The sequence below is a fragment of the Onychostruthus taczanowskii genome, unplaced genomic scaffold (assembly GCF_017590055.1).
Source record: "Onychostruthus taczanowskii isolate IOZ18803 unplaced genomic scaffold, ASM1759005v1 scaffold17, whole genome shotgun sequence".
Taxonomy (NCBI): Eukaryota; Metazoa; Chordata; class Aves; order Passeriformes; family Passeridae; genus Onychostruthus; species Onychostruthus taczanowskii.
The window spans coordinates 14,201,157-14,488,174 of record NW_024498906.1 but is presented as its reverse complement, the minus strand read 5'-3'; the positions used below and the strand labels follow the sequence as shown (position 1 = coordinate 14,488,174).

Genomic DNA, 287,018 nt, shown 5'->3' with positions numbered 1-287,018 from the left:
AAAAATGCGTGAAGGGGGGGAAAAGGAAGAAAAAAAAAGGAGAGAGTTAAAACTGTCTTAAAAAAAATCCAGGACAAAAAAAAAAGGGAAGTTACAAATTAAGGTGAGGACAGGCAGGAACCCTGACTCCTAAAATAGATGAGGAAACAGTAGTAGCTTACAGCAGCATTACAGACACTATACTGGTGCAGCCCACAGGAAAGAAAAAGAACATTGCAAGCAGAAATGCACCAGGAAGGGCAGGGAAAAGTGGAAATACACCGATGGCAGGAGAGAGCAGATGTTCAGCAGGGCCACAGGAGGTATTTTAGTGCAGCTCTGCTAGCTCGGGTGTCTCTGCAAGAACTGGTTCATGTGTAGAAGTGCTGCAAAGGCCGCTGTGGACTTCAGAGCTGGGATACAACACGTGGGAAAAGTCCAGCGAGAGTGTGGAGGAGGCAGATGGGAAAGTTAGAATTGGAAAAAACAAAATATTTTAGACGGAATTTTCACTAAAATTCCGTCACTGTATCCCACCTCGACCAATTTGCAACTTGGTGTTGATGTAAGCTGCTGTGGGCAGAGTTGAAGGAGTTTTTTGGAAAATATTTCAGGAGAAATCTTCTTAAAGAGTCAAGCTGAGAGCAAAAACTAACTGCCCACTGTGAAATTCTCATGCAATGATTTGCTGGAATGAAACTACAAGAAGAAGAGTTTGTCGTGGCCAGAGGATCATTTTGGCATTTGCCAGTGTTTTGGATGTCTTGTGGAGTATGTTTGCTGTCTTCTTATGCCCTGTGACCTTTATTTCTGTAGATTTATTTATCATCTAGGGAAATAAAAGTGGTGGAGGTTGTGGGGGGAGAACCATCAAAAAGTCTCTGGCTCTTGTCAATTCTTATTATAGAGAAGTGGAAGGAACACAGGTTTGAATAGCAGAAAGATGAGGTTAAGGAAAAAAGTGATGGTTTAATTCCAAGCCCCTGAGTTTGTAGCAGGTGGTAGGTGTGAGTGCGCAGTGGTGAAAAAGAGAGGAGAGGAAAGAACGAGGTGTGTGTGGGGGAGAAAAGAGTAGATTAGTGCAAGAGAAGGACTAATTTTAAGGAAAAGGGGGGAGAAAAGAGTAGATTAGAGCAAGAGAAGAACGAATTTTAAGGAAAAGCGGGGAGACGAGTAGTGCAAGAGAAGGACGAATTTTAAGGAAAAGTGTGGGGGGGGGAGAAAAGAGTAGATTAGTGCAAGAGAAGAACGAATTTTAAGGAAAAGTGGGAAGACAAGAGTAGTGCAAGAGAAGGACGAATTTTAAGGAAAAGTGGGGGGGAGAAAAGAGTAGATTAGTGCAAGAGAAGAACGAATTTTAAGGAAAAGTGGGGGGGAGAAGAGTAGATTACAGCAAGAGAAGGACGAATTTTAAGGAAAAGCGGGGAGACAAGAGTAGTGCAAGAGAAGGACGAATTTTAAGGAAAAGTGGGGGGGAGAAAAGAGTAGATTAGTGCAAGAGAAGAACGAATTTTAAGGAAAAGTGGGGAGACAAGAGTAGATTAGTGCAAGAGAAGGAATTTTAAGGAAAAGGGGGGGAGACGAGTAGATTAGAGCATGAGAAGAACGAATTTTAAGGAAAAGTGGGGAGACAAGAGTAGTGCAAGAGAAGGACTAATTTTAGGGGGGAGAAAAGAGCAGATTAGTGCAAGAGAAGAACGAATGACTAATTTTAAGGAAAAGGGGGGAGAAAAGAGTAGATTAGTGCAAGAGAAGAACGAATTTTAAGGAAAAGTGGGGGGGAGAAAGGAGATTAGTGCAAGGTGGTAGGTGTGAGTGTGCAGTGGTGAAAAAGAGAGGAGAGGAAAGAACGAGGTGTGTGTGGGGGAGAAAAGAGTAGATTAGTGCAAGAGAAGGACTAATTTTAAGGAAAAGGGGGGAGAAAAGAGTAGATTAGTGCAAGAGAAGAACGAATTTTAAGGAAAAGTGGGGGGGAGAAGAGTAGATTACAGCAAGAGAAGGACGAATTTTAAGGAAAAGGGGGGAGAAAAGAGCAGATTAGTGCAAGAGAAGAACGAATTTTAAGGAAAAGTGGGGGGGAGAAAAGAGTAGATTAGTGCAAGAGAAGAACGAACTTTAAGGAAAAGGGAGGTTTTGCCTCCCATGATTGGAAATGCCCGTCCTCCGCAGGAGCCGAGCGAGTTCAGTTCGTGCGCCCAGCTCCCGCTTGGACAGAGCACCAGGATCCTTTGCAGTCTTGCGTTGCCGAGATTTTCCGCGGTCATTCCAAGCCGAGCCGTTTCCAAACACGCCTCTCCCTTCCCTGCCTGCATTGACCTCTCGTTCGCAGGCCGTGCACCAACACATTCGGTCTTCCCTCCATCTCTGCCAAGGAGCACTCGGCGTCCGAGGCCCGTCCGGTGGCGGGCTCCAAAAGCCCGCAGCGCCGCTCCAGCCGCAGCTCCAACCGCGCTGTGACAACTGCGGCAGACAGCCAGGGCCCTGCCTCCATCGTCGGACTCGAACCCGCGGCTCGGGGGTTTTCACGAAAGGCGCACCAAGGCGCAGAGCTAAAGGTGCCGTCAGCTCCGCCTGTCGGCGCCGGGCTAATCATTCCTGCCGGCAGGGGCTGCTCATTCCTGCTGCGCTGCCTTAGGCTGCTCCTCCACCTGCACCCCATCCTCCCCGCTCTCCTGCCTCTCTCTCTCCATTCCCACCCCACTCCCATCTTCCCCACTCTCCTGCCTCTCCCCCCATTCCCACGCCGCTCCCGTGCTCCCCACCACCTCTCCGCCCAACACAGCCCCACTGTCTGCCTCTGCTTCAGATTTATTTATCATCTAGGGAAGTAAAAGTGGGGGGGAAGTAATCACCATCAAAAAGTGTTGTGGCTGTTGTAAATTGTTGTTAGAAGGAAATTAAAGTGGAAATGAGAGAGGTTTGAGGAGGGTTTGGGAAAAAAAAGATGGTTTGATTGTGTGTGTTTGTGGCATGGGGTAGGTGTTGATGCGCAGTGGAGAAAAAGGGAAAAGAGGAATGGAAAGCAGAGAAGAATGAACTATAAGGAAAAGGGAGATGATTTATATGAATGCTGTAAGGAAAAGGGAGACTTAGCCTCCCATGATGGTAGATTGGCAGTGCCCATCTGTCGCAGGATGTTGAGCTGTACATGTTCAGCTCGTCCTTGGGCAGGGCACTGAGATGGCTTTGCAGTCTTGCGTTGCTGAGATTGTCTGCGGTGTGAACTGCAGCTCTCCTACAGTGCATCCTTCCTCACAGGAAAGCTCTGCCGCGCCCAGGTGATAATGCCAACCCTTGCACCATGGGTAGCCTCAAGGCGATAACACCGAATTTTGGCACTAACGGCAGAGGAATCAGCCGCACCGCCAACAGAGTGCCCAGGGACGATTGTGCGCGGAGGCAGATTGGAACTTGTGGCCTCGGAGCTCCTACAACAGCGGCCGAATGCCCTCCGCCAAACATTCCGTCCGTCCCGCCCCTCTGCGCCGGGCTCCTCATTCCTGCCGCCCCGGCCTGCCCATTCCCAACGGGACACCGAGCCCTGCGATCCTGCCTGCACGGCACCTTCCCCACTCTCCTGCCTCTCTTTCCATTCCCACGCCACTCCCATCTTCCCCACTCTCCTGCCTCTCCCCCCATTCCCTCCCACCCTTCCCACGCCGCTGCCGTGCTCCCCGCTGCCCCGCCGCCTCCCCGCCCGACACAGCCCTCACTCCGTGCCGAGCCGCGGCCCGTGGCAGGGCCCCGCTGGAGCAGGACGAGGACTCCCCTCACTCCGTGCCGAGCCGCGGACCGTGGCAGGGCCCCGCTGGAGCAGGGCGAGGGCTCCCCTCACTCCGTGCCGAGCCGCGGCCCGTGGCAGGGCCCCGCTGGAGCAGGGCGAGGACTCCCCTCACTCCGTGCCGAGCCGCTGCCCGTGGCAGGGCCCCGCTGGGGCAGGGCGAGGACTCCCCTCACTCCGTGCCGAGCCGCTGCCCGTGGCAGGGCCCCGCTGGAGCAGGGCGAGGACTCCCCTCACTCCGTGCCGAGCCGCTGCCCGTGGCAGGGCCCCGCTGGAGCAGGGCGAGGGCTCCCCTCACTCCGTGCCGAGCCGCTGCCCGTGGCAGGGCCCCGCTGGAGCAGGGCGAGGGCTCCCCTCACTCCGTGCCGAGCCGCTGCCCGTGGCAGGGCCCCGCTGGAGCAGGGCGAGGGCTCCCCTCACTCTGTGCCGAGCCGCGGCCCGTGGCAGGGCCCCGCTGGAGCAGGGCGAGGGCTCCCCTGGCTGAGCAGGGCAGGAGCAGCGGCCGATGCGCTGAGCACAGCCCCGCTCCTGTCCCCAGCCGCACTGTGCAGGGGAGGAGGCACAGCTGCCAAGGACGGGAGGGCTTTTTAACCTCTGCTTTTATTTCTCCTTTTCCTGTTCTGGTTTTCTCGGCAATGAAGTCAATTAATATCCCCAAGTGATGCCCATGATTGTGTTTAGTGAGTGGTCTCTCTCTGCTCTTAACTCACGGGCATTGTATCACAGAATCACAGAATAATGAGGTTGGAGAGTCCTCTAAGATCGTCCCACCTAACACCTCAACTCAGAATCTAGACTACAGCACCAAGTGCCATGCCCAGCCTTTTTATAAACACATCCAGAGAGGGTGATTCCACCACCTCTCTGGGAAGAGCATTCCTGTACTTTATTGTTCTTTCGGTGAAACATTTTTTCCTAATATCCAACCTATACCTTCCCTGGCGTAGCTTGAGGCTGTGTCCTCTATCTTCTCTCCCCCGTGAGGGGACAGTGACAGGGTGGCTTTGGTGGGTGCCTGGCATCCAGACAGGGTCATCACAGCAGGTGACTCCAGGAAGAGCAGGGCCTGTGCTGGATCTGATGAGAACCCTCTGGATCCTGTTCCACTTCAGCTGCTAGACCTGAAATTACCTTGGGTTTTGTGGGGAAAGAATCTGCAAACAGGGAAAAATCATATTGGAGACCAAAATATAAGGAGAGGCACGGGTTTTTTTCCCCCCTATATTTCATACCCATCATTTGAGTAACTGTCTGTGGTGTAATTTGGGATATGGCTCTTGTGGCTCTTGCTAAACCTAAGGCAGTTTTGCCAAATTACAAATTTTTAGGGTGTAAAAAAAAATAAAAAGGAGAGGAGAAGGTATAATTTCACATATTTTTAATGCAGTCTTGTAATGGTTAAAAGATACTGAATTCCCTGAGTATGCTTTGGTTCTGACTTCAAAGTCACCCTCCACTGAAGATTTGATTTCACAGCTGTAATCCTTCCTGTTGTTCCCCTTCCCTGTGTATTGGAACAACAGTCCAATAAAAATTAATTTTGTCATGTCTTTGTGCCCATGACATTAATGCTTCCCTATCCATACTGGAATTATTCCCATAATGCTATTGGAGAAGAATGTGATCAGTCAGTTTAAACAGATCTGCCTTCAGATCTATTTAACACTGAAGAACATCATCAGTCATTCCTTTCAGGTCAGGTACACTCTGTGTCATGGGTGGGATCCACCTCTAATTTCAGCTGCCTTTTTGAAAATTGCTATCTGAGCAAGGATTCTCTTTCAGAAGAGTGAGGATCCTGGAGAGACTGGAATGAAATGGGCATCCCCAAAAGAAAATTCAGGCTTTCCTTCTTCAATATTGACCTTGATTTGGGGTGGATTCTGGATTCACCAGGGGAGGGCTCCAGACACCTGACGTGGAACAGCCACGGCCAGTGCTACAGACAGGGATGCCACCTGAGCCGTGTCTCCCACCACCTTTGCCTTCAGCTGACACTTCCAGGAATAACACAAGAGGTTTCCTATGCTCATTTCACACCAGATTTTATCTGCATTTTTACATCTGGCTACTGGAGCATCCCCCTCCAGCAGAGACGCACAGGCAAGGGCAGAACAGCAACCTGTGTGTGACCAGTTCAGCTGCAGCTCATTTCTGTGGCTGCTGCCTGTGGTGCTCCTGGCAATCAGGCTTTGGTTTTTCTGGATTTTTTGGGGATTTTTTGGGGGTTTTTTTTGGTGTTTTTCTTTGGTTTTGTGGTTTGTTTTTTTTTTTTTTTTTTGGGGGGGTTTTTTTTTTTTTTGTTTTTTTAAGCACACTGAATGGGGGCAGCACTGGGAAGAAGAAGAAACCACAGGGGCTCCGCTGAGCTCTGCAAGAGCTGGTGGTTCATTAGTGTGTATCTGAGTAGCCCTCAGTTGCCAGCTGATCCCAAGATGTGCTAGGAGAGAGCAAGAAAAAACACTGCCAGGCTTCCTGCTTGAACAAATAGCGTTATTTTGTCAGAGATTGGGCATAATTTATGTGAACTCACTGCTTTCAATGGGTGTAAACAGAGCAGCTCCAGCAAACCTGTTGTCAGCAGATTAGGGGAAGGAAATATTCTCACAGTGGGATGAAAGGGCTGCAGTCTGAATTTGCAACGTGGAAATCAGCCATGGCATCAGTCTCCTGAAATCCTTGAGCTCAGCTTCTCTCTGTGCTGCCAAGGGATGGAGTCAAGCACCTGGCAAAGGGGGACACACAGACATCACCAGGAAAAGTCAGGCAGAAGGAAATGCCTGAAAGGGAAAGAAGGATGCCTGAAGGATTTGACTTGGACTTGAGTACCTGAAAGCTGTTTCCAAGGGGAATTCTCAGCCATGCCCCGAACTCACGTTTTTCTCACCAAAAGCTGCAAGCAGCACCTCTCCCACAGCACCCTGCCCCTGAGCACTCATGCTGGAGATGGGAAAAAGAAAGAACTGTAAAAGGCAAAATATTTGAGATGGAATTTTCACTGCAAGTGTACCTCAGCCTGACCAAGTTGCAACTTGGTGTTAATGTAAGCTGCTGTGGGCAGAGTTGAGGGACATTTCCGGAAAATATTCCAGGGGAAATCTTCCTAAAGAGTCAAGCTGAGAGCAAAAAGGAAGTGCCAACTGTGAAAAGGCTCATGCAACTATTTACCAGAACAAAACTGCATCAAGAAGAGTTTGTCGTGGCCAGAGGATCATTTTGTCATTTGAAACCACCAAGTGTTTTGGATGTCTTTTGGATTATGTTTGCATTTTATTTATGCCCAGCCCCATTTTTTTTGGTAGGTTTATTTATCATCTAGGGAAGTAAAAGTGGGGGGGACGGGGGGAGCAATCACCATCAAAAAGTGTTGTGGCTGTTGTAAATTGTTATTAGAAAGAAATGAAAGTGGAAAGGAGAGAGGTTTGAGGAGAGTGTTGAGAAAAAAAAAAAAAAGCTGGTTTGATTGAGAGCATGTTTGTTGCATGGGGTAGGTGTTGGTGTGCAGTGGAGAAAAAGGGAGAAAGAGGTAAGAAATGAGGTGAAATGACTAGGCGAGTGAAAGAGAAGAATGACTTACAGTATAGGGAAAAGGGAGATATTTGTCTCCCATTATGTGTGATTGGAAGTGTCTGTCCGGTGCGGGAGCTGAGTGAGTTGAGAGTTCAGTTTGTGCACCCAGCTCCTGCTTGGGCAGAGCACTCAGAGGCTTTGCAGTCTGGCGTTGCTGAGATGGTCGGTAGTCTTTCACCGGATTGAAGTGGAAGTCCTGGCCTTACACAAAGGCCTCATCATGTCTTCCTCTTCACCCGCAACCTAGTCCCGCTCTGGCCAAGGCGGGGACCGCGCCACACTCTAAGCGATGTGCGAGGAGCGGAGCTTAAGGAGGAGCTGAGTGAGTTGAGTTCAGTTTGTGCACCCAGCTCCCGCTTGGGCAGAGCACTCAGAGGCTTTGCAGTCTGGCGTTGCTGAGATGGTCGGTAGTCTTTCACCGGATTGAAGTGGAAGTCCTGGCCTTACACAAAGGCCTCATCATGTCTTCCTCTTCACCCGCAACCTAGTCCCGCTCTGGCCAAGGCGGGGACCGCGCCACACTCTAAGCGATGTGCGAGGAGCGGAGCTTAAGGGGCTGCTGCCGGGGATGGACTCGAACCTTTGGTCTTACAGCTCCCAAAGTAGCCGCCGAACGCTCGGAGCCGAACATTCCGCCCGCTCCGCCTTCCTGCGCCGGGCTCCTCATTCCTGCCGCCGCGGCCTGCTCGCTCCTGACGGGACGGCGAGCCCCGCTGCCCTGCCTGCAGGCCATCTTCCCCACTCTCCTGCCTCTCTCCCTGCAGGCCATCTTCCCCCCTCTCCTGCCTCTCTCTCCATTCCACGCCGCTCCCGTGCTCCCTGCCGCCTGTCCGCCCGCCACAGCCCTCACGGCGTGCCTCTGCTTCCCCCGCCACACCGGCCGGCCCTGCCGTGCCCCTGCCTGCCCTCACACGGCCCCGCACGGCTCCCTGCGCCACCCAGTTTGTCATTTGCTGTAAAATAGTTTGTATTTACGTATACCCAGCCCAATTTTCAACTGTTTGTTTACAGTTTGTTTACATGCGTGTTTAAACAGGTTTAAAAGCCCTTTGCAGGTTGTTACTTTTCCCTCTCCTGCTCCCAAGAAGGCAAATACCTCATAATAACAGCAAAGGCATAATAAAGTTGCGTCAATAATTTTTTTTTTTTTTTTTTTTTTTTTTTGGTATAAACTAAAAGCACTGAACCCTTTAGGGTTCCCTTTCGAGCAGTTGATGCCAAAACCTGATTTCAGTGTTGATCCCACCAATGCCATGCTCAGAGTTAACATCGGCCTGCTCATGCACTGTTAATCCAAGCGTCCCATTAACCTTTTTTTGGCCACAATGTAACTGTGGGGGAGCTCATGCTGACCCGCTGATCCTTCCCCTGCCAAATCCTTTGATGAATCCATTCCTGCTGGGAGATACAGCCTCCTGTTCTGGATGGAGACATGGCCCTCATTCCTGATTCCTAAAAGTGCATTTGGGCGCTCAGCTGCTTAAATACTTTTCACTTAAGTGAGTCAAGCTTATCAAGAAGTCAAGATCTTTGCATTGCAGCCGTTCTTTCCTCTTTGTTTGCCATTCTGCTTAAGTCACACACGTTAATCAGCAGAGGAGTTATATTTACTTCCAAATCACTGATTCAAATATTTAATCTCTTCAGGCCTAACAGTGCCTCCAGTGCAATCTTAATCAAAACATGCCCATTAGAAGTTTTCCCAGTGATAAATGCCTTGAGGGATGTTATTTTACCTGTTGCTGAACTATTTATGTTATTTTATGATACTGTACAGTGTGGGACAGATTAGGACAGGATACTAATTCCAACCTCACAAGAATGTAGCTGAATCACATGTCAAGGTGTGCATGCCCCATCCCTCAAAGTGTTCAAGGCTGGGTTGGATGGGGATCTGAGCCAGCTGGTCTAGAGGAAGGTGGCCCTGGCCATGGCAGGGGGTTGGAACTGGATGATCTGTAAGGTCCCTTTCAACCCAAACTCTTCTCTTCTCTTCTCTTCTCTCCTCTCCTCTCCTCTCCTCTCCTCTCCTCTTCTTCTCAAGAGAGATACAAAATAAATAGAATATAAATATAAATAGAATTCTGTTCTATTCTCTGAACAGAACTGGCATCAGTGGTGCCTCTGCAGCCACTGGCTTCTGATCCAGTCAGACAGAAAATACACAGCTACCCTATGTTGAGCACAACGTTTTTTAAAAGTTACCAAATCTTTTTAAAGATTCCAGCCTTGGTTCAGCACCGACAGCTGCAGAGAACAGCTAAAATCTTTCTACTTTTATTTCCACCGAGGTGCACTCTGCACAGCAGCATGGACAGCAAGCATCTCTCTGTTTCCTTTTTCTCTTTTGAACCGTTCAGATTGACTTTCCACCTCACCTGTGCACGCTCTGTGGACATCTGGAGTTTCCAGATGTAGCACCTGTGGTGAGGAGCTCCTTGCAGCCAGTCACGTAGTGCTCATGGTGTAACAAATGTTCCATGGCAGTGGGGTGTGTTGTTAAGGGCAGGAGCACTCACTGGCCATCCCAAATTATCACAGCAGCTCCTCAGACTTCGCTCAGACAACTTTTTTTTTCAGCAGAAGATATCAGGCCAGATTATTATGGCAGCCCCCCAGACTGATGGAAACACCTCCAGCATAATTTTTTTCAAGATACTCTTCTGCTTTTGTAGAGCCTTTATTTGGGAAGGTGAGGGGAGGAGGAGAAGATGGTCAGGGGAGGAAGGAGCCCTCAGGGAAGTTTCCAGTGTTGAACTCCCCACCATCCTGTTTGAAGCAGATTGAAGGCTGGCACCTGCAGCCTCCCTGGCCAGTCTGAGCTGACAGGAAATCAAGCAGGGTCCTACAGAGCCATTTGAATCTTCCAATGCAATGGTTTTGGCCTGGAAAAAAAATGACAGCTAGTTTTGTACTCTCAAGTCTGTGTCCGAGGTAATTCCAAAACTGAATAGCCATTTCACTCCCTTTTAAGCCCCTCAACTCCCTCAGCTCTTTTAAGAGCAGAGTAGTTAATTAAATAAATAAATACATAAATAAATAAATAAATAAATAAATAATATGTGATGATTGTATCCTTAACACAAGAAAAACTAATTAAAGTAATAATGAAATAATTGCAGACTGCATTGTGCAACGTAGAGTATGAAAAAGGGCAACTGTTTCTGGCTACCCTTGGAGAGATCATTTAATAAAAGAGAACAAGACAGACACAATTGCAACACAAGCTGCAGGACAGAGCAGAAATCTCTGTTTCCTCATATTTAGGATATCAGCCACTTCTACCATTGCACAAGCTGAACAAAATCAGATTCCTCTTTACAGTGACCCAAGAGCTTCCTTTGCTAGGGTTTTTGGTTTTGTTTGGTTTTTTGGTTTTTTTTTTTTTTTTTGGCAGTGACAACCTAGAGCATATTTTCCTGTGAGAGAACTGTAAATACCTGACATGCCTTTACACCCTCGTGTTGCAAAAGGCTTTAAGGACACCCTGAGTACAGAGCTGCTACAGCAAAGCAGGAACCTGTTCCTGGCATGAGACTGAACAACTCAAAGAAAAGGGCATTTTCAAGCCTGGCATAAAACTGCAGATCCATTCTCTTTTCTAACTAGTTTTTTCAGCACTTTTTGCTAGAAATGAGGACATTTTTCTCAGGGCAGCATAAGGACACTCATTGTTAGCAACAGGCCAACCACAAACCTTTGTGCCTAGACAAAATATATTTTAAAAAAAGGAGGAGAAGGGGTTTATCTGGTTTCCATCTCAGTATCAGCTGAGCCACCCTGCTGCCAGCTGCTTGTCTGAGGCAGGCAGGTTGCTGGCAGTGAGGATCAGAGCAGGTGTCTCCTGTCAGGCTCTCACAGTCACAACACATCCCTGTTTTCTTGCTGCTCCCAGGGCTCTGGGCACTGACCTGCCACGAAGAGGGAAGCAGTCACAGCCCTCCTTAATTTTCTTAGTTCAACCAGCATGCACTAATTTGGCATTAAAGAATTTTTCAGCTCGTCCTTGCTTTAATATTTTTTTTTCTGTCTTCTCCTCTCCTCCTGGGTTGCCCAGTCTTTGCCAAAACACAAGATCAGGCTGCAGCTCTGCATGCAGGGAGGACAAGGGCATGTGCAATAGTGCATTTTCTGTAATGTGTGTGTGTTGAGCTCAAGATGCATTCAACAGGCATGCTGAGAGGGATATGGGATGGAAAGGATCTATATCTTATCCCAAACAGGACCAAAATTTTGTTAGTGAGAGCCATCCCATTTATTATTTAGAACTAGAGGAAGGGGCCTCAAGCTGCACCAGGAAAGCTCAGGCTGCTCACCAGGAGGAATTTCTTCATGGAAAGGGTTGTTCAGCATTTGAAAGGGCTGCCCGGGGACGTGATAGAGTCACTGTCACTGGAGGTGTTCAGGGAACAACTAGATGTGGCACTCAGTGCTCTGGGCTTCTTGACAAGGTGACATTGGGCACAGGCAGGACTCAACAACCTTAGGAGTATTTTCCAACCTAAATTATTCTGTTATTCTGTGATACTCAGAGCAAAGAGGGGAGGAAAGATACCAGCCAGTGACAATGAAGAAAAGTGACAGTTTTTTGAGCATTTTTGAGGGTTCAGGGCTGTGCTTTAAGCTGATATTTAGGTGCTCATAGAGACAGGTAGGATCATGCTGAGATTCCCACAGACACCTTTATCCCTTCGTTTTTTGGCTGTAATTCCCCCTGGAGCTTAAGTGCATGTGTGACCAGACAGCTGCATGGCTCCTTGTGCCTGTGCCACCACGGCCACAGAGCTGCTGCCAGGGCACAGCCAGGGTCACCTGCAGGATGTGCAGCTCCCCTGGTGTGCCCAGGGTCACCTGCAGGATGTGCAGCTCCCCTGGTGTGCCCAGGGTCACCTGCAGGATGTGCAGCTCCTCTGGTGTGCCCAGGGTCACCTGCAGGATGTGTGTCGGAACCCAGGACATCTCTCTGGGTGCCCTTAATGGCTCAAAGCCCTGGCAGGGGCTCGGGGACCCTGTCAGGAAGTCAAAGACACCTGGGAATTCGGTCTTAACCCATGGAGCAAATTACCAACTTTATATGAAGAATTGCAAGTCACAAAAGTTTAAGTAGCATAGCAGTAGTTGTCACTGGGTGAAAGGTGGAATTTTAAAGAATTTCAGACAGCTGGGTTGGGGAAAAAGATTTTTAACACACCTTGGGATCATCTCAACCAGAGGGAACCTGAGAGATGTGCATCTCCAAAGGTGTGTCCAGGGTCACCTGCAGGATGTGCATCTCCAAAGGTGTGTCCAGAGTCATCTGCAGGATGTGCATCTCCAAAGGTGTGTCCAGAGTCATCTGCAGGATGTGCATCTCCAAAGGTGTGTCCAGGGTCACCTGCAGGATGTGCAGCTCCCCTGGTGTGTAGGAATGTGCCCCTGTTGACGGAGTGACAAAACTATTCTTTATCCCCTTAAAAAAGAAAGAAGCTCAAAAGTTTCTCTCCTCGATTAGGTCATTTCATAAGACCTTAGAAACTTCACCTCAAACTTAAGGACAGCTATCTGGACAGAAGCCAAAAAGTCTTGGCTAGGCAATTTACTAGAAAAAGAAGTGGACAAAGGAACTAATCACTTTTGTGAGGTGTTTTACCAGGGGCAAGGACCTCTTGCACCTGCCTCGTTTTTTCTCTGTTTATTTTGCCTTTTATTAAGCTTTTTTGTTTCCAACACTGCAATAGAAGCCATCCTGCTGATTTTATGCCTCCAAAGGTAGCTGAGCTATCTTGGGTGAGTAATAGACCTCCAAGAGCTTATGAGACCTGGCTCAAAGAGTCTCCTATTACTCTGGTGTGCCCAGGGTCACACCTGTAGGATGTGCAGCTTCCTTGGTGTGTCCACCTCTCCAGAGCAGTTAAACTCATTAATTCCCCAACTCTCAGGGCATCTCACGTGCTGGGAAAGAAGCCACGGCTCAAAGCACGGCTCAAAGTGCACTTAAGCCATTGGAAGGAAGGAAGTTCCCAGGCTGCCCTGTGCTGAGCCGAAAATGGGTGAATTAGTGAAGATTTTGGTGCCAACAGGTCTTGGAGCAGCTGATGGCGGCACAGGGAGCGCTATCTGCTGGCTCCTGCTGCACAGTGCAGCTCTTTCTGGTCCCACACCTTCCTGGATGGAGAGTTTTCCATGTGTAATCAAGGTGTTGACAGGATTTATGGAGGCTCAGATGTGGTGTTATATTCGTTCAGCCTCATCTTTAAAAAAAAAAAAAAATTTCTTTATTAAGCTGAAGTTGAGAAGAAAGAATAACTGGCAGTGAGATAGCTTTGAAGTCAGCCCACTCATACATATCCCCTTTTCTAATTAATCCATTAAATAATTTTTTGGTTGGCTGTGCACATCTGCTGTGGGATCCCACAGCTGCACTGACTCACTGCAGCAACTCAGCCAAACTGGGAGAGCACACAAGTGCAGAAAACGAAGCTGAACTTGTCTTCTGTGAGTCCAGTGTTGGTGTAGGAAATGCCTCAACCACTGACAGGACCAAGCCATCCTAAAATCATTTTGAGTCGTTTCTAATCCTGCCTAACCTGTGTTGTGCTGCTGCCAGCACAGGATCATGGTGAGATTAGAACAGGGCATGTACACCACAAACAACAACAGCTTAAATATCCCTAAATTAAAACATCAATTACTGCTATAGTTTTTGGTCCAAATTCACAAGTATTCAATAATTAATTTACTACTTTCTCTATTCAAGAAAAATAAATTTGTCCCCCATAGCCAGAGGAATGGAGACAGGTTTAACATACAGCTCAAAAGACCTTCAGTTTCTCAGGACAAATTTTAAGTGGGGCCATGGGACAGCAAAGTGGATGTGAGCTGGACAAATCCCAGTTTTCCACTGCAAGATTTCTAACCAGAAGTTGAGCCCTAAATATTTTGACTGTTCAGAAACTGAGTCCTTAAAAGAACCAGTTAACACTGGAAACAATTGGCAGATGGGTGTGTTTATACACCAAAAAAAAAAAAAAAAGTTTAAATCCAACTCCTTTTCAGCAGCAGTACAGTTTGGATCTGCTCAGAAAGGGAAAACTGGGTTTCCAGCAGGCAGATAGACCAGCCTGATCCATTCAATGGTAGCTAAATAGGGATGTTATTGATTTAGGTCCCCAGAATGCAATGTCCTTGGACAGCCCAGCTGCCATAAAAGTGACTAAAATGACACGGGTCTTCTTGGATTACCAACAGTAATCTTTCTGCTCCTGGAATTTTTTTTTCCCCACTAGTACACTTGGAAGCTGATGCCAGCAGGTTTTTTATTGCAGAGTCAATCATGAGGACCAGCCACAGGCAGGGGTGAAGCCCTGCAGTGTCCAGTGCAGGGAGTGTGGGCTGACTGATGTCTCAGCAGGTCATGCCTGTTCCCTGGCCCCAGCTGCCAGACCCAAATCCCCCAGCTCCTTTTCCCAGGCCGTGCTGAGGGCACACAAACACTCCTTAGGCTATAGGTCAGTCTGTTCTTGGGATGTCCTGAACTCCTACAGCCCTTTCTTGCTGTTTGAGGAGAGGAAAACAAGCAGCTACGTTTGGGGAAGGCACGTTGTATGCTTTTTGTGACTCTGACCCCTCTTGTTGCTGACTTGTGTCACTTGAGTGTCTCCAGACCCTTTAGTGTCTCACTCCAGTCTTTCTTCCAGCACATGGCAGATCCAGCTCCCTGCAGAGGGAACTTCTGTGGCTTCCCTGTGTTTATTCCCAGTTCCTTCTGCTCCTCTGGCACCTGGCTTGTCACAGGTTTGGGGACAGCAGGGCAGACATGGCATTCCCAGTGTTCCCCAGGCCAGCTTGGTTAAGTCTGAGAGCTTTCTTTCTCCTCCCTTTCCAGGTGTTAGCCCATCATGAATCTACAATGACAGAGGCACTAAGGGAAATTCCTAGCACAGCCTAGATAATCTGAATTAGATAGAAGATGGCAACTCCCCAACCTAAGTAATTTCAATTAGATAGAAGATGGCAATTCCCCAGCCTAAATAATCTCAATTAGATAGAAGATGGCAAGTGCACAACCTGCTCTTCCCAAGCTTGGCTTTATCCAGTCCCAAACTGCCTGTGCCCTTGGGAATGCAGTGCAACAACTGGGTATGGTCCTGGTTCCGGAGCACCATGATTTTCTCGTACTCGTGAAGAAAAAGCTGGAATAATAAATTGTGGAAAAGTGAAATTGTTGAAAAAAGTCAGCTGAAGACTTGAGTCTCATCAGTTGCAAAGGGAACAGAACACAGCACTTCCTAAGGCCTTGGTAAAATCACAGCATGCAGGGAGGGATTGGTAGCTCAGGTTTTTCTGGATCATAGTGTCAGTTCCAGGGGGAAAAAATCAAGTCTGAAACAGGCAAAATGCCTTTCTCAGTCACAGATATCCTGACACAAAAAATGGAGGAATTGCTTAAATCCCACTGATTCCAACAGGAGGCAGCTGCCTCCATAAATGGACTGTCTTGTGCTCAGCCATTTATTTCTCTGTGCCACTTGCTGCCTGTTCCTGAGAAGGGAATATGCATGAGGAGCCCTCTGAATGCTGTCTGGGAGCATTCCCAAATGCTCCTCTGTGGAAAGGGGAGGTCTGGCTTCTTCTGCTCTATTTTTCAGAGAGTTCCCAGAGTCTAGACTCCACACTGTGGTAGTAGGAGGGTTTTATTGAAGTAGAAGGTAAAAAAGGATAGATTCAGTAGATCTCCTCTCTTGTTTGATTTAGCTCCAAGAGATCATCCTCCTGTGTAATCTTACCAAGGTCAGCTCTGTTGTTGATTGCACTGGCCACCCTCTCCCCCCCTGCAGGTAGAAGAGGCTCTAAATTACATGACAAAACAAGAACAGCAGATTCCTTCAGAATGCACAATTGTAAAAATAAAGATTTTATTTGTAAAGCATCTTTGAGAAAATTGTTTAAAATACCACTTTTTATTCCCCCAAAGACATTAAATACATTTTGCATGAACAGTCCCAGGATTGTTCAAGCCTGCTGTACATGGTCTCTATTTAACACTATTTACAAGGACATCAGAAAGGTTTACTGACAATGAGGATTTGCTATTCAAAGTAGATACCTCAAAACAGAAATAAAAGAGTATTAACATAACTGAGAACACTCATTTGTATTTTCAACAGAGTTCCCTGGAGAACTTTTATTTACTGACAGAATACATTGTTGAGTGACTGCTCAGTGAGTAGAACACCAGAGCTAGCTATATTTAAAAGCCACAAAATATAAGTTTAACAAATACTAATCACTCTCTTCCCACCAGTGAGGTGTCTGTGACTCCACACCCCAGATCTTAATCAGGACAGACAAGTTGACCCTGCATGGAAGGAAAGGGAGAGCAAGGCATGCAAGACCCTGTTTCATAGGTCCCTGCTACTAAAAATAATATTCCAGACAGGGTCCTCAGCAGGGCTGTCCCAGGAGCTGTGTTACAGCACAGGGAAGGAGGGATGAGAAGAATGAATGTGGCTGCACAGGGAGCAGAGCAGAGCTGCTTGTGCACCTCCACTCTGCTTGTGCTGCAGTTCTGGCACCAATGTACTCTGATCTGTGCCAAATAACCACAACCTAATCCCCAAAAACCAGGGGTGTTCAGGGGCTGTGAGCCAGGGCCTCAGCATCATGGGTTAATACTCAGTGCCTCAACAGGAATTCCAAATGGAGGCAGACTGGCAAAATATACAGACACAGGGAGAGCTGGTTTGAAATGAAACTCATAAATCCTGCTGGAAATATGTGCAGGAGTAAACTGCCCCTTTGTCATCTGCTCAGCACATTCCAAGCAGGAAAAACTGCACCACAGTAGAAACAGAACTGCACCAGGACTCCAGTGAAGAGTGGTGGGAAAAGGTAAAGGTCATTTCTTCTAATTGCTCTAAAGCAATTAGAGGAAATCTGAAGCAAGGTCTGCTCCAATGCTTCTAAGGAATTGCTTCTATTGGACTGGACTCTACTTTGGGATTATCAAAAGCAGGACAAAATTGCACTATATGGCATCCTTGCTCAGCCAACCATTTGTGACAGGCAAAAATAGGTGAATAAAATACTTTTGGCTGAAATTAACCTAATGTTTGCCTTCCCCACCTCTGAGACTACGCTGTGAAAGCACAGCTGTATTTAGCATGCTGTACATTTGACACACATAAGCACTTATTTCTTCATAGCCCAGCAATTAAAAAACCTTGAATTCAGAAGCCTCCAAATCAAGTTTCTGGTCCACCAGACTTCTACATCAAGTGCACATAACTGAGATGTATCCCATTTTTCTCCAAACTCCTAATCAAGCTGCATGTGCTGGAACACTAATTACCCTGGGCTCATTCTGCAGTCACAGGAGAGAAAAAAGCATATATATATATTTATATAGATATCATTTTATACAGTGATAAAAGTCTCAGAGGAGGTGAATCACCCTTGGGCAAGTGCACAAAACTCAACAGGATGACTCTGTGCTCAGCTGAGCATTCAGGTGACCTGCCACAGCTACCAGGCTCAGGCACCCTGTTTTCAGTGTCACCTAAATACAGTATTGAGTGGTTTGGGTCTTGTCTCTCTAGATTGCCAGTGTTAAGAGTCATTGCAGTACCTACAGGGGATAGGCTGAAGAGAAGTTTCTCTGTTCCTCACTCTACCACGTGTACAATGGGGAAAATTCCATACCTGTTTAAAGGAAGATTCATTAGGTGTTAGAAGCTCAGGAGTTTGGCAATGGACATTGGGAAGGAAAGGGCGGAATTATCCTAAATTATTATGCACAATTAACATTGAATTATAAGATAAATATATTAATTTTCTGCCTTGGTCAAAATATTTAAGCGAAACGGATGGTTTATCTTATAAGTGCTTGTAGACACACATTCCGATGACTCCTGAGGGTTCAACCAAGTATTTACCTGATCTTCTCTTCACACAGATGTAAAACAGTATTGCCAGCAGAATCAGCACTAATGCCACTCCAAGTAAAACTCCAAGGACAATCACTGCTACTCTCCAGGAGGAGCTGTTGTCAGTTGATGACTGAACAGCCAGAGCTGGAAATTTAAAGAACATTTTAAGAATGTTAGCTAGAAACAGTAAAAAAGTGGGTGTAAGAAATCCTGGAGCCCTAAGTGACAGCTGTGTTTTACTGCTTGGCAGCTTTGAAACTTTTGAATAATATTGAAAATGTTTTTGCATGTGGTGAAGATTTGTTAACTAGAAATCTTTTATGAGGGCCCTTGTGATCTCTTGGTGACACCCATAACAGCTGCTCTGAGGATTTGCTGGATGGAATAGTGCAACATGAGAGTCTTTAGATCCTTTAGTGTGAAGAGAACCCATCCTTTGAGTCTGGAACTGGGTATGTGTAATGACTCTTTAAAATAGGTCCATCATCTGTATTAAATCACTATATGTTCAGTGAATGTTTAAATAGGTTACTTGAACTATTTGAATCTCTTAAAAGAGAGAAGTTAATTTATCATCTTAATTTAACAGCAGTAGATCTGACCCTTTAATCCCCACACCATTTCAGAGAAGCTCTTTCAGCATCACTTACTTTGCACTTCAACTTGGCTCCCAAACTCCCTCCTTAATACATTACTGAGGTGGGTCTGTATATCATCCACATCCCTGGCTTCTTCTTTTGGCAGCAGAAAGAGAAAATCAGCAATCACACTGCCAGGTCTGAACCCCAGCATGAAAATGTCAGAGTGGTCATTCCCCAGTTCAGCGTGCATTGCTTTAACAACCTGTTAAAGGTGAAATTGATATTTATTCCACTTGTCAGTCAGCTGAGGCAGAGCAGGAGCACACACATCAGGGTATTCAATTTCCCTCACTAACTACTCTTTCAGTATAATTGCTTTGGGATGACAAACAAAAAAACTCATTGGAAGAGGATTCCGGAGCGATGCATTGTCTGTGATTGAAAATGTGAAATCTGACTTCCAAAGCTCCAATCTGTTTAGCTAGTTATCAATGAATAATGCATTAAAACAAGTTGTCCTCCTCCACAAACCCATATGGGACCCCGACTGTACAAAATTTGGGATCTACAGAGAGCACCCAATATTTCCAAAGTGATGTTCAGTATCCCCTAACTTTTTTTAACATGTGCAACTCAACTTCAAGCGTGGTCCTGCACACACTACCAGCACAGAATTTCATGTGAGAAGTTTAAAACTTATTTTTGTCACCAGATTTTCAAAGTCATGACATTACAGAATACCTTTGCAAAGAGAGACAAGGGTGTGATTTGCCTCTCAATCATTCTGGCATAAACCAAGTGTATTCCTGTGACATCAATCAAAATCAAATTAATTACACTGATACCTCCAAAAGTAGAGTCTTGCTTTTGCTTTCATATGGATACAAAGCAAGAACAAGCAGTCCCCTTTTTTAAGTAAGACTGGTTGAAATGTTTTTGTCAGGACTGATCTTTTCAGAAAATTAGGTGTTTGATTCAACCCACTAAGAGAAGCTATCTTGTCCCTGTGGATAAATATGGTATTTTACCTGAAAAGTCTGAAAGATTACTATTTTTCAAAGATGATAACAAACCTTGCTCTGAGTCACTGCTCAGTTTTCTGCCTCCATCTTTTCTATGGAAACCTTACATCCCTTTAAGTTCTTTGGCCATAGGCTCCAAAAATTATTTTCTTTTCCTCACCTTGATGAGCAGTCTAGATAGGAAACCTGACTTATGCAGGCAAAACTGTAACATTTCAAAGCTACAACTACAGAGTGGAAGTACTGTGGAATATAAAAGAAATAGTTCAACATTCAAATTGGGAAAAAAAAATCCAATAGAGAAATTGTCTATATTTTCAACCATGTTAGTACAGCCTCTCTTTGATTTTGCCATTTTTTGAAGAAAAGCTGACACTTTGCATGAGGTAAAAGCTTATTAAAAGCCAGTAAAGGAATTCCTGCTGCGTTCAGTCAGGTTGGAGGAAACCTTTTACATCCACTAAAATAAATTTTCTATCCATGAAGTGGAGATGTTAGCAGTCATAAGACAAGGTTACCTCCGAGTTGGCGTGGTGAGAACAAATTAATTACTGCTTTTGAAATCTGTGGAGTTTCTCAGCTAAAGGGTATCATCATCACACTAAAATTAGCTGTGCTAGTTATTTAAAGCAGTCTACCCCTATCTCACAGTAGATTTACCTTTCCAGCAGGTTTATATACATCAGGATTCCTGAGAGGTGTTGAAATTATTAGGGTTTTTTTTAACATGCTGCTAAAGACAGTTGAGTGGCAGACTGATGTTTCTGCCTGTCAGCATTATTAGCTCAAAGCTTCCACTTTCTCTCCTCATTTTCCCCCTGAGATGGAGCCCTTGATACTTTGCCCAATCCTGCAGCCACTTCCATGAGGTGACTTGCCAATAATCCATGTATTGCCATTTACAGTACACACTTGCAAAGTTTTCATGTTTCCAAATCTGTGCTGAAATGCTGGTTTTGAGTAACTCCCTTTTTTTTGGCTCCACAGGCATCAGTTTAGTGAAGTGGGAGAAAATAAACAGAACGGGATGTTCCTCACAAAAATAGAATTTTAAAGTGCCTTTCACTAAATAACTTAAATTTGAGGATGGCTTAGGGAATATAGCCCTCCTCATTGGACAACAAGCTCTCTGTCCTTGGCAGATTTTGTGCTTCCTGTACTGCTTTTTCTTTTTCACCTGTCAGAGTCCTGATTTAACAATGAATGTAGGAGACTAAGGCTGCTAATCACAAACCTTTCTGCAGTTCATTCATTGACAAAGAAGATTGCATCAACTTACCTTTTCTTTGAAACTTTCAGACATGTTTATGTAGCCTTCACTATCAGAGTTATAAAGTGTGTTGTTAAACGTCTCGTTTTTTAACAAAACTCTGCAGGCAAACGCTTGGTTATCTGGAAAAAATAAAAATAAAGAAGAAACAATTAGGTGAATCCCAGGATTACCTCCACGATTGGTCTTTGGACTTTATTATCTCATGTATTTATAATATGAATTGATAAAACCAGAAATTATTACTACTATTTTATTAATAATAATAATCATCATCATCATTATCATAGTAATAATAATAATTTTTAAAGTGTTTCATGTGTGTCTAATGCAGTGGCTTTGAAACCTTCAGAGCTGAGTCTCTCCAAGTTTGTCAGCCATCACAATCCTCACGAACTGCTCGCCATTCCTGTATTATTTAGGGTGCATCCCACTCCCTAATTCAACAGCCACTCTGCCATTGATTCCAGCAGAAGTAACACCAGTCTGTTAGACTCTGCAAGGCTCTGAGTGAGTTTAAATCCTCCTGAGTAGGTGGATGAGCCCTGAGCCAAAAGAAGAAAGCTTTACATAGAAAAGTCCAGACTAAAATAGAGCTGGAAGCTGACACTGAAGTTTGATGGAGGCAGCTTCTTTACCAAAGAAGTGTGAACTTCAGATGCTGTGTGAACTGACATAATAAAGCAGATGGCAAAATACTCCTGGGAGATACTATATTGTGAAATAATACCCTGTAGTTATGGATAAACAAATGTTAAGGTTCTATAAACTTACTTGAGCACACAATGCCTTTTAAGTCAGAACAGCCAGTACTTTGTGCTAAACAAAACTCAGTTCTTTCGAAACAGGAACCAGAATCTGCAAAATAAATGTGAAAATCAAGATAATCACTTCTATGCGTGCATTATTAATGTTAATAAGAAAATTACGGAAGAGGTGAAAGTCTTTAATTATGGCCAAGGAGTCACCTAAGCAGCAGTTCCTTTGGCCCAGTGAGAACTTAGAATTGCAAATTATAAAACTGGAGCATATCAAAAGAGAGGCAGGTGGTGGGTGGGTAGGTGGTATTTGAGAACTCACTGAAATAGCATTGAGAACTCTGATTTCTTATGAGAGCTAAAGATATAGGTTGTGCTATTACGTGCTTGTACAACTCAGGTAAGCTAGATGCAGTTTTCAGAAGTAAAAGTCACCTGCAGTTTATTTTGGAAAAAGATATGCATCATGGAGTCTCAAAACCTCAGTATGCTTGTCTGGATTTGCTAATCTGAATTATTTATGAAGGGTCAAAACCTATTGAAAACTGGTATAGCAGGTTTTATGTGGTTAGCTCATTGGATTATATCTCCAGTTCTCATAGAATTGAACATAATCTTTAATTTCACATGAAATATGGATCACTTGGTTTTATTGCTCTTTTTAATTAGCTTACAAACAATTTTCTGGTAGGGCAGATGGTTCTAGATTGGAAAAGGAAACCTCTTTTTATTTTTCTCGAATAGAGAAAGTAATAAATGAGAGCCAGTAGACTGAAGAATTGAAAGATTTCAATGGAAATAATGATAAGAATTCCTTGGCTTTGTGGTCCTAAAGACTAAGAGAAAGGGTAAGTCCATCAGAAGGAACCCCACAGTCCACTGCCAAAATAATTGCCCTAGAAAGGTTTTGAGAATAATCAGACAATCCATTAGAGAACTCAAAAAAAGGATTGCAACAAGGACATTTATGTTTTAGAGGTCAAGAAATGCTGGAAGAAACTAACGATTGCCAAAAGTCAAGTTACATCTTTCAAGTTATATAAAAAGAAACTGTGAGCACTTTCTCAGCCACTGGGAAAGAATGATAAAGTGCAGCACAGTTTTATCAAACGTGGATCATGCCAAAATAACCCAGTGGCTTCCTTTGACAGGCTGACTTTTAGATCTCTTCCAGTGATGGAGAAGCAGCAGTATACAGTGCCAAGTGGTAATTTATTTAGTGGAAAAAGTTTCTTCTAAAGGAACTGGCTAAGGGGGAGATGCCAATGGGGAGTTTTAAAAGGAGAAGCCTTGATTTGGAGGGATATTATGTGTCATGTTCCTTCAGAATCAGTTTTAATACAGAGACACAATTAAACTATTTGCCTTAATGTCTACACCCTAGGGTGAAATTTAAAAGGTAACAATGACAATTAAGGACTGCCTGCATTCACAAGAGCATGTAGAACCTAAACTTCACACTACCAGAATATTTTCTGGCAAATTTACAACCAAAATATTCTGACTTCTGTACAGAATTATGTGGCTCAATAATCCAACATGATCAGAATTTTTACAGAGCAAGCTCTTACTCTTGCAAACTCCTGTTTGATTCAAGCACTGCCATCCAAGTAAGGGGATGAGTCAAATAAATAAAAAACAACTTGCAGGAATAAGAGTGTGTGAGATCAAATCCAGATCAAATCCAAATGGCAACAAGATACTGTGAGTTTATATTAATTAAAAAGAGGTGCCAGGGGGATGGAGGGGGTACCTGTTCGGACAGTGACTGAAGCAGGATTGTTCTCAGCACAAGATGATGGTGCCACAGAGATGGTGTACACATGGCCAGGAAGCAGGTTTTTAAACACAGCTTTTGTCTCGTTTGTAGTTGTTGTATGAATCTCCTTTCTATCCTTGACAGAGATGTTGTAGAGGCTGCCTTTGCTGCTGCTGCTGCTGCTGCTCCAGCTGAGCTGTATTTCTTCTTCAGTCACGTTCTGAACTTTGATGGACACTGTCACTGCAAAGTGGGAAAGTTTAATACAGCTGAGAGCAGCTCATTTCACTTCTGCAATTCTACACATTTATTATGGAATTAAAAAATACTAATGAAACCAATATAAACTCTTGTGTGGTTTTTTGGAGCTGATTTCATTTTTCCATCTCATTCTCCCAAAAGAGCAGAAGTCAACCATTTGCTCTACAGACAGAAACCATACATTCATGTACTTTGTGTGATGGCTCCAAAACACAAATGGGGGACATTCTGCTTGCTCCTTGCCTTTGTAACTGCAGGCAAAGTGTGGTAAATGGTCAGAATTGTACCATGTTGCTTTTAGGTAACAGAGAATTGATGAGGCTGATTGAGAAAAACATGAGCATTCTGAAGTGGACTGATATTTGACTCATCCTGATATCCTCAGGTGGATGGATTTTTAAAATACCACCAGGAAAACCTAAGTCCAGAGCAGTAGAGAGGGATTTATTAAATGTGCTTCATAATAGGGCTAAGAAAACTCACCTATCACAGTGGTTTATCCCTGCAAGCAGTCACCCAGTGAATAATTACTGGGTCCAGGAGAGCTTTACCAAGAAGTAGAAACTGCCTTGATTGATATTTGCATAATTATGCACTTTCAGTGATTTTATCAGGCTTTCCTTTCTGAAATTATATCCAGGGATTTTACCTCCCAGCTTATATGACCAATGAACAAGAATATTGTGTCTAATTGGATAATTTTCATTCTGCTATTCAGTATCAAATATTTACTTACTGCAAGGTGCTGACGCAAATGTGGTAGTGAAAACGGAATTAGATGTAGTTCCAGCTGTATTAGATGTAATAAATCCAGTTGTATTAGATGTAGTAAATCCAGTTGTATTAGATGTAATATATCCAGTTGTATTAGATGTAGTAAATCCAGTTGTATTAGATGTAATATATCCAGTTGTATTAGATGTAGTAAATCCAGTTGTATTAGATGTAATATATCCAGTTGTATTAGATGTAGTAAATCCAGTTGTATTGGTTTTTGGAGGGACTTGAGTTGTGTGTTCTGTGAAATAGAAATTTGCAGGCAGTGAGTAGAATTTATCTTGAAGTTGACCAAGCTTATGCTTCTTATTTTCATAAACAACTTTCAAAAAACAAGCCCAGAAAACATTCTTCTTTTGCTTGCCTAAATATTTAAGCGTGGTACCACACAAAATCCAATCCCTCCAAGGCCAGTGTACATAATTATAGTAAGATATAAGGAGGGTCAGGGTCAGAAAACACAGTATAAACAATTATTTTAAGGTTTGGGTTGGGTTTTTAAATTTATATAAAGCAGTTACGTGAAGGTAGATCCTGGTGACAAACTCTCCCTGGAACTTGAGGACTTGTGTCAGTGAATCCTTTGTTGCACTGGCAGGAATAAGTGGCTCCTTCTGCAGTGCAGGCAGCATTTTTGTCACAGTCATTTAAACCTGGCTGGCAGCTATTCCTTGCTACAGTGGAGTTAAACAAAACAGAAGAACAAAGGTTTAAGTCAGTATTGGAAAAAGATATAAACCAAGTACCATTTGCCTTTCCCCACCCAAATACCCTTTCACCAGATGTTACCATCAGTGAAAAACACACACCACTGCTTAAATTCACAGTGATGAACAAAGTCATACCTTCTATAAAAGTCTTTTTAAGATCAACTTGAAATACTGTGCTCCTGTTAAGGGCCTCTGTAAAAGCATCTGAAATCTCTGATTTTGTTATATTTTGTCCAACATCCAACACGATCTTAAAGATCACAATCACACTGCCTTCCTTTATGCTGTTAATTACAATACGTATTTTTGTTCCGTTTTTTAATTCTTGTATCTTCTGTGGCAGATGTTTGGTTATCTGCAAGGTAAAAGGTTTAAGTTAGTATCTATTTTTCTTCTTGAACATATAGCAATATGCTAGCCATAATTCAATTAAAAGCAGCTCTCATAGTAGGAGAATATCTATAACTTCCAGACAGAATTTCATTTAAATCAGGGCCTCGAAGGACAATATAAATGAAAAATTATTTCTGCTTCATTGCTAACCATCACATAATCTTTTCCACCCACATTTAAGATATTCATACCCAGATCCTCACGATTATTTACATTAGGAAAAGCTCAGCAAAAAAATAAAATTTTAGTTTATAATTTCTAAGCAAAATACCTCCAAAATGAACTTCTTTTCAAACTCCTTAAATTCTGTACTGGATTTGTTCTCATATCCAGCCTTGAAAGTTTCATTGGTAATCCTAGTGGTTCCATTATAGACTTCAGCAGCTGTGAATATATGAAAGAATAACCAGGAAAAATGAAGTTATTGTTTAAAAATGGTTTCCACTGTAGACTCCAGCAGCTGTGAACACATGAAAGAATAATCAGGAAAAATGAAGTTTATTGTTTAAAAATGGTTTCCCAGCTAAGTAAGGCTTGGGAATTAAAGTGCATGGAGCTGGGAGGGGCTAGAACATTGAACCACTGTGGTTCTAGCTCAGTAAAGTTTTGGATTTGGCAGGAGGGTAAGTGAGTCTCTGGATCACTTTTTCACCATGAAAAAAAATTGCAGTCTGACTTTAAATTTCTGAAAGCTTGGCCTCCTTTTGCCTATTCATTTCAATATGTAGCTTATTCATGTCAGTGTAAAAGGGCTTAATGTTCAGGCCATGAATGTGTTAGTTTGCAAACAGAAAAAGAAACAATTCCAGAAGAAATACCTGTCTGAACCGTGAGGGAGGCATTGACATTCTTAGAGCAAGCTGAAACATCCACGGATATTTGGTACTGACGAGCAGAAAGCAGATTTTCAAACGCAGTGCTCGTTTCATTTAGGATCCTCTCCTCCAGCCCTCCCGGTTTTCCCAGCAGCCGCACTCTGTAAGGACTGTCTGCTGTGCCACCTTGAGGCTTCCAGCTGAACTGGATCGTTCTGCTCGTCACCTTCTGCAGCTGGATGGACAAAGTGATGGGAGCTGAAAAGCAACAAGGAAATTGGTGTGAAACGCCAACAGCTACGGTCTGTGTGTCTTCAAGGAACAGTGTTAATGGGAAACTGACAGCCTAGGAGAATACTGACGTCTCTGCAATGCCTTTATAAAGATATGAAACATAGAATTGTGTTACAAAATCACAAAATGGATTGGAAGGGACCTTAAAAATCATCTCGTTCCACCCCCTGCCATGGGCAGGGACACCTTCCACTGTCCCACATTGCTCCAACCCCTGTCCAACCTGGCCTTGAACACCTCCAGGGATGGGGCATCCACAACTTCTCTGGCCAGCCTGTGCCAGGGCCTCCCCACCCTCACAGGGAAGAATTTCTTCCTATTATTTACTCTAGCCCTACCCTATTTCAGTTAAAAGCTGTTTGTCCTGTCACTACGTGCCCCTGCACAAAGTCCCTCTTGTAGGTTCCCTCTAGGTACTGGAAGGTTCTAAGGTCTCCCCAGAGCCTTCTCTAGGGTGAACAAAACCAACTCTTTCAGCCTGTCTCCATGGCAGAGGTGCCCCAGCCCTCTGAGCATCTTTGTGACGTCTTCTGGACCTCCTCCAGCAGCTCCACATCTTTCCATGTTGAAAACTCTGGGGCTGGAGGCAGCTCTGCAGGTGACGTCTCACCTGAGCAGGGCAGAGGGGCAGAATCCTCCCCTCCCCTGATGCTCACAGAGCTTTGGATGCAACCCAGGATACCTTTGGCTTTTTGGGCTGTGGGGACACCTGGCTAAGCCATGCCGAGCTTTTCTTCCGCCAGCACCCCCAAGTCCTTCTCCTCAGAGCTGCTCTCAGTCCGTTCGTGCCCAGCCTGTGTTTGTGCCCAGGGGGCCACCTCTGAAGCCTGTCCTGGTCCCTCTGGATGCCATCCCTTCCCTCCACTGTGTCAACTGCACCTCACAGTGTGGTGGCACCAGGAAATTTGCTGAGGGTGCCCTCAATCCCTCTGTCAGCATCACCCACAAGGACATTGAATGGCACCAGGCCCAGGAGTGACCCCTGAGCAGCCACTGGCCACCGGGCTGTCCTTGGCCATGGAGCCATTGTCAAAGACCAAGCTGTTCTTATTGTGTGTGTGCATATCTCCTACTGCACTCCATGAACACTGTGACTCCAGACCAGGGAAGGATCAACCCCCTTGGACTAACAGACCTTGAAGAATTCTTATATGCTCTAAAAATGGAAGTCAGGCTGCCTTTGGTTTTTTTGGGTGCAGAGTACAAAAAGGCTGCATTCTCCTCTTTTACATCTTTGCTTTACTTTTTTGTCCATTGAAAAATGATGAAAGGTTCATTACTGTGTATTCTTTCAATATGGGCAGATAGCCCTTTGACAAAAAATTAAAGATACACTAGAAAAGAATTAGTACTGAAACAAGTGAGAATCGAGTTAGCAAAAAAAAATCAGCTGGATTCTCCCAATGAAGGAACTGCCTCTAGTATTCCATAAAAGGAAATTTCAACACCAAAATCAACAAAACCAATAAAAACCAATAAAAACCAATAGAAACCAATAAAAGTTCCTATTGACATAACTTTGCCCATGCAGCATAACTACAAAGCATTTTACCCCTGTGGCACTGCCTAACACAAGGTGTGTCATTTCAAAAGCAACTCCAGACAGGAACTGCAGCTTTTCCGAAAATAGATGGGTGCAGGGATTCATATTCCTGGATTAAATTCCCATATTAAAAAAAAAAGCATTGTAAAAAGCTCAAATTCCAACCAAAAATAACAGCAATGAAAGAAAATTATACTCAATTCTTCCGAAAATAGAGCAAAATAAATTTAGTATTGTGTTAAAATACTCACAGCAAGTCTTAGTAAAATAAGGATTAACAGATGTTGGTATAATGAGGTTCGTTGTGGATAGGGTTGCCAAGGATGTGGAAGGGAGGGAATGGGAGGTGTTGGCAGTGGGCTCAGTTGTTGTGTCCCCCGGGTACATGGTGGAACCCTCTTCTTCTCCAGGAGGACTCGTGGCACTGCTGCCTGCAGAGGCCGTGGCTGTGGAGGGCGAGGGGCTCCCCGTGGGAGGTGAAGTGGCCGTCACCTGCCCCGGGAGCTGTCCCTGGGGGAGGGCTGTGGAGGAGTGCTGAGGTGCTGCTGTCCCCGTGCTGCTGCCTGCTGTGGATGAGCGGCTGGGTGCGGTGGTTTCTGAGGCAGAAGCCACTGGGTTAGTGCTGGCTGTGCTGGGAGCTGGGCCAGGTGTCACCTGCTCTGCTGTCACAGTGTCTGACCCCACGTCTGTAACACCAGTGGAGAACACCGGGGCTGTGGGTGAGCGGGATATGGTAGCCAAGGGCATCCCAGTGGTGCTGCTCTGCTGTGGGCTGGGAGGCACAGCTGAGGAGCCCTCGGGAGAGGTGCCAGAGGTGGAAGTCACTGGGTTCATAATGGGCTCTGACTGGTTGCCCGTAGTGCCAGCAGTGGAGGATGGAGAGGAGAACACCAGGGCTGTGGACGGGTGGGATGTGGCGGCCAAGGGCATCCCAGTGGTGCTGCTCTGCTGTGGGCTGGGAGGCACAGCTGAGGAGCCCTCAGGAGAGGAGGAGGAGGAGTGGCTCATCACTGCTGAGCTGAAGGCCGGGGAGGAAGCAGTGCCATTCTCTGGGGCAGTGGTGGTGCCAGTTCCTGTTGTTGGGAATGCTGGGAACCCTGCACCATTCCCAGGAGACGTCCCCAGTGAGCTCCCTTCTGACATTATTGTTGTGGGCGCAGTGTCTGTCCTCCCTTCTCCACCCGTGGACACCAGCGACGTGGCTGGGAAGGAACGGGAGCTCTCAGTTGTTGTTCTGCCCCCTGGGTACATGGGGGAACCCTCTTCTTCTCCAGGAGGAGTCATGGCTCTGCTGCTCACAGAGGCCGTGGGTGTGGAGGGCGAGGGGCTCCCTGTGGGAGGTGAAGTGGCCGTCGGGGGCTGTCTGTGTGTGAGGGCTGTGGAGGCAAGCTGAGGTGTCCATGTCCCGCAGAGGCCGTGGCTGTGGAGGGCGAGGGGCTCCCCGTGGGAGGTGAAGTGGCCGTCGGGGGCTGTCTGTGTGTGAGGGCTGTGGAGGCAAGCTGAGGTGTCCATGTCTCTGTGCCGCCGCCCTCAGTGGGTGAAGGCCTGGCCTGCATGGTGCCTGAGGCAGGAGACATGGAAGGCACAGGCCTGGGGGTAGCTGGGCCCTGTGTCTCTGTGCCAGCCGGGAACTGAGCAGCAGCCGAGGATGAGGAGAACACCGGGGCTGCAGTGCCAGCAGCCGAGGATGAGGAGAACACCGGGGCTGCAGTGCCAGCAGCCGAGGATGAGGAGAACACCGCGGCTGTGGGTGGCTGGGATGTGGTGGCCCAGGGCATCTCGGTGGTGCTGCTGGTGCTGCTCTGCTGTGGGCTGGGAGGCACAGCTGGGGACCCCCCAGGAGAGGAGGAGGAGGAGGATGAGGAGGAGGAGGAGTGGCTCCTTGTGGCTGAGCTGAGAGGTGGGGATGAAGCAGTGCCAGTCTCTGTGCCCGTGCTGGGGGCAGTGGTGGTGACGGTTCCTGCTGTTGGGAATGCTGAGCTCACTGCACTGCTCTGGGCAGACATCCCCAAGGAGCCCCCTTCCTGCGTTGTGGCTGTGGTGTTCATCCTCCCTTCTGCTCCCGTCATCCTCATGCTGGAGGGGGACAGCGAGGTTGTGCCCAGCAGGGAATGGGCTGGGGTGTCGGGCTCTGCCACGGAGCCATTTGAGCTGTCTCCAGCTGGGCCCATTCTGCTGCTGTTGTTTGGGCTCCTCGAGATGTTCACGTGGCTCTCAGTGGTGGCAGTCGTCGTGTCTCTTCCCTCTAATGCCATTAGGGTACCTGCCAGAATTTCAGAAATGCGGATTATGGATGGTTGCCGTGTAATTCTGTGAAGTACTTTAATAGTTATCAAGTGTAACTGTGTTCTTGTGTGAAAAATTCGCTCAACGTTCTCATCTTCATTGTTATTCCTTTCCTTCCTCATTTCTACTTTCATATGCTTTGCTATTACTCAGCTACAATGAAATCTCTGTTACTTCCTTTTTCCATTTGCATAAATTTGAGATCTTACCAATTTCCTGGTAATACTTTTTTTCTGTATAAATTTAGAGATTTATATTACGTTTCTATTCCTAGTCTACTTTTTTTTTTTTCAATTTTCTATGCACTTTTCTTCTCATAAATATTATTTTATTTACAGTAGGGAAAGGGTTTAGTGGTGGACTCATCAGTGTTAGGTTTAAGGTTGGACTCAATCCTAAAGGTCTTTGCCATCCTAAATGATTCTATGATCCTATGATTGCTCGAAATAAAATTTCTAGACAATTAACAGGAAAATTAAAAATTAGCAGAATGAGTTTTTCAGCACAATTTGCTCCTTACCTGTTTGTGCATATTTTGTTGCTTCAATTTCTTTACTTTGCAAGGTATTTATTTCTTTCCTGATTACTTTCTGTCAGGCAGGAGAGAACAATTTTTCTGAGAATATCTTTCTGTTGATGTTCTAAATCATATTAATCCTGGGTGCAAATTCACTGCCTTCCTGTGTTTACCTCTATTTCTAATTACAAATAAATAGTAAATCCTGTTGTTCCCAAGTGTGAAGGTGACAACATTTCTAACACTCTCAAAGTTTCTTTAAAAGGAAAATCCAACCCTTGTTCCATTGTGATTAAATAGTCAGGCTAATTTGGGCTTATTTAATTTACTTGATCTGGTAATTCAGCTTTGATTTTGAAGAGTGGCTTTGTTCCTGTTAAAATCTCAGACATATCCTTGTGCCTTATTGCAATTTTACTCCTTAGCAGCACTTAATTGTTATCCTGGATCTTTGGGTTTGGCTGAATGAAATTTAGAGGATTCTCAGACAGGGTGTACTGGAGCAGCTCTATCAAATTCTTAAGGACCACATTAATTAACTGCTTTTGACTCTCTTCACCTGTAAAATCAAGGTGGTATTTTCATATAATGTCTGTATAGATACTTGTAATTTTACAATTCATATTTTTCAAAATTCTTCCTACAGACTGATATCTTTTTTTAAAAAATATCTCTTGCAGCGCATTGAGAGCACAGCACAGTTAATAAGACCTAATCCATGCTTTTTTTTATGTGTTTTTTCCTAAAAAGTCTTTCAGAGGAGAAAAATTGGCAAAATGCATCATTCATAACTAAGCTTAGGGGTAAAAAAAAGTCAAAAAATCTGGTCAGACACTGCATGTTCGATCTTTTAGATGAGTTTTCTGAATACTTTGCTCTCATTCTTTTACCTGCTTAGAGCTTTATGCCCCTACTAAAATATCTGCTGAAATCCAAACATTCAATCTAAAAAAAACACCCCAAAAAACCAACAAACAAAAAAATAAAAACAAACCACAACAAACCTGTAAATATTGCATGCTATTTGATTTATATTTATTTCTAGCAGCCCCCCCTTCCCTGATTATCATTTTGAATGTTTCTCAACGACATCCTCCAAATGCATAGCGACAATAAATACTCACATTAATTTTTTACTTACAGAAGAGAACAGAGAGGACGAAATGCCAGAGGTAATTCTGAGTGCCCATGCTGAGTGTCCCCCTCCTCGCAGGGCTGGCCCCGTGCTGAGAGTGGCATTTTGAACGGAACACTTTGGGAATTTAAAGAGGGGCGAGGCTGCAGGTGTCACCTCCCAGCCTCTGCGCGTCGGGACTGCAGCCAACGCAACGAAAATCTCACACCTGACCTGCTCTGTAATAAATCCCAGCGTTTGCTGTTCAGGCATGCTTGCTTTTCCTTAACGGAGCGAGGTCTGAGTGTGATCCAAAGGTGAGGCAATTAGTGAGCAGTGCAACACATCTGAAAACCCTTTAGTTCAGGGTATTCGATAAGTAAAATATTTTAACAGCCTTGGGTCTGGGCAATGCATGGCTTCATGGCAATGGGACACTTCACAGGAGTAAAAAAGATGCTTTAAGAAAGTAACAAGCAAAAATATTCTGGTAAAGCTATAAAACACAAAGTAATAAATGAATAAATTAATAATAAATAATGTATACATAAAAAATTAATAAACACAAAGTAATAATATTAATTGATCAATTAATACAAAAAGTTTCTTTTTAATTAAACCAAGAAAAGAAACCTTGGGTCCACAAGTTTTGCCCTAATCCATAGATCCATAGATTCCCCTCCATATTTTCCTGTATTATTAATTATTTGTGAGGAAATGTTTAAATATTCAGATCTAACTTGCATGTTTACTGTGTTAGAACAACAAATTGCCAGAAATGCACCAGACAGATGCCAGTCATTGCTTCTGCAATACTGCAGAGACTGGAGTGGTTGTAAATCTTCATTATTTCACTCCTTTGAAGCAGGTGCAAAACACTGGATGACCAGCCTTGTCATTTTTAACTGACTTTATCCCCATTTAGGTGAGTTCATCCCCATTTTCTTTAGCAGGTAAACTCCTCCTAGCTACAGGCATGGACAGTCCCTGCTGGTCACCAAATCTGGGTCACAGCTTTGACTCAGTGATGTCAAAGCTGCCTCTGTGTGCCTGGGGCTCATCAATGACTTAAGCATTTACATTTTGTCATGTTTGTAATACCCTACCCTGCCTGAGGTTTATACTGCTGAAAGTCTTCATGAAATCATTTGCAGTGATATTTTTTTCCAGCCACACTCTGTGAGAGGAATGCTGTCCTGAGTAGGGTGGGATGGGGTGGAGTGGGGCAGAGCAAGGCCTCAAGAGGGAAGACCATTATTTACCTAATTCTTTTTCAGGTTTTTTATAGACCTGCAAGACTTGGCACATCTATAACTGCATAAATTCCAGATTTTGCTTCAGCAGCTGTTTTCTAAAATTGGTTTCATTTTGGTTTTACTGTGACAGGGAAGTAAGACAAAAATATTCCTTGAAATGGATTTAAGGGTATTGTTCCCTGGTGTGAGGCAGCAATTTCAACTTTGTGCCTTGTTTGATGTAGAAACTCCCGGCTCAGTCAGATCTTTTCTTAGCAATCTCTTGTTTACAGATCTAACTGGAATTCTTAAAGATTAGATACAAGCTATTTCTGTTTGCATAAATAATTGTAAATCACATTTTCCTTCTACTTAGGAGGTCAGTGTCAGACTTCTCTCTCTTGGACTTCCATAAGACCAAACCCAGTCTCTTAATTCTTGCTCATGGTATAATAATTACAGATTCTTATCTCTAATTAGATAAGATTATACCACCATGGGGACTGTGGTGGTACAATTCCACACACCAGGGTCGTTTTTGACCCTCAGCCCCTCCCCTGACCTCTGCAGGTCCTACTCACGTGCAAATAACCTTTAATGAGCTTGCAAACTGTGGAGTACAGGGTGGGAAATGCCGCTCCCTGCTTTCTTAACCAGGATTTTCTCTGAAATGACGTCCCTGGAAACTTGGCTGCAAAGCCTATGAAGTCAAATTCTTAGTATCTTAGAAGCACCACTGGTTTTTAGTGACACTTAACTTGGGTGATGTCTCTGATGAAGCAAAAGAAGAAACCAAGTTCTGATTTAGCAGCGTAAACCCATTTTTATTAAAATACAGCAAATGACGTATTGCATTAAAAAAATCCACCAAAACTCTCTTTTTTTTCTTTTTTTTTCTTTTTTTTTTTTTTTCTTTTTCAGGAAATAGGTACAGCAGAGGGGCTGGATGTTGCATTAGAGCCTGTCACCAGGGCTGAGGTTCAGATAAGATCCTCTGTTAGGCAGCCTCAATTCCACAGGTTCTCTTCTATCACCTTGATAATGCTCCCAAACCAAACCAACTTTTAATTCAGCTTGTCATGTACTTTACAGTAAAAGTTGCTTTCTGGTAAACACAGAACAAGTTTTGCCACATGCCTTACAGGTAAGAGACTTTCCAGTATGAAACTGGTGACCCTTCTCAAATATTTTAAGTTCCTTGTGACTCATCTCACCAACCTTTAAACTCAAGATTGAAATGATCACTTAATTCTTACAGTTATTTTTGAAAGATGCTGAAGAAACTCAGTTTCACCTGGAAGGTGAAGATACACAAGGAAATAGCAAGATGAAATGACGTGTAATTCACCTGCAAAAAACCTTGTCATTCCTTTGGGGTGATAAAAGACTCAGGACTTTGAAAAAAAACCTCTCTTTAGATACTAATTTCCATCTGCTTAAAACCACCTCGTTAAAAGCCTGTGTTTACCAAGGGTTTAACTTCTTAACACAAACAAAAAAAGAATGATGAAGCTAAAAGAAATACAGAGGGCAGCTGAATTGGTGAAGGCAGAATCTTTTATTAAATCAAATAATACAATGTGGAGAAAAACAAAATTCTTGTGGGCTTCCAAGCCCGTCAGCCAATTTGAATTAGAAGCAGCAAATGTTGGGGAGAAATGCTAGTGACAGCTGAAAAATAAACAACCCATTTTGAGGCACTCAGTTTTCTAATTTTCCCTCCTGACAGCCATCCCCAAGCACTTCCAGACTCTCACTTGTCATTTTGAAAGCCAGAAATGGAATTTCTTGTGGAAATCACAATTTAGAGGAAGAGGATAATACTGTTTTACCTTTTTTTCTCCTGCTGTAGTACCAAGCTTACATGTCCAAGAACTTCCAAAAACGTCAGTACTGTCAGTGAGGATGTGCATTGGTCTGTGGGTGTTAGAAGTGAAGGAAAAATGGAGTTTTTAGGTAAGAACTGTACTTCCCATCTGTGTAAAAATGTCTGCAAGTTCACATGCCTGTCATTAATAAAAATCAAAATGTGTTTTATTATTATAAACAAACCCAAAAATGTATTATTTGTGTTAGAATAACACAAGCAGGGCTCTGTAGCCAACCTGCTCCCATAAGGAAATGCTGGTGAAGGAAACAGCCTTAGAAGCAGGATGTGCCTGCACTGTCAAAGTGTGGTCACAGTATGGATTTCAGACATTCAAACCCTCCTGCAATCACTCAAGATTATTATTACTGTCATTGTTGTTGTTGTAATTTTCTTTATTTTCATTATTATTATCATTATTATTATTATTGATGTTATAATTTTAATACTAGCTGTGGGTCAGTGACATTTCCAGCTGCCATTCTGCATTATTTACAGCTACATTTGTGTAAGAAGTGCCCCACCACTGAATTTTCTCTTCAGTTCCTTAGTGTGTGATTGTGATTTCAGAGGGCTGGGTTTGTTTCTGTATCAGCCTATTGCATATGAATTTAGAACTGTAGGTTTTTCTTTTATGTTTACTGTCTCATCAATCATAAATCATGAGATTCTCCCATGTTTAAAACTGCTTCCAGAAAACCTACCTTTTGTAATTTCAGTGCCAGAGAGAATGTGTGTGGTTATTTCCAACAACTCTCTTATTTTCAACTGATTTTTGCATTTCTAATTTGGTGTGATCTCAAACAGCACAGATATAATGAATCCCAAAAGCCCCAAAACATTCAAAGTGTTTGGCTTTAAATGTGCACTCAAAACTTACAGGTGATGAGGGTTTAAAATGTTACAGGGTTAAAAAAATATTTCTGAGAAGCATTAAAATTTAATCAGATTTAAGGAGATTAATGGTATAGGCACTGGGTATTCAAAGAGTATAAATTGCCTTGGCAATTTAACAACACAACATGTTCCAGTAGTGTCCCTTCTCCCACATCAGCCACACTGAAAACCTTCTTAAAGCAAGATCCAAAGCTCAGCCCAACCAGGCTGAGGAAAGTCATGGTTTTTTCTTGAAAAAAAAAAAAAAAAAATTAGGGAAATTAAAAGAAAAGAAACAAGAGATAAAGGTAGCTCTATTTGCCTCCTAGATTTCTGAGGAATTTGGAGTTCATGATGAGATATTTTTTTAATGCATTATAAACTATTGCTGTTTGCAGTTGGCAAAGCAGAATTCTTTTGTGGAGGACTGACAAGGCTGAGCCACAAAGGTGATGAGTGGGCTCTGACTAGCTCTGCCTAAATGAAACCCACATTTTCCTTCCCAGCCTTGCATTGGAATGTCCTGAAAAGAGCAAATGGAAGAGGAATCAAGTACAAAACACCAGAACAAACAGCACAGATAAAGAACCAGAGATGCAGCAGAAACAAATCAGCTTAGCTTGGAATCCCTGAGGCTTCCAAAACATGGATTTGTCAAAATGCCCTGCAAATAAGGATAGGAAAAACAGGGAGAATTTCTGTGCAGGAGAAGAGTTTGGAAGGGGGGGAAGGAAGTTCTGCATTTGGGCAGGGCACAAACCAAAAGCACAGCACCATCAGAGGATGCTGCTGCCTCACCCAGCAGCGCTGCACAGACACAGCTCAGACAGGAGCAGCCAAGGCAGCTCCAGAGGCAGAATCCAAAAACCCTGATAATCTTTATCTATGCTAATGACACCATGCTGTTCCTGTGGCTGCATTTCTTTACTTCTTTCTTCTGTGCTGTGCATTTGCTCTACTGCACAGACACAGCTCAGACAGGAGAAAAAAACCCTGATAATCTTCATCTATGCTAATGACACCATGCTGTTCCTGTGGCTGCATTTCTTTACTTCTTTCTTCTGTGCTGTGCATTTGCTCTACCAGGGAATAAATCTGTACAGTCCCCATAATTCTGGGCAGGAAAATGAAGAGATAATTTCTGCAGAGAAGAAATTCCAGCTCTCCACGAAGCAGCATCCCCAACACAACATCTGCTGCAGGAACACATTAAAATACCCCACTGCCAGAGAACAAATACCCACATTAATCACAGACCACAGGTGAAAATAAAGAAATTACCTATGGGCTGCAGGGTAGAATTCAAGAGCACTGAGCCAGGGATTGTTGCCAACAGTAGGAGTATAACTTCAATAATCACAACTCTGATGCTCTGTATCCACTCTTGTGATCAATAATTTTGTTTCACCTGTAGATATTGGAACAAAGAATTAATCCAATGAGCACCTTTTTGCCACAGATGTTTCAGGATGTTTTTGAGGGTATTTTATAAATCACTTCTTCCCCTTCCCAGCCTTAGTCCACAGAAGTGAGCCACAAAATTTTGAAAATTATTTGGGCTTAGCAATAATAAAAGTAGCAGTAGGTGTGAGAGCCACAGGAATCACTGTACTGGTTCAAGACTCTGAACCTTAACCTCAAGACTCAAAATGTCACCACTCTCCAAAGAGCTGCAAGGTGCTGTGAAAAAAGGATTTTCAGTCTGAAGGAAAGTTTTGGTTGCATTAAGGCTGAATAGTCTTGACTCTTATCTGAATTTAAACACTTTGATTTCCCAACTCTGTGAAATGGCAATGTTATCCAAAATATACAATTGTAAAGGCAAAGTAAAACTTATTTGACAGTATTTTGGGAAGAAGTGTTGTGAGAAGTTTTCCATTATAATTCCAGTGAAAACTGGAATTATAGTCTACTTCTCAGGGAGATTTTCTTTTCATGTAAACAGGTTTTATTTTTCAATAGTCTGTTCTCTCAGGGGGAAAAAAAATAGTTAAAGACCTTTCAATGGAGCTTTTTTTTTTTTTCTTCTTTTTTTTTTTTTTTTGCCACTGACTCCTCTGTGTTGATCATTTTCTTTGATATGCTTTAGGTAATGACTGTGCAAGAAAACCTTGCTCCATCTTAGGCTGCCTTATTTCATAGTAAATCATTACTTTTGCTTCAACACAATGCAAAAAATATCACCACAGCCAGGATCAGGATTCCAGATTTCCACCACCTTTTTCAAATTGTTGAGGTTTAAAAACAAAACAAAAAACAAAACAAAACAAAAGGGTTTTTTTTTAACAGAAATGGGAAGTGAAAAAGAAAAGGAGGTGCCAAAAATCTCACCCTCAACACAAATATCACAAAGTAGGAGCTATGGACTGCTCCTGGGCCCCAAGAGACAAAAATTGGCTAAAATGACACTGCTTAGAGCTCATCCCTCTAAAGCAGGTCTGTTCTGGGGAGAAGCAGGGAGTTAAGAGTTAAGCACTGTGGGAGAGCAGAGGTTCAGTGCATCAACTCTCTCCCTGGCCCACACTTTTTCAGAAGCACAGATGTCACTGGGAGAATGTGTTACCTCTTTTCCTTCAGAGAAGGCATTTGTGGATGCTGTTCTCTGTTTTTTGGGGTTTTTTTGCAAAGAAAGGCTTCAACCATACATTTTTCATTGTCTCAATGACAGGTGCAAGATCTAAAAGATTCAGGACCAGAATTAGAAGATGAGGCCATCATAAAGAAAATGTGCTAAGGGTATGTGGGGGAATCTCTTTTTGCTTTTTTTTTTTTTTTCACTGCTCATTAATTGGTTGTTGTACTAAATAAATTATTTCCTTCCAAAAATTCACTTTATGTGTTTGAGTTAACCAACTGTGCAGCAGCCAAATATTCCATGCTTGAACAGCTTTGGAATCCGGTCTGGGTTGGATCCCTCTGCACAAATAGCACAAGGGCAATGGAGCTGCTCCCTGCTAAACTTCCAGGAGAGGGGCTGACACTGGAATTCTGACTAGCTCAGCCTGCAGAGGAACACACAGGCAGTTCGTTCAAATTTTCTTCCACTAGGTCAGTTTTTCTTTCCCAAAAAATTAAGATTTTGCTCTCTAGCATCAAGGCAGTTGCAACCTGTTTTTCCAGACAGGAATCTTCTGTAGAATCATCCCAGCAAAAATCTGGGATTTATCCTCAAGCACCTTAAACCCTGGTATTTATCATTAAAACCAGTAAATAAATGAAGGTATGAATCAGGTAAATGACAATATGATGAATATCTTCAAAGCAGTGAGCAAATATGAAAATGAGATAATAGGTGACTCATGCAATTATACAAATATAAATATTGTATCCATTACAACACACGTTACCCTGAAGGCGTGCACAACACAGAGTCACAGGATGATTTGTTTTGGGAGGGACCTTAAAGATCATCTCCTTCCAACCCCCTGCCATGGGCAGGACACCTCCCAATACGAGGCTGCTCAGAGCCCCATCCAGCCTGGATGTAGAGTTACAGAAATTTCCATCCCTGAAAACACCCAGCCTGACTCTCCCACTCCCTGCCTGTCCTCAGCACCACAACAGAATGTCAGTGCCAATTATTACAATCAGTGACAAAGTTCATTCCGTGAGTATGTGGGTTATTGAATGAGTCTAGCTGCTTTTTTGTCTCACAATGAAAAACAGCTTCAACCTTTGTGCACTTTGAAGAAAAAAAGCATTAATTACCTGTAATGAGTGCTCAGTATACCAGGCATGGCATCACAATCCTTTTTTTTGTGCCCAAAGCCTCACAAAAAATGTCCCTACACAAGACAGGTGTGGGAAGAGGAATTTGGTGACATTTGTGAACAGGGTACAAGGAGTTTAAACAGCCTTGCTTGCAGCCACTACATAAGTTTATGAAAGATGTTTCAGCCTAAGATGATTTTGAATTTTCCTGTGATGTTGCTCTGGGGCAGCTCAAAGACATCAAGCACCTTTCTGGGTTAATCCGAGCGCCAGGTGGGCTCAGCTCCCCGTGCCTGTTCCAGCTGATTTCTGAGAAACCTTTTTGCAAGTCAGATATGAAAACAACAAGGGCTTGGCTGGAATGCAAATTATTCTTCTGGGGCCTGCCAGCATTAATGGGAGGAGGATAGGACCCATAATCTTGTTTTGTTTCTTTTCAGGACTAAATATAATGGAAGGCTCTGTTTCCCTGTTACTGTCTTCCTTCAAAGGCTCCAGCAGGAGATCAATGACTAAGACTTGTCCTCTGCTGTTATTTCTTTGTCTCAGTTCCTTAGAATGCTCTTTTCTTTCCTCTCTTTAATCTGGTCTGCTTTGCTCTCCTGAGGGACATTAATTCAATAATTTTCTAGGCTAGACTCTGGCATTGGAGACTTTCTCCTCCACCAGCCTGATCTGTCCCTGCTTTCAAAACAAACACATGAGCAACTGGCACATTTATCTCAGAATATACCCAGAAACAAAGGGATCTTATGGCAAGCAATTAAGCTAACGATCCTTCTCTAAAACACCAGTTCTTTAAATGAATCACCACAAAACAATCCTTCAGGTTCCTGTGTGAGCCCTGCAAAGGAAATGTGTGTGAGCAGTGGAGGGGCAGCACCAACCTCTGCTCCCTGTGAACGGTGCCAGGGCTTCAGGGAATGGCATGAAGTGGTGTCAGGAGAGCTTTGAGTTGGATTTTAGGAGAAGATTCTTCCTCCAGAGGGTGGCTGGGCACTGAAGAGGCTGCCCATGGAATGGGCACAGCCCCAAGGCTGCCAGAGCTCCAGGAGTTTGGACAACATTCTCAGGAGATTGTTGGGGTGTCTGTGCCACCAGGGGTTGGACTCTGATCCTTGTGGGTCCCTTTCAAATCAGGATATTTTGGGATTCTGTATTTCAAGGGTAGAGTGCATAGGATAACAAGAGGATCTATGATCATTAGGAAATAAAACAATATTAAAATATAATTTAAAATATCCATTCAAGTCCTATAAGATTGCGTTGACATTGGCAATCATTTGATTTCAGTACCTTAGGGTTATGAAACAACCTTAACATTTGTAATTCTGCTGCAGCTGCCATTTGAGATTAGCAGAACATTCTGGAAACATGATTTAGCCACATTTCACTATTCATCAGCCCCAAGGGTTTTGCTGAGGTGGATTTCCCTTGTTTTAGTAACAGAGAAATTCAGTGGTTGGATATCTGGCTGAAGTACTTCCACAAAGATTCCTGAAGAGTGCAGATACCATTCCTTAAAGATTAAAAATCTGCCCAGATCTGGCACGGAGAGCTTTCAGATGAATCAGTGCAGCAGAGCAGTTGGTACCACAAGAGGTGAAGAACTGGTGTGTGGAAATCTCAAGCACTTGGAAAACTTTCTATTTCCCTGAAGAAAGCTTAAATCCCAAATAAATGCAAGTGGTTGAACAACATGAGGATATTTTTATATTTATATATATATTTATTTATTTTTATTTATTTGCCTTTATGAAAGCAATGTAAGTTGTGGAGAGATGTAGAAAGAGAGAAGCTTTAGGACTGTAAATGTATTTCCTAAAAAAAGGAAGAAATTGTTACCTACTGCTAAGTGGAGTACTCTGAGATGATTAAAATTATTAATAACCTTAATGAGTTATACATTATTATGTATAATTAATACTATATAATACATAATATGTATATAATATACATAATACATCAATAATAATCTATGTAATACCTAATTAATAATACATATTATTAATATATTAATGATTAAAAATCTGAATATTTCTTGCTCATTCTGTACCATGTGTCAGCAAATTTCTGAGGGTGAATGGACACCAGTGTGCAAAACAGAATGGGTGTGGAGGGTGGTAAGTGCCCCTTTGTGGGGAACCCAAGGGGAGCTGGGTGCACAAGTCACTGACATGAAAAAGCCTCAGTGCTGAGGTCCTCATGACATATGTGTCCTTGCAGATAGAGAAAGTACATCAATATATGCACATATGAAATATAAATCACACAGGCTGTTGGTAAGTAATCTCCTTTTCTGTGATGTGACATATATTGCTGCATGGGAGATGTGTTAGTGCATGGCATAAAAAAAAAACAAACAAAAAACCAAAAAAAACAACCATAAATATTTCTTAGCTCAGTGGCTGGGTATTTTGCATAGAGCTTATTTCTTCCACTGTCACTTATTGCACTGTGAGCTGCTTGGGGAAAGGAATGTCAGCACAAAGCACAGTCTGCCCCCCTGCTCTACTGTGACACAAATTATTAAACCCTCTTGCTTGGCATTGCTACTGCCTTTGTCTTCCAGTTACTGCTGAAGACACAAAAGGAGCTGTGAACTCAGTCTCAAGAAGTGAAAACTGGCTACAAATTCTGAATTAGTCTAAAATTAGCTGAAAATTCAGCTTACAAGAAAGATGGAAAGAGACTATTTATGAAGGCAGGAGGTGGCAGGGCAAGGGGGAATGGCTTCAAATTGGAGGAGGGTAGGTTAGATTAGATATTTAAAATAATATCTTCTTTATTTTGAGGGTGGTGGGGTCCTGGCAGGGGTTGCCCAGAGAAGCTGGGGCTGCCCCATCCCTGGAAGTGTCCAAGGCCAGGCTGGACGAGGCTCTCAGAGCCACTTGGGATAGTGGAAGATGTCCCTGCCCATGGCAGGGTTTGGAACTGGATGATTTTTAAGGTCCCTTCCAACTCAAACCATCCGGTGATTCTCTGATTCTGTGACAACTTTCTGTTCAGCTCTGCTACGTAACAGGGAAGGGGAAATTACCCTGGTGGATGAGGTGCAAGGGAAGGGGGAAACAAGCCAAGGAAGGAGCCCCTCCTTCATTGAGCAATCCTCAATCCACACATCACTTTGCAATGTTAATAGTCAGGGGAAAACTGCCTTCTAACGTGAGTTACTCAAACAGCAGGTGAAGAAAATTTATGGGGAAAGATTCATGTGCAAATGTAAAGGAAAAGTGCACACCCCGGATATTTAAAGAAAAGCAATAATTCAAGTACTCTTGAAATGCATTTCCTTATAGTTTTCTTATTTAACTGTGGCATTTATCGGCTGAGTGAAAGTATTTTCATAAATCTGACTCCAATTTACACTGCAGGTGCTGTCCAAACAAGCAACACTACCTGAAAGTTGAAATCAAGTCTCTAAAATTAACGCACAAAGGTCAGAACCTGCGTTCAGTTGAGGAGAACAAAAATCTCCGTTGCCGTTTCTGATCTTATCACTGCAGATCTGTGTTTGCTTTTGCTTCAGCACATTTTTTTTCTCCTTGTTCCTGGCTGTAAGTGCCTCATGGCCCAGCCTGAGAGCAGGATTGTTGAGGGCTTTTCCCATTGTCCATTATGTTGTGGCTAACTGCACTGGGGTAAGGTAAATGTGAGGAATGAAGGAGGCACCAGCACTGCACTGCCTGAGAAGAGGTTTGGGAAAAAATTATGGCTTGGCCACAGCCCAGCTCCTCCAAACACAAAAAGGTAGATCCCAGAAACAGAGCACACCCCACTGGTGTGTTCAGGTGATGTGCTAAGGTCTGTCTTAGCTCTCAGTCACGTTATAAACACTTTTCTTTGTACTGTGATGTGCAGACACTTCCAAACATCCTTCCCCTGTCCCAAATGTGGTTTTGTAAAAGCCCTGCCCTCGCTGCTGCATGTGCAGCTTTGGCTCACCTGGGGACAGGGAACCAGAGCAGCTCCCAGCAGAGGCAGATCTCCTGGTAAGCAGGACAAAACATCTCCAGGCTAAAGTACACAGCCCAGCAGGTGTCCATGGGGTCACAAAAGAGCCTCATTAGCTGTCTGTATCACAGGCAGGTTTGTGGTTTTGCTTATTTCCTGCATTATTGCACTGGAAAGCAACACTTTCCCAAACTCATGCCACTTGAAATTAATAGTTATTGTTATCGCTGCCAGTACAGAAATAGAGGGGGTGGAGGGAGGAGCACTGAGAGGTTCATTATCTCACTGGAAAAACATATTTTCTATCCTAGGCTGGTTTTCTCTCCACTAAGTGATTCATCCAAAGATATTCTTGCAGGATTCCAGAAAGGATCCACTCTCATCCCATGAAACCTGAGATTTGACTCATTGTGGTTAGCTCTCCAAACTCCCTTAATACCCCAAAGCTCTCCCTCCTTTCTTCAAGTAAATAAAATCTGTGTATAAAAGAATAATACCAAGGAGGTTTCTGGTTTTGTTGAGATTTACCACCCAAACCCTGGTTTCTTGACACCATGAGTAGGTTAACCTTGCTGGTTGCTGAATTTACCAGACACACTCCAGCCTTTCAAGAATTCAGTTTTAGAGTTTTCCAAAGTATTTTGAGCCAAACTGTTGTTGGCTGAAGAGGGAAAGGACTCTGTCTACCCCAGGTGAAAGGGGGAAAGAGGAGGACAGGGGAGTTTTGAAGGAGCAGAAATGAAAAAGCAGTTTTCAGGAGTGATGCAATCACACAGCAAGATACCTCAAAAAGGCACACAACAAGGTGCCTCAAAAAGGCACACCTGTAGTGCACTTTTAATTAAAAAAGTTTCTGTTCACCTTCTGGCTGGTCAAAACTGAGGAAAAAAAGAGGAGGGGAAGGACAGAAACATGCCACACCTCACTTATGGCTGTCCTTGGCTTGTTCCCCTAGCCTGGGGAAATTCCCTGCAGCAATGTGAGCAGAGAGTCAACAGCTTCACCTGATGGTTATCAACAGACACTGGGACTATAAAAAGAGTAATTACCTCATCTCTAAGGATCAGTTGTAAATAATTTGTCATTGTATATAAATATGGGAGGGTGGAACATGTGAGCTCATCCAGCTCTGTGAATGCAGTAGTTGGAAGAGTTAAAACATTGCCCACATCCATCAGGTCTCAAATCCTCTTTAGGCCATGGGATGCCTTCCAGAGAGATCCTGGACAGATGGGCTGGAACATTCCTGAGGGTGTACTCAGGAGTATTCCTGACAGTAGATTCAAGTGCACAGCAGAGGAAAAGCTACATGAAGGAAGACTTGCATTGCCCTCCTCTCCCACCTGTGAACCTTCACTTCTACCAGAGGTCATCCTGTGAGCTACAGAGGGCTGCCTTTCCTCTTTCAGTTCAACCCATCTGACCACAAATCTTTAAATTGTGCCTCTGGCTGCAATAAGAGATTAGTTATTTCACAGAATCATAGAATGGTTTGAGTTGGAAGGGGCCTTAAGGTTCCAAAACCCTGCCATGGGCAGGGACACCTTCCACAATCCCAGCTTGCTCAGAGCCCCCTCCAACCTTATCTTGAGCACTTCCAGGGATCCAGGGGCATCCACAGCTTTTCTGGGCAACCTGTTCCAGTGCCTCAGCACCCTCACAGGGAAGAATTTCTTTCTAATATCCCATCTTTGAAGGACAGTAGGTTTAGAACCCATTCCCCCCTGTCCTATCTCTGCATGCTCTTGTACAGTCTGTTATTCTGTTGATTCCAGCCACAGAACAGGATCTGTGTTACAGAAGCCATTTCCACTGGAAGAAGCATAGGAATCACTGAGTTTCCAGTTCTGTAAAGAAAGTGATATGTCCTTGGATTTCTGTGGGAATGTGTTATTTGCCACAGGACAATAAAAAGGGAAATCCAAAGGCAATGATAAAAGTACACAGTAAGTGGCAACAAACTGTGAACCACTGAATTGTTGTATCTGTTGCTGTTTTAAATGGAGAGCTTGAGAAAGGTGTGGAGAAATGAGTAAAAAAATTTCTGTCCTGTGGTCAGAACCACCTGCACAGACTTAAGAGGCAGCTACAGGTCAGGCATCTAGGGAAAAATGCTCTTTATATGTTTTGTGTGATCTCTTTATCACACATAGATTTCTTCTGCATGGCTCTGCAAATCCCTTTGCCAGCTAAAAGCACACAGTGAGTATTTACATATATCTGTGGTACAAAAGAATATGATATACAGTGTGTAGTAATAAATGTACCCTGCCAAGACATGGCAAGTCATTAAGCTTTAAAATACGGCACAAATTATAAATACTTTAAGAAGTTTAAACTGGACATATAAGTATAGTCACAACAGGAAAAAAAAATCCTACCAAAGGCCAAAACTATTTATTTGTCAGAAAAAAAAAAGTGTGAACCTGCGCTGTTATTGGGACATGGTTTCAATCTACTTTGAACAGTTATTTATGCGTCATCTTCTGCTTGGTAGATAAACAGAATAATTTACCAGATTGCTGAGGAGTTCTCACTGCAGAATGAATCACTGCTGAGAACAAAACAACACTTTCATTTCAGATGCTGAACAGCTTCCACCTTCTGCTGGGAAGGAAAATCCACCAGTGCCAAATCATGTGACAAGGAAGCGATGTGACAAAAGCACTTTGTCCACAAGTAACTCGGTGCTGGCTCACCTTGGCATGTGCAGTACAGCTGCCTCCCCCTGGTTGTGGGATTATGAAATCTGTGAAAGAAAAGGAGGGAATTGACTTTGCAGTGTTACACAACAGGGCAGGAATTAAACACAGGAGATTCGTTTTAGGGCTTAGAATTATAGATTCATTCAATGGTTTGGGTTGGAAGGGAACTTAAAGATCATCTATTTCCAACCCTCTGCCATGGGCAGGGACGCCTTCCACTGGAAGTGGTTTCTGAGAGCCCTGTTCAACCTGGCCTTGGACACTTCCAGGATTGAGGAATTCTGGAAGCTTCTCAGGGCACGCTGTGCCAGGGCCTCCCCCCCTGACAGTGACCTCTGCCTGCCTTGGGTACCCCGTGCCACTGGCACCAGCACACGGCCAAGCAATGGCAGGATCAGCAGAAAAATAAAGCCCAGACCCTGTTGGCAGGAGGGAAAACAGTTTCTCTGTGGAAGGCCTGGGACTGGGTGGCTGATCCTCAAGCAGGGCGTCTCCAGGAGGAAGGTGTGTTTGGTCAGCTGTGACCTCAGAGGATGGGGTAGGGACTGGGTGGCTGATCCTCAAGCCAGGATGAAGGTGTGTTTGGTCAGCTGTGACCTCAGAGGATGGGGTTTTGTCAGCTGCCAGATTCCTGGTCTCTGCCAGTTCAAATCCCTCTGAGCATCCATTGAAAGCAGCTGCTTACAGCGGTACAGTGAGAGGGGCTGCTGGGGACTGCAGATCCTCTCCTAGGAGAGGCCAAACTCCCAGCAGAGGGCTCAGAAAACTGGGAAACAGGTACAGAACATGAACTCACCTGGCTGTGCTGAGTGGATCAGTCAAGGCTGTGTTGGCAGCAGTAAAAGTGCAGTAAAAACTTTCCATGAGATTTTACTTGGGCATGTTAATAATGGAAGGTTGGTTGGGCACCACGAAGCACTTACTAACTCCAGCAGCTGTAACTGCAGATTTTTTGTGTAACTAGACAGAAAACCTGAGTAAACCTGTGTCAGTAAATGCAGAGCATGGCTAAGGGATGCTCTAGTTTAGCAGGGTCAGTCTGATTCCCCAAGGAAGTGCTAAAATAGAGACAGATCTGTCTGCATCTTTATGGAGACTGGGAAGGAAAACAAACTCCAAGCAGGTGACTTTAGAGCACTGACACAGTTTGTTCAGCTGACAGTCCCTAATACCTATGCCTCAACAAACAAAAGCTGTACAATCACAGAAATAATTTAAGGCTTTTTTTCATCCTTTATTCTGTCTCCTGCCTCATCCATCGTTGGCCAAATGCAGCAGGAATTCCAGCAAGAACCTGCCATGAAGACTTACCTGAAATATCAGCAACTTGCACAGAAGGAGGTTGTATTTTCACTCAGCACCCCACTTTCAAAAAACCCAAGCACCATCACATTAACTTCAAAGTGCATCTCTTACTCTTAATTTTGAACTTCCTTGAAAAAGTTGAGCAGATGCCTGCCCAGGCCTGAATGAAGGCTGCTGGGAGGGAAATGTGTGTCACATCTTGCTCTCAGTGACAAGTGCCAGGGGCAGTCACAGCAGCTGAATGGATTTGAGTGGCACTGGGGAATTCAAAGCAGGAGGAGCAAAGATGCAGCACCCCAAGACATGGCACAAACATCAGCACCCCAAGACATGGCACAAGTTGCTCATGTGGATGGGATGCAGCAGAGGAAGGCAGTGAGTCAATGGCAGAGGCCACCCCAGGTGCTCCTTTCTCTCCTTTCTCTGGCTTTATCCCATGAAAATCCCAGTTTAAAAAATTCAATACTGGGAGAAGTGCTAGAAATAACAAAGCTGGAAGATGCCAAACATTCATTTTCTCAGGGAGGCCACACAGTCTGTATAGGGAGTACCAAAAGAGGCACAGAAGAACATAGGAATTGTGTTGTCTTTGGGAGTGCTGTGTCACAAGAGAAGTGCAGGATACAGGACATCCAAGATATAGGACAAAGACTCAGCGTGGACATCCTGGCTTTCTGAGAACTCAGGTGACAGCTAGATGTCCTTTCAGGGAAGAGAATAAACTTCACAAGGTCATGCTTCTCACTGATCTTTCAGAAAACAGATGTGCCTTTCTCCTGCTCAGGAATTCGATGTCACAGCTGTAGCCAATCGAGTGAACAAAAGGAGAACAGGTAGTCAGATAAATGCTAACAGGTAGTCAAGTAAATGCCAAGAAACTCAGGAAATTTGCAGCAGTATCTACCATTTCCTGTGACTAAGCCAGCTGATTTTTATAAGGGCTACAAAACGTAGTCTCGAACAACTTATCAGCTGAAAATCTTTCTGGGACAATAAAAACATGCCCAGAAGCAAACAGCATCTTGTTCAGCTGTAACTCCTGATGTATTCCTTACAGACACACACAAAGGCGGGGCCCCAGAGCTGCTCTGTAAAAATTAAAGTTGGATTCGGAGGCATTCTGAATTTCAGTTCATCCATATTTTCACTTTTTTGGCTGAGCAGCCCAGGGGACACCTTTGCTCACTGGGCAGGTGTGGTACAATTCAATGTGCTGGAGTAATCCTGAGAACACCATTGCCATGCAACACTCAGTAATTAGCCTCTCAAGGCTGGCACCAGAACAAACACACGACCCTTCTGTCTCCATGTACCAATAATAGCTGCATTTGCTCAAAATATTGCTGTGAATCCCTTCCTTCATCTTTTCAAATTGCCAGATGCCAAAGGCAGCTAATAAATGAGGGCACTGTTTGTGGCCAACATTCCATATCAAAGCTCCAGACACCCCGAGAGGCAAAGCCAGACATTTCCTGAGTGGATTTGCAGAGTTTCAGTATTGCTGAGCATAATCCATGAAGAATCCACACTGTCAGTAGTGTTATTAGCTGCCAGCACGTTCCCAAGGATGAAGTGATATTGTTTGCTGGAATAATTGCACCTAAATGAAAATTTTACTCAAATGTCTCTGTCAGGAAGGCAGGCTCTTCTTGGAATTCAGAGTCACCTTCACAGTCCTGGAGGGAGCAAGGTTTTTTGGGATGGATTGGTGTCAGCCTGCTGAGAATGCAGCTCCTCATATCCTACTGAACCATGTCTGATCTGCCTCCAAATACCAGTGAAAGCAGCTCCAGCATGCCACCATACCCAGAGGTCCCAAGCACTCCTCAATCAATTATTATATCCATTTTTTCCTTGGATTTTCCCAAAGGCTTGATCCAGGTGAGGAAAAAGTAAAAGTCCTATGCAGCAATTTGCCAAATATTCACTGCATCAGCAATAATGCAACCAAAGCTAATTTTCTCTTCTCGTTTTCCTTAGGTTCTGGTCCTCCTCAGAGTTACCTGTGGCAAAACCAGACACCTAAAAACTCAAAGAAAAGCAGTTGCCAAATGATTGTGTTCTTTATGGGCTTAAACAGAAATATTGTGGAAGAGAAATGCCACTTTCCTTTTGAAATTGATTACTTCTGCTGTAAAGCAGGAAAAGGAGAAAACCACTGTTTAAGTAAAGGTTTATTACTTCACCTGTTCCTACAAATACTTGTAATTTTCCAGAAGGTATTAAATATTTTTATAAGTGAGAAAATTACCTAGGAAAAAGCACTTTTACTAATATTTCCTCTGTAAGAGGAGAGGAAAAAGGGGAAAAGGTGAGTTCAAATTGATCTCTCTGCACTGTAAAATTGCAGTGTTCCTAAATATGCTTAACTTTCCCTAAAACACACCTAAACAAACAAAAAGACAGTTGGATAAAACTAATATTTTTTCAATTCCTTACAGTTATTATTTTACCAAATCCAGTTTCTAAGCAGAAACACTCATTTACCCCATCCTTCATCACAGAGAGGACTGAACACCAGCTGATTTAAAGGGAATATTGTGAGGGGATGTTTTGAGATCCATTGCAAGCACTACACCAGTGTTTTATTTGTGAAACTTCCATACAGAATTTCAGCTTCGTTGCTCTGACCTCTTCCTTGCCATCTCCAAATATTCTGGCTTTTTCTCAATTCTTCTTTTACACTTGCATTATGTTTATTTTTAGTGTGTAAGTGTTTGTGTTAGGTCTCTGAAACTCTTCCTTCTGTGGATTTCAGAGGAAAAAACACTGGGGAATGGAGGGCAGGAGAGGCAGGGAAGGGAATTTGCTGCTTGTGGATCAGGGAAGCCATTAGGAGGCTCTCTGCTCTAGGCTTTTGACTAAATCATACTCAACATCGTGGTTTTAGATCAATTGCAGCCAAACTTTCCCAGTTCCTTTGTTTCCTTCCGCAGCCTGCAAGAAAACTTTCCAAACAGGCATTGAAAAACTGTCTTGTTTATATTTTAATGGATGCACACCACTGGCCCCAAGTGCTTCTTAGGAAACAGTGTGAGAAGCCAAAACTAAATCTTTATTCCTCTATATTTTCCATCCATTGTTTCTAGAGCCACTGCTTAATTGAAAGAACAAAATATGGGCAATGCCAAATTGGACAGGGGAAAAGCAGCTCAGGGATTTGAAAGCAATCAGGGAGGCTCTGGGGCACAAAGAGGTTAATTTCTTAATCTAAAAGTGATAGTACAAAAAGAGAGGAAGCGTTACTACACCTGTTGCTTTCCAGCATAGATAAAATGAATGCTGGGGGGTTTGTTTTTATTTATATGTTTATTTGTTTACATTTATGTTTTTAAATAGTAAAATGCCAGCATTGGCAGCAGCCTGGGCTGCAGTGATCATGTCCTGGTGGTTTTCACAATGTTACTACACCTGTTGCTTTCCCGCAGATAAAATGAATGCTGGGAGGTTTGTTTTTATTGATATGTTTATTTGTTTACATTTATGTTTTTAAATAGTAAAATGCCAGCATTGGCAGCAGCCTGGGCTGCAGTGATCATGTCCTGGTGGTTTTCACAAGCCTGAGGTATACAGGCCAGGCAAAGAATCAGAACACTGAATTTTAGAAGACCAAACTTTTAGTTGTTTAAGGAATCAGTGGATGGGACTGCCTGGACAACTTCCTTCAGGGATAAAGGAGCTGTGCCACTCTTTAAGAACATATTTATTCAAGCAAAGAGCCTCAATTCTTCTTTTGGAGCAGCTGTCAGAGCTGTGCAAGTGAAGCACCTGGGGTGGCTGGTGTGACAGTAGTTTCAGGTTGAATCACCACATTGCTGCAATAAATTGGACTGGGAATGCTGAATGCTCTTTTGGTTGTCTTTGCTGAAAAGGATGAAACTAAAGTGTGTTTACCCTTTGTAAAGATGAAGAAAGAGCCCCTTAGGAGGTCTTTTCTCTTGCAGTTGGTGGAAAGTGCAGTCCACTGGGGTTTGGATAGGTCCTGGGTCACGTTTTCAGTGATTTCTGAACATTATACTGGTACTGGAGCAGTTCAGAAGCTGCCACATCCACCAAGTGCACATCTCTAATACCTGTGACCAAATCACACAGGAAAACAGTACAGAAGTCAACAATAAGTTACAAGGCTGCTTTTATTAAGATACCAAAATTCCTATAAACAGACTCAGTCACAAGTAACAGTTTCTGCTGAGCGTGCAAGGTCTCAAATACAAGTTACTGGTTGACATTTCATCCTGAGGAGTAGTGCTCAGCTTTTGAAAATGGCATAGCTCCACCAAAATCAGCAGGCAGATCTCTAATTCTGTCACCTCCAAGAAGTTCAGGATTGTAAGTACTAAAAACTAGAAAAATATTTATAGTAAAATAGCTGATCCTGTCACTGAGTGCAGAAGGCAAACATATTGCACATTTGACAGCAAACTGAGCGAAAGTTAAGAGACTCCTACACAAGAACTAATGGTTATGGTTGTCCAAAGAAGCTGGACACTTCCCCATCCCTGGAAGTGTCCAAAGCCAGGCTGAGCACCCTGGGATAGTGGAAGTTTTCCTGCCCATGGCAGGGACTTGGAGGTAGGTGGTCTTTAAGGTCCCTTCCAACCCAAACCATTCAATGATTCCACATTCATCAGACTAAGACTGCAAAGGTAATTTATAGTTTCACCACTTACAACTAAATGGATTTTTAATTTTTTTTTTTATCAGGATCTGGTAACTCTTATTTCTATAAGGAAAAGACAAGTCAAAGTGTCTCACTCCTTATAGAGTCACTTCAATGTAAAGCAGAACGCAAATGATTACTCTGAAATTTATTGATATATTTAATAGGTATATATAAAAGCTCTAAATCAGTACAACCTTTTGCAAAATGTGGAAATCTTTTACCCAGTAATCTTACTACCTAATGGAAATTGGACTAGGAGGATAGAAAAACCACTTTCCTATGCTATTCTGTACCCAAAAATCAGCACCTCAGTGCTATAACTACTTAGAAACATTCATGACTTCAAGCTAAGCACCATTTTCCACTAAGAGTTATTTATAATGGTGTCCATTGAGCTTAAGGAGGAATTTATTTATAAATTCCTAAGTTAGATGTGACCCAGGCACAGCAGATTATCACTGTGTAGGAGGAGTGACTGCAGCAAAACAAGGGGCTGGTGGGACAAGTTATTGACACCTCTTCACCTCCCATCTTCCAACACACTCACTGAGGTGGAGATTTGGGGCAGCAGAGAAGAGCAGCCCAGGAAAGAGCCCTGCAGGGGATGCTGACTGCATACAGAGATTTTTGCTCCAGTTGATCCAGCTGACCAGACTGTTGTTGTACCCAATGGACCGTGTAAAGTGAGCCTGTGCTGCTGCACTGATGGTCTTGCAGCCAGGCAAAAAATTCAGGTCAAATTTAGAACTCTTCATTTGCAATTGGAGAGCTCTCTTAGGTGGGCAGCAGTGTGTGGCTTGACTGTACAACCATTAGGGTCTAACTGAGCTGAATACACAGGGACCAACTGATTTATCTGGAAAAACATGGGCTGCCAGCAACAAACATAACTTCTTTTTTTTTTCCCTTCTTTTCCACTGAAGCCTTGTCAGTTACAGAATGAATCAAACTTAAAAACTCATGCTGAAGAACACCCTGAGCAGGTTAAGCCCCAGATCCACAGTGGCTTTTCCTTACTTGGTGGCAAGTCCAATGCTTGTTCCCCAGCTTCTGTATACCTAAGGCGTTGCAGTTAGCTCTTCAACGCTGGTGCAGCTCAAAGTTTCAACCTCACCCTGAGTAAACAGCAAACTACAGACTGAAAAAGAGATCTCTCTGAGGGTTTGCTGATTTACTTCCTTGAATATCAATGGAAACATGCAGCTTGACAATATTAATGGCACAAGTGATGCTAAGATGAGCACATAGTGATCTGCCACAGTGAGAAAACCAGATCTTGAAACTCAAAAAGAGACACAGATGTCTTTGTTTTCTTCCCTTCTATTTTATCAGTGGAAAAACTGCCAAAATTCACTTCAGCCTGGAGCTGTTGTCACAAAGAAAGGCAAGAACCAGATTTCTAAGAAAAAAGAGGTGCAGGGAAGAAAGGGGATATAGAGGCTTTTTATACATTACATTAATTTGAAAGAGTCAGTGATGTGTAGAGCAAGGAAAGCAAATATTGAGTGAAGACAAACTTCAGTTCTCCATGTGATGAGACATGATCCCACTAGAAAAAAAAATATAAACCAAATTAATCAGGATTGAGACAGGCAATCAACTCCCTTCCAAAGACAGTGGATAAATAGGACAGAAGAGCTGAGTAGTGCCAGCTCCAAAATGGAGCCATCAGCTGAGGTTCCATCATGATGTAGAATTGTTATGAGCCTGACAAGATCCTTTATGCTGCAGCATCTTTGCACAACTCCAGAATTCCCATTACTACGAGGTATTACTCAGGAGAGCAGAATGATGAATGCAAGAGAAGCCATTCTTGCTCTGTGGAGAGACTCAGAGATGTCATGTGCAGGTTTTAATTCAGTGAACCTCAATATGCCTTTTTTGCTGGGTTCTGGCTCCATGGTGGGATTTATGATGGAACTACAGCTGCTGGAGTTGCACCAAGGAGTCCCAGGTACCTTCCCTTGGGGCTCCTGGCACATCCAGCCCTTGGGAAGGCACCAGAGCATCACCCTCACCTGCAGCCATCTCCCAGGAGCTGCCCAGAGATGGGTAAGAAGCCTTGGGATGAAAGAGATGGAAATACAGCAAAATGTGACCAGTCAGGAGTTACAGGCAGGAAGCTGGGGTAGTGCTCCCTGCCCTTTTCCTGGGGTGTATATTAAACACTGCTGTGCTCAGTGAATTGGAATGAATTATCTGCAAATGCCACGGGCATGTGTCCAGTGCATTTACTGAGGCCATGGCGTTGTCCTGTGGGAGGCCTGCACCAGGGAAGGGTCACTGACTAACTCTGGCAATCATGGCAAATAAACCCTTTTCCAGGAACAGAATTCCATCCACAGCAAACATCCTTGAGCTGTGAAGTGGTGTTAGGTGTTGTTCCTCAGCCTGCCAGCTTTCTCACTTCTCCCTCCTCCCCTTAAAGAGACAAGCATGCAAGTGATGCTGAGCTGCTAGAACAGAGTAATTTTACAGAAAAAGTGCTGAATCCTGTGGTATCCTGAAAAAGTGTTTCATTCCCAAGACCACGTGGCAGTGGTCAGTTCTCCTCAGAGCTGTGTTTTCAGACTCTCTGCAGGCACGTGTAAGCACTGCTTATGCATCTCAATACTTCAAGCTCTTTATGTTTAACATCCCACTACTTTCTCAAAAAAATCTCAAAAAAATAATAATGAAGCCCAAGCTTTTGCAGAAAGAAGTAACTTTTGAGGAAAATTTATAAAGAGAGTGGCAAAGTTTCTCTCCTTTATTACACTAGTCACTGATTTAAACCCAAAAATTACATGGCTTTTTTGTGGAAATGCTTATTGGTGTTTTCTAAGGTGATGTGTCATTTACTCTGACTGAGATCAAAGCCATGAAGGAAGATGAAGAACAAAATGCTGTCTTCCTCCCCTTGTAGTTTGCATCATTTGAAAACAGGGAAGAACAGCAGGAATTTCTTTCTTACTTGTATGGCCTTTACCCACAGCAAAAAGGATAGCAGGTTCAACTATTCTCATATAAAAGCTGGTCATCTACAAGTATTTCACCATTTCAGAACGAGATAAACAGCTAAAAAATGCAACTGGTCATAATTGAGTACTTACAGGTGGTAACCTGTGAGTCACTACTCATAGAACACTTGGTAGCTGAAGTTGTCAGGCTTGATGCTGAGGTTGTACCTTCCTGTCTTTCGCTGGTACTGGAAAATGAGAAGGGTCACAACTCCCAGCACAAAACCAAACACAGCAAGGGCGATGAGGATGATGTATCCAATTCCCATTCCAGCCTCCTTCTCTCTCTTGGAATCAGATGCTAATAAATAAATAAATCAAGAGGTGAAAGAAAAAATCTTGAAATTCCTAAATCTTGAACTGTGGAGAGAAACAAGCCCTGCCTGTTAATTAGCCAATGTGCCAGTACAGAAGTGTCTACAGCTGTGCTACAGAAGTGTCTCAGCCTTTTGGGGAGGGTGCTTCTCATGAAAAGGGTGTGAGGACAGACCATGTTCTCTTTTTACACACCAGTGTAGAGTCCCTGCAGACATGAGTGTGATTTTCAGCTAAAGTAAGAGTTAAAGAATTAGTACTGGTGACTTTTTAAAATGCTGCCTTACTTTCACAAGTACTTTAGAGATGGAGTATTCCCCTATCTGAATCCTGCCTCCATTCATTTATGATTATAAAAATGACTTGATTTGCTTTTATCATCTATGCAACTGTTCTTCAAACACAGAGTATTTGGGGAAGGATTCCCTGTGTCTGCTGGGTCTCAAAGCTCCCAGCTGAGCCAGCAGAGATGTGGCTCAGTGGAGTGACACTGGCTTGGTCACCACGAGCTCAGTGTTGCACCTGAGCAGGGATTGGAGCCAGCTGAGCAGCCTGAGGTTGGCTGCAATGTCTGCACAAGCCTGGCAGACAGGGCACAGGACCTGCAGGAGACCTGTGCTCTGCTGGAAGAGCACCCACACTCAGAGGGGAAGCAAAGAACGACCCAAATGCCCCAGTGTGGCAAAAGTCAAGTCCCACATGTCCAAGGCACCACAGATCACAGACAGAAAGTGTTCCCCTAGTTCCCTTTGAAACATTCCATACATTTGTCCAAACCTGCAAGCAGAAACCCCTCTCCCTTTATTATTATGTCTGTCTTCATGTTTGTACAAGTTCTTATAATTCCTTCCTGCAAGGGCTCTATGCACCTACAAAAACCTGCATTTGTTTGCTTACATTTTCAGGACAGCACTTGTTTTGCCAAGCACTTGTGTGGTACCCGAGGTACACAGAAGATAAATATCACTGCACACACACCTGCAATTAGAGACAAGGTTTTTGGCCAAAGGGCACTGCTGGCAGCCACAAAGGTCAGTAAGAGCAGTGCTCAAGCTACAGACACCCAGGGCATCATTCCAAGACAGGCCAAAGCAGTGCTGTGTAATATATTCAGTCTCATTTTTGAATTTCAGCATAAAACAAAGGAATAAAGTAGAACATGAGCAGTGGAAATGGCAGCCTGTAGCCAGACACAGAGCAGGCCCTCCTGGGGATGAGTGGCCTTTGCCATAACATATGATCAAGTGTTGGCAGAGAAGGTCAAGCTTTTCATATTTCACTGCAGCATTTACAGCTGTTCTTACTGACATCATCATTCATGTTATCCCTTTCAACACAGAGATATAGATCACTTAAAATGTGGGGTGATTATCCAAACTAGAAATAAGATACAGCATTCAAAAGTGTCACCTTTGCCTAGAAATCAACTTAGCACAACTCAGAGAAGGCTCCCCTCACCAGAGGCCCTTTAGGGAAATAACCATTTTTCAAAATTAGAAATGAATCAGGATCTCCAGCAAAAATGGGAGCAAGAGCTACTTGTTGTAAGAGCTAAACAAAGAAAGCTGCATTATTTGCTTTATATTTTTTTTAAAGAACTAATTCAGAAATGAGCACTGAGGGTCTATTTGAACAGACCATGTAATGGGAGAAAAATACATTCTTCTAAGTCAGAGTCAGTTCTTAGGTCCAAAAGAACATTATGAACTGTCTGTTTATGGCAGCCACGAGTTAACACTCTGGTATTGGTGAGGCAAACCACCCTCAATGAGTGTTTTATTTTAAGTTATAAATGTAAAGCTGGAGGGGGCCAAATGACTGAAAACATGAGAGACCAAGGGTGCCCTTGAAAGCATCACTCAGGTTAAATGCAGAAAAAGCAGGTGCATAACAAATCAGACTTTGCTTGTCCCTGGTGCTGCTGTTTGCCCTCAATTAACCTGCACTGCACCAAATTAACCAAGGGTGCTGGGCATCAGCTGTGCTCTGCCACTTCCCCTCACCACGGTAATCAAGTCAGTAGCAGGGAGCCAAAGGAAACACAACAATAAAATCTCTTACATCCTCTGATTTGGGACTTCAGAGCCCCAAAATAATTGCAGACTAACAGCAGTGTAAACACTTGGAAAACCGATTGCAATCTGAAAAATCGTCTCCGCTTTCACACCTTATAATTGAAATAATAGTTTGATTTTGTGGTTGTTGCACTTGCTACCCTGTGCAAACAGCCACACAAAAGCACTTTATCTTCCTTTCTACATTCCCTTGACAACCTGACAGTCCCTGCTCTGAGGAGGGCACGTGCTTCTCCACGCTGCCACGTGGCTCCAGCAGGAATGCCTGCTCCCAAGGAATACAGAGGGGCACAAAACCCCTGTGTGTCACAGGCCTTCGGGTTCCTTTGCCAGCACAAAATAATCCTGGCATGACAGTGTGTTCTCAACTCACCAGTTGATTTACACAGGGGTCCCCAGGATGTTCTGTGCAGGGCGATGGTTTCTCCAGCCTTCAGGAGCCGAGCCCTCGCATGGCACCTCTGCAATTCAAACTCCAACAAGTCAAGAGGCTTACTAATTCAAAATACAGAACCTTCTGATGAGCCTGTGAAAGCCCAGGGCTACTCTCACCATCCAGCTTTTGTTTCTTAATGTTATGCCCTGTTAAATTGAAATTAGCACCAAAAGGAAGTCGAAAAGAAATGGCATCAGGGAAAAATCAGTATAAAATTTGTAATTATCACACTGGAACACACTGCTGTGAACAGACATTTCACACAGACAGCCATTTCACCAACTTTCTGCTTGTTTCAGAGAAACCTTATGGGACAATTAATTTATTACTAATGCCAGGGTTTTGCAAGCACTTTTGTTTGGATGTTTGTGCTGCCCATGGCAGGCACAGCAGATGCTGCAACCAGCAACCAGCAAAAGCAGCAGCAGCTTTCAGACCCTGCCTAGCCATGTGCCATTCTGAATCTACCCACAGCTTCAGTGACAAGAGAACCATTAATCTGGGAACTACAAGGCTGAAATCCCTGTCCTGTGGGATGCTGGGGATCAGCTGCTCTGTGTGAGCAGCACTTGCACAGACACTTTCTGTGCACTTCTTCCTTTTTTTTTTATTTGTTTGCTGCCTTTTAAGTTTTAAGTCACAGCCCAAAGCTCTCAGATGGGAACCAAAACCTACTGACATTATTCAAAGGGTACACTGGCTCTCCTGGAAGGGCACAAAAAACCCCAGAGAAGTGGCAGCATCATACCATGACCAGCAAAATCAGCAGAGTGCCTTACCAGCTTGTTTACCCCAGAATGTCCCATCAGTGTTACCAGTTTGGCTGCACTGGAAAACCTCTACAATCCACTGCCAGCAGCAGTGTCTTCAGCTGGGTCAGCACCCAGAAAAACACCCATGTGGTTATTTATGACTTTGGTCTGCTCTCAAGTAGCTTTCCCAGGTAGCTGAATCTGTTAGAGAACACATTTATGTAGTTGCTCCTTGGTGGCAATGAATTTTTGGTTCCACGTGGCCATGGAGCAGCCACATTCCACCAAACATCTGCATGGTGGTGGCACATCACTCCTCTTCCCATTCAAAGTAATTTTTCTTACTCATTTCTTACTGCTTTTGTCCTCAGCCAGTCCATTTTTTTCAGCTCTAACCTTCAGAGCACTTTACTCTCTTCCAAAGAGAAAACAAGGAATAAATAGACTGAGTAAGAAGAAATAATACAAGATGTAAATATTGAGTGTGTGGATGAAAAGCTGAGCTAAACCTGCCCTGAAGCAAGTCACTATTCCCCAGAGTAACAGATCAGAGGGTCAGATCCCAGACCCAGGGCACTTTCCCAGCCATCTTACATTATTTACAAATATCCTCTGTTCTTGCTCATCTTCCTTGATCTCTGCACTTTCTGCAGCTCCTCCTCTCTTCTTTGCAAAAGCCATTGCTCACCCTGTGTAGATGTGCCTGGTGCTTGTCTTCCCCACATCACAATTTAGCCTCAATCGAAAATACTGAATTCACTGACTTCTCACAGGGGTAAATTTTGCATAGGAGAAAGAACAATGCATCCTATATATATTTATATTCATACTCAGCTGCAAAACTGAAGCCATCTTACCATTATCAGTCCTGTTTCCTGTCCCTACTTTTTTTTTTTGTTTGGCTTTTTTTTAATCTGGAGGAAGTCTTATACTTTGAGAAAGGAAACAAGCATCTTCTGGTAGCCTTTTAAAATCCTTTAGGAGGAGATCATTTGCTTTATAATGAGTTTAAACTGTTTTATTTAGAGCTAGAGGAAAGTGTTAAACAATGGGGGAACACCAAACTGCTAATGAAAACATCCTTGATAGAAAAAGAGCCAGGAAGGTTGGCAGAGGAAGAGGAGAATTCCCAAGTGTCTGCTAGTAAGAAAAAAAGCCATCAGTTAAACATATTTTTCCTTATTTCTATGGTAGCAACAGATTTTTAGATAAAGCTGTGTATCACTTACTTGCAAGTAAAAAGAAACAATGCAATGCTTTGTAACAAAGACAATTAAAAACTGCAGTTCTTATCAGAACATGGCTTGGATTATTGCTTTAAAAAGCAATCGGGCTTTAAAAAGCCATAATAATCTCTATTAAAGTCACAGTCCTAGAAACTTAATGACACTGAGTTTCCTTTCCTGGCACCTAAACTCTCTGTTGAAGAAGCAAATCTGTATGAGATAAGAAAAAAAAAAGGACAGAAAATATATAAATTTACTCAGACATTCTTCTGACACTGCTACTCTGGGAGTTCCTATTTTGTGACACATCCATCTGAGCTGATACTTTTCTACCTAGCTTAATTCCATGGCTTTTTAGTCATCCTTAAAATGAGTGAAAGGTCCAGTTCTCAGGTTCCCCAGCTCTGTGCAAGCTCCATCCTTTTTCTAGGAGGAAAGCTGATACTTCCATATGGTTGTAGTGTTTCCCCACTCCTCTCTGCTCTCAGCAGAGAACAAAAGAAACCTCTAGAGTTATTTTAAACCTTGTTTGAAAACATTACTCCTTCCATCCCACTGCAGGACTCCATATGCACTGGGAAAAAAAAATTTTTGGGGGGGGGGGAAATAGCATATCAGAGCAAATCACTTACAGTCCTGCAGGTGCTTCCTGGTGACTCCATACAAATACGAATTCTGCAGTGTAAGTAAACCACAGAGTTGTTGACAAAGGAAAAAATTTTCATCTTAAACTGAGCTTTGCTTGAATTCCCATTTTCCAGCAGCGTGGTGTAAGTATTTGGGATGGGACAGCTGAAAAGGGAGACAAAAAACAAACAGCAGCTAAGGCTAGAGAAGACAGGTTTTGGTTATAGAACAGAATTTGGGTTTTAAAGTTTTCCTTCCTTTAGGAAGTCACAGCCAGACCCTTCATGAAGCAGCTCTGGCAGTGCAGTGGTGATAAGGGGCTGTTTGCTGCTTTATTCCCACAGTAACCAAGTGGAACAGGAGCTGTGAGAAGTGGCTGAAGAGCTGGAGAAGGAGGGAAAGAGTAGCAGAAAGAAGGATTTAAACTTGGCTTCACCAAACACAAATTGGGAAAAACCTCAAACTTAAAGGACTAGATTTTGTTACTGAGCAAAATTATTAACCTGTATTTTAAGGTGAGCCTAAGAAATATGACATTGGGGTGAGAGCAGGAATCCAGACAGGAACAAACCTCCTCTTTCACCAGAGGCTGCTCTATTATCACATGTGAGGAATTAAATAACCTATTTCTTTGTTGACAAGAGGCACATAAGCTCTTGATAAAGCTGAAACCACAGAGAAACCTCTGAACCATAGAGTAGGAGATAAAGCACCCACTTCTCAAATGCTCTTTCACTACTGACTGCCAAAATCACCTTCAAGTGATTTCTTCAGGTTGAAAGCACAATTCCCTCACAAAACTGGAAGGAAGACAACCAAACCCAAAAAACTTTCACACAGCCCTTTGAAATCCCTTTTCATATCTACCTTTCTTATTCAAAGAAGGTGCAACCAGGCCAGATAGAAAGGGACCGTGCATGTGAATGATGAGAACACATGTAAAAGTCATTTAAAATATAACACATTATTAGTCAGTACCACTGTGAGACCTAAGGCATGGCTCATGGTATTTGCAAATGGCATTGCTGTACCTGTTGCTGATAAAAACAAATGCCAGGGGATCCATTGAATTATTGGTTGGAGTGGCCCAGCAGTCAGTGAGAACCACCTTGAGCTGGCTGTCTGCCCTCTGCATCCCCACTTCGATCAGCACATCCTCACTGGCAGAGACGCTGAAATTTTTGGGGACTGGGGAGTTTCCAATAAACAACTGCATTTCTGTTCTGAAGTATCCAGATCCATGCAAATCCTCAAAGATGGTGTAAAGTCTGAAAAATCAATTATCCTTCTTTAAAGACCACAAAGTTGACTGTAAGTTTTTGCAAGTCTTAAATCAGTGCCTGTTTCCCCACATATTTAAAATCTGCAGTCCAGGATGGCAGGACACTGTTCAAAAGGAAGGGTGAAAAAGCACTGAGTTTTCAGCTGGGAAGGTAGAGAGAATGGAAACAAAAGTGGGAAAATCCAAAGGGTGTCTCAGCAATTCAAACAGGGCAGAGAGAAATACCAGGGTGGAGCAGAAGGGGAACAGGGCTATGAGCTCTCTGAGAGCTCAAAATAAGGGCAGTAAAAGCTTAGTGCAGAAAAGAGCCAAGAAAATGAGACAGGGAAAATCTGAACAGAAAGTGAAAGGCATGAGAAAATTATAGAGCTCAAAGAAAAGTGGCCTGACAAAGACTTTGCTGGGGAATAAGAAGGAAGATACAATCTCTGGACAGGGCTAGGAAACAGGAACTGGATTTGGTGCCAATAGTTTAAGCAGGACGACAGGCAGGAGAGGAGGTGCACTTGTATGAAGGGAGGACACTCCCCATGACAGAAAGGCTTGTGCTGTCACATTTTCTGTCAGCACAGCCTTGATTTTCTGTGAAGTGTGGATTTGAGTCCATCTTACTTGAAGGTGGGGCTTCCACAACAAAAAAAGTATTTGCATGATGTATCTTCTGGTTTTTCAAGTTGACCAAATAAGGATTTGTGGGGGGTTAAAAACTGTCATTCTCAGAAGCCACATAGCAATCTACAGGCCCACATCAGGTGGAAAGATAAACAATTGATATGCTCCAAAAGCAGAAAAGTGCTGTTACTGCTACAAGGGATTGCCCAGGAAGGCAATGAGGAGAACAGGAATTCTGACTCCTGAACCTGCAGCTCCCAAAAGTTTATTTCCACCTGTGGTTTAGCCAGGTAAATGATCCAAGCTTGTTGGATCTACTGGCAAGAAGTTGGAGTAGGAAAGAAGCACACAGCAGGGATCTCCTTGGTGCCTTGGACTAGCTACCTAGAGCAGAGGCTAGACAGAGTTACAGAATACAGTGGATATTTATTAAAGGCCTTTAACAGATACACCTTGGGCTGTGCAGGAGCCTGGCAGAGGCTACAGCCAAGAGGAATGAGGGTCATGAGTTTTTTGGGCAGATACAAGTGTGGTCTATTTGCATATGAGAGGTTAATTGTCCAGGTAATGAAATCACATTTCCCTGGTTTGCTTCCCCCCAATTCACTTTTGTTTATACTTTTCAGGCCTGAGGATGTGATGATGACCTTGGTTCTCAGGCCTGGAAGGATTGTTTTGTCTGACCACACTGTGAAGAGAACTTACAAACACTCTATATGGAGTTCAGAGTTACACACTAATGCAGTACAGGATCTGAAAAATATAAAAGCCAAAACTTAAGGCATCATTCTGAGCACAGGACTCCCAGGATGGCAGACTGCTCCCAGTGCTGCCTCTGGATACAGCTACAGCCCCTGGGGGCTTTCCCAGTGCAGCAGCACTCAGCCACACAGCAGAATTTCAAAGCAGAGAGAGTTGTTCCTCACCCTTCTGCAGTGTACCCAGAGGAAGTCAAGACATGGTTTTGAAACACACAGTGGATGGGACTGGCAACGTTCAAGTGGTGGATTATTCCCTGAGCAGAAGCATCATTCCGAAGGGTGGTTCTCACCACAGTAGTAGTCATGTTCTGCAGCACAGAAAGGAAAAAACACGTCAGTGTTTCCAGGCTTGTACCAGAGCTTTCCAGTTTCAGGTGCTTGGGTGTTCCTCATTCTCCTGACAGCAAAAATCAAACAGATTAAGGCTCCAGTATCTTTATTGCTGTACAGGGAGGCAAAGAAAATACACCAGTCTTCCTCCTTTTCCTTTTTGTCGTATCATAGAATCATAGAACTCCACCAACAGCTTTGGTTGGAAGGGATTTTAAAAATCATTAAGTTCCAAATCCTCTGCCATGGGCAAGAACACTTTCCACTAAACCAGATTGCCCAGAGCCTCATCTAACCAGGTCTTGAACAATTCCAAGGATGGGACAATGATCATTCCTTAGCAATGGTCATTGCTCCAGAAGGGAGTTTCTGTACTTTGGCATGGTCTAAACATTGGTTTGGGATCCAAAGAGAGCTGTCACTCTTTGTCCCCACCACTGGTAGCTATTGAAGTATTTGTCAGCATGGGATGATTAAATTACTTTTAAGAAAAGAGAGCTGCAAAGAGAACCCAGAAGAGGCATGGGAGATGACTCTCAGTTTGGACAGGCTCATGAGTTTTGCTGCCTGACCTCAAAGATTCATTCCCCTTCTCTTTGGTGCTTCCCATCACACACTGAGGCAACTTTCCATCCCAGGACAGGGATTTCTTTCTCCAACAGAAGTTCAGCAGCTAATAGACTGTACACCTAGCTAAGGATCTGCCACTGCCTCTCCACTCCTAAGAGAGAAATAAAGCCTTTCTCTTTGGTGCTTCCCATCACACACTGAGGCAACTTTCCATCAGAGGACAGGGATTTCTTTCTCCAACAGAAGTTCAGCAGCTAATAGACTGTACACCTAGCTAAAGATCTGCCACTGCCTCTCCACTCCTAAGAGAGAAATAAAGTGCTCCAGAGCTTGCTGGCATTCCCTTGATCAGAGGACTTACAGTCTCAACTTGGGTGCCACAGTCGCTCCAGCCCGCCTGCAGCACAACGTGGGTGCCATTGCTGGTGCTCACATTGCAGCCAGGCTCCCCCAGGAACAGGGAACTCTCTGGGATAGACTCCTGCTGCAAGAATCTCTTCTGGATGGCAAGGACGATCCTCTCAATCTCACACAACACACTCACAGCGTCTTTAAGGGAAACCTCTTGGGCAGGTTTGACCAGGGGGGTTGGAGATGCTCGAGCAGAAATATCTGGAGTTGCCATGGGATCTGTGGGGAGAGGACTCAGCACTGTGCTGGAGAACATGGTGTCCTCCAGAGCTTTGTGCTCAGCAGGAGAGAAGTCCAGTGAAGCAGGGGAGGAGACATAAGCTGAAGTTTGCAGAGCTGTCACAGGTAAAATTGTGCTGTTCACAGATTTCTTATCTGTCACTGTTGCCTTCTGGCTGGAGGGAAGTGCTGAAGAGTGCAAAAAATAAAGGTACTGTTGTAATTTACGTGTTGAGATTGGTCTCATTAGGCAAAAGCAAACTCTTAGGAGGAAACTCACAGTTACTGGCAGGAAACCAGCTTCTTTTGTTCTTATAACCTGTTCTACTTACTGCCTAAGCTGGGGCTTTTTTTAGAAAGGAGCCCATGAGACACATAAGTGCCCATCAGTAAAGCTGAAGTGCTTTATTTCCTGGCAGCTGCAGTAATCAGTGTGTGACACATGTACATGCAGCTTTTGGAAGATCAGTGCTTGTACAATATTCCCCACTGGAAGCTGCTCAGCAAGTGCTTGTATGTTTTTGCCTGGAGCTGTAGGAGACTGCCCAGTTCTGGCTGGGGGCATCACCAGGATTTGATAAAAACACTGGGAGTTTGGTAAAAAAGCACAGGCTTCATTTGTGACCAGATACTGCCCAAAAGATGGGACCTTGAGCGCTTTGGAAAACTCATTTTGGGGGATGCATGGGACAAACCTCATGTGGCAGCCCCATATTGCAGGTGTGTCCTGAGAGAGAGGAATAAATGTGTCAGAGGCAATCTGTAATGGTTCCAGGAAGAAAAAAGTGAGGGAAAAGGGAAGCACAGGTTCAGATCAATGTGTCTCAAACACCCAACATCCAGCACAGGTCTGGGGTTACATCCTGAGTATTCACTCACCTCTGACTGAGAGAGAATCAAGACAATGAACTCCATTTGTAGGGAAGCACAAACAATGTGTCTCACTGCACAAAACTTCTCTTAAATAATTTTAGTGGCTAAAACATAAAAATACCACCTATTTCCCAAGCAATATATAAAATCTGTACAAATATATCAATCCTTATGGAACTGCCCAGCTTCCAGAAATGCCCCAAATGAAAAAACGACTGATTTGCACAATAAAGGAAAAATAAAAGTTGGAGCTCTTCCAGAGCTGGATTTCCCAAAAGCTTATAATCACATAAAACTAAACAAATGTTGGTATCAGTTGACAAATCATTGTGCCTTCTGTAAAAAATCACATAAATATCTTAGTTAAAACTAAACAAATGTTGGTATCAATTGACAAATCATTGTGCCTTCTGTAAAAAATGTTCCTTATCATTGTGGTTACAAAACCAAATATAAATTACTGAAGAAGGTTAAGAGAATTTAGGAAATTAAAGACCCATCATACATCAGCTAACAAACGACCTGAAGAAAGAGGGAAGCCAGATGAATCAGCTCATAGAAAAATACAGTTTGTAATATCAGCATTTCCTCAGCATTTCCAGCATTTGCCATACAGAGGCAAAGTATTGCCATACCTATCAAGTATTTTCTGTTACTTTCTCTATTACCTCTTCTGTTCCCTCTGCTACTGCTAATGAAAATCACTAAGAATCTTGACAATCTTGTCTAATTTTTGTGGCAAATATGAGAAAGAGAACTCTTAAAAGAACCTTATGGCATTAAATATTAATATAGTACATTCCCACTCCCAAAGTGATCCACTGCCCAAGGGGATGCTTCTAACCCCAGGTGCCTCCTCAGTTTTTCCCCCATTTCACAATTCTGAGGAGATGCTGAGTAAATGCCCAGCATGAGTGAAGCAGAAGGCTTGTGTCACCGGTCCAGGATGCAGTCTAGTTGCTGTCTTAATTTTTACCTGGCCAAAATTTTCATTTTTTAGAGGAAAAAAAACCATGCTTTTACTTCTCTTTCTCTTTCCAAAGTCTAAAAACCAGAGCAAACCAGACCACAGGTGGTACTCAGAAAGCAGCACCAGCCACCTGCTCTGTGGGAACCTGTCCCTGAAACAAACCCTTTGTTTTAGTCCAGGTTTGAGGGGGGCAGGCACTCTACAAAGCACTACCACAAGATAATTCTGATCCTAGTAATTACCAGGATATGTAGCTTTCCAAATTTACAGCTGTAAGTGTAACAGACAAAAAAATTACACAGCAGAGAATAAATATGTTTCTGGAGTATTTTTGCATGAGATTCAAATTGACAGGTTATAGCAACCTTCTTTGGACAAATGGATTGTGTCAGGGACACAGTATTTGGGGTTGTTTGTTTGTTTGTTTGTTTGTTTTCCAGAGGTGACTTGTGACTTCAGCTGCTCTTAGTCAGGAGATTAATGGTTTTTGTTACTTACTCCAATTACATATATAAGAAAAGAAGTTGTACAATCAGCCATCATGCTGGCCTTGGCAAAGTGTGGGCTTCCACCTGAGCTCCAGATCCACAGGTGTGTGAGGAAAACAACTACTCCCACTGAAGAAAAACTCACATATTCATTTATTTCTATTGATTTCTATTTATTTCTATTTCAGGGAAAAATTATTAGTGCAAAGTAGAGTGTAATGTGTTTTTAAATTCTTTTAAACAGTGCTAGTTATGGCTGTGTTCAGGGACTCATTTCCACTGGTAGCTTATAAATCCCTCAATCCATAACCTCTAACATCTCCTTACCTTTTTCTCTGTAAAACTGGTTCTAGACATTGCCAAAAAGACCAGTTGGTCTTGTCCTTTTGGATCAGTGGTTCCTCACTTCCTATGTCATCTGTGGGTGTTCTCTGAAAAACTTACTGGATGGATAAGCAGGAGCAATATAAGGAGAGAGAAAGGCTTTTCATCCGTGTGTTTTACAGGTATTTTCACCTCAGAAGACACAGATTAATAATTGCTTTCATCATCTGTCTGGTTCTGAAGAATTACTGGGGCACAAGCTGCTCCTCACCGTGTATGGAGAGGCTGCTCCTGTCCACGGTGAAGGAGGAGCTGTTTTCCAAGGCCTCACAAAAAGTGGTGATGACATGGTGGACATCCACTTCTTCTGCAAGCAGCAAATTGAAACTTACCACTGTGCTCCCATTAGTAACACCCGTTACCAGCACTTTGATCAGACCAGCATCCATCTGCTGGAGCACCTCAAGGGGCAGAGATTTCTGCACCTGGAATAAAAACAAAATGTGTGTGGGGATGGGCAGATGGAGCAATTACATTTCAGGCTGTGTACACTGCTCAGAAATCAGTGTTGTGCTTCCTGCTCTGGAGGAAAGCAGCAGAAAATTGACCTTTTGCTTTGTAACATTTTCAATCCAGAGCAGCTGAAGGATGTGGTGCACATTTAACCATGAATATTAAACGAGCCAAGCGATTAAGATATCTCATCTGTCATTTGGCACAAGCCCTTGCCTCTGGTAACGGAGAGGGAGGGAGGAGACTGCAGGGAAGCTCCCACGTTCTGCCTCTCAAAATGCCTCTGGGGAGAGGGGCAACCCAAGGAATTCCAATCCAACACAAGGAATTCCAGTCCAAGACAAGGAATTGTTGCTGGAAGTGGAGAACCTCCTGACACTCCACACTGCTCAGAGGCTTTCTCAGCCCAGGAATATTACACCTTTGAGCAGGTGACCTTCAGGCTTTGCTTTGCAGCTGATTTCTCACCAGAGCCAAGCAAAACCCACCTCTTTCTAAATGCCCAGAGCAGGGGATTAAGGGGCCAGGTGACTGTGGCCACCTCCAACTGCTTTTTCCTCTCCCTGATTTCTGCAGGGAATATCTGGAGCAGCAGGGCTGGATTTCAGCCATGAGTTTAGGCACAGTTTATTTCAGTGTGTAATGCTTAGGGATGCCAGCAGTGATTCCCACCAGGGAGAGCCCAGGGAAGAGGCAAGCGCTGGGAGCCACCAGGAGAAGCCTTGTTTGCCTTGCACCCACGCTCAGAGCTGGTGCTTTTAGTGCTGGATTCTCACAGCTTTTGCACAGCCTTGTGCCCTGCCTGCTGTGCACTACCCAGCCCTGACTTCCCCGCTGTCTGTTTGCCAGCCCTGCAGATGGTCCCAGGATTTGCAGGTGTCCTGCAGCCCTTTCCTGAGTCCCCAGAGCTGGTGTGGTTTTTGTGCTGGGTGCCAAGGCACCGTGGCACAGAGCAAACCCCCTGTGTGCCCCTGGGAACGGCTGCCTTGTGCCTGCAAGTGCCACACAGCAAACCTGGGAGTGCCCCATGGAGCACCCAGGCAGAGCTGGGAGGATGGAGGCAGATGGCTCCCCTGTCAACACCTGGGCAGAATATAAACTGTCCTTGTCAGAGCCCAAAATCCTCCCATTTCACCAAGACAGGGTCTCCTGGGCTCCTTCTGCTCTCTCTTCCTGCTGTTTCACAAGCAGGTACTGAAAAGTTGGAGGTCAGACCTAAGTTTTCAGCTCTCATAATTTCTGTCCGAACTTCTCAACATTAAACACAAGACACCTGTCATATCCTCTTAGCCTACCCTGGTTTCATCCTCTTTCCTTATCTGAAAATTTGATTCTTCTTTTTTCACAGAAACACAGAATCACTGAGGTTGGAAAAGACCTCTGAGATCATAAAGTCCAACTTTTGACAGATCCCCACCCTGTCCCCAGCCCAGAGCACGGAGTGCCACCTCCAGACCTTCCTTGGACACCTCCAGGGATGGGGACTCCAAACTTCCCTGGGCAGTTCCAAGGCCTGACCCCCCTTTCTGTGGGGAAATTCCTCCTGATGTCCAACCTGAACCTCCCCTGGAGCAGCTTGAGGCCAATTCCTCCTGTCCTGTCACTTGTTCCTTGTGACCAGAGCCTGACCCCCACCTGGCTACAGTTTTGTTTGTTTGTTTGTTTTGTTCTTGTTCCTATTTTTCCTCCCAAATCAGGACCCAGAGCTTGAATAGTGTCAGGGCACATTCACAGTATTTGTATTTAGCCACTAGGTGACACTACAAAACCCTTTATCCAAGAGACTCCAGGATTTCCCAACAGGTACCACACCCTGGGTTATCAAAACAACGCTTGATGAAGCAGGGCTAGAAAAAAAAAAAAAAATTTAAAAAAAAAAGGGGGAGGGACGGAACATTTTGGAAAAAAATTATTCAATATATAATACCCTTGAATATGGGGAGTTCTTACAAGAGAAATTACCTCCTGGTCTGTCATATCTGCAATTTCTATATCACACAAAGAAAACCTAAACAGGAAATGCACTACTGACAGTCTGGAAACTGGGAATAAATAAGTAAAAGGTACAGTAATTTGAATAGAATATTGTTTGAAGACTGTTTTTTCACTCAGAGAAAAAAAAAACCAAAAACTCCCCACTGTGTGTGGTTTGGCTGCATCTTCAGGGAGAAGGTACCAGAGCACACATCTGCACAGCCACCATCACCAGCAGCTTCCAGGATGTGGAGTTGGATAAACTCAAATTAACAAAAGGGTGAAATTACACTGGAATAGCGAAAATTCCTTAATCCCTGTTCCTACACTCATTCCACATTCATATAGCTTCAACTGCATTCATTTCAGGTGCTTCCAGCTACACAAACACAGGCCATGTGCCTTCCAAATGAGGGGGTCGCTCATAAGGCATTATAATTTCTTAGTTTCACACTTTTTGTCATTCAGCTAAATTTAAGACACCCAAATCCAAAACAAGCTTTCCATTTGGGAATTTATTGCACTTCATTGAATGTATTTTCAACTCAAACCTTTTGCTTTCCCAACTGATTTTGTTGAGGATGTCATAAAACATAAACTGGGGTGTTGTAAAACACAAGCTGAACAAACCCCAGGACTTAAATCCTTTTTTGCCTTTAGCTATGTTGTTTTTAAGTTGCATTACTAGAAAGGTGGTGGAACTGGCCTGAACAATGATAGTGCAGGTTGTCACATCAAGTTTTTACCTCCTTCTCATAATTTAAAGGATGATATTTCCATTTGCTGTGCTGCCAATTTAACCACATGGCACTTAAGTGCTGGGGCTTAAGAACATTATACATATTAGGATTTATAAATCCTCTGAATTGTAGATTATGACTCCAAAGAGGTTTAAAAAAATGTTTGGCAAACTGTATTTAACTGGAACCTGAGAGTGCTTTTAAAGCTTATAAAACTTTCCTCATTTATTTTAAAAGATCCATTTCTGGTCCTCATAACCTGAAAAGAAAATATACAGATCTTTCTGGTCTCCTAAATTTTCTTTGGCATCTAGAAATACAATATTTATAATATTATTTACAGCAGCTATGCAATTATAGCCCATTTACAGTGGCTCAGAGGTGGAAGGAATCAACACTAACACATCTCTCCAGCTGATCCACAAAACCAGAGTGCTGGGAAAAGGAGCTAGTTCCTTATAATCACAAATGATCATTTTCTGCCTGAAAATTTGAGACCCAAGTAAAACCAAGAGAAAACTTCATTTTGATTCCTTTGAGTAACCATTTTATAATTTTTCCTAAATACATGAGTACCCATGATTTTCTGGACTGAGATATCTGACTGAATGAAGGAAATACATTAATTTCAGTCCATTTCAATACTGTGCTGCTCTGAAATAGCCTCGGGCAGAGCGTGGTGCTGAATGAGAGAGAGGTCAGTGGAGAATTGCTCCCTTTTCACTTTGCTAATCACATCACTCTCGTTTTGTCACAGTTTTTCTGATGTGACAGCTTGGGGCCAAAACAGCTCCAGGAAAGCCAGTGCTCTGCTAACACACCCAGAAAGGTGCAAAACCTTTCCGAAAGGGAAACTGATTTGGTGTGCAAGAAGGATAAATGGATCACCTTCTTCCCTCCCTGCAGTAGTCTGTGACCCCAGGCTGGCCTGGCCTGTGCCCCTGTGCCAGCTGTGTTCCAGTGGTGATTCTGTCCCCAGGAAGTCTTGGGAGGCCTCTGCAGGATTTGAAAATCCATCAAAGTGCCAGTGATGGATTTATCACCACACTTATCAAAGCCTTTGAAAACACAGACAGTGTAGGGGAGGTAAAGGAGCCAATAAAGCAGCCCAGCATAACCAGTGGATTTCCAGGCATGGGTGTGTTGGAGGGAGCACCAGAAGGAACAAACTTCTGGCAAATTCCCTGCAATATTAGATCCTGTCAAAGGCAACACCCCGGAATGCTGAGAGGGTTAAAGGCACAGCAGATATCATGTTGTGCTTTGATATCCTGCACTCTGATTAGAAGTGAGGGCAGAGGTGACTTTTCATGAAACCACTCCCTTTCCAGATATGGAGCTACAAAATCCAAGATGATTACAAGAACTGTCAGCCTTGAGGTACTGCTACAAAGGATAATAACAATCATACAGCTAATTAGGATAGTGCTGTTCAGGGCAAGGGTATCAAAGCACTTTGCTGGTTCCATTAACTTTCCACCACACCCCTGGAGGAGATCAATAATTCACTATAACTAGGCAGAAGCAGGAGAGGACATGGAGGTACCAGAGAATCCCAAAATCCTGATCTTCCTCTAAAACACAGCTGCTGCAGCCTCAGCCAGTCAGGGGAAGCCAAACCTTACAGGTGTGTCAAGGGACACACATGAGTTATACAGGCTTTGGGGGAAAAAGACATACACAGGGTTTTATTGAGACAGGAAACAGGTCACATCCTTCTTCACCACTTACTTCATCAACAAAGAGCCGTGCAAAGGTTTGATTTTCCTCACTGCTGTTATTGCTAAAGCCTGGAGAGTATTCCATGTTTCTTATCCAAACTGTGCCACTAAGTTTCTGGAAAGCTGCAAGGTAAGAAAAAAGACAATTTCTGTAATATGTGCTTTATGGGCTGCAACCCGTGGACAGTGTGCCACAGTGCCCAGCATCCCTGGCCACATGCATCCATTCATAGCAGCAGAAGGCCAGCCCTCTGAAAAGTAGCCCAAACCCCAAAAGTCTAAAAATAAATCATCCAGCATCTTAGTCTGCCCTGCCTGAGCCCCAGATGGCTCTCAAGAAAGGCACTGACCTCCTGTAGGTCTCATGTCTACCAGCTCTGCCTTGGATCCTCAGGGATGTCTGGGATGTTGCTCTGTTCAGGGACTGGAATTGCTCTCCAGGCTCAGCTGGATGTCCCACCAGTCCCTCCAGAGGGACCAAACTGTAGCACCAAATCCTCCCTTCAGCCTCAGAGGAAGGCTGTGCTGCTGCCTGAGCTTACACATCTACACTTTGGACAGCTGTGGTGGGATGAGATGAATCCCAACAGGGTGTACACTTCTCTCCTAGTTCATTGCTGAATGATATCAGTGCAGATTCAAACATTTTGAGTTTATTTCCTGATTTCTCTGTGTTTCCCAGTGGTTCTGGGCCTGGCATTGTTACTACAGACACTGAAGTGATCAGAGATCAGAGAAGGGGCTTCTCAAGGCATGGTTTGTGCCCCTGGCATGCATTTAAAAAAACCCCAAACATCTTTTTTTAGGAGGAGAGGAGAAAGCAGTTGAGGCACTGGCACAGCTGCCCAAGGCAGGGCAGGATGGCAGGAGGGGATACCTGGTGAGCAGGGCTGGGGGGATAAGAGAGGCTGGAGAAGCAGCAGAATTGGCTTTACATGGCTGAAAAAGATATTTTCCAGAGAGAAAGGAATGAGGGAGCACCAGAAGTGGGGCTGGATCAGTGGAGACCACCAGGAACATGAGATCACAGGGGAGGGGGAGATAAAATACCAGAGGAATGTGTGACTTGGGATCAGAGAGATGTGGAGGGCATGAGAGACAGAATAAAGACAAGCAGAAGCAAAACTGAAATAGCCAAACTGAATAGTGACACACTACAGAAAAAAATATACATTTAGTGATGGGCAGACAGCAGCATTCCTATCCCAAACAGAACTGCAATTTTAAAACTAAATCTGACTTTCTGAAATATGATTCAGCTTCAATCAACAGAAAAATCCCGTAATTAACTGCAACACATCTGCCCAAAAGCCAAACAGATTAAACCTTCAGCAGCCTTGTTGCTCTCAATTGCATCTCTTGAAGCAGTGTCTCTCGGGTTTCCAGGCAGCTCCTGCCTCACAGGGGATTTGTGGAGGACTCTGACTAATCATCCTCTGCTGAGAGCAATGGGAAGGCAGGTTCTTTTCCTCCCTGGCTCCCTAAATTAACTCCACAGACAGCTGCTGCTGCCGTGTCCTGGTGCCAGAGGCTGCAGGAAAAACCAGGATGTGTGGCAAAAGGACAAGCAGCAAATGTTGCCATGAGCCACGTTCAGTGCACTCTTTTATGTGCTTCCTCCTTTTGGAGTGAAGAAATGTAACATCAATAAAAGCAACTGCTAAATTGCCAGGAAGAGGAATCGCTTTCAGAAGCTGATTTAGCAAAGAGAAAGTGCCAATTCCTGCAGAAAATATTATTGACAAAGAAAAAATTGCAGGCACCAAGAAAATAATTTTGACATTGAAAAAATAGTTTTAGATGCCTTTTTCTGAATTCTGAGAAAGGCTTTGCTTCTCCCCCACACATGCAGACCCCCAAGGGATGTCTACTCACTGTGGTCCAGGTTGGGGGTTGGAGAGGTGCCTGTCCAAGCTGGTGTCCCCAAGGCTCCAGAGTGTCCCTCAGACCAAGAGCTGTTCTCCCTTCCCACCTCTCCATCTGCTCTGGGGGTGGCAATGCCAGCGTTCCCTGTGGCCAGCAGAGCTATGTCAGGGCCACCTGGAGAGCTGCCTTGGGGCACAGCAGCAGATGTCAGAGTGCTGGTGGCAGCTGAGGCTGTTTGATTTGGAAACAGCCAAAGTGAGCCGAGTTGCTCGTGCCTGGCTGTGCCCACGGGCGTGTTTGGGAGAGCAGCCCTGGCCACCGAGCTTTGCTGCCATGGGCTCGTGGCCTCTGTGCCCACGGCCAGTGCCCTGCTGGGGGTGACCGCCACAGCCATGGGGCTGCTGAAAGCCATCTGTGGGGCCAGACCTTTTTGCCAAGGAGTTAGAGGAGCACTGGTGGGACTGTGGGATGCTCGTTTGTCACCCAAGACCAGCGCAGCAGGGAGGAGTGTGGCGGCACTTGACGTGCGGCCTGCGGCAGCCGCTGTCCCCATGGCCAGTGTCCTGCTGGGGGTGACCCCCATGGCCAGGGGACTGCTGTCCCTGCTGAAAGCCATCTGTGGGGCCAGACCTTTTTGCCAAGGACTTGGAGGAGCACTGTGGGACGCTCGTTTGTCACCCAGGGCCAGCGCAGCAGGGAGGAGTGTGGCGGCGCTTGATGTGGACCAGCACAGCAAGGAGGAGTGTGGTGGCACTTGACGTGCGGCCTGCGGCAGCTGCTGTCCCCATGGCCAGTGCCCTGCTGGGGGTGACCCCCACGGCCAGGGGACTGCTGTCCCTGCTGAAAGCCATCTGTGGGGCCAGACCTTTTTGCCAAGGGGTTGGAGGAGCACTGGTGGGACTGTGGGATGCTCGTTTATCACCCAGGGCCAGCGCAGCAGGGAGGAGTGTGGCGGCGCTTGACGTGCGGCCTGCGGCAGCCGCTGTCCCCATGGTGGCAGCGGGAGCAGGGCCTGCAGGGCTTCTGCCTTCTTCAGGAGCCAAGTCCGTGCTGGTTCTTATTTCAGGAACCACGGTTTCAGTAAGAGGATCCACAGTCTCACCTGTGACACAGAAAACACACCCTGAAATGGGCCTCAAACTGGACAAGGAGGCACCAGGGCCTGGCCTGAAAATGGCACCGAGGGCGCTCAACCACCCATGGCAGCATTACAAAAACAGGTCTTGGATGGTCATGAACACAGTGTAGAACATGTGGCTTCTCCGTGCTGGTTCTGATTTCATGAGCCATGGTTTCAGTAAGAGGATCCACAATCTCACCTGCGACACAGAAAACACACCCTGAAATGGGCCTCAAACTGGACAAGGAGGCACCAGGGCCTGGCCTGAAAATGGCACCGAGGGCGCTCAACCACCCATGGCAGCATTACAAAAACAGGTCTTGGATGGTCATGAACACAGTGTAGAACATGTGGCTTTTGTGGGGTTGAATCTGGTTTAGGCTGACACAAAGAAGCAGATTTGATTCCTGGGTCTCCTGTTCTGGTTGGCAAGGCTGTGGATCAACTTGGTGGGAGGAAATTAACCACAGACATAGCAAAAGAGGGAAAAGTACTCCTTGCAGTTATTTGGCTTATCAAGGAGGATGTCAGAGAGATTTCACCTGAATTTATTTATTTATTTATTTATATACTATAACTACAACTATAATGATAACTATAACGAAAAATAAAAATATATAATTAGTTAGTTAGAGACAGGTCATATATACCCCTTCAGCCACAGACTGCAAAGATGCAATTGTATGAAGAGCTATAAAAGCAGAGGTTTTACATCTGCTGTTATAAAAGCAGATGTAAAACCCCACAACTTATTCCAATGTTTCACGGCAAAAAAAAAACCCTACATGCCAGCCTTTTTCTCACCCTCACAGTTTCTTCCAGGTCGGGATGGATTGGTATCCATGGTTGTCTTGCACCTGCACGTGTAGGAGCCCATCAAATTGATGCACTCTGCAAACACAGAGCAGTCATTCTCTAGAGAAGCACATTCATCCCAGTCTGTGGGACCAAAACAAGAACAAGGGTCAGAGAGCCTCCCTGCTGGCTGCATTAAGCTAGAAATAATCATTAAGTAGCCCTTTTTTAATTTACTTTTATGGTTTTCCTTTTTCATCATTAACCTGTCAGCCAAGCTTTGAGTGATGCAGAACACTAACTGTTTTGTTATTCTCTTGTTCTTGTACTCTGAAAAGTATTTTCTCTGAGTAAAGACTTTTAAAATCATTGTTTTTAGAGGTAAACACATTTAAAGTGAAAAAAAAATGCTGTAGCTTTGTACTACAATTATATCAAAATCACTCACTATACTGAGTTCTGTGTACAGCACCTCCAGATATATCAGGTAATGAATAGATCTGTTACCACTAGTTACCAATAGATACAACATTAAATAGAGACTTAATCCAAATAATCTTCTGCTTCAAATAAAAAGTAGATGTTAGTAACTCCCAGGGGAAGCACTGTTCTCTTCTTAACAGAGGAAGTGCCAAGGGCAAAATCTCTTTTTATACAATTTTTCTTCTCAAAAGTAATGCTGTAAAACTGTGACCCTCTTTCTGGTAGTGTCAGAAAAGACATCCTGATTCATCAATGCATGAAAATGTTCTAAGGGTGGTCCTGTGTCTGATTTCAGCTGCTCTGTATCAGTTAGAGGGACCTTTTCATGCAGTTATGGACCTATTTTATCGCTGAGTCTCTTCTCTTTTAAGGGATTTATATCTGGAGTCTTGTGTTGCCATTCACATGCTGTTCCAGCAAATCTGCAAGGGCTGAGTTAGTCCTTTGGACAGGAATAATTCCAGTGAATCCCAGGTGAGCCCTCCCTGTGTGGCTGCCTTGTGCACTCACCTTCTGCCTTGGGGCCTTGAAAGAGGGAGAGCAGCAAATGAGGCTAAAAACTGTGTCTTGGGACAAATCATTCTGATCAGATGCTAGAAAATTGTTCTGAATAACAAATTAACAGAAGTGCTTGTTCTGCAAACTTGCAGATTAATGATGGTGATTATAATGATGGTGAAACAATGTCCCATTCCGTGTGCATGCCCATACACACACTCATCTTTCTGCTTGTTTTTCCTTCCTTCTAGCTAATATTTCAATTCTTTTTACTTTTTTTGTCAGTGGGTAATTGCTGTGTCCATGAAACTCTCCATTAGACAATGTCATGTGCCTATGGCCAGCAGTTGCCTAAATCCCAGGTGAGCCCTCCCTTGTGCTGCCTTGTGCACTCACCTTCTGCCTCGGGGCCTTGAAAGAGGGAGAGCAGCAAATGAGGCTAAAAACTGTGTCTTGGGACAAATCATTCTGATCAGATGCTAGAAAATTGTTCTGAATAACAAATTAACAGAAGTGCTTGTTCTGCAAACTTGCAGATTATTGATGGTGATTATAATGATGGTGAAACAATGTCCCATTCCGTGTGCATGCCCATACACACACTCATCTTTCTGCTTGTTTTTCCTTCCTTCTAGCTAATATTTCAATTCTTTTTACTTTTTTTGTCAGTGGGTAATTGCTGTGTCCATGAAACTCTCCATTAGACAATGTCATGTGCCTATGGCCAGCAGTTGCCTATTATGTTCCAGCCTAAGCCACTTAGAGGGAATGCAGAAGGGTGCAGGATTGACTGAACACCAGAGATGAAATCTCATTAATTCCTAACTCTGCCATGAAATAATTGTGACCCTTCGTGCCTTCCAGCACCATCTGAGAGATGCTAATTGCCAAATCACTTACATTCACTGCCTCCATTGTCTCTGAGGGTTTCCTTTCTCCTCACTTAGCACAGCTTTTTAAGCAAATTCCTTCACCCCTGATGGCCACATTCAATCATGCATCGGGTCAAAACGCTGGCACTGACTGGTGCATCACTTGTGTACTTTTTCCTTCTCCAAACCTTCACATCTCAGGCAAGCTCTGCTCTGAACTGTCTTTCTGCACTCCTGGCACCTCTCTGGCCCTTCATATTTGGCACTTCCCTACACACACCTCAACCAACAGTCCTAGTCAAAAAATTATTAAAAAGCCACCTTTGTGTTCACTCTGATTACGTATTATACACCTGTAAGGGGTACATGCAAAGGGTAAAAATCTGTGAGATTCCTTGCCAAATGATGTTGCAGATGCTAAAGATTTAAAGATCTGATTTGATGGGGGAGATTCATGGGGGATAAACAAAGCCAAAGAAATCGCTCTGGATCCAGGGAGTCCTGGAGCTGAAAACAGTTGTTGGCTAAGGGATAATTTGTAGGAGGTGATGCTTTCTCCAGAAATTGGCTTCTGGCTGGGACATTGTGCTAGAAAGATCTTGGGCCTGACTCAGCACACATCCCTTTCTCTTCTCTCACCATGCCCCACAAAACAGATTTTATTGTCTTTATTCATCATGGCAATAAACTTAATAATTTATGGATCTTCTCAGAGACCTGGTCCACTCCCTTCAGTTGTGCTGTCCCATCTGACTGCTCATCCCTGCTTTTCACAGTTGAATGGAGTGTCATTAAACCAAGCACAAAGGCAGGTGGTGGCCAGGCTGCAGGGAGGATCCAGGGGACAGGGTTTGGGTGGGCTTATTGCCAAAGGTCATGTCCTGAGGCTCTCTGAGGTCAGGAAGCAAAACACCCCATTATACAAATCCTTCCTCCCTGTGTTTCACTCCTTATTTTCCACTTAGGAAACTCATGTGGAAATAACTCTTATTTGGGTAGAGCTAATAAACAAACCCCTTTTCTCAGCCCCTAGGGAGGAGTGGAGGTGTTGGCTGTGCCCCTGGATAAGTGTGGTGCTACTGGAAGCCACCTGGTCTTCTGCAGCTAAAGTGACAGTCCAGAGCCATCACCTTCTTCTTCCTCATCCTTTTGGTCCCAGGATCAATAACATTTACAAAGTATTTTGGCACACATCAGCATCTTGCAATTCAGCTGCCACTGTGATATTTGTAGGCTTCAAGTGCAATTTGTCTCCTGGTTTTTTTCCTGTCCTGTTCTCCTTAACCTGCATATGCTCTGCAACTCCAAAGGGAGTTTTTCCTGCTCAGAAAGGCTCAACACACCAAGAGAGAAGAATAACCTCTTCTGTTGGCTTTGGCAACTTTCTGAACTCTGCTGTCTTTGCCAGCTGGGAAACCTGAGGACAGAACTCAGTCCTTTGAAGATAAAAGTGGTGATTACTGAAGATCAAACAAAGACCTGGTTTAACATAAATTCCATGTGTGTTTCTTCAGTCCTATTCACAGTAAGGACATTTGGGAATTCCTCTGGCTGGGTTTCTAGAGGGAAGATGTTGGATTTCTTAAATCTTGGCCCAAATACAGTCCTCCAGTCTTGGAGCACAAAACTGTCTAGAGGGCGTGTGGATCTAAAGGCTGCAGATATTCCACAGTAATCCTGTCTGCCTTTCAGCTTGAGAAAGATATGGCAAAATTCCAGCTGGGGACAGAGAGAAGAGGGAGGAAAATGAATAAGGAAACCAAGGGCTCCACTTGGGTTAACCATAGTGAGGAGAAGCAGTGCCTGCGGGTACCTGGGGACAGCCAGTGCTCCTTTGTCTGACCCTTTGGGCTTATGGATAAAACATCTGGAAGAATTCTCACATCATGGTTTTCTCTTCAACAAACCACATCCTTTGTTTCTCTATTTTGTGAAGAATATTGGTGATACTGCATGTGATCAAAACACAAACACTACTTTCTTCTTCCAGAAAAAAAAAAAAAAACAAAAACAAAAAAAAAAAAAAAAAAAAAAAAAAAAAAAAAAAAAAAAAAAAAAAAAAAAAAAAAAAACCAAAAATTACCTTCTACTACAGTGTTTTGCTGATCCACCACAAGCACAGAGCTATTGTGCTGGTAGGAAAGCACTGGAGCAAATGTGGAGGCATCCACTGGAAACTCAGGATCCTGCACGGTGATTCTGATCTTCACAACAATGCTTCCTGCTGCCAGAGATTCAATCTGCACTTTGAGCTTCCCAGATTTATACAAGGCAGAAATGTTGGGTGGGAATGAATTTTCAAGCTGGGCAAAGGGAGAGAAGCATTGACAATTAGGGAGCCAACAGGTACCTCTTTAAACATTTATATAAGCACAACACAGAAGATGCTGGAAAAAGAAAAGTTCCAACGTATTTCAGAAATCTTATTTTTCAGAGATTATTGTGGCACAAAGTAGTGCAAGTGTCCTTGGTGCAACCCTGCTGGGAAGGACTTGGGGGTGCTGGTGGATGAGAGGCTGGACACACCCTGTGTGCACTGGGACCAGAAACCCTCTGTGTGCTGGGCTTCACTAAAATCAGCGTGGGCAGCAGGAAAGGGGGGAATTCTGCCCCCCTGCCCCCTTCAGGTGAGACCCCACCTGCAGAGCTGCCTCCAGCCCTGCAGCCCAGCACAGGGAGGATGAGGAGCTGCTGGAGCCAGCCCAGAGGAGACAGCAGGATCAGAGCAGCTCTGCTGCCAGGAAATGCTGAGAGAATTGCGATTGTTCAGCCTGCAAAGCAGGAGGCTCGGGGAGACTTAATTGTGACCTTCCAGTACCTGAAGGGAACTTACTGGAAAGATGAGGCAGGACTATTTACAAGGGCCTGGAGTGCCAGGACAAGGGGCAATGACTTCAAACTGACAGAGGGTAGGGTTAGATTAGATATTAGGAAAAGCTTCTTTACTATGAGAGTGGTGAAGCCCTGGCACAGGTTGCCCAGAGAAGCTGTGGGTGCTCCATCACTGGAAGTGTCCAAGGCCAGGCTGGACAGGATTCTGAGCAACTTGGTCTGGTGGAAGGTGTCCCTGCCTACAGCAGGGGTTTGGGACTGGATGATCTTCAAGGCATGTTCCAAACCAAACCGTTCTGCAATTATATAATTCTATGATACCTTTGAAAACTGTATCCATCTGACCACTGGTCTTAACAAATCAAGCTCCGAATTTTGGCTCAAGGGAGCAAAATTCCCCCTGGCCCTGTTTGCCTGCATCAGAGCTGAACTGTCCTGGTATGTGTGTGCAGCAGAGCCTTGATGTTATCTCTGTATGTCACATATACATTTTGTTTCATTTGCAAGTGTGGGTGTGGCTTTGGTTCCCAGGGAGCATTTGAAACTCCCCAGATCAAGTTCAGCCTGCACCTGAGTCCAATAATAAAAAAACCTCAGGATGAGAGACAGGAAAAATGGAGGTGGATAACTTCAAAAAACATGTTTGCGACAGCCCAGCTTCAAGGCAGCATCACAATTACATCATGGTTAATTAACAAACCAGTGAGCAGTCACTTCAGCTGAACAAATGGCATTACTCTGAACATTGGCACACTGCTGTCAGTGTTTGAGCTGTGCAGGAGCTGGCAGTTTCACCTCACATGTCTAGAAGGCAGCTCCTTGCTTGAGCCTTTTGTTGCTGCATACACCTCAAAGTGTGCCTTTGAGCATGAATCCAGAGCCACAAATCAGCACAGCTTTGTTCCCATTCAGTCAGAGCTTGCTCAAAAAGATCCCTACAAACAAGCTGTGTAGCTGGTCTAAGCTCACATCAGGGTAGAGAGGCAAGAAAATGAGGAATGAGAGTGCTCACAAGCACCCAAGGAGGCAGAATTAACACAGATGGGCAATGCTCCTTTTTCTTCCCAACCTGATGAAGCCAATCAGGTCTGCATTAATCTCAGAGAAGACTCACTCACAATAATCTTCCTACACAACAAAAGTGAACAACTTTCAACTGTGGGAAATAAAGACACGTGAGGAGGTTCAACTTGCAATTTCTGTTGGGCAAATGCCTCTTCTCTGCTGCCCTTGAATGTATACCTCCATTATTGTTTTGGGTTTTTCTCTTGCATTTAAATTCACACATGATTACAAGTCACCCTTTGTTTTGGGGAACCCTTGTGTTGGGTGGAGATCCCAATTCCTCTGTGTGGGCCCTGTTCTGTGCAGCAAAACTGTAGGAGATTGCTCCATCTGAAACCTCCCCCTTTTTTGGGGGAGCTGCCACCAGACTTCATGACTCAAGTTTTGCTTCTGGCTGATTACACCTGGCTGTGGACAGTGGCCACATGTGTGCAGGCAAGGAATGGGGCTGGAGAAGAAAGCCTGATCCAGATACTTTTCCTGAAAGAAGAAAGAGAGCAGGCAGAGAACTATTAATTTAAGAGGAGTAAGACATTTATTGAGCAGACTGTGCTGAAATGAATGCCAGGAATGCCATTTCAATAATCCATTTAAAAGCCTCAAGTTAATTTACTGTGAGTTTATTGCCAAATTAAAGATCCAAGGAAAGAAGCCCCTGTTGCATGCCTGCATTTATAATTCCTTCACTCTTCTGCAAGAGAAAATTCTCACTGGCTTCATTGCTAACAAGGCCAAGGGCTTGATCTGTCTAGTCAGTTGAATTTTGTTGTAATTATAAAGAAAGGTCACAGGAAATAGTATGCTGATTTTTGAAGGAACATTTCATCCAGGCATAAAATCCTCTATTAGACTAAATAAATTTTACATTAAATATATATACATATTACCTAGAGATATAGTCATTTTACCTCTGTAAGCAACAGCCTTGAAAATTCCTCATATGCTGAGCTGCTGGAATTATGGAAATCATCAGTGAAGTTGTAGTTGAGAATCCTCATAGTAACATCAAATATCTTGGCCTCTGTCAAACACAACATTAAAACACACTGACAAAGTAGGAAAGGATTCAGTCAAAATTTATGTACCTGGACCAAAATCTCAGCTGATAGAAGAAAGGTTGAGAGAGATTGGTATTAAATAAAAAAAATAAATCCAATAGGCTCCTACAAGCTTCTGATACATTGAGAAGATGCACTTATATCAGATATAAAGAGATATTTTGGTGCCTAATTGCAACTGCAGGAGAAATAGGTGTACACATACTTTACGTGTGGGTTTACACACACCTGGGCCTGGCCCTCATAACCCCTGCCTTGAAATTACACCCAGGGTTGAATTGTCCACGGGCTCATCTCTGACCCACCAGTCACAGTTTTTATTTATTTGTTTTCCTGATCTTGGCAGTGGGGATAGTAAATATATTCTTAAATTGAAAATACAGCAAAAAGCTGTGCATGCCCCTTGTGTGTGTGGTGAGCCCTGACAGATACTGTACAGAGCACAGGAGCCAAAACCAAGAGCCAAGGAATCTCTAACTGCTTTGTCCTGTATAAACACTCTCAGGCTGTTACTCCTTGGACTGATCCTTGGAAAAATTTTCTTTTTCTCAAGTGCTCCAACTTCATACTCTGAAGTTCAGCTCTCTGTTTTCATAACCACTAGACCTCCTACTTTCCCTCCACAAAGAGAGTAATTTCCTTCTGACCCAAACTGGAGTCATCCCTCATCTCATCAAAGGGAAGGCTCTTAGGGATAAACATGAACAGCAGCATTCCCACTGTGGTCAGTAATAAAGTGTTCACTGCCTGCTCTTTGAAAAAAAAAGGGGAGAGATTTATTTCTTTATTTGCATGGAGGCTTAGGAAATAATTTAAGACTAGAGAAAAAGCAAAATTATGTTTGATCAACACACTAGAGCCTCAGGAATCTCCCACCACCAGTTAATTGAACAGAACTGGGCAGGTAGTCTGCAGCTTTCTTAGTCAGTCCTTGTAATTCTCTTTAATCCTTTATTCAGCAGAATCTGCCCTTCCTCTGGGCACTCTTGTTAGCTCAGCTGAGCCCTTGACAAACCAGTTGCCTGGATTTCCCTCTGGCCACAGCCATCAACCAGGGAAAAACGAGGCCTGCTGGGAGATGGGTGCCATCAGAAAGCAGTGCCAGGCATCAAAGAAATAAATATTTTTAAAAAGAATTATAGCTAGCCTAGCCTGATATCTGTAATAGTCTAATCCACTCCAGAACTGCTTTATCAACTAAGGCCAAAGTTCTGCTGGGTTGGATAAATGCTGGAGTAGATGAGACAAAAAAGTGCTGAAGGAGTTGTTCAGTGAGGACCAAAGGGTCATTGCTGAACTGCAAGTGAGTGGGCATGGAAGGAGGAGAATGGAGAAGACAGAGATATACTATATTATATAGATGTATTTTAAAGTGTTTCTTTACCTGTTTTAACATTTTGATGGGAGATAATGGTTTTTCCACAAGTTTCATAGCTGATCTCTACTGAATACATCACACCTGCTTCCAGGTGAGACACATCCAGCTGCAATTCCTCTGTCTTCAGGTTTTGCACAGTTTCATTGCCCTTGGCCACCCGGACTTGGAAAGTGTGGTTCAGAGTGGAACTGACAAGCCAGGACATTCCAAAGCTGTTGCTGGTAACGCTGAGGATTCGATGGTTTGTAACTGCAGAGGGATCTGTTGCAGGAGTTGGCACAGAAAAAGCAACATTTCACTTTTAAAACCTTGTGCTGTTCTAAATCCACTACAGACAAGCACTCTGACAGTCAATAGGGTCAGTACAGAATCTGCCCCTCTCACACCAGCAGATCCCCTCATCCACGAACCATCCCACTAGAGTGACTGATTTAGTGTTTAACCTTTTTATTTCCTTTTACTATATGCACTTCTGTTCAATCATAGAATCACAGAATAGTTTGGACTGGAAAGAACCTTAAAGATCATCCAGTTCCACCCTCTGCCATGGGCAGGGACACCTTCCACTAGAGCAGGCTGCTCAGAACCCCATCCAGCCTGGCTCTGAACCCTTCCAGGAATGAAGCAGCCCCAGTCCCTCTGGACAACCTAATCTCCTCCAAATCTCCAGTCACAGAAATAATCAGCCAGCAAGCTACAGGTGCAAGCAACAGCAATAAGTTTGGAAGAGTGGCTCTGGGTACTCTACATGTGTTGACACCTGCTTTGCCTCCTGTGACTTTAATCACCAAAATTCACCTGTTCAGGCAAAGGTTGCCTGGATTTATCCTGGAAAACCCCCCCAGAGCCCAGCTAACAGAGGCTGGGGGAGAGTGGCGTGCAGCACTTCACCTGTCATTCCACTCTAGTCCAGTGCAATCATTGTCATGTCAATGGGAAAAGACAGGGCCCTTCAGAGATGATTCCTGTCCTGGGAGGAGGAGGTGTTTAAACTGGGCAGGATGAGTTGCCCTGCAGCAGAGCCAGCCTGTCTAGCCCGAGAGAGAGAGCCCAGACAAGACACCTCTGCTGGAGAGAGCTGGGGCCAGGAGAAATGAGCATCACACCCCAGAGACCACTGTGTGCTGCTGCCACAGCTTCAGGTCCTTCATGCTGATGGTTAGGCTAAGGAGAAAAGGTTGTTTTCATAAATTGCTTCAACAGAACACAATTGTTTCCAGCATTCTGAGCCAGGTGGCTGCCAAACACCCCCAAAGCCACTCCCTCCTGTGCTAGAGGGGCCTCACTTTAATTCCTCTGGCTTCAGCTTCGATCAGAAGTCGTGGATGAAGATCAAGAATATCCAGCCTGTCTCTCTGAACTCTCAAAGAACAACTTAAATCTCTTTCCTCCCACAGAAGAACAGGGTGTTGTTAAAAGGGTTGTAATAACTCTTGCTTGAAAGGGCTGGATCACCCATATAAACACAAATCTACTGAGGTTTGTTCCCATCATAAATCAAGACAGCATTTATTAAAATCCAAAGTCACTTACAGCACCCAGCATCTGTAGATTGGTTGGTTATGGGCAAGAGACTTGATTTCCTTAGAGAAGGAGAGCTACTGCCAGTATTAACAGCATTTACTGCACTTGGAGTAGATGCTACAATGCCTAGGGGAAAATCATATTATCAGAGTTAGAGTATTTCTAAGGAAACAAATCCAAAATAATACCATTCAGGTTTTCCACATGACAAGCAGCAATAGAATAATAGAAGTAAAAAATAAGTGTTATCATATCACAAAAGCATAAAGTAATACATTATCTTAATTTTTGAGATTAAGGAATTGTAAAATTGTTTTCTAATTAAAGCATAGAATCTGCAAGCAGTTATTCATCTCATTATCTTAAAGCCTATTAGCAGGCCCATTGATGTCTGTGGGCTGTAAGTACATTTTGCTGAACTGGTACCACAAGGAATTATTTCAGCCAGTGCCAAACTCCAGCTGCTTGCAGCAGAGAGCTCAGCAGCAGTGCAGGAGCTCAGGGTGGGATCACACAACCACTGAGTCCGGGCTGCAGTCAGAACAGGAAAATAGAAAATGGTATAAATAATGCCATTAATTGTTTCTCAAGAGGCTGGGGAGGTGCACTGACAACAAGTGACTTGCTCTGAGAAGCAGGAGGGTCTGAAGTTTCAGGTTTTGGCAGGGGAGTGAGGACAGCTGAGGGTGAAATAGAGGAAACACAAGGGACTGTGAAATAAATCCTCTGAATTTCAATCAGAAATAGGTATCAGGTTTCTGTGGCATTTTCTCCAACAGGAGGAGAAGAGGCACTCATGCACCAGAGATTCCTGCAGGTGACTCCTGCAAAGGAGCACAAAGTCCTGCAGGAACATCCTCAGCACTTCCCAGGGTGAGAGCTACATCTCTTACCTTCCTTCCTGGGGCTCAGCCAGTGAGGGATGACAGCGGCATGGTCATGCTGGGGGTGGCAGCTGTAAGAACCCTCCAGGTTTACACAGCTGCTTTTCTCAGGGCAAGCATTGAATTCAGCATAGGAGCATTCATTGACATCTAGGAAGAACAACACACCTTGCACAGATATTGGGAGCAGCATCAAGATTGATCTGAACTGTGTGTAGACCAGGCTCTGGCTATGATAAATTCAGTGGAAATCTGCAGTAATGCTGTTAAAGCCATTCTGGATGTTACCACCCTAACACTTTTACCCAAATTCTTTGGAATTAGAGGACAATCAGGGGCAGCTCCTGCTTACAGCTGTAGGACACCATCCAAACCTGAGATGTCAGCACAGGAGGAAGGAAGACTACCCAGTGATTTCACTGAAGGCTGGACTGAGCAAACACAGAATAAGAATAATGCATTTCAGGAGTGAAAATGTTCAGACAACTGCAGAACAATAAGTAGCTTGACATAATTTAAAATTAATACATTGAAATGTTTATGTAACATTTAAAAAGTATGTAGTAATGTGCTATAGTAATTAAAAGACTATAAATATTGCTTGTTTCATACAAGGTACTGGATAATATATTTGCTTCCCAAGAAAACAGGTTTTTAAGAGCCTGTTTAATACAACTAATGATTGTGCATAAAAAAAAATATTTGCTTTTTCATCTGAAAACTATGTTACTGGGAGAAAATAAATTTGAGGGTTCAGAGGCGTTCCCTTCCAAACTATTCACTCCAAAATAATCATTAACTCTCCATCCTATAGCAGAAAGGTCAGGGCTGTGTTTGCAAAGTTTGCAAGTTCCTCTGTGCTACCTTGGAAAGCAAATTAATGGTTATATAAATGAGATCCCAAGTGAAGAGGGACAAAGCCCCTAAAATGTGACAGGATTACAGTCAGTGACCTTGCGCTTGTGCGTCAATCACTTCATACACGCGCTCCACCATGGCCTTCAGGGAGGAGGAAACCTCTGCCAGAGGAGCTGGATGGTGCATGCCCAGGAGAAGCTGGGAGGCCACTGTCCCAGCGTAGATGTCCCCACGGTCACTCTGGATGTGGTGCACAGAGGCATTCAGGGGCTGCAATGCACCAGTGATCTGGAAAAAAGGGCAGCAGACACTGGAGCACCTTGGCCATTTCCCAGCACATGAATTATGCAGTGGTTATTATCATAATCTGAGTGCAGGAAGAAATTCAGAAACCATGGCAAAGTGGTTTAGGCCTGTATTTATGCAAGATGAGTTCTTATTTTCACATTTCACAGCAGATTTATGTTACAGAAATGCCAAGCTCAGGGGGGTGTGGAGCTGATCTCAAAATGCTTTGGCAGAAGGAGTGTCCTGGGTTGTAAGATGTGTGTATTCTATCCCCACCTGTCAGAGCTGGGGCAGTTCTCTGCTGTTCTTGGGGCAGTTTTTTCTTGATCTCTCCCATAGCCAATCCTCCCTCCAGCAGATCTCTGCTGTCCATGGCCAGGGAGTGTCCCTGCAGGGCTGATTAATACGAGGAGTAACCCAGGAAGAGGTGGGAAAATCCTACTTTGCAAAGTCTCAATGGATTACAATAAATTACACAGGCCACTGCAATTCACCTGCAATAAAACTGTCTAACACTCATTACTTTGAACAGCTAAATGGACTGCTGGCAAAGGGAATAGAAAGAAATAAGAGGAAAAGCAATGGACTCAGGATGAGGGGTGGGATTAAGAGAGACCCCAGAGAGACCCAGCCATCCCAACTGAGAGTCAGGAATGGGAGAATGGATCTGCTGGTGGACTGAGCATTACGAGTCAGTGGAACAGACAGCAGGACACTCTGAGGAGCAGCTCATTGAACAGCTTCACCTCAACTCCCCATTTCAAAGTGTTTGACTTTCACATTGCTTGTTTTAAACCAAGATGTAAAAGCCTTGGTGGATCTTTGCCCCCCCTCCCTACTACACAGCAAGGTTTCCTGCTTTTTTAGGATATGAGAAGGGGAAATCAGATAGGAAGAAGAATGACACCAATGTTGTTGTTATAATTTCTGTTCTCTGCCCATCAGTGCCAGCAGGTTATGGCAGATAGGTTTGTCTTGGAAAGGCTTAACTTAAAATTCCATATCAGAAAACATCATGCTTTGAATGTCTTGAAGTCTGGTCCCAGTCTGTCACAGGCCCAAAACTGAACTGAGACAAAACTGGAGCAAGCACTACTTAAGCAGGAAAAACCCCTTTATTTCAGTATGTCGTTAAATTGCCCTTGGAAGAGACCTAAAAAATTTGCTAAAGAAAGTGATACATCAATGTGACTTGGATTGCTTAAGGACGCAGCTGACATTCAGTAATCAGAAATACAGAAATAATCAGAAATAGGGCCAAAAAACATCAATGGGTCAGAACAAAGGGGGAGCAAAGAGTGGCCCCTGAGTAGCAGAATCACGGGCACAAGGAGGGAAGAGTTTGTTTTTGTACATACCACGGAGTGCAAAAGGCGGGAATGATTCAGAAGGTGGGAATCCACCCGGATCAATTCATTAAAATCCATTTTCACAAGCACTGTCACGTTGTACCAGAACATCCTCCCTGCAGTGGAGGAAATAAAACAGCCAAGTCATCTGAGCTCTGGTGCTACAGAAGGCGACAGAGCTTGAGGGAGGCTCTGAGGAAACCAAGCAAGATTTCACTTGGCAAACGCTGACGGGCCCACAAACAGCCCAGCCAGGGCCTCGTTTGCCATATGCCACAGGCAGAGGAGCCAGCCAAGCAGAAGGAGCCAGGGAAGGTTTGGGGGACCCACAGCATCCACACACCACTCAGTGCTCAGGGGTGCAGGCACTGAAGCTGAATATCCTGGAATCCATCCAAGGCACAATCCCGTATTTGTTTTAGGAAGAGCTATGGTAACAGTTTTCCTGCCCACTCCCACCCTCAGGAGGGAAAATTAAGGATATTTCTATTAGAAGCAGTGTTGAATTTATCAGTAACATACCCTCTGGCATGGGATCCACACAGCCTGCTCCTTTGGATGAGCTGCAGCATTTTTTCAGCCCTGGACATTCAGTATCGAATGTGCAAGGATAATCAAATGTTTCCATATCCTTCACTGGACAAATACCAGGTCTTGAGGCAAATACACTGGATCTGTTGAGTGCTAAGTAACAAAAACATTTCTGAGAACAAAAATACAGAAAGTTTTTTCCATAAAGTTGTGATATTTAATTTATACTAAATACCTCCTCCTCATTTTAGAAGCATGTCTGTTCTGAGTTTTTAATGGGAAGAAAACAGCAGCCTAAAATATCATTATTTCATTTCAAGGTTGTAAATATTCTCAGATCTTTCTCTTGTCCATGACATTTCTGTTACAGAAATTTTGAGTTTCTAACTTTCCATTAATAATTATGGATGGATGGGCTCGTAGGTAAGTTTCTAAATGTGGAGACACTGAAGCACTGAGAAACAGAAAATGTGCCTGATATCAGCTGTGACTAATCCAAATAATATATAATGATCAAAGAAAACAGGTACTGTGTAAGATGGAAGTTGAGAACTTTCATTTAACGTTTTGTGGCACAAATTTAACCTTAGTTGCAGTAATTCTGTTCCAGCTGGCCACTCCAGGAGGTTGGTGGCCCACGCCAGAGAGCCCTGCAGGGAGGGCAGCTGAGGCAGGAGGTTGCTGCTTCCCAAGCCAAGGGCAGACAGTGGTTCTGGGTCAGAGCAAGCACAAAATCTCTCCTAGGGAGGAAAAGAGAAAATATTTCCAAGCCCTACAAACTCACTTTTTTACCCACACTCCCAACTCAGCTCTGGTCTTTCTAAGCGACCTGAAAGAAATCTCTTTTCCATTTGTTTTGCACCTCCAGTTTTGCACATCCTTTACTGAGCAATTGAAGTCAGCCAGGAGAAAAATGAACCTGATTGCTGCAAGAGAAACAGTTGTGGTGCAGGAAAACCGTTTGTTTTGCACCTCCAGTTCTTTCATCCTTTACTGAGCAATTGAAGTCAGCCAGGAGAAAAATGAACCTGATTGCTGCAAGAGAAACAGTTGTGGTGCAGGAAAACCACATTTGACGTCATAAAGCCCATAGCAAGTGAAAGGCCCACAGCAAACTATAAATCTATTCTGAACAGTCAGTTCTGTGGGTTTACAATTTCTGTTATCCCAAGGCTCTGGATGAGAGTAAATGTGAGGTTTCTGAGAAGCAGGAGGGGATATTGAATCTAGCACTTTTGGCCTCAGCCAAGTAACCTTCTTAGCCAGGGAAATTATCTTGATTAACCAAGATTTAAACTGAATCTACACATTTTGCTGCCACATGCACGTTCCAGGTCCTCCTCTCTCTGGGGCTGGCACTCCCACAAGTGGTTCCCCAAACAGGTCCTTTTCCCAGAAATATCCCTATTGATTTTCAAAGCACATTCAGCTGTGAAACAGCCTTTTTTGCCCTTAGCTGATTCTCACACACATTCCCAGCCTCAAGAGATTGCTCCTCCTGTGCAGGGAGCCTCTCACACTGGATTTTGCACAAACATGAGCACCAAGGGATTTCCTTGTGTTAGAAAATTCCCTATTCACCAGTGCTCTGTACTGTTCAAACCAGGCAGCTGGACCCAGGCGTGGAAATTCCTCCAGCTCTGAGATTCAAGTGCAGTTCAAGAAGGTTTGAGGTTCAAAGCAGTTTTGTTTTGGTTTTTTTTTTCCCACCTGTGTCACTTTTTTGTGTGTGTGTTTAACTGCAGTGTAAATGGTTTAATGAGTCCCATGCAATCTCAGAAAACACTATTGAATCCTGGCTGGGTGCCACAGCAGCCATTTATCTGAAATCAAAAGGTCATCTTTTTCAGATCAACGGAAACAGAGATGGATTCGCTTCACATTTCTGCCTAATTGTACCAGATGCACTTTGGAAATTCAATTTATGCTCTCCCCTTCAATCATGCTGGGGACAGTCACCAACCAGGCAAGCAGTGAGGAGCGAGCCAGCCAACTCCTGTGTCATTTGGATGAAGTACAGGCTTTTCTCCTCCGTTATTTACATCAATGTATGGAAGCAGAACTGCAGCTTAGCAACCAAAGGTCACTTGCCAGCCTGCCTCTGGACAGCTGCTGGATCTGCTGTGGCATCTCCCAGGAGATTGATGCTGAGGGACAACACTAGCTCAGCCATAACCCCCTTTCCCTCCCTCCTTCCATCTGGAAGGGATGGTTTCTTCCAGAGGGTGTGGTGGAGCCAGGGACCAGCACCCTGCATTTGTCTCAGGTATCAGAAGGTGGAGACAAATCTATGAAATTACAGAGGAAGCCCCTGGGAAAGTCTGTTCCAAAGGCAGGCTGGCAGTTTGCATCACACAACCCTGGGTTTGGGGTCTCTGAGCCTTGGTAGGCTTTGCTTGCTCAGGTGGATGTTTTCCATCCTGATTGCCTTTCCTGGGGTTTAATTGGGATTTGTGCTGATCCAGCATCTGATAAATATTTAACACCCATCCTGGGTGTTCCTTTTGCCTTGGAGGGGAGAAGGCTGAGAGGGATGTGGTCAAGCTTTACAAAATCCCAAAGGCAGGGGCAAGGTGAAGGCAGAGCTGGTTTTCACCAGAGCCCACAATAATAAAATGGGTGAAAGAACTCACTTCTTTACCCAGACAGGAGGAAACTTCTGCAACTTGTCAGCACAGAGGGTGTGGAGACAGACAGCTTTAGAGGGCTCAAAAAGGGACAAGGCAATTCCCAGACAGGATTCCCATCAGCAGACACCACGGGGAACAGGCAGGGATGCCAACAATCCCATTTCTGCTGGGGGCACACAAGGGACACAAACTGCAGGGCAGCCAGAGCCACCTGCTTCTGGGTGCAGTCCCACAGGACATTCTGGCACCTTCCCACCCCAGGCTGATGCTGCAGTGCTGCCCATGTGTGACACCACTGTCCCCTGGTTTTCCTGTGACACAGGGACAGCTGTGGCCAGCTGCTGCTGCTCTGGTTACAGCCAGCATGGGAACATCTGCATGCCAGCTCTGGAAAGTCCCAGCCCTGCTGAGGAGCTGCTTGGACACCTACAATGAGCTTTTTTTTCTTTTACTCTGTAGTTGATTCTCTGAAAACCTTCAGAAATTGTACACACAAGGCACACTTAAAGCCTGATTTAACATTGCAAATCAAGTGCTCTCAAGAAAATCCACAATTAAAGTTGTGTTGAGCCTTCTTAAGGTATTTTTGTATGCATGTGCTTAAAAACCAGGCTTCATCATGTGCTGATGCACTCTTTCCTTCCCTAGCTGGGGATCAGGCAGGGTTAGATGGCAGATAAGGAGTTCTCTGGTTTCATCTTGTGCTGGAAAGTGGGCAGCAAGCCAGCCACCAGGAGAAATAACCACAGCATCCTTTCAGGCAGCTGGAAACAAGCCTGGAGAGCTGGATCCTGTCTCTATCTAAAAGGCAAGATGCTGGGAGAAGTTTTGTGTGGTGAAACAACCTTCAGGGTTTCACAGGTCCATGAGCTTGACCTGCAGCCCTGTGCCCCAACCATACAACTTGTTAAAAGCAGCACTAGGCACCATGAAAATCAGAATAAATTAATGAAAAAAATTAAAACTGCACCCAAGTTGTCTGAAAGCAGGTCTGAAACCACCCCAGAATGATCTCAGTTTCTCTGCAGCTCAGTTGCCCATCTGTGAACGACACAGAAGCTCCCTCGCTTCCCACAGCCTTTGTGAAGGCAAATTGCAGCCTGTGAATCCCCCAGGATTCACCTTCAGAGGTGATAAATAATTCTCTACTCAGTGAGAGGCTGAGCAGAGCACTGAATGTGGAGGTCAGGATGGCACACACTCTGGGGAGCTCCTCAGAGGGGCTCCAGCATCCCTGGGCACTGGGAAATGTGGTCCCTGGGGCACTGCAGAGCTGGGTCAGGTAATTAAAGGAGTTCACTGACCTGCATGCCTGGGCAAAAAGAGAGAAAGCAAAGGTTGTTTTATTTAATTCTACCTTAAGAATTCATTCCAGCACTTCCTAACTTTTAGATGTTTAACTTTCCAGCTGCTGTTTAAAAATGTCAAAGTCATTTGTGTGTGCACCTGTAACACTATCCTGATGGACAGCCACACAACTAGTGAGAACTACCAGAGCAACTTGACCAGTGGTCTAGAGTAAAGAAACAATAAAGGCAGGGCCTGCCATATCCCAGGCAGGGGTAGATGTTTCCTTCTAGGAAGAGAAGGTGAGGAGTGGCCAGGAACAGGCTGCTGTGAAAGGTCATGGAGACCTTTCCCCCCCTGGCAGGATGGAGAGCACACCAGCATGGATAACATCAAGAAGAAAATCACAGTAGTTCAGCAGCGTGCTGTGCAGTAATTTCTGCAGTTCCAGTTTCTCTTCTCATCATTTATTTAAGACTGTGTCTAGACAGTGCATTACCATTCACAGAATTTATGACTAATGCCCTGAAAAGCAAAGATACCAGAATAATGTAAACATGGAAATCACCTAGAAGCCACACAAATCCTTAAATGGTTTTAAATATTCCCAAGTTAACTTTTACAGGAAAAAGTGTCAGGGTGACCACAGTATTTCATGGACAAACCTGCCCAGAGTGCCCATCAACAACATGGCAAGGGCAGGGTGGAAAAATTGTGCAGCTAAGCTTTACAAGAGATTTACAGATTTGTTCATGTTGGATGAAACAGAATCATCAACAGCTCTCAAGCCTAAAATATCCCTAGAGATGCTTTTAAGAGACAGAATTATACTGGGAAAGAAATATTTCAAGTGTTACCAGGATGCTTTTTTTTTCCACACAAGAAGATGGTTTTGATTTTCAGAGGTTCAGAAACACCTGAATTTCTTGTGCAAACAGTGACAATCATGGTGACTTTTCCACATTTAGCTGGCACAGCTCTTTCTTTGTACTACAGAATTAAAAAGCCATTTTCTCTGATTGCCTCCCAGTCTTGCCATTTGACACTCACAGGCACACATGCCTGCACATGTCTGTATATCCAAAAGACTTCACTTAAGTAACTTTTCAACCATAATTAGATGTACCAGAGATTTTCCCCAGTGTGGAACTGATGCTTGGAAAATAGAAGATGATCAGCAGCAGGTCCTTTGCCTGTCTGACAAATCTGCTTGGGCACACAGTAATCTGCAGCTCAAATTCTGCTTTGCTGGGACTCCACAACAGCCAAAACAATAGCAGGATACAGCAAATTAGGAATTATTATTTAATTTCTCTTCTCTAGCAAATATTTTTGGGAACAAATAAAACATATCAACCATTTTTGTATTCCCACCCTTCTGTTAAAATCCTGCTAGACACAATATTCTACCTGTGACTGTGGAGAAAACGCCGGGGGGGGGAAAAAAAAGTTTGGAGGTTCTTTTTTCAATGCTCTGAAGCAACTTAAATGTGGGATGAGCACATTGTTCTTGACAGATCCCATGACAGGACATATGGCTCATCCCCCCTCATGCCACGGTACATGATCCGCTGCAGGAGCAGGTTTGGGGACATTCCCACACATCTGAGTCACCCAAGTCTTATGACCCAAAACAAGGGCCAGGGCTGCAACAGGACCTTTCCTTTCAATCTGCTGTTCCTGTGTGTGGTTATGTAAATGCCCAGGTCCATACTGAAAAGTGGAAATAGGGAAAATGCAATGTCATACTGAAAATAGGAGACAAAATTATGTCCTGCGGAACTTTTCTGGATGACAGAACAGTTCAGTGCTGGTTTAGATAATCCAAGATGCCTGCTCAGCTTAAAAACATCTAAATTTATCCATTGGAAAAAGAAAGTTCCTTTTCCCCAAGGAATCCCCTCCATCTAGGCCTCACGTTCTGATAAAACTGGGAATTTCTGATTGACAGCTGGTAACCCTGATGTGGAAAGGGGAAAAGCTTCCATCTGGAGACAGAGGTGGTTGAGTCTTCCTCAGTAGAGTCTTATTAACACTCAGGTGTTAGATCAGATCCACCAAAAAGCTCACCAGTTCTCAGACCTCCCACACAGTCACAGGTGACCAAGGAAGTCCTAAGGAAATGGGTCCCAGTCTAGTTTTGGTTGGAAAGCATCTGGTATCAAGTTGCCCTGAGGTCACAGGCTGTTTTAAATTTGAACCAAAACTGGGTTTGCACTCTGAGAACAGACCCTGCTCCACATCAAAGGAGATGTTATCCCAAGTGCATCCTGAATGACTTTTGAGGAGAAAGCTGCTGGTGTAGATGCGGGCAGGCTCAGATCAGACATAGCACCAGACAGTGAATTATTGCTCTTGGCCAGGGATATTGGCCTGAACCTGGACAGGTAATGAGCCCTTGGAGGGCTAACAAGCAGGTGCCTTCCTCAGGCTCCCCTAGAAGTTTAGTGAAGTTGTGACTAGAGGTGACAAACAGCAAGAATCAGGAGCTTTAATCTGCTGTGTCTACTCCTTGCCATGTTGGACAAAGTTTACTGTATATGATTTTACACTCATTTATTTCAGTGAATAGGAACCTATGGCCTAGAACTGAATTAAGCCTTTACACATCTCAGCTGAAGTGAATCTTCTTCCATACAAAGCATTTATTTCCTCTCTTAATCTGACTAAAACTTACCTAGAGAGCAGTAGAGTCCAACCTGCTCATATCCTTCACAGCAATCTGTGAGAGTGATGGTTTCAGGGACTTCAACACTGTGAAACTCTGTTCTGTGGTGTGTCTGGGGACACACCATCCATGGGATCCACCCTCCACAGGATGTCTTTTTCTCATAGGACTTTTGGTAGGCAACCATTTTAAACACACTTTTGGTCAGGGTGTAGTTGCACAGATGGTACCCTAGTGAAGCAAGGCCTTTTTCTAGGAAACAGAAACAGGAAAGAAAAGGATCAGCATTAACTTGTCACCCTGATGGAATTTGGCTTCCTTTTTCTACCTCCATCAAGGCTGGGATTGAAGGCACTTGAGATGATATCTTGAGTTCACGATCAAGTATTTATTGTTTATTATCAATATTACAGCCTCACAGCAGTGAGTTGGGATCAAAGGCACTTGAGATGATATTTTGTGTTCACACTCAGGTATTTATTGTTTATTATCAATATTACAGCCTCACAGCAGTGAGTTCTGCAGCATTTCATTAGCAAGGCACAAAATGGTTAACTATCTCTTCTTACAAGGTCTTTTAAGGCTAAACTGTTCAATTAAGAAATGACACCTAAATTATTTTCACTTTTAACCCAATAACTGATCACTCAAAGCCCTCAGTGCAGACTTTTCTGTCCAATTTCAAAACACCACCCAAACCCATGGAGAAGGAAGAAGAAGGTGAAGAAGGAGGAAGAAGGTGAAGAAGAACAACCTGCCTCCACCCTAAAACCTCCATCTTGCTTCATATTTATTTCTATATTCTAAAACCCCAAACTTTAAGTTTTCCACTCTTTGATATGACACATTTCTAACCAATTACACACCCATAATCCCAGTGCTACCAATGAATTGTGGAAGCCTTTTTCACATCCTCAGGTCCAATGCAGTGCTCCCCTGGGAGTCAGAGTCTGTCTGTACAGAAAGTCTAAAACTCTCAGCATCCAGAACTCCAACATCACCCCAGAGCAGAAGTTCCCTGCAGTACCCAGTGGAAAACTGTTATAAGAAAGCAGAACCAACACAGATGAATGATTTCCAGGAAGGCTGACGCTGGGAAGAACATCGCTTCAAAAAACAGACACAAGAAAGAATTGATGGTGACTGCTTGTCACAGGCATCACTTTGGTCATGAAAGGATGAAGATTGGCAGAAAATTCAAAGAGTTCTTGGTGCCTTCAGGTGTGAGGCAGAAAAAGGGCAATTTAATTCAAGTGAATATTAAAGAAATTTACATATGCTAATATAAATGAACAGTAGAGCACAATAGGCACTTCCAGGGCAGAGTCATCCAAGTCGTTTAAAAGCCCACTCCAGCCTCCTGCTGCCAAAGCCTTCATCACTCCCCACTGACTATAAAGGGAACAAAGGGTGAGGAACTCATGGGCAGATGAGTCACAGTAGATGTCTGGAATAAGACATCCTTCAGACATCACCCTGGGCTAAAACTGGCTACTCATACATCACTGGGAAGCACTTCCAGGTATCTGACACAAAAGGTATTCCTGGAGATCCTGCACTGCCTCTCTGCATTTGTAGCAGACCTTGTTGATCAGCCACTGGAAACCTGCAGTGTTTCACTGACTTTGAGTCCAAACAAAGTCAGTGATAAGGTCACTAAGTGCATCATTTCACACAGGTCTGGGAATGGGACTCAGCCTCCAGAGTTCTGAAATCATTTCTGATGAGGAGTGACCTTGTTAGGTGCTTTTCTTAAAATTGAAAAACTTCAGCAGGGATAGGGAAAAAACCCAACACCAAACAAGAGAGAGGAACCCCAACAACAGCAACAAAAGCAGATGGAGTTTAAGAATTAGCAGTAAGCAACATACAGTCATGTCACAGACATCAGGCTGGCTCCTAATGAGATGTTATAGAAGCCAGAGGGGCTGAGTCACCCTGTGTCCCACTTGGGAAACAGATCAGATGGAATTCAAATGCCTGTATCATCCTCTAGCCAAAGCAGAAGGAACTTTAATAAGGATAAATATGAATTAGCTGCAGAGATTCAAATATAGCAGGACTGTTTTCTTTTTTTCTGAGAGCTCTGAGGGCACCAGGGTCAGCCAACAGACAGACTGAAGCTAGCACAATATACACAACAGGCATACAATAAAAACATTTACAGCTAATCTTATTTGTACAACTTATCTCCTGTCTGAAAACATGAAACGTGTTAAAAGCAATTCAAGAAGGAAAAAAAAAATTAGGCTTTTTTAATCCTGTGCTTTTATCACAGCTAAACAAAAGACATTTGTGCAATTTGAGCAGGACTAGGAAAAGAGCTTTGGAGAGGAGGATCCATTTGCAGCGCAGGGACGGTCCAGAAGAAAACATGGGATAGACTTGGTGTCCAGAAATGGCCTCTGGAAGCCCAGCCCTGCCCTGCCTCACTCATCCATGCCTCCCTCCTGCAGCAAAAGGCAGAGCTGATGCTGGTTGTGCTCCAGGGAGTGCCAGTGAGAGCCAGAGAGCTCCCAGCAGGCTCCAGGGACTCTGTGCTGCTGCTTGGAGCAGGTCAGCAGGAAACACTGAGCGTGGAAACCTCACTCCCTGCTTCTTCCTCCCGGCCAGCCTCCAGCAGGACACCCCTGTCCCTGCTCCCTGGGGCTCTGGGGACAGCCCAGAGGTCTGCACACCCCTGAGAGGCACCAGGCTGCTCTGTGTCCCCAAGCAAGGGGTGGAAGGAGGTGCTCAGGAGGGACAGAAGACACCCAGCCTGGCTCAAAGCCTGGCTCAAACCCAGAGCCAGGAGAAGAGCCCAAAGGCTGGGATGGAGTTCTGACCAGGACATGGCTGTGCAGGAGGAAATGGAAGGAGAAGTGAGCCAGAGAAAGCAGTTATCCTGTAACTTTAGGATAACTCTCTGGGAGAATGGGAAAGGAAAGAAAACGTGGGTTCTGGAGCAGGAATCCGAGCTCAAGGGCTGCTTTTTATTCAGTGTGTTTGATCCATTAGCACCTCACATGAGGCACAAGTGCCTGACAAGAAGCAGGCAGCTGTCATTGCATTTTGGAAAGCATTCCCTTGCCATGTGTTAAGACTGCTCCAAGAATACCTTTCTCTGCAAATGCTCCTAGGCATGTAGGTGTGAGGGGAAAAAAGTATTGCTCCAGCTTTTTTATTTGTTTTCAGATTTTTTAAAAAATTTGTTTGTAACCTGAATGGCTAAATAACCAGGGTGGAACAGAATTAATACCTAAATCATTTTGGTTATAGCCTTTCCCTGGAGAAAGTGCACAAACACCTGTTGTGACAAGGAGCAGGACAAATATTGTTCTATGAAAACGAGAAAGAGAAACTCCTACATTAAGGAATCAGACTGTTATAGTACAAAATCAGGTTTGAGGGGAGTAGGGCAGGTGAGAAGCAAGAGCTCAGCCTTGTTCCTCATCACCATGATCCCTCCTTTCCTCCAGAGCTCATGTAAAGCCTGGCAAGAGCAAAGCAGGGACTGGAAGGGAAAAACTGAGTAAGGAGAGCACTGAGGATTCGTGCTGTCCGTGCAGAGCTGAGGCTGCAGCACTGGAAAGCTAAAAATTCCAGTGTCAGCTGAGCTGGCTTAGTCTCTACAGCAATGTGCAACATAAATACAGGTATGAAACTGAGAATAAGATGCTGTAGAATTAGACACAGTTTATAATTGGAAGCTACAGCTGTCAGAGCAGATATGAAGTCATATTTCATACTTAAACACTGATACTACGTACATATATATATATATATATATATGTACATACACACACACACACACACACTAGGTATAGAATGAGGCTGCCAAAGCCTAAAGAGAAGCTCTGAGATGAGGCTGTGGTGGTACAAAAAGATGCCCTCAGTGCAAGAAGTTGGACTGAAGGTGTCAGGGAAAGGTGCAGCACCACCAACCTCTGCCCCATCCATCACTTCCAGACCGTTCAAAACAAGCTCTGACACTCAGAGAGTTCAATTATTTTGCTGACAGCAGTTTGCTGCTGAGCAATGTGGCTTGGATCAATTTGGGCTCTTTAGCAAATTGGCTTTCTGTTCTCATTACTCCCATCTATGGGATTATGGCACAGTCAAATGGAATTAAAATGCACTGGCTGTTGTTTTCAGTGACTCAAAGTTGCAGTCAATGGCACAGCAGAAGGCAGTTACCTGCCATGAGTATGGATGTGTTACCACTATCACTTCTGGATTTTAGATTTTGTGTGAGAAACCACCAGCTTTCAGCACCATCAGGGACAATATCAATTTTTTTTTTAATGTAAAGAGCATAAACAATTAAAACAAGCCTTTATTAATAGGAACAAACACTGAGAGGAAAGCCTGGGAGCAAAGGCTGCACAGGAACAGGCTCCTTGGAACTCAAGGTTAAACCCAGATCAGAACTGAGAACATGACCAAAAAACAGCAATATAAAATGCTTCATAGCATTTGTGTCACAGCCAGAGCTGCAGTTCTGGAAACTTCACCACTCAGGTGCCACAGGAGCCACTGTGAGCTGAGATCTGCAAAATCTTTTCCTACTGGAGAGCAGTCAGACTGAAAGACAAGCCCCTTTCTTGTCTTGGCATAACCTTAAAAATAAACTGTTAGAACAGCTTCATGGAGGGCAGATTCAAGGTCAGTTTTGAAATGCAAACTCTCCAAAACATGAATGAAAAAAGGATTGTGGGCTCGATTTTTCTACAAATTCCAAATTTTAAAGTCAACACCATTTACTTTAAATGCCTCTGGGATGGGAGTTCTATTGGCCCTAACCTCTGCAAACATCTTTTCAGCTGTGGCTTTGACAGAATAACAGAAAAGTCTGCAAGGCTCTAAGAAATATGTTTTATATTTAACTGAGATTCACAAACCACATAAGTAAAGAAAAGCAATGAAGAGCAGTCAAAAAAATCATAATGTTTTCTCATTTAAATGAATCAAACCAGAAATTAAGTATAAATTAGGGGTTCATTTAGCAGTTACAGTTGGGTTAGGGTTTTTCAAAATTACAGCCCATACCACAGATGAAATTTAAGTATGTCTTCTACAGCTTCACCTTATCCATCCCCAGGACTTTGCCAGGCACATTTCCTGCTAAAGCTTATTTTAGAGACAATTTTCATAAAAATTTGCACAATACTGAAGACGAAGCAGAAATTCTCCTTGTTCATTTCTGGCACAAAGGAAGTGACAAGGATTTTTGCCTGGGGATGAAAGGTTGGAGACAAATGTTGCGTTTTTGCTTGGTTAGATTTTCTCTGTTCAATTATCAACAGAGGATTCTTCAATGATCACTGGGACATTGCCAGTTCTCTGGAGAGTGGCCACCTTGGCTGGTTTATTTCAAAGAAATATCTATGCAACATCCAAACTAAGCTGTCCTGTGGGCAGGTTTGCATCACTCACCTGTAATTTCATCTCCCCTTCCCTGCTGTATGGTTGCCCAGAGGATGAGAACAGAAATAAGAGTGATCCTGGCCATTGCAGGGCCCATTCTGGATAAACCTTCCTTATCCCTTTGTTTCCAAGGTGGCAGAGCTTGCCTGTCCTCACAGGTAGGCTTTTGGATTAAGGGAAAATGTGCTCTGGGTTTTTTTCCTTTTGCAGGGAGGTGATAACTGCTGGCAACAGAAACAAAGATGCTCTGCTGGGAATTTTTGCTGGTTCTCTCCAGGGAATTTGCCTCTTCTGCCTGTTCTACTTGGCTCCCCCAGCCTGACTTTGAGAAAAAGGCAATTTAAAACTGCTGGTTTAGTCCCTGTTCATCCTTCAGAGCACTTATTCCCTCTCACCCCTTAAAGACTCAACATCTGGGAGCCAGACTTACACACCTCAAACACCAGGTATAAACATCTTGAATTCAGCACTACTACTTTGAAGGTCTTTAATTCTGTACCTTGAGAGCAAACTGAGAGTAAAAGCAAATCTCTCTGTGAGTGTTTATTCCTGAGTTTCAGCTGTTTGTCCAGTTGCTGTCACTGTGCTCCTCATTTCACTGCAATTCCAGCATCCCCTAAGACAGAGCAATGCCAGGCAATCAAGAACCTTGTTAAACAGGGCGTGAATCAGGTCTGAAAAACCAAAAATCTTTTTTTTTCCCCATTGTCTGAACAATCAAGGCACATTCCCAAGATAGATGTGCCTCCAGCTTTACAGCACATGACAATAACTTCAGTGCAATGTCATTTGGCTCAGGCAAAGACAAGGAGCAAACACGGGATGATATTTTATGAGGAGCTGACACTAAAGGATGGGAAATCACAGGTACAGCTCTTGGAGCTGAGGCAATATGTTCAGAGAAGCACTTAAATATGTATCACAGTATTGCAGACAATTTTATGTGGGTGAAAGGGATCTGGAACCACAGACCCTCTCGTTTCTGAATGTTCAGGTAGCAGAGATGGGGCCTGGAGTAGCACTGAGGCACTTGTGAGATGTTCTTCTGGCTTGGAAAATCAAATATCAGGCTCATCATGGGGAAAAGAAAATTAAAAGGGAAAAAAAACCAATGGAAAATTAAAGCTTTCCCGGGGAGGGGGGAAAAAAAATCAGTATTGTAGAATGCTTCAATAAAAAATTTTAAAAAGAAAAAATGAATTGATGTGGAAATATTTCTGTTTTAAGGAGAATGATGTGCACCTTAGCACCAGGATGTCCTGCCAGGCTGTATCCACAGATGCACCACTTACATCTCCTGCCAGGAAGGCAACAAGCTGCAAGCTGGGCAGGGGATGCCATCTGACTTTAAAACCCCACTAATAAATAAATAATCATAAGAAAGAGGACTTAAATCAGTGAAATGCAATGCTCAAGTATAAATATTTCTCTTCATGATCTGTATTTTTTTTTGAACTATCTAAATTTTCAGGAAAAATACCTTGGTTGAAATTTTTTGGCTAGCACTGACAAAAACCAGATCTTTAGCCCTTAGAAATTACTTGGTCCCTCCTATAAAGAACAATATGTCTTGTCCAATTTCAAATATAGGTAATGCCAGACTGACATGTAAATTGGATTGCATCTGAGTTGGAACTCCATTGCAGTAGTGAGTTAATGATTCCTAAATACAGAATGTGCAGAACCCCCTTTTCAAATAAAAATTTTAAAAAAGTCAGTGAACAGTTAATCCAAGCAAGAAATGGCTACAGAAATCACGAGTATTTCAAGATTTACCTCACAGTTTGCAAATTCTTTGAGGTTCTGATTTATATCAGCATTATTTCTTCAGTTACCATCAGTCAGGCTCATAGCAATTTACTTTTTAGCAATTCAGACACTGGCAAAGACCACTCAGGCAATTAAGGATGCAAACTGTGTCCTGTCCAGCCCTTTTCCCATCTTCTAGCCACATTCTTGTGCTGTATTAATTGCAACAAGTTTAGGATTATATCCTACATCCCCTGCAGCAGCACATGCTCTTTGTGATCAGCTGCACTTGCTCAGCATAAGCCAACAGAGTCTCCTGCAGGGAAACTACAGATTGATCAATATTTTGGATAACTGAACATCTGTACATGCATGGATGACTGCACATTACTCCATTTTTGGTTGCCATCATTGTATTTCTCAGATAAATTTTTGGTCTTTTCTCCCTTATCTCTTTCAAATGTGTGGTCTGTTTGCCAGGGAACAAGTGACAGAAGAAACAGCCTCAAGCTGCTCCAGGGGAAGTTCAGGTTGGACATCAGAAGGAATTTCTTCACTGAAAGAGTTGTCAGCATTGGCAGGGGCTGCCCAGAGAGGTTTGGAGTCCCCATCCCTGGAGGTGTCCAGGGAAAGTCTGGAGGTGGCACTCAGTGCTCTGGGCTGGGGACAGGGTGGGGATCAGACAAAAGTTGGACTTGATGATCCTGGAGGTTTTTTCCTAAATGATTCTGTGATTCTGCCTTAGGACTCCAGAAGATTTGCCCACTCTCTCTTTGGTGGTGAGGAAGGACAGGAACAGAGATGGAAAAGGAGATGTTGGGAATAAAAGCCCTGGCTGTGTGGTGCTGGAAGTGAGCTGGACTCCAGCCTGGAAGGAGCTCATCCCAGTGCTCCTGGCACAGTCATCTGGAGCTGATCAGTTCTCCCAGCTCTGCTGTTACATTTCTAATGTCTAAACTGATCTAAAGTTTGCCATTTATACAAGGAAGGGCTAAAAGGCACATGGAAATCCATTTGTGGATAATGTTACAGGATCAAGAAGCAGATTTTTAGAGATGGGATTTGACTCTCCTAGACTGTACCATCAGTAATTGAAATATTGTAGCTGACAGCAGGCTTTCTCATCATACTTTTTCAGCATTTATTCCTTTAGACAGATTCACTTCTGATTTAATTACTCACTTAGAAGATTCTGATCTTCTCTAGGCAAGGGTTTGACACAGAAAGGTCATTGCTGGAACATTTCTTTCTTGCTTTTTATTATTTTGTCTATAAAGCAATCATTATTTCAGATGCAAAAAATGGTCATGGCATTTCAGGACAGACTGATATGCACGAGGGGAACAGGACCATGGGCTCATTGGGAATTTATATTTGAGGAATACATCATTGGGAATATAATAAAAACTGCTCTGTGCTTCAGAAGCAAACACATCTTCCTGTAGACGAATAGGATCTAAAGCTTGAGAACTATTAAATCATTTAACCTAGAATCACAGAATCACAGAATGGCTTGGGCTGGAAGGGACCTTAAAACTCATCCTCTTCCAAATCCCTACAGGGACACCTTCCACTGTCCCAGGTTGCTCCAAGTCTCATCCAGCCTGGCCTTGGACGCTCCCAGGGATGAGGCATCCACAGCTTCTCTGGGCAGCCTGTGCCAGGGCCTCACAGTAAAGAATTTCATCCATAAATCTAATTTAAACCTGCCCTCCTTCAGGCTAAAAACATTGCCCCTTTTTCCCTTACTATCTGGCCATATAAAAAAAAAATAAATCTCCTTCCTTTTTACAAGCCCCCTTTTGTCACTGAAAAGTGCTCTAAGTTCTCCCCAAAGCCTTCTTTCCTCCAGGATGAACAAGCCCAGCTCTCTCAGACTGGCTCCACAGCAGAGGTGTTCCAGCCTTCTGATCACCTTTGTGGCCTCCTCTGGGTACCCCCTGAAAGCTTCACATCCTTCTTGTGTGCTGGACCCCAGAGCTGGATGCAGAATTCCAGGTGGGGTCTCACGAGGGCAGAGAAGAGGGGCAGAACCACCTCCTTCACCTTCTGGCTACTCAAAAACCTCTCAAAATCAGCTGTCAGTAAATACTCAGAGGCCTCACCAGGCTCACAGAAACACAGTTTCAGCCTGGTTACAGCCTGTCAGTCTGAGAAAAAGTCCAGGCTGTGGCCAGAGCAGACTGTGGGAATGGATGGATTTCACCAGTCCTGAAGATCTCGCTGTGGAGATGAACAAATCCAGGACAGGAAGGTAAAGGCAAAACTGTGTTGCCAATGAAGGTGACAAGAAGTTCAGATGAGACCTGATTTCCACCTGATTTCTGCACCATGGCTGCATTTTCTGGTGCCCAGTGAATTTTGTCTCACCATAAGGGCAGTCTTAAAACTGCTCCTGCTGTGGCATTTCAGATGTTTAGCAAGGGTTGAGCTCAAGCCAGTTTTTCCCTTAGTGGGGCAGTGCTAAGGTTCCCTCTTCTACATTCCTGAACTTCACAAAAACCACAGAAACTTAATTGTCTTTTTGCCTGCAGCTGATCTGTCAAAACTGGCTTAAATCAATCAGCAAGGCCAGTGGGTCTTAGAAGAGAGGAACAGGCTGACTTAGCCAGAAATAACATTTTTGCAGCCAAATACAAAAACCAAATCATTCCTGCCACCGGGATACAAACTTATTCCTGCTTCTGAAAATGAATACATTCAACGAACACCTTAATGTCTGCTCCTTACAGAGAAAATAATTTCTCAGGAGCTACCCAGCTCTCAGAGTTAAAACACTTGCCTGTGATTTCAGGGACTTGAATTGCCTGCCACTGCCACAGAGCTCTTGGGCTGTGAGTCACACAGTCAAATTTGCCACTGCAAGGAAGCCATGGGGATGGGAGGGGACAGAAATCCCAATATTCCAGACCTTTTAGGAGTCACAGCTACAACACTATAAATGTGCTTCTGTTTCTGTGACCTGAGAATAAAGTGGAAGAGAACAAGAACAATTTTGCCAACGTACTTTATGTCTGTGTTAGGATGGACACAGCTAAACTGGCAAGTTTTTGAAGGGGTCATTGTTTCCCTGAGCTTCAGACATCCAAAGAGTGGAAGAGTAAAATTTGTGGTTTTCACTGTTGCATTTCAGAGAAGAAAGCATTAAAATGAAGGGACATACACAAATGACAGTATAAAAAAAAATCCCTGACAGCCCTAGGAGCTCATTAACTGAACTGTGCAGGCAGAACAGTCCCTGACAGTACCTGCTGGAACCCAGGACATCCCTCCGGGTGCCCTGAATGGCTCGAGACCCTGGCAGGAAGCCAAAGACACTTGGGATTTTGATCTTAACCCATGGAGCAAATTACCAACTTTGCATGAAGAATTACAAGTCACAAAAGCATAAGTAGCATAATAGTTGTCACAGGATGAAAGGTGGAATTTTGAAGAATTTTACTATGGGGGTCTAGGGGGCAAGATGAGGACTTGTCCTGTCCTTCTTCCTTCTTCTTTCCAGCCTCCATCTTCTTGGTGATGGTGGCACATTTAGATTGGTTTAGAGTAGAAGCAGACAGTCTAACATAGGTGATTGGTATTGGAAAATAACTGTAAATAAAGTACACATAATTTTTAGTATAAAGAGATAGCACCGCCTCAGGGCAGTGCATTGTGCCCTTGACAGACCAGACCTCTGTGGGTCTGAGAGAAAATATTTTGGATAATAGATAATAAACAACCTTGTGAATACAAGCCAAAGAATCCTGACTCTTTCTTTGGCCAGTGGGCTGGGAAAAAGGGACTCTTTGAGTCTTTCTTCGGCCAGTGGGCTGGGAAAAGGGACTCTTGGGTCATCCTGAAAGCAGAAAACCCCAGAAGGACCCAGTGATTTGTCCTGTCTCACCAACAAACCGTTCCTCAGGAAAATCTTTGAATTTTGTTGGTTTTTTTTTTCTTTCCCCTGAACACACACACAAACTGTTTCAAAGTGACTCACAAGGAAAAAGTTCTTATTGGTAACAGGAGGAAAAAACATGAGTCAGGCAGAGGTCAGGCTGAAGCTCTGCCTGGCCCTGCTCCTCTGACACAGGAGGTTGTGCAATCCCAGCACAGGGAAGCTCTTGTTCCCTCCAGCACTTCCAGGGCAGGATCCCATCCCCAACATGAGCTGGGCACCAGATGAGACTCGATCACACCTCATCCGTGACCTGACAGTGCTGCAGGGGAGTAAATCCCATCTCAGACATTACGTAGCCTGCTCCTTGTTTTCAGCTCTAAACCCAGGTGGTTTTGAGGGAAAGCAGCCTGGGAGGGGGAATTGCCCTTTGCTATGGAGCTTTACTGGGAGGAGAGTCAGAGGCTGTGCTGCTCAGCATCCCCCAGGGGTTACGAGGGCCAATCCACCTGGAGGTCCCATCCAGGTGGGGCTCTGGGCTGTGTCAGCAGCTGCTGATGGGACTGAGCCCATCCTGGCTCTGCCTGGCTGGCTGAGCCACCAGATCCCTGCAGCAAGGTCTGGGAATGGGCACTGACACCCATCCCAGCTGCCATCAGACCCCTGCAGGTCTGGGAATGGGCACTGACACCCATCCCAGCTGCCATCAAATCCCTGAAGCAGAGTCTGGGAATGGGCACTGACACCCATCCCAGTTGCCATGAGGTCCCTGAAGCAGTCTGGGGATGGGCCCTGACACCAATCCCAGTTTTCATCAGACCCCTGCAGGTCTGGGAATGGGCCCTGACACCAATCCCAGTTGCCACCAGATCCCTGCATGTCTGGGAATGGGCCCTGACACCAATCCTAGTTGCCACCAGATCTCTGAAGCAGAGTCTGGGGATGGGCCCTGACACCAATCCCAGTTGCCATCAGGTCCTTGCAGATCTGGGAATGGGCCCTGACACCAATCCCAGTTGCCATCAGGTCCCTGAAGCAGAGTCAGGGAATGGGCCCTGACACCAATCCCAGTTGCCATCAAATCCCTGAAGCAGTCTGGGGATGGGCCCTGACACCCATCCCAGTTACCATCAGATCCCTGAAGCAGAGTCTGGGAATGGGCCCTGACACCAATCCCAGTTGCCATCAGGTCCCTGAAGCAGAGTCAGGGAATGGGCCCTGACACCAATGCCACCTCCTCGCCCACCCAGTGGGTGCCACAGGGCTCACAAGCAGCACACACCAGGGACCAGCCCAAAGATCTGGCCCTGCTTCACTGGATTGTGCCCTTGCTGCTGCCTGGAACCCGTTTTTGACTGAAGGCACCTGCTGGTTCTCTTGGGAAAAGGATGACTTCAGCTTTTTTATCCCTCCAAATCCTGTCTGACACAGCTGAGATACAGATGGGAAGGACAGAGGACTGTGCATGCAACTGGAAATTCCACTTGGGAATCAGTCTCCTGCACACAGATGCAAATCCTGTCTCTGTTCAGCAGATCTGAAGCACAGAAAAAACCAACCAAAAGCCACAATTTGCTTTTTGAAGGTTTAACTCTCATTGCCAGCTAAGAGTTACAGACACATAGACACGGACCCAAGCACACCTTTCTGATTATTTTCCTAAATTGTTTCAGAAGGAATCTGTAGTCAAAACCCCAGAACCTGTTTCACAATTGTGTCAGAGCTTCTATTGATGCATTAAATTTAAATTTTTATAGGAAGCTTCTGATTTTGAAGGACCTAAAGGCACATTGTTGTCCTGAGCCAGCTCAACTAAAAGCAGAGCATGAAGGAGGAGAGCCCATGAAGGAGGAGAGGAGCCCATGAAGGAGAAACACTGGATTGAGGGATCCTAAGATACAGACAAGGTGTGGGATAACATCCTGCTCCTACTATGTGAATACTGAGTAAGGAATTCAGTCAGGTTTGCAAAAAACCAGCACATTTTAACCTGGTTAGAAGACACAAACATTTAAATAGATTTGTTTAGAAGGAGGAACAAAGTAGGTTGTTTGGGGGAGGTGTATCGTTTCTTTTTTCCTCCCTGTTCATACCTGTAATTGTGACTAATCCAGAACAAATACTGGATTACTCAGCACAAAGGAAGTGGGGAGCTTTTAATGTGGGCAGAAAAGCACCAAATGACTGAAACAAATTATTAAAACCAATATGAAATGAAAGTTTGAGGTACAGGGAAACTCGGGCTGCAAGGATAAGAATACATGTTTTAATATTTCTGCCAAAATGTAATGGCCAGATCAGTTATGAACCCAAATCTGTGTCTCTGAGGGGATTCTGAACAAACAGAAAATTCACTGGTGGTTTCACAGCTCTCACTGCACACAGTGAGAAAATGCTTTTCCTTTTTCTTCTCTTTTTTTTTACAGAAAATCCTGGCTGGATGTCAAGTGCAACTGTTGCTTTGAAATGATTATTTTTATTTTTAGATTGATACTAAATCATCCATGCAATTAAAATCAAAGCATCTCTGTGTTTTCCATGGCCCTGCTCATACCCTTCCCCCAGATAAAAGCTGCAAGCTCCTTGTAAGAACCCCTGCACCAGGTGTCTGTCAGGAACAAGCCAAGTCTGAACAGAAATGCAGCCTTGCCCAGGAGGCAGTGCTGGGCTCACCCAGCCTGGGGATGGCTCCTGCTGCTGCTCTGACTCTGCATCCTGGCTCTGCACCAAACCTTCACCCTCCCAGTCGCTCTGAAGCATCTGCTGAGCTGAAGCTGCTGCTGAAACAGAGGAGGGCAGAGCTCCAGCTTGCCCAGAGCTCCCCAGCAGGGTTTGTTCCATCAGCACCTGGGAGCTGAGCAGTGGGAGAGTGGAAGTCCAAGAAAAGCCTATCAGTTTCTGGAGGTCAGGACTGAAGGCACTTGAGGTGGTGTTTCATGTTCACACTCAGGTGTTTATTGTTTCTTATCAGTGTAACAGCCTCACAACCATGAGTTCTGTAGTCTTTCATTAGCAAGGCACAAAATGGTTAACTATCTCTTCTTACAAGGTCTTTTAAGGCTCAACTATCCAATTAAGAAATGACACAGATTATTTTCCCTTTCCCCAGTTCGCAATAACTGATCACTCAAAGCCCACAATGCAGACTTTTCTGTCCAGTTACAAAATACCACGAAGAAGGAAGAAGATGAAGAAGAACAACCTGCCTCCACCCTAAAACCTCCATCTTGCTTCATATTTATTTCTATATTCTAAAACCCCACACTCTAAGTTTTCCACCCTGTGATATTCTAACATACTTCTAACCAACTACACACCCGTAATCCCAGTGCTATCAGTCAATTTTGGAAGTCCTCTCCACAGCCTCAGGTCAATTGTAGTGTTCTCTTGAGAGTCTGTGCCTTTAAGCAGAGAAAGTTTAAATTTCTCAGCACCCAGGGTTCCATCAGTGGCCCACAGGTGTCTCACAAGGAGGGCACCTCCAGGGCTGTGCAGCTCCATCCTCGCAGCAGGAATTTCACTCCACTCCAGGGAAGAGCCTCTGTCTCCCAGGAGTTTCTCAGCACTGATATTTCCATTTCTGATGCCAAGAAATCTCCAGCTCTTTCCACACCCTCTCCAGAGTGCAGCCCCTGCCTCAGCTAGGCAGCACTCTTGGATTTTCCAGGTACTCAGGAAAAGGAAATCATTCCTACCTCCTAATGGCATCAAGTGCTGACACAAACTTTGGCAGTTTCTTTATGGTACCAGAGTGCTGAAAGGAGAAGCAGATATGTAAATGCTTTGAAATAAAGATTATATATTGCATCACTGGTTTGGTAACCCATAAAAGAAACCATCTATCACCTTTTTTGCAAAGCTAATCAGGAAAAATGAGAAATGCCTGGCAAGGATGTTCCATGTTTGGAATGCCAAGAGACTTCACACCAGGTTTTGGCATTCTCAGGTGAAGAGAAATGCACTGTAAAACAGGAGAAAAATATTTTTGGTGACTTTTTTCCCACAAAAACCCCAACTTATTTTGTCAGATATTGAGAGTGGATATTTAAAGCTCACAAGATGATTTTCAAAATGTTTATTGGCTTGAGAAAGCAGTGGCTTATTTACTGAATCTGTTCTGCATCCTTAATTAGCACAAATGCCAGTAAGGGAACTTCCTGCATGCTTTCTCCCATGCTGACCTTCTGCATGAGAAAAAATCCCTAGTGAAAATAGATTTTAATTCCTTCCTTGAAATCAAACATCTGGCTTTGGTTAAGGAGATACAACCATGTCTTTTGTGATATTTGGACTGCAAAAGCTCTGAGGCAGGGAGGATTTTCTTTGTTATTTGCTGCTGAAAATGACAGGAATTTGAGTTTATGGATACAATAATGCTAATGCTGCCACTGAAAGATGATGAGAGCATGACTGTTACTGTGATTAATATTCATTTATCACTAAAATGCCAAGTATAAATCAGCACACATACTTAATCACTCTCCATCTTTGCAATTAGTTTCTATCATATACCAAAAACTAGTCAATATTGTTCAATGCGAGGGACAGAGCTCACAAACTGATCCAAAGCCTCAAATTCTTACGGAATGGTGGGAGCAAAGGGTGTGTCAGCCTCCTCCAAAAGGCAACACTGCTGATTTAATTATCTGAATCAGTGAAATCAGCTTAATGAGAGATAAGAGACGTGCATGCCTTGAAAAGTGGGAGGCAAATGAAATAAGTTTGCATCTACCACATTTCTTTTGGTTCACTGTTCTTCTCAGAGATCTGATGGGATGGATGGACTGGGACGCACTGACAAAGTCACAAAAGGCTTTAGGACAGTCTATGAAACTTCCACACCTTTGCTACAATTTATTGCTTAAATAAGAATGCAAAAGCTTGGCTGATGATGAGAATAAATGAACACTTTGCCTAAATGTCCCTTTTTCAAGCCAAAAGGAAAAACATTGAGGGGCAACATCATTCCCTGCTTGCAAAATATCTGGTTTTGCTAGGCCTTGTCCTTCCAGAAGCAAAAGGGACAAAAATACTTAAGGCAATTTTAGGCACTGGAAAAGTTCACAGGATGAGCCCTGAGGGCTTATAAACAGCAGCAGATGGGTAAAACCTTAATCATCAGTCTGAGAAAATCACCCTGATGTCAGTGCCGGTATTTGACGCTTCCTCAGGATGTGAAGAAGATGTTTCCTCACCAGCAAGGTGGGAACCTCACGCTGTGGAAGGACACAGAAAAGTTTCCTCATGGTAATAAGGATATTTTATGGATAGCAAGGGTCCAGTAAGAAAGGATTTCTCATGTGATCCACAACTAAAGCAATATTTCCATGTCAAAACCAGCATGGCTGAGGCAGTTTTGCGCTCTGAAGAGCTGCAGCAAGTGCCAGGAACAGCCGAAAACTCAGCAAATTACCTGGAGTTCAATGCACAGCAAAGGATGATGTACACCTGAAAAAAATGTGTGTAATTCTCTGCTCCTTGAGGCAGAAAAAAGAAGGATTAGTCAGAACATTTTTGCTTGTCAGATGCTGCTGAAACACACTCCAAGGCAGACATGATCAAGAGCAGGCAAAGTCAAATTCCACTAATACTTGTATTCCCTTCTGCTGCACCAACAACAAAAATGGGAAGCCCAGCTTCATTTTTTTAGAAGCAAACATCCACATTTTGAAGAATCATGTGCCTACATTATGCAACTACCTTGTCCCTAACAAAATGGGCTGGTTTTCTATCTGGACTTGTCTAAAAATAAATTTGAGAGGCCTGTTTTTTCCAAAAGGGCAAGGGTTATGCACATAACTCAGGGTCCACGTGGGAAATCTCTTCCGCATTCCTACGAGCAGCACTAATGATTATCTAAACAGAAAGGTCTTTTTCATCTCATTTACTTTTAGCCCTCTTCTGTCTTCCACCTTCTTATATTTCTATCAGTCTGAATATTAAATGCAGATTAATGTTTTATTTAGGTTTATTCCTTTACATGTCTTTGCCATTATACACATTTATTTTTATATACATCCATGTCTATATGTAGACACAAACATATGTGCTTTGTATATTTAAACAAATACCTATAGGCACCAAAAAAAGCATATATAGGTGGATACACACATCTGTGCAAAGATACAACCCTTGCAAGAGGAACTGTGTTTGATTCAACACTGTTCATATTTAAATTTAATACGATGGAACTGCATCAACCTGTTGAAACTTGATCTTGCAAACCCCACTTTTCAACCACAATTATTACATTATTTAAGCATCACATTTTTTTACTGAAAGCAAATGTGATAAGCATGAAAAAAAAAAGAAATGGAAACAGTGGGTTGTAACTGTGTGCAATCCATGAGGAGGGAAATGTTCCCTGCACATTGAGTGCTGGAGCTGGATGCTGTAAACACCCTGTAGAAGCTTTTATCTATCAGTTTACTTTAAGACTCTATCTTTAACAAGTCTTTACATGTGCATCATAAAGGCAAGTCCCACAGCATCTTATTAAGTTGTTTATTCTTTCCAGCCCTCTGCATTCAAGCTAAATCACATTATGCAATTAGCTGCTATGAAAACAAATGAAACTTATTCTGTTTTTCCATGTTGAAGGAGCAGTTCAAAATCTGTCCTCTTCAAAAAGTATTTAACAGACTGAGTTAGGATCAGCTTGATGTCTGAATTATTTTCTCCTGTACCACAAAAAGAAGCTGCTGCTGAGGTTATGCTTAAAACCATCAAGATGCTGCAAAAAAATCTGTGACTCGAACAGTGAATTTTGATGACTTAGATAACTTCATCACCTTTCCCACAAGAAGAAAAGAATTAATTATTTTTAAGATGTAGGAGTGACAGGGTGGTCTTGACATGCCACAAAGTTCAATTGGTTGCATATTAATATTTTTTTTTTCCTTTGAGAAGTCTTGCCTCTAAATTTCAGCACTCAAGTGATTCAGTTGTTAGAAACTTCTGCTGGCAAGCAAAGGGCAGCACATCTCTGCTGTGCTACATGACATTCATCTGTATGGGAAGAGGAAACAGACAGTTACCATGTAAACAAAAGGAAAACAAGGACAAAATCTCGCTGGCTCTGTTGAGCTCACCACCAGCCAAGCCTAATTTTGATCATCTCTCCCTCCATCAGCAGGATCCTCTCGGATGGAATTGACCGTAAAAGGAGATTTGGGGGTTCCAGTTGTCACAGGGATTGACCAAATGTTAAAATGCCAATGGAGACAAGAAATTCAGAGTATTTTAAACTGTTGATTTTAGCAGGCATTTGCTTTCTAAATGTGTAATAGGTGACTGTCATCAGTACAGCTCTGGATGATTTATTTAATGATCTTCTTTGTGGACTCAGTTCATACAAGCCTCTTTCCAGTGTTAATGTATTCCCCCAAAAATGCAGGCAGGATCTATCCCAGTTCACATGAAAAAATTATTCCAGCCCAAGAAACCATGGAGGTTTCTGTCCCCCTCTTAGCAGGATACTCCAGGAGAAAAAAAAAATAAAATAAAAAAAAAATCAATTTATCTTTTTTTGTTACTGGGGCTTAATTCAGCCACAAAAATATCCCAGTCCTATGAGTGATAGTAAATACTGTTGTTTGGGAGGGATACAGCAGCTTACTTGCCTGAAAAATATTGTGAAACTTGGGTTTTCAGATTCTTGTATCAAGCAAGGGTGACATCTTGGGTGAATAACATTCCCTTTAAACCATACCAAATATACTCTATGGTTAATAAAATGTCATCTAGAAATACATTAGAAAATTCCTTATTCCTCTATGAAAAAAAAAAAAAAAGGGAAAAGATTTTTGCTTGCCATGTGAAGACAGGATTATTTAAAAAAAGGAGTACATAAAAATCAACTAAAATTTAAATTGTGCTATAATAAGCTGTTCAGAGTAGTTTCAAACTAATTCCCACTGAAAATAAGTGGGATGAATTGAGACAACACAAGTCTCTGCATAAATATTTCTGGAAATACAGAAGGAGGAATGGAAACTTGGTCATAAATTTGCCAAGATGAAAAGAAGGTGTCATTAATGTTTGCTCTCTCTGTATGAGCCATGGGTTCTTCCTCTTGGGGGAATCACAGTGGAAAACTGTAAACAAATTTTTCTGCACAGCATCATAAAATAAACTCCCAGCTCTGTATGCGGTGCCAAAGACATTGCCAGGCAACAGAAAATTATTGCTCTATCTTGAGAGAATGCCCTGAATTTATTATTTTTAGGTCGTCCGTTAGTGACACAACTCACAGTTTCACCCAGGTTTTATTCCAGTGAGCCCAGTCTTGAAGCTAAACAGATGTCCAGAAATTTCAGCAGTTTCAGACACTCCAATCCCCTTAGCTCACCAAACTCTGTAGCTACTGAGTGACAACAATCAGTAGGCAGCTCAGCAGGAATTAGGAGTTTGGCTGTGCCCACTCAACATTACCTGGAAATATTACCTGAAGGGCTGCCCCATTTGGAGCTCTGAGGGTATCTGTGGGGGAAAATTCCCTGCTGAAATTTTCCCACAGGCTCTGGACACACCACCACAGCTGGGGAACACGCTGGGCACATGCAGCAGCTGTGGCACAGGAACCCAGTGGTGGTGACAGGGAAGCCACCACATCCCTCAGCAAATTTTTCCAGTGCTTAATAATCCTCATGGTTAAAATAACCCTCCTTTTCCTTCTTTTCTTGAATTCATAGCTGCCAGTCCTGGAAACTTTAATATTAATTACCTTTTTTTTTGCTTAAAATATTTTGAGAGCTAATGCTCATTCTTTCCTAAGTTTTAATTGGAGAGGAGATGACTAGGGAAGGTTCGAGTCTTTCAAGCAAGCAGAAAAGGCACAGCTTTAGTAGAAGCTATAAATTTAGTGCAGGGTTAATGAGGATTATTTACATGCAGAGGTGTATTACATGGTTGTAATTAATGGTCCTCTTTAGCTTCAGGATTTTAAAATGCAAACAGAAAGTTTCTCTGTGAGTAGCAATGACAAATTTCTTCCTTTTCAAGTGCTTCCTTTCAACTGTGAATGCTCACAGCCCCTTTGAGCACAAATCTAAGAACAATTAGGCCTCATGGATGGCACTCTTAAATATCAAACCCTCTTCTTAGTATTTTATTTTATTCACCACTGGCTACAAGCATGCTCCCAGCCAGATTTTTCAGTCTAGGTGGCCAGTGATGATCAGATAAGCTGTGGTTAACTCCAGCACTTGCCATGGTGTCTCCACACCCAGCAGCTGCACCCTACTGACATATGGAGGTGCAATTAGGTTAAACCCAGCTCTTAATCACTGTACACAGAAGCAAGTGCTGTCCTGTGCTGGGTGGGGGCTGCTCTTGGTGTCTGCAGGCACCTGGGTGGGAAAAGGTGGGAGGAAAAGCAACCATGACACCCCCCACTATGTGCTGGGAGCTGCTGCTGAAAATGAGAATAATTGCTGCTGTGGTGTGTGAAATAATCAGTAAATGTGCTGGTCCAGGGCATCTCCTGACAGCCTTTACCTGCAAGGATTTTTGTACATACCTGGCTGTACCTTAAAACAGATGAAGAGTCACTTGTGGGTAAAGAAAAGGAGTCAGCTTTCAGCAGGAGAGTGAAACCCAGCTCGCTCCCCAAAAAGCTGGGCTGCAGCAAAGCCAGGAGCAAAGAAACCACCTGGGACTGAGGAAGGTGGGGAGGGGGCACCAGGGAAAGCAGAGAAGAGAGAGGAGGGAGGAAGAGAAGGATCACAGAATGGTTTGACTGGAAGGGACCTTAAAGGTCATCTAATTCCAGCATCCCCTGCCATGGAAGGGAGGAATGAAGGGAAGGAAGAAATCTGTATGTTGTTAGAAATAGCATTGACAATTCTATACAGTCTGCAATGACTCTGAAATCCCAATTAAGGCAATGGAAATGCAGAACCAGTAATGCAGAGATGAATCATCTGACCTAAAATAGAGGGAATGATGAAACATACGAGGGAACAAAGTGTGTCATTTTAGCTTTTAAAGCAAAATAATTCCAGACATATTCTCTCAAAAATATTTGGCCAACAGAAACTATAAGACAGTGTTGGTTACTGCAGTTGGCTCTATGCAGGTACAGTGGAGAATTTATCTCTTACAAGCTAACATGGACAGGTCTGCCTTTCTGCAGGTCTCAGACACAAAAGCCAGGCAACACCCAAAATACCACACATGCCAGCCTGTCTCCAAGAGTGACACTGCCAGTTAAAGATATAAAATAAATCAAAAATCTGATTATCATCTTTTTTAAAACAGGATGTCAAACACACCATGAATTACCAGGTCCCACTCTCACTTTCTCTCTTCCAGTGTAGTCCTAATAAATAAAATAAGACCAGAGCAGCTCTCAGGTCTGCAGTAGTTGTGAAGCAATGGAGAAAAAGTTTCCAATGAAGAGACTTGCCATATTCACAGAACTTTTACAGTCCTAATTTAAATGAAAAAAACCCTCCTGCTTAAGGGAGGAAAACCCCATATCCAGGCAGCTGAGCAGCCTGACAGAGGGGAGAGGAGAGAATTTCTGTTGTACATCACAAATTTCTACAGATTCCTGGGAAAAAATATGTCCTTTCAGCAGCTGGAGAGTCCATTGACAAGACTGAAGGGGTCAGGTTCCTCAGCTACTCTAGCTTAGACTGGAAAATGCCAAACTTTCCTGTGAGTGTGTCAGGTTCCAGCTGCAATTCCCCTCTATACCATCCTTGCAGCATGACACCCTCTGCCTTTTCCACTTCCTCGTCCACATGCAAAGGGAAATTTGCATTTTCACCATGTCCTCTCCAACAGGGAACTTCCCTTTTGTACTTAAAGACAACTTTACTGATACTTTGTGCTACTGTGTAAATAGGAGGAGACCTCAAGAGGAGAAAGAACAGCCACCCACACTGAAATGCCACAGCTGAATCCTTCTATGCCACTTCGAGACTCTCAGTATTTTCTGTGCTTTAATTAGGCATTAATTGGACAGATAAGTGCCATAATCTTTTAGCCCAGCACCACAATACACCTGCATAACCTTGAAGGCAATTTCAACCTAAGGCCCAAATGTCAACATCAGTTTTTCCTAGTCCTGAGTCATCAGCCCTCACTGCTAGTGAAATGTACAGTGCAGACAATAATGCTTCAGACACACAAACATCACAAAAGATAAAAATAAAAAAGCTTAAAGCCAGATGTGTCTGCATATCTTTATCCTTTGTGCAATTACTTGATTAGCTCTCAGTAGATCTGGATAGTTCTGCCCATTAAAACCTTTTATTTTTAAAGTTTGTGGATTTTTCCCCCTCAGGAAGGTCCATGACAACACCAAGGAAGATGCTGTAAGAAGTCACCAAGGGTCTGACAAACAAAACAGTGCAGCTCATGTGTGGGATTTTACCATCAGGGTTGTTTTCAAACAGAAACCCTTGTGCTGTGGCTCTCCAGGACATATTCTTGTTGTATGTGACCCAGAGCTATGACCTCTGTGAACATAACTGAGAAAAAAGACATTGGAGAGATGTCATTGGTATAATTGAGAGAGGGGAAGCCAACTGTGTAATGCCACGGACACATTTTGTCTCTTCACACTCAGCATTCAAAATTCTATGTACACACAGAGCTGTGTAAGCACATGTAGCTCCCAAATCCCTGGAATTTAACATGTTACAGCCAGTTTGGTCCCCAGCAGGATGCAGCAGGATGCTGGTTCTGGAGAGGCAATCAGCTTCTCTCTTGTCCATATATCACTGGCTCCTGTGTAATGAACTGCCTCAGGGAGCTGGGGGAAAGAGTGTTAAACTGACAGAGGAGCAGGTCAGGCAAAAAAACCTCTTCCAGTGCTCTGCTGCTGTCCTTCAAAACTGTAAAGCAACACTTCCTAAAGAAATTCTCATTCTCTTTTGGGGGCTGAATTCATCATGCATAGAATGTAATTCTACAGTCCAGAATCGACAATAAATTCAGTCAGCAGCCTGAACATAAAGACATCAATAATTCTGTATCTTGGCTATTTTTGCTCTGCCACTTGAGCTTTCCCCTCAGTGATGAATAAATCCGTGTGGAGATGACATCAGTCAGAGGGCCCAGGCCATAGAAATGCAAAGCTGTCCCTCAGCTGTCACAGGGCAGAAGTGCTGATCATGACCAGAAAGCAAGTGTTATTTCCTCATCTCACACCATGGGCATATCTTTGTAGTGCACAGAAAGGCACAAGAGTAAGTCTGAAGTTGTTAAAAATTGCAAATTCTCCTTGAAAGACACATTTTGTCATCTAAGGACCAGCATGTTGACATCAGAAATAAAATTGGGTTAGTGACACCCTGGCACCCTGGCACTATCTGATGAAACAAAGACATTAAACATATTTTTTTTCAGCAAGCCAATACCTTTCCTTCCTAACTTTTTCACTTTTTACTTGACAAGAACCTACCACAAATCACCTCTAACACTTGGATACAATTGCTGAAAAGAAAAACCACATACTCAACATATACCACACTTTTCCAGCATCTCAGCAATGCACAAACACAAATGGACTGGCTGAAATTCTGGAAATTGCTGTCCATCTCTGTGGAATCTCTGACCCCAGAAGATTTTCATTTGAGGCCAAACTGACTGATACTGAGGAATGAAAGCATCAAGCTCACTTTTCCAGCGTACCATAGCCCTAATAGCTCTTTGGTGCTCTCTCTGATTCACTTACATGAAACTTCTCAAGAACTGAGGCTACAGCCACGCTGCTTTCTGCCAAGAAACTCAATCCCCAAAGCCACATTTACAGGAAAGCAGGACATTAACAGAATTACTGTACTAAAGCAAAATTTTGCACTATCATTCCGTTTGTTCTTCCTGGAAATTAACTTTGTTAAACATGAACCAAAACATAAGTCCTCCTATTTTGTTTTTTTTTTTAATACGCACCAGGGTTCTTTTGGGGTTTTTTTAAATTTTTTTTTTCCTTTTCCTTGCTTGCACTCATTGACTGGACAGAATTGCAGAAAATAAAATGCTTGCCATATCATCCATCCCTCCATTTGGTTTTTCCTGAATTTCTTTACATGCACAATGAGCTGTGATGAACACACTTGTAGCTAGGAAACCAAAGCCACTTTTTAATATTCTTACACACTTCCACTGTAATCAGAATACTCAGGATTTTAATTTTAGAAGGCTCAGACACCAAACTCCAGCTGAAGTTACACAGAGCTGGGAGAGCTGCTAAAACAAAATTGCACCGTATCTGCTGTGCTGTGACAGATTTTCTATTTCAGTTGCTCCTGCAGCTTTTCATCAACGTGTTTTTTAGAAATACCCACGAATTTGCAACCCCTTCCTAGCTGCAAATGAAGGCTTCTTTATGCTTTAATCATAGTAACCCATGACTGTCTGCTCACTTAAAAAAAAACCACACACCAATACCTGTGGCTTATTTGTCTCTGAATCATTGTGCAACCTGTGGAACAATCACCTTTTTAAACAGGGATGTGTTTCTTGCTATTTAACAGCTTTCTAGGTTAATACTGCCACCCAGCTTGTCACTGTCTGGCACCATTTATCTGAACCTGTCCGAGCTGCTGCATGTGGGCTCCAAGTGGAAAATATTAACTAGATTGTGCTATTTGCAGGAGAATGAGGCTGACAGCTAAAAAAGCTCAAGACTTGGCACTCAGAAGCAATACCAGGAATGAAGGCAGTTTTACATTATTTTGTACTATAGTTATTTTCCTGGTAAGGAATTTACATCTTCAGGAAGAGTCTTGTCTGTGTGTCTTGTATCACACCAGCAATGGAAACAACAAATTTTTTTTAATTCACTTTTTTTTTAATTCACTTTTTTTTTTTTTAGTTTACATTGTGTATCTCACTGTCTGGTTTTCCCTCTGAATACTGGGAAGTGTCTCTATTTTCATGACAAGATAAGTGACAGGTTTAACTAGAAAAAGCAAGATTCCTTACTTTACCTGCTAGTATTTGTTATAGGAAGTGTCATCTGAACACATGAGAAGAAATAAATAAAAATCCAGGCACCCTTTATCGTGCACAGATGTCAGCAATGAGAAACTGGTGGAAAATTCTGTTTGCATTTTGGCAAGTCATTAAGTTTTGGCAGAATATTTGGAATCAATAAAGAGAGACCTCTGGAGTTCCCAGGAACATCTTCTGCATTCACAGGAATGGGTTCACTCCCGGGTGTTCTGTGATCCCAGGTAACTGTGCTCCACATCCCAGCAGTTCTGGGGTAGAAGCTGGTGTCCGAAGGAATGGGGTAACAGCCACAGCATTTGCCCCACTGGTAAGATTTTTCAGGGGCACAGAGACAGAAGGCAGTTTTTCAGAGATTAACCATCTCCCTCTGCAATATGTCCCTGGCAATAATCAGTTCTAGAGGATTTGGTGAGAAATAAGAGGCAAACCCCCGTGCCTGGGGTTTTGCATTTCCATTTTTACAGTGGTTACTGGAGAAGTTGGAGCTGGAGAAGCCCCACTGCCAAGGGGGAATGGGTGCTCCAGCAGGACACACTCCCAAAGCCACCAAAGGACAGAACAGATCTCTCCACAGGGACAGAAAACTCAAAGAAAATTTACCAAGAAGAAAAATGTTAGCATCTCCATCTAGTCAAGGTTCCCCCATGGAAATGAAGCTGCTTCTTCTGTCCTTATCCTCTCTCCTCCCTCAAAACCAAACTCCTCTCTGCAAAACTCTTTCCCAGCTGCTAATAGAGGAGTGCCTCAGGGTATCTGAGCTGCTTTTAGGCTCTCTGCAGGAAAAGAACATGATGTCGTTAGATTTAAATTAATCACACAAATTTTCATTAAAGAAAATTTTAGATTCTCTACATGTATAAGAGCTGAAACTACAGATCTAAAAAAAAAAGACAATTATCTCCAGGATATGACTTCTTTGCCACTGTTTTTACATTGAAAATGTTAGTGTCAAAACCACCGAACAATTCAGAGTACAAAACTTGGCCATTTATTGCAATATTTACACGATGAAAACCAGTAATTTTCATGCTTTCAAGCAATGCAAGTGTTTTAGCTTTTACATGTTAATTTGCTCACAATGTCCATGTATAATCATCCTTCATTTTCTTTACAGTTTCTTTACATCCTACATTTTTCAGGGGTTCAGTTTTTAACAAAATTCCAGCGATAAAGCTTGTTGGCAAGTATGATCCAAAGTTAATCTGAGCAGTTATTGGATACTCCAAATGGAGAACAAACCTTATACTTAACAAACATGCACCTGGTAATAACAGCTGCAACCATACATAAAGATGAAAAATATATCAAATTAAGCCCCCCATCAAAGCATCTAAAATTAGAAATGCTGGAAAATGCATTCATAAACAAGCTAATCTTGAAGAACCAGAATACATTCAAATAATTGGGAATGGTACATTTGACAAAATTAACCTACTTAGAGACAACTTAAACCCCCAATAATTCTACTGAATTAATTTCTTCCCTAGATTTCATTAGGATCAAGAAAAATCTGATTTACAAGGGTATAAGGCATCCATAAACTTTAATAACAACAAGTCAATCAGGCTCAATAATGAAATACAGCCAGATTATGTCTTTTTGAATCACAAAATCTTGGAGGATTGCATTCAAAATTTTCTCAAATCCTGTGTTTGTAAGAATGACAAAATAGAATCATAGAACATTAAGGGTTGGAAGATCATCTTGTCCCACCCCCCTGCCATGGCAGGGACACCTTCCCCTGTGCCAGGCTGCTCCAGCCCCAGTGTCCAGCCTGGCCTTGGGCACTGCCAGGGATCCAGGGGCTCCACAGCTGCTCTGGGCACCCTGTGCCAGGGCCTCACCACGCTCAAAGTGAAAAATTTCTTAATATCTAACCTCAATTTCCCCTTTTCCAGTTTGTACCCATTCCCCCCATCCTGTCACTCCAGTCCCTGATGAAGAGCTCCTCTCCAGCTTCCTTGCAAGTCTCTTCAGATTCTGAAAGGTGTTTTGAGGTCTGCACACAACCTTCTGCAGGATGAACACCCCAATTTTCCCAGCGTGTCTCTGCAGGGGAGGTGCCCCAGTCCTCTTATCAATTTTTGGACTTGCTCCAGCAGAATTATACAAGCCACTGCATGGGCTCTGTTCTACCGGCTGCACTTTCACTAGGGAACCTGATAAATTAAAAATACTGGTAATAAATACCTGCACAGCAAGACACACACATGTGCAAGACCACCTTTCAGCAGGGTAGCTCTGGGACAGAGATCCTCCACCTGTGTCACAGGCTCTTTTGGAGAAGCACAGATAAGAAATTATGCAAGACCAACTAGATTCTGCTTGGCTGAGAAGTAACTTAGTACACATGAGGAGAAAGAAAAAAAAATAAATAAAATAAAAAGAAGAAAGCTCAGGTTAGCTCCCCAAATCCTCCCCTGGCAGCAGAGCCAGCCTCACTGCACAAACTGGTTTATGGGAACAGATGGAAGTGCTTTCCCAGTTGTTTGTTCCCATCACCACAGCAGCCCCCGTGCCAGAGCAGTTGTCTGCACAGCAAACCAGAGCAGGGAACTCTTCCAAAAAGCTTGCTGGGGTTTTGTGCTGGCTCACAAAGCCACACTCGCGTCAGGGCACGAGTCCCTGAGTGAAAAAAAAAAAACCACTCCTTTCACAAGCAGCTTCCCAAGTTTCCAAAGCTACCAAAAGAGCCAGCAATGACAAAACAAACCCCCAAGATCTGGAGAGGGGGAAAAGGAGCCAGACCCAGTAAGGTACATCTCCTTTTAGCCCATTTGCAACAAAACCTTGGCCAAAAAAACGCTTAAAAGCATCCCTAAAAACATTCCAGGGATTGTACAGCTGCCTCAGAGTATTTGTGATTTAGGTGGGATGTCTGAAAGCACACTGAAAACATGTATGGGATTAGATGCTAATCTCTAGAGCTGTCCTTAATGAAAAGATAACGTGCCAGATTAGCTTTCAACAAAAACAAGAGAAATCTTGTAATTCTTAATTTCTATTTTAATACTTGCATTTTGACACATAAAGCCCCATTCAGGTATTTAATTCAAAGCGGATAATCACGATGAGAAGCCAGCCTGAAGCAATGATAATGGCCATTATAATTTTTTCCAAATCAGCAGTTACAAAGGGAGCTGAGCCAAAACTCACCGGGATCTGGGCATGTGTGTCCCTGATGGCAACAGAGGGTGGTGGGCTGGCTTGGGAGGGGGACAGTGGTGGCCTTTGGGGGACAGCGGGTGGCTTGTGAGTGGGATGGTGGTGGCTTTTGAGGGGGACAGGGGTGGCTTTTGAGGGACAGTGGGTGTTTTTTGAGGGACACTGGGTGGCTTGGGAGGGGTCGGTGGGCAGTGAATGGGATATTGGGTGGCTTGGGGGAGTCTGTGGCTTTTGAGGGGGACAGAAATGTGAGGGGCTCGGGGGGGTGGCTTGTGAGGGACACTGGGCGGCACTAGGCACGGCGCTTCTTCACAGACCACACTGGGCCTTATCCCCACACCTTAAAAACCCCAATAATAACAACAATAATAACCACCACGATAAAAAGCTCACGACGAAACAAGCACAAATTTCGCCGAATCGCTGCAGGCGGGTTCCCCCTCACACCCGCAGCACACAGGCCGGGGGTTACCACAGCGGCACCTCCCAAACCGCTCTGTCCCCCGCCACAGGGACCTGTCCCTCCGTGGGTGTGGGTGTGTGTGGGTGGGTGTGTGTGGGTGTCCCCACCCCCGCGGCGAGCCGCCCCACACGCGCGCGGCCGCTGCCTCAGTTTCCCCGCGGCGGGGCGGGCTGAGGGCGGCGGCCGTGGCGCTGCGGGCGGTGCTGCCCGCGCTGGAAGGCGGCCGGCCGGGCGGGCTCGCTGGCGGTCGGTCGGCAGGGGATCCCCGCTGCCGTCCCCGCTCCGTTTCCCCGTACCCCCCCGCCTNCCAATCGCGGCGCCGCGCACGTGACGAGCGCTCCCCGCGATGACCTCATCCCTCGGTTGTGGGATGACGTCAAATTCAAGATGGATGGAATCACGGCGGCGGCGGCGGCAGCGCGGGCTGAGCCCTGAGCGGAGGCGCCGAGGGGGGCGAGCAGGGGGGGGCGGCGGACAGGGTGAGTAGCGCCCGCGTGTCGCGCCCGTCCCGGGGGCTCCCCGCGCCGCGCGGGTCTCCCCGAGCACAAATCCGTCTTTTCCTGACGTAACTCTGAGGTGGTTTTTTTTTTTTTTTTTTTTTTTTTTTTTTTTTTTTTTTCCCCTCTCCCCCCCCCCCCCCCCCCCCCCCCCTCTCTTTCCCCCCTCCCCCCCCCCCCTTCCTCCACCGAGCGGGGATGCGGCTCCCGCGCGCATGCGCCGGTTACGAAACTCTTCCCCCCGTCCTTGGCGGGGCGCGGCGCAGGCGCCCGGAGCGGGCGGGAGGTGCCGCGGCCGCCGCCGCCACATCGCCCGCCCCGCCTGGGCCCGAGCCCCGAGGGGGAGGCGCGGGGGAAGCGCTCAGGGCGCATGAGCGCGACCGGCAGCGGTGGAAGGAAGGAAGGATGGATGGATGGAAGGAAGGCGGGGAGAGGCGGAGCGGGAAGAGGCGCGCAATCCTCCGGCTTCTCCGGGCTGCGGCGCCTCAGGAGCCCGTTACCCGCTGCTACGGGGCGTGAGGGCCGCGAGGGTCCGGCCGCCCCAGGGCGTGAGGGACCGGTGTGTGAGGGACGCTGGGGACCGGTGGGGTGAGGGATACCAGGCACCGGTGTGAGAAGGACCGGCCGCCCGAGGGCTGTGAGGGACCGGCGCTTCCCCTCCGCCGGCGGCTCCGGGCTCTTCCCCCGCTGCCGCCCGAGCTGTAGAACGAGAGGCGCGGGAGGGCCGTGGCTCGGTGACACGGCTCCTCCCGCTGTGTCTGGAAGGGAGAGCGCGTTTCGTCTCCCCCTCAGCGAGGTCCCCGCGTGTGAGTGCAGGCAGGTACCAAACAGCATCGATGTCTGTCAGTCTAGGAAGGGGACGGGTCCGAGCATGGACCGGGCTCTGCGCGGTGGTGCCCGGCAGTGCCTGGGACCCGATGCTCAGACGTTCCACCTCAACAGAAGAACTTTCCTGGGCAGTGACCGAGCACCGGGACAGATTGTCCAGAGAGAGAGCGTGGAGTCTCCTTCACTGGAGATATTCCAGGACCATCTGGACACAGCCCTGTGCTGCGTGCTCTGGGATGACCCTGCTGGAGCAGGGAGGTGGGAGCAGATGACCCACTGTGGTCCCTTCCAGTAAACAAAGCGTGGAGTTGCTGCTCCGAGCACTCTTGGGCTGGATTATTCATTAGAAGGATGAGGTACATTTCACAGCCAGGTGGGGAAATCCTCAGTGGTGGGCTGTGCCTGTGAAGGTGTTTTACCTGGTCATAGCTGTCAGAAAGAACCTTGCTATAATCCTCTGTAAAATCCAAGCTGATCTTATGTTCAGATTGGATGAGGCTCGTGTAAATAAACAGAAGAATAACTCCAAGGAGTTACTATTAGACAGGAAATAATTGTGGAATGTGTGTGTACTGAGTAAGCTCATCTTAATAATTAAATAGCAATTGCTTTAGTAGCTCTTCCTTTTTTTTTGTAGTTGGACTCCCAGTGGAAGTAAGAGGTCGGTAGGCTGTACATACAAGAAGAGATTGTGATGAATTACACAATAACAGAGCTTTTTGTGAATACACTGAATATTTAAATTAAAATTAATATTTTATCCTTAGATAAATAATGTGAAACTAGATTTTTTTAAATGTATTTTTGTACAGGAAGTCTTTTTGATGTTAGATCAGGAGTGGTAAATGCACACTGCAGGTAAATCTAGTACTGCTTTATGTGTAGGTTTAGTGTTCTGTTCTGACTTTGCTCAAACTGACAAAGTGCTCTGACTAAAATTTTCCACCAGCGTTTTGCTGATCCTCTTGAGGGGAAGTTTGGAGCAAGTTTAAGCAACTGTTTTTATAAACCTTGTTAGCAAAAAACCCCAAATTATGTGGCCATCTCTTGGGTGGAAGGAGTCCTACATCCATTCTCTCAGATGTGTGTTTCACCCATATGCTGTAGAGTTGTAATTTCTAAAGAATATTTTGTTTACCTGTGGAAGGTCCACCCATCGTGACTGAATCATGACCATTTCAAGAGCTGGCATTTACATGTTCTCAGGAGAGGCTTGCAGGGAGATGTCACAAATTAGAAGCTCTGGAGTTTTCAGCTGCAGAGCCAGACCAGGATTCCCTGGGGATTTCACCACTTGTGAGCTCCCCTGATTCTGCTTCAGTGTTCAAGGTAACTTACCCTTTAGAACACCTTAGTATTCTTACTGAATATAAAGCAGGCAGCAGCTTTTAGGAAGTTCCCAAAGTCCTTTTTGTGCTGTACATTCAGTGATAAATGTGAACTTTTGTGCCTCCTGTTCCCATGTGTAGGTTCCAAGTGCCAGGGTGATACTCTGCCACGTCCATCTCACACTGAGAGCCCTCTGGATCAGCAAAAGCTGGATATTACTGAGAAATTAGGTTTTCTGAGCTCGTGGAGGTTTTTGTGTGTGATGCTAGAGAATACTTGCACACAGAGAATTAAGTGCTCTGATCATCTTTGTAGTGATGGCTGATCACACTTCCTTCAAAATTAGTTAGGGGCAGATCGTAGATCAGCCTGTGGATTTAAAAGGACAGCTTGGCACAAAGCCTTGAGCTTTCTTACTGTATTGAAGTTGTTGTGAGCTTCAGGATGTGAAGCAGTTACTGTTAAAAACCAGCCCTCTGTAGCTTTCAGGGTTTTGAAATTTGCTTTATGTGCGAAATGGTGCTAACTTCAGTGTGTGACCCGGTGTGGACTGGGAGGGGAGAGGAAGTTGGGCTGTGATCAGCCCTTGGTTCGCTCTGCACTGGGAGGGGCTGTGCTCTGAGTCACATGCTGCAGTTGCAACAATTTCAGCTCTCCTTAAACTTTTGAGCAACCGAGCGCCTTCATTTTGAAATCTGTCTCGTGTAAGGATCTGAGATCCTCAGAAAGCAGCAAAAGTCTTCAGAAGCAGCAGAGTCATGGAAAGACTGCAATATGCCCTGCTTTAAAATAGGTGTTCTGTGCAGAGGGGGGTTCCTTCCCAAATATTTGTTGTAGTTGAATATTAGTCTTTGTACTGTAGTGTTTCCATTTTTTCCCTACTGATAATATTAAAGACACCAGTTGTCCTATATTTTCTTTCAATCAGCAGTGAAATAAAAAGAAATTTGTTGTCTTTTCTTATTGAGTACTTTCTGTATTTTGCTGCTCTGGAACAGTTCAGGCATATTTTGTGAACAAGGAAAGAAAGCGTTGGGTGAGTCTTCAGTCTTCCTAAGCTCCTTCCATCTCCACCCCCATCAGTTCATCAGTCTTGCTGTCCATCACAAATATAAGTTTTAAAATCCCCTGGCCTTGGTTGTGGAGGGGTTTTCCCTCTGAGTTGTAGTGAAACACCACATCCTTCTTGTGCAAATTCTCTCCATGTACTCTGTGATGAAAAGACATGAAAAATCCTTTGTCCAAAAATAGATTTTTTTAAATGCCACAAAACTTTTTCTTTGGTAGTAATTTGCATACAAGTAAATTACATTCTTTACAAAGGAAGAAATGCTTTTCCCTTTTTTGTCTGGCAGCATTAATCTCCAAGGTTTATCCTACCTCAGTGAACAGTGTGAGTAACATTTAGGTTGCAATTCATTCTCATCAACCTCTGACAAGTTGTGGTTACTGCAGGGACAGTTGTGACACAGGGCACAGTGAGTGTCCCATCCACCCCCTCACAGACTGCTCTGGACACATCTGTGAGTATCCTCAGAGCACTTCTAAAAAACAGAGTACTTGGGACAGTAAATATTGTCACAGAGCCCCTTTTAATGTAAATTATGAGCCATGGAAGGAAAAGCAGCAGAGTTAGTGATTTCTAATCACTGCCACACTCTGTCATAACCAAAAGGAATTTGTTTATTCTGTACCAAGACATAAGTCTGAGTACAGTCCTTCAGCTGTTGAGGTTAAGGGCCAAATTTCCTGGAATTCCAGTAAAAATATGACCATCTCAATTCTCATAAATACTTCTGAGGAGTAAAGAAAATACAGCTCTTGTTCGTGGAGCTGGATTTTTAAATTAACTTTTTTAACTATGTAAGGCATAGCCTACCTTCAGTTGCTTGTGGACTGGAGTAAACTGAAAATATTCCACATGCTATTCATGAGCTTGTAAATCTCTTAAGGTAAAGCTCAGGTAAAATGGCTGTTGTCTGTCCTGTATCATCTTCCCAGTGTCTTGGCCAGAATTGGTGATGACATTTTCTTTGGATCCTTCAGTGGGAGAAAGATACCTGAATTCCCTGAATCATAACTTTCTCACTTGGAATTTTTTAGGCTCAGCTTTTACATTCTGCATTTTTCAGATTAAATGTATGACTTTTCCCCCTCATGTCTCATTTTCTTAAAGAAACCTTAGTGTAATAACTATTCTGTTAATAAAATAGTACCTTATAGGGATGTGTGGCTTCTCTTCCCATCCAAAATACACCGTGCCTGTAAAAAGCACCATTATAGTAATAGAAATATGACCACAATTAGGGTTTGTCATTTTTACTACACCACCAAAATTAAAAGTTGTATGTAGACAGCTTTTTAATGTGAACTGGGCCACTTAATGTGTCTCATCTAGTAAATCAGGTGACTGAATATTGCTCCATTTGATAAGTATATTTCAGCATTGCCAATAAAATCAATGTGTAGAAATAGTACAAGTGTACACATTTGGTCTACAATTCTTCAGATTTCATGCATCTCTTACCAAAAAAAGTGACAAGAAGTATTTCTGGGGATGAGGTTTCTGTAGGTGTTTAAATTTGTTGGCCATCAAGCCTTTCAGACTTGTCCCATCAGAGAGTATATTTGCAACATTACAAAGCAAACGTTGCTTTGTATTTTGCATTACAAAACAAACACTTCAAGGGAATGAAGGATGAAGAATTCCTAGGGAAAGGTGTTTTAAAACTTGTTACTATTTTGATTTAGTTTACAGCAATTTGGAGGCCGAGTTACACACCTTTTAGTCGAGTCATGGAGGCCAGGACAAATAGCAAATTTTGTTTGATGTGATTTAATCTTCACTAAATGTTTCAGGAAGAACTTTGAGAGCTCCCAGCCAGCATTTCCCTGCCCCGTCTCTTCCATCCTGTCCCTGGATCCGCTCCCTGCTCCGGCACAGGCAGCCCTTCCTCGGAGGAGGAGGAGGACACACGGGCTGCTCCTTGCAGGAGCGATGCCTCAGACTGAGAGTAAGATGAAATTGCACCCTGAGCTGCTGCTGGGTTGTAAACAAGAATGGGAATGACAAGAGGAGCTTTGTGTTCTGACATTCTGGAGTTTGCTGCACGTCAGGGGGAGCTATTTTAAGTGTCAGAACGTGAAACTGAGGGTATGATCTGAATGTGAAAAGTAGCCTCTAATTTCTGAGGCAATTTCATGTCTTGTGTCAGATTAGCTGCTAATTATCTGTCTAGAGTGTAGGGCAAAGAAGGCTGCAGAACAGTCAAACTGAAAGTAGGTTTATATTAGATACTAGAAAAAGACTCTGCTGTGAGGGTGGTGAGGCACTGGCACAGATTGCCCCATCTCTGGAAGGTTCAAGGCCAGGTTGGATGGGGTTCTGAGCAGCCTGGTCTCTGCCCACGGCAGGGGGGTAGAGCTGGGTGATCCTCAAGGTCCCTTCCCAAATATTCTGTAAATCGATGATTATAAAATTTCTTCTTTTTCTCTTCCTAAATTTCTGCTTTTATATGTGTGGAGGATAGATAGGTAGAAATTAGTCCATCAATTTCACACACTAGCAAGCATGTTATTTATGTGATGTTATGCCTGCCTTCATACCAGTGAGTCTCTGTGCTGCCGACCTGTTGGAAATGGGAAACGTTTGTCTTCACAGGGAGAGTTCACAGTGCTGTCTGCAGTGGAGAACAGCAACAGCAGTGAGATCTCATTTCATTAAATCCAGGAAGACAGAACCCCCAGACTTGCAGCAAGAGATTATTTAAGTATTTAGGTAGAAAAAGATTGTAGAAATGCAAACAATATTCCTATGTGGGTTTGCAGCTTGTACCTACAGGTTTTGGGGTATATAAGGAGATGTGTACATCTGTATCTGGTATGGGAGAGTATCTGTGTTGCAAAGGCTGTTGATAGGAGAAGAGATGTTTTATAAACTGTTGTCAAACTCAAATCATAAAATCCAGCATAGGGTCCTTGAGTGGAAGCTTAAGCAGTGGAAGTTCCTTTTTCTTCTGGACTTGTGACAGACAAGTAGGGGAACTTTCTACTCTTCTGGCATCTGAAACAGCACGAGAATTGTCAGAGCCATCAGATCCTCAGCAAAGCACTCAAATGAATGCAATATTCCTGCACTTTCCAGGGATGCCCCAGGAAGTCACTTGTACTTTTTGGCTGAGTCTTATAATCCACATTCCTTTGCTTTCTTTAGTGGGTTTGTCCCTGCCATGTTTCTTGTGTGTTTTCTGTGTTTAAACCTGTTCTGTCTCTCTGTGTTTCCTCCTCCTCCATCCTCGTATTCTCTGCTTCCACCTGCACTTTCTCACAGCCCTGGCACCTCCTTGCTGCAATATTGCATTTCAAGGAGGGTTTCAGAACATCATCTTTCCCACTGCAACCCCAGCACGCTGTTAATGGACATTCACTGACAGAGATTTCCTTACCGTGGAAGTCAGAAGGCAACATCGGCATCTCTTTGTTGCTCATGTATTTGAGGGTGCAGCTGTTGCAGTGAAACCACACCTAAATATCTGCCTGATTCTTTCTGGAATGTTTTAGCTGTAGAATTGGTGGCTCTGTTATTTCTAAAGGTGAAATTTCAGATGGAGGAAGCTGACAAAGAATGGGCAGTTGCCTGGCCCCTGATGCTCATTTGACCTCTCAGCGAGCTGATTAAGCTGCCTGTCCTAGAAAATAGCAAACAGATCTAAAAATCTGGAATGATTTTGTTTATTAGTTCCCTGCTTAATTTTAAGGAGTTGAATCAGCTCACTGGGAGATCAAATGAGCAGCAGAGCTGGTGAAAGGAAGGGGAGAGTAGCACAGGGCTGGGAGGAGATGTGAGAGGAAAGGAAGGGGAGCTACCACTTCAAAGGGAGGTTGCTGTTGAAGATAAGAAACTGTTGGGTCTAAGATTAAGCTTTTTCACCCTTCCCTTGTGAAGAGCTTTCCTGAGATTTCATTTTACAAAAGTTATTTTGAAATAGTAGAGGCAACTTCTCCTGTCCTTGTTCAAAATATAAAATAAAAACAATGTTATACCAAATATGGTACTTAGGCTTTTGAAATCTAGTTTTCTGGGATCAGTGGAGGGCTGTTGAAGGAGGGAATTAGAGGACTGGGACATCTTTCTTACAAGGAAAGGCTCAGGGAGCTGGGCCTGATCAACCTGGAGAAGGGATGACTGAGAGGGGACCTCATTAATGTGTATAGATATCTAAAGGGGGAGTGGCAAGAGCGTGGACCAGGCTCTGCTCCGTGGTGCCCAGAAACAGGTCAAGAGGCAGGTGGGCCAGGCTCTGCTCCGTGGTGCCCAGAAACAGGTCAAGAGGCAATGGGCAGAATTGATGCCCAGGAACTTCCACCTGAGCAGGTGAAGAACTTCTTCCCTGTGCAGGGACAGAGAACTGGGACAGATTGTCCAGAGAGGCTGTGGAGTCTCCCTCTCTAGAGGTATTCCAGATTCATCTGGACACAACCCTGTGCTCTGGGATGGCCCTGCTGGAGCAGGGGGGTTGGACCAGCTGACCCACTGTGGTCCCTTGCAGCCCGACCCATCCTGTGATTCTGTGAAGGCTGACACTAAAATCTCTTTGTGGCCTCCCAAAAGTTCCTGCTGCACTGGCCCTTCTGGGTCTGGAGTCTAAACTTAGTCACTGTTCCTCCTGAGGACCAGCTGAGGCCCTGCCACCAGGCGGTGGGAGATTTCCTGATGTGCTCCTGCTGTTTCCATGATGTCACCTGAACATCATGGAAGAAAAGAAGAAAGCTTTGTTTCCAGTCAGTAGTGAAGGTGGCTGGGGAAAAAAAGGGTTAGAGAGAATAAAAGCAGATTATCTGGAGAAAAGATCTTAGGTAGCTAATCACAAAACAATCTAGTGCTGATGTGAAATACAATTGTTGTTTCGTGTTAGGTAAATAAAGGTAACCTGTGTAATTGTAATTGTGAAATGTGTGGAACATGGCCATGGGACAGTTATAAAGATGAGTCCTGATAAACAACCGAGGAAAACAAAGCATGGAAGAAGGCCTTTGAACCAACCTTTTGTTTGCAATTAGCTATTATAAGACTTAAGCTGTTTTGTAATAAGAACCTTTGAATTATAGCTTTAGAATGTTGCTTTGTATTAAGGATTTTTAAACTGTGGCTTTAGAATATATAAGGGATTTAAACAAAAGAGGGAAGTGAACCTATCCCAAGCTCCTCATGAAATGGTGAAAACATCCTGGAAAAGGAAGATGGGCATCAATGTCACTGATTAATGATTTCAAAAAGGGAAGGTGGACATCACTATCATGGATTAATGGTCCTAGAAAATAGAAGCTGGACCCCCCATCTGGAAGCTGGACCCCACCATCTGGGATACACATCCTGGGATGTACATCCTGGGATATTGAAACCTGGAATAGATCACAATAGAGTATAGAAATTGGAAAGGAACCAAACACCACCATCATAGATTTACAATCCTGACGTATAGAATTGTAATGTAAAAAATTGGAAATAAAAAATTTGCTGAGAAATCTTATGAATATGCATGAATATGATCAATAAATACCAGCAAGCCCAGCAGTCAGTGTGCAGTTGGAAGGGAAAACCCCCACCACTGTACCCAGCGCTGTTTTTGCTCATACCTTACCATATTCATTAATAAATTGAATTACTTCTTGATATATTGGCTGAGTCAAGCTTCTCATTTCTAACACTGACAAGTAGGAGTGCTCAAACACCTGGAACCAAATCTGGTGTTACAGGAGGCTGCCAGAGTTGTGTATCTACGCAGGGTGCCAGGGCTGCCTTTGCGTGGGGCCAAGCCCTGGCTTTGGGGAGCCAGTTCTTGTCTCCTGTGGCAGTTCCTATTGCTGCCTCTTCAGTTATGCCAATGCAATAGTTCCTGATGTGGTTCACTGTAAAAATCAACCAGCATTTGAAAAGAAATAATGTTGGGTGTTTATTTATTGTCTGTTCTGCTACATCATACGGGCCTGCAAATATTTGTACTGGCACAGCTGAAGGAGAAGTGACCTGCAGGGTGCAGGTAAAATGAACACGAGAGCAGGGATGACTTGGATCAACTTTGTTATTGAAAAGTATTCATGTAGTGAAATTTTAACACATTGTACTCTGACTCAGGTATTCCTTGGGTTGATTTTTTTTCTACTTCTAAATATTTCAGGCTTTCACATGATCTGGGTAAATGTCTTAAAATGGCTCTGCAAAACAGTTCTGGTGTGTTTTTTGCTATTGTTTGTTTAATTTCTGCCTGTTGTGTCTAAAGGCTATTAAGCTGAAAGTCAAGCCCTTGAATTAGGAAATACCAGGATTAAAGCTGCCTTTGGAGGATTGATTTGGTCCTTTGCCATTTGTGTACGTTGCAGCCTTGGTTCCTGTTAAAGTGACAGAGTTAAATTGCACCGTGCGTGACTGGAGGGATGTTTGTGTCTGTGGTGTTTAATGTGATGAATTGAAGTTGTTGTAGGAATGAAGAAGGGAGCTGTGGCCAGAAGGATGGGTGACTGCTGGATTCTGCTTTAGTCCTGCAGATTTTACACCACTCTCTCCTGGGTACACTGCACTGCTGGGTTACGTGGGCAGAGGGACACGTAGTAATTACATGGTGTTTACTCTGCCAATTTTAAAAACACAAGGGCAAAGCAGATTAAAATGAAAGATCTTAAAATATTTCAAAACATTTGACTAATACACTCTTTCCACTGTGATCTTGAAGTGTGGGTACGCAGCAGCTTCTATTGGGTGTCTAAACCACAGTCAAAGTTTCCTGAGCTCTGTTGATCTGCTGCCTCCATTTCCCTTCTGCAACTTGCATCCCAGAGGAATCACTTGAATTTGCAAACTCATTTCCAGGTGAAGGGAAAGATGCCCTCCTGGAGCACTTACAACTCTGTAAGTGTTCATGGGTGTTCAGACCATGAAACTGGATTAGGGCCAGCCACACTCTGCCACTTTAAATTGCACTGGCATCCACAAAGGAGGGGGGTAATGAACCACCATCCTCACACCCCCACCTCCATCCTCCCAGTCTTAAGTAAAACATAGAAAGCAAAACAAACCAGATTGCTTTCTGAAATTGAGACTGACTTCACTGCTTTTTATAGATGGAGGTGTGGGGGAATTATGCATTATAGTTATCTAAGGTGAATTAAGGATAAATTAGTGTTTATGAAATGACACTTCAAGGCACTGAAATACTCAGTAAAGACTGATCTGATGAGGAAACAGCATTCTGGTTTTGCTGTTGCCATGTCACTATGAACTCATTTGGTATTTTTAGGTGTAGAAGTGGTAGCTCAGTCCTTGATGTGATCAGTGCCCTAAGACACTGCCTGCAGCATCCTTTAAGTCATTTCTCAATAATACCAATTTAGACTTTGATCACTTATTTATACCCATTAGTTTTAAGATTTACCATCCTCATTTATTAACCATGGGATTATAGCTTCTCAGTACTGTTTTTTTTATTTTGATAAACTTTACAGTTTTGCTTGTTGGCTGATGAAAAGTGAAACCTTTTTGTTGTAGTTGCATGTATCATGTACAAATGAAAATAAAAAGTAGTTTCTCAAATCAGCTGTAAAAGTAAGATAATTGCTTTTAACAGACACATCATTGACTTGTTTTTAAACCACCATGGTGGTAGTGTAGAGAGCGTCCATGAAAAAATAAGAGAATGTAATATTGCTGATTTCTCTGTGTATGTTCTTGTGCACAGATATATAAATTGCAGCTCCTGCCATTGAATTTCTCTGTTTTACTTAAAACCAGGTTATCTTCTTTTGTTAAGCTCTCATCAGGAGCAGCATATTGAGTCATCAAGGCATCCTGCAGTATGGAGTGGGCAGTGTTTTGAATCACATGCATCATTGAGATTTCTGCACTGCAGCTTAATTTGCCCTTTTGTACTCTTGGATGCAGCCAAGGGTAACTGTTCCTCAGATATATGGGTTGTGGGCATAAAGTGCTCTGATGCTAATGAATGAAACAGGGATTTCAGTTCTCTGATTGCTTTTCATCCTGAGCAAAGCAATGCAGGGAGACTTCAGTGAAAACTGACATTTCCCAGAAACCAGATCCTGCCAGTGCAGTTTTAGGGGACACATACAGTTAGAAGTAGATATTAACAGCACTTATTAAGCATAAGTAAAACATGATGAATTTAGATTACGGGCAATAATGCTGTTTCCTTCTCCCTTCCCAGTATTAATGCCCTTTCCATCATCCTATTAAAAGTGACAACAAAACCCCCTTAATTTGGCTCCTCAGCAGGAGTCTGTCAGGGTTGCTTAGGCTCAGAAAGGTGAGTTGCTATAACTAAGCTTTATATACCTGGTCCCAGAGTCCAGAGTTTATCAATCCAGTTGTCAAGATAGATCTTCATAAAGCTGAAGCAGAGAAAGAGATGATCAAGAGTGAAATGATTGAACTGTTCCTCCCTGTGGACAGGTGTATTACAGGAGGAGAGCACAGCCCATCCATCCATCCATCCATCCATCCATCCATCCATCCATCCATCCATCCCCCAGTTAGTTAGGTTTAATATTCTTGGTGTAAGATTAGCAATTAAAATGATACTTGAGCGTGGGCAGATAGGCTGGTTCTTCCCATTCCTGTGCTTTTTTGGAGCTACCAGCAGTGTTTCAGTCCCAAACCTTTCCTCCACACAAGCTGTTTCTTTAATTGCTCTTTGATGGTGATTTAGCCAGTTTACAAAGTACAGGAGATGTGTTTACTTTGTCTCCAGCAATTCATATAAGGCAACCTACAGCTTTGTTGTTGTTGTTCTTTTTCAGGGACATCAGAATCATGGAGGGGCTCTTGCATTACATAAATCCAGCACATGCCATTTCCCTCCTGAGCACCCTGAACGAGGAGCGTCTCAAGGGACAGCTGTGTGACGTTCTGCTGATCGTAGGAGACCAGAAATTCCGAGCTCACAAGAATGTTCTGGCTGCCAGCAGTGAATACTTCCAGACTCTGTTCACAAATAAGGAGAATGAGTCTCAGTCAGTGTTTCAGCTCGACTTTTGTGAGCCAGATGCTTTTGATAATGTGTTGAACTACATTTATTCTTCATCCTTGTTCATTGAGAAAGGCAGCCTCGCAGCTGTGCAAGAACTGGGCTACAGTCTTGGAATATCTTTTCTTACAAATATTGTTTCCAAGAGTCCTCAAGCTCCTTTTCCATCTTGTCCTATGAAAAAAATACTCTACCAAGATGAAGATGAAAGTAGTTCTCAGAAGAGAAGTGTCATCGTCTGTCAGAACAGAATTGAAGCACAAGCGAAAAGCGTAAATCAAACACAACACGACTTAAGCCATACTCCTAAACCTTCACCCTCTGTAGCTGTCAAAGCTGGCAGCAGACCACAGGTAACAAAACCAACTGAAACCCTTCACAACTTATCACTGACTGAAAGGAGGTGGCTGAAAGAAGGCCCTGTGAGCTATACAAAGGTTCATGAAACTTCTGGAACTGTGGAGGATCAGAGCAGAGGTGCTTTAGTGAAAAGGAACATGGTGCTGCCTCAGATGTCTTTAGCAGAGAAAGAAATGGCAAGCGGCGAGCCAGGAAGCAGCGCTCAGCTTCTGAGAGGAAAAGTTGCAGAGATGTCATTGAAAAGACCACGTCCACCAGTCTTGTCTCTGCGTGGGGCAGGGGATTCCACATTTTTGTTGCGAGAGGCAGGAAAAGGAAACGGTCAAGGGGAGGACAGGAATTTGCTCTACTACTCCAAGTTAGGGCTGGTAATCCCATCTAGTGGGTCTCGCCCAGAAAACCAAAGTATTGACAGAAGTGGGCCCCTTGTAAAAAGTCTCCTTCGAAGGTCACTGTCCATGGACAGCCAGGTTCCTATTTACTCACCTTCTGTTGACCTAAAACCTGCACAGGTATCCTCGTGCTCCTCACCGGGAACTAACGATTCCCAGAAGACATTTAATGTTGCATCCCAAAAGTCATCCTCGAAAGAGTCATCGGAGAAGTCGGCCTTGGATGAGAAGCCACAGGTAATACACCCACACCGCCTTAGGTCCTTCAGTGCCTCTCAGTCAACGGATCGGGAGGTCGCTTCCCCTCTCTCGGAGGTGCGGATCAAAACTGAGCCCAGCAGTCCCCTCTCAGATCCTGCTGAAATCATACGAGTCACGGTGGGTGATGCTTCAGCATCGGCAAACAAAGACTTTGCTTTTAAAACTGAGGATGACCGTAAGGAACCAAGCAGACTTCCAGCCAAAAGGAGGTTCCAGGATGATAGGAGGCTGCCGTTCAAGAAGCTGAAGGCGGATGAGCAGGGTTCTCCTGGCTCAGAAGAGAACTTCGAGGAAGGCTCGAGCCCCACGCACCTTGATGCCGATTTCCCTGATTCTGATGTCAGTAAAGATGAATACAGCGAGATGGAAGAAGCAAGACCAAATAAAAAATTTAAATGTAAACACTGCCTTAAAATTTTCAGATCGACCGCGGGTCTTCACCGCCATGTTAACATGTATCACAATCCAGAGAAGCCCTATGCTTGTGACATATGCCACAAGAGATTCCACACCAATTTCAAAGTGTGGACACACTGCCAGACACAGCATGGAATCGTGAAGAATCCCTCACCAGCTTCCAGTTCACATGCCCTTTTGGATGAAAAATTCCAAAGAAAACTGATTGATATAGTGAGGGAGAGAGAAATCAAAAAAGCTCTGATTGTGAAACTAAGACGTGGCAAGCAGAGCTTTCAGGGCCAGTCAGCTTCCCAAGCACAACAAGTCATCAAAAGGAATTTAAGGTCGAGAACCAAAGGAGCCTATATTTGTACCTACTGTGGGAAAGCTTATCGTTTCCTCTCCCAGTTCAAACAGCACATAAAAATGCACCCTGGGGAGAAACCCATTGGAGGGAATAAGGCTCCTAAGCAGAAAGATCACATTCACATCGAAAGCCCAGTGGAAAACAAGGAGGTTTATCAGTGCCGTCTCTGCAATGCCAAGCTCTCCTCACTTATTGAGCAGGGAAACCACGAGCGACTCTGCAGAAACGCCACTGTCTGTCCTTACTGCAGCCTTAGGTTTTCTTCTCCAGAGCTGAAGCACGAGCATGAAAGCAAGTGTGAGTACAAGAAGCTGACTTGCCTTGAGTGTATGCGCACCTTCAAGTCATCCTTCAGCATCTGGCGTCATCAGGTTGAAGTTCACAATCAGAACACAATGGCTCCATCAGAGAACTTCTCTTTGCCTCTCATGGATCACAATGGAGAAGTCACCAGTTCGTCACGGCTGCCTCCGCAGTCGGAATCCAATAAAATGAACAATTTTGTTGCTGCAAAGGAGGACGGCGTGTTCAGTGATTCGTCAGAACAAATCAATTTTGATTCTGAAGACTCTTCATGCCTGCCTGAAGACTTAAGTGTTTCCAAGCAGTTTAAAATCCAGATCAAAGAAGAGCCTGCAGATGATATAGAGGACGAGGTCACCGAAACGAGCAGGGAACCTAAGGACGTAGTCTCCAAGAAAGATCCCAGTTTGTGGCCGTGTGAAAAGTGCGGGAAGATTTTCACCTTACGCAAGCAGCTGGAGCGTCACCAGGAGCTCCTGTGCTCCGTGAAGCCCTTTATTTGCCACGTGTGCAACAAGGCCTTCCGAACGAATTTCCGCCTCTGGAGCCACTTCCAGTCCCACATGTCCCAGGCTGCAGAGGAGTCCACAAATAAGGAGCCTGAGATATGTCCACCAGCTAATTCCCCGTCACCCCCACCCTTACCCCCACCCCCTCCACTCCCCAAAATCCAGCCTTTGGAGCCCGACAGCCCCACGGGCTTGCCGGAAAGCTCCGGTACTACTGAGAAGCTGTTCGTGCCGCAGGAGTCGGACACGCTCTTCTACCACGCCCCGCCGCTCTCGGCAATCACCTTCAAGAGACAGTACATGTGCAAGCTCTGCCACAGGACTTTCAAGACGGCTTTCAGTCTCTGGAGCCACGAACAGACACACAATTAGCTTTAAGAGAACCCTTGCAGAGCTGGTTTGGGGGGGCTGTGTTCAGGATCTCAGAGGCCTGCCACATGGACTACAAATTTAAGAGGATCAAAATGATGATGATGATGGAAAATCTGGAATTTGTGATGCTGCTTGGATGTGGAGATTAGGGAAAACTATAACTTGGTTAGTAGGTAGAAAGCAGAGTAATTTAAAATACTGTGGTCTGGGATCTAATAGTAACAGAATAAATTTTATTTTATTTCTTTTGACACTGAAATACAATTGCATCTGGATTGTATGCATGGATCTTCATCCCGTGATGTTGGTGTGTGTGTGTGTATTATATATAAAGTCACATATTAAACGAAAGAGAAACAACAATTTGGATTCTAACTGTGAGCTTATAGTAGTGAAATACTGTAACCAACGTCATAATTTGTTTTTCAAAAAGAAACCAACACACACAAGCTCCATGTAAGTGGTTGCCATGCACTGGCAGTTTGGGAGGAAGTGGATGGAGTGTCTTGCTGTATTGACTTAGGTCTTAGAAACCTTTAGCAATAACAAATAAACCTCAAGTTTGAGTAATCTTGATGTTATTGGATACGAATGTTTGCTATTTTAAGGGAACATAGAGTTGTTTTGTTGTTGTATGGAACTTGTGCAAATTAAAATAGACTCTAAAGTCAGCAATATTATTACTAAGATTTTATATAAGAAGTAGCAGCAAGCCTGCTTTCAGCCATTTAATTATAACTTTCTAAGGAAAATTGAGAGAGGGGGTACTTTGCTTTATATAATGTCCCAAAGACTAATTTCCTATGGATACTTGGGTAGCTGAAGTCATTGTGTAACAGCCATCATAATGCAAATGGTACTGTTTATAACATGAACTGAGGTTGAATGGATGTCAGACAAGTTTCATAGTTTTGTTTCCACTATTTGTACAACTGTTTGTAATTTTAACTACAAAGGAATGTATAACTATTAAATCAACAAGAGAGAGCTCGTTAAGGGACAGGAGATGAATTGTGTTTCTAAACACAAGTAATAAGCTCAGCCATGAAGTACAAAGATATGTTTTAACAAAACCTAAAAATGTAAATATTTATATAGACACCTGTATAAATGAAGAAGTATGTATTTGAAATTTGTATTAAGCGTACATATCCAGCTGAAAGCAGAGGAGAAAATCACACTACAATCACTGCATTTTATGGATACAATGCATATAGAGTAGTTCTTTCTGCCGCTTTACTCATATGTGACTGTGTTGCAATTTTCCAATTTGTTGAAAATTGTGGTAATAATGGGCTGCAGATATTCTGTGTGCTTCCATTATTTTACCTCAAGTGGCAACTGGAGCATTTAGTGTAAGTAGGATCACACATATTTACCAGGAGCTATAGTAAGGGTCCATAGTTCTGCCGCTTTACTCATATGTGACTGTGTTGCAATTTTCCAATTTGTTGAAAATTGTGGTAATAATGGGCTGCAGATATTCTGTGTGCTTCCATTATTTTACCTCAAGTGGCAACTGGAGCATTTAGTGTAAGTAGGATCACACATATTTACCAGGAGCTATAGTAAGGGTCCAATTTTTTCTGTAAGTCAAGGAAATATTTACCCAGAAGTAGGAGGTGAACCAACAGCGAGAAATTCTTTTGCTAGAATTTTAACTTAGTGGAGGGGTGGTGGGTTAGAGTGAACATAAATGATGCACAAACTGTGTTTGTGATCCTGACCAACGTTCCCCCTGCAGGGCTGGCGGAAGGGGGATGTAATTCCACACTGCTGAGTCAGAGCCCAGTCCGTGTCCACTGAAAGCAGCAGGAGTTTGGTCACCAGTTTCAGGGGCAGCAGGAGTGAGGCTTGAATTCCATGTGTAACCATGCGTGTAACTGGTTTCTCAGTATCCCGAGTTCAAAAGGTAGAATTGCAAGCTGATGCTGAGATTCAGCAAAATCAAGCACAAGTGTAACTCCTAAGAATCTGAGGATGGCACACACCAGATTTTTCTCAGTGAAAGCCAAGTGTGCCATCATTTTTTTTTTTTCCCAACAGATATTTAACTATTTTTCCTGTAAGTGAAGTTTGAAAGAATCAGCTCAGGATGGACCCCTGATTTTTTTTCAGCTACCAAAAAAATTGCAATGTTAGTTTCAAGCCTCTTCTGCTTCGTTTTTCTTATGATCTAAAATTGCTACTAGACACCTCTGAAAATAACATGTTGTTCTTTTTTGTCCTCTTTCAGGCAAACTGTGGCTGAGTATGATTAGGTTAATTTGCTTGAGTATCAGTTAAACTCTTTCAGTGGCATTGCAGTTAAAACAAGGTACTTGCTTAATAGTGACATTTCCACTTACTGACTTTTTTATTCCACCTAATAAAACTATAAATTTCTTTCTTACCAGAAGCAATTTCAGAATGAAATGGTTATTGCACTTAAACCTGGTTTTAAAAATCAGAAAAACATAAAGCCTTGCTAAGTACCCTTTATATAATTTAAAAAAAAATCTGTGTGTATAAAATATGAACGTGTTTTTGTAGAATGGTTCCTAAGTTTCCCCAGTGATTCCTCTGCACAACAGCCTGAAAGTTGAGCTGTAGCCTTTTAAAATTCAGTGTGCTTTCTGAGGGAAGGTGGCAACCAGCTCAGCTGGGTCACAGCCATCTCACTTCCAGCTGGGATTCTGCTCTGTGCTATGATGATAAATTCTACACACTTTAAATCAAAACCTTGTGCAACATCTTTGAAGAAACCCTAACCTTTTTCCTAGTGTACTAGGTATTATAAAGAATCCATAAAATGTTTTCGGTCTAAGTAGCCTCCCAAGTTTTTCTTCAGTTGCTTTGGTTTTGAGGGGGTTTTTAAAGTTTTGTTTTCCACTTTGAGCGTGTTCTGTGTGATCTTTATTTTTTTTTTTTTTTTACATTTGGTTCCTGTTGTTTAGTAAAGGAATTCAGGATCTCTAAAATTTAAATATGAGATGTTTATATAGCAGTTCTGGTTTTCTATTAGCTTTTATACAGTATCTTAAAAAGCCCTTGATAGAAGTGTTTATTTTGGAGGATACGGAATAAATATGCTTCCACTTATATAACTTTAATATATGTCTTAAAATTTAAATTATGGGAAAAAATGTTAGTTGCTTGTTTATAAATAAAGTACTTTTGAAGAGTGTCTAGTTTGGCCACAGCCAAAATAAAAGGCAAATTTATTGATGCAAAAGCCTGTTTTCATCATATTTTGTTTAATTTTATAGCTGTGTATCGAAGTGACAAAAAGTTAGAGGTCTTGTTAAATATAAAAAAGTGTTTTGCTTTTTTTTCTAAAATTTGTGACAGGAACGTGCAGATGTTTTAATATATAGATTAGAATCTATAATTCTGTCCTTTTTTTGCTATTTTTATAACCTATCAGATAAATCTCAGAGAACTATCCTGCTTCAGTGGGAGTGGAAACTAGTGTTGCATTTCAGGGGAGCAGTGTTGAGCCATGAAACCTATTTTGGTTTGGGACTTTTTTTTTCCTTTCAGGCACTGCGTTGGCAAAGCCTCTAAGCCTATCTTAAATCCATTAAGATCAGTCTTTTTTTTTTTTTTTTTTAATTGTTCTGTGCAAGTTCTTTGCTGAATTGGGACCACGACCAACCTTGAAAGTGAGCAATGGCAGCAAAACACACGAACCAGTAAGAGAACCGTCTCTGTCTCTGGTTTTGGGATTTTGGTGAGGCAGAGCCAAACACCCCTGGCAGGTGATGGAGGAGATAACCTGGTGAAGAGGGTGAGCCCAGAGTCAGTCTGGGCTGTTTCAAAAATGAGATGTTGCATTATCTGTGACCCCAAGCAGCTGTAAGAGGCTTGGCCTGCGTTTCCTCTTCAGGCAGGAACATCCAGGAGATTTTTTTTGCCTGATGTTGTTCGTTTTTCCCCAAGTGGGACACGTGGGTTTGCTCCAAAGCTCTGCGTGTTCTCTGTTGCTGTTCCAAGCTTCCAGTGTTAAAAAGAGTTCCTCCCATGGGATAAGGACAGACTATGCCTAATTTCTTGGCTCTAACAGTGAGGCTGCAAATACCTGGCATGAGCCTGTAATCTGGCATGTGCCTATACTGTTCAATAAAATTGTTTACATTTTCCTACCAGAAGATTTAGATAAAAATCAAAACAAGCTTAGGGGGTTGTTTTTTGTTGGAGTTTTTTTTTTATCTGTTTGTTTTGGTTGGGGGTTTTTTTAGTGTTGCTGTTATTGAATCAGTGTTAAAATATTTTTTTTCTGTTGTTGCTGAGTACAGCCTGATAGTATTTTTAATGTAATTGATTCTTGTTTATTTAAAATGACTTGTGAAAAACTGTACTGTAACTGCTCTATGAAAAGGGACACTATCAAGAGAAAAGCTGGATACAAAAAATTAACATACCTATATTAGAAATACTTTAATATTGAAGAATTTAAAAACAAATTGAGTCATAACACTTGAGCTGCTTGGGCATGAAAATCCTATTATGGGCAGCCTCAGTTGTTGTGAGGATGCCTGAAAAATGTAACTGAATTCTGTGGGTTGAGCTGATTTTTCATGTAGCTTTTCCTCTCACTATTCCAGAATAAAGGACTCAATCCTTTTTTTCCCTTTTCCAGACTCTCTGTGTGTGTCTTTATCTTTTAAAGACACAAGCTTCCTATTGCAGCAGCAGCTTTGATTCAAAGGTGTACAGAAAAACCAGAACAAACCCTCTTTTCAGCATTAAGTGCAAAATACACATAAAGTACATATTTTAAGGCTTATTCTTGACAGTGTCCCTTTTTAAAAAGCAGGAAAATGGGATCACTTTAAGTGCTTGGGTACAGGGGAATAGTTTCCTACTAGAAATTGGAATTATCCAATATATTTTCTAGAGAGTTTTCCGGTTAGTTACACAAAATCACTTGTCATTTTAAAGGATTATAGAAGTAAGACAAGCAACTCTGGGTTTATAATCCTGTATACCTTATACCTTCTATATCTGTTCAATACACCAGGATGGGTTTTTACTTTTTTTAGGACTGAGACTTAATAGATTAAGGCAACTTTTTCTTTAATGTAATGTAAAATCCATTGCTGCTTTGTACAACTTTTTCTACTGTGTGTTTTCTTTACTTAGATCTTGACTAAGAAACGTTGACGTCCAATAAACTTACACTTTGTTTCTTTTGAGTCACCGTGTCTTCTGCTGGGATCTCTTGGCAGAGGTGTTGTTATTGTACAAACCATTGTGTCTGCAGAGTAGGAAGTGAGTTTGTAAGAGAGCATCTTTTGTTCTGTTTGTTGGATGGAAGTGCTACTTGTACATTACTAAAATAGTGGGGGGTTGTTTGTTTTAGTAAGTGCCTCACTGAACCTTTTACTGGAAAATACAGGAAAACCAACTGCTCCAGACAATCTCTTAAAAACTTGAGCGCAGCCCAGATCCTGCTTCATGTGCAATCAGTGATTTGTGGGAGGAATGTCTCCATCTAAAACTGGACTGAGCCAGATGTTTGAGAAGACACAGCAATGTTTCTGGTTTTGCAGCACTCTCATCCAAAGCAGTTTTGCTACATGAATTTCCCTCTTCAAAACCCCTTGTGTGGGAATGTAGTGTGTGGATTCCCATAAAGCAGAGAATGAGTTTTTTAGCTTTTGGGAATGGGGTTTACTCAGTTCCTCTCCACACTAGGTGTGACCTGTCTTTGAGAGCATTTAGGCCAATTTTCTCAACTTCTTGGACTCCACATTTGCTGTCCTCTGCCATTTTTGCCTCGTGCAGTGTGGTTGGACCCACTGACCAGTTTTACCCACATTTAACAAAGGAGACAAGGTCTCAAGAATCAACATCCCACAAGTTCTGTGCAAATCCCTGCCTGGGTGTCAAGGAATGGTGTCAGTGGGACACCACAAATCCAGTGGGAAAGGATAAGATTTGCACAGAGGATGTGTTCAGCACTCACCTGCACTTTTTAACCCCAGCACTTGTCACTGTGTGTGTGCACTGACCTCTCAGAGGGAGCAGGGCAATGGCTCAGGTGGAACACAAGGCAGAGCTGAAGGACCAACTGTGCCAAACATTTGGATCAGGGGTTAAAAGGGCACTCTGAGCTCAGGAGGATTTGGGCCTGTCCTTGAAAATGGGGACAAAGGGCTCGTGGTTTGTCCCTCTGTGGGGTATCCCTGCCCCTCACAGGTTAGGGGAGCTGTGGAAAAGGTAAAAAGAGGGTGGAGAGCTGCTCTCTGACCCATTCACAGTCTTAAATCCCCGGAGATATAGCTGTCTCTTTCTTCTTTCAGATCAGAACAACTCCAGCTCTTCCTGCATCCAGTTAATACTGACACACAGTCCTCTCCCCATCACTGTTTCAGCACAGACTGACCTCTGCTAGAATGGTTCACAGAAAATGCTCCAGAGAACAAAAAGCCTGTGTTTGACATAAAACTCAAGAAACAAATCAAAATTATTAAAAGGGACTGATAATGGCATGAGCATGGCACCTGTTTTTGTGGTTATTTTTGTTCCAATTCCAGCTGTCCCTTTCTAAGACAGTTGGTGTGCAAACAAATCCAGCAATGTTTACTCTTCCATTCAGAGGGTATTTCCATCTATCATTCAATATACAAACAGAGAAGCATCCTTACTATTAGACCAACAGGGATGATATTTCTGTTTCCAGTCCTGAAATACTCTGGCAATAAAAATTTTCAAGGTGTTGGCTGCAATGAAGCAACATACACTTTAATTTCTCTTCCATTTTGCATGTGTTGAAATAGTACATTGAAAGTCAGTTTCTGCTGACAAAGAATTTGCTTTAAATTGAATTAAACTGATAAACTCTTAACAATTTGTTAATGTCTTGTCAGTCCAGGATTTGGGATGGATTCAGCTCTTCAGTGTCATGGAGCCCTGGTTGTAGTCAGCAGCTTGAGCTGATAGCTGAGGGCTCAGCTCTCACCCAGCCACGTGCAGCTCTCCAGTGAAGTCCACTGGTGTTAAAAACCTGCTGGGATTACTGAGATCCAGGGATGCTTCTGCTGGAAGGAAGAGACCACGCTGGGGTTTGCAGGCTCTGCAGGCAGATGGAACAAAGGACAATAAGGCAGAAGAGGTCAGAGAAAGTACAGTGACAACAGCAGGAGAGTGTGAGATACAGAGGAGAGCGTGCTGTGACCCTGCCAAAAAGAACAGCAAGAAAAAAACAGCCTCTGTTTTAAGGTGTCATCTGTGATTAATATGGCTCTTTTTGGTTCCCACTTATTCCCTTCTTCCCTAATGAATGAGGTGTGACACCTCTAACCCTTTTTGGCTGACAGAAACTGCATCTATTACTCTTGTCATCCATTAATTTGTCCTATAAAGTCTGTGAAAGAGTTTATGGGGAAAAAAAGCTACCCAAAATATATTAAATAATATTTCCTCTACAGTCTTGCACCAGGGGACGTTTTGGTGCTCTTGGAACAGTTTTTGGAGACTGCACATCCTGAGGGCTTCCTCAGGTGTGACAACTACACCTGTGCAATATTTGCTGCTGCTGCTTCTTTACTCATCAATCATCTGAGCAGCCAAATGCCACAAGAAGAAAACTTTGCCTTGTTAGCTCACATTCAGGTTATTTGTTTCAGGAGAAATTTGACAGAGGTCTGTAAAGGCATGTAAACAAAATTTTTTAAAGCATGAGGATAAAAAAACTGTAAAAGTACCAAATTCTAAGTCTGGAAGAGATTCACAGATACTAAAATGAGATTTGAAATTGGGTATTTTCTACCAAGTATTTACTACAAGGCTTAAAAAAGAGAAAATCACATAGAATCTTTGTTTTATGGAGATGATCCTATAATCTATTCTGTGCCTCTGATGCTGTGTGCAGGCATCAAGGAGGAGACAGAAACAAAAAGCATCACAAAAGGTGAAGCCCTCTCTCTATACATGCACAGGTCCTTGGATTTTTTTATCTGTCCAGCTGAACTGGAGCATTTTCACTGTTCCTCTGGAGGAAGGCATTTTTCAAAGCTTGTTGGTTTCCTACAGAATTCCTCTTTGTGCTGCTGCTCTCAGTGTAAAACGTGAAGATGTCTTTTGTTACTTCCCAAGTCCTTCCTGATGTCCCACATTCCCAAAGCCAGCTGGTCTGAGTGTCCTCAGGAGTCTGTTTGAGGGGCTCACGGGTGTTTGTACCGCCCGGGAGAAGCGCACACTCCTGGCGAGTCCCAGCATCAGCACCTCTGGGGATCCTGGCGCTCTCTGGTGGAGAGAAAAGAACGGGATCCAGCAGGGAAAATAAAGGAGAGGAAAAAAAAAAAAATTAAAAAGGCAGCTTGGCATGTTGTAGTTTCTAAATACTCAGGGTATTTCGCTAAAGTTTTGGTCAATATATTTTTGGAGAGTCATCATCATAGAAAAAATAATAGTCCCAAAAATTATTTTGCTTTTTTCCATTGCAGTGCCAGGTACATTCCAAACAAAATGTCTGTTGTTAGCCTTTGTCCCTTTTGCAAAATTGTGACCACTCAGGAATAGATTAATTACCAGATATGGAATGGTTTGGGTTGGAAGGGACCTTAAAAACCATCCAGTGCCACCCCTGCCAGGGCAGGGACACCTTCCACTGTCCCAGGCTGCTCCAAGCCCAAATGTCCAAAAATTCCAGGGATCCAGGGGCAGCCACAGCTGCTCGGGGCACCCTGTGCCAGGGCCTCCCTACCCTCACAGGGAATTTATTCCTAAAATCTAATCTAAACCTGCTGTCTTTCAGTTTGAATTTGGATTTCGAGAAAGGGGAAAGTGTGATCCTACAGGGAAAAGCAAAATTGTTATAATAATGATGCTTATGAATTATGACACTTATAAAATTAGTGGGTGGTAGACAGGTGGGCTATGGTCAATGCAAACATCGTGGTGCCATTATTTGTTTTCACACATTCTTTTTCCTTGTGCTCTGGTTTTGGGTTAAACCATGACCCCTTGAGAGCTGCATTATTGGTGCATGAAGGGCTTCAAAAGTGAGTACAAGTATCCAGGGTGACCCAACTTGGGTCAATTCAAATAGAATTGAAATATGGCTCTGCAGCTTTACTTTATATCTTAATACATAATTCAAAATTATGATTGGTCCAAATAAAACATTGTGACCCGTCTGCTCTGAAACTTAGCCAATTTGTCAACAATTACATTCATGGGGCATGGTTGTTTTTTTTCAAGACATTTTTAGGACCAGACCTGTATTTTAATAACAAAGCTAATTTCAGATCTGATTAAACACTCAGCTCCTGGCAGTGTGTCTCCTTAAGCAATTAAGAGATGTATGTATTTGGGCAAAGAAGAACGAAATGACCGTAAATGAATTGCAGTTTTCCTGCTATGAGGTCATGGTGGACACATTGCTTTTTCTTCTACAGAGATTGGTGTTTGGACAGATCAGATGTCTCCTGAGTTTGCAAATGAACTGAAAATAAAAGCAGTGAGGTGGAGGTCTAATGCTGTCATCACCTCTGAGCTTCTTTTTTATGAAGCAAGACTCCTTCATTAAGAAGAGGATGTTCTGTGGAAGACGAGTTTGGAGGGTTATTCCAGATCAAGAACCAGACATGTCCCAGCCTCCTCGTCCCCACACCAGCTCCAGCTTATGGAAGCTTGCTTGGTGGCACATCCCTGGTGCCAGGCTGCTGAGCACCTTCCACAGAGGCTTCTGGCCATCCCACCTGGCCCTGAAGCAAGACTCCTTCATTAAGAAGAGGATGTTCTGTGGAAGACGAGTTTGGAGGGTTATTCCAGACCAAGAACCAGACGTGTCCCAGCCTCCTCGTCCCCACATCAGCTCCAGCTTGTCGGGGTCCGCTGTTATTTGTCTCTGCCCCGACACAGGGAAAGGTGGTTCTCTGAGCACCTTCCACAGAGGCTTCTGGCCATCCCACCTGGCCCCTGCTTGCACACCCATCACCCTCCTCCTCAGAGAGCTGTCACAGAGACCCTCAAGTGCTGACTCAGATGGGATGTGTCCCATGTGCTGAGCCTCACCTAGAAAGGGCTTACAGAAAACAGACTGGAGTCCACATGAGGGCAGGACAACATGGGGGAGCAGTGTTCTGGCTTTGTGCCTCTCCTGGCACCACAACTCCTGAGCAAACCTGCCACAGCCAGCAGGAAGAAGGGCAGGGCTGTTACCTGTCTCTGGGAGAAAGGCTGAAATGCTGCATGTGAAAGGGCTCTTCCATGAGGGGACATGCTGAGGGATCACATTTCAGGAATGAAGATTTCCAGGTCTGCTTCTGCCAGCAGAGCTGTCAGTGAGGGGTATGCAGTGGTTCCACCACAGGCTGAGGCTATAAAATCTCAATAAAGACATGCTTATAGCCATCTTGCAGGTAAAGGTGGCATCACACAGAGTCCTGGAATGCTGCAAAAAGCTCTGCTGGCCAAAGTGTAGTTTTGACAAACTAAGCATATTTTACACTGCTACACTCTCCTGACAAAGCACTTGTTTCAAACCTCCTGTTAGACTGCATGAATGGCCTCTTACAAACCTTCTCTTTCTTTCATGTGGAAAACAGACTCTGGAGCACAGAGGCAGACAATCAGTGGGAAAAGTTTGTATTGATTTTGTCTCTTTGCAATGTATTTGGTTTTGTATTTATTTTAATTCCAGTGACTGAATATACTCCCTTTTTTTGTAAATTGTTACGTTCACAGCTTTAAAAATTAAATTTATAAAATAACTATGATTAAATTAATTAACTATGAATAACTATAAGCTATGATGCTTATTTCTGTAACATGGCACTTGGGGTAATCTCATATCCAACACTTTCCAGTGCTGGAGTGGCTGGGGAGGCATTTGAATGCTAATCTGAGGCATTTGAAGTCTCTTCTGACCTTGATGAATCCAGGACTTGGGGATTGCCCTGGGCCAGGTGCAGCACCTGAGCCTTGGCCGCATTGAACCTCATGAGGTTCTTGTGGCCCCACTTGTCAAGCTTGTCCAGGTCCCCGTCCCCAAGCTTGTCCCTTCCTTCCGTGGTGTCCCTGCACTGCTCAGCTTCCCATCCCTTGCAAACGTGCTGAGGGTGAGCTGGATCCACTGTCTGTGCCATTGGGGAAGCCATGCAAGAGCCCTGAGGGACAACCCTCGTCCCCAGCTCCTTGCCCAGCTGGTCAGAAGAGCAGGCCCTCAGTGAGCACTTGGTGGGGACAATGGGTGTGTCAGAGACTGAGAGGAACAGCAGGAATCTGACATGGATCATGAGCCTTCCCAATGGGGAGATGTTAGGAGCTACCAAGAGATCTTCATCTGGGAAAAGTCTCTTAAGCAAGAGTTCTCCCAAGGCAATGTCAGTAGCTGTGGAGAACTCTCCAGCTGGGATGAGGAAAGCAGGAGCTGCCCCAGGGAGAGGCCTTTAGCTACCAAGAGTTTTCCATGGGGAAGAATGCAAGGAGCAAGGGCTGTCCCAAGAAGCAGTCAGAAGCTCCCCAGAACCGTCTGACTGAGAGGATTCTCTTGGCCAAGAGCTTTCCTAAGAGGAAGACTCCTTTGGCCAAGAGTTGTCCCAAGGCAACGGTAGCAGACCCCCTGTGCAGTCCCATCGGGACAATGCATCCACAGCAACGGGGTCAAGCCCTTGCTGCTGGAGAAGGACACGGCACAAACTGAGCTTTGAGCTGAGTGAAGAAGAAGAAGATGGGGAGTTTAAGAAACATTACTAGTAAGAAAAAAGACCACAACTTCCCCACTCACAAAAAACCCAAAAAAAAAAAAAAACCTTCCCAAAACAAACCAAAACAAAAAAACAATAAGAATAGGACTAAGAGTAAGAATAAGAATATGATGCAGAACTAATTGTAGTAAATAAGAACAAGAAAAGGAATAGGAACAGTAAGTTGAATGAGAATTATGAGAAGAAAAAGATAAGGAGATATAGTAGCAGTAGTAATAATAAGAAGAAAACCAAAAATAGTAAGAAAAATAATAATAAGAATAATAATAATAAGAAAAATAAACAGTAGTATAAGAAAAACAAAAATAGTAAGAAAAAGAATAATAAAAAAATAAATAGTAGTAGTAGTAAATAATAATATTAATAATAATATTAAACAGTTGTAAAGTAAACAATAGTATCAAATTAAAATAAACATCCACAAGACCACAGAATGAAGGGAAGAACCTTATGGTTCTCCAGTTCCAATTAGAGTTATGTTCTGAGAACTAGAGTTATCTATCCAACTAGTTATCTTCTGCTCTCTCTCTGAGACCTCTTTCCTACTTTTTTCTACTGCTCTACCTCCTCTTTCTTGGTAAATAAAATCCATGTTAAATAAAATCCGTACATGAGCGCTGCGCGGGGCTGCGGCCGCCGCTCCCCGCCGGGCGCGCCTTGGACGGGTCCGGAGTCGCGGCCCCATTATGGTCAGCCATGGCGTGGCTGCCGGGCGGGCTGGCCGAGCTGCGCTGGGGCGCGCTGGTCGCCCTCTTCGTGGCGGCGCTAGCCACGCTGGCCGTGTACCTGGTGCAGTACGCGCTGCTGGCGCTGCGGAGGGGCCGCCCGCCGCCGGCCCCCGCTCCGCCGGTGCAGCGGGACGAGCTGCTGGAGGAGGGCGGCTCGGTGCTGGCCTGGGCGCTGTCGCGGGGCAGCTGGAGGCGGCAGTGGCGGCGGGCCTGGGTGGCGGCGCTCCGAGCCGAGGCGGCGGAGCGGGCGGTGAGTGCCGCGATGCAGGTGATGGATGGGCGGCGGGACGGAGGAAGGGAAGGGACGGGGGATGGCCGGCGGCGGCTCCCCCGCGCCCGCCGGGATGGGGCCGGCGCCTCCCGGCCGTGGGGCATCGCGCCGGGACGCGGCTCCGGGCGCTCCCCGCTGCGAGGAGCGGCTGTAGGGACGCCGGGACTTGCTGCAGGGATGTGCCGGGTGTGTTCCTGACCCTCCGTGTGTGTGTTTGTATATTTGCACGTGTGCGGTTGGTGGCTGCTTGGCAGGGATTGCAGGAGGGAGCCGGCCGGAGGCACGGAGTGGGAGCAGGGAAGGATGGGGAGGAAGGAAAGCCCCGACCCCCGCAGCCCCTGGCGGGGGTTCGCGCCGCCGATAACATTGTTCGGGCGTGGGGAGGAGGAAACAATGGAAACTTCCTGGCCTGGGCCTGCGGCCCGTCCTTCGGCAAATAATTCCAAGAGCTGGGCTTCCCCCGGCATGCCTGAGGCCCTGCTGTGTGTGGTGTAACTCCAAGGGCTGGTGGCCGCCGAGCCCGCTGGATGGTGGATGGGATGCTCGGGCTTTGGTCAGGTTGCCTGTGCCCCGGGTCAGGGAGGATGCACAAAAGGTGGTGTTTCTTCCCATCCCAACCCGCCCTTCCTGGAAAAGGCTCAGTGTGGCATCCTGCGCGTTGGTGTGTGATGGTATGCCCTGTGAGGTGAGGAGGTTAAGTGAGGCTGTGGCAAGCTGATTTCCTTGTCCTGAGGACTGAACCCTTGTCAGGTCAGCGCAAAATGCTGAGGATAAACTCTAGGAAGTGGCATGTCCCCAGGTCTCTGAATTTGTGTGCATCTTAGACCTCAGAGGTTCCTTCTTACATGTCAGAGAGCAGGCTGGGGAAGAAGGAAGCGTGGGGCAACATGTGTGTGTGAAAGATAAGGAATAAAAATGAGCACTTCCCAAGTATCATTGTAAGTTGTGCAGTAGAAAGAAAATATTTTGTGCACCTTTTCACATGGCACGGTGCGGTTGAGAATAGAGTGGGCTGTGCTAGGAAATGAAGGTTGTTTTGCCCTGCACTTGTGGAGGAAAAGGATCCCGACAGCTTGAGGACAGGTACTGGGAACCGAAAGTTAGCAGACACAAGTGACAGCTTCCTGTCCCCGAGCAGAGGGCAAAGCCCCTGGGACAGGGACAGGCACACCCTCCGTGCCCAGGTAAGCAGCTGGAGCCGGGAGTTCAGCGCCTGGCACTGCAGCGTGGCGTTGCTCCCGCTGTCAGCCTCCCAAAACAATGTCAGCAGCACGAAGCTAATGAAATTCCTGCGTGCAAAACAACCTCGGGTGATGAGGGAAGCGGGGCTGAGTGCTCCGTGTGGGTAGCAGGTGAAGAATGCAGTGCTGATGCTTCTGAAAGTATGACCTCAGTGCCCAAAGGCTGCCTCGCCTTGCTGTCTGTGTGACGACTGAGTGGCTGTCATCACTGTCTGCCTTCACTGATGAGGAGGGCTGGGCAGGGGAAGGCTTCTTTCCTCACCTCTGCAGGATGATATTTGGAGTTTCTTAGTTTTGGCATAGCCTGCTGCAGCCCTATTAGTGGGCCAAACCAAACACGCCTTTTCAAGCTGCAGCACTGATAAATCTTTGCTGCAGAACAGCAGTTTTGCTGGACCCTGTTGTCGTTCATGGACTTGGCTCTGCACTGTGTACCTTGATATTCTACTACAGGGAAAGATGAGTTGTGATTATGCCCATAGTTATGTCCTAAGTATATGTTTTCAGGCTCTACCTGGTATTATGTAGTGAGGTGTCGTGCAATTAATACGTGGAAGTTTTGACATACATTTGCAATTCCAGGAACTTGACTGGCAGTGCATTTTTATCACTTGTTTTCAGGTGATGTGTTCATCACCTAATGATGCTTCTTTTTTTTCTTGTTAGGATTCTCAGTTGCTCACGTTTGAGGAAGATGACCCAGCAGAACCACTTGAGCTAGCAGTTAAAGAAGTTACCAGTGTTGTAAAGTCAGCTGGAGAGAAGGTAAACTTTGGATTTGTTGCCTTTCCGTGTACTTTGGGTCAGGAACTGTTTTATTAGTGTGAGTGGACAATTTATTTGTCAATAGATCTGTACCCTTGACCTGTGTTTGTCGAAGCAGGTAAGAGGCTGCCTTTCTAAAGAACCTGTGCAAACTCTGCATTGATTCACTTCTTCTGCATGTTGTGAGCAGAATGTGCTCCAGGGCTTCCTCCAAATGCACAATAAACCAGGGTTATGCCAAGTTTATAGCTACGCCCTCAGTGAGCTCATGGAGGAGCCCTCTCCTCCACCTCCACAGTCCTGATGATGTTTCCCCGTCCTATTGCTGAGGTCTGCTGTGGGAACTGCATTGAGAAGAAGGAAATTTCTCTCCTGGGACTGGCAAACATCTTTGTCTGCCTCTTGCTGTTTGTGTGGCTGATGACAGGTTTGCTTCCTAAGAGTGAGCTGAGTAAGGATCAGTGGGACAGGTGCAGAGTCCTGAGGGTGAAGTCATGACTCTGCTGGTCCTTATATTCAGTGAGGAGCAACTCATTTCTTTCCTCCTCTCCCACTGCAAATACTGGGAGGTGCTTCAGTTCCTGGGAAATTAAAATAAGGCAGAATGTGGCTCTTGGAACAGTAAAAATACTTTAAAAGGGGAAAAAAAAAACCCCTATATATGTTTAGCAATGATAGCTCCTGCATTTTTGTCCTAGTGACTGGTTACATTAGGCACCTGCATCAAATTAGCCTAATGCTTTTCTTTTAGTTTGGCTTTGTTATTTTGCTTTGCTCGTCTGATTTAGATGCTAAGCAGCTCTACTATGATTCCTTTGAAAACTATGCATGCTTATCTGCCTGATACACAACTTAGAGGCACACCCTGACTGGTGGCAGCTGGGGATTGTTAACATGTAAAGCTGTTTGTGTACTTATTTTCTTCCTTTTTAAAAAAAATTCTTTTCAGTACCCCTGATCCCTGCCTCAGCAGTGGGGCTGGAGAGGCTGGGCTTGGTAGGGCTGTGGGGCTGGCATAAGTGTTAGTTATTCTGTGCCACTGGAAGATGCCATGATGGGAAACTGTAAAGAGAGGGCACTGCTAGGTCTGAAAGTGATGTGCTGTGTCATGTGTGAAGCCAGGACCCCAGGGAGAGCTGCTGCAAATAACAGCACAAAAAACTGCTGTCTTGCAGTGCAGTGTCTAAAATGTTGCTGGAAGGGACAAGCAGGGCTGGGTTGAGCCATTCCAGCATCTTAATCGAGGTGTTACACTGCAGACAGAAATCTGACGTGCTTTCAAAACAGCTTAGACTAATAGAAGCACATTTTAAAATTTATTGGAATAAGACAGGTTTGTTTTCATACACTGGGCTCTTCTGTACTGTGCCAAAACCCATTTCAGTAGTCTTGTGCACAGTTGCTGGAAAAAGTACTCTGAATCGTCCTTACTCCTTTACTTAAGGTACAACCTGAATATTTATTTGAATTACAGGGTATAATAACCTTAGGGTGCAGTCTGGTAGTTACTTTTCCTTCTTCTTGAAATGCATTCCTTTCTCTAAACACCTCAGTAGTTCTCTTATATGATAATTGTGTCTTGTATTTCCTGAGGTGATACCAAGGGTGTTTGTTTTTTTTGGGTTTGTTTTTTTTTGGTGTTCTCTTTTTTTGTCCGTCCTCTTCAAACTCTCAGTGTTTGCATGTGAAGCTGAAATCTGTCTCTGCAGCTTGCCCAAACTCAAAGTTCTGACAGAAATTGGTGTGTGCTGCACAGTGCAGTGCTGCAGACATGGTTGGAATGCTGCTGCTTCTCAGCTTGGCCCAAGCTGTGGTGATAGGAACAGAGCTGCTCTGTGGCTGGAGGTTACACCACACTGCCCCGTGATAAAGCCTTATTTATGTGTTGCCTTCACCCCAATTTTGGGCCAGAGCTAAATATATAGAATGAAGTGTCCTGTTTTCATTGTGTGGTATTGGTTGTTTTGTTTTAATAAAGTAAACATTAGAAATATTCTTGGTCTTAGCTTTTTCTGCCAGCCTTTCCATTAGTGCAGTCTATTTTCAGAGGACTTGAACTTCACAACAGAAACAGCAACAAAAAAGGCAATGAAAAAGAGGATTCTCTTGCTGGGGACTTGGCACAGAGGGTTGGATGGAGCAGGCTGTGATAGAAGTCTCCCTTTATTTTTCTGCTTCATACTCAAATGGAAAGGGGTTAAAATCCTTTCAGAGTGCCATTCCTTTAATGTCACTGCTGCACTCCTAACTGGGACCATTCCTGATGTTTATTTCTGATTATTTTTGGTGGAGTGAACTACCCCAACTGTGATGTACAGTTCCTGTTGTCTTTTAACTCCCCATTTTGCTTCAAAAGCCATGCCAGGCCTTTGCTGCTTTAATGACTGGGGTTTTTTTTACAAGCCTAGATGGAATTATAGCCCATGGAGATTTTTCTCCTTGGCTTTTTTTAGTTTTTGCACTAATATAATCCTTTCTTCTTAATATGTTTACTCTTCTTTCATGGTTCTTGCTGTCAGTAAATGTATTATGAAGGGATTATATTTCCTTCCAGCATTTGTTTAGCTTGCCTGCATAAGTTGCTCCTTAAATCTCCTTTTACAATACTGTCCTGTCTCCTGAGTCTCTCCTATGCACCCACTCTCAGCAGCAGCTCCAATTAAATCCATGTTTTTGAATTTGGTGGCCAAAGGGCCACACAGCCCTACAGGTAAGGTCTCACAATGCAAGAAGGCAGCTTCTTTTTGGCTCTGGAAGTACTTTCCTGAGGGGTTTTGGGCTCCAGTCTGCCTCTCCTGTGGCTGCTTCACGCTATGAGTGCCTTGCTGCATCAAGGTCTCTCTCCCTGTGGTGCTGTCCTGATAATAAACTATCCTTTTTGTGAGCAGGAGTTGTTAATTCTTACACACACTCTCTCTAGGTATTTGTGTTGCATTCCTCTCCTGTGTTTCAAGGTCTTTCAGCTTGCCTGTGTGAGGACCTAATCTTCCTTTATGTTGCTGCTTCCCAGCGTGCTTTTTTTGAGCATCACATTTTCTTTCAGGTGTTTCCTGAGGTGTTTTGGACTTGTAACTATGTGATAGGTTTGGTGCCTGAGAGAATCTTGGGTAACCTATTTCCAGCTTTCACCTCCCTGCTCACTGTACTGTCCTCTCCCTTTCAAACATCCCAATCCACCTTAATGGGGGAATGATGGAGTAAAAGCTTAATTGTTAGTGGGATGAGCCTACAGAAGTAAAGAAGACAACATTATGATCCAGCCTTCTTCAGAACTGAGTGCCTGGTCAGGGGAGGACATTGGGGTGGGGTTTGTTTGCTTCACTGGAGGTGATCCTGGGTTTGGCTCTGTCTTCCAGCTGCTGCTGCAGATGTGTGTGAGCCTCCTATAGGCTTGTGCTACATCTGCCAGCTTGGCACAGGGATCAGGGAAGCTTTAGCACCTTGAACTGTCTCTGCAAGTGAATTGCTGTCCAAGCTACCACAGCACAGACTGGCAAACCCCTCCTGGAGTTTTCTGTCTCCTCTTGGTCTCTGTGTCTTCCAGCTGTGCTGTGTCTCAGATGGTTTGGAAAGGCTTGCATGATAGTGAGGCCAAACTAGCAATTCTACTTCTGGTATTGATTTGTATTCTCCTTTCTGAAATATAAGTATTGCTTCCTGTCTTTGCACTGTTTGATGTTCATAGGTGGATTGAAAATCTTTCCTGTCCTGTCTCCTTGTACTCTGCTTGTTTATTTCATTCCCCATTTTTTCCACCTATTTGAATTTGAATGTGTTGGTCTCAAAGGAGTGGATAAATTCACATGTTCCATCAACTTCTGCTTTGTTTCTGTTGCTGACATGGAAACTCTCTCTCCTGCACTGAGTCCATCCCTCACCCTGCCTTCACCGTGGTGTTTATTACCATTTGGAAAACTGGTCTGAGGTTTTCACTGTATTTACAGGCAAATTCAGTTTGATACTGGCTCCTAAAAATCCACACCTGCCTGTGCCTGGGTTAGGCATTGCATTTGTCATCTCCCCTTCATTTGCCCTGGTCACTTTGTCAATTGTTTGGGTAAAGGAGTGGAGAAGAAGCTGGAAAAACCCCAGAAGAAATGAAAGAATTGGCTCTGGTAACCAAGGAGATCATGTAATTCTTCTAAACAGCTGAGTGCTAATGACTGTCAAAAGGCAGAAGTTTTTGACTTGAAAAATTTTCTTGTGGTGAGGTTTTAAGCCAAGCACACAAACTGTCTGTGTGGCCATTGACAAGATAAGTTTTCCATGCCAAAAAGAAGAGCCTTTTCATAGTAGAGCCCTGTGAGACAGATGGGAAACTGTGAGGGTCCTAAATCTTGCAGTGAGATCAAGGCAGCTTTCACTGTGTGGCTGCCTCAATGTTAATTCTGATTCTCTTGTGAAAATGTTAAATATTTGTGTTACTTACATACTACTGAGTAACCTCAAGTAACCTGCTGTTTCTGGAAGTAAATACCAAGTGCAGTAAAAAGAATTTCCTTCTAGAAAGCAAACAGAAAGGCAATCAAGGCCCGTACTGCTGGGGGTTTTACAAACACATGTGGTGTGGTCAGGGCTTGGGGAAGGTGAGGTGTTCTCCATCAGGGCTGTCAGAACTTCCCCCTGAAGTCACAGCCAGGGAGGAAACCTGCTGCTGCACTTGGGGAGGGAAGAGTAAAGAAAAGGGAACATGTAATGCACAAATTAATGGGGTGCCAGTGCCAAAACTGAAACCTCAAGGCAAGAGGGCACCATGTGTGAGGAGCAGGGGCACCATGGTGCTTCTTGAGATGAAGCAGCTTCTGCTGCTACTTCAGGAAGGGAAACTGAGATTTTGAAGCCTGTCCAGAGGAACTGCAAAGGGAAAAAGTCTGGATATAGAGGGGGAGGGCAAAGTGGGGGAAGGGTTTTAATAGCTGTGAGTACACGAGTTTGGATACTTGACTTTCTCAGAGAAATAGTCTGGCTTAAACTACAGTGCTTTTTCAGTCTCCTGTGTTCCTGTGGTTTCTTATCTGGAAGAGAATTGCTTTTAGGATAATTGTACTCAGAGTTTTACATATGTGTGCAGGTTGTGTCACAGCATCTGCAGCTCAGTGGAGCTGGGTGCCAGCATTTTGCATGTGGGCAACTGAGCCCAGCCAGGTCTGGGAGTTTTGGCCACTGCAGCTCATCCCATGATGAGGATGTCAGGTCAGGGATGAAGAGGAGAGGCTGGAAACAACAGGAATAACCCTGGCAGTGGGTGATTAAGTACCAGCTGTGCGTGGGGAGGGATAGCAGAGGACTGAGGAGGAGCAGGGACACAAAGGTACCTGAGGAAGGGCTGGGAACTCCTTCCATGGGAGATCCCCAAAGCACATGGAGAGAAGGGTGTTTGTTCCAAGGGAGGTGCTGGAGGCAGAAAATACCTTGATACTGCTTTCTTTGTGCTGCTACTTCACCTCACCCTATTTCTGCTGATTTAGGAGATGTGTCTTGCCCAGAGGTAGGATCACAAGAGGAGCTGGGGGGTGACCCCTCTGGGGGCTCAGAATCAGCTAATCCCAGTTGCTGTGCAGGGCTTGATTTTTGAAGAACAGTTTGTTAGAAAAGTGACAGGTTTTCTAGACTCTAAAACAAAGGGTTGATAACTGGGGATGTCTCTGGTAAGGGGAGTGGGAGAGAGAATGAGAAATATAAATGAAATTGAAGAACTCTCTTCCTATCAGTCCAGGCTCCTCTGTTTTCTTGTGAACACCTATCCTTCCTCTTTCTCCTCCTGCCAGCAAGAAAGGGCTGCTTTGCCTGGCCCTCCCTTCTCCAGCTCTTCGTCTGTGCAAAGAAAATGAATTTGAAGAAGCAGGCTGGAACAAGGAGGGGGAAAAGGAGCGCAGGAGGCTTCAGTGTTTTTCTTTGTGTTCCTGCCATGGGGGAAGTGGCCTACATATTTCTGCTTGGGTCTATCAAAATCACCTGCTGCACTTCTAAAGGAATGTCACTCAGCAAGGGAAGCAGCAGTTGCAGTCTCTTTAATCACCTTTTCACCACTTGTGGCAGCATCGGAGATGAAAACAAAGCCGCTTTCTCTTCAAATTCTAGCCCAGAATTCTGCTTCTCTCAGCATTCTGCCTGCATCATCCATCCTGCTCCCACAACAAAGGGGTTCACCTGACTTAAATACATATTATTTTCCATTTATAAACATGGAACCACTCCTTTTGATGATTGGATTAAAAATTGACAGGTGGCTGTATGTGAGTGCCACAATTTTTTTAGTAAAAGTGAGGGCAGAAGGGGAGTAGGGCTTAGTAGATGTCATTGGCAGAAAATAAATTAATCAAGGAGACTGAAAGTCTAAACTTCACTGGTCTGGCTTTGAAATGAATGGTAAAAATACACATAAAACACTGATTTAGCATCTCTTGACAAAATGCAGAAAGAAAAATGAAAGTTCTGCCACCTGCAGTGTGTGTTTCCATCCTTTACTTGGAATTAAACATGATTAAGAAGTAAGTGGCACATTCAGTTGCCAACTCTCTGGCCACACTTTTATTTCTTTTAAAAACATTAATCAACCACGTACCTGGCAACCTTGGCTCTTGGACATCCAGAAATTCCAGATGAATGGCTCTGCATTGCAGAGTGTACAGCAAGTCCAACTTGTTCTGAATGCATTGAACTTCTTATGGATGTGTGGAAAAAACCTGTATGGATGATAAAACACTGCATTTAGGATATGGAAGTGGCAGCAGTTTTTTGCATCAGACCTGTCCTTTTTCTTCCTTTTTCCTCAAAAAAGAGGGAAGAACCTTTTCCTTTTCAAAGTCTTTAAAGAGTCACTGTGTCAGTCTGAATGAAGGGAGAGATTCTGTGTTTCATCTCAGCTGCAAGTAAAACAAGCAGCTGGAAGCAGCTGGGCTCTTTGTTCTTGTTAGCTATTAAAAATCCTTTCTATTTTACCATAATACTGGGTGTTGGTGTTGTTTGTGTGGGATTAAGGTCACAAATCACTTCTGAAGGAATCTGCACTTTGGGAAAGGGGAGAGGTGAGGAAGACTCATTTGTCCACTTCTAAACTATAATTTGCAAAGATAGAACCTGAAAAGGCAAATCTTACTGCTTGTGGGTGTGGTTGGGATTTTTATTTGTCACATCCACCTCCCCACCCCCTGCTCCTTTGTAATTAAGTCTCTACCTTAATGGATGTACTCAAGCCCTTGATAAAGCCCTGGCCATCCTTAAAATGTACCCCAGAGAGCCCAGGGAGATGAAATGTATTTAAGGAGAGACTGATAAGGATCTTCCAGGAGTTACATGATTCCTCTCAAAGCTTTCAGCTTCAATTCCAGTGCCCGTAAGTGGAGCAGCAAGTGCACAAACACAATTTAATAGCGGCATGCAGAGTTTTTGTCAGACAAACCTTGCAGGGAATTATTTGTCTGTGCATTGCATTGACCTGGTTCCCTCTGCCTGAGTCAGTGGGGACAGTAACCACAGAGGGACAGTGACAAGCAGCTCTCCTCCACCAGCACATCTGTTTGCAAAACAAACATGCCTCTGCGGTGTGATTAATAATTTCTGACTTCCACCCCATGGGCTTTCCTGTGCTGCCAGGAACCCTCCAGGAATTTGTGCACACTCCAGGAATTTTGCATGGCAGCTCAGTTTGCAGAAGGGAGGGAGCAAAAACTGTCCACTGTTTACAAACTCAGTGTGATAACAAGTTAAATTACTGCTCCTAAAAGTGTACTGCAGTCAAGTGGCACTCAGACTTTTCCCAGACATTTGGCTTTGTCACCACATTTCAGGCTTTCTTGGTTTGGTCAAAGGTTTGAATAAATTCTTAAAGGCTCCTGCTCCTTCTTAGGCACTGAGAGCTGGAATTACTTAGACAGGATCTTCTGCTGTAGCAGCAGGTTTATTCCAAAGTTTCACATTTTCTTTAGTTTCACTAAACTAAAGATTGTGTGGTAAATCAGCTGCTGCTCAGAGCAGAAGAGGAAGAAGAACAAACATCTTTGCCCTCTTGGAGCTTTTAATACTCTATGTGTGAAATGGAAAGGAGCCCTTGTCAGGCAAGGAGTTACTTCTGAATTAGGTAAAAATACAAAAGAAATTTTGGGAAATGCCATAATTTTCAGGTATTAGATTTCATGTATGGATTTGAACAGTTGAACTATGTGCTTTTAGAAGAATTTGCAGAAGGAGGTGGGAACATGAATGAAATTGTCTAGAAATTTCCCACTTGTACAACTTAGCATAATTCTGCTAGTTTAAATTCCTTTCTTATTTGCTTTCTTGCCTTCACCAGACCTTCTGAAGACTGAGTTGTTTTTCCCTTCATTTCCTCTCATCCTTTTCTTTTCTCCAGGTGGTTTCTTGCAATGTTGTGGGGGATTCTGTGAAATTCCTCGTTGCTGTCTCAGCCCCGCCACCCGCGGCTGCCGAAGCTCAGTCGTGTTTTGTGAAGCTGTCCCCAGTCCACCTGCAGGTAAAGCCTTAAGTGCTGCTCTCTCTTCCTTTCCTTTTGTTTCCCCTCTGGGGCAAGTGGTAAATACAGAAATTAAGCTGCCTCTTCAGGAGACTGGTTAAATAACATGTTGGGTGGATTACTTGGATATCTTGAACAATTCCTTTGTTTGACTGATATCAAATCTCAAACAACTTCTGCCTCCTTAGAGTGTCACTTTAAAGTTACCTACTCAGAAACTGGTGTCATTCTTCCTGTGCTGAGCCTTAGCATGGAGATTGACCTACAATTTCCTTACAGCACACCACAACAACTCTCCAATAACTCTTTTCCTGTCCACAGCTTCAGCTCTATGTGAAAGACAAAGGAGAAGATGTCAAAGTTGAGTGGTTCCTCATTAACACTGATGAAATCAACTTTGAAATCCAGCCAGCAGTGCAGGAGGTCAGTCAGTTTTATTTGTTGTAGTGGTAGAGCAGATGAGTCTCCATCCCCTTGGTCCAAAATGTGGTGTAAAGCATCTCCCATGGATCATCTATCAAATCCCTACACCTCTGAAACCCAGCAACACCTCTCAAGATCACTGAAACAAGTCTGTATTTGACAGACAAATGACTTTGCAAACATCTTTCATCCAAATTCAAGGTGTGAAAAATGTCTGTTCCTAAATATCTTCTCTCAGAACACTTCTAAAATAACAAAAAAATCCCCAGTTGTAGTGGTATTTCCATCAAAGCAATTAAAACGTTCCTCCTTCCCTAATTGAAATCAGTTTTGAAGTCTGGCAGTGCATCAGAAACAGCTGTGAAAAATATAGTTATTTAAGGAAATGATGGATGATCTAAAAATATTTTGATGCTTTTGGAGTTGCACCTGATCTTTGTGTGTATGACACTGATTCATTGGGCCATTCCCTGCAAGAGTTCCATCTTGACTTGGATTCTCTTCTGCCTTTGACCCTTCACAGTTTTTATTTTTGGCACAAATGTGGTGATTTAACTGTTTCCTACAGCTGTGGGGGAAGACTTATTTGTGTTTTGTGAAGTTGTTTTTTTTGACTGAAGGCCTTGTTAAAAAATAATTTTATTGTAGAGCTGCTTCTAAAGACCTGTACTGAGAGAGCTACAATCATAATAATTTATTACCACAGCTTTTGTCTATAAAAATGTGACACTCATAACTAAAGACAGACAAGCCTTTTGAAGTGTGTTTTAATGTAGGTTTTACCATGCACACGCAGCATGTAAATGACCTTCATATGCTGGGGTGGCATGTTGATTATCCACATTTGAAGAGTCATTAACTATTAAATCCTTCCTGACAAACACAGATGACTCTGGTGCAGTCACTGGACTTCACAATCAGCTTTTTGCTGGGTGCCCAAGTCCAGCTTTGCAGAGTTGCACCTGTTCTGCTTTGCCTGCATGTTTAGAGTGAGCCTGTTAAGTTCTTTATTCATTGCAGGGCTTTATTTTCACTTTTGAAGTTTGTATTAGCACTTATGGAAGAGGAGAGGCAATAAACAAAGGGCTAAAGCCTGTGAGCAAGCTATACCTGAGAAATTGCTCCAGCTCCTAAACTTCAATGTCAGCTTTTGTGTCTTGTTTTCTTCCTCCTTCAGAAGCAATACTGTGTGTACAAATAAATACCTCTAATTACTTGTGATTATCTGCACGGTGGTTTTGACATCACACAAGCTGGGTGTAATAACCCATTTTCTCTTGGTAATGCCTGGGTAAACCTGAGTTGTGTTGGGCAACCTGGCTGACTGGTAGGGTTTGGATTTACACAATTTACATCATGTGCTGGTGTGCCCCAGGCTGGCTGTGGTGTACACCCCTAGCCCAAATCAAACCCAAAGTGAAACCTGTTGTCTTTATCATTTTGGGGTGGCAGTTAAGCCATTGTGGTTTGTCTTGTTGAGGGAGTTGTGGTGGAGAGTAACTTTCCAAAAAAAGGATGGCTAAGAATGAGCCAGAGCTGACAGGAGGCTCTTTAATCAATCTCCTTTCCAAATAACTATGGAAACAACAGCAAATACCTATGAATAGGAGTCCAGTGACTGAGGTTGCTGTTGTTACTGTTAAATAACAGATGTCACATTAGGCTGATGGCAAAGCAATTTTACAATTTGGGTAAGAGTAGGGGAGGGAAATTACCTCCAAAACAATGAAGACTAACCATAATTTATCTGCTTATTTAAGTGACTTAAGTAATGAAATTGCTGTTACTGAGGCTTTAAAAAGCCTAATTTACTATGATCTTTATTAAAGTGAATGAGTATTACCTGTTTCCTTGGTGGTTATTTGAGGGCACAGGGTGTAAATGCAGCAGATTTTTGTGGGACTGGCCAATGCTGTTGTATGTTTTGAACATGTCATCAAAGGCCAGTTAGGTCAGAAGGCAGTGCAACAGGATTTCTGTTCACAGCATTCCTGGGATTTTTTGTGAAACACCCTGAATGTTTCTGTAACCCCTGGGTAGCTGGGAAAGGCTGTTACTGCCAGTCTCTTTGACATGTCATGCAAACTGCACATCAGTGAAGTCTCTCAGTGTGGTATCAGATGAAAAAAGATGGATGGGTCCGCTGTTTTTAGGTCAGATCTTTGTCTCCTACTTCAGTCTTTCCTTTAGAAAAGAAACCTCAGTGAGATTTCAGAGCTGTTGTGTTTCAGACCGTCCTTTCTGGGACAGCTTGATTTTAAAATCTGTGCCCTGTAGGTACCTGAGCAGACAGAAATTCCTGAGGAGCCTGCTGTGAAAAGCAGGCATTCTCCAGGAGCACAGGCAGGGCAGGGGCAGTTTAGTCCCTTCATACACCTTAGAATTAATCATGTGAAGCTCCATGTGTGTGCACAAAATCTGTGGTGTGTTCTGACCCCTCAGAGGTTGTGGTGCTAAGCACAGATGGCCATGAGACTTTTTTATGGGCAAACTACAACTCAGTGTCCCAGAGCAGCACGGCTCTGTCCATATACTGCACTTTTCAGCAAGGCTGAAGACCTCCAGGAGATGCTATAATAATTTTTTCAGTGCAGCACAGGATTAGTTTCTTCTCAGCTGCTGCAAGCTGGCATAACTCCCATTAAATCAGTGGAACGCTGCAGATCTGCTTATCTGATGACCTGATCTGCTCTCTCAGGGGAGGACAAAGCAGTGCAGAATCTTTAAAACACCATCATAAGATAAAAACTGTTAAAGAAACTTCTGGTTTTGTGGCTAACAGCTGTGTCTTCCTAACTCTCAGAACAGCATGAGTTTTTCAGTGTTTAATTCTAGCTTTCCTTTAAAGCATAACGGAGCAATTTAAGTAATTCTTTTCATTATCTGTTGTTAAATTCTGTTGTTGGCAACAGAAACCATGTGTCTCTCTCTGACAGAGCTGATGTTAGATGACTTTGGTGGTTTAGATAAATACCAAATTGATTTTTACTCAACTTCTTCTGAGTTTTGAGAAGCCTGGTTGTTTGTTTCCTCATAGGGACAGACAGCAGGGACATGTGCAATATCTGAAACACTCATAGATGTCTTGAAGGACCTCTTCAGCTCAGCTTCTCCATCTGTAGAGTTGAGTGTGAGGCCTGCAGATCCAAAGGAGGTTCAGGTAAGGCTCATTCCTTCCAAAATCTTTTGAGAAGTGTCCTTCATGCTTTTATTACATATTCATGACTCACAGCTGAGTAAATTTGAGAGTGTTCAGTGACAAGAGCTGGGACACACGTTTAGAACAGCACAGCCCGTGGCAGTGGAGGCTTTGTGGCCCCACCTCCCGCGTGGCTTTGTTGGTGTTCCAGCCCAGCTCACCTCTGCTTCCCTGTGCCAGCATGGCACCAGGCTTTGGTGCTGGCATCTGCACAGTGCCCCTTGTCCTGGTTGCCTTTTGCAGAATGTACAGAACACGAGCCTTCTCCCTCAGGGCACGAGTCCTCCCAAGCCTCCGAGGGCTCACGACCTGAAGCTGCTGGTGAGGAACATCGCGGTGAAGCCGAGCGATCTCCGTGCTGCAGGTACCACACCCCAGGGCTGCTGCTGCACTTCAGGCAGCCCTGGGTTGGGTTTTCTTACTGTCCTTTCAGCTGAGGTAATGTGGAAGTTGTGGGTTACAGCCTGCTCTCCAAAGAAATTTCTGTATTCTGAAGAAGATTTCATGGAATCACAGAACGGTTTGGGTTGGAAGGGACCTTAAAGCTCATTTCATTCCACCCCCTGCCATGGGCAGGGACACCTTCCACTGTCCCAGCTTGCTCAAAGCCCCATCCAGCCTGGCCTTGAACATTCCCAGGGACTGGGCAGCCACAGCTTCTCTAGGCAACCTGTGCCACTGCTGACTTAATGTATATTTTGGTTTATCTGAGTATTTAAGCATCTTGTTCTTCTTGTACAGAAATCCATCATTGCTGAAAACAGATTGAAATGACCACATGTATATAAAGCTGGCTGATTATTTTCTGGCTTTCAGTTTTAATTTCTAAAAAGTTCTCACTTTGGCTGTACCCAAGATGAGGGGCTCAAATCCAGCTCTCCATTAGCTGCTGGCAATCAATTGGCTTGATTCAATGTTACCTTATTTTTCTTTCTTCAGAGTGATTTGCAGATATATCTCAAACTCTCCTCCTGTATTAGAAGCTCCTGAAAGGTATTTTTTTGTTGTTGTCAGGGATATTTTCCCCTGATGAAGTACCTCTGCAGGTAAAGAAGGAAGGTGCCTCTTGCAAGTGGAGAATGAAGCCAAGAAAGAGGAAACTGCCTGGTGTAGTTAGTGTTGGGTTTGGAAAGCAGCACCAGGCCTGTCTTGCAAGGCTCAGACTTGTCCAAGTGCAGATTGAGGCACAGCTCAGATTCTCTCAGCAGAAATACACATTGGAGGCTCTGTTTAGTTTGTGGCCATTAAACAATTCCATAACAGGATTTTAATGGAAGCTTGTGGCTGCTAAATTAGGCAAGGCAGTAGTTTTAGATAAATATATCCTGCTTGCTGTTCTCCTTTTTTTTCAGTTAGAGGTAATAGGTTTCTGCCCTAGAGTCTTGTGTAATGCTGCTTCACTCATCCTGGTTGGAAGTGATCTCCCTAAAAATCTCTGCAGAGCTTTTTTCTTTTTTTATAAAAAAGACCAAATTATTTTTAAAGCAGTTCTGGAACTCTTGGCTGTAAATGTCCTTTATCAATAAAATATGCTGGCAACTGCAACCCAGTTGAGTGGAAAGTGTCCCAGCCCACAGCACGGGGTTTGGAATGAAATGAGCTTTAAGGTCCCTTCCAACCCAAACCATTCTATGATTTATTATTACTCTACAATTTTGTAGTGCAGACTAAACTTTCCAAAAGATTGGGTCATTTTGCCTCGCTTTAGAAGTCGTGAGATGAGATGAGATGAGATGAGATGAGATGAGATGAGATGAGATGAGATGAGATATCTTTGTGTGCATACAGTGCTTAGAACAGAAGATTCACCTTCTGAAAATCACTGCACCTTCCCAAAAAACAAGAGGAAAAAGAGACAATTCATGTGCTCTGCTCTGGGAACACAGCTGTTGGGAGGCAAAATCCCCATTTGCCATTCTGACAGGAGATGGAGGGAATTTTGCTGGTTCCCCAGCAGCTCCTGAAGTGTAAACATTTGGAGCTGAGGATGAGAAATAAAGCTTCATACTGGGGTTTAACTGGTACACTTGAAATGCAGTGAGAATCCTGCACAGCTGGAAAGGTGCTGGCTTCTGGACATAACTTGCTGACTTTTAATTAATATTCCCTTCCCTAACATATAATGAATAATGAATTATCCTGTGGGAACCCAGGCTCCATGGGACTGTGCAGTATTTCAGGCACAGGGGGCTGGGGAGGGGCACCTTGTCCATGCTGATGAAACCATGGAGGACTGATGGATGCTGACAGGGTTTACAGGAGCTCTGGCTCTCCTGTAGATATCTTAGTTCAGCTGGTGAGTAGCCAGTAGCAGAACTCTGGTCCCTGTTTTTATCTCCTTAGTTTGTGTATGTAAACAAAGGTCACCCTAGATTTTGTGCTACGTGCTCTACAGGGAATCACTTAGGGCAAAAGTGATTTCTGCTGGTGAGGAAAAAGCAGTTAATTGTTTACATCAAGGCAGAAAAGCTGCAGTGTGGCTCAGGTGTAGTTCCAGGCAGGGCTGTGCAGGGTCCCTGCCGCAGGGCAGAAAAGCTGCAGTAGCCTGTTGGGTACAGCTGGTTTGTGGCTCAGGTGTAGTTCCAGGCAGGGCTGTGCAGGGTCCCTGCCCTGGGCTGGGGACGTGGCAGCAGGACCAGGCTCAGAGACACTTTCTGGGGGAGCAGAAGCCAGCCCAGGTCCATGAGCTCAGGCTCAGCCCCTGTGAAAGCAGCTCAGCTGCTTACTCTGGGGTCAGCTCGGATCCCAAATAAGCTGTGTGTACACAGTGCTTTGTCTCCTCTAATCACCTTGCCGAGCCCAGGCTGCCTCTGTGCCTGAGGTAGGGCTGATCCCAGAGCATCCCCAGAGAACAACTGAGGGCTGCTCATAGCAAATGCAAACCCAGATTCTTCTGGAGAACTGCGGGCAGCATCTTTTGTTTGCTTCGCACACAGTCAGTACTGAGCTTTTTGTTGCTTTCCTTGATGTGTTGCAAGTCTGGGCTTAAATTATTTCTGATGCTGTGAAAGCCATATTAAAGAAACTGTTTTAAGAGGAACACATCAGGCAAACTATTTCCCCTTGGAGCAGCAGTAGAACTACTCTTAATATGCCAATTTGCAACACTGTCAAATTCCGAGATCAAGGTAGAGATAAGTCTGCAGCAGTGCTTTAAAACTTGTTAAAAACCACAGTGCACAAACCGCTGTGAATTAGCACTGCTGTCATCAGTCACTTGCCAGCAGAAAAAGCTTATTTTCATGTCCAGATAAACCACTGTGACTGTGGCCAGGAGGAACTTAGGAAACTTCAGGGTTTTTTAAGCAGCTTGGAAACAACTTTACTCCCTGCCCACCTCACACCCACAACATCACCTGCTCACTCTTTGTCTCCCCATCTTTCTGGATCGTTCTTTGCCTGCGTTTTGTTGCTTCATGGCAGGATTTAAATGGGGCTGTCATGTTTCACAGTGTGTAGGGTAGTTCATAAGACAGCAGTGATGCAATGGTGACCTTTGCCGTGAATGTCCTGGGTGTACAAACCAAGGGAAGGCATTTATTCTGTGGGAGGGTGAGAAAGTGTCTGCAGAAGTCTGTTCAGAAGTGCAGTGTGCAAGGAAAGGGGTTTTTTTTTTTTTGCAGTAAGTGGCCTCTTGGTGACAGAGCATTAATAACTGGCTGCTGATTTTTCTTTCCCTTATAGGCAGCACAGACCTTGTGTGTATAGTTCAGTTGAATGACCCTATGCAGAAGTTTTCCAGCTCTGTAGCCAAAAATGCTGCACATCCCTTTTGGAAGGAAGAGTTTATCTTGTAAGTAACTTACCTACTGAGAATACTTTTACACTAAAGCACCTTTTTTTCCTTGAACTGTGTGAGAGACGAGTGGCATTTTGAAATAGGTCCATCTTGGACTTTCTCTGTGTGGCCTCAGAGAAATCTGGAGCTGGTGGGGACTTCAGGAGATCTAATTACCCTCTGCATGGATATGAGATACAGGTCTCTAGGTGTCCATGGCAGAGACATGATTCTAGTAAATGACAGCAGTCACAGGCATAATAAATCACCTCATGCTTTCCTACAGTGCCAGAAAAGAAGTGTTAGCACTTCTTTTAGGTCGCAAAGGTTTAGCTGCCTAAAAGCTAGCAAGATTTTGCTAGGTCTTACTACGTTTTGTTAGCAAGGTTTTGAGGTCACTTTACTGTGAAAACTGCATTTGAAGGAATCTAATGTTTTTTCATTCACTCCCCTGAGTGGGAAAAACAAATGTGCAAATACAATTGAGCATCTAAAAGAATGGTGGCCATGATTAAAAAGGGAGTGTAAAACTTAGCTAGATTTTCTTTCTCCTGTAGAACAAAAAAAGGGACTTTCAGGCAGCCTACACAGTATTCTGTGATTCACACAGCTGTAATAAATAAGGTCAGAAGTGAACAGTTCTAAAACTATTTTTATTTTCACTTTCTAACAGCAGAGCAAAAATGGCTTCTGAGGTGCATGAGTTTAGGAAAGGAGGGACTCAGGGATGAACTTTGTTTTCTGAAGTATCACAAAGTGCTTCAGCCAGTGGGTCTGTGATTCACTTCAGCCATCTGTTGGTGGAACAGCACCCCTGCTCAGGGCTGCAGAGCAGACAAGTTCCCAGCAGTTTGGGACAGGAAGTTTGTAAGAATAATACCCTTTTCCAACTGAAATAGCTGAGAGAGGGCAGGCAGGATGTGATTAACTTGGCTGGAATTTGGCCTTGACACTAGGAATAATGCTGGGGTTTCCACACTGCTTTTCAGAAGTACATGAGGTAAGCCTGGGGGCTTTTACAGATAAATGATTAGGATTTTGGCAGGGGTTTTTGAACTTCTTTCAAGTTCCCACACACAAACCTCTGCACTTTTCTTTCTTCAGAGCCAAAAATATCCTCCACTCTGAACACCACTGGACTGACCACCATGCCAGACTCTGCTTTAGCTTCATGGTAGAGCAGCAGTAGTGCCACCAAGGTGCTACTTTCCAAGTTTTGGGGTGCAGGAAGTGTGGGAATGGCAGGGAAAAACTTAAAATCTGCAGCATAGATAATGTGCCATAGCATCTAATGGAGGTGGGGTGTCTGCAGCCAGGATCACACCATCCTGAAACAGGGACATGGCAAAATGAAATACATGTTTGCATGCCCTGAGGGTTTCTGGCAGAATGTGCCTGCTGAGAAGGGTGCAAAATAAAGTTTTACTGCAGGGTTCCTCAGCAGGCACCCAGTTTGCTCCACTGTGTCAGTCAGAGGAAAAGTTTTGTATCTGTTGTCTAGTCCATCTTAGGAAGTACCACATGGGTAATTCTGAGAATAGTTCACCTGGGTTTTGTCACACAGAAACACCTCTTGTTGGCTTGCAGCATCCTTGAGTCTTGTTTTGGAAAAGTGATACTGACTCTTGTCATTTAAAGCTGTAACTACTTTTGTTTTCTGGCATGTATCCTGTTGTAGACAGGGATGTTGATTGAGCCTGTTCCAGCATCCTGACTTACAAATTTGATCCTGCCAGGAGAAAGAAAGCTTTTTGGTGTTGTGGTGTAGCAGTCAGACCAGGAACCATCTTCAGCTTGGAGGGCAGTGTTTGTCAGCTCCTGGGAAGAAGAAAATCCTCTGAAATTCAACAAATTGAACCTGTGCAAAAGGGGAGGAGGCACCCAGGCCATGGTTTTTTACTGTGATCCCTTCAGTCACTCTTACCCACCTGCAAGGTGCAGTGTTTGGCTTGGAGGGGGCTGAGAAAAGCTGGGGAAAGGGGAAAACCTGCATGGGAAGGAAAATCTGCTTGGGCTGCAAAGACCTAACTTGGTTTTGTTTCCTTCACAGTGAACTAAGTGCCAAATCAAAAGTGTTGCAACTGCAAATAGTAGAAGATGGAAAGTTGGATAGTAAGTATTTAAGACTGAGCTATTTTGCATGATCAGCATGTGAGCTTTGCTGAGTGTTGGCAGAAGTCCCCTTTTATTTCTGGGTGGCCACAGAGACTGTGAGATCTGTCAGAACTCATGGGTGGAAGGAAAATACACTGACCAGGTGCCTGGGTTAAGGTTAACAGAGAATATTTGAGTTTCTTTCTCAACATAGTAAACATACTGACTCTCCCAGGTGCTGATATCCTGTATTTTTCCATCTTTTAAACACCTAACAGATCCACTGTGACCCTTTCTGGTTTCAAGTTAAGCTTTTGAGTTTTTTCTGTGGCTGAAGGGGAATCATGGGGGTTAACTGTAAATCCTTCCTTTTCAAGTCCCAGAGAGTGCCTTACAGTTCAGGTATGAAAATCACAATCAGGTGTAAAACACTCCTAGTCTGATTACATTGGATTAAATATAAAACAGGGGTGCTCAAACATTTTTACAACTCAATTCTGTTGTTTCAGAATTATTTTTACTAATCTAGATATACAAAATTGTGCAATACCTTGTTTATGATGCATAATTATTGGAGGGATTGGAAAGTCAAAAGCTTTAAAAAATTTCTGATGTTGATGCTATTTTTTATTTTTAAAAGAATACGTATGTGGAGTCAGCAAACTAATGTTTTTCTTGGACAAAATGTAGTCTTAACTGTACCTAAGCATCTTTAGTCCTTCAGATAACACCAGGAATGTTCTGCATTCTAACTTTCAGCCTGGTTTCCTGAAGAAAAAGGTCCCAGTGGATTGCACTGACAATTCTCTTCCTCCCCCTCTTCCCCTCCCTACTTGCTGAGCTGTTCTTCTCCAAAACACTTCAGTAGAAGACTCAAAGTAAATTAATGAGCAGAGTGCTGAGTTATGTGAATACAGTGTAGATCCCTACTTGTATAATGCAGGTATAGCAAGAGTTTATTACACCTGTTCAAATTGTAAGTGTTTGAGAAAATTGTTTAATACAAATTCTCAGCACATGTTCTGTGGTAACCTGACCCCAAAAGGCCAGTGAAGTGTAGGTATTTATTGTTTTTAAACATTCTGCTTTGCACGGAAAAATAGGATTTCATCTCTGAAATCATGCTGTACCTTGGCTAATAATTTGTTGTGGTCTAGTGGAGCTGATAAAGTCAGGGGAGGAACAAGAGAATTGCTGAAGTCTTACTAAAGTTCAAATTAAACACTATTTTTGTGATATACCAATTAACCAGGACTCCAGATTGCCCTCTGAAATGAAAGATGCAGAAACTGGTTATGGAGATTGTCCAAGGACCTAACAGTTGTTTCCTTTTTCCCCTAGACATTCTGCATATAAAGGGGAAAATTACGGCCAGAAACAACAGTAAATAAGTAATATTTCGTGGTTCCATTCTTTCCTCTTTCACAGTATTAGCCCAGGCTGAGGAATAGTCATAAAATGACAAAAAAGCTGTAAAATGCCACTTCTCTTCCCCGTGGTGTAGAACCAGTTACTGCGATTTTTTCGCCTGAATTTTTCTCCTCCCTTCCTATATTCTCTCCCTTACACGTCCTGGCAGCTTAGATCTGGGCTGACCTTGCTGATTTTGTCCTTGCAGGTCCTTTATCCGGGCAGGTGACTGTCCCTCTGGACCTGTTCAGGAAGCAGCCCTGTGGCCAGCACAGCTTTGCACTGAGCAGCTCGGAGCCAGGGCCCGGGCTGGGCTCTGTCACTGCAGAGGTACTGCTGGCCCTGGGGCTTTGGGGGGCTTCTGTTCCTTCAGGAACTGCTTGGCCTTGTGGCTGAGTCAGAGCAGCCTGTTCTGGTGGCAGGGTGTTTGTGTCTTAAGGGATTTTGGAAGGAATTGAGAGATGGGGTCTCTGAGTTGTTTTGGATGGTGGGGTTTATTTTTCTTGTCTTCTGCATAGACAGGAAGATGTGTTTGGCTCACATCTTTACTGCATGGTTCAGAAGGTCACAAGACCTCTACTTACAAGACCTTTTAAGGATTTTTTGACCAATAAAACACTGCCAACAAGGATATTTATGTTTTTGACCCAGTCCTTAAATATTTTGTCTTATGGACTCACGCTACAGTGTGAGCTTTCTTAGCCAATTCTGTTATGAGACACAAACCTACAGTGCTGCATTCTAAACGTCTTGTTTACCTTTGTAGCTACTTTTATTTTTTCTATATCTTAAACTCTAAAACTCTAAACTTTCCTCTTCTTAACTTAATTTGTCTCTGCTTTAAACTACAAATCCACATTCTCCCTTCCAGCACCTCAGTTTGGGAACCTTTTCCAAGGCCTCAGATCAAATCCTGGGTTTAATTCTAAGCTTTGGTTTCCAGGCCCAAAGTTCTGAAAGTTCCCTGCATTTCAGATTCCAGCAGTGTCTCGTTGAAAGAATTAACTCTTGAATTTGGCTCAGCAAAACCTAAAAGGAGTACCAGCTAGAAACAGAGTCCTTCCTGCCTGACTGTGCTTCTGAGGTGGTGTTTTTTGTCTCCTTAGTTCTCTTTTATAGAGCCCAGTGAGCTGAAGGCAAGGCAGGTCTCCTCTCCAGTGCTGGCCACCAAGATCGAGAAGGACCGCACGGTGATGCCCTGTGGGACTGTGGTCACCACTGTCACTGCTGTGAGAACCAAACCTCGTCTGGAGGGGAGATCCTCCCCCCTGAGCACAGGTCAGCTTCTCCACACCTTCCTGTGTTCCTCCATGGGCACCAGGAGAAGCACTGGGGACTGGGATGTCAGGGAAGCACCAGTTCCAGAGTTCTCTGATGTGTTGGGGTGGGGTTGTTGTTCGTATTCTCCAGAATTAGAATTGTAATTTTCACCAAAACTTGTTTCTTACAAGAGAAGCAGTTAATTTTTTTTTTTCATTCTGTAAATCTTCACCATGGTGTGATAATGTAGAAGGGCTGGATTTTGGAGGATGGTTTTTCACGTGGCAAATATATCAGAGGTTTGCAGATAACAAACCATCCTGTGCCTTCTAACCCTGATCTGCTTTAGCATCTCTGATGAAGCTTGGTGTTACCTGGTGACAGAATACTTTTCAGCATGTCCTCCAGGAGCAGATTTTCCAGTTTTTCTTGGGAAAATTGTAGAAGTACAACCTGTGAACAGTCTTCGTGTGAAGCATCACAAGGATCTGTGTTCTTTCAAGTTGTTAAGGCAAATCTTTTATTTAAGTGGGTGTTGTCTAATGTGTTACAGTAGAATGTTTAAAAACATTCTTCAGTGTTTTAAACATTTAAAAATTTAAAAAAAAATTCTCACACTTCACTGGCCTTTTAGGGTCAGGTTTACCAGAGAACATATGTTGAGAATTTCTGGTAAACAATTTTCTCAAGCACGATTTGAACAGGCATAACTGTTCAGGTTATAATAAATTATTATTAACACGATGAAAAATGTCTTGACCAGTTCAAATAACCAAAACACTTGGTCCTCAGATTCTCCTGTGAAAACTCCAGTTAAAGTAAAGGTGACTGAAAAGGATTTCATTGTTGAAGCCCTCCATTCTCATGGTGCTCCAGTCAGCAAAACTTTATCATCTTCAGATACAGGTAATAAAAATGTTTGGTGCTGCTAAGCAGAACATTTCTCTGGTCTGCACATGGAATTAATGTGATCCTGTTAAAATGACAGCCAGCCCATGTGGCTGCTGCCTGTCAGCAGCACTAGGGTGTTTTTGTTAAAAAGCACTGTGGTTTGGGGTATGGCAGCCTTGAAATAAAAATCTGGTTTTAATTGGCAATTTAAATTACTGGTTTTGAATAAATAACAATGAGCTGTGGTTTGGAGAGGGGAGGAGGCTGCAGAGAAGCCAAAAGTAAGTCTGTTCTCTTACTTTTGAATGAAAGATGCCTCCTTTTATAAAGGCGTGGAGGATGCTGCACTAAATTAAAACCCTGTGACATGCACCTCTAAATCCCCTGTGTCTGAAGAGAAGGCAGAGGCTAGATTGAAGACTCAACTCTTTTCCTAGCCCTGCCACTGAGCTTTTTTGGCCTTGCTGTGCCCATTTGTCCACCTTCCTAAGCCACCTGGATACAGCTGAAATTCCTCCAGAGTGTCATGGAGACATTGATATAATTATACATTCACTTTGAATTGTATATGAACCTGATTTTGTCTCTGGGGAATTTACCTTTTCAAGTTGCAGCTCTAAATCTTGAGCACATTTTTCAGTCCTGTGTGTGGTCACCACTGAACCTTTCAGTGGCTCTGTGGGCAGGAGCAGTGACAGCTGTGACCCAGTGTGGCTGCCAGTGGCTCCTGCTGTGGAGTTCACTTGGCTTTGTACAGATCTGAGTGGGGAATGGACAGCCTGGAGATGATCTGGGCTGCTCCTGGCACAGTCAGGAGCTTTCTGAGAGACAGAAATGTATTGGCCAACAAATGTGGGGAAGGGCAAGAAGCAGTAAGCATGAATAGCTGTAACAGCACTTGGATCTTTTCCTGTCTCTAGGGTAAGAAACACTCTGACACCGTGAAGCAGTGTGGTATCACTACATCAATTTGGGAAATGTTAAGTGCAAGACTTCAGAGTTGACTCTCTGAAATATGATATTAAAGACACAAAACACTTACTGGAAAATTTACCTGGAGACAGCTTATTCCATATTGTTATGGACAGTGTTTATATTGGGGGGATTTCTGTGAAGTGTTGATACAGTATTGCAGGAGGAATTACTCATTCAAACTAAAGCCAAATGAAAGAAATACAAAGGAGCTTTGGGGTATGGCAGTAACTTAGGTAAAAGTTATTACAAACATCCTGGCAAAATAGCAGCAAGCACTCTGGAAAAGATGTTCTGTGTGTGTGTGCCATAGTTCTGAGTGATGGCAATAATAAGAATTAATGCAGGGGCTGGGGAGATGGAAAAAGTTAAGGTTTGAGATGAGTGTGGAGACATACACACATATTTTTAATCCTAGGCTTCATCTTTTCTTACATTACTGTCGCAGTAACAAAAGGCACTGCTCAGTTTAGTTAACACTGGTGCTATTCCTGCCTCTGTTCTTTTTGTTTTTGTTAAAACTCTTGCCAGAAAAGTCCACCTCAGGCAATTAAACATGGGGATTTTTGTCTTGTTGACTTCGTTAGCCTTGTTTGTTCCTGAGCTTGATGAATTTGATTAATGTGTGTTCGTGTCCTAGATGCCAGAAAGGGCCATGCTTAAAAATAAACTTGTGTTTGTCAGTGAAGAGCATTTTATACAGAAGATTTTATATTCCTCTGCAGTGGTTGGGCACTGCACTTTACAGGATTTGGAGGCAGCTACTTTGCCTTCCCCACCCTATCACAGTGCCATAGCAAAACTGGAAATGCTGGTCAGGGAGATCTGGAAAAGGGGCAAAATAACAAAAAAGCCACCTGAGGAAGCAGCATTCTGTGCCAGCCTTGTACCATGTTAGAACTATGGTTCTTCATGGCTGGGATAATTCATGATGTCCCTACTGTCAGCACAGGGTAGCAGTGCGTTGAAATAATGGGTGCTTTGTCCAGGCTTCCAGAACCTCCTTTATTCTCGTGGAAAGGGTTTGTAAGTCACATTTTGGTACCTTTTCTCCAAAAATGGGTGACAGGAGGGAAAGACAGCTGGGTGGTGAATTGGTAAGTTTATGGCGTTTATGCAATTTTAAATCCAGGACGAACTCTGCCTGTGTCTGCTCTGTTTTTTCCTGTTTCCTTCCCCCTCTGAAATGCTCCTTTCTTTGCAGAGCTGCTGGTACTGAACGGCACAGACCCCGTGGCAGAAGCAGCCATTCGGCAGCTGAGCCAGTCTGCGAGGCAGAAGCTGAAGTCCCCTCGGAAGAAAAGCACCATTATCATATCAGGGGTGTCCAAGGTAGAGCAGAAAACAGCACTTAGAGTTCTGGAAAGCCTTTTCTGCACTGACTGCAGCCTTAACAGGGCTCCTGTGTCCCTGCAGAGTCCAGTTTTGTGAGCCAGGTTATTTCTGTGACTGTTTCAAGTTCAGCCAAATCAGGGTGTTGGGTTCTGATTGTTAGATTGGAGAGCTTGACTAAAATGCACTTCGTCCTTGGATAGGAGTGGTTTTAGGGATTTGGGACAATCAGTTTAGGTGAGAAGAGAGGATACATAAAAAATATGTATATAAAACAAGAAGGTATTGTAACAAGACAAAGGTAATTTCATATTAAAGGTAAGAGCTGAAACAGACACACAGGCAACCAGGGATGTTTTCACTCTAAATGCCAAGTCTAGCCCATGAATGTAAGGAAATACTTGTGTGTATATATATAAGAAATACCACTTTTAATTTTGAATCATTAATACTATACCACAGAGATTTTCAGCAATCCAGTGCCAATCTTGAGCCACATGTTATGTTTAAGCTGTGTAGTTTTGGGCCTTTTTGTAAAGTAAAATAATTTAGATACTCAGCCTCAGGTTTTTTCTTCTTTATATTCTGTGTTTCACTCATGTAGAGAAGAGGCACTGAAAAAGTATGGCAAATTTTTATACTTTTTTTCAAAGTTGTTAAAACCCTCTGAAAAATCTCTTGTTCTCTGGTCTCTGTTCCAGAGGGAGGGCAAATAATGAGACAAGATGAAATGCTGTGATGTTAATTTTCTTAGAAGGACCAAAAGATTCTCTGTGTATGCTGGCACTTCATTACAGCAGCACATATGGGGGAGTCCTGTTACTTGTGGTGGGGCCAGGGATAGGTGGAAGGCATTTCCTTAATTGATTTTTTCGCTCATTTGGCCTTTGCAATATCATTAAAACTTAGCTAAGTGCTCCTCTCCTTTATTAGAGCTAAGGAAGTTTCAGGTGGCTTGCTGATGGTCCTGAGCAATACAAGTGTGAAGAGTTAAAATAACTCTTGCAGGGAGGTTTGTTTTTCTCCAGCAGGATGACTTGTGTCAGTGTTGTTTTTTATTTCCACTGGGCAGACCTCTTTATCTCAGGACAGTGAAGCTGCACTGATGATGGACTATGCTGCAGCCATGGACAGCTCCTGCAGGGAAGCAGATCCACCCTCTGTGGAGGAAGCTGTTGCAAAAATCACCTCTGACAAAAAGCAGTCACTGGATGCTTCAGAAAGAGTCCCTGGCAGTGACCCACAGCAGAGCACCCACAAGGCCTGGGCTTTGGAGAATGGCAGCCAGCAGTGGGACACCAGCACACTCCTGGACCAGACCTCTGAAGAAATATCTGGGAGCTCATTAAGTGTTTCAGAAACTGGGAGCATGAAAAAATCTAAAGGTATATGACCCTCACTTCCACTTCAGCGACTGCTTTCTCTGTGTAATTGGCTGCAGTAGTTCATCCTTTCTTATTGATTTTTTTTGTCCTTCAAACTCTTTGTGATTGTGGTGTTGGTTGAAGCTGTTCTACTTGCAGCTCTCTTAGCCAGCTCAGGCTTTCTTACCCTCCCCTCCATGAGGAAACAGCTCACCCTTAGAAGCTGGCAGCTCATTACAGCCAACTCAGTTATTTGGGAGAGACATCACTAGGCACATTATCAATTCTTCAAGGAAAACTGTGTCCTTCTAACCAAGGACTTCTCCTGTATTGCCAGCCCCATTACCAGGGTGAAGATGGCAGGGATCCACTCTTGCTTTCCAATCTATCCCCCTTCACCTCTCTGAGCACAAGGCTGCCCTCACTAAAGTGTGTTTAGGGAAGCACCACAGCTGAAGCAGAAACTGCCTGCTGAAGAGATTCCCCCTTTTCACTCATTTCATTAATGCGTCATTTGCTAAAGAAAATGGAATAAAAGTTAATTTAATAAATAAATAAATAAGGTATCACATAAACTTGCTTAGGTAGTTACAAACCTGAATAACTGCAGTTTGAAAATGTCTTAGGGTTCTTTGTGTTTCCTTGGTAAATCCAGTAACCTCTGAGCACTGGTTTGTGGTAAACACAGGGACTATTAGGAAGTCTTACAAAAGGGTCAGTGCAGTGGACTGTGCCCCAAACAGGCACACAGGTTGCACCTTAAAGTTGCAAAAAATACTGTGCTTTTCACTCATATCCATCCCTCTCTGCTTTATTATTTTCTATCCTTTCCTCACCCAGAGACCCTGGGAAATGGCTCACTACAAAAGCTCCCTATTTTACTGGATTTTCACCCCCCTCACCCAAGGGCAGACACTGGAGCTCTTTGTCAGGACCCTCCCTTGGAGCATGGAGCTCTCTGGCCTTCCCACAGCTGGACTGCTCCACATGAGAGATCAGGAGGGAACAGCAACAATCCGTGTCACACACATGCCCAGGCACTGGAAAGCCTTGGGTGTGTTTAGGGTGTGGGGAGTGGGTTAGTTGTCAAGGGATTTGGCTCATTTTGGAGCCTGGAAAAGTTTAGGAAGCTGTGTGAGAAACTGCAAAACCTCTGGACTCTTCTTCAACATGATATTCTAAAGCAGGCAAGTGGAAGTTTGTATGTGAGTTGTTGTCTCGTTTTGGGTTTCCCTGTGCAAAGAGATGAGGCTTCTTGGGATCCTTTTCACACAATTCAGTATAAGTCTGCTAAAAACTGCAAAATATCCCTGAGAGAGTTGTATCATCTTGAAAAAATACTTGAAAAAAAACTGGCTCAAATCCCTTTCATTATACACAGATGTCTTTGTGGAAGTCTTGAATCTCTGCTTTGTCACAGCTGAGTAGCTTTTATGGAGTAAGATGGGAAAACATTTCAGCCCCCCTGCCTTCAGTGAGCTGTGAATAGTTCAAGGCTTCTGTTTGTCAAATGCTTTCCCTTAAAAAAACAAACAACAAAAAAACCCACCACAAATAAAACCGCAAATGCAACAACAAAAAAAGCCAAATAAGGCCAAAAACCCAAACAAAACCCCTTCTGCTTTGAAAAGCCTTTTGTGTGTGTTAATGTCTTAAAGCTAGCACTTTTTTTTACTCTTGCATATTTTTGTTTGTTTGTTTTTTTTACCTTTCTGACTTCCTCTTTCTTACCCGTTCCCTTTTATAAACTTAAGATGACTGCTATGCCAGCCAGAATTAATTACCTACACAGTAAGTTATTTTTGTCTCTTTTTTTTTATCCCTAAGAAAATGTAGCTTTACAATGAGACACTCATTGTAAAAACTGAAGCGAAAATTAGTTTGACACCCATTTTTCTTCTTCCCCTATCCATTCCTTTTCTCCTTCCAAAATTACCTTCCTGTGCTCAGGTGTCTTAGCAGACCAGTCTGCTGTGACAAATCATCTTTCTGGTGGTTGTGCTGTCCAGGAGGGTCACACAGAGAGGGCAGCAGGGATGGTTTGGAGAGATGCTCTACATCAATCAAAATCTGCTCGTGCAAACCATGTGTGACCCCATAACTGGATATACATACAAACAAAACTTACTTCAAAACCTGCTGCTTAGTGATTTTTAGATAAAGCTTTTCTAGCCTAATTTACAGAGCTACCACAATCTCAGCAGGTATTTACAAAATCAGCAATTTTTTACAAAACCACCTGTATGAAAACTGTTTTGGAAGTTGGGAAGGAATGGAAAGCAATCTCTGTTGGTATCCTTGTAGATGTGGAAGGAAATCTTCCTCCATTAGCACAAATGAAATTCAGAAGTGACCAGCATTTTGAGAACACCCTACATCAGTGCAATGAGTTCATACAGTGCTCCCTGCTCATCTGGTGCTGGGGGCAGGGCTGCCACATGGATCCTGTTGAGCTGGAGGAATAAGCATGCAAACAGCACACGAACCAGCAAATGAACCAGCACATAAACCAGCACGAGCACTGCCAGGCTGCTGCCCTGCCCTGCCCTGCCTCTCCCAGGGCTGCATGTCTGCACAGCAGCCAGAGCCGCTGCCAGGCAGCATGCTCCAAGCTGGCTGCACACTGCTGGGCATGTGGCAAGCTTCCAGGCAGCAGAGGCTGAACGCCAGGGAGCTCTTGTGTCAGGGCTGCTGCTTGTGCTGAGCCTGTGCTGCTCTCAGGGAAGTGCTGCCCACGGATTTTCAGCTGCAGGGAGTTGTCCCAGGCCACCGGCACAATATTTGGAGCGTTGTTAATTGGGTGCTGTTTCCTGGTGTAGAAAATCAGTCTGGTTGACAGAATGGATGGGACTAAAAATCTGCTTAGGGATAAACCCTTGTGTCCTAGTGCTGCTGGGCAGAGCAGCTGCCTGCTCAAACAGGAGCTGCACAGCAGCGAGGCCTCTGCACATCAGCAGCTGTCACTGTCCTGGGGTGCAACACTGCTGCTTTTGTGCTGCTGCTGACAGCTTGAAGTGATACTGCCTTGGCAGAAAGATCAGTCAGAGGCTGATGGGAGAGCAGTCAAGATTCAAATCCACGAGTTCTGGTTGCTTTCAGCTGATTTCTGCTTCCCATCCCATTGTGCCCTGTGAGGGGAGTCTGAGCAGCTGCCAGAAAAAAGCCATGCTTGAACGTCCTCCCAGGTGCTGAGTGCTCAGCCCTTAAAGTACACAGTAATAAACACAAGTACATTTTTATGACTGCTTTGGTGTGCACAAAGCAGCATCTGGCTGCCTTGAAATACCTGTTCTGCATCTGTCACTGTGTGCAAAGTGACACAGAGTCCTTGGCAGGTCCTCGGGGGACAAACATTTAATTCTAGCTGTGGCAGTGTCCCGTGAAAGAACTGCCCTGTGTTGCTTTTTGTGTCCATTTGCAGTGGGAGGAAAAGCAGAATGAAGACCATGGCATGACAGGAATTAATAGCTGAACTGAGAAAGGATCAGGAAACCTGATAGTGGTGCAGGGAGGGGGTGTGGAAGCTCTGCCAGGGAGGTGACTGTCCCCACATCCAAGTCTGACTGCCAGAAGCTCCTGTGCTGGCTTGTCACCTGGGTCCTCCTCTGCTCAAACGGGCTCTTGCCACCTGGGACAGCAGCCCTAGCAATTCCATACAAAACTGATGCTATTTTAACACAGAGCTGATGTCCCAGCCAGGCTGAGTGTTGCTGGTAGCCTGGAGCAGTGTCCCTGCCAGCTGCACACCAGGCACACATGGAGAGGGAGGCTGGAATTTGGCAGAATGGCTGCAAAAACAACCCAAGCTTGCAAGGAGAGGAGTAGTGATAGCTGCTGTTGGCAGCATGAGTCCCTGGTGAGATGACAGCTGCAATTGCCTTGGCTGCATGCTGGGTTTGACAGGAGGTCACGGGAAGGAACACGACAAAATACAGCAACTTAATTTACCACAGGAAGGATTTGGGCAGACTTCTGAACCTGTTGGAAGCAGATGTAATATTATTTTTAATCTGCTTGAAGTGCATTGCTATTCCTCACAGGGTTTTAGAATAGCAAATGCTTTGTGAGTGTTACTCTGGGTGGTGCTGCTGAATTTGTATAGAACACCTGCTGCCTGGCTTGCAGAACCACTGCACATATGTTTACTGCCAGGTACTGTTGTCCTGCACTTCAAATTAAAATTTGCTTCACGTGGTGCCTCACAGGCTGATCTTCACCTCCTTTGATCTCTGAAACAACAAAGAGTAACATTATTTCCTCTCTTTCATTCTTTTTATAAAATCCTTTCTACTTCACTGGTTGGAAAGATTGGATGTGCCTCTATGACATGTGAGAGCCCAGGGTACAACCCACCCCAGTCTGTGCATGTGTGTGTGCTCCAGAGGAGCATTAGGTGCTAAGTGTAAGGAGGGAGCCTTAAATCAGAGGATCAGCTTTTCCCACTCGTGCTGCAGTTAAAGCTGAGTTTCAAGAGGACAGCAGCCTGTTCTGTCTAAAGTGTCCTGCCCCTTTTTCCCTGCACAGGTGGGATTTTGAAGAAGAGCGCGAAGCTGTTTTTCCGCCGGCAGCACCACCAGAAGGACCCGGGCATGAGCCAGTCCCACAACGACCTGGTGTTCCTGCAGCAGCCTCTGTCAGAGGAGAGCCGCAAGAAGGGAGGGACACTCTCACGAATTCTGAGCAAGAAGCTCCTTTCCAGGAACAAGAGCAGGAGCAAACTGAACGGGGCTTCGGGAGAGCCGTACCTATGAAGCCAAACCCTCTCCGATGGCATTCCTGCTCACCAGTTGAGCACTTGTTTACAGAGCAGTACTAGAGAATACAGATATGGCTGATGACTTGCATAAAAGGATGTTCACTGTTAACAGTGGTCTTTTTGGTTTATTTTTCCAAAACGCTTTTTCTCTCTGATGGTGAAGTCACTTCCTCCAAATACGAGCAGTGCTGAATGTGTCCAGCTTTTGGAGGAGTGTGTGGTTTCTTCTGGAAGAGGAGGGAGGATGAGCAATGATGCAGGTGGGGACCAAGAAGCCACCTGATGTCCTGGGGTGAACTGGGAAGAGCATTTCCAGAAGGTAATACCTCTGTGCCCAGCCCTGGATGCTGTGCCCAGCTCTGGCTCCTCAGCACAGCAGGGCCAGGAGCTCCTGGAGCTGAGCAAGGGCCTGGAGCAGCTCCGTGCCCAGGAAAGGCTGAGGGAGCTGGGGCTGCTCAGCCTGGGAAGGAGCCCCAGTGAGAGGGGAACCAGCCCTCCCTGGCCCTGTGTGTGTCCCTGGCTGTCCCTGTGTCTGTCCCTGGCTGTCCCTGTGTCTGTCCCTGCTGTCCCTGTGTGCAGAGGTCAGAGCAGGCCCAGGCTCTGCTCCAGGCCCAGCAATGGCCCCAGAGCCACGGGCAGGGCCTGAGCCCAGCAATTCCCCTCACAGGAGGCACAACTTCTGCCCTGGGCAGTGCCCAGCCCTGAGCAGAGCCCAGAGGGGCTCTGGAGGCTCCTCCCTGGGGACATTCCAGAGCCATCTGGACACAGCCCTGTGCCCTGTGCTCTGGGATGGCCCTGCTGGAGCAGGGAGGTGGCACCAGTGACCCTCTGTGACTTCCAGCCTGAGTGATGTGTAGGGAGGACCCAAAGGTGATCACCAGATTAACATCAACAGAGAGCTCTGGACTGAAACACCCAGTTCATGTGGCTGAACCTCTACAGAGAGAGAAAACACCACTGTGCTCCCTCACTGCAACAGTAGCAACTGATTTTTCTAGTCCGACTGAAAGGGGGGAAAAAAGAGGCCCAGATCCAGTTTGTGCTGTAATTTGGAAGTGGGTGAGTGTTCAGAAGCAGAAGGAAAATGCTGACTCAGACACCCTACTATAATATAATAACTGTAGCCTGCTATAATCACTGCTCAGCCCGTGGAGGTGGAGAGATGCCTTTGACATTAGCCATAAATCAATAAATTATGCAAATACCAATACTAGCATATTGTTCAATGTTCTGCTTAAAAAGAAGTTATGCTTTAAAACACAGAACTTGGGTGGGTTTTTTTTAAATCTACTTGAAGCTACACGCAAACAAAGTATTTGTAAAATCTTACATGTACCTTTTCTTCCCTGTGTGAGAAGCTGTACTGCTGAAGCAAAAACTCATCTTAGGGGCTCTAATTCCTTCTCCCAAGTGCTTGTTAGACAAGTAGATAAACCATCATATCAAATGCAAAGCTAGGAGCAGTAAATGGTGAGTAGAGCATAGTTAACCCTACAGTGCTTTTCATTGGAAAGCTTGTCTTACTTGCCAAACACTTTCTGAGATCTTAAAATATGCAGTTGTGAAGGAAGCTTTTGAAAAAATATTAATTCCCTTAGTTCAGTTTATAGATCTACCAGTGTTGTCATGTGCTGAGTAGTTGGTCAGGTGAGTTTTTTAACCTTTTTTCCTTGCTAAATATTGCAGCTGGCTCCTTTAGTTTTAAATGAAAAACTGATGGGAGCAAAGGCATAATTCTCATTTTGGCTATGAAGGAAGAGTAAAATGTCAGTATTTCACAGGTACCATTTTTCATGCTTTACCTGTATTTTTCCATCATCTGTCTTCCTGCTGAGGACAAAGGACCAAGCCTGTTCTCTTTAGCCAAGAAAATCATCATTCATTCCAACTAAATTACTGACCTGAATGGATGATAGACCTCGTGCCTACTTTGCCAACAGTGATTTTTCTCCTGGCCCCTTTCCTCCCTTTAAGCTGTCCAACACTTTGGCAGATATTTGGGCTTTCAATTTAAAGCATTCATCAAAAAAAGTTACTGAAGAATAGAAACACATTTCAAATTTCTGACGGACTCAAGGTTCCCTGGTAAATCAGTATCAAAGTAGAAGGAGTTTTAATTTCTTTTTTATCAAGAAAATATTAGAACTGAATGGTCAAAATCTTTTAACTGTTTAAAAATACTGTTTATGTGTAACCTCCTGAGATCACTGTGGTGGAACAGTAGACCAGACTATCAAATAGTTGTACGTTTAAGCATGCTGCTTGTTATGAAAACACTTGAAGGCATTTTAATGTTCTTTATTTTGAAAATTGGGTACAAATTAATCTTCTGGAGCTTTATTGTGCTTGGAAATCCCAGTTCAGTAATACAGGTTTCACCAGCCTGAATGTGCCTGAACAGTTTTGTTTATTTCTAATTCAATACAAACTATAAATTTTGTTTCTTCATTTGTTCTACAGTGCTTCATGGTGTGAGCATTAAAACCCCTGGTGTCATGTTCCCTCAACAGACACTTTTTCTCTTGATTTTACCAGGAACTTTCTGTGTTATGGGAAGGGTGGGCATCAAGTCCCTGACATTTTTAAATGCTCAGTCTTTGTTGCTGAAAGATAAAACAACTGTTCCTTAAATTCAAGAAATCCGAATGAAACTGAGCTCCACGGGTAGCACATCCATACCCTAAAAACAAAGAGCTGTGGAATGTAGAGGCAGCACATAACATTACTTGAAGTCTTCTTAAATTACTGAGCTGGGATTTTAATTTACAGAAGCTTTAGCATGTACTGTAGAACAGAGTGAAGTAACACTGAGTAACTTGCAGGATACAGCACTGGGATTTGTTTGTAATTTACCCCAGAGAATGGATACACATGAAAAAAGTGGTTCATCTTAAGGTTTTGATGATCACTTGAATGCTTGTCTCAATGGTGGAAATTAAGGACATTCTTTACTGCAAACTGTGAGGGTTTGGGCTCACATGTGTTAAGAGAGAATGAATTCTCCAGATAAGGAGAGCAAGGCATTTGGTGTAAAAAGGGTATCTGGTTTTTTATTTGCCTTCACTCCTCAGGAAAATAAACATTGTTTGGTTTGATGTTGGATCTCTGTATCTGGCGGGTGTGTTCCTCACCTCTTCTTACTCCTTTGCAAATCATTTATGTCCTGCTGTAAAAACAAGCTAAGGCACTAAAAACACAAGGGGACGACTGAGTTGTGACAACCCCAAAGACCCACAATAACGAATCCCATCCCCTCCTTGGGCTGTCATTTAAGATCAGGAGATTTGAGGATATACATTTCTTGTGTATTTGGGTCAGTGTGAGCTGGATCCTCACAACCTGCAGGATCCACACTGCAGTTTTGGGTCAGAAAGACTGAATTTGTCAACTGGCACAAATAACACCGTGATGCGTCCTGTGCGGTTTTTGTTTTACAAAACACCTTCTGTGTCTTGTAATTTGATCCAATGTTCAAATGTCTAGTTATTAAAATCACAAAGAATTTTAATAACTACCCACTTGAACAGTAGATAAAATCTTTACATGATATTATTACATTGAACACTTCTTGTTTACTGCCTTGCAATTTAATGATGTCAGAACAATAGATTGGAAACAACCTGTGAAATATTCATTCCTTTTGTCCCTTTTCTCACACTTTTGTGTCTCTGGATGTTCTATATAGCAAAGAAAGCATGGGTATTTATTTAATGAGGACTAAGAGATGAAGGCTTGCTTCTCCTTTCTAAAGAATTTTTCTGCCCATACCTGCAACTTCTTAATTTGTGTTTGTAGTTTGTTTTGCTTTTTGGTGTTTAAATTTGCCTTGATGGAGACAAGTCCTCACCAAGATTTGTCTTAGCTTTAGTGTGAATTTTGACTAAGTAAAGAGTACAAGAATTAAATTACTCTTTGTAGATGAAAGCAATAAAACTACCTAATATCTCCAATGGGAATACAAGCTAAGTAACTTTCTTAAGTGATTGAGATCTCCTTCAAAGGCACTTTAAAGAGGAGGGGAAGATTTTATCCCTAGGTCACTAGTATTTTATATCCCACTTGACCCAGGAAGAAATTCGAGTAATTTTACTCCTAACAATATATGAAACTTGGGAATCTGAGGCAGAAGGAATGCCAGGGTGGAAAAAAAATTCATTTTGAAAGCAAAATACCTTTGCCAAAGTTCTTCAGCTTAATGCACTGTGCAGGCATAAATACTGGGTTTTATTCTTACACTTTCTGACAGATTTTCTTTCTCCCTGCTCTTTCTTTGGGAGACAGGCTGGGGCTCCAGGCCATACAGACCTTGTGCTGTCTTGCTCTTGAGAGGACTGGATTTATAGTGCTGCTTTTTTGATGAAACTGGCTGGCAATTACACCAGTTTTGGGGATCAGTGGAATTTTACAGCATTTCCTGGTACTGCATCTTCTTGCTGGTTCTAGGTGTTTTGCAAGTGAAAACTTTCTGCTGTGTATTTCTTGCAGAGTTCTGCTGTTCTTGATGTGCAAAACATCATAGGAAAAAACAAAGTTGAAAGCATAAAATGCTACCAAATGTGGATGGGGAGGCAAAATAAGAATCTTGCTCATGTTTTAACACCTATTTTAGGTCTGGGAGCTCTGGGTGTTGCACAGAGCAAGGTGAGAGCTGCCTGGATTTTTCAGCTGAGTTTATTGCAGGCTTTGATTCGGAGAGCTGAGGTTTGAGAGAAGTGCTTCTAGAATTAACTGTGCCATAGCTCCAGGCTAAGACATTCCTGTTGTGAGTAGGAGCAGCTGACCTCATGCTCTGACCTCAACAGGACCTAAGTGGATTTATTCATGTGTTTAAAGTCAGCATATGCTTCTGCACATTGCTAAGCCTCAGCCTTGGTGACAAACAACTTCAGATTAATTATATAACAAGGGTGATTACTTTAAGTTAAGGGTGAATAATACCACTTCACTCAGGATATCCAAAGTGCTACTATGCAAGGTGCTGGCATGGTGTGAAAATAGCTGGGAAGGATGATCTGAGGTCTTTCCAGTACTATGACTCTGTATTTCCCAATGATGTATTATGCTCTGTATTATTCCAAGTGGGATAAACCAATTTTTTTTTCTATCATCAACTGTCATAGTCACTTCTTCTGTGGTGTGTTTTTCTTTCTGTGCATACATAAACTCAAGTTGGTGCAATTATAAAATCTATGATGTACAGATTTATTATATCACTACAAAAAACCTAAGAGGATTTTTTTTAAGAAGTAACTCCTGCTGTACATACAATAAAAGCCAATTGTCTCTGTGTGGTGTGCTGTCCTACATACCCAGGTGTAACAGATGGTTTTCTACCCTCCTCCAGTAGTTTGACCTGTTGCTTAACACAGACCATTTACCTGTTTGTTCAGGAGCAGAGTTCTCTCCTGATAATCCCAGCCTATCAGGCAGCCAACTTGTTGCTTGAGAAATCACCTGAAACACGGATTGGGCAAGGGATCTAATGGCAGAAGGAATTGTGGAGCTCATTTTGGTTACTCAGTATTTTTTTTTCTCTCAGTTATGTTGTAATATCCTGAATTAAGGGGCAGAGGGGGGAGTTTTAGGGCCTGGATCCTATGGGGAAGACACCAGTACTAGAATGAGCACAGCCTGGGAATTAGGTTTCCTTGTGATGATTTTATTGAAAAGGTTATATTATAAATCACTGCTACCACAAAGCCTTACCAGACTGAAGGGAAAAAAAATCCAACCTCAACATTAAAACTACCACAACAAAAAACCCAACAAAACAAATAAAAGGCATTCATGTGAAAATAGCCACAATAATGTTTTTATTTCCCTTTCAAAGCTGAGGGCTGTACCCTCTTTTACAAGGAAATGTTGCATTCCCTTCCTGGGAGTTACTGCCCACATGTTTATTTCATATTATTGAAGTGCTCAGCTCTAATTTCCCGATATTCTCCTACTAACAAACCTTCATCCTTTTCCTCCCTGCTCTAATCTGTGGTGAGTTTTTTTACCTTGTGTGATGCATTCCTGTACATTAGCAAAAGTGACAAGAGCTGTCAGAGGGACGGCAGGAATGGATGTAGCTCCAAGTGTGACACCATCCTCTTCCCTCCAGTTCACCATTCTTAAACAATACATATAAAGGATCTTCAATTTTTCATCTCTCTACTCAAGTGAGCCTGGCATAAGAAGCAATTTCATAGTCTGAGTTTAGTGCTGAAAAAATTAATTTTGGAGCTGCAGGATCCAGACTCACATGCATTGTAAATGTTCAGACAACTATACTGAATTAATTTATACTGATTTTGACAAAGTGAATGCACTGCAAGTCAGACAAACCACTCTGGTGTGCTGGATGCTGGAGAAAACCAGGCAGAAGTCCATGTGAGTATGAACTGAAATATACAGGGAAATAAGTAAAAGGAGACTGTACAAAAACTACCAGTCCTTGAAAAAGCAAATAATTTGTACATGCAGTTAGATCCTTAAAAAAACTCCCCTTCCACCTTGCAGTCATTTAAAACTGCTGGTGAGTAATTTTGAAAGAAGAAATGGTTCCCTATCCTGAAATGAACACTGTTTTCCCAAGTACAATATTTTGAAAATTCAAATGCTGCATTGTTTCCCCAAGCACGTGACAAGACAGTCAGTATGGCCATGGTGCCCTGGGTACATCAGGGAAAAAAAAGTATTTCCAGCAGGTCAGGGGTGATCCTGTCCCCCTGCCCAGCCCTGGGGGCACCTCTGGGTGCTGTGTCCAGCTCTGGCTCCTCGGGACAGCAGGGACAGGAGCTCCTGGAGAGGGACCAGCAGAGGGTGACGAAATAAGGGACTGGAGCATCTCTGCTGTGAGGAAAGGCTGAGGGAGCTGGGGCTGCTCAGTCTAAAGAAGAGACACCTGAGAGGGGACCTCTTTAATGTGTATAAATAGCAAAAAGTGGGGATGGCCAGGGGATGGATCCAGGCTCTGCCACAGGATGAAAGGAACAGGCAGAAACTGATGCACAGAAGCTCCACCTGAACATGAGGCAGAACTTCCCTGTGCAGTGACCAAGCCCTGAACAGATTTTCCAGAGAGGCTGTGGAGTCTCCCTTGCTGGAGTTATTCCAGAACCGTAAGGACACAGCCCTGTGCTGTGTGCTCAGGGCTGGCCCTGCTGGAGCAGGGAGATATGACCTGGTGACCTGCTGTGGTCCCTTCCAGCCTGACCCTTTCTCAGAATACTCTCTACACGTCTCTCCTAAACTGGTACTTGGGTTTGTGGAATGGGAAACGATTCAGAAAGGCTGTTTCCACCTGGTAAAGATGTATCCAGATGTGAGAAGAGCACATTCCCTGGAGAAAACAGAGCTGGTGCCAGCTTCCCACCCCCTTTTGATCTCCAGTGGTGTGACAGTGAAGGCTGAGCAGTCACACCATGGTGGCAGGGAGCACTGCATAAGGCTTTGGGGGGACTCCACTGCAGGCAACACTTCTCAGCAGAGCAAAACATTGGGGCATCTTGCTTGGATACAAAAAGCCTGTGTGCTTCTTGCCCTGGCCACTGCCTGGAGTGGTGGAATAACCTGAAGGTTTAAACCCCCCAGAATGATTTGTGCTGGCAGGCACAGCAGGGCTGGGTGCTGACAGATCCTGGTCATGCCAGGATGTGAGATTTAGGAATCATAGGACCATTTAGGTTGGAAAAGACCTCCAAAGTGATGGAGTCCAGCCCCTGACCGATCCCCACCTTGTCCCCAGCCCAGAGCACTGAGTGCCATGTCCAGGCACTCCTTGGACACCTGCAAGGACTCCAAACCTCCCTGGGCATCCCCTGTCTAATTATGCTCCCCTGTCTAATTATGCTCCTTATGTTCAACCTGAACCTCTCTGGTGCAACTTGAGACTTTGTCCTCTCATCCTGGAGCGCTGAACCTCAGTGAGGCTTGGAAAGGAGGCACAGGCGCTCGTGTGCATGGCCAGGACTTGGGCTTAAAGCCCACTGAGAACCTGATGTGGCTTTTGTCCAGAGAAAGGCAACGAAGCTGGGGAAGGGTGTGGAGCAGAAGCCCTCTGAGGAGAGGCTGAGGGAGCTGGGGGTGTTCAGCCCGCAGAAAAGGAGGCTCGGGGGTGAAGTTACTGCTCCCTACAGCTCCCTGACAGGAGGGTGCAGCCAGGTGGGAACTGGGCTCTGTTCCCAGGGAACAAGGGACAGGGAAATGGGCTAAGCTGCGCCAGGGCAGGGTCAGCTCGGACATCAGGAAGAATTTCTTCACTGAGGTGATGGAACACTGGAACGGGCAGCTCAGGGATGCGGGGCAGTCCCCACGCCTGGATGTGTTTAAGGAAACACTGGACGGGGCACTCAGCGCCGATGGGCAGGGTGGTGTTGGCTCTCAGCTTGGACTGGATGGTCCTGGAGGTCTTTTCCAACCTGTGATTCTTTCTACCAACCCTTCCGCCAGCCCGCTCCCCGGCACTGCCCGTGAGGAGACGGGAAACCCGGCGAGAGCCACCCGGCTGCTCCGCCACCTTCAGCGCGGCCACCGCCCGCCTCCAGCCCGGCCCGGGGAGCCGCCGCCGAAGGCTGCGGGGGCTCCCGCCGGGGAGAGGAGCCGGGCGGCGGCACCGCGGGCCGTGAGGCAGGGCCATGGCCGGGGCCGCGGCCGGGGTCAGGGCCGGGGCCGGCCCCGCCGCACTACACTTCCCGCCCTGCTCCGCGCCCGCCCGCGCCGGCTTCCGCTGGCGCGTGGTTTCCGGAGCGGATCGGAACCCGGAGCGCGGATCCGATCCGGGTCTGGCCATTCCCGGGGCAGGTAACGCCGGCTCCCCGCGCTCCTCCCGCCGCACCCCGCGCCCTCCCCGCCCCTCCGCCGCCGCCTCCTCCAGGCCGCCTGTTCTTTGTTACAGCGGCCGGGAGGGCGGTAGCGAAGGGGGCGAGGCGGGTCCGAGGCAAAACCCGGCGGAGCCGCTCCCGGATCCTGGGCCCCGACGGGCTCCGGGCGGCGGCGCGGTCCCTGAGGGGCGGGCGCGGAGCGGGCGCGGGGCGATCCCCGCGGGCTCGGCCGGGCAGGGCACGGAGCCGTGGCGGCCACGGGGATGCGGGGCCGGGAGCGGGGAGCGCCTCGGCTTGGCCGCAGGGGGTTGGGGATGGAGCGGGGTGGGAGCTCCCAGGTGCGAGGGCGTGATCCAGAGGGAAGAGGCTGGCAGGAGGAGGAGGAGGGAGGTGCGGGGATGCTGCCCTGCCCCGGCGTGTGCCCTGGGAGAGGGTGCGGCGGGCGCCCGAGGAGACAAAAGGAGCAGAGCCGCGGTCTGCGGGGCTTCGCACGCGTGACATTTTCTGCAGTACGCTCGTTTTCTGCTCAGGGCCATTAAACTTTGCGTGTAGTTTATTCACACGATCGCGGGAAGCGCTGGGAAGGGCAGGTGGTGCAGACCCCGCCAGCTGCTGTGTTACTCCATGCCCCCCTGCCCTAGAAACCGTGTCTCTCCTCAACAATAATTGATAGAATGGCCCTAATTATTTTTAAGAAATACGACGCTTCACTGTAGTTTTCCAGATGTTCTGCAGTTCCTTTGAGCGGCAGCATGAACAAGTTCTACTACATCATGAGGAAAACTGCATTTTTAAGCGCATCCTTCCACATACGTATGTGCAGCACCCATCTGCTTGTGCTCTCAAGTTATTCACACTCATAGAAGCCCATTCTCAGACTGAAGAAAGGGCAATTTTAATTCTACCTTGTTGATCATTAAGTTCAAACACAGATTTTCAGGCATTCCCTTAATTTTTCTGACCTACTTTTTTAAAAAAAACCCATTAGCAAGATCAACTTAGCACTTGAGCCTGATTTCTTTCTTCAGCAGTTTATAAGGAGAAAGTGTGATCTTACATCTGTTCTTAAATTTTTAAAGCTCAAGTGGTTCCCTGACAGTGTCTTTGCACACACTGGGCTGCAAGCAGGTACCTGTGATGCTGCAGCTCCTCGGTATTTTAATTTGGGTACCCTCAAGTTCCAGATGTGCTCCAGGGTTTGTGTTGCAGCTGGAATTTTTGTGCGTAGTTGTGTGACTTTACTCTCAGGCATAAAGTCACTCGTCTCATTATAAAAGCAAAAAAAAAGGTAGTTTTATGCTCTTTTAGTGCCATCAGAATTAGGCTTTGTACCTAGTCTAATTTTGTCTGTGTGGCTTTTCTCCTGATTATTGACTGCTAATGATTTATGTTAAAAAATACCTGGAACTCCCAGAAGCTTTGCAAGACGAGACCAGAATTAGGAGCAGTGGGATGAGTGACTTCATGGAGTATTTATCTGTTACAAATGTTTGAAAAGAAAAAAAAAAAAGGCCCATAGCAACAGCAGATGAGGGCAAAAACAATCCTGCAGCCTGTCTTCAGTGCCATCGTGTGAGTGGCACATCGTGACTCTGTTTACCAGCTGCAGCGGGTGCCGTGGTGTCATTTGTTTGAAAAACCCCTGGGAAATAGAGCTGAGATCAGGGAGGAGGAGTTGGAAAGCGCAGGGGTGAGGTAAATCAGAGCTGTAAAGCAGGCAGTGTTTATTTGGGAGCGAGGGGTGAGGATGGATCGGGAGTGTTGGGAGTGCAGAGCACCGAAAGTCCTTGCTGCAGAGAGGGAGCTGCGCTAATGCAGATCGCCGAGGCTGCGTGAGGCACCTGTGAGGGCCCTTCACGCTTCCTCCCCATCACCTTGAGCAACGCTGATGATTTCTCCACCCCTTTGATGCTATTCTCATCTGAAGGCTCCTGTAATGTCACTTGTCTCCAGTCTGTTTGCCAAGGATGCGACGCAGCAGCGTCCCAGAGGTTGAATGCCTTTGGTGGTGTGGCTGCGCTGTGCTTCTGAACCATTGACCAAGGCTGTTATTTGTTAATTCAGCCATATTTAGGATTAAAGTTTTGTCACAAACTATCTAAACACAGCTGGGCATACTCCCCTCTTGAAATAGTGCAAAGCATCGAAAAAAAAAAAAGTGTTGCTTAAAAAGCAAAGCAAACCATTTTTGAAATCAACTTACACCGCTTGTTTTTGCAGCGTTGTGCTTGAACTCCCCTAAGTACCTGTTGCATTGTTCACCTCGCTTTCAGGAAAAGAGCTTTTGGGGAAATTTCCTGAGTTGCTGTTCATGCTCTGCACTGGGCTTTTGTATAAATGTTTGTTCTGTTATTTGAGCTTAGTCCCCAAAAGCTGCAGCCCAGAAAGGCCCAGCTTGTGCCACGGATGGGGAGTGTTTGCCCCTTGCAGCAGTGAGTCTTAGGGAGGGATCCTGCTGCTGACAGCTGGAGTTGGGGAGGGCAGTGCTTGATCCTGAGTGGTGCCTGTGCTCCCACATTTCTGGCTTGGCTTTTGTTGCTGGAGTAGCAAATGCTTTTATCTATTTTCAAACAGGGCTCTGCGAGTTTGGTGTGTCATGTTTTCTCTCCCTCTTACTCCTTCCTGTCATCCTCTTGGCCAATACACTTGCTGTTTTGCAGCCTCGCCTCTCTCAGACTTGGGCCATGATCTTCATGTTGCTTTGCATCTCTTCTGGGGCATTGGCAAAATTGCTTATTTGAGGAGGAGAGCATTTTTTTTTTTGGGTAGAAAAGGGAAAAACTCTCTTCTAGATCCTGCTGATATTGTGGTCTTAGACATACATAATCAGACTTTGTGCCAACCATAATTTAATTGTTGAGGGGCAATAGTGTTCATGCAAGTTTTTAATACAGACTCACACTAATGAAGTGAATATAGATTAACCTCATTTAACTGTGAAATCAAATTGGTTAGTTACCATTTCACAGAGGACTAGTGACAGAGGCAGGATTTTATTTCCCCAGGTTTTCTGGTGCTCAGTACCACAATACACCTTTGCCTCTGGAAGAGATCTGTGACTGTATGTGCAGTTTTTAAGATTACTGTATTTAGTAAACAAGTAACCTGCCTTTCAGAGATATTTTTTTTAACTACTGGTTTAAATAAAATGTTGCAGTGGGCCTTGTTCCTGCAGTGGTTGCTGCTGACCTGGATTATCCTCTAGCCCTGTGTGTTTTGGGGCTCCACAGCCCCAGGGGATGCAAGAGGGGCTGGAAGTTTGTCAGAGATGGGGAACAGCAGGAGACAGCATTTCCTCACAGAGAAATGTCTGAGAACCCACAGACATGGAGGCTTCCTTGGTAGTGATGTCTGCAACACATGTAATGATACAGCAGTCTCTGGGGCTTTTAAAAAACTATAATTTCTTTAATTTTCCATTGATACTCCTGCAGGGACATTAATGTGTTCGGGTGGGCTCTGGGTCAGTCAGCATCATTACTTCACAAAGGGATGTTTATATGATACAGAAAGTAAAAGTCAATTCAGAACTAACTTTGTCTTTTGTATTTTGGCAGGTTTAAAATAATGGCTGAAGATGGCAGTGAGGAGATTATGTTTATTTGTAAGTATTAGAAAAAGGATCTAACTCTCACTGTGTGTGATTTATCTACTCAGAATGTTTGAAATTAAAGACTAAACTAGACTTAAGATTTTATTTAGAAAAATTGCTCTTTGAGAAGGAGGCTCAAACAGCTAATGGGTGAGTAGAGGGGAGGTTGTGTAATTTAAGCATACACATTCTGGTGCTGTTGGCAAACACAATGAAACCTCTGACTGTGAGTTAGCAGCACAGCTTTTTCATGGCTGAAGTGAGATTGAAGGTCTAGCACTCGTGTAAGCCCTTTGTTTATACAACCAGCTCTAGCAGCCAGGGGTGTCTGGGGATAACTCTGACCTCTGGCCTGACTTGGGGATCTGCACCTCCACAGCAGGGCCAGGCAGACTCATAATTCCTTCAGAACAAGCCCAGTTTGAGATGCACCAGCTGCCCTGGCAGGTTTCACTCGTGGCATTCTCTGCCTGTGCTTCTTGCTGTGCCCTGTGTGTAACCCTGAGTGCCAGGCTGGGCTCTGTGACCGGGATCCAGGCTCCTGGGGTGGGTGAGGAAAGGCTGCAGCAGGGCTGTGCCCGGGCTGGGCAGTGTTTCACACTTGTGGCAGCTGGGCTGGCAGGCTTGGGTCCCACACTAATCCTCTCCTTTGTCAGCAGCCTGGACGTGCAGGACCTGGTGTAAAGGTGGAAAAGAGTTAAGGGATGTAGAGTCCTTGTGTGAGCAGAGAGGGCCCAGATGTTGTGGATCCAGTCAGGGTGGAGCAGAGTGGAGCACATCCTGGGTTTTTGGACCCGTAGTATTTTACCTCTGATGGTTCCACAGCTGCATTTATGGCAACTCTCAGAAAGTTCAATTTTCTCCCTCCACCAGCTTCCTTCAAAAATAGTGTTGACTGTTTGCATTTTTACTGAGATGCAGATACCAATAGTGGTATACCACTAGTGGATACCTTAACTTCCCCTTCATAGAAAGATTCTGGTGGACAGCAGAAAGAATGGGGATGTGATGCCACTCCTAATTAGACAGAAGGTGTCACACAACATGATTTTCTCCTTTCCAGTGGGGGCTGTGGTCACTGAGCTTTTTCTTGTGCTCTCTGCAATTAGTTTTTCCCACGGGATATGGGGACTGTTTATGTTCTGAAAAGTGAGTTGCTATAAATGACACTGTGCACTCCCAATAATAAACATTCTTGAATATGTATTTCATAGACAAGAGAATTTTTAGATTTTTTTTTAATTAATTGTGTGGGTTACTTTATTATTATTATTATTTCCATGCTTGGTTTTGTGTTTCTCCTGTGGCTGTAATCTCTTGAAAGTATCACATGTGGTGGGTGTAACAGCTTTGGGGAATGGCTGCTGGAGGGCATCCCTTGGATATTGAGCTGTGCCACACAATGTCATTGTCATATTCCCCTGGCTTTGGTCATTCCTCTGCAGAGGAGTGAGAGGAAGGAGTGGTTTTTTCCTGCCTGCAGTTGTGGCCAGTGCTGTCTGCACCTTTCAGAGGCTTATCTTTGCAGAGTGAGGAATGCCCTGATGCAGTCAGGAGACGAGGAAAATGACAAAGTGCTTTTTTCTTTGGACAGCAGAGCCTTTGGGAGAAGCTGTTACTCAGGCTATTCCTTCCTGTCCCCTTGGTTATGACAACCCTTTATGGATGACAGTCCATTTCTTTTCAGCAGTCAGGTTTACACATTCCTCTGTCATTCCTTTGCCCTCTCTGGTTTGGGAGATCTGCTTTTAGCCCAGATTATTTCAATAATATTAAGGACAGCCTGGGCTATAGGCACACCTGGAGCAAGGGAATGGTGGAACAGTGAGCAGGACAGCTGTAGGCTGAGCTTTGGTGCTCTGTGAGTAGTACTTGCCCATTTTTCTCTGGTACAATACCTCTGTGGTGCTGTACAGCAAGCCAGGCTGGGAAATTCCTTCTGCTGAAAAAATCCTGTGAAGAGCTGGTTGTTTCATTCCTTGGCTCACCAGAAGGCAGCACAAACACCCTGACAGGAGGCAGTGACCAGCCTTGGGGGTTGCACCAGCCAGAAATGCTGTTTGTCAAATATATGTATTTTTTCCACTACTAAGCTGGTTTTGTTGCCAGAAGAAATGTGAAGCAGTTTGGAATCCCTTGTTTTAGAAGTCTTTTTGTTCACTGGGATGAATATCTGGTGGGGGGAGAAGCTTCCAGTTAGGAGCACAATGTAACTTTGCCAGAGGGGATATACCTTGGAATGACTCTGGGCTTTTGTCATGTCTTCCCAAAAAAAGGTGTAATGACCCTTACATTACACATTTTCTGGGGTTTCCTGAGTTGTCCTTGTAAGCTTGGAGCTCAGATGCAAAAGGCACCACAGCAATATAACCCCTGTGTGATGATCTCCTGAAGCTGTGTCAGCAGCTGACCAGGCAGGGCAGTTTGACAGCTATTTTTTTTTTTCACAGTGAAACAGTGTATAAGCATTTGGAATCCTGTTAAGTTAGCTTATTTTAGAAAGCCTCAAATTATCCTCGTCTGAAAATTGTTTCTTAGGAACCACTCAGTTCTGGGTAATTTACAGCCACTTAAACTAAAAGTTAATTTAGCTAAGCTGACAGTGAATTAGGTGGCCGGAGTGAGTTGTGCAGCCAGCTGACTTGTCTGGAAAGGCACCAGGAGGTACCTTGGAGGTCTCTGTCCTGCCCTGTGGGTGAGAAGTGTGTGTGGCCAGGCAGAGCTGGGCTCTCAGGACGTGCTGATGCCCTGCTGAGCCCTGTGCCAGTTGTGCTGCTGGTTCTGGGTTTGTGCCTCCTGTCACTGGAAGCACCCAAGCTGTTCATAACAGCCCAGCTCCTGGGGAAGCAGTGATGTGGTTTTCTTTAGCTGCTGTGTGTTGCAGCACTTTATCTGAAGAATAATGCCATCTTTAAGCAGAATATTTACTGTGGGTGTAAGGCATTTATTTTCATTTGTGAAAGAATTTAAACAATTGTCTTCTGATGGTACTGATCACAGTGTGTGTTATTTCACCTACACAGGTGCCAGCTATCCACTCTGTGTTCAATTATTTATGTTCTTTTAAGCCATATAAACAAATACCTGCCTCTCTACGTATGTATTTTAGCTGGTGGTAGGTTTCTTTTGAAAGAGGGAGGAAACTGTCTTACAAAAGTGTTTTCCACCAACCTTTTCTGTCTGGTTCCTTGCAGGGTGCGAGGACTGTCGGCAGTACCATGATTCAGAGTGTCCTGAGCTGGGCCCAGTGGTGACAGTCAAAGACTCCTTTGTATTGAGCAGGGCAAGGTAAGAAATGTTTGTGTTAATCCTGACTAACCCAACGCCCATATTAGTCCTTTAAAGCATATTTGCTGTTCAGTGGATGTCACGCTGACAGCTGGAAACTGAAGTCCCAGAGGATGACAGAAATCTATGGAAAGCACATGGCCTTGATTAAATAGAAAAATTGATGCACACACTTAAGTGCTGCACTGAATAGAAGCCAAAAAAAAATAACTTGCTGCTCATCAGGACTCGGTTTCTTTGCTGAGGTTTCTGGCAAGGAGTCAGGTGGTGCCAGATGGGATGATGACTTCTGTCGTGGTTGAGTACCTGCCCCTTTTATCCCCCTTAGATACACCAGATTCATTCCAGAGAAGTGTGTGAGGATTTCTCATTCATGTGTATGAACTCTCTCATTCCTCCACATAGAAGCAAAACAAGTTGTTCTCATTATTGTGGGTTTTTCAAACGATTAGGGGTAATAGTTCTGTCAGCAAATCTGTGACAGTGCAGCAGAAACACTTGTGTTTGCCAAAAGAAACAAATAGACTCAATCTAGTTGGGAGAAAACAGCACTGAGTAGTGATTTTTACAGGGAAAGACAATCAGGCACTGTCAGCAAAATTCATATTAAGATGTAGAATGTAAAGCTAAGGAAAAGAACCAGCCATTGTGAAGGTGTCATACAGATCTAAAAAAGGGAAGGGTTAATGTCCTAGGGTGACATCATGATGCTTGTATCCCCAGTTGTTATTCTGTTTATGCTGGATATTATGTTCTGTGCCTTCAAGACCGGCTCTGAAGAGCGAAGCTTTGTTTTGTTTTGTTATCAGTTATCAGTCTGTCACTGCCCCAGCAGTCGGTGGGACACAGGCAGGGCAGTACATAGGGCAGCTCTTGCTTTTTGCTCTGGCTTTTGCTTTGCTCTTGCTCCTGCTTTGCTCCTGCTTGTTAGTTAGTTTAGCTAGGCACTCCGAATTTCCCTGGACTGTTTTCTGTTCCCTTTTTGGAACCACTCAAACCTGCTCTGGGCCGGGCCCTGGGAAGCACCGAGGGTTTGCACCTCGTGGCTGCAGCAGCCGTCCCCAGCGCCTGAGGGACTGACAGCAGAGCGACCACTCCCAGGAGAGACTTTCTGAATCTGTCATCCTTTTCAGACTGGTGAAAGAGTGTTGTCATCTGGTATTGTTCATTTTGTGTGCTGGGGGTGCTGTTCCTGTTAAATAAACAGGTTCTTTCCACTTCTCTCTGAGGAATCCTTCCCGAACCGGTTGTGGGGAGGGGCCGTGTGGGTTTGCTTTCTGGGGGGACCCCTTTGGATGTTTTCTCCCAAATTTGCCCTAAACCAGGACAGTTCAGATGGCTTTGTGTGTTCCATAATGTGTGCAGGGCTTCCATATTTCCTCTTGGGAAGTGACAGGCAGAAAACAGGCACGTGGGCAGCAAGTCTGGCACATCCTGGCTGTGTAGGCCATGCTGTGTATTCCCAGCATCATTTTTAACAAATACTGATGTGCTGGATCTGCCACCTGGGTACCACGACCCCTTGGCCAGGGCAGGATGCTCTTGGTGTCCCACCAAGTACAGTGGCTGCACTGTGCAGGAGCTGTCCCTGCTTTTCTTGGCCTTCCCAGAAGAGGAATTTCCCTGCAGTTCCTGCCAGGCACTGCCTTCCTGTGCCTGGAAACCTGCCCTGGATGATCCCCTCCAGCAGCTGTTAATGCTTAACAGCCCTGACACTACAGGTGCTTGAGGGTAATTTAAAAATACCTGCTAGAATAATAGAAGCTGGCGAGGGAGGTGCTTTTATTATATACAAAAAATGGGCAGTGCAGTAAGTCTGTAGCCTGTACTACACACATTCCATGACAAAGTACTATTTCCTACGTTTTTTCTATTTTTTAACTTGTACTTTAATGTCCAGATGTTCCAACTGGGAATGTTTGAAAATATGGTGCATGCACTGGTTTTCAATCTCCTTTTGATGTGCAAATATAAAGTTTTCCCTAGTGGAAGTGTGGGCTGCTGGACCATAGACTTGAAAGCAGAATTTTAAATTGACTTTTTACAGATAATTGTAAATGTATTTATTTTCCTGAAGAGTTTTCAGCTGAAATCAGGTAAGATAAGAAAAGCAAAGAAGAAATTTAATTGCAGCTTTTGCATCTGGGGAGCAGTAACTGAAAATGAGTTATCTGAGGTTGAGGGCAGGTTTAACCACAAACTGGATATGAATCTTTTAAAAACAGTCTGCTTGCTTAACCACATTTGCTCTTCCCTCTGTCTTTTGAAAAGATAAAATGGATGCTTTATGGTTAGAAAAGAATTGTTGAGAAACATTTGCTGAACTTCTCTGTCTCTAACACTGCTGTATTTCAGACTGAAAGTATTTTGTTCAATTAATTTGCTTACCACTATGATTGCAATCTTTTTGTATTTCTCTTTATCTAGGCAGTAAAGCATTTTTGCCAGTGTCAACCTCTGCAGGGTACTCAGTAGCCTGTCTGATTATTTTTAGCTTTTCATCTGTTAGCCCAGACATAAAAAACCAGAATTGCATTTGGTTTGTAAAACCAACACCGTGGGGCCAGTCAACATGAATTTTTGGGAAGATGTTCCCTGTGTATTATACATAGTTACAATATTTGTTACATGTAGTTCTTCCCAGAAGCTTGTTTGGGAAAAGAGAGAGGCTGGGAGGACAGAAACACTTGTGTTTAATGCTGACTTCTTTCTTCCATGGATTCCTGCAGTGCATAACTGTTACTGGATGAGGTGGTGTTCAGCCAAAGGTTGAACTTGCTGATCTCAGAAGTCTTTTCCAACTTAATCAGTTCTGTGATTTATGTTTGTTTTTTTTTCTCAATTCTCTCTTAAATTTTTAGATCATCTCTACCTTCTAATTTGGAGATAAGACAGCTGGAGGATGGGATTGAGGGAGTGTTTGCTCTGACTCAGCTGGTGAAACGTACCCAGTTTGGCCCCTTTGAATGCAAGAGAGTTCTCAAGCTGGAGAAAGAATCAGTTTTTCCCCTGAAGGTAAGACACAGAACTTGTAAAGCAATGAATAGCAAGGAGTCAGTTTTACCTGTCCTGAATTAATGTTGGCTGACACTGTGAAAACAAAGATATGAAGGGGGGTTATTTGGAACATCTTTTAGGTGTGCCCTGTAAGAGATGAGCTAAACAAACATTCTCTGGGCAAGGAACAGGAGAACCAAACTAGAAGCTCAGCTCTTTTAATGAGTCTCTTCAATTTGATTGAATTTTCCTAATGATCCACATATGCATTAGGTTTATGGAACATGCAGAATAAGTGGGGTTTCTTCTGTCTTGCATTTGTTTTATTGCTTTCTTGACAAGTTTTGGTAGGAAAAATGCTACTTTAAGAATGGAATTCAGTCTTAGTTTCCACTAATACCTAACTCAGAAGTAAAGATTTAGAAGAGTGCCTTGGGCTCATGGCTATTTGCATACCCTTCCACTCATGTATGCAGTAATTTTTTGGGAAACTGGTGGCTATAGCAAGAATTCTTGGTATTATTTTGTTCAGTTTGTTCCCATCTTGCTCCTGGTTGTCTGTCTCATCTGAAGATGTGACTAAGTGCAAGATGCCTGATGAGGCTTGCTTCGTCCCTGATGCCCATTGAAAAGAAACCACTGCAAAAGCAGAAAATAATTTATTTCCCCTTAACTTTGTATCACTTCTCAGGGTTTTTATTCTGTGCACATTTTGCTTGGCAGGTGTTCCAGAAGGAAGGGCCCTTGGTGTATTTTGACACCACAAACGAAGATGATTGCAACTGGATGATGATGGTGCGCCCGGCCACCGAGTATGAGCATCAAAACTTAACAGCCTTCCAGCATGACAATGACATTTACTTCACCACCTGCCAGGACATCCCACCAGGAACTGAGCTGAGAGTGTGGTATGCAGCTTTTTATGCCAAAAAAATGGAAAAGCCAGTGCTGAAGGAGGTCACGAGTGTTGCCAATGGTATGTGTGGGGAACTTTCTTCCTTCCTAAGGGCCCAGTGCTGGCAGGGACTGATAGTCCCTGGTTGTTGGAGATGGCACTGCTGTTTATCAGTGGGTTCTTATCCTCTAGAGACAGGCCAGCCTGCACATGTGGGTGCCCTGCAAGGGGAAAGTGTAGATTCTTCACCATGATACAGCGAGTTTTTTTTAAAACAGGTGGCCTAGTTAATGGTTCAGCTGCTTCAGAGTGGACAGACTGGGTATCCTTAACTAAAGATTTGGTGTATCAAATCATTTGTATCGAATTATTTCTGGGTAGAACTGCAGAGGAGCTCAGTTATCAGAGAAATCTGTAGACAGATTTGATAAAGAAGCCATTTTCAGTTGCAGTGAAAATGGTTTGGTTTTTCACAGAAGTATTACACAGTTCTAAAAAACTAGATTTCTCTTAAGCAGCCTCACATGGGACTCACTAGAGGAAGATCCACGTGGCTGTGCATTGGAAAGAAAGGCAGCAGATATTTTAGAATCTGAATTAGAATTGCCACAAGTTCCAGTCTTTTCCCCTTTGTTTTCTCCTACTTTTCCATTTCTACAGCTGAAAGGCAAGGTCCTTTAGCATTGCAAGGGCGTTTTCTTCCTGCTCTTGAGCTGGGAGTACTCCCTGGCTGTTATTACTGCTCTGCTGGGTATAATTTGGGGTGACAAATTTGGGAAGAAGCCATTGCCACCAGTGTTAGCTTTATGGCTGCCCTTGATCCTAAGCAAAGTGTCAAATGCTGCAGCTGAATCAATGCAGTTGACATGTTTCTGAGCTCTGAGCTACTTCCAGTTGGTATTAGCTGAGAGGTTTCATATTTTCCCTCTTTAATTTAACCTGTTCATGCATTTTTTTTGGGATTATGGATATCAAAAATACTGTTGAAGTATGCCTTGCACTCTCTGTTCAGCACTTCACAGTACACTCCAGAATATTTAAGGCACAATAATAATATTAAGGGTGAGATTCAGCTATAAGAATGCCCTGGTTAAAATTTTCCATGGGAATGTCATTTGCAGGCCTGTTAAAGAATTAAACTTTCTGACTTGGTGTGGTTACTGCCCTCAGCACAGAGCAAGGGTCAAAGGAAGAATGTTATTTACAGGCCTGTTACAGAATTAAACTTTCTGACTGTGGTTACTGCCCTCAGCACAGAGCAAGGGTCAAAGGATCTGGGCAGTAAAGAAAATGAACTCTTTTTCCTCTTCACAGATACATCCTTGGTAGCAATGGAGTCTGATAAAGAGGGGAATAATAAGGTCTCTTCAGAACCTTCACCTGCTGTCTTACCCCATAAAAAAAACAAGAAATCCAGCATACTAGCAGCTGATCCAGCAGGTATGCAAAATCACAGTGCTCTTAAGGAAGCTAGAGGACAGATACAGGTCTGCAGAGCTGTTAGGTGTAACACTCCTACACGTGTATTATAGATATATAACTTCTGGCAAATACTAATTTAGAGAGGATTTGAAAGCCTGAATTTTTCTTTTCATTTTTGTGGGCACAGTGCTTAAAGTACATACACGGGTTAAAAAGTGACAGAGGGGCCAATAAACTTTTTGGTAGATTGCTTTCATGAAAACCACAAATGTTTCTGACTTTGGAGATGGTTAGTGTTGGGGTGGGGGCAATTCCTAAGAAAATCTCCATTCTGCCTGTGCAAAGTAATTCAAATGATCAGGCCAAGCTCTAGAGGAAAATATTTCAAATATTTGGAAATGACAAGAACGCTGGCCATCCCCAAATTACAATAATACCACAGGATATGCCAGTATTAGAGCTCAGACTGTTCTAAATTACAGAAAGACAAATTTCAATAATCTTATAAGCAATACATATCCTCTTGGCAAAGAACACATGGCTGAGGAAATGCCTGGTAGTGTCACAGGAGCTCTGTCCCAAGGATCCATTATGAAGCAGTGCTCCCCCCACCAGTCTCTGCAGAGTGAAACAAGTGAAATTAAGAACCCACTTAACACAAATTTGAGAAATTACACTCAGAATACACAAGATCAAAAGAAAACCATTCTAAGTCTGCTATTTGAGAGGTTATTTTCCTAAATTTTCCTTATTAAAAGTAGCTGGGAGGAAAGGAGGGGAGTTGTTGCAGACATGTACAGAGCAGTTGATCAGAGGATCCATTTGTCAGCTTGGGTTCTGTCACAGCTAAACTGTGAAGTTGACTGAGGAGTTGTCTTTCAGTTTGGCATTATTGATTTTTCCAGAGGGAGAATGAAAAATTGGAAAAGCCCCTCCTATATCCTTCACCCTACTGCCTGAAAGTCCAGCTTCAGTAGTAACAAATGCTGCCTATGATATTTTGGGAACCCTGAGGTGTACCCACTGATTTGGTGCTTCCAAAACCAAATTTTCTTCTTTTGATTCTGTTTGCCTCAAGTCATAGCAAGCAGTTGCCAGCTGTCAGATCTGTGGTTCCAAGTCAGCCAGCTTGCCCTGCAGCTGCCCTGGAAGCCTGGGGAAGTGGGAACTTAAGAAGGACCTGACTCTTCCTGACAAACCAGTACAAGGAGCAAAGGAAGTGCAGAGTCAGACATAATTAACTTACACAGAATCTTGGTTTGCTGTTTTTGTCCTCATGGACACAGACCTCAAGCCTTTATGTAGCCTTTGAAGAGGGAATTTTTGTTGCTGTATTGCCAAGTGATTTCTTATTAATTTATTTATTGGGCAGTGCAGAGTCAGGCACAATTAACACAGAATCTTGGTTTGCTGCTTTTGTCCTCATGGACAGAGACCTCAAGCCTTTATGTAGCCTCTGAAGAGGGAATTTTTGTTGCTGTATTGCCAAGTGATTTCTTATTAATTTATTTATTGCAGCATGGATGAGATCACACCTCTGTAGTGCAGAGTGTTGAATGTATCTTGTGGTAGGGAATAGTTTGGTTCAAGAGCCAGCACTGAAAAGAAGGAAGAACTTTACTGTCCCTTTGCAGATGGGGTCCTCAGGCAGACAGAGATGAGCTGGCATGTAATGACCATCTTGGAAATCTGAGGCACAATTTGAATTCCCTGTGCTGCCCTTCACTTACCCTGACTTCAGTGTCATCCTCCTCCTCTTCAGGAGGAGTCTTATTCAGCTTTTTGTGTGCCAAAAAAATCTCTGAATCAGTCCAGATTTATCAGATCCTCTTGACAAATTCAAATATATCATCTAAGGACTGAAATACAAAGGACTGTGAACAGAGTTACTCTTCCTATTTTATTTTTTTTAATCCAGTTTCATTTTTGCCCTAATTTCTTCACCTTTCTTGAGTTGATGTGTTAATTAAAGTATTAGTATGGTGATTTCATAGCGCATCTAATTAATGAAACTGCTGAAACCCAAGTTTTCATTGTCCTCACCCTTACTTCCATTAATCCAAATGTTCTTACTCTGCAATGCCCTTCACAGAGGTTTCTCCTGCTTCTGTACTCAGCTAATCCATAAGAAGACTGGTAACTCTGGTTTTAAAGGTGCTAAAAATTGCTTTATGCCATGCCTTTTATGAACACAGTTCTTTAGAAAATGATAAAGGAGCCCTGAGGATTTTACAAGGGCACTGATATTCTCTCCTGGCATCGTTTATGTCTTTGGATAGTTCAACTCCTCATGTTTGGAGAATCCTGAAATGGCCCCCCAGGGGCTCCTTGCTGCTTAAATTGTACCTTGTGATACTCAGGGAGTTACTGCAAGATAAACAAAGCTACAGGGGTTTACCACCTCCCCATTTCCAGTGTATTTCAGTATTTCTTGTTGTGATTTAGTGAACGCTCCTGAAGGCAGTGGAACAGCAGAAGCAAAGCCCAACCAGTGGACGTGTAAAGTGTGTTCATCTGCTTTCCAGGAGCCCCAGCTGCTGACAGGTAGGAAGTGCTAGAAATTCATGGGAGAGCACTGAGAATCATCAGCAGAATTCTGCTCTCCCATGGCTGTGAAGCCATGCACCATCCACGGTGCAGTAAGATAACAGTTTTAAATTTTGTGTTCCTTTAAGGAAAGCAGTAGTAGGGAAGGTAGAACAAGGATATTTTGGATGTTTTGACCATGGCAGTGTTGAGTCTCTGGACAAACAGCTGTAATGTTGAATCTAGAAGAAATAAAACTGTGATCTAGAAGATGATGTGACTGTCAGGAAAATCAAAGATAGGGAGCTGCATGAGCAGTGTAAAGGTCAGTGATGCCAGGTTATACTTTGTGATGTTGTCCATCTGGTATTTATGGCACAGATTTAGTAAGGGTAATGAAGTACATCTTTTTTTCTGCATTTCATTTACAGCTATTTTATGCAGTTTTTCAGAAGAGCTTAAAATTATTTAGAAGCTTTGGCCATTTGATGAATCTTTTTTGAAAAGGGGACTTCGGTCAGTAAGTAACTTGGGGATTTGGAAAAATGTACCCATTATTACAAACACAAACTTTTTACTGTGATATCAACAGATCTCCTTAAAATTAAGTTCTTGTGACTGTTGAATAAACTGTAGGCTTTGATTTTTGAAGGTATTGTGACTGCTTTTGAAATAATTAGAAGTAAGTCACTGCAAAGTAAAATGGACCTGATAGATGAGCTTCAGCTAGTTCCATTTGAGTATTTTAAGGATAATTTCTTCCTTACTCTACTGTTCTTCCCTATCCACCCAGAGCACTTGCTGAGTCACCTGGAACAAGCCAAAGGTGCCCCCCCAAGCAGCCAAAATGATGCTGAGAAAGCAGCAGAGGCTGTGCCAGCAGATCAACCAGTGGCAAGTGATGCAGCCAGTGGCAGCACAGACTCGAGGAGAAAGGCCAGGAGGGGAAGAAAAGCCAAAACAGCAAAAGTAGAAACACCTCTTGTCATTGATGAAGAGAAAGATTCTGCAGGTAAAACAGAAATCTGGGAAATGCCAAGCAATATATCTGCTTATACATCTGTGATGATGCCTTTGCAGAAAGGCCTAAAAAAGCAGCAGAGACAAGATGGAGGTTTTTAGTTAGATCACTAAAGCTGCCAATTTACAAGTTTTGTTAGTTATTTCTGAGGGCCTTGAAGGCAGCACCTACAGCCAGTCACCTGTCTTCTTCTGTGATGGTTTGTAGAGAGCCCCAGAGAAACACAGAGAACTGCAAGAAAGAACAGGAGAGGAAGCATCCCTTCTCTCAAGAGGACAAATCTTTGTCTACCTCAAGTTTAGTTTAGAAAGGGCTTTACATTTCTTGAAGGGATGTTCTAATAGGAAATTTCATAATGTTTGGTCAACTGACCCCTTCAGTAATAGCTTGGAAGGGTAAGAAGTTAGAAAAAAGTGAGATGTCCCTGCCTGTGGGAGGGGTTTGGATTAGATTATTAACAGTCCCTTCAAACCCACACTGTTCTATGATTCTTTGAATTCTTCCCTTGTGGACAATTGATTTGTCCAGTGCCACCTCTTACTACAAATTCTGCATTTGAGGTTTTGCTTCCAGCTGTCCACATTATTCTGTATGTATTTCTTTGGTGTATGTGCAGTGGAACGTGTGGCTGACGCTGTCACTGAGGTCCCTCCAGAGGAGGTGGCCCTGCCTCCAGTTCCAGAGGAGAGGATTATGGATCTGGTTTTAGGAAGGATGCCCAGCACCACAAACAGCATCAGCCCAGTGACAAAGTAAGTGTTCTGGGATGCACAATTTCCTCTTACTTGTATCTAAGATGATGTAGCGTGTAACAGTTCTGCTCAACGTCTGGGCACACAGATGCTCTTTTTTGTCAGCATAAAATTGTGTGGTGCTGCTGTTGCTGCTTCAAGAGGTGCCACTTGTACACTGGTAGGATTTTGGAACACAACATAAATGAAAATTTCTTTTTTCATCCTGTTACTGCTTTTATTCTGTGTTTCCAAAAGCCTCCTGCAGCTGCAAGGTGAAATTTACTCCTATTGAATGTTAGTGATAAGACAGGCAAAGAGATTTTTTCCTTTCAGAATATGTTAATCATTATTATTATTATTATTATTCAGTCTTGCTTGTAATCTTAGCTCATGAATGACTTCATGTTGATTTTGCTGGGATACTCCAGATTTTGAGCAGTAGGAGGGGAAAACTTCAGTATAACAGCAGCTCAGGGAGACTCTTAAGTATCACGTGATTAATTCAGATTCTTTTATGGCTTTTTGTCTTGGTAAAATTGGCCTTTTGCATTTTTTTTTTTAATAATAGAGCACTCAGTTTTTATGAATTAACTAGCAATGGTATGCATTGAAGTCCTTAGCAGACACAGAGCAATCAAAAAGGCATTTCAGCAGGTGGTTGTGCTGGGAAATGGCACAGTGCTGCTTGGCACCCTGCTGCCCTCTGCCCAAATACAGCTTTTACGTGGGGGGCTGCCAAACTTCCTAAGCTGAGCTAGTGCTGATGTTTTCAGAGTGGAACAGATCCTTTCTGTCCCTCTGAGGGGCCTGCAAAGAGAATCTCTGCTGCTGCTTTTTTGTTTCTGGGTGAAGAAAATTTGGAATGAGTGACATGTGCAGCTTCCAGGGGGTGTCCAGGGGAGCACCTTGGAGCAGGGGAAACTCCATCCATCCCCTCCCTCCTGCCAGGAGCTGAGTTTAACACTCCTCTAGTTTTGCTAGCTGGTGGAACTCTATTACAACCTGTGGGCTAGCTTTCAGTCCCTGCCTTTCTCTCTGATCCAGTAGGTTTGCTCATCACCAAAACACCATGTCCCTCAAAAGAAGTTTAATTCTCTCCAGTAGACACGGGATTCGGAGGAAGCTGATAAAGCAGCTGGGGGAGCACAAGAGGGTCTATCAGTGCAGCATCTGCAGTAAGATCTTCCAGAACAGCAGCAACCTCAGCAGGCACATCCGTTCTCATGGTGGGTTGGCCTTTCCCTTGCCTGGGCATTGATTTTCTGTCTTGGCTCCACTTTGGAGTTAAACAGCAGGGCCCGTTTTAGGTACTGGGATATGTGTTTATAAGAGCTGGTTTTGCTTTTTTCTTTCTTTTAAGTCTCTCTAGGAAACTATTTTAATTTTTCAGACCAAAACATGAAAAGATAACTATTATCTATTAATAGATAATGCAGAATTGAAGTGGAAAGTATTTAAAATTTGAATTAGGTACATATTTTAAATGAGGACAAGGATGTGATGTTTTTTTTCCAAAGCTTTTATTGCCTTTAAATTGATACATAAATATCATCCCCACCTTCACAGGCACATGGGTAACACAGCTGTGTAAATGTCAGGAGTTTTTCCACCTGTGATCTGCAGTTCCAGGGTTCTGTGTCCTATTCTAAGGGTTCTGTGAAAAAAGGGTGGGAGAACTGAACCAAAATTGTTGGAAATGGTTAAAATCCACGTTAGATCTCCTGAAATACTAAATTTTTCATCACTAGCCTATGTGTTTGCAGTTGCTTGTGCTTTGGTTTCCCCTGCCTTGCCTGGAGTTGGTTGTTATCAATCACTGACTACTTCCCTTTCATCTTGATTGATCCCCTCAGGTGACAAACTGTTTAAATGTGACGAATGTGCAAAGCTGTTCAGCAGGAAGGAGAGCTTGAAGCAGCACGTTTCATACAAGCACAGCAGGAATGAAGTGAGTAGAAGGGGCTCTTGCAGGGTTGGTGTGGAAAGGCACAGTGAGATTCCAGGTGTGAGCATGCCCTGCTCATGTGAGCAGTTATTCCATGTGAGTGAGAAAGGACAGAGAGGGGATGCTGACATCTTATCTTAGAATAATTGGCAGATTTGAAAAGTGATTTTGAGCATGTGCAAGCCCTTTTCCTGTAGAAAATTGCTTTCAGGCATCACTTCCAGCAAGACAAGCTGGAGTTAGCTGGACCTGCATGATACAGAAGTGAGATCTGACTTGAGTTATGCTGCTAAATAGGGTTGTTCCATTCTTGTTTGCTTCTCCTGTTTGATTTCTCCCCACTTAGCATTCCTTTAATGTGTGAACTCTGCCTTTTGATGCTGCTGCCATAGAAATATTAAAGACAGCTGTAGTGGCACCTTATTAGTGACAATTTCCTTTGGTGCTTGGCACCAGGGTCCTTAACTCTCAGATTGCTGCCACTTCTTCTGGAAGTTGAGTCAGATCACATCTTGTTTCTCAAACATTCTGTGTCTGTGGTGGACCAGGGGGATATCAGGGAGATACTCCACATCCACACAGGAGCATGGTCTCTGGGGTTTTTTATAGCTCAGATGTAGGAACATGGCAGCATAATGCAGCATCAGAATTTTCACCACTGTGTGAAATGCTCTCTTGAAGGATTAAAAATTGGAAAGGACAGAAAACTGAAGAGGTGTTTGAGGGTTAGAATTTCTCTCTCAGATGTGAATTTTCACCTGTGTGAAATGCTCTCTTGAAGGATTAAAAATTGGAAAGGACAGAAAACTGAAGAGGTGTTTGAGGGTTAGAATTTCTCTCTCAGATGTGACTTGGCTTCTCCTGTTTGTGATCCTCAGGTGGACAATGAGTACAGATACAAGTGCACCACGTGTGAAAAGGCCTTTCGGATAGAGAGTGCATTGGAATTCCACAACTGCAGGACAGGTGAGAATGGATAACTGTGCCTCTGGCATCTCTGCTCCATTCTGGGAAGATGTCCCCAAATCCATCTCAGCAGAGAAATTATAGAAGGGGAGTAGGGATTAAGTTTTTTTCATCATCACAACAAGCAAACTGTTTTTTTGATAAGAAAAGTATAACCAATAATCTGTAGAGCAGCACATCCCCTTAGGAATTGGGGAAATTTTTTTTGTATCTCCTGCTCATCTGTGTAATATCCTCACTGGTGTTTCCTATGTTCACAGATAATCTGTCATCATCTCTGTTTAATTTTTTTCCCTGAAACTAAGTTCCACCTCACTCCTCTGAAACAGAGGAACTGGAAATAGGACCAGTATTAGTGGGATTACAGTTTTCTGGGATTACAGCTTTCTCCAGCTTTATACTTGCAGTAGTCTCTAGATTTTTTTTCTTAGTATCACTCCAACCTGTGATTTTCTCCCTTAGCTATCCCTTGTCCTTACTCATATTATTTCTGCTGTGATCTTATGCTCAGAAAATGACATCCTGGTTACTTTTATGGCCCCACAATAATGTTCAGTCCAGAATCACACAGGTAATTGTCCTTAGAGCATAGTGATGGATTCCATGTTTAAAACCCAGATCCAGCAGAGGAACCACCTGTCTCACAAACACACAAACCCTGTTTTCAGCTGTAAAGAGCTGCATGGTTTTTCTTGCTTACAGATGACAAGACATTCCAGTGTGAGATGTGTTTCAGATTCTTCTCTACAAACAGCAACCTTTCAAAACACAAGAAGAAGCATGGGGATAAGAAGTTTGCATGTGAGATCTGCAATAAGATGTTCTACAGGAAGGATGTCATGCTGGAGCATCAGAGGCGGCACTTGGAAGGTAAATTTACTGCAGATCAACCTAATTATTTCTCCTGAAACAGCAGTGGAGGTGGGCAGGTTAAGGAAATGATAGTGTGCATTAGATCTTCTTGAATGGTGGCTGTCTTTTTTTTTTTTAATCAGTTACCTGACCAAGAGTTTCAAGTTTCAGAAAAATGGGGACATTTATGAAAAATAACAGTAGTGGTTCCAGAGCTATTAACAGTCATGGAAGTTGCATGGCTTATTATGCAGCAGTTTAGACTGGCTGATTTTAATTATGTATTTTTTTTCTTTGCATCCTATTCTTCCTTTTTTTAAATTTGTGTGGTAACTTGAAAATCTGAAGGCAGAGAGTTAACTGGCCATGTACAGCTGAGAGTGACTACTATGTAAATACAGTGTCAGGGTGTTATCTTTGAAACACTTGAGAATATATCAAAATGAGGTTATGAGAGTTTACTGTTCAGAATTCTAAGGATATTGCAGGTACTCAAAGACTGGAAAAAGTTGGTACAGTGCTCAGCATGTATCAGAATGTGGTTAGTGACTTAGATGATAAAACCAAAAGTGATTTTTTTTTTTAAAGCAGCCAGATTATTTATTTTATGTCATGAACCAGAGGACAAGGGGCTGTATGACACTGGCAGTGTCTCATTTTCAGCTGTCACAGCAAAGCAGGAGCCCTCTGCCCTCCTGAAAGTAGCAGAGAAAGAGGTCTCAAATCCTCTGTGGGCATTACAGCTCATGCTGGATGGTTGCTTCTCTCCTTAGAGACTTCCTCTCCTCTCTTTCTTACTGAAGGTGAATTTCTGGGCCAGATACCAGATTGAAGTGCCAAGGCCTACAAGATCTGTTTCCTGGTGTTGACAAAAATATTTTTGTTAAAAGTGCTTTACAGTTGCTTTAACAACCAATAAGCCATAACACATAACTTGGGCAGACTGCTTTTACATTCTTAAAACCCGCTTTTAATTTAGAAATCACCCTTTTGTTAGCAATTCAATCCTGCATTGAGGCCCTTCCCAGTGTTTCACTCCTGAGCAGGCCTGCAGGCTGGAGTGGAAAGCCATGGTTTATTTATTGTTTTGGTTTTTTTTTTTTGATGGGGACTGCTGTGTTAAGGGGTGAGGCGTGTGAAGAGAGAAGACTTTGAGCACAGCACGGAGAACATGGTTCGCTACAAGAAGGAGCCCTCGGGCTGCCCCGTGTGTGGGAAGGTAGGAGCTTGTGCCAGTGTGCCATGAGAGGCTCTGCATTATGGCTCCAGGGTGCTGCAGTTCAGTCCAGAGAGGAGAAAACTGAGGGGATCCATGCATACATTTACATACATCCATACATCTCCAGGGGGTGGCAGAGGATGGTGCCAGACTCTTTTCGGTGGTGCTCAGCAATGGCACGAGGAGCAGAGGCCATAAAATACAACACAATTTCCACCTCAACATGGGGAAGAAGTTTCTCACACTGAGGATGGCAGAGCTCTGGAACAGCTGCCCAAGGAGGGTGTGGAGTCCAGTCAGGAAATTCCTCTTCAAACACCTCTAGCTCCATTATTTATCCAAGCCCACTGTGCCCATAGATGTGCTGTTAGCACAAAGATGAGAGCAAAAGTTCATTTCAGGCCTGAACTTTTCTCAGGGCACCCAGCACAATGTAGAGTGTCACATGGCCTGTGTGTGTGTCAGTGGAATCTCATGGCTTATGTTATTTAAAATGGAATTTTTCTGACTGGTTGTAAATAGCAGGAGTTGACTGTGTGCATTGGGAATCCTCTTCCATGGGGAATAAAAGTGAATTCATGGTGTAGTCATGGCATGGTTGCATTTGAGTGTTCAACACTCATGATCTTAAGTCACTGTTGTAACAAGGAGTGTGGGTTTAACTTGTGATTTTATAAATGTTTAATGATTCATGGTCAGAAGGTACTCAAGAACTCTTAAGTTGCTGTTAGACCTCTGATTTTGATGCTTTGGATATGTTTCATATTATCAGTCAATGTAGATTTTGTGGCTATATTTTTTTAGAGATAGATGGAACATTGGTGATTCAAAAGACACTGTCTAAATATTTCAAATTCTACTCTGTGTAATTCTGCTGCAGCTTTTTTTGGGAGCCCACCCCTGACAAATAGGTAGTTTCAGTCAGTTCCTTGGAACTTTGCCCTGGATTTTGCCATGCCAGCAGCTCTGAGGCAGACTGCTAACAGGATCTCCTGCATGTTTCTGGCCAGAATTAATAAAAAAAGACACTAAATGTTTTCTGTGCTTTTCACTGGAGAGGTTGCATGGACATGATCCAAAAATCCTCCCTTCCTTCTCTTTTCCTTTTAGATATTTTCATGTAGGAGCAACATGAACAAACACCTTCTAACACATGGAGACAAGAAATACACCTGTGAGATCTGTGGACGTAAATTTTTCAGGGTGGATGTGCTGAGAGATCATATTCATGTCCATTTTAAGGTATTGTGTTAATAATCAACTAGAGAAGGCAGGTTGTTTTGTCAACACTGAATTGTAAGGAATTAAATGAAATTAAAAGGGAATTCTGTCACTTAGTGGTGCTCATAAAGATACTTTTATTGATGTAATATTGTACCAGCTGAGTCTCTTTACATCAAAATTCCTTTTATATGCAGAAAAAATTAATATTAGTTGTTTGAATAAGTTATTCCTTTTGTAGTCCTGGACAGAGAAACTCTGGATTGAATGAAGCAGGAGGATATTTTAAATAAAAAATATTACAGCAGTTAATGCAAAGTAGTCTGCATGGAAGCAAAAGGTGACCAGGCCTTACTTTTTAAAGAAATTTAATCTGTTGAAACAAAATATTCTTTCCCTTTACACAGGACATAGCCCTAATGGATGATCACCAGAGGGAAGAGTTCATTGGTAAAATTGGAATCTCATCAGAGGAAAATGATGACAACTCTGATGAAAGTGCAGATTCTGAGCCTCACAAGTATAGCTGCAAAAGGTGCCAGGTAGCTTTAAATACTTTCAAATTAACTTGTTTTGGGATGGGGGAGGAGTGGAGGTATCTATAAATAATTCAGAATTTTAAATAACATTAAGGGCTCTCAAAGAGAAGCAAGTTCTCAGGTCTGCTGTCTTCTGCAGTGCTGTTATCTCTAATCTGTGAACTGAGGCTATTCCATAAGAATTGAGGTGGTGTCCAGTAAGGGGAATGATAAACACTAAAAAAAGGAAAGACAGACACATTCACTTTTTCCTGTGAGGAAGAGAACAAGCAAAACAGGAGGAAGGATCAATAAAGGAACACTCACATCTCAAACTGCCCTTCAGTTATGTGCAACTTAAAATGCTCACAGCATTTCTGATTGATAAGAGTCCAAAAATTGATTAATTTTTATGAGGTCAGAAGATTCTTTAATGGATATCCAGTTTGGAGGAGTAAGACAGCTGTTTATGTTCAGTGTGACTGCTTACTCTTGCCCTGCTTCATTACTAACAGGATGGTCTTGGAAATGCTGCTGGAACGTTGTTCATTCAGTTGTCAGCTGAAAGAAGATTTTTTTCAACCTCTCACTGTGTGGCTTTTGCCATTTTCTAAAGAAATTAATGGGTCCTTAAGCCATTAATGGGCACAGAGCCCTCCCTGGGTGAGCACACTGTGCTGGGGGCAGGTGAGGTGCAAAACCACTCAGTGAGAACAGCAAAACTGACACGGGGACAGGGAATTCTTGGTTGTTCAGCCACTGAATTGACCCCTGGAAATCAGAGCTTATTTCACAGCCCACACTTAATGTGGTGAAAGTTCTTAATTTATCTTCATTTTAAGACCTGGAGAGAATAATATTTCTGTTTTCTTATCTGGGAGCTGCTTTTAAGTGCAAACTGATTTAAGTTTGTGCCAGTAAACATGTGAAAGTGTAGTGTCAGAGCAGTTCATCATGTTCTTGCTTTCACTGTGCTGATTTTCTTGCCTGACATTTCATGGGTACATAAACGATATAAAATTGTGTGCTTCCAGGTGAGGGCAGTTGGGCCATTCAAATCAGAAAGATCTTTTTGGAAGTTGGGGGTCTTTTAAGTGCTTTTAAAGTAAACAGTTGTGTAAGGGCACAGCTGTGGGAAATAGGATTTGATGTGAGGAGATGGGGACAATGCACAGCCAAAGGGAGAACAAATACAAGTAATTCCTGGAGAAATCTCTTCTGAGCTCCTATAAAATCTGGTTTCCCTGGTCTCAAAGTACATCTTCACCAACTTGTGCAGTGCTGTTAGAAATGCCCTGACTACATCCAGAATTGGAGCAAAAGACATGTCATTATGGCACTTCACCCTGGCATGCTGGAGCACATCTGGATGTGCACATCTGGAGCTCAGTAGTGCAGCACCTCCAGGAGCTGAGCCAGAGTCACTGCCCTGCAGTGCCTGGAAATTCCAGCCCTTCAGGAGCTGCTGCCAAAGCTGACGGTGCAGTCAGGAGCTCACCATGCCCCTAGAGCCCAGCAGGCATTTTTTCCATCTGTGGTGTCCTCATTCTTACAGAATCACAGAATAAGCTGAGCTGGAAGGGACCCTCAGGGCTCACTGAGTCCAGCTCCTGGCTCTGTGCAGCCCCTGGAATCCCACCATGTGCCTGGGATCATTGTCCAAACGCTCCTTGAGCTCTGTCCTGCTGCAGTGAGCAGAACCTGGGGAGCCTGTTCAGTGCCCAACCATCCTCTGGGGGAAGAACCTATTCCAATACCCAACCTAAAACTGCCCTGACACAGCTTCAGGCCATTCCCTTGGGTCCTGCCACTGTCCCCACAGAGCAGAGATCAGTTCCTGCCCCTCCTCTGCCTCTCACAAGAAGCTGTAACTGCAGGGAGGTCTCCCTTCACCCTCCTCTTCTCCAGACTGAACACACTGCCCTCAGTGGCTCTCACAAGGCTTCCCCTGCAGACCCTTCATCATCTTTGTAGCCCTCTGGACATTCTCCAGTAGTTCAATATCATCTCTACACTGTGGTGACCAAAAACTGCTCACGGTACTCGAGGTGAGCTGGTGGAGGTTAAACCTGGCTGTTCCTCAGTGCACAAACAACTCAAGGTCCTCTTCTTGTGCAGAATTGGAGACACCATCTCCAGCTAGAGAAGAGTGAATTGATGTCCTGTAGATTACAGTTTCTCTTTGTAATATCCAAAGAGTTTCAGGCCTAAGCCCAGCTGTCACAATCAGGTTTTTCATCCAGTGGCACACAGGATTTTAGTGCTGCACGGGATATTTATGTCTGCTCGATGTTACCTGCTCGCTGCTGTGCCCGAGGACTTTTTTCCCCCCTTCCATTCACTATTGGTTCATTCCCCAGCTGACCTTTGGCAGAGGGAAGGAGTACCTGAAGCACATCATGGACGTGCACAAGGAGAAGGGTTACGGCTGCAGCATCTGCAACCGGCACTTCGCCTTGAAGGCCACGTACCACGCGCACATGGTCATCCACAGGGAGAACCTGCCCGACCCCAACGTGCAGAAGTAAGGCTTGTTCCACTGAGAAGAGCTGGCTGCTTGGACTTCTAATGGTTCTGCCACCTGGGGTGCTCTTAGAGAATTTTTGCTAAAATAACTGTGAAATTGGGGGGTTAAAATGTTTACTGCGGGTTTGGAATGCGTGTCGCGGGTGATTGGCTTCGCACGGATTGACGAGTCAGCAGCCCCCCCAGTTTGGGCTTAAAATCAGTGATTTTAATAAATGGTTTTGAAAAAAAATGGAGTGTATAGCAATGCCAGACTGCTCCAAGCTTGCAGTCAACTTGGGGGTTTCTTAAGGCTCATTTAGAAAAACTTGTGCTTCAAGGAACTTTTGGAGTAATTAGTATTAGCAAATGAAATCTACTGAGTGACAGAGATGCCTGAGAATCACCTCTGACTCAAGAGAAGAATCACAGTTTTTGGTCTCTTTGGTTTCAGATACATCCATCCATGTGAAATCTGTGGGAGGATTTTTAACAGTATAGGAAATCTGGAAAGACATAAGCTTATACATACAGGTAAAAATATTATTTCTTTATAATTATCAATACTAAAGAGAAATTTCTGTTACTAGTACCTGCCTTTTATTTTTTTTTTTCTTGCTAGAGGATTTTCACTCTATGTTACATTAAGACAAATACAATATTTATTCTTCTAGAGTCAGCCAGTTTTCAAAGCAGGTAATATTAATGAAGAGATTTGATCTGGACACACAATCCAAATTCCTAGTTAATATGTTTGCAGGATTCACCTAATTCTATATTCTGTTCTTCCCCAAATTCTTATCCATGCCACCTTCTCACCATTACACAGGCTGAAACCTGCTATTGCAAAATCATTTTTAACAGCTCATTACTATTTCATGCTATTCAGTCTTCTCCTACCTCAGGCTTTATCTTTTTATTCTCACACAAAAAAACCAGCTTTTCTCTCTCTTCAAAGTCTTCTAATTTAATTTGGGCTACAATATCCATGAAAGGTGTGCTTGTAAGCATAGGTGGGCTGTTGCCCTCTAATTCACCACTTTAATCAATTTTTAGGAGATGCACATTACTCATTGACATTTTTTTTTTGTTTACGTTGTCTTTTAAATTTATTTTCAAGGTGTTAAAAGTCATGCTTGTGAGCAATGTGGCAAATCATTTGCTAGAAAAGACATGTTAAAAGAACATATGCGAGTCCATGATAATATCCGAGAATACTTGTGTGCAGAGTGTGGCAAAGGTATGTCTGATGCCTCGTTTTCCATTCATTGTGATACTGAGTAGCAGGTGAATATCTGAATTAAAACAACTTCCATGCTGGGAATAGTGGCAGTGCTGTAAATCCTGCATTTCTGACCGGTAGAAAATGTATTAATCAGCAGCATTGTTGTTACATGAGCTGTCCTGTATTGTACAGTTTGGTTTCATGGGCTATAACACAACACTGATTTCAGTAGAATTTGTTTCTGTCAGGTTGAGGAATGCCTGATATGCAGCACAAAAGTGAATGCAAGTTGATCTTTTCATTCTGGGCTGTTTACAGGCTTAAAAAAGAGAGTTACATTTCTCTCTGTAAGAGCTTTAAGAGTCAAAGTCACTTTGACTTTTTAAATTTCTCGTGTTATAACTTGAACAAGTCTGAGCTGGTGTTTTAGTGAAAGAATGTAATAAGTCTGACACCTCTAAGGATGTAATAAGTAATAAGTCTGACACCTCTGACATCCTCTAAGAATGTTTTATCTTTGCTTGTCCCTGCTCTTTCATTTCTCTATTAGTGATTACTCAGATGCTTTCCAGAGCTTTTTTTTTCTGGAATTAAAATAGTAATGATGAAGTGCATTGCTGGATAAACAATTAAAAATATGGAACTGTGGACTCGCAGCAAATATAAAATAGAGCTGTTAGTTAACAACATGAGCCTGATTTCTCCCCTGAAGGTGGGAGTGATGGACTGAGTGTCCTGTGCCTTCTGCCTCACAGGAATGAAGACAAAACATGCCCTTCGTCACCACATGAAGCTGCACAAAGGGATTAAGGAATACGAGTGCAAGGAATGTCACCGAAAATTTGCACAGAAAGTCAACATGCTGAAGCATTACAAGAGACACACAGGTAGGACTCCAAAGATGGACAAAAGTTGCACTGAATCAGTAAAATCTTTCCCAGGTGAACTCTTACCTAGAGCAGTCAGACAGTATGACAAAAACTAATAAAATATGCATGTTCTGCTCTTTGAAAAGTGAGATTTTGTCCTGCCCTCAACCAGGACTATTTGTTCTACAAAAAAATGCAGTTTAGTTGGTTTCAAGTTTTGCTTTTCTTTAAGGTTCTTGGTCTAGGGTAGCTCTACAGTGTTTGGTTTGTTTTAAGTTAGTTTCAGGTTGTGATTTTCCAAAGCAAAATTTTACTTCCCACATCAGTTTCTCCGGGATTTATTTTCTGCTGGATATAGTGGACGGGTTTAGCTAAAAATAGCTGGTGAAGCTGGCCTTCTGCCTTTTTTTTTTTGTCTGTGATTTTTATTTTTTTAATGTTACTAATACAAAACTCAGAATTGTCCCAGATACCTTCAGGCTGCTTTCACAGGTGCCAAATGTGCTTTTCATGCAGGAATCAAAGATTTCATGTGTGAGCTCTGTGGCAAGACGTTCAGCGAGAGAAACACAATGGAGACTCACAAGTTGATTCACACAGGTAAACCTTCTAAAAAAACAGCATCCAGCAAAAATACCTTAATTTTTCTCCTTAATTTTGATTTAGACTGGCCATTCTTGGAACTAACGTTGCACCTCCTGTTACCAAACATAAATTCTTGCTCTTGTTGAGGCGTTGGCAATCTGATGCTCATCCACTGGGTTTCCTTCCTTCTCTCTGCCACCAGTAGGAAAACAGTGGACATGTTCAGTGTGTGACAAGAAATATGTCACTGATTACATGCTGCAGAAGCACATCCAGCTCACCCATGACAAGGTGGAAGCCCAGAGCTGTCAGCTGTGTGGCACCAAGGTTTCTACCAGGGCGTCCATGAGTCGACACATGAGGCGTAAACACCCAGAGGTGAGTGAGTTTGAGTGGTGGAATTTTTTAAAATTTTTTTTTAAGAATGTTTATGGCCTTTGGTGACTTGAAAGGAGATTACTGTCTTTCCCTCTGTTTTTTTTTTTTTTTTTTTGTTTTTTTGGGCCCAGTTTTAAGTAGTATCTGTCAAACATGGACTTAACTAATCAGCTATTTCACTATCTGATTGTCAGTCCCTAAAAGTGAAGTTCTTCTGATTATTTAAATCTCTTTTCTTTTTCTACCCCGGCTTAAATATATGTTTTTTCATGTTTTGTCTCCATCCATTAGTGAGTATAATGGATTCTTTGTTCCCCATTGTGTTCTCTGTGTTCAGAAGTGATCTGAAAGAAGTGGTGAATAGAGAGGTGATGGCAGCATCTGCTGATGATGCAAAATTATTCTCAGCATTAAAGATAAATGCTGACTGGAGAGAATCTGGATTAGAGGGATTTTTTGTCTGACCCCAGCAGAGTTTTTTCTGTGTTCTAAAAATTGTGTTTCTCCTCAGCATTTCCTGTTTAGGTTTGACTAAGGCTTGTCTGTTCCCTTTGAGGCTTTTAAATTTTTTTTTACCTACCAATTTTTCATTAGCATTGCTTTGCTGTTTTATTATGGTGACTGTGAAGGAAGTCAACAAAATGCTTTGTTTATTGATTTGGGGATTTAAAATGCAGCTACATATCTGAAATCCAGAGGGCAATCTGTCTCTGTTCTTTGATGAGCTGAGATGTGTAGATTCATCTGCAAATAATGAAGTAGGACACAGTTGATAGGTTTATAAATTGAAATGCTAACATAATACTTCTTTTTCCAAACAAGAAAATTTTCCGTAGAATTCATCACGTCCCAGAGGGTTATGTTCTGTCTAGAATAGGAAAATGGACATGTTCTTTTACTGTGTTTAAATTTTGCTGGATTTCAGCAAGAGGGGAAAAGGTGATATGCCAAAAGGTTATTTTAAAAAGCCACAATTAACTCCCTGTATTAAATACTGTATGCAAAGTGCTGGATTACACCTCTTTTGCTTGGTGATGGGGTTTATTAGGGAAATGCTGTCCTGTTTGACTGTGGTTTGCAGTGCTGCAGTTCTGCAGCTGACACCTCTTTGTGTTCAGATTCTTTCAGTGAGGATTGATGATTTAGAGCCACTGCCAGAGACAACCACCATTGATGCCTCTTCAATTGGGATTGTTCAGGTGAGTTCCAGGCCTGCTGCAGGGTGAGGTGGGACAGCACTTTTTGGGTACAGAACACAGCTGGGCGTGGGCTGATGGCTGAGGAATGTGCTTTTTTAGAGAGTCAGCCCCAGTGGAACATGTCCAAGCAGCCACAAGCTGCTGATCTGCTTGGTTGTATAACAGGCAGATGGTAATCACAGGGTGAGGTCTCAATCCCTGGAGTCAGGATTTTGCTAAAGTTTGTTTCTTTGCTTGAGAACTGACAGTAGACCAGCTTCAGGTGATTGTCTCTTACTTGGAACCTCACTAAGCAAAAGGACTTGATGTTTTGTTTGGAAATCTGTTGCTCCAGCCGGAATTAGCCTTGGAACAGAGTGAACTACCAGAAGGGAAGCAGCACATAAAGGTTCCTAAACATGGCCAGGAACAAAAACAGAAGTCAGGTGAGGAGGAGGAAGCTCAAGTGCCTGAGGACCCTGCCTTCAGTGAATACACAGAGAAGGAAGGTGAATTCACAGGGAATGTTGGAGATGAGACTAATTCAGCTGTACAGAGCATCCAACAGGTGAGCTGCAGGAGGAGGGTGATGGGTGCCATTGCTTAGAGGGATAATCCTTCTTTTGGTTAAAAAAGCATCACAAAAGAGTGGTTGGAAGATTTGGAGCTGATTGGATAAATTGTGGTAACACAAAGATGGGTTTAAAAGAAGTTGGACCAATAAGCTCCTCATGTTTGTTTTTATGTCTTCTGGTGTTAGCATCAGCTTGTTTGTGTTAGCATCAGCTTGTTTGCTAGATTTGCTAGCTTGTTTGGCTGAAGCTGGGATTAAAAGAGTGAAAGTTAATTTGTCTGTTTGTCTGAATATTGCATATCCCTCTCTGCCATCACCATCTTACTTCTACACATGGAAGTTAGTACATTCCAAATTTCCTACTTTCCCATCTGTGTGTGACTTCTCTTGCTGGCACCATGTGAGCCCACCAGCACTTCCCTGGTGTTGAGGTGAACTCTCTGTGTGTGGAGACACGAGGTTTGACTCCATGTTTCTCAGAAGGCTGATTTATTGTCTTATATATTATACTAAAATACTACATTAAAACTATACTAAAAGAACAGAGAGAAAAAATGATCAGAAGGCTACAAAGAACAGGAATAGAATAGAATGCATAACAAAATCCTGTGACTGCTCACAGCCTCGGCACAGGTGGCTGTGGTTGGTCATGAATTGAAAACAATCCACATGGAGCAATGGAAGATGCACCTGTTGCATTCCACAGCAGCACACAGTTATTGTTTACGTTTCTTCCCTGAGGCCCTCAGCTCTCAGGAGGGAAGAAATCCTAGGAAAGGATTTTTAATAAAATGTCACAGCTACACCCTGGTATTTGGTGGTCACTCAGAAGCTACGAGGCTGAGCTCACCTTTGTGTTTCTCCTCAGGTGGTGGTGACCCTGAGTGACCCGAACGTCACCGCCCCCTCCAGCTCCGTGGGACTCACCAACATCACCGTCACCCCCATCACCACGGCAGCTGGCACCCACTTCACCAACCTGCAGCCCGTGGCCATGGGCCACCTGGGCACCCCGGAGCGCCAGCTGCAGCTGGACAACTCCATCCTGACCGTCACCTTCGACACGCTCAGCGGCTCGGCCGTGCTGCACAACCGCCACAGTGACATTCAGCTCCTGCCGCAGCCCGAGGTGCCCAACCCTCAGTCCGTGGCCCATTTCATAAACCTGACCACGCTGGTGAACTCCATTGCTCCCCTGGGCAGCCAGGTGACAGAACAGCACCCCCTGAGCTGGAGGTCAGTGCCTCAGACTGACGTGCTGCAGCCCCCGGCGCCGGCCGCGCCGCAGCAGCCGGGCCAGCAGCCCGTTCAGACAGAGCAGCAGCAGCAGCAGATGTACAGCTACTAATTTATATTGGGGAGATGCTGGCGTGGACAGTACTCAGAGACACAGAAAAACACACAGACCTTTGGAAAATTTCTACTAGGATTGTTTGCTGGATACCAAACAGAGATGGGAAAATGTTTATGAGGATGAAATTGAAGCTGAAATTGGCAGATCGCCCTGCAGCACCCCGCTCGGAGATTGTCACGCTGTCTCTAGACCTTGCACTGTCTTAAAAAATAACAGAAAGGGAAAATAAAATCTCACCACAAATTCAGCACCCCCTTGCAGTTGTGCACTAAGATCGAGGTTTGACAGGTGCATCATCACACACCGTAACCAAAGCAGGGAAATTCTAAATTTTGCGGCACTTGAGATGTCCAAAAACCCTTTCAGCCATACCGTGTCACTTCTTTCCAAGTCTGGAAGTGGCATCTGAAGACCTTGTTCACAGTGGGTGGAATGTCCTTGTGGTCAGCTGGTAGAGACTGAAAGTGAAGACACAAAGGGGCAAAAAACAGGATTTGTCTTTGTTTCTTACCTTCTTTAGGTCTTGTATTTAACAGCATCGGTAAAGTAGGTAGAATTTGGGATTTTGGGGTGGGCATGAGTGTGGTGTGGAAGAAAATATTACCAATTATTTCCATTTTAGTTATGGGAAAAACCCTGAAACCATCAGACAGTGTTAGTGCTGCTTGAGCTGCAGAGCTGGTCTAATGCTCTGTATTATGGTCTTGTAGTCAAGTTTCAATCAAACCAATTACAAACTGAAAGAAGAATGTGATACAGTTTTATGTGATTTTTCAAACCTGCTCTTTTAATCTTGCTTTTAGCTAATAGGCCTGAAGAGCAATCAATCCCCTTTGATGAAGTTCAGGATGTGAATTTTTTCAATTGGACTTATTTCATCCTGTAATAAACATTTGAGAAAGCATTCTTTTTATATTTATATATATATATATGTATGTGTATACACACACATATATATATATATATATATCTTTTGTATTTTACTGTGTGTTCCTGGTGAGTATTTGTGTAAAAAACACTGTTACCAACACAATTCATTAATTCTTTCATCCCCATGTCACTGCTTCTCATGGAAAAAACATATGGATTCTGTTCCTTCTGTTCTGAAAATTTATTTCCAAAGTTCACAGCCACACACACTTGTGTGAAGTGCAAGAAAAAGGAATGTCTGAAGCATATTCTGTGTCCTGCCACACGGAGTCAGTGTGCCCCAGTGTATAATGAGTGAGGTTTGCATGACTGCTGGGGATGCAGATCGTGGGTTGGGTCAAGCACATCTGTGCTGACAGAACCCCTTCATTTCATTCTCCATCCATGGATGTGCAGTCTGGACTTTTGCATGTCAAGAAGATAATGTTATTCCCACAGGGAAAATGAGCTGGTAGCAAAAAGGAATAAACTAAATATATATATATATATATATAATATCCATATATATATATATATAATGTTGTTGCTTGCAGTCCTGAGGGGCAAACCCTGCTGTGGCTGAAGAACAAGGTCTTTTGGAGCAGCAGACTGAGCCACAGAACTGTGCTGAGGGTTTTTTTTTTTTCCCTGAGGATAAAGCAGCTGCTGTGTCTGACAGTGGGGATGGATTGGTGGTTGTAAAAATCCTGTCTGTGCTTATTGTATTTATGGAAAAAGTTCTATGTTTTAGCAGAAATATGAGTAGAAACGACTTCAGCTTTGAAAGTCTCTATTAACATGGACTACTTGATCCCTAAAGGTTGCCTTACAATCTCTACAACAAATTCTCCCAAAGTATAAATGCCTGGATATTAAAATTAACCTCCAGTGATGTTCTTGGTGCCATGGCTGTGTCCAGAGGCTTAGTGTGGAGACCCTGGGGGGCATCCCCTGGTCTAAGGAGACACAAGAACCTTCCCCCAAAAAGCTGTTAGACCCCATTGGCTCCTTCCCTTCTTCCTGTGTCTGTTCCTATGTTTCTGAGCCACTCCTTCCCTATTCCCTGACTGGCCCTCACCTTTGTACTGCCCTGAGACCAGGGTCAGCCCCAGGCCCCTGTACAGAAAAAGCCAGACCCTCCACGTGTGTGTGTGTCTGGGACCTGATCATCTCACCATGCAGCTGAATAAAACATCTGTGGATATTATGCAAAAGTCTTTTTTTGCTTCCTTACCCTGGACTATGCTAGCAGCAATTCAGCCTGCTGCAGCTTGGTGTACCAAGCTTTGTGTAAAGCTGCAGGACAGGGATAGCAGAGGGGTTTCTGGTGACAGAATTTGTGTGTCAGAGGAGCAGAACTACTTTTAATTAAAATGTCAACAGGTCTATAAAATACCTGCATGGGAGGGACCAGTATTTGATGGGACAAGGATGCTTATCAGAAAGAAAAGTACCTTTTTGCCATGTGGGAAAGAGAATTTTTCATTCCCTGCTCACTTCTGTCTTCCTTAGGTACTTTTCACACAAATACTGTGAGATCCTCTAATTTTTTTAAAGCCTCCCAATATCCTGAGTACAGTTCCTGGATTATTTTACCACTGGCTTGAGCTACTTCAGTTTCTCCTCAGCTGTCCTGCCCACAAATGCTTCTGTTTCACACCAAACCAATGGGCAAGAGGAAGCCAGGTTTTATTTAAAAAATAGATTGTTTATGTACTTGAAACTTTTTTTTTCCCCCTCTGTTTGGTGCCTGATTGGTAAAGGCACATTATCTTTTGCCAGGGTAGAAAGAGGAGGGAAAAAAGGGAAGGAAAGCAAAATCTGTGATTCTGTGAAATGGAGACCTCCTAGGTTGAGTTGTTGTGGTAAATACAGAATTTTTACACAATCTAAGTTTTGTTGAGACACATGCAAATGGTGATTAGGCTTTTAATTGGGGAGGAAGAGGTTTTTTACCTTAGCAGAGTCCATCTTCTCCATGTTGATACTACTGACAGGGGCATTTGTGCTGCACTGAATCAACCTGCATCATTTTAACACATAATTTCCTGTTTGATAAGAGTAGCACTCAGAGGAAATCAACCTTGAGAGACCTCTCTGGCTTCACAAAATCTCTTATCCAAATACAATCCCCTGGTTTTCTGTGCTTTTATGGGGTTTGGCATCCCTCCCTTGCTACCTGGCCTCAGTAACCTCATCCAGGCAATGGGATCTTGCCTTTCTGGCAGTGGTTGATTCCAGGTGATTTTAGAAGGAATGATCCCACAGGAAGTGCTTGCATGCTGGTTTTCACATCGAAATGTCCCTCTTCAATCTCTCAGAATCCCTAAAATCATAGAACAGCCCAGGCTGGAAGGCACCTCAAAAGATGATTGATCTGCTCCAGCATTTTTCTGGGGAAAGGGAGCATAGGTGAGGTGATAGAATAATGAAATCATCATTAACCTGTCTAATTGCATCTTTTAAACCTCCAGTGAGACAACTCTGGGATGGTTGTTCCAGGGGCTGATTGTTCTTCCTGTAAAAATTACCTTAAATAACGTTCAGGAGAGGAAAATATAACCACTGGAAAGGCTTTGGTTAGGCCAGGCAGTAGAAATTTCTCCAAATATCTTCCCAGAGCACTCCTTTGAGACAGGATTGTGAGTTTCTCCACAACCCTTGCTGTGATGCCTCATCATCTCCCAGCATGATTTTATTATTACTCCTGTTATTAACATCCCTGTGAGAAAACAAATGCATCTTGGGTGTGCTGCACCATGGGGGAAAAAAAAAAAATTCCAGGACAAATTATTCTGTTTGCTTTTTGTTTCAAACGGTTTTGTTTGGAGATGTTGGAAATTGCTGCCTTTTCAGACAGAGCTTCCCTTGGACAAGCAGTGACTGCTCTCCCAACTAAACCTTTTCCAGGTGAATACCAAAGCTGTACTGATGCTGTTTTCAAACTGCACAAGAAATAAAACCACTCCACAAGGGATGCGCAATCTAAATTTCCTCTGCCTTTTCAGCTGTAGGATGTGAAGGCTAATTTATTGTTTTGCATAACAGCTGTTCAGTCACAAACTGGAATGAATTACTTTGAGCCAAAGGAGTGATGTTGTGTGGTGTTCTGTGTATTGTCATTGTTTATTGCTAAGACTATTATTTAATTGAATGCTGTCTGTGGCACACTGGGCTCTGAAGTAAAGGAGCATCGAGGTACAGAACCCTTTCTCTGCCAGTGTTATTCTTTACTGTTCCTTAATTAAGATATCAAACTTTTTTCTTCCTTCAAATCTCTTAGATTTGCCCCAAAGCCAATAACATTAACTCTCATTCTGTGGAACTTTGTACATCCCAAATTATAGAAACATGGGGTAGCATTCGAAAATATTTATGCTGTAGCTTGTTATTGGTAATAAGAGAAAGTAAAAGAGATTGAATCTTTCATGGTTTCTGTGCTGAGTTCTCTCAGAAGAATTGACTGTATCAAGTGTTACTATGCTTTACAAAACTAATTTTTTTTTTTAAACTATGAAAATTGAGTATTTTTGCAGAAACCCACCAGCCAGTCTCCTGCCAGTCTAACCAGCCACATTTCTGTACTCTTTTATTGTTCCAGAGATTGCCTGAAGTTAACATCCAGGTAACAGCTGGATTTATTTCAAGAACTGAATTCCCTGCCAGGCTGTCAGTGATTTGTTCTGCATACTCAAAGATGTCTCAATTTCTCATCTGGAAAACCAGGAATGGAATAAATACCACACATCCAAGTGACAGTCATATCCAAATTACAGGTACCCCATGCAAATGCTTGGGGTAAATATCTTTGTGAATACCTTGGCCAGTGATGAGATTTCCTTGGTGCTGTTTAATAATAATGTCACTCCTGATTCCTTTTGGCCTGACATTTATTATTGATTTGGGTGTAAACCAAATATTCACATTTGGAAATTGTTGTAAACTCTTTAACACTTGTATTCTTGGCCCTCTTATGGTTGGGCTCATCTGTAAAAGGAGATGAACATTGTAGGAGGATCTGCTCATCCACACCATGATGCACAGCAAAGCTCTGCTTGAAAAGCACTTTTGGAGGCAGACATGCAGCCAAATGACTTGAATCTCTGAAATTACCAAGGTTTCTTTCCAAATAATAAAAAGCCCAATAGGGCTTTTGCCCTACAGCAAACCCAAAGTCTCATGGTGGCAGCAGGATAAAGGGAAAAAACCATTTCTATCATGTCTCTCATCAACTTGACTTGATTGTCTTGAGTATTGATTTTGCACTGTTTGTGGCAGGAAGCTGTTAAAAAATCAGTGCAGCCACGGTTGGAAAGGATGTTTCTTGCCCTGAGATGCTTCGAGAAAGCTTTTCTGGAATTATTTTCCCTCCTGGGTGCTGCAGGGCTGTTCTGCATCTGTACTGCTGCCATCTCACTTCTGCAGTAGAATCTTAAATCTCAGAATGGCTCTGTTTGGAAAGGACCTTAAAAATCATCCAGCTGCACCCCTGCCATGGCAGGGACACCTTCCACTGTGCCAGGCTGGTCCACCCCCAGTGTCCAGCCTGGCCTTGGGCACTGCCAGGGATCCAGGGGCAGCCACAGCTGCTCTGGGCACCCTGTGCCCCTCACAGAGAAGAATTTCTTCTCAATACCAAACCTACCCCTACTTTCTTCCAGTTTAGAGCCATTCCCCCTTCTCCTGTCACCACATACTTTTATAAAAAGTCCCTTTCCAGCTCTCCTGTGCAGCTGATGATGGCTGAAACACTGGATTACTCATCCAAAGAGTCCAAGCTCACTGTTGCTAAATTCCCAATATCTGAGCAGAAAGTGTCCTGGAGATTTCAGTGTCACCCCCAGAGTAAGGATTCCATCAACATTTGGGGTGAAATGCCCTTTTTATTCCTGCTTTATATCCAGGAACTGTGTTGGCCAGTTGACCAGTGCCTGGTTAGCTGCTGACACTTTTGAAAAGCTGATTATTGGGTAAAACATCTGTAAGGCAGCTGATATGAAAAGCAAGAAAAACTACTGGGTTTGGAGGTTTATTTCATTTAAAGCTGAGTTTTTCAATCCTAATATCTTTGCTGTCACTTGAGTTCTTTCTTGTGTTCTTCTGTTTGCTTGCAGGTTTCGATTCTGGAAGGTTTTTAAGGTATCCCAGAAAAAAAAAAAAGAAAAAAAAAAAGTAGTAATGGCAGAATGAGGAGTTAAAATGAGGAGAACAAGTGATGCTCATTTTCTGCAGATTCCCATCCTTCTGCTGCCCACCTGAGCCTCAGGTGTGCTGTGATGGGTGATGGAGGCTGGAGGAAGGAGGCAGCACAAGCTCTGGCTGCTCTGGCAGAGCTGTGGCGTGGGGATTGACGTGCAGGGTGTTGTTAGTGAGAGCAGCCAGCTCTGCCAGCTCTGCCAGCCTTCCCCTCCAGCCCCGTGCTCGTGTCAGTGCCTCTCCCAGCACAGCCTTGCTCAGAGCTCAGGGGAACCTCAGAGTCTCCAGGATTCGTGTCTTTCATGTCCAGTGAATGTGAAATCACAGAATCCTTTCAGGCTGGGAAAGACCTCTGAGATCACAGAGTCCAAACTGTGACCTGGACTGGAGTCCAGCTCACTTCCAGCACCACACAGCCAGGGCTTTTATTCCCAACATCTCCTTTTCCATCTCTGTTCCTGTCCTTCCTCACCACCACAGAGAGAGTGGGCAAATCTTCTGCTGGAGGCCTAAGGCAGAATCACAGAATCATTTAGGCTGGAAAAGACCTCCAAGATCATCAAGTCCAACTTTTGTCTGATCCCCACCCTGTCCCCAGCCCAGAGCACTCAGTGCCACCTCCAGACTCTCCTTGGACACCTCCAGGGATGGGCACTCCAAACCTCCCTGGGTAGCTCTTCCAATTCCTGACCACCCTTTCTGGGAAGGAATTCTTCTTGATGGCCAACCTGAGCCTCCCCTGGCACAGCCTGAGGCCTCTTGTCCTGTTCCTGGTTATCATGGAATGGTTTGGATTGAAAGGGACTTTAAAAATCATCCAGTCCCACCCCCTGCCATGGACAGGGACACCTTCCACTATCCCAGGTTGCTCAAAGCTTCATCCAACCTGGCCTTGGGCACTGCCAGGGATCCAGGGGCAGCCCCAGCTGCTCTGTGCCAGGGCTTCCCCACCCTCACAGGGAAGAATACCTTCCTAATATCTACACTAAACCTATTCTCTTTCAGTTTGTCCCCATTCCCCCTTCTCCTGTCACTCCAGTCCCTGATGAATTGTCCCTCTCTGGCTCCCCTGCAGCCCCTTCAGGCACTGGGAGCTGCTCTGAGGTCTCCACAAAACCTCCTCCTCCCCAGGCTGAACAGCCCCAACATTCTCAGCATCAAAAAGGGGTTCAAAACTGGGGGGAAAGAGGGGCCTGAGGGGCAAGAGGCACACTGGAAGCACAGCTAAAAAACATGTGAGAGAAGACAAGCTGAGCCTGCTGTGCTGAACTGGTGGCAGGCTGAGGCTGGCTGCAGGGCTGTTCACTAATTAGTGATCACTGCACAGAATCTGTGCTCTGTCACCTGTACAGGGAGAAGTGTTGATGCTCTGAGTGCCAATTTGCCATGAATTAAACCCAAAGTTTTGGACTCACACACTCTGGGTGTTGTTAGGTGCAGCAACATGCAGAAAGCAAGCAGGGGGATGCCCAGGGCTTTTGGGAATTGTGGAAGTGAGGCTGTGAGCAGAGTTTTCTCAAGGGTGATTGTCCTTTCTCATGCACAGAATAAATACCTCTGTGCTGCCTGCATGCAAGTCAGGCACAGGAGAGTTCTCAAGGGGGTGACACTGGAGGAAAGGGGGGCTTTACAATAAAAAAAAAAAAAAAAAAAACCTCTAAAAAAATCAAATCAGCTCATTACAGGAAAGGGTAGGGAAGTACTAACCCTAGATCCTTGATCTGCCAAGGGAGGTACAAAAGAATGGCTCTAATTTTATAACCTACCAGTCTGTTACACTGGCTGGTAGATTAAAAAATTAAATAAACTGCATGCTCAAACTCCTTTTCCCTTCACACCACTGCCTGACCCTCACCAGAGCTTTAAGAGGAATTTATATCTTTGTCTGACCAACATAGAGATGGCACTTGTGCCATCTTGCACAAGTTAGGGAGTAAAATTCAGGATTGTTAGGGAGTAAAATTCAGGATTGCTGAACTGTAAATATGGGTGCATAGGCTGGGGGTGTTTGGGCAGGAATGGGGTTCTTTTTGGGGCTGTGTGTGTCTTTAAAAGTGAAAAGTAGCTGCTTTATTGCCCTCCTGTGAAGTCCCTGCTGATGCAAACAGATTTTTGCTGAAGAGACTGGAATCAATGACAAAGCACCATTTTTAAAGACAAAAAAAAAAAAAAAAAAAAAAAGAAAAAAGAAGAAAAAATATCTTATATTGCATAACCAAAGAGAAAAATTGGAAACTCTGTCCTGAAGGCAAATGCACCTATTTCTCATTCACTCTCCTCCCTTTTTCACTACTTTTTTTCCCATGAAATACATGCAAATCCCAACATGCACTAAGTTTTCCTCCAGGCATGATATACTTGTGTGGTTATTTAAGTAAGAAGTGGGTTCAATGGAGATATGAGGTGTTCCCAGCAGAAAGAGCCTGGAAAAGAGTGTTCTGTTTACTGCTGCTGTTCCAAAGTCATGCACTCACCCCTGAGAGCATTTGTAGGTAGTAAAGGGGATAGCTGTCATTGCAATTATACAAATCACACATTTCCTTCTTAATTTACTTTGTTTTCTCACAGTACAGCCACTGCCTGCTTGGAAAGGTGTCTAGAAATTAAGTTGTAAGCATTTTATCAAAATGAAGGGTGGTTTAAGGAGTAATTCAAGTAGAGCAAGAACTTGCTGTTATCAATTAATGCTCGAAAGAAATCACAATTTCTGGTTGCACAGGACACTTGTCAGTCTGGAAGCAGAAAATCAATGTGTGTGGTCTGTGCTTGGCTGCAAATCCTTCCAGGATCCTTCCAGCTCTCCAGTGCCTTTAAAGGTGCCTGTGTTTGGGGTGAAGGATAGTGGAAAGAGTGGGGGTGAGCCTGAAGTAACAGAAGTACAAAGAGAGGGATTAGAGGGTGGGTGGGGTGCAGGGGGAAGGGGGGAGAGTTGTGGGGGTCCAGGTGGGATGGGAGACAAGGAAAGAGCGATGTGGGAGGTTGAAATAAAATATAAAAACCAGGAAAGGGGATGTGGATGTTCAGGTGGGATGTGGAGACACAGAAAGGGCAATGTGGGAGGTTCAAATGGAATATTAAAACCAGGAAAGGGGATGTGAGACAAGCTAAAATGGTGGGATGAGAGACAAGGAAAGGGGATGGGAGACAAGGAAAGGGGATGGGAGATAAGGAAAGGGGATGGGAGGCAAGGAAAGGGGATGTGGATATTCAGGTGGGATGTGGAGACAAGGAAAGGGCAATGTGGGAGGTTCAAATAAAATGTTAAAACCAGGAAAGGGGATGAGAGACAAGGAAATGGTGGGATGGGAGACAAGGAAAGGGGGTTTGTGGGGGTCCAGGTGGGATGGGAGACAAGGAAAGAGCGATGTGGGAGGTTGAAATAAAATATAAAAACCAGGAAAGGGGATGTGGATGTTCAGGTGGGATGTGGAGACACAGAAAGGGCAATGTGGGAGGTTCAAATGGAATATTAAAACCAGGAAAGGGGATGTGAGAAAAGGAAAAATGGTGGGATGAGAGACAAGGAAAGGGGATGGGAGACAAGGAAAGGGCAATGTGGGAGGTTCAAATGGAATATTAAAACCAGGAAAGGGATGGGAGAGTTAAGGAAATGGAGGGATGGGAGACAAGGAAAGGGGATGGGAGACAAGGAAAGGGCAATGTGGGAGGTTCAAATGGAATATTAAAACCAGGAAAGGGATGTGAGAGATAAGGAAATGGTGGGATGGGAGACAAGGAAAGGGCAATGTGGGAGGTTCAAATGGAACATTAAAACCAGGAAAGGGATGGGAGAGTTAAGGAAATGGAGGGATGGGAGACAAGGAAAGGGGATGTGGACGTTCAGGTGGGATGTGGAGACAAGGAAAGGGCAATGTGGGAGGTTCAAATGGAATATAAAAATCAGGAAGGGGATGTGAGAGGTTCAGGTGGGATGTACAGACAAGGGGAGGCTGTGCCATTGTGGACAGGAGGATTTCAAAGTCTCTCCCACAGTTTTCCCTCTGGTGGTTTTTGCCTCTGGTCCTTGGGATATTGTGGATGCTGGCGTTGGTCAATTAGAATAATTATAACTTGAGATATTTTGTTCCAGTGGTATTAAATCCCTGGCTGGAATAACTTTAATAAAGTTCCTTGACCACGGATTATTTAAGGCCCAGCATAAACACTACTCTTCCTCTGTCTTTAGGGATGCCAGGAGTTCCTGTTTCAGGGAAAAGTTGGGTTGTAGAAGTTTGGGTTGAACTGTCACAACGTGAGGAGAGTCCCACTTGGAATACCAGACCACCATTTCTCTGGGAAGCTTTCCAGTATTTCCCTTCCTGCTAGGGGAACACTTCCAGAGGGGTAATTTTAGCAGCTGGAAGTACAAAGAGCACAAAGCCAGCGGTGTGGATGGTGCCTGCCTGCCACCACGGAGCTGCCACAGCCATTCCTGCACGTTTTCCCACTTTCCCACCCGCTTTTTTCAGCCTGGAATTCTGTCAGCACCCACGTTTTTTAATCAGTGGGATCAGCACGAGCATCAGGGAAGGCACAGCCAGGATTTTACACCGATGCTTGAGGCTGCTGGGCAGAGTTTGTCTTCCAGATCTGCATGAGAAAGTTGCAGCAGCTCCTCCCAGCTGCTGTTGCCATCCTCCTCCCCAAATCTGCCCGAGATCCCCCAGCTGATCTGCTCAGCCCCAAAATCTAATCCCGAGCGCTGGCAGAAGCCAAGGCAGGGAGTGGCTCAGAGCAGCTGACCTGGCAGATCTTTGCTAGCAGGGAGGTGGAAAACCACGGGGAACGGGCCAGAAGAATTCTTTCATGAAGTTTGCTCTTGTTGTGTCTGTCCAGAGTAACAAAAACCCGGTGGAACTATTTCTTACTGGTTTACATTCCTGTGGCTTCCTTTATATTAGCATGCGTCCAAGCAGAGCAGAAAACTGATTTCTCTCCATATCACTCCCCCCCCAAGAATCAGCTCTTTCACCTGCAAATCCCTTTTTTTTTTTTTCCTTTCTATCAATTTTCTCATCAATTTAGCAGCTGTGCCAATTCCAGAGCTGCATCCTGAGAAGAACAAGAAAATGGAACCAGCCCTGTTCAGTGGGATCCCACTCTGGTGTCAGTGACTGGAATTGCTCTCCTGGTGATGGTGGCTTTGGCTTTCTGTGTGGAAAGAGGTTTTACAGCCCTGCTGTGGAGTTAAATTATAAAAAAGGTGAAGCAGATGTGGTTGTGCACCCTCAGCAGATGTTTGGGATGGTGATCATAGGACTCTTGCCATGTGCTTGTAATGAAAATGTTACAGCTGTGGCTTCTGGCAAGGTATGTTTGCAAATATGGCCTTAGATACTTAAAATAAGGTATCCAGCAATTAAAAAAAAAAAAACAAAAAACCAACAACCAACAACAAAAAGCCATTCATGTCATCTAGGAGACTGTACTCTTGACTGCTATTTTTGCAAGAGAAACTCACAGAAATGTCATATAAATGAAACTTTCAGGCAATGGCCCCAGGAAGCAGATTTGAGAGCGCTGGATTGATGCTGCCACGTGTGAATGGGAAGAATGCTGCTTTGTAGGGAGATGCATGGAGGAATTGTGCAATCACACTTGAAGGAGCAGCAGATCATTCCTACCTCACCTTCCACACAGATTCTGTGGGAGAATATTCCCAGACTCGGAATATTCCTAGACTTCAGTCTACCTGAAAAATAATTCTGACTTCAGTTTACCTGGAAAACAATTCTGACTTCAGTTTACCTGCACCTGAGCTTTGATAAGCCCCACCTGCATGAAGCCCTTCAACAAGCCTCATACCTGTTTTTTTCCCCCTTTTTTCCTGGTTATTCTGGATTTTTCTTTGTATTGACAGCTATTATTAATATGGAAAGACAGTGAAGAGGTGATGTCATGAGAACTTCTGAGGTTTTTTTTTTCCTAAGATCAGGGCCTCAGCAGGTGCAGATTTTAACGAATTGTTTTTAATGGCAGAGTTTTCTTCCCTTTCAGGGATAAGAATTTTATGTTTAAATTGGGATTTGTAGGAATCTTTATAGAAAAAGGGAAACTTTTATTGTTTCTAGGGTGTTTTCCTTAATACACTGGTGTTATCATGATGTTTATTTTATTTTACAGTTTTTAAATAGCATTAAATGTACTCAAAAAGAAAGCAAAAAAATCCGATTCTGCAGAAAATTACAGGCAGAGTCTGTGGATATAATAGCAATAATATACCAGACTTTTTAATATTGCTGGTTTGTCTCTTGTGTATCCTGCTCTTTAGTCTTAACACTGTAATCAAGTGTAATTACAGGTGTAGACATTTTAATTAAAGGTGAATGAGTTTTAATTAAAGGTGAAAAAAGTAGAATTGGACCAACAGTAACAATGTCTCTGTGAGCTAAGCTGAAGAATGTCACAGTATATACCCAAGAAAACACTGATTTTGACAAAATTTTCCTGTTGAATCCATGAAATGCCTTTGTGCACAAAGTTGTGCTTTCAGGTACAAAGCACTCAGGGGCTGCTGCGTTTGTGGGACAGTGGGAATTCTGTTTGCCACTGAGGTTTGCACGTTTTATTTGGGGCATTATCAGCAGATAACAATTACCAGCTTCTCTGCTAGGGTACTCGTGGAGTATGAAATTACCACTCTAGCTGGCACAACTGAGATATTGGCATTTTCTTCTCCTTTCCTAACTTCAGCATTCTCTGCATTTGGCTCCCAATGGGGAGTTTTGTTTTTTGCTCCCTTTTTTTCGCTCAGTCTCACCCCTGAAGAACGTGTCCCACTGTCCTTGTAACACGAAATTACCAAAAGGCAAAGCCAAAAAAGCAAACGACTGGAACAGATCACCCAGAGAGGGCGTGGAGCTGGGATATTCCAGATTTAGCTGGACAAAATCCTATGCTCTCTCATGGGGATATTCCAGATTTACCTGGACAAAATCCTGTGCTCCCTCACTGGGATATTCCAGATTTACCTGGACAAGATCCTGTGCTCCCTCATGGGGATATTCCAGATTTACCTGGACAAAATCCTGTGCTCCCTCACTGGGATATTCCAGATTTACCTGGACAAGATCCTGTGCTCCCTCATGGGGATATTCCAGATTTACCTGGACAAAATCCTGTGCTCCCTCACTGGGATATTCCAGATTTACCTGGACAAAATCCTGTGCTCCTTCATGGGGATATTCCAGATTTACCTGGACAAAATCCTGTTCTCCCTCATGGGGATGTTCCAGATCTACCTGGACAAAATCCTGCGCTCCCTCACTGGGATATTCCAGATTTACCTGGACATCACAAAGCAAAGCCAAAAATGCAAACAACTGGAACAGATCACCCAGAGAGGGCGTGGAGCTGGGATATTCCAGATTTACCTGGACAAAATCCTGTGCTCTCTCATAGGGATATTCCAGATTTACCTGGACAAAATCCTGTGCTCCCTCACTGGGATATTCCAGATCTACCTGGACAAAATCTTGTGCTCCCTCGTGGAGATATTCCAGATTTACCTGGACAAAATCCTGTGCTCCCTCACGGGGATATTCCAGATTTACCTGGACAAAATCCTGTGCTCCCTCATGGGGATATTCCAGATTTACCTGGACAAGATCCTGTGCTCCCTCACGGGGATATTCCAGATTTACCTGGACAAAATCCTGTGCTCCCTCACTGGGATATTCCACATTTACCAGGACAAGATCCTGTGCTCCCTCATGGGGATATTCCAGATTTACCTGGACAAAATCCTGTGCTCCTTCATGGGGATATTCCAGATTTACCTGGACAAAATCCAGTGCTCTGGGAGGTGGCACCAGATCAGCCACTGAGCTCCCTCCCAACCTGACCCACTCCGTGATATTTGCATAACATTTGTGACCCTGAATCCAAGTTTTCTTTCTCATTTTCTGGTCTAAAATTATCTTTTTGACAAAGACTCAAATTTTCCTGTGTTGTAAGAGCATATCTGAAAAACTTTAATACACCCATTTCAGTGATAAACTTGTAATTTGTAGCCAGATCCAGAGTGTTTATTGTTGGTCTGAAAAAAAAGGCAACAAAATCCGATGTTTCCTAGGTTTGCTGGAAATGTTTGGGAATTTTTCTTTGCTCAAAGAGAAATCAGACATTTACACCCAGCTCTTCATCTAAGTTTGATGTTCAAACATTGCCAAGATTAGTTTCAACTAAAAATGGTTTGTACCTTGACCACTTTTTAACGTCCCGTGTTAAATAAAATCATTTATCCATTCTGTGCTATTTCTGTACCAAGCAAACCAAGACAAGAGCAGCTGCTATATTTTTATTAACAATGTTAACATAAATACTGATGCCTATATAATTTTTTTTCCTGCATCTTGAGGTTGTTCACGCCTGATCAGAAGTGGCTTCCTATTGATTTAACATTATGGGGAAGCACCTTCTGCCCCTTTCCTTTCCATCCCCTTGGTGTAACTCTTGAGCAAGACAGTTCTTAAACTATTAAAAAAATAATGCAGGAAATTTTTTTATCTGGTCTGCAATAATTTTTTCTCTGAGTTTTGCCCTTTCATTTAAGTGATATAACTGAAAAAATAATGGCAAAGAAGAAAAAACTGAATTGAGGTACTGAAAAACTGGGCAACTAAACAGTTTTGCAAACCTCATACGGACAAATCTGATGTTGGTTTTGAAACAGTGACCTACTAAGCAATACAAAAAATTAGTTTTTTAGAAGCTTTTGATCATTTTTTCCTTATGTCTCTCTATGTCTTTCAAAGATTCACAGTTTATCCTCCTTAAATCCCATTCTCTATTATCTATGATTTACTATCTATTTATTTTACCTGTTATTTTATTTTAATATTATATTATTATTATTATTATATATAACACATAATATATATTATATATTATATAGAATATAGAATACAGGATATATAATATATGATATTTTATATAATATATAATATATTATAATATAATATGTAATATGTTATATAATATCTATTACTTATTGTTTTCTCTGTTATTGTTTTATTATAATATTATATTATTATATAACATATAATATATATTCTATATTATATATAGAATATAGAATATATAATATATACTATATTATATATTATATAATATATTATAATATAATATGTAATATCTTATATAGAATATATTATTTATTGTTTTCATTATTATCTACTATTATTATTTTTTATTATATTATTGTTTTATCTATTATCACAAACTTTGACTATCACCAATCAACGTTTGTGGTAATATTAATGACATTAACTAGCTTTTTGAGGTTAAGAACAAACACTAGTAATGATGAAAATATTTCCATGCAAGGCAATGTCAGACCAAAGGGTGGTGCTTTACAAAGATATTTTATTTCTCATGTGTGTCATACTAGAATTAGAATCAGTGTGGTACTGGAGTATTTATTATCAGTACTTATGGGAACAAATATACTGCAGTGATGGAGCAAAGTCAGTTCTGTTTTCTGATGCTGCCTGCAGTCCATGCTTTGCTTTACTAAACTTTGCCTTACTGGGTCTGTAATAATTTCCAGTTTCATTTTAACATTTCAGATAAAATGTCTAAAAATATCCTTTTGACCCTAAATTTAGACTATCTATATTCACATCATGCCCTGACACCTCTCTTTTATTAATTTTTCCTTAAATGAGATAAGGAATGACATATAAATTCTGTTTACAGAGAGAGGTAGTTCTGTTGTTAAATCAATCTGTGAGAACATCTAAATAACTTTTTTCTTTACAAGTGGATTACACCGAGATAAGGAATGACATCCAAATTTCTGTTTACAGAGAGAGGTAGTTCTGTTGTTAAATCAATCTGTGAGAACATCTAAATAACTTTTTTCTTTACAAGTGGATTACACATGTAGCACCCCATTGTCATCTTTTTAAAGCTATAAGCCTAAGCATATAATAGAGATAATTTATGATAATTTTGGATTGCCTGAATAGTCATGATGATATCTTACAGGAATCACATTTCTTGCAGTGGTTATTTTTGACACTGATGGCCTTTAATGCAATCAATTGATCACCAATTGGCTGATCACCAATCAGCCTTTGCTCACATACTGCTGTTTATTTCATGACTGGTCTACTTATTTTAAAAATGAAGAAGGCTCAGAAAAAGTCCAAAGCCCTCAGAATTTTGCTTTGCTGCCTCTGTCACTAAGCACAGTCTTTGCTTGAAAAACAGGATTAACCCCCAGCTAATTGATTTAATATTCCATTTTTTGCATTTGTTAGTGGGCAGCCCGGGCTGGTGGAACCCTGGAGTCCACAGCATTCTACAAAATCTTTTTTTTCCTACGTGTTTTTTCAAGTTCCAGCTATGCAGTGAATTTTATTAATGAGAAGAATGTTTCCCAGCTCAGGAGGCAGCCAGCCCCAGGAGGTGGGGTAGGGCACACTGTGAGAGAGGAGAACTCTGAGGGCAGGGAAAACTGCTTACCTTTCCTGCAAACGTGTTCCCACAGTCACGAAAATCATTCTCTTTTTGAAAAATCACCCATGCAGCTCCCCCTGACCCTTGTGGCACCTCTCACTGTGCCAGCTTCAGTTCCCCCACAGGTAAATCTCCTGACTCTTGGGCAACAGCCCCAAAAACTTCTCTCCTCTCTTGTTTACACGTCAAGAATATTTAAGCAAGTTCCACTGAAACACTCCAGGTCTGAGCCCCCCGTGGTTGCTCTGTCTGAGAGGTGGTTTTCCATCTGTCTGGCTCAGTATTTTAGTTGACTCACCTTTATGTGCCTCTGTGTTTCCATATACACAGGACTTTGGATTTCTCAGATCCTGTTTCAAGCCCTTCCGAGGAAATAAGGGCTTGTCTGCCTCGGGGTGCTGTTGTGAAATACTCTGGAGTGGGAATTTAAAGCGCATTAACTCCTTGTGGGAATGCTCTGTTCTGCACACAGAATGCTCAGCAGCTTCATTTAATCCACTCTGCTGGGATTAGAATGACCAAAACCAGGTAAACCTAAATAAAATAGAGTGTTTAAATGGATGTATTTCTTTCTTCAAACAACCTGGGTGATACTTACATTTTAATCAGCAGTTATCATCCTAAGGAGTTTCACCCATTTCCTGTCCCTGGTGTTTGTTTTGGCTGAAAGCAGTTGATTTTGGCTGAAGGCAGTTCCTTGCCCCAAATTCAGTGTGTAGCCTTACAAAGTTGTTGTGCCAGCACAGCAGAGAGGCTGAGGCTCAGACTGTTGGCAGCTGAGGGGTGCAATTTGAATCTGGGGCTGCTGGCAGTGTGCAGAAATGCAATATACAGCCCACTTCCACTCTCACAGGTTTTGTGGACTGAGGCTGAGGCTAATCAAGGTTTAGTCCCCTCTTGTCACACAAATCCTGACTCGTGGGATGCTGCATCCTGACCAAATATAAACCCGCAGCCCTCCCATTTCTGTTGGAATTACCTGCACTGCCCTCACCAACCTTGAGCAGGAGCAGGGAGAAGTGAAGGGAAGGGACAAGGTAAAAATATACAGAGAAATAAAACCAACAGAAATGCATGAGCAGGCACGGCCCTGCTCAAAAGAATGAGGAGCATTCACACAATTAGTCTGGACAGATTTTCCAGCTCCTGGATGGTGGGTGAGAATGGTGGTTTGTGTTGTGGACGCTGCAAAATTTTCAGCATTCTTGTAGTTGATGTAATTGTCTCTGTGTTGGAGTCAGTTAATTAAATGTTAGTGCAATATTTACCGGTGTCTGTTTGGTTTTTGAAAACACTTTAATTCTATGTTCCTGTCAGTTGATTTTCTGCCAAAACCATCTTGTCTTCTCCATGATTTTATTTTGGTTTATGTTACCTTCAGTAACCCAGTGTGGTTTTATGAAGTTGTTGCTCTTCATGCCTCTGATAAGGAGGAAGAAACTGTTACACAACAACAACAAAAAAAAAGGTTGTTTATTGTCACTGGAAAGGTAGTTAATAAAAAAATTAAAGCATATTATCTCAAAAAGTATTTCACATATAAAGTTTTTTATAAAAGTCACTTAGTGGTCTATGTGCATAGGAACTTGTGAGAGACCTTGGGATATTTTTTCACCTGTCTGAAGTAGCTGCAGAAACATTTCTGTTTTATGGGCACTTGGATTTATGTAGGATAGTTCCTGTCATCCACGGGCAGCTCTCAACTCAGAGCAATTGGGACTTGAACAGGGTTGGGTTTCCTCATGATTCTGCTTGTGGGTGACAGTGCAAAACCCATTCCAGCAGATTTTTAACTTATTTCTACCAGCCAGGATCAGGGCTGTCTCCCTGATGGTAATATTTCATGGCGAGCTTCCTTCTGTCCACCTGATCCTTTCAAACCAAGGGAAACACACCCACCTACTGCTGCCCCAGTTTTCCTCAACTCTGTGGTAAGAAAGAGCATTTTTAATGCATTCTCCATATTGCAAGCTGCCTCTTGTGTTAAAATTATTGTCGTGGCTTCAAAGGCGATGTGCTGCCCGTGGCTGTGCTGGAGCCACATTCCTTGGACAGCCTTTCATGGCAGGTGCCTGGATTGTTTGAGTAAGGGCTAAACTATGGGCTGCATTTCTGTGCGTGCCATTCAGCTCCAGACCCAGGAGCAGAGCCTCTCCAGATGAAAAGCTGAAGGATAATAAGGCAATTTGTGGGACTCTGCTCCTGGAACTGATCGTTCTCTGCTTGCTCTGGACGAATCTGTTTGGCTTTGTTTTGTAAAATGTGTCAGCAGAGCCCACATTTCATTGGGATCCTCTTGGTGAAGCCCCGAGCTGGGTGTGTCTTCAGTTTATGGGCTGAAGTTGCTTTTTGGGGTAGCTAAAAATGACAAAATCCCATCAGAGGATGCAAGGCTACACAAATGTGTTCGTTCTCCCTCTGGAGATCAGCTGACAGATGCATTATTTTTTGTCTGAAGAACTCAACTCACTCCAGCAACCTGAGAGTGCAAAATTTCTAGTCCTTAAGAGCAGCAAAAATCACACATCACTGGGATCATAACTGTAGAAAATGAAGCCCATGAGGAGAGATGGAGGGACTCCTCTGGCTGTATAGCCTAAATATGGGAATGGGAAAGTCAGATGTGGAAGAAGAGGAATATGGTGTGGCTTCAAAGATGTTTAGGAACAGGGAAACCATTTGCTCTCCATGTCTGTGCTAGAAAAGATGAGAAGTAATGAGCATCAGTTGCAAGAGAGGTGCAAGATCTATTGCAGGCAAGGTTTCAGGATTTCCTGTCTTTATTTAATAAAGATTTGAGGGTTCTGACCCTTCACTAAGTAGATGAATCTGTAGCTCAGAACTCTGTGCCAGGAAATTGCCTGTATTCCATGCACTGGATGTGAGCTGTGATCAAGGTTTTACATCCTTGCTCTTCTGGAGGGAATGTCCTGGTGAAGAGCAGAAATGGACTCACTCTGCACCCACTTGCTTACATGAGCTAGGCAAGTCCTCTGTGGTAAAATAATTTTATGTATTCATTTCTGAGACCTAAAGATACCCAAAGTGTCATTTAAGTTCTTACCATGAAGAATATTTTCTTTTCCTGCCTCCTGTTCTTGAATTTACATTTAGTCCTCTTGATTCTTAAGTCTTTGATTGGGTGCAGGCTATGATTCCACCTTTCTAAAAAGGGAGATTTCTGCACAGCTGTCACCTTTGTTGGGCAGATGAGAGACACTTGTGGCTGCTCCTTGCATGAGATGATAGGATATTCCTTTACATATGTCTGAAGTTTTCTCCTGAATGCAGTTTTTAGCTCTATTTACACCTAAATATAAAGCCACTTGGCATTTTCCCCTTGTCACATGTTGACAGTCAGAGCTTTCTACTTCTGTTCTTAAAACTTGCATTGTGTCCACTGTATCAAAGAGTTCCTGAGCTCAGGAGACATGAGGACAGAGCTTTTTAAATGTAAAGATTCTTTGGTGGCTTGCTGATTGCTTGTGGTTAACCACTATGTGAATTTCAATATAAAGACAGAAACTGCAAAGATTTAAAAAAAAAAAAAAAAAAAAAAAAACCTGAGCTCAGGAGACATGAGGACAGAGCTTTTTAAATGTAAAGATTCTTTGGTGGCTTGCTGATTGCTTGTGGTTAACCACTATGTGAATTTCGATATAAAGACAGAAACTGTAAAGATTTTTTTTTTAAAAAATAATCAGTTAGTGAAGTTCTGGAGATGCACAGCTGACATTTTATTCCCTGCCCCATCATCCTGGTGCTTCAGGGGCTGTGAAGACTGGAGATATTCCAGAACAGCCTAGACACAACCCTGTGCCATGGACTTTGGCAGAGTTAAATGTCCTGTGGCGTTTGCAACACTGCTAACATGATTTTTATTTTTTTTAAAGAAGCAGTTTGTGTGTTTCTAAAAATATAACAGTCAGACATAAGGATGTGACTGCTTCTTCTGCTTCTGTATAAAAAAGCACAGCCCTCATGTGCAGCTTTTTGTTTTTTGGTTGGTTGGTTCAGGTTGTTTGGGTGTATTTAAAGGAAGGTGTAGGATTCAAAGGAGGTGAAGGCTCTTAAGAACCCCCACAAAACAAAAGATTCTAGCATGTCCTGCTTGTGGAGGGATGGCCAACAACACTGAGCATTTTTACCATGCACAGAATCAAGTTTCAGAAAACAAAAAGGGGTTATGCTCTCATTTCTGTTTACATTTTTAAGATTTTCATTTAATGTGCATGTGTAATTTAATAAATATTTCTACTTGCACAGAAATCAACTGCATGAGAGCAGAAGGTTGCTGTGCTCATGAATCACAGAAATTCTCTTGCCTCTGTGTGTTTGTGTACTTGGTGTGCTTTCCTGCAAAAAGGGAGGGACAGGTGATGGTTTTGCTCTGGTTTTAAGTGCTTGGAATATTATTTTAATTGATTGAAATTTAGGATTTGTGGATGTTTTGGTGATGGAAAGTGGGTGCATTGACAGAAGATCACAAATTTTAAATTTGTTGTTTTTTTGAACAGGTTATTATTCTGCTTAGGATATTTACTTGTAAACTATCCCCTTCATTTACCTAAATTTGTAATTTAGCCTAAATTTGTAGTGAAAAAAGAATATTGAAACTGCTACATTGAAAAGGCTACATGATTACATTAATGAAACTGGCAGCTTAATTAATAACAAGTTATTAATTAATAAATCTTTCAAAAGTTATTTGCATTGCCACTAAAAAGTTCGGTTTAAATTCAGAAGAAATATTTGCTTGACAGAACGGTTGGAAACATTCTGCCAGTGAAAGGCTGCTAGGAGATAACCTGAGAAAACATGCTAAGTTAGAGCTTCCTAAAATAAAACACACTTTTTCTCAAGGTCAGATAAACTGCAGCTCAGATAAACTACAGAGTTACGAGCACTGTTATAGCAGCTAAGAAAATTGATGTATGAACCTAGGTCAAGTGTGTTACAAACGCTGGAAAGGTAAGAACTGCCTGTGCCTCTGAGGCATGGAAATTCCACTCTTTGTGCCTCCAAACCAGAAAGTCCAAGGGGCTTTTCTGTTGTGCAGATGTTTATTCTCCTCTGTTTGTTTCACCCATCCCAAGGTGCGCTCCAGCCGGGGCTGCAGCCCTGCTCAGCTCACCGACACAGCCCGAGCTAACCCTGACCTAACCACAGCCTCCCTCGGGTCCCAGAGATTCCCACAAGCCAGCGATGACTTGCTGGGAAAGAATCCTGGTGCACCTGAGCAGGAGGAAACCTGTGATACTGCTGTGGGACGCGCAGGAAATGCAGGGAGCGGGGTGGGTCTGCCTTGGGAACGGGAATATTCCAGCCATGCAGCCAGAGCTGGGAATGATCAGGCTGTATAAATACACAGAGAGCTTTGTGCAGACTTGCTGGGCCAAGCAGATTCTGCTTTCCAGTTGCATTCTTAAGGAAACATGATTTTTCACTGACTGCAGCTGCACACACTGATGCTCAGACACTCTGCACTTCATTGGATTAGGCTCAAGGTGCTTTTGGAAAGAGATTGGAAAGAAACCCAAATTGAGATTTTTGTTTTATTAACTAACGAAACTGTTAAAATATGCTGTTTGGTTGAGGGTTTTTTTGTTTTGTTTTTAATTAAAGCATAACACATTAAGATAGATGTGAAATATTAAATAAAGCACATGGCTTTATTTAACATTTTAACTATTTATTTATTTATTTTAACTGTTTGTATCTTGTGAATTGTACAACGTGCCTGGCTGCCCTTGTCCCCTGATAATTCTGGCTGTGTATTTTAACTATTTATTTATTTTAAATATTTAAAACTTTGTGAATTGTACAACGTGCCTGGCTGCCCTTGTCCCCTGATAATTCTGGCTGTGTTCTGCTTGCACAGGCAGGGAAAATCTCACGGTGGCTGGAGTAGGAGCAAGGCTGATGTGAGCCCGTGTCGTATCCCAGCGAGTGAACTTGGCTGAGGGAGCTGGGAGGTGTGAAAAACGCCAATCACTTGTTTTTTAAATTTTAAAAGTTTAATAGTAGCAATATAATCAGAATAATAAAGTTTGAACAATTGAGGTTAGGACAATATGAGACAATAAAAACAAAGAGATACGGACGTCCGGGTAACTTTTTCTGTTTTTAATACTTGCGAAAAGCCAATCATAAAATACACATTTTTCACAGAGGCATCCCAGGGTCCCAGCTGCTCAGGAACAACCTAAATCCATCCAGCTGCTGCAGGCAGCTACGTCCCTGGGTCGTGATTCAGCTTTCTTTAGCAATTCTGGCAGCACACACGTCTGCATGTCAGTGCAGAGTGCCAGTGCAGACATGACATTCCCATATTCCTGCCCCGCTGCATTGCATAACAGCTTGCTGATAAATATTGAAATTCCCGGTTAAAGAGCTTGCTTACCTATAGGAAATTATTCTGAAATAAGCTGTGATGTGAGTGTAAATGTTGTAGATATTCTGAGGTGGCTCCCTACGTGGACACATTTACATGGCAGACAACTGAGTAAACTTGGATACTCCCAATCCAAGAGCCCAAATGTTGTAGATATTCTGAAGTGGCTCCCTAGGTGGACACATTTACATGGCAGACAACTAACTGAGTAAACTTGGATACTCCCAATCCAAGAGCCTGCTAAATTCACTGACACAGTTTTGCAGATTAAGTTATTCCAGATGGGTTTTCCACATGAAGCAATTTATGTTAGGGAGAAGAAAAGCAAAACAAAATTCCTGGTCTGAGACAAACTATGAGGAAAAATACCTGTGCAGGGAGTGATTCCGGAATATTACAATGCATTGTATTTACTTCTTTTTTTTTTTTTTTTTTTTTTTATTTTTTTGAGACAGCATGACTGTTTTTCTCTGGACATCTGTAAATCAGCGGGCTGATTATAAAGCAATGAAAGGTTTCAAGTTCCTATAAAAGCCAGCTTTTGTCCAAATTCAAGCATTCTTTCAGAGACCCTCCCCTACAGCGTTCACCGCGTCGCTGACTCATAGCACAAAGCAGCGTTTGTTCAGGGGAAATCCTTCCCTGCCCATGTGCCAGAGGTGTCCCAAATCCAGAGCCATCCCACATCTCAGCCTGCAGCTGAGCCTGCCCAGGGCTGTGCCTCCAGGAAATAAATGCCCCTGTGGAATGGGGAGGCAGAGGAAGGATGGATGCTCTTCCTGCTGCCCCTGTGAGAGTGGTGAAACCTCAAACAGCAAAAGCACATTTGACAGTGCTTGTGCCTCAGAAGGCACCCAGACAACATCCACCTTTTAAAAACCCTCCAAAAGTGCCAAGGGCGAAACAATAGTCATCCTTTTTGCGAGGGCCTAGAGGGTGAAACGTGATCTTACCATCTATTTTTTGGAAGTAACCTGAAATGCTGTAAATCCACCATTATTCCGCTGCCCTCTTTATTGGATCTGCATTTCATTTTGACCTCCTTCTTTCTCTGGATATTTTATTCCCAAGTATATTATAATATGCTAATTTCAAACTGACATTTTCTCCTTTTTTTTTGGTCGTGTAGAAGACAAAATCCCGGTGAAGCTGTGATAAAGAAGAGAAAATACGTTTTTCTCTCTATTGTCTTTTCTGGTTAATTGTATTACCTACAGCCTTTGTGGGATGGTGAGTACAGGTGCCTCCTCACTGAAAGCACACATCCAGTTTTGGCACTATAATTCTCTTGTCACCTCTGTGACAGCAGGTAAGAAAATTTGAGGCTCGTGGCATGGGGATGTGACAGACCTTAAGCTGCACATACAAGCACTGGCAAATTATTTAACTTTTCCTGAGAAGATGAGAGGCCTAGGCTTTGGATGCTGGAAATGGGGTAAAATGCATCAATATTTAAGTGCTTTTGAGTTCATGCTGTGTGTGGATAGCAGGGAAGAACTGGAGTTTCTAAACCAAAGAGGATGATTGGTAATGGACAAGAATTTTCCCTAAGTGAACAAAAAGAAAGGGTGACAGTTGTGGAAAAATAACCTGGATTTGGGCATGGTGTGGATGTGTGGGAAGAAAGAAGGAATGGAAAAAGAAATTAAGAGCACATCAAAGGGAAGTTTGTACTATTCCCTTTCCACAGGTGGAAAAACTGAGGCAGAGGAGCAATTTGCACATATTCCACTTTCACTTGTCCTTGTCAGAGCCAAAAATTTCTACCTCCCAGTCCTAAACATTAACCACAAGGCTACTCCTCTGTACTATTGTATCTGTTCTTTGTTTCACCTTGTTTTCAGCTTTCAGAGTGCCTCTGATCCACACAAACATGTCGAAACACACAGTGATTCAGGTGCCTGCAGGATGTTGGAGGATGTGGTTTTATTCCATGGGCTTCACCAGCTTTGAGACAGCACTGCAAGAGGCTGCATGTGCTGAGTGTAATAAACAGCAGGATGAAATGTATTTCCCCAAATGAGACTAAAGTTTCAAATTTATGTGCGTTTGGTTTCGCGTGAATTAATGGAATCTTTTATTTCTGCGTCAAATCCAGCGTTTATTTGCACACACTTCTAGGACTCTTGCAAGTGTTATGCAAGTGCCTGATTCCTCCTTTTGAGTGCTTGCTGTAGCTATATGCAGTTGCATTCTCAGAGTCTTGAACTCTGGCCAACCTCCTCCCTCCTCCCTTTTTTTTTTTTTTTTTTTTTTTTTTTAAGGAAAAAACCCCCACATGCCAAATCCAATCTCAACAGCAAAGTATTTCAGGGATTAAAATCCAACATCACCTTTCTGGACTGGTACTCCATTCCTAGAGCTAATGTGTCACCTGAAAATAGGGAAACTTTTACTCATGTGAGTGTGGTCACACATTAAAATTCAGTTTGGGCTGCTGTAATTTATGCATGCTTGCTGAGCTGTGATCACTCCTGTGCTGCAAAAGGAATTTATTTTAGTGGGATCTGTTCCCATCCTGCTCCTGGAGATCTGCAGTAGCAATGGCAGAGAATTTCCACCTGCACTGGGGTTCCTGAATCAGACAAGTTCTAACAACCACAGACTGGAAATATTTTAGGAAGTGACTTCAAAACTTCTTCAGCTATTCGGTGTGGTTTTCCCCTTTTCAACAGGGGATTAATTTTTTGTCATATATATCTGCAAGCCTTCCATGACTCTTAACATTCTTCCTTTCCAAGAGCAATTCTGAAATAGAAACTGCATATCTGTCATTTCTCCTGGAGTTATTCACTGACCCAACATTTTTAAAAGTTCATAAAATTAGCAGCCATTCTCATTTCAGGTATTTTACCAGCTGATTCTTGCTCAGACCATAAAGTGTTTTTCCCAAAACATTCTGATTCAGAGATCCAGATAATTAATTTAAAGTTTTCTAAAGTTTGGGTCCATTTTAGGCATTCTGAATGTGAAACAATGTACTGCTTTGCATTAGGATTTCCATCATGGTAGTGAAACTTAAGAAGGTTAAACTAAGGAAATAAAAAGGATTTTTTGCTTTTATGGCTTTTACAACTGTGAAAATCTTGTCACTGACATTGTTAGAAGAAATTTTTTAGCCCTGCAAGTTGCATCCATGGAAAAGAGTACAGAAATACACGAGCAGCTTCTGTAGTATAAACAAGCTGTTCCCTCCATTTTGGGACAAGAAAATCCAACAAATAAAATACTGTTGTGAATATGTATCTCCTACTTTCCCTTACATGCTGCACATTTGATAAAAACCACTTACTGGAGCCCTCTTGAAGGTGTTCCATCACAGGGGGTGTCTTTTGTTTGAGTGCCACATAGTAAACAACAACCTAATTCATCTTTTAATTGCTGACATTATCAGTTTTGGCAATCTTATTCGATGTTATTCTTATTTTCTGCTGCAAATGCTGTGTTTGTAGTTTGTGTTTTCATTATTTTCGGGTTTTTTTCCCCCTTACACATAAAGATGACAATGAAAGTCACCGGATGCAGCCAAGGTTTGGGGCAGGATTTCCAGATGGTGACGAGACTTGACCAAGTCAAAACAGTTTTGGCAGAGATGGAATGGAAGTGGGCTTGCGAATTCAGATAAATTTCTAGCAAAACTGTATTTTATTGGATTTTTACTATGAAAAAAGAGGAGTTTTTTGCTCTTTGGAAGAAGTTTGCTTTCTTAAACAAAGCAAGTTTTAAAGTCTTCACTTTTATCCTTGTGAAGTCTCGTATTTAACCCTTTGTTTTCTCAGTTTTTTTGTTAAATTATTCTGACGTGCTTTGAGAATATATGCAAGATCAACACAGTGCCACACACATACAAGAAGTTAATTTATAGCCTTTTTGAGAAGAAACTTTTAAGTTCTTGTATATTCATGTAGCACATCTATGTGTTCATTTATTTATTAAAAATATACAGACAGTGGGGAAAACGTTGAGCCAATGCATGAGACAAAGAGTTTGAGCTGGAAGGCAGAACATCCCATTTTTTATTAGCCCACTATGTTATTCATTAGAAATTAGCTAACAGCTTGTGAGATGTATAAAAGAATATAAAAAATTGTGGCGGGTTTCTTAGCTTTATTCAGTGACTTCAAAAATATTTCAGGAGTTATTAGGGAGACTTTCTTGTTACTATGGAAATACTGCAAAGGAATTTATAATCCCTGTCGCAAATACAGTCACAATAAAGGGGGCAGGTATAAAAATCTCCTCCCGTGCTCAAAAAACTCCTCCTTTGCAGGCAGCTGAGATCTCCGTGCTCAGGTTTGACTCTCATGAAATATGCTGGGCTGTAAAATGATGTTTCAAGAGCACTTGAGCCATCTGTGCAGAGGGGGAAGGCCAGACACACGTGGGTGTCAGCCTGATTTTAATCTGCATGAATCAGGGAGGCAGCATTTTTAATATTCACAGGCAGGCAGGACTGACTCACGTTTCCCTGGGCAATGGACCCGTACCTCTGTAGCCTCTGGGATTCCCCCTGCTAAAATATCAAAGGCCTGCAACAAACAACAGAGGTGTTAACCCTTCCCAGAGAAAAAGTCCTCTATAATGGAAAGGATTAGTCAGCCAGAGCACTTTTCCAGGTTTTTAGAGCAGCTCACCTGCAGGCTCCCATCCAACATCCCACCTTTTACTGGGCAGGTTGCTGCCTCCAGTGCAGGCTGCTCTGCGGGTACCAAGGTTCATTAACACCAAGGCCATTCAGGGTTTTCTCCGGTTTTGTCTTGCTGAAATGGCTCCCGAGGTATTAAAGAGTCTTTTTTTCCCAGCCTCTACAGAAGAAGAAGCCGAGATTTGTCGGTTCTGCTTTTCAAGGTTGTTTATTTCCCTTATCTCTAACATTCTTTCCCTGACCCGCTGAGCTCTGTCTGGCAGGTTGGTTCATGGCACACTGACTGCCCTTGGGGTGGTGTTAACATTTTACACTCAGAACTACGTGCACTTTATTTACAATGATTTTCCAATACCCATCACCTGTGTTAGACAGTCTGTCTCTACTCTAAACCAACCCAAAAGTGTCACCATCCCAGCAGGAGATGGAGGACAAGAAGAAGAAGGACAGAGCACACCCAGATTCCTCCATCTTGCCTCCTGAACCCCCATTCTAAACCCCCAAAATTCTACTTTTTCACCCTGTGACACATTCACTACCATTCCACTCAAAACTCTCGTGGCTTGTACATCTTCACACAAAGCTGGTAATTTTTCCCAGGGGTTAAAATCGAAGGCACAGGTGTTTTTGACTCTGTGCCAAGGTCTCTGAGCTCCCTGCCAGGGTCTGGAGTCCTCCAGGGCAGCCAGAGGGATGTCCTGGGTTCTGACAGGGTGGCAAATTAAAGCACGGCTTTATTTGATTTGTGCTTGTGCTGTGGAACTGAATCCGAGCAAGAATACGACCTGCGAGCCCAAAATTCCCACCTCTTCCTGTGAGCCTGTTAAATGCATTTTTTAAGGCAAAATCACCTGCGGGGTCAGACCAAATGGGGTGGTGACTTATTAATAAAGAACTATTTTTGAAAATATTTCTTTTAAATAATTGCTCTTGGTTATGCTGCTTAATGACACTCTAAAGTTTTATTCCATTATTGCTTAGGTACCTGGCTTATTTCATTATTATTTATGGAGCCTGCATTCACACAAGGGGTTTGCAAAGACAAAAGTTACATCCTTTTTTTTTTTTTTTTTTTGGTCAGTAATGTATTTTAGAATTTACATTACAAATTACATTACATTACAAATTTTTTCTATTTGCTTGTATATAGAGGTTTTGCTAGTACCCATGTTCCTAGTAGACAACAGTAGTTAGCAATGATGAATTGCAGGGTTTTTTCAAATTTTATATTATTATTTTAAATTATATTAAATTTTAATAATATTTTTAAATATTTTAATAATATTTTGTTACAGCTATTTCAGCTTTTTTCAATTTTTTTTGTTAAAATGTTAATTATGTTTCAAATTTTATGCTAAAAATTTAATATTTTGTTGAGATTTTAATAATGTGTTGTTAAGATTATTTCAGCATTTTTTCAAATTTTATGTTAAAATTTTAATAACATTTTGTTAAGAATTTAATAATATTTTGTTAAGATTATTTCAACTTTTTTTCAAATTTTATGTTAATATTTTTTATAATCTTACACTAAAATTTAATATTTTGTTACAAGTATTTCAGCTTTTTTTTCAATTTTTATGTCAATATTTTTAATAATTTTATGCTGATATTTTAATAATCATTTGTTAAGATTTTAATAATATTTTCTTAAGATTATTGGCACCCCAAGATGCTGGTGGGAATGTACAAAACAAAATACCCATCAAAAGCATTTTGGTGAAGAGATGCGCCTTCCCCCCCCGATTTTGATAACAAGTTTTAAATTTCGTGCTGAAACGACAGAGTGAACGCTTTTGGGTTTTAAAAAGTAGAATTTTGGCTGTGCCTAATTCTGGAAATGGCTCTGGAGTTGATTCAGAGTGTCCCATGGAGGAGGGGGATTGTCCCATTAATGTCCCGCAGCGCGGACTCCGAACTCACTCGGGGCTTTGCCACCCAAATTTCCTTATCCGACACCCCCTCCATCCGGGAGGAAGGCGGCTCCGCCAGGAGCAAGGCATCGTTTGCCGGGATTTGTGGGATCCAGCCTGAAAAACAGCTCCGTGAGTCACCGGGAGCGGTCCTGGAGCATCAGATAAGGATGGAGGCGGCTCGGGTGGAAGAGCAGCGCGGTGTCTGCCTGGGCACGGAATCCTGATGGATCTGGGGCTGGATTGCAGCCCTGGGCTCTGGGGAGGTGCTGCCAAAGAGCCCTTGTGAGCGTGCCCGGGGGGGTGGTGCCCTGCAGCGCAGCCGGGAAAAACGTGTGCGTGAAAGATGTACCGGAAAAGGTACCTGGAAAAGTGTACCTGGAAAATGTATTGGAAAAACGTACCTGGAAAAGGGTACCTGGAAAATGTACCTAGAAAATGTACCTGAAAGATGTACCGGAAAAATGTACCTGGAAAAATGTACCTGAAAGATGTACTGGAAAAATGTACCTGAAAGATGTACTGGAAAAATGTACCTGGAAAAATGTACCCGTAAAAATGTACCTGGAAAATGTACCTGAAAGATGTACCGGAAAAATGTATCTGGAAAAATGTACCTGAAAGATGTTCATGAAAGATGTACCAGAAAAATGTACCTGGAAAAGTGTACCTGGAAAATGTACCTGGAAAAATGTAACCTGGAAAATGTACCCGGAAAAATGTACCTGAAAGATGTACCAGAAAATGTACCCAGAAAAATGTACCTGGAAAAATGTACCTGAAAGATGTACCAGAAAATGTACCCAGAAAAATGTACCTGGAAAAGTGTACCTGGAAAAAAGTACCCGGAGAGATGTACCGGAAAATGTACCCAGAAAAATGTACCCGGAAAAATGCACCTGAAAAAATGAACCCGGAAAAAGGTACCCGGAAAAATGTACCTGGAAAAGGTACCTGGAAAAATGTACCTGGAAAATGTACCTGGAAAAATGTACCTGAAAGATGTACCTGAAAGATGTACCGGAAAATGTACCTGGAAAATGTACCTGGAAAAATGTACCCGGAAAATGTACCTGCAAAATATACCCGGAAAAATGTACCTGGAAAAGTGTACCTGGAAAAAAGTACCCGGAGAGATGTACCGGAAAAATGTACCCAGAAAATGTACCCGGAAAATGTACCTGCAAAATATACCCGGAAAAATGTACCTGGAAAATGTACCTGGAAAAATGTACCCGGAAAATGTACCTGAAAGATGTACCCGGAAAAATGTACCTGGAAAAGTGTACCCGGAAAAATGTACCTGGAAAAATGTATCTGGAAAATGTACCCGGAAAAATGTACCTGAAAGATGTACCTGAAAGATGTACCGGAAAAATGTACCTGGAAAAATGTACCTGGAAAAATGTACCTGGAAAAGTGTACCTAGAAAAATGTATCTGAAAAAATGGACCCAGAAAAATGTACCTGGAAAAATGTACCTGAAAGATGTACCTGAGAAATGTAGCCAAAAAATGTACCTGAAAGACATACCTGAAAAATGTACCCGGAAAAATGTACCTAAAAGATGTAGCCAAAAAAAAAAATACCTGAAAAATGTACCCAAGAAATGTACCTGAGAAATGTAGCCAAAAAATGTACCTGAGAAATGTACCAGACAAATGTGCCTGAAAAAATGTATCTTAAAAAATGTATCCAAAAAATGTACCTGAAAAAGTGTACCCAAAAAATGCACCTGAAAAATGTACCTGAGAAACATAGCCAGAAAAATGTACTCAGAAAATGCACCCAAATAAGGTACCCGAAAAATGTAGCCAAAAAATGTACCCGAAAAAATGTACTTGAAAAATGTACCCAAGAAATGTACCTGAGAAATGTACTTGAAAAATGTACCTGAAAAAATGTACCCAAAAAAGTGTACCCCAAAAATGAGCATGGCTGCCAAGGAGCAGAGGAAGACCGAGCTGGAGGAAATCATGCAGAAAGCATTTTCTGTTCTCAGGGGTTGAAGAATTAAAATTTAAAACTAGGCATTCTTCTCCCAGATACCACACAAACAGCCATGTTAGTAATTTGCTGCAAATGCAAACATGATTAATCTTTTTTTTAAAATTATTATTATTATTTTTTCACATTGTACAGGCTCTCCATCATTAACAGAACTGATAACAAGGTGCATGGAAAATTTGGGTTGTTTAATACTTCTTAATTAGGTACCTGAATGTAGGGCTTTTTTTATTATCCTTGCAGAGGAAGACTGTTAACAAAGATAGTTCAGTAGTTTCTAAGAAAGCAGTAGAGAAAAACCACAGTATTTGTCTCTGGGATAAAAGAATCTCAAAGCTGGTTCACTAAGCAGTGCTATTATTTTGCACAGGCTTTAAAGTTTGGTGTCTGGGAGAGGAGTGGTTGCCCTGATATGATTTTTAGCATATAATTCCATGAAATAAGACCTGTTAAAAGCAATGTGCAAAGCCTACCCAAAGCCCCAAACCAGTAATTTTCTTCCTAGAAATACACAAATCAAATACAGAGTTTGTTCTGCTATTGTCTACAGCAATATGTGATCTCCAGCAAATGCTGATGTGCCTCAGTTCTCTGCCTCTAAAGAAGAGCTCTCATCTTTACAAGGAAGCCACAATAACCTCATTTGTTTGGGTATTACGAGCACTAAAACCACTCTGCTGAAGGCCCAAGCGTGGTCCTCAACCTGCCTTTTAATTCCTGGCTTAACTTTTGTTTAAATTCAAACCAATTTAAGAAGGAACTGACTTTTGGGGTTCTTGTCAGGCAGAGCTGCCATTACCTTCAGCTCTGAACTCCCCAAAACTCACACCTGTGCCCAGAGCAGCCCAGCTCCAGCGTGCCGTGGATGTCAGCAGGATTATCAACACCTTGCTTTTTAAAAAATGCTCCTCAGTAAAAGCTGCTTTCAGAACTCCCCCTTGTCTTCCCACTGCTCATTTCCATCCCCACGCTTTGTGAGGGTGCTTTGGGTGAGATCAGCAGGGAGCTGCAGCATCTCCTCCAGCCCAGCCGTGCCCCTTTCATCACCTCCTTGTGCAGGCAGTTTCCTCCCAGCCCACTCGCCTGCCTTGCTGCTGACATCCAGGAGCACCTGGTAAGTCAGGCCAGCTCTCTGATCGGGCTGAAAACCAACCAAGGGAGGTTTTTTTTGGGCTTTTTTTTGGATTTTTTTTTTTTTTTTTTTCGTTTGAGATGATTCAGTTGCTGTTCAACCACGTGCGTGCAGACACAGCCGTGCGGATGGGAGCACAAGAAGGGGATGGCAGCCTCCCCCAGAGCTTTGGGTTGGCTCAACCCAGCTGCACTATTGCACCACCTGTGCAGAAAAAAAAACAAAACCAAAAACCAACACAGCTAAATATTTGCAGAGTGGACAAATAGATGGATTTTTGTTTAATAGTTTCGCGAATTAGTGGTGGTTTATATCGACTTTAAAGCTGTTACCTGGTTGCCAGCTGCTGTCTGTTCACAGAATGGAAAAGCAAAATGTTTTAGCTCTAACATACAGGACAAAGGTGCCCTGTGACCTGCTGAATCACCGGGTTGGTTGAGTTCACACATGCCAAGCAACCCTTTAGAAGCATTTTGTTCTAAAAAGACCAAGCTGAAGCACTGCATTTGACCCTGTTCTCAGAAAGGACTGGGAAATACTGCAAGACAACAAAGCACAGTTTCTCTGTGGTGCCCCTGCTGACATACACACACAGGAGAGAAGGAATTACATCAGACTGGTTATCTTGTCACAAAAAAAAAAAGATAAATTAGGTTCGTTGCACGAGGTTTGTTCTCAATAAACCTGGTACTGACTGTTGTTTGTCAGCCTGGTCAACTGTTAGGATATTTTGAATTTTTAATTAGTTAATGAATCTGTTAATTTATTCATTCATTTTTATTCAGTGACCTGGCTGCTCTGGAATTCCCTTGATGGCTTCTTTCTCTGCCTCTTGGAGACAAGCTCTTCTGGTGTCCTTTTCCAGCCTTCCTACACTGCATCCAGAGAAAGCCCAGAGCCAGGGAAGCCAGTTCTCTAATTCTTAAATGTGAATTTTATTTAGGCCTGGCCCTTTTGAAAGCATTTAAATCATTGAAATTCTCTCGGATGAGCTCTTTCCATGTTCTGTCATGAGCTCTGACTCCTTTCTTGCTTGGTGTTTGTTGAATTAATTCTCAAATCACAGTGGAGGCAGAAGGTGCAGAATCCACTTTTTGGTTAAACTTAACTGCCATGTAAGTGCAAGCTGGGTTTTGTCTTGCTTAACTTTCACCATTTTCCCAGTGAAATGGGGGTTTGAATGACAATGTATCATTAGAGGAATAAAAATTATCTGCTGTACACTCTTCCAGGAATGTCCAGGGCCCTGGTCCTCCAAATCCCTTCCGTTTTCAGAGCTCCTTGAGAGCATGGCACACTCTCCAGGCTGATCCACTGAGAGCTGAATCCCAAATAAAAGCAAGGAACAGGTCAGGATGATATCCAGGAGAAGGAGACCAGATAGAGGTGTATTGTCAGGTCATAGAGGTGACCCATGGGCTTGTCTCTGCACATAGCTGTTTGTTATTCCTGGTTTATTTATACAAAGATGTTCTCATTCAGAGTAAGCCATTGTTTAGTTTAATCCAGAGTAAATAAAGCAGGAAGAAATCCATGTTGAATAAAGCCTTGAGAACAGGCTTCATGTCCTGTGTCTTTTGAAAGTAATTAAATGTCTCTGTAGACTCTTTTTTAAATGCAGCTTTGCAAAGAACTGCTATTATCCTGGCTTTAAAACACATTGTCCTCTATCTATTGCCCAACCTGCCAGATTAAATGACACACACTGGCTGCCTAGAACAATCCCCTCCAGTCTGATACTCAGTGTAACAAACAAAGACCAGCTTTATTAACCTTCAGACCTGTGATAGGTGTGAAGGATGTGATGCAGCCTCTTCACCAATCCTGTTACACACCAAAGGGTGCAGGCTCCTTCCTCCCAGCTGCAGCATCTCAGGGTGAGACCCTGCACCCATTGGTCTGGGTCACAGCTGGACACGAGCCCAGGTGTGCCCAGGTGTGCCCAGGTGGCCAAAAAGGCCAGTGGCACCTGGCCTGTGTCAGCAGTAGTGTGGCCAGCAGGACCAGGGCAGAGATTGTCCCTCTGTGCTGGGCACTGCTGAGGCCACACCTCGAATCCTGTGTCCAGTTTTGGGCCCCTAAATTCAGGCAAGATATTGAGGTGTGTCCAGGGAAGAGCAAAGGAGATGGTGAAGGATCTGGAGAGTCAGACCAAGGAAGGGTAGCTGAGGGTGTTTAGTGTGGAGAAAAGGAAGATCAGGGGGGACTTTTTCACTCTCTACAACTCCCTGACAGGAGGGGGCAGCCAGGGAATGCCAGGCTCTTTTCTCGCTCTCTACAACTCCCTGACAGGAGGGGGCAGCCAGGGAATGCCAGGCTCTGCTCCTAGGGAACAAGACACAGGATGAGAGGCCACAGCCTCAAGCTGCACCAGGGGAGGTTTAGGTTGGAATCAGGAAGAATTTATTCACTGAAAGGGTGGTCAGGCATAGGGAAGACTACCCAGGGTGCCCCCATCCCTGGAGGTGTTCAAGAAACTGGGTATGGCACTTAGTGCTATGGTCTAGTTGACAAGGTGGAGATTGGCCAGAGGTTGGACTTGATGATCTCGGAGGTTTTTTCCAAACAAAACAATTCTGGGGGGTCCTGTGGTCCCTGCAATTAGATCCACAGAGGGATCCAGGCACTGAAATCTAGCGCTGGGATCATCAAAGCTTCTAATCCCACGGGCAACTAAAACCCAGAGACATCCGAGTTTTCAGCAATAGCTTCTTGTAGTCTAGAAATGTTGCTTCAGAGCGTGCCAGGACGGACAGCAGCAGCCCGGGGCAGGCTGGCCGGAGTCCCAGGCTGGGATGCAGGGGTCAAGGCACGGAGGGGATGCACGGGTCAAGACACGGAGGGACGGGGACCCGCTGCGCTTCCCTGGGCAGGGGAAGAAGAAAAGACAGGAATGAGGCGGCTGGCGTTTCCCTCTCCTTTATTTAACAGCTTGTCTTCCCTCTCCTTTATTTAACAGCTGGTTTGTCACAGCTGGTTTGTCACAGCTGGTTTGTCGCAGCTCGGCAGCGTGCGCGGCGCTCCCCCATCGCCGTGCCCGGGGCACCTCCAGCCCGAGAACTGCCTCGCCTGCGTGTCCCGGGACAGCAAAAGGAGCCGTGCAAAACCCAGCCCCTCGCCCGCCCCAGGAAGTGACGGCAGCCCGGTCCCCCCGGCACACCTGAGTCACCTGGGCGGGCGCTCGGCAGCGCGGCGCTCCGCGGAGCCGGGCGGGGTGCGGGCACGGCTGCGGCCATGGCGAGGGACGGCGGCTCGCCCTGGGCCATGGGGCTGCTGAGGACCTTCGAGGAGAGCGAGTTCAGCAGCTGGGAGAAGATCGGCTCGGGGGGCTTCGGGCAGGTGTATAAGGTGCGGCACCTCCACTGGAAGACGTGGCTCGCCATCAAGTGTTCGCCCAGCCTCCATGTGGATGAGAAGTAAGGGGAATAAGAAGGGAATGGGGGACACCGGGGGGGACAAGGGAGGATTGCTGGAGAGGCACTCCGAGCGCTCAGTCGCCCCGCGGATGCGCGGCCGGTGTGCAGCCTCACACCCCATCTCGGATCCAACAGCAGCAGCATGGAATAGCCCAAATGTCCTGCGGGTTCCTTGGGAACTATGAAATACCCCAAATGTCCTGCGGCTTCCCTGGGAACTATGAAATACCCCAAATGTCCTGCGGGTTCTCTGGGAACCGTGGAATACCCCAAAAGTCCTGGTTGCTCCTGGGAGCCATGGAATAGCCCAAATGTCCTGCTGGTTCGTTGGGAACTATGAAATACCCCAAATGTCCTGCTGTCCTGCGGGTTCCTTGGGAACTATGAAATACCCCAAATGTCCTGCGGCTTCCCTGGGAACTATGAAATACCCCAAATGTCCTGCGGGTTCTCTGGGAACCGTGGAATACCCCAAAAGTCCTGGTTGCTCCTGGGAGCCATGGAATAGCCCAAATGTCCTGCTGGTTCCCTGGGAACCATGGAATACCCCTGTGTCCCGGCTGTCCCTGGGAACCATGGAATACCCCTGTGTCCCGGCTGTCCCTGGGAACCATGGAATACCCCTGTGTCCCGGCTGTCCCTGGGAACCATGGAATACCCCTGTGTCCCGGCTGTCCCTGGGAACCATGGAATACCCCTGTGTCCCGGCTGTCCCTGGGAACCATGGAATACCCCAAATGTCCTGCGGCTTCCCTGGGAACTATGAAATAGTCCAAATATCCTGATGGTTCTCTGGGAACCACGAAATACCCCAGATGTTCTGCTGGTTCTCTGGGAACCATGGAATAGCCCTGTGTCCCGGCTGTCCCTGGGAACCATGGAATACCCCTGTGTCCCGGCTGTCCCTGGGAACCATGGAATAGCCCTGTGTCCCGGCTGTCCCTCGGAGCCATGCGGAAAGCATTCCTGCCCTGCCCAGCCTGGCGTGTGCCGGCTTGCTCGGGCTCGCTGCGGCCCCAGCAGGCACCGACCGCGCCGGGATGGGATGGGAAGGCAGGAGGAGTGGGAATGTGTCTGGGATGGGATGCAGGGGCTTGGGAAGAGCCAGGCCTGGCTCACGGGTGCAGGATTTGTGGCTGATGTGGTTGGGGTGCGGGCGCTGGACGCCCTTTGGTGTCTTTGGGGAGCGGGTGCTGAAAGGAGCCGTGCTGGGAATTGTGTCCGTGTGTCTGTCTGCTCGGGATGAGCCCTTGCAGGTGTGTTGTACTGCAGGTGAAGGTGCCCCACGGCGGGACTCCCCTGCCTCTGTCCCTCGTTGTGGTCCTCGGTGAGCGCGATGGGCTGTGCTGCTCTCACGGAATCACAGATGGGTTTGGGTTGGGAAAGTCCTTAAAGCTCATCCCCTTGCCGTGACCAGGGACACCTTCCATTATCCCAGCTGGCTCCAAACCCCATCCAGCCTGGCCTTGAACACCTCCAGGGATGGGAGCTGTGGAGTGCAGGTCTTTCCCAGGAGAGGAAGGCTGTCAGGTGCATCTCTGGAAACATCCCTGTGCTGTAGGGACAGCGGTGGTGAGCGCTTCCAGCAGCTCAGCCTCTGTGCACAGGGAAGTGAATATGCCAAACCGTGTTCCTGGAGCTTTCCCAGCTCCACTTGCTCTTTGGGATCTCTACCATCTCACAAGCTGATCGTGCAGTTCAGTTTTTGAGACGTGGGTTGGCTCGGTCACAAAAGGTTTCCTGTTGTTGCCTTTCCTGCAGAAAGAGGGAGATAAGCTAGCCCAAGACTGAAAACGTTTGTAAACCCATCTTCTGCAGGATTTCTGGGGTACTTGAGCATCTTTTCCAGTACCTGAGTTGCTGACTTTGCAGTAGGCATGGCTTATAGGGCGCAGTAAATGAAATTAAATGTCCTTTGGAGACGGAGAGTTTACTACATGCATAGAGTAACTGTGCTGTCTGTGAATAAAATGGAAAAGACCTTGAAGTTGGAGAGTGCTGATCTGCAAGCCCCCTACTGTTAAAACCTCAAAGGAGATTTCAGGTTTGGTGCTTATTGATCAAAATAGTGCCGTGGGTGATTAATTTTGAAGCTAAAATTAAAACGTGTCTGAAAAATAAGCTGGAACTTTTCATTTGCAGTGTACATCTAGAAATTTACTCCGAAAGTTAATTTCCACTCTGAGACAAAGGATGCTACACCTATTTAAAAATGTTTAGTAGTTAATTTTAGTATTTATTTATTAGTTTAATATTTAATAATTAGCGTTGAGATTTGCTATCAGATCTCTATATTAATGTGTACCACGTGCAGTAGAGACCCACCTGTCCCTCCGTGGCTATGAGGTGTGCAAATACTGGAAGACCATACAAACATGCAGCTCAGTAAGCAAAAAATGCCCTGAGAATTGGGAACTTCGAGGCCACAGGGCTCCTGCAGCTTCTGATTAATTTTAATAAACTACTTCTTGAATAACTTAATTTATTTTACTACAAAATCTGTGCTTTAGATGCTTGAGGAGAGCATTGATAAGAAATTGGAGTGTCCCTGGCTTTTGAAAGAGCTGCCCCTGCTAAATAAATGTAAACTGATTTTTAATTTTTTTTTTTTAATTGCTCATTTGATTCCTGGGCTGTTCTATCAAACCCCTTTCAGGAGATGGTTATGCTGAGACTTTTTACCCAAAACTTTTCTAATAAACCTGTGCTATTCAAATGGTGGGGTGGGGGGCACTGACAGAATCAAACACAGCCTCTTTAGCTGGCAGGTTGCAACAAGCCTGTGTAATTAGATTGTTAATCCAGGAGATTAGCTTGACTAGCTGTTTCTTGGAACCCTGTGAAGAGTTAGAAAAATTGCCAGTGGTATCAGAAACATTAACTGAAAAGCACAGAAGCTTTTTCTGATGTATTTATTTGGTACCACATTAAAAACCCTGTTTGTAATGGCTTGGTGGTGGTAATACCCTGTGTAGTCTCTCTTACTGTGTTTCTGCAGACAGTGAGAGATCTGGAGTAATTCCCTCGGCAATTATCACATCATAGAGCCAAGTGGCCTCAAGCAGAAGAAAAACTGAATGCGGAGCCAGAAGTGTTCTTTACCTTTAAGCCCAAGCCCTCTCAGACAATGCAGCCAAATTCCATTCCTAACACCTTATTTGCTCCCACTTTCCTGAGATCTCCTTCCTCTCCTGGGACTCAGGATGCTCTCAGTATGGGGAGGTTCAAGGTAAATCGGAACAAAAGATTTTTGAGACCCAGAAGGGTGGAGGAGCCTCTCCCCCAGGACAGTGAAGTCTCTTCTCTTTACCTGTGTGGGCCAGAATGGAAATGTGGACTGCAGAAAAACAGTGCCAAGCTGGGAGAGAGAGAGAATCCTTTGCTGATGTCTTGTGCTGAACATAAACGTGCTGACTGTAAGGTGTAACATTTCCTGGAGAGGGATCTTTACTGGAGTTGCTGGCCATGGGGGTGACTACAGGCTGTGGAGGTGGAAAAAAATTCTTGATTAAGGAAAAAAAAAAAAAAAACCCAAGCAAAGCCCTACATATATCTCCCTCTGCAGATCCTGGATTTGGGAATGGAGCAGGACTTTGAAATTGAGGAGGTTTTAAAAATGCCTCGCTGTTAGTGGATGCTGCATTTTTGTTTAGGTGGTGAAGGTGAATGAATGTCTCTTCTGTGTAAGGAGAACCTAAGAGTCACTTTGTGCTCCTTAAAGAGCCTGGCTGTCCTGTACTCCTCTGGTACCAGAACTGCACAGATCTGCTAGCAAGGCTGACATCTGTCAACCTGAAAAAAAGGGATTTTCTTCATTTTTCCCATCCTGCCCCCCCAAACACACTCTGCCCTGACCACGCAGTGGGTTTTGTCTTCTCACATTCACGTTCTTCTCTGCGAGTCAGCAGTGTGGAAGTTGTTAAATATGTACCCTGCAGAGCAGAGGCCACTGCATGCTCCTCAAACCTCTGCCACCATGCAGGTGAGAGGAGTTCCTGAGGATGTTCAGGGGTGGTGTGATTTAGTGGAGCCCCACCTGCACCCCCAGCACCTCGTGAAGAGGCAACTGAAATTCCTGACTGCAGAGCAGGGCTGGATCTCCCTGGGCTGGGAGAAGCCTGGCTGCTCTGTGGCTGGAGCTGGCTCACACAAAGGGCCCCAACTGCAACTTTTGAGTTCCTCTGGAGCAATTTTTGAGTTCCTCTGGAGCAATTTTTGACTGCTGTGTCTCAGACTCCATTAGGGAAATGTGGTGGTGGGGGAATATAAAACTGCAAGGACTGCCTGGTGTGTCTAAGGTTGTAGTTTTACGGCAGTGTTATCTCTAGGGCACAAAGATTGGACCCATGCAAATGCAGGTGCAGCTGTAATTCCTGCTGTTCTTGTGGCAGGGTTTGTGGGACAAGGGCTGGGCCCTGGGGACTGGGGCAGTGGAGTTCCTCTGGAGCAACTTTTAACTGCTGTGTCTCAGACTCCATTAGGGAAATGTGGTGGTGGGGGAATATAAAACTGCAAGGACTGCCTGGTGTGTCTAAGGTTGTAGTTTTACGGCAGTGTTATCTCTAGGGCACAAAGATTGGACCCATGCAAATGCAGGTGCAGCTGTAATTCCTGCTGTTCTTGTGGCAGGGTTTGTGGGACAAGGGCTGGGCCCTGGGGACTGGGGCAGTGGGCAAGAGCAAGGCCCTTGTGTCTCCAGGAGAATCCAAGGAATGCAGCCCTGTCTGTCTGATGTGGAGTGGAAGCAGACAGCTCTTTGGAGGTCTCCAATTCATGGTGTATTTCTAGTTGCTTTGAAATGAGTGATCTGTACTGACTTTTGTGACAGAGATGCTCTTTTGGCACTGGACCCAGTGCTGGAGCTCTTGATGTGTGAGCCCCTGTCTTTTGGTACTATTTACAGGAGAAAGTGTGTGCAGCCCATCATTTGCATGACCTCAGCTGTCCTGTAAGCTTAGTTTTTCTATTTTTTCTGTCTTTTTTTCTTTTTCTTTTTCTTTTTCTTTTTCTTTTTCTTTTTCTTTTCCTTTTCCTTTTTTTCTTTCATTTTTCTTTTTCTTTCTTTTTCATTTTCTTTTTTCTCTTTTTTCTTTTTCTTTTGCTTTTCTTTTTTCTTTTTTCTTTTTCTTTTTATTTTTATTTTTTCTTTTTCTTTTTTCTTTCATTTTTTCTTTTTCTTTTTTCTTTGGCTTTTCTTTTTTCTTTTGCTTTTCTTTTTTCTTTTTTCTTTCATTTTTTCTTTTTTTCCTTTTCTTTCTTTTTCTTCTTTTGCTTTTCTTTTTCTTCTTTTGCTTTTTTCTTTTTCTTTTTTCTTTCATTTTTTCTTTCTTTTTCTTTTTCTTTTTCTTTTTTCCTTTTCTTTTATAATTTTCTTTTTTCTTTTCCTTTCCCCCCTTTTTTCCTTTCCCCCCTTTTTTCCTTTCCCCCTTTTTGCTTTCCCCCTTTTTGCCTTTTCCCCCTTTTTGCCTTTTCCCCCTTTTTGCCTTTTCCCCCTTTTTGCCTTTTCTCCCTTTGTCCTTTTTTCTTTATAAGGGCATCCCAGGGGGAACACAAAACTGCCACAACATGCCTTCCTTCACACCTTTTTTCCTTTCCCCCTTTTTCCTTTCCCCCTTTTTGCCTTTTCCTCCTTTTTTCCTTTTCTCCCTTTGTCCTTTTTTCTTTATCAATTTTTCTTTCCTCCCCTCTTCTTTTTTCCCCTATTCTTTCTGTTCCCTCTTCTGTTCCCCCCTTTTCCCCCCTCTTTCCTCCCCTTCTCCCCCCTCTTCTCCCTTTTTTTCTTTTGCTTTTCTTTTTCTTCTTTTGCTTTTTTCTTTTTCTTTTTTCTTTCATTTTTTCTTTCTTTTTCTTTTTCTTTTTTCCTTTTCTTTTATAATTTTCTTTTTTCTTTTCCTTTCCCCCCTTTTTTCCTTTCCCCCTTTTTGCTTTCCCCCTTTTTGCCTTTTCCCCCTTTTTGCCTTTTCCCCCTTTTTGCCTTTTCCCCCTTTTTGCCTTTTCTCCCTTTGTCCTTTTTTCTTTATCAATTTTTCTTTCCTCCCCTCTTCTTTTTTCCCTTATTCTTTCTGTTCCCTCTTCTGTCCCCCCTCCTTTTTTCCCCCCTTTCCCCCCTCTTTCCTCCCCTTCTCCCCCCTCTTCTCCCTTTTTTTTCTTTTTCCTTTATCACAATAAATTTAGGACACCCTCCTGTAGCGAGAGGGGAGCGGAGAAGACAATTCCCACCAGAGAAGACAATTCCCACTCTTCAACCGCGTGGGTACAAAACAACAAACCATTCCGGCACAGCCTTACACCTACATCTCCCGAGTGAGAAGCCCCACCAGGAGCTTTGCTTTTCCTGCCCTTTGCTCAGCCCAGGCTGAGCCCCGAGCACGGAATAACCGAGCGCTCCAGCGCCGCGCCCTTTGATCCGCGGGATGCGCTCCCGGCTCCATCCCGGGGGCAGAGCCTTTTTGTTGGGGTGATGGGCGCCCCCGGAACGCCTCGCCCCGTGCCCAGCGCCGCTGGCATCCTGCGAGGGGAAAGGGAAGGGGAGGGATGGGAGAGAGCTTTGATCTCTGCCTGCTGGAGGAGATCTTGCTTTGAGAGCTGTTGGTGTCGGTAGCTCGCTGCTGGTGGCTGCTTTGGCTCACTCACTCCTTTTGTCTTATTTTCTGCTTTCAGAAGGTGGCAGGGGTCCTTTGGGAAGCTGTTGGAAAGCCCACGAGCTGTGCCAGGCGGCTGGCTGAGTGGGTTTTGAATGCTCTGGGCATGGGAAAGTGGTAAGGGTGGTAATTGTTGCATGGGGGCTTTATTTAAACAGGCAAATTAGATAGAGGGCACTCGCCTGTTATTCTCTTAATTCACTCTATGAGCTGGATCTGGTCCAAGCAGAAATGGAGCTTTTTTTTTTTTAGACATTACTTTAATGAAACAGAGTTCTGGTTTGTTAGAAAACGCCCCATTTCCAGCAGCCAATCCGTGCTTTTGGCGATGCTCTCTGAGGCTGTTGCCAGCCTGAGCACCCCATCCCGAGGAGTCTTAGTGGTTCTTGTCAGACCTTGGCTGCTGCCGGGCTCTAGCATTGCCTGGGAGGGCTCAGACAGCTATTTTACATCCCTGACTCCAGCTCAGCCCAGGCCCGGTGAATTATGCTGGGTGAATTATGCTGGCTATGCGTGTGGCTTGGGGGCAAGGAGTTGGTTGTGTTATTCATGGGCGCTCCCTTCCAGCGTGCCAAAGAGCAAACTGGGTACTTGTCTGCAAAGGCAATTATTTCACAAGAAAGTTGCTGTAGGGAGCAGCAGGAGCCAACATGGTTAATGGAAAAGATTTCCCTTATCTTTTTTTTTTTTTTTTGTTTCTCTCTCTGCATGTGCGTCCCTCTTTAAACCATTTTTCAGCCTGATCTTGCCTCTGAAATGGGTTTGCTGCTCCTGGTGGGAAATGTTACCTGCAGCAGGTCTGCAGCAGGCAGCAGACCGCATTCCCAGCCTTGGGGAGTGTCCTGCTGCTGAGTTTGAGGGCCAAATGACAACTCCCAAAATCTGAGAGTCCCTCACAGGCTGTGCTTCAGCTTCTCCCAGGTCATCCAGACACTGGGGGACGCATGAGAAGACTTGGCTGTGTGCAGGCTGGACTTGGTGCTTTCTCTTTAGCGCACAATGGCCTTGGATTTGAAATTTTAAAACCAAAATAGTTTGGCTGAGCTGAGGCTCTGCCATGAGGCTCCCACAGTGGTAACTGGCATCACTTGTTGGTGGCACAGAGCACAAACTTTGTCCTTTTACTTCAGCTGCTGTTGTCCATTAGATAGTGTGCACATCTTTGGGTGCATTGCAGGAGCTGCTGTGTAATAAGAGAGGGTCTGCTCAGGAAATATTACCTGTCTGACCTCCCTGTGCCCTCTTCTGTGAATCTGTGGCAGCAACAGTGATGTGTCCGTGCCCAAAGCTGCACTGGGCAGGGTTCATAATCACTAACAATGCAAAATTGAAGGGTTTTTAAACCATCAAGTGTGGCCCCTCTTTGTGGGCACAGCCAGCCTGGGGACGGGACCCTTGTTTCCTCTTTTTGAGACCCTGTGGGCTGTTGCAGGAGGCTGTGAGTGAGGCGCAGAAGAAATGCACAGCAATTAAGGGTCCTGAGCTGGGAGGCTGCAGCTCGGGCTGAGTAACACTGACCCCTGTGCAGGGTGAGGCTGAAGTGACCTGTAAACAACCCGGGGTGCTCGTTCCAGCTGTCAGGACTGTTACATCACTGGGAATGGTGAGCTGGGAGTTGTCAGCGCCTGCTGGGGCTGAGCGGGTGCACTTTTGGACTTCTCACATCTGTGTTTTGGGGAGGGTTTTGTTGTGTCTCCCTGGTTGCAGCAGGCAGTTTGCTCCCCTCACTGGTGGGTCCAAGGATTCCTCTCCCAAGGTTTGGCTCTGTGAACACTCAGGATGCTGAAGAGGTGCTGTCTGGCTTCTCTGATTAACACAGCCTTGTGACTCACCAAAAGTTAATTACTTCAGCCCAAGGAGTTCCAGCAGTGGTAAAGCTGGGCTCTTAAGTGTATCATCCTCTTTCTGAACAGCACAGCATAACCATCAAAGCAGGGAGATGGGCTTTGCACTGGGGATATTCACCCTGCAGAAGTGTAGGGCTCACCTGTGCTCCTGCAGCTGGGAGCTGCCTACTCTCATAGTTGAGACAGAGACAATACAAAGCAACATACTCCGTTTTCAGAAGGCTTCAAACTATTTTTATTATAGCATGAATGCTTTTTATTTTTCTTACAAAACTCCTAAGTTTACACTTTTCCCATTGGTCACAAGAGACAAACAAAGTACTCATTGGACTAGGCAGTTGCAGGTTTCTGTTATTTATCCTTCTTTCTATCTTGGTTTTTGTGTCAATGACCTTGGTAGGAAATTATTTCAGGGGTAAACGTGGATCCTCTTATCAGACTTCTTGATGGCTCACAGAAGTTGTTGTAAAACCTCTTCTACAGCCTGCCATGGAAAGCATGAAACCCCAAATCAGTAAATATGGAAATACAGCTGGGGTGCAGGCTGCTGAGATGCAGTCTGGGTCAATCAGGGGATGATGTGAAATGTGGCATTGTGTTTTATAAGAAATGTTTTTGTGCTGCTTGGCCTGAGGAGAAGCAACTGCTCCATCCTTCACCTCCCATTCTCTTCCGCCCAGGGAGCGCATGGAGTTACTGGAAGAAGCCAGGAAGATGGAAATGGCAAAGTTTCGCTACATCCTTCCTGTTTATGGCATCTGCAGAGAGCCAGTGGGCTTGGTCATGGAATACATGGAAACGGGGTCCCTGGAGAAGCTCCTGGCCTCCGAGCCCCTGCCCTGGGAATTGCGCTTCCGCATCATCCACGAGACAGCGGTGGGCATGAACTTCCTGCACTGCATGGCCCCTCCCCTGCTCCACCTGGACCTCAAGCCTGCCAACATCCTGCTGGATGCCCACTACCACGTCAAGGTATGCACTGGATGCTCTGTGCTCAGGGTGTCCAACCTTTGGATTGACCCCCAGGGCTCCTGCCAGATGGAAAACGCCTGAGAGAAAGCAGCAGCATTCCTTTAGAATTAGAGAAATGCCCACTGACCCAGCCCCTCTGATTCCCATGTTAAAATCCACCCAAATACTGTCCTTAAATGAATGCACCTGGTTTATGCACCATTCTAGTACATAAATAGAGGTGTGGTTAGGCAAGTTGTGAGAACCCCCCTGAAATTTTAGAGGGATGCAGTGAACTCTGGTTCTGAGACCTAATGGGTCCTGCCACAAATTTCTTTGAGAACAGGGGGAGAAAAGTGGTGTGGGCCTCTAAATCATCTTTGCCACTCCACAGTTGCCATGATTGCCTTGTTCTGGGTCTCTGTCTGCACCACTAAAGGCACAGATCTCACTTACAGCTGGAGCCTGGGGAAGCCTTCCCAGAGGCAGCTCATTTCCATGTGCTCAGGGCATGTACAGTGAGGAAGGATCTCTGTCCTGGCTGTTCGTGCATACCAGAGGTCACCGAAAGGAATTTCTTTTGTGGCTGTAACAGCATGAAATTATTTTCGTTATCCATTTCCAGAGTAAACAGGCAAACTTGTTAGCCTTCTCTGCTGGAGGTTCTGTGGTCAGCTGGACCAAGGAGGTTGTGCTTGCTTTCTCAAATTTCTTTTAGAGAGCACAGAGACTGAAATACGTTTTTTTTCCCTGTTTTATTTTAGTGTTCAGTTGTTTTTTACCAGTGCCATAATCCATCTGCTCCCTGGTCTCCTGGCCCCCTCACTGATCAAGTGCCCTTGGTCTTGTCTGTATCATTCTAAAAATGAAATTTTCACTAAATAAAGACAGATTTCCTGATGTCATTATAGGGTTGGAGCCATAAGAGGTGTGTGCCACTGATGAAATCACACTTGTGACGGTCTCAGCTTTTTTACTAGTCCTCTTAGTCATTTATTTCTTAGAAGGATTTTCTTTCTGAGGTAGGAGGCATCTACAGGTGGTCATGCTATTATTACCAGAACATCAGGATTTCAACTGCTGAAAGCCTGTTCTCACACAATAGTGCTGAGAGGCCTTTGCTAAGTATTTATTTACTTAAAAGTTCATGCTTGCTTGCATAACTTCTTAAATTCCTGATTCTTGACTCATCCATGAGCCCAGATAGCAAGGCTGTGTTTTTCTCACTGTTTCAGGAGGTTGAAGTGCCTGGTGTTCTGCCTGCTGCACAGCCTGTATCTGCGTGGTGATGTAACACGAGGGGGCAAAGTGCAAAATGTGCAAAAATAGAAAAGTCTCTGGTGAGGTCATTGCTGACATCCCTGATGTGCTTCTGTGTGAAACACATCAAGGTCTTCAGATCCTTTCCGTGGAGTCCAGAAAGGAATGGTCTGATCCAAACCTTTTCCAGCTAGCAGTCTTTTACATCCACAGGCATCTTGGAAAGCCCTCTAAGAAGCAAAGCAGGCACAGGAACCTATGTGCAGAATAAGAGATGAACATATTCTGTGAGGTGCCTTCACCTTAAAAATGTGGCCCCGAACCTTCTTTTAGTGTGACGTGAAATTTACAATTAAATTTCAGACCCTGCAGCTTGATTTAATGCACATTTTCTTGCTGGAAGGCTAATGGAGCTGCTGACTGAAGTGTTTTTAGATGTCAGCATTAATTTAGTGTGTCCCTAACAGAGTCCTAAGGTGAGTGAAGAGATGTTGCAGACTGCAGAAGAAGAGTTTGGAGGTAGGGAGGACCTTTACAAACTGCTTGCCCTTGAGCCAGGAAGCAGTCAGTCTTCCAGTGGAGAGCACTGGAAATGCTGCTGTGCCATCCTGCAGTTAAATGCAAACACACCCTGCTCCTTTTACGAGTGCTGTGCTCACTGTAAAGCCCTGAGTGAGGCTGGTGACTCAGGCAGTGCTGCTGTACAGAACTTATCATCAACTGGGTGCCTCCATATCGTAAAGCCTGGCCATTACATAAGCCTGTGCTGAACTGGGAGGATAATTAGGAGGATGGCATTAGCCTGGGCAGGGATATAGATAGATAGATAGATATTAACTTTAGCAAAGGCACATGGCGGGGTTCCCTGGTGATTTTAAGTGTTGGTGTGTAATGTGTACAGCGCAAGGGAAAGGTTTGCTGTTTTTTGGAAGGTGGATGGATCCATCCTCCCTTGTGAGTTGGTGCTGGGACCTCCCTTCCCTGCTCCTGTCCTGCTCCATCTTGTTTGCCTTAAACACTGTGCTTTCCTTGGCAGGATTATTCCATACCCAGGCAGGCTTTGTCTTCCTTCATGTCAACCTTTTCCTCCTGTTTGTACCAACACGATGCTCCCTTGCCCCTTTCTCCAGTGTTCCTCATGTTCAATCTTCCAATATTTACATCCTGCCTGACATCTGTTTCTTTGCTCAGCTGGACCGCATCTTTTGAGCTCATTCTTCAGCTCTCCTGCCCTCCACACACATTCTGGATGTGTCCCCTGAGCTGCTGTGATGTGGCAATCGCTGGCACGGGGGAAGCAATGCCACATTCCAGCTCTGCCCTCGTGGGCTGGGAGTTTGCTCCTTCCCTGCTGCAATGTGATCTCTCTGCAGGGCCCTTGGTAGGAGAATAAACACCCCACCACGTGCAGAAATCTCATGCCCAACTTGTTGCCAGCTGCCATGCCCTCGTGATCTCTGTTGCTGCTTCGCAGGTCTCCTGTCTTCCAAAATCTCAGGGTCAAGAGTGTCACTTTTTGTTTAAAATTAAGCCAACCTGCAGCTTAATACTTCTGGGCAGAAACATTATTTTTATGCTCTTGTTTCTCTCACTGTCCAGCCTGGGTTTTTTGCAGCTCCTCATCTTGTCATACATATATTTGTACACAGATATACATGTGTATATGTGTGGGTTCATGTACACACAGAGGCAAGCCTGACCAGTTGTTTTTAATCTCCTGCATTTTGGTTTTAAGGAACTTGAAGCAGAACGAGCTGCTCTCAGCCATGCACTGCTTTAGGCTCTCTGTAGTTTTTCTCCCCATCCCAGTTCTCCAGTTTAAACCAGTGTAAAGTTTGCTGCTGTGTTGTGCTGTGCTGATGGTCTGGCCTCTGTGGTCTTCACTGTTACTTGCTTCAGCTGCAAAATTTCTGAGAATGAAGTTAGAAGCAGACTAGTCAGACGGCAAATTTCATGATCATAAAGCTTCTTCATGTAGGTGGTTAACTGTAGGTGCAAGCAATACCCAGGGGCCAGGCTGGTAAGGAGCAGTTGTCTCTTTTTTATTAGACTGCCTGAAGTAGGTAGCACAGCCCCTTTTTTATCAGCTGCAATTGCTGTGCTGTTATTACAGATGAGGAGAGCCTTTGTTTTGTGCGTCCCTTCTGCTTGTTTCCTACCCTTCCTGATCAAGGTTTCCATGCAGGGCTGTTGTTGCACGGCTCTTTAATCCCAACCAACAAAGCTGGTTTGCACCGTGATCAATTCTCTGATTGATCTGATTGTGGTGGCACAGGGGAGGGGACAAAACCATCCCTGTTACAGTAATGCAGATTCACCATGGATTAAAATGGGTGTTTGGCTTTGGTTTGTGCTGCTTCTGAAAGGAGCATTGCAAATGTCCCACCTGAAACTGGTTTGGAGGCGTTAAAAGTTTCAGGGCAGGTTGGAAAAGGATGGAAATGAAGTCTGTTTCAGAAAAGTTTATTTTAGAAGCTAACTGAAGTGCATTCATTAAAAAAACCTGTTAATAAAGACATAGGTTTGAAGCACACATTCTGTTGGTATTTGGAATTAATTTTTAGTCATAATTTTTAGTAGTCCAAATCTGTGACCTGTGCAAATTTCTTTAAAATTTCAGGCATTTTTAAAGAACAAAAATGTAACAGCCTTTCCCCCTACCTCCAGAAAAAAGAAACAAGGGAAACCTCCCCTGCCACCAGACACCCTAACACCCCACAGACAAATGTGGGGGCATTCTCAATATCCAAGTGCAGAGACTTTGTACAGAGGCAAATACTGCATGTTCCAGCAGAGATTAAAAATTAATCCAGTGGATTTGATGCAGAAAACCTTTTGGTGAACTCTGTCCCTGAGTGCAATGCAGTGGGTTCTTGAGTTTTGCTTGCAGAAAAATGACATAAAGCCTCAGGAGCTAAGTGCACAGTTCAGGACACCAGGAGGTGAGAGCAGAGTTCAGGGCAGCCTGTCAGGTGTCATCAGTAAAAAAAAAGGCACTTTCCAAGCACTCATTTTGTTCCTGGGAACTAGATCCCTGTAGTGCTTGGGAATAGCTGACTGTAGTAGCTGTTGTGGTTATGTGAGTGTATCTTCTAGTTTCAAAAAAAAAAAAAGAAATTACAAAATAGAAAAAAAATTGCAAAAACAATTTCTTAAAGCATCTAAAACTTTGCAAGTGTTTTTGTACGAACTAGAATGGAAAGATCCACAAATGGTAGAAGCAGAGAAAGTCTTGCACGCACTGAGTTAAAAAACAAACTGAAGGAAAAACAAAAACAAATAAATGGAAATCTTCAGATCTCGGAATCCTTCGGTAAAGCAAGCGTTGCTGGAAGCGGGCAGGAAAACACGTGCGGCTCCCATCCCTGCCTGGTGCTCACGTGTTGGTTCTCATGCAGCCCTTGAAGGAGCAGAGCTGCCTGAACATGAACATGAGCATGAACATGAACAAGAACATGAACCATCCCCGAGCCCGCGTGGGCTCTGGCCAAGGCTCCTCTCCCTCCTCCCCAGCTCCCGCCGCGGGTTTTGCGTGCAGCAGGCTGTCGCCGCCGTGTCTCCCCTGCTTTTGAAGGGACCTACCTGAGATCACTGATGTTGATGCCTCAGGTTTGAGCTTTTGTGTTTTTCAGACTCTGTGCTGCTTCAGTGTGTGGGTCTGGGCTTCATGTTATGGGATGGTGAGCTCTCTGCACAGAGCAGGGAGACAAAACAATTCCTGCTCCAGCTGGGCACCAAGGACAAATGATCCAAATCTCAGCCCAAGAGCACAAACCCCGTGGGCTGGAGAGAGAAAAACAAGCAGGATGGGAGTGCAGGGGCTGAGCTGGAATTGGACCCTGAACTGCAAGGGGCCCATGGAGCAGAGCTGATCCCAGGGAGAGACCCCGTGAGCGCTCGTGCATTTTGGGACCATTTGGGTTCATCTTGGGTGCAGCCCTGGCTGGGCTCTTGTGCTGCCCAAGGTGGATCCATGGAGGCCTTTTCATAAATCCCTGCTTTATTCTTTAGCTCTGCCCAGCCTCTGCTCTAGGGCAGCCTTCACAAGGCATTGGCTTGAGAAGCAAAATTGTGGATTCCCTCAGAATTTAGGGAAGGGCAGAGCCTGGGGTGGGCTGCAGGGACCAGCAAGGATGTGGAGGAAGGAGTGGGGAAGGGTGCCCCACTTTCACTGCCTTCCCCAGCAAAGGAGTTGCAGAACGAGGTGCCTGGCCAGCAATTTAAAGGCAAACCAGGCAAGTTAAATGGCTGTATCTTCCACCCACTACGCAGTTCCCACTGGTGTTTAAAGAGCCTGCATGACTAAATACACCATGCAGCGTGGAAAATTCGCCCTAGAGGAACTAATAAAAGCCACAAAAAGCTGCCTGCAGAATGTTGCTGTTTTGTTGCAGCCTGCAAGATAACAATTCCTTAATTTCCAGTGCTTTCTCCTGCAGAATTCGGTATGAACGAAGCCCTGCTGTACAGGTGATTTTTTTATTAGTTGGCATAACACCCAGTCCTTCACACTAGGTAGAAACAGATCCACAAGGTGAAGTTCTTGCTAGCCCAGGGACGGTGTATGCTATGTACCTTAGATGTTTCTTAGTTTGTAGGGTGACTTTTTTCTGTCTGGAGTGCTCAGCTCTGCCTTAGCCCCCAGCCTTAGATTCACACACCGTAGCTCCAAACACAGGAGTGTCACCCTGCTGTCTGCATTTCATCTCTTTATTCCTTAACTCAGGCAGTAGGAAACACGCCATTGTTTAGACAAAGAGGGAGGTGTGTGGCTTTAATTATGCCTGGATTTCTTGAGGTGTGCACAAGCCTCTGCCTCGCGTTAATCAAAGGAGAGCAGCGCTTCACCACGTCGGATCCGTTCGGACTTGCAGGGTTCAGTTCATTTATGAACCTGACACCACAGCCTGCTGTGATGCTGGGGTTGGGCTTTTGTTCTCCTATAGAGCACACCAGACTCATGCAGCATTTCCTGTGGTGGTCAGTTTGACTCTTCCCAGGGTGACCTGGCATGTGGACAAGGGTTTTCCTGCTGCTGTACTGGGCTCCAGTGCTTGGCTTGCTGAGGAGTCCAGCAATCCTTCTCTTGAGAGTGTAGCTCCACAAGGATGAGAAACTATTCCTCCAGATGACTTTGCTTTTTCCCTTCCCCCCCCCCCCTTTTTTTCTTTTTTTTTTTTTTTTTTTTTTCCCCTTGTGTGTGGGTTTTTTTGTTCTCAAGTCATTCCCACATTACCCTACAGATTAAAGAGGGACAGCAGGTTGGACGTACCTGTGTTCTAGAGGGAAGGACTTCTCCACCTCTTCACAATTTCTGTGCTGAGCTCTTTGTCCATGGGAGATGTTCTTGCTGAAGCTGTGTGGGTTGCTTTGTTTTTTTTATGGCAAAGGGAGATTCCTTGCATGGCTGTGTAACGTGTCTGTTCTCCAGGAGGCTGAAGCTGGCAGCAGTTTTCTCCCTTTCCAGTAATGGACACATGTTACAACTAGTTTTGTGGTATCTTTAGAGAGAAACTTCTTAAAGTGTAGAGTCGGAGCCTATTAAAAAAAAAAAAAAAAAGTTTTTTTTAATTGTGCTTGTTGTTTTGAGGGAAAACTTTCTCAAAGGAGAAGCTGTGAAGATCAAAAGGGGGATGAGTCATTGAAAAACCTGAGTATTTATTAGATAAAAGGAATGTATAAGTTAGGGGGAGGGGGAATCTTATCTGACATGCAGACAAAAATCAGTGGGCTCAGTTGTCCAAAAAGACTCGACTTTTCTTGAAATTACCACTTGGCATAATAGACATTTTTGTCCAGTGGGAAATAAATAAGACAAAGGAAATTCCTGGCCTATCTGTTTGCTCGATGATTGGTATGCCTTTGAGAGCAAATGAATGCATATTTGCTTGACACTTCAAATTAAAGTGGAGGTGTGTCCTTTTTCTAAACTTGCTGTCACTTGTTGTGCTCATTTCAGCTGTGCTCCCTGCACTTGCTGTATCTCCTGGCTGCCAAAAAGAGTTCCCAGTGTGGGTTTTTGGTGTGTGTCTGTGTGTTGCCATTTGGGTTTTTGTAGCACTTGGTGGCTCTGCTGTTGGGCTTGGTCCTCGTGGACATGGTCAGTGTAACAGGGATACCTGAAAGGGCGATTCTCCAGAGTTCATTGGAGAGCCAGGGCGTTTAAACACCTCAGACACTGTGAGGTTATGTAGGGAAAGGGGGTGGCAAGGCCAATAATTACATTAAAGTAGTTTGCAGTAGCTAAATTCGACTGGTTTAAATTATAATAAATTGTCTTGACTGTTTGTTGTGTTTGCTATGTAATGGGCTGGCATGCTGCTGCTTGCAAAAACTGCTTGCCTTTATTTTTTTTTTTCTTCTTCTTCTTTTAGCTTCACCATAAAGAAAAAACTACCATAGCATTATGATTCCAGAGATGTTTTATTGGCTTAATATTCTGCACAGCACTTCAGTGTATTTGTTGGGTGATCCTGTTGCATCTGTTGTTCTTTGCAGGAAATATTTTGTGAACACCTTGAAAGTCTGATGGTACCATGCACTTTTCTCACCTTCTTCTTCATTTTTTTTAAATTTTTTTTCAGATTTCTGACTTTGGGCTTGCAAAGTGCAATGGCTTGTCCCATTCCCATGACATCAGCATGGATGGTTTGTGTGGCACGATTGCCTATCTTCCTCCAGAGCGCATCAAGGAGAAGAACAGGTGTTTTGACACCAAACATGATGTGTACAGGTCAGTGAACTATGAAAACACCTAAATGCTATTTTAGTAACCCTGTAAAATGAGACCTTTCAAACTTTTTTTTAAGCATGAAACCCCTAAATCCAACTTGAGCCTCGCCTTGAAATGTGTCACATTTGCTTTGGGTTTTGCAAAGTCTTTGTGGGGTTCAGGCCTTTTAAAACCTGCAGGTGATCCTGGGTCTTGAAATTATTTGTTGGCAGCTGGCAGTGGGAGGCACTCTGCCCACCTTTAATTTCCCTTCTAAAGGTACAACCTGACCTACTTTTTGAGTGTGTGATAAAATTCTGAGTTATCTTCAGTGGATTTCATCACTGTGTCTTTGGCTCTTCTTTCATGGCAAGATTATTAGGAAAAGGAAATCACAGCTTTAGATTAAAAAGATATCTCTTATTCTAAATTAAATTCATTTATTTAAAGTCATCTTGCAGGGAAGAAGCATTAAATTAAACCCACTGCAATGCTTTCTCTGATTTTGTCAGAGTGGATATGGAGTAGTTGGTAAATGCTACCAAGGACTTCGCAGCTTCCAGCAAGTCCCTGTGTTTGCTGCCTCAGGTTCCTCCCTGCCAAAGCTAGACTTTGAAATCATGGTTCTCAGCTGCTTTCCTCTGTGTGTTCATCACCCGAATTAGGTGCAAAAGTGGTGGGATAAGGAAAAAAAATTACACTTCTGTGAGTTTTTTTCGGTTAAAAAAATTTCTAGTATTTTTTTTTACCTTTTTATATTTTTTTTTGTCAGCTTTGCCATCGTGGTTTGGGGAGTTCTTACACAGAAGAAGCCTTTTGCAGGTAAGTTGTGTGTTATCTTGGATTTTTTTTTTCCTTTTTCCCATTGATAAGCACACTTCTTGCCCCACCAGCCCCAGAGTTTTGTGTATGACCTCCAAATTCTGACAGTCTTGTGTGGTGGACACTTTTCAGCTCTCAAATTCTGATCACTAAAGCTAAAGTTCTCCTTTGTCCTACATCATGAAAACAGAACCTGTATTGCTGCAGGGGCCCTTGTCTGCACATTTCTGCTTCTGCTGGGGTTTGCTGCACAGCTTCAGATCAGTGTGTGGCAAAGCCAACTTGGCAGGCAGCTCTGCTGTTGTTCAGGAGCAGCTCCTCTGCAGAGAGGTTCTGTAGTTTATTTGTAGATTGTGGGTACAGATTTGTTCCTTCAAAAAGAAAAAAAGAAAAGCTGTCTGTGAGAATGAGCCCTGTTCCACCCTGCAGTAAATGCACCTCAACAGGCAGCTGTTTATTCTTTATGACTTTCCTGTGTCTGTGACTGGCCTATGTATAGCAAACATGTCCCAACAAGTTCCAGTCTACTATTAGTTTTTCTCCCAGTGAGGAATTCCGTTCAGCCCAGTGATTGATTTACAGTCAGGAGCTGCCTTACTGCACCTCTTGACTTGTGTTCTTCCTTCACCTTTATGAATAGTTCAGGTACCTGGTCTAAATAAAACCTAAGGTTCTGTTTTCCTACAGCAGATATGGAAATCCAAAATGAAGTAGCAAAGAACTGTTTGAGGGTTTTTTATTTTTTTCTTTTTGTTCTTTATCTTTAATGGGTGGAAAAAGAACACAGTCACTTGCTGACAATTGGTTTTTTTAAATGATATATGAGAAGCAGGTGTTACTGCATTAAAAGATGTCTTGTTGGAGAAGACAACCATCAATTTTTTGCCCTGTTGATAAGAAATCCAGAAAAAAAAGTGTGAAAACAAATTTTCAGCCTAATGCACTCTTAATGCTCTTGGGAAAAGGAGAAGTGATTCCTTTTGCTGGGACGTCTAAATCTGTGTGCCTTTGCTTTGCAGAGGAAAACAACATTTTACATATTATGGTAAAAGTAGTTAAAGGCCACCGCCCAGAGCTACCTGCTGTTTCCAAATCCAGACCTCATTCATGTAATAACTTGATCAAACTGATGCAAAAATGTTGGCAAGATGATCCTGGTGAACGGCCAACATTTCAAGGTAAGATTTCCTCTTAACTTGGCTGCCCATTTATTCTTCTATGAGTCACATTATTGCTCAGGACTCTGCTAATCCCTGGGGTAAACGCTGAGGAGCTCTGTGACAGAGTAAATAGAGCACATTGTGTGGTGGAGACAATGATACAGGCCACTTACTCATTTGTGGAGGAAGGGATTATCTGAGGACATGTCTGACCATGGTGGTGTTATGTAAACACGACAGGAATAAGCCTTGTACTGAGCCAGTTGGTCCGTTTAGCCAGAAATTATGTTTATTTCTGATAGTGAGTGTCAGGACATAAGCCAAGCTGGAGTTGATGTGGTTTGCAGTGTACCAAAGCGTTGAAGGGACTGGCTCTTGAAATTTGTAGTGTTGTACGTTGAGAAACTGAATTGTTTTCTTGTATTGAAACAGTTTGTACAGTCACTTCTCTGCCAGTAAAAGGTTGAACTTGTCCAGAGCACCTGTTATGAATTCAAGTGTGCAGAGGGATGTAGCTTCATTTACAAGAATGGGAGAGCTGTCTTCCTGGAGGACTGAAGGGATGAGGGATTCCATCTTTCAAAAAACATATCTAAATCTGCCAGCAGTACAGTCCTGCTGTGTGGCCCCTGTGTTAACAGCAGTCTGGTGTGACTGAAAATTAATTGTTTGGGCAGCCCTGTGTCCCCTTGGCTTGGCTGCACACTTGTGCCCACTGAGGAGGTGCTGGATGGAATGGTCAGCACTGGAGTCCTTCTCCCTCAGTATCTCAGAGATTTTAAGTTCAATTCATAGAGGAAGGCTGCAGGGTATCTCAGAGACTCTCCTTCTGAAAATCCCAAGCACTAAAAGCTTCTTTGTTTTCTTTAAAGAAATCACTTCAGAAACAGAGGCCCTTTGTGAAAAACCAGAAGATGAAACAAAAGAGATGATAACTCAGGACCTGGACACCAAGAATGCCCCAGAGCAGCAGCCTGAGGTATTTTCTCTTTCACTTCTTGTTCAAACTTGCAGGGTTTTGGGAGGAACAGGATCCTTTATGACCTGGAAAGTTCCAAACAACCTTCTCTTTGCTGCTTTTGAGCACCACCTTGCCTGACAGAAGTGGGTCTTGGTGCACAGCTTCTTTTCTTGGTGCACACATCTTTGCACTGGGGTGCACAAATGACAGCAGGGGCGCGGACAAGCTCAGGAAAACCTCAGGGCAGAACCAAATGCAAGTGCATCTTATTCTCTGCAGGGATAGCAGGACAGTTAGGAAATAAAGGCTGGAACTGTGTGGGTGTGACTGATCTTAAAAACCATCATAGACAGAAGAGCCACGTGGCTTTAGTAACTGATGGAAACTGCCCTCCTGCTTCTGAAAAAAATCAGTGACTTTATTCATAGGTTTCATTTAATGCAAACAGTGTTTGAAGGCTACCTGCAAACTAACAAATTTATGTTTCTTCTGTAGGGCCTCGTGCTCAGTTTTGTTTGCTGACCTTTCTAAAATGCTTATGTGCTCTCTTGAAGGGGATTTGTGCTCTATCCCAGAAGAAACAGGAGCCTGCTCTACCATCAGTTAAGGATTACAGTCTCTCAGAGTTGTTGTCCCAGTTGGATTCAGGGATTTCACAGACTATGGAAGGCCCTGAGGATCTCAGCCGCAGCTCTTCTGAGTCCAAACTTGCCTCCAGTGACAAGAGGCTTTCAGGAGTTTCATCTGTAGATTCAGCTTTTTCATCCAGAGGATCCCTTTCCCTTTCCTTTGAACGGGAGAGTTCAGGTAATGGTCAAGTTTTCCTTTGTAGTTGTTTGGATTGGGCATGGGAGTCAATGGGTTGGAGAGTAGAATAACATTCTGGAAATTACTGTTAGCCTTGCTTTCTCTTGCTGTCAGCACTACAAATTTGTTTACTGGAGGTAGTTATTTAAAAGGAAAAAATAAAAACAAAACAAAAAAAAAAATATGTGGTTCCCAAACATGATCTAATGAGAAATAATAAATCTCATTTACTTTTGTAGAGGAGTAAACTACCATTAAAGCAATTACAGAATCAGTCATGTAGAGGTTGGTTGGAAGGGAGGTCACTACTAGTCCAGTATCCCACTTGACGTGGGATTAAAGCCACTGCCCAGTCAGGTCAGCTGAGTTTGTGGCTTTTTCATTTATACCAAGCCTAAACCTCAGGACTGTAGTTTTTGAGAGGACTCAAGCCACCTTCTTAGTAACCCCTGGGGCCATTGTGATAAAGACCCCTCATTTTTCATTCCAGTGCTGCAAACCCCAGACAACTGTTTTCCAGTTAGGTAAACAATGGTTAGTGCAAAGAGATCAACCACAACATCCTTTGGTCTTCATGCCACAACAGAGAGTGTTAGTGGGGGCCCAAATCTGGCCTGAAAATGTTTAGGGACTTCTGTGGAGCAAGGGGAGGTGAATTGCTGTGCAGGAAGCTCATTACTGAAACCATGGGCAGATAGGGTTTGATGGGTATCAGAATTGTGATGCTAGAATCTTAGAACAGTTTAGGTTGGAATGGACCTTTAATGAGCAGGGACATCTTCAACTAGATCAAGCTGAATGTTTTCAGGGACGTGGCATCCACCACCTCTCTGGGCTCTGGGAAACGTGGGCCAGTGTTTCACCACCATGGTAAAAACAGTAATCATGGTAAAACGTTTTTCATGGTAAAAATTTTCTTCCTTGTATCCATTTAGATATTGGTACTACAGACATACAGAAGAGGAAGCTAACGGAGGCGATTTTATCCGGAGATACCAGCAAGCTGATGAAGATCCTCCAGCCTCAAGATGTTGATATTGTTTTAGATGGGAACTCCAGCCTTCTGCACTTGGCTGTTGAAGCAGGTCAAGAAGAATGTGTCAAATGGCTCCTGCTGTACAACGCTAACCCTAACCTCACCAACAAGAAAGGCTCCACCCCTCTTCACATAGCCATCGAGAAGAAATTTAAAAGCATCGTGGAACTGATTATGGCCAGGAAAATCAACGTCAACGCCAAAGATGAGGACCAGTGGACCGCTCTTCACTTTGCTGCCCAGAACGGGGATGATTTCAGCACCAAAATGCTGCTTGACAAGAACGCGTCCTTAAACGAGGTGGATTTTGAGGGCAGAGCCCCCATCCACATAGCCTGCCAGTATGGCCAGGAGAACATCGTGCGCATCCTGCTGAGAAGAGGCGTCAACGTGAACGTCAAGGGCAAGGACGACTGGGTGCCCCTTCACTACGCCGCCTGGCAGGGCCACCTCCCCATCGTGAAGCTGCTGGCCAAGCAGCGCGGCGCCGACGTCAACGTGCAGACCGTGGACGGCAGGACCTCGCTCCACCTGGCCGCCCAGCGCGGTCACTACCGCGTCGCCCGCCTCCTCATCGACCTGGAGTCGGACGTCAACGTCCGGAATGGGCTCCTGCAGACTGCTCTCCACATCGCCGCCGAAACCGGCCACACCAGCACCTCCAGGCTGCTCCTCAAGCACGGGGCGGACATCGAGGCCGCCACGGCAGAAGGATACACGGCCCTGCACTTGGCATCGCGCAGCGGCCACTTAGCCACAACAAAGCTGCTGATGGATGAAAGGGCCAGCGTTCTAGCCAGAGGCCCTTTAAATAGGACAGCGCTGCACCTTGCTGCGGAAAACGGGCACTCTGAAGTAGTAGAAGAACTTGTCAGTGCAGAAAATATCGATATTTCTGACAGCGAGGGGTTCACAGCTCTCCACCTGGCTGCGCGAGGGGGGCACGCGAAGGCGGTGGAGGTTCTCCTGAAGCACGGGGCCCACACTGACATGCCGAGACCCAAGTGTCAGACCCCGCTGCCCCCTGCTCAGCACAGCAGGAATAGCTCACTGACGGTGTTGTTAAGTGACACTTAAGCAAAAGGTGCCCAGTGGTGCTTTTTTACCTGGTGTGAGGAGGCTGCTGGCGCTCAGGGCCTTCTCCAGCCGCGCAGGGACGCGCTCAACGGCGGTGGCAGCCGATGGACTGAGGTGTTTGAGTGTGACTGAGGCCAGGTGCAAGGCCAAGAGCTGGAGTCTGCTGTGGTCTTTGTCACTCATTCCATGCCTGCCCACCCTGCCTGGATCTGGACATTCCCCTCCCCAAGGATGTTGTGAGAGAAGGATGCAACTTGTGTGTTCTCCCTGCTTTTTTTTTTTTTTTCCTTATGTGCCAAACTAATTTAAGAACTAACATTATGCTTTTTTTTTATTTTCATCAAACAGAAAGAAAAAAAAAAAGATGGCATAGATCTGTGGTTCATTGCAGCAAATTGATATTTTGGGCTGAAAGCCTCCAATGTAGAATAAGCACAGCAGCAGTCTGCTTGAAATTAATGCAGGAGTTGAGGAAAGGGCTGTTTAAGGTACAGTTAATCACGTTTCTGCTAAGTTTTTTAATGGAGACATTGATTACAGATTTCCACATACTCAAAGTTTATGAGGCAGACTTAATAACAAGGCAGGATTCCAAAAAAAATTAAGCAGAAGTAAAAGCTTAATACTGCTGTCTTCATGTACAGTACTACCTTGTGTGTATCCTGAGATCAGTAAACTGGACTAGGTGCTTAGTGGTTTGACTTAAATGAGCAAGTCAGGAGCTGAAATTCATACTGGACTGGAAGTGGATGGTCTGTTCTAACACCATTGTACCAATTTGTAAAACACTGTTTGGAGGGGCTGATGACTAGAACTGATATACTGTGTATATAGGATTTCTACCTGTTGTACGCTTTTTTTCTACTGAAGAAAATAGATTGCTTAGAGTGGGTATGTTTTAATACACCTTTTAATTTCACTCTTTTCAAAGTACAAACGTGGCCTGTTATGAATAAAAGATTGTGTTCCACAACTTGTCTGTATTTTGGAGTCGATAAAGCAACTGAAAACCCATTGACCAACAACAGCAGAACACAACTAATCATGTGTTTAGTGATCATAGAATGGGTTAGAAGGGACCATAACAACCCCCTGATCTGAGCAGAGACACCTTCCACTAGATCAGGCTGCTCAGAGCTCCATCCAACCTTGTCTTGAATGATGCTGAAGCCCAAACTGTTGACATGTAAGGCTGCCCT

At 43.9% G+C, this 287,018-nt stretch overlaps 5 protein-coding genes across 12 annotated transcripts; 4 read left to right on the top strand and 1 right to left on the bottom strand.

Moving 5' to 3' along the window:
- Positions 1-55,765: 55,765 nt before the first annotated feature.
- On the bottom strand, positions 55,766-132,609 carry UMODL1 (uromodulin like 1). The gene is made up of 18 exons (XM_041399715.1): positions 132,588-132,609; positions 96,867-97,109; positions 89,751-89,857; positions 88,200-88,392; positions 87,256-87,396; positions 84,845-85,099; positions 83,311-83,423; positions 80,589-80,808; positions 76,662-76,796; positions 75,950-76,056; positions 68,195-68,408; positions 65,000-65,268; positions 63,904-64,046; positions 62,115-62,351; positions 61,089-61,248; positions 58,412-58,503; positions 58,353-58,356; positions 55,766-55,939 (listed from the first exon to the last, which is right to left on the bottom strand). The coding sequence occupies exons 1-18, from the start codon at positions 132,607-132,609 to the stop codon at positions 55,766-55,768; spliced, it is 2,829 nt and encodes a 942-aa protein (XP_041255649.1).
- ZBTB21 (zinc finger and BTB domain containing 21) lies at positions 125,791-142,521 on the top strand. The gene is made up of 2 exons (XM_041399766.1): positions 125,791-125,967; positions 137,953-142,521. The coding sequence occupies exon 2, from the start codon at positions 137,966-137,968 to the stop codon at positions 141,140-141,142; it is 3,177 nt and encodes a 1,058-aa protein (XP_041255700.1). The 5' UTR covers positions 125,791-125,967; positions 137,953-137,965; the 3' UTR covers positions 141,143-142,521.
- Positions 142,522-153,459: 10,938 nt separating this feature from the next.
- C2CD2 (C2 calcium dependent domain containing 2) lies at positions 153,460-185,907 on the top strand. Of its 3 annotated transcripts, XM_041399896.1 has the most exons (15): positions 153,460-153,819; positions 155,748-155,846; positions 164,200-164,319; positions 164,641-164,742; positions 167,780-167,902; positions 168,185-168,305; positions 171,626-171,734; positions 173,770-173,831; positions 175,432-175,553; positions 176,330-176,501; positions 177,276-177,389; positions 179,551-179,678; positions 180,751-181,063; positions 182,797-182,833; positions 185,567-185,662. In XM_041399896.1, the coding sequence occupies exons 1-14, from the start codon at positions 153,538-153,540 to the stop codon at positions 182,820-182,822; spliced, it is 1,893 nt and encodes a 630-aa protein (XP_041255830.1). In that variant the 5' UTR covers positions 153,460-153,537; the 3' UTR covers positions 182,823-182,833; positions 185,567-185,662. The 3 variants fall into 3 exon arrangements, with proteins under 3 accessions (XP_041255830.1, XP_041255829.1, XP_041255828.1); XM_041399895.1 differs by lacking the exon at positions 182,797-182,833 and having other exon boundaries at positions 168,215-168,305; positions 185,567-185,907; XM_041399894.1 differs by lacking the exon at positions 182,797-182,833 and having other exon boundaries at positions 185,567-185,907.
- An 8,552-nt stretch (positions 185,908-194,459) lies between these two features.
- On the top strand, positions 194,460-230,805 carry PRDM15 (PR/SET domain 15). Of its 6 annotated transcripts, none has more exons than XM_041399890.1 (25): positions 194,460-194,585; positions 198,163-198,209; positions 201,392-201,485; positions 204,347-204,500; positions 205,206-205,458; positions 206,692-206,817; positions 209,245-209,343; positions 210,119-210,337; positions 210,963-211,098; positions 212,125-212,306; positions 212,934-213,028; positions 213,904-213,991; positions 214,694-214,861; positions 215,968-216,062; positions 217,173-217,304; positions 217,691-217,825; positions 220,162-220,325; positions 220,761-220,840; positions 221,427-221,546; positions 222,287-222,418; positions 222,917-223,000; positions 223,188-223,363; positions 224,482-224,562; positions 224,897-225,109; positions 225,984-230,805. In XM_041399890.1, exons 2-25 carry the CDS (start codon positions 198,173-198,175, stop codon positions 226,461-226,463), a joined length of 3,543 nt encoding a protein of 1,180 aa, XP_041255824.1. In that variant the 5' UTR covers positions 194,460-194,585; positions 198,163-198,172; the 3' UTR covers positions 226,464-230,805. The 6 variants fall into 6 exon arrangements, with proteins under 6 accessions (XP_041255824.1, XP_041255825.1, XP_041255823.1 ...); XM_041399891.1 differs by lacking the exon at positions 194,460-194,585 and adding an exon at positions 194,987-195,114; XM_041399889.1 differs by lacking the exon at positions 194,460-194,585 and adding an exon at positions 195,354-195,418 and having other exon boundaries at positions 223,191-223,363.
- A 31,558-nt stretch (positions 230,806-262,363) lies between these two features.
- On the top strand, positions 262,364-286,006 carry RIPK4 (receptor interacting serine/threonine kinase 4). Its single transcript, XM_041399901.1, has 8 exons — positions 262,364-262,545; positions 271,714-272,005; positions 279,829-279,977; positions 280,729-280,778; positions 281,798-281,956; positions 282,811-282,938; positions 283,475-283,712; positions 284,642-286,006. The coding sequence occupies exons 1-8, from the start codon at positions 262,364-262,366 to the stop codon at positions 285,817-285,819; spliced, it is 2,376 nt and encodes a 791-aa protein (XP_041255835.1). The 3' UTR covers positions 285,820-286,006.
- Positions 286,007-287,018: the final 1,012 nt, after the last annotated feature.

Bases quoted from the DNA above. Each gene is read 5' to 3' on its own strand.
- UMODL1 (XM_041399715.1), bottom strand. From the start codon at position 132,609: ATGTTGCCTTCTGACTTCCACG. The intron at 61,249-62,114 runs GTACAGCAATGC...CTCCCTTTTCAG, and splicing joins TTTGTTTTTATCAGCAACAG to CTGTCCCATCCCAAATACTT. The intron at 58,504-61,088 runs GTAAGTGATTTG...TTTGAATTGCAG, and splicing joins CAGGAAGCACCTGCAGGACT to AGGTGCCATGCGAGGGCTCG.
- ZBTB21 (XM_041399766.1), top strand. From the start codon at position 137,966: ATGGAGGGGCTCTTGCATTACATAAATCCAGCACATGCCATTTCCCTC.
- C2CD2 (XM_041399894.1), top strand. From the start codon at position 153,538: ATGGCGTGGCTGCCGGGCGGGCTGGCCGAGCTGCGCTGGGGCGCGCTG. The intron at 164,743-167,779 runs GTCAGTCAGTTT...GTTTCCTCATAG, and splicing joins TCCAGCCAGCAGTGCAGGAG to GGACAGACAGCAGGGACATG. The intron at 176,502-177,275 runs GTCAGCTTCTCC...CTTGGTCCTCAG, and splicing joins ATCCTCCCCCCTGAGCACAG to ATTCTCCTGTGAAAACTCCA.
- PRDM15 (XM_041399890.1), top strand. From the start codon at position 198,173: ATGGCTGAAGATGGCAGTGAGGAGATTATGTTTATTT. The intron at 201,486-204,346 runs GTAAGAAATGTT...TTAAATTTTTAG, and splicing joins TTTGTATTGAGCAGGGCAAG to ATCATCTCTACCTTCTAATT. The intron at 222,419-222,916 runs GTAGGACTCCAA...CTTTTCATGCAG, and splicing joins GCATTACAAGAGACACACAG to GAATCAAAGATTTCATGTGT.
- RIPK4 (XM_041399901.1), top strand. From the start codon at position 262,364: ATGGCGAGGGACGGCGGCTCGCCCTGGGCCATGGGGCTGCTGAGGACC. The intron at 281,957-282,810 runs GTAAGATTTCCT...TTTTCTTTAAAG, and splicing joins TGAACGGCCAACATTTCAAG to AAATCACTTCAGAAACAGAG. The intron at 283,713-284,641 runs GTCAAGTTTTCC...GTATCCATTTAG, and splicing joins ACGGGAGAGTTCAGGTAATG to ATATTGGTACTACAGACATA.